Source organism: Ixodes scapularis, unplaced genomic scaffold (assembly GCF_016920785.2).
Source record: "Ixodes scapularis isolate PalLabHiFi unplaced genomic scaffold, ASM1692078v2 PGA_scaffold4__175_contigs__length_147842914, whole genome shotgun sequence".
Classification (NCBI taxonomy): Eukaryota; Metazoa; Arthropoda; class Arachnida; order Ixodida; family Ixodidae; genus Ixodes; species Ixodes scapularis.
This window is the reverse complement of record NW_024609879.1, coordinates 61,465,106-61,748,755: the sequence shown is the minus strand read 5'-3', so window position 1 is coordinate 61,748,755 and position 283,650 is coordinate 61,465,106. Positions and strand designations below refer to the sequence as shown.

Below are 283,650 nucleotides of genomic sequence, written 5' to 3'. Positions count from 1 at the left end.
CGCCTCTTCTCAAAATAACAAAAAAAAAAACACTATGTTCACTACGTAAAAAAATGGTCTCAGTTCATGCATCCTTGGGCAGGTAGGAAATGTTGCCCAAATTTATTCACACCGCAGGATGAGCGCAACACGTCGCTGTGCAAACGCTGTCCAACACGAAGCATAAAAACGGCAGGTTTAGGACAACAATTCGGAGATCATTGTTCAATTAAAACGACGGAATTTAGTTGAAAACGCCCGCAGCTTTTTACTCACGTTACGCGTCGGCAATCTTCCACATATTGAAACGGAACGAAGATTTACTTTTAAAAACGCTCGCCGCGTTCTCCTGGACCAGTTTGACTGGATCAGCTGACGACGACGGGACTGAACCCGTTTAACCTCAACCCCACAACAGCCAATTTGCACTCCGTGTTGGGTGTCTACTTCCAAGCACTGCACCACACACACCACGAACGTTTCAGTTTTTGTCCCATCGCCGTGTTGCACCAAACAGAACGAGATCGCCGAAGTCAACGCAGCGCTGTCGTGAACGTTGGCTTGTGGTTGCACACTCGTGGGCCCTGTGACTCCCTTCTCTTTCAAAGCACACACGACGATTATTAATGATACTTTGCGAATTCCGGGAACATCACAGGGCACTTCTCCGGTCACGTCTTCGCGATGTGTTCGCAAACCCCGGAGCTTCTCGCGTACCGTCAAACCAAAACAATACCGGCGCCATGTTAAACGTGCGTTGTTGCCAGATCTCACCGGAAGTCGAGACGCTGCGTCATTAACTCAGCAGCTGAGACATCAAAAAAGAGCAAATCCAAGAGTTAGGGGTGGGGCGTAGTTCTCATCCGCGGCGGTCGAAAGAGCGGGAGTTTCAAATGTAAGGATGTTCTGACTGCGACTAAATTACGTCGTGTGACATAAATATTGCTAAAAAATCATCTTTTTCGCGGAACATTTGTTTTGTGACATGCTTGTCACAATTAGGCTGTTTCAAAAACACACTTTTTTTTCTTTGCAGTTACCCTTTAAGCGTAAAGTTTACTCAGTGCTATGGAAAGTATGGTTTCATTCGAAGTTTGAAACCTATTCACCACATACTGCACGGTACCCCTTCAGCGCTATTAAAGAAGTAGGGAAAAAATATTTTTTGCACTTTCTTTTTTTTTTTTTTTTTAGTTGCGGTCTATGTTAGTCTTGATGCCCAGAAACACTAGCCTGGACTAGTGCTTCTGTGCTGGAGGCAGAGAAGTAAAAAGGTAATTTTAAAACGAATAAAAAGATTTTAAAATTGCGTCTGATGGCGGTCCGTGAACCTCCGTTGGAATGCCACGACGTGATGACTGTATTGCATTGTATTTTGCGGCGCAATCTCTTTGAAAGGAGAGTCGAGGTTGGGCACGCCAAAAAAGTTAAAGAAAGAAAAGGAAAGAAGAAAGAAGGGGTGAGAGGGGGGAAGGTCGTTAGGACCCGCCATTTGTCGTCGGTGACCCCTGGTGGGCGGAGGGCGACTGCTGCACGATCACGGTGGTTCAATCGGTACACAATGACTTCTCGGTGCGCAAATCACCGTCTCACTTTCAACCAAGCCTCCAGTCTTTGCCTAGAACATACCACGTGGTTATTTCTATTCGTGAATCCGAGTGCCTGCTGGATGCGGAGTCCCCGATGGGCGCTGGCAGGAGCCTCTGGAGCGTGAGCAGCAAATGCTCGGTGGTCTTTTCGTCTTCTCCACAGGGGCTGCATGTCACGTCCGTCACGGTACTGTCAAACTTTCGACGGTACTGTCTGGTGCGCAGGGCACCGCCACGGGCCTCGATGAGTTGGGGACTTCCCAGCGTGTTCCTGCAGAACGTTATTGGAGCGATCTCGGTCTTGAAAGATGCATACAAATGCATGCTAGTATGCATTTGTATGCATAGTATATTGGGTGCGCACTTTACGCACCCAATCTTTTTCAGCTTGAGGCTCATCACCCATGCAAAAGGCTCCAAACTTTGTGCCGAGGCGGGTGACACGATTACTCCACGTCGAATGGATGTTCTTGGGGTGAATGTAGATAAAAAATCGCCGTGCCCAGCGGTCTTCGTTCATACGAGTTCCAAAGAAGCAGCGCCATCTCGCGGCGGTATGGCACGCTCGTGGAGTTACTTAGTCCTGAATGTGACTTGGCGGAGAACGCTGACGCGCTTATACTCCATTTATTCATGAGCTCAGATTACAGCCAAAACTACAATTGCGAGCTAGCAAAAGATCTTGGCTTTGAGACATGCATGTCTAGCGCGAGCGCTCGGTCTGCGGAAGGACGCTTCAAAGTAGCGACCTCCAGCTCTCGACTTCGGACATCACTACAAGTCGAGATTGTCACGTGTTGACGCCACCGAGCAGTATGGCTCGCAACTACAGTAGCGTTGACCATGCACGAGCTATTGACGTCACCAGCGCGATACGCATTGCGCTTCTTGCCGGCCGACTTTGAAGCGAGGAGCAGAGAGCTCGTCGCTCACGTAATTTCGCTTCCGTAGCCTTTTAATGCCTGTTCACACATGCTGCGGAGTGCTACAAGCATAGCGCTGACCTCGCGCTACGAGCGTGTTGATGAGGGCGTTCACCAGCTTTGTATCGCGCCGCCAAAACTGTTGCTCATGGCAGTCTATAAGTGTTAACCGGCCTCTAGTCAGCACTGGAAACAGCGCGCATCTTGCTGATACTGCGCTCATTTGACGCTACAGAAAAGATACTGCGCTTCCTTTCTTTTCAACACTTCTGTCTCTCTCTCTGACACACTGCTCTCTCAGTGCAAAGTTACGTCATAGTCAGCCCTTAATCGCGCTGTTCCTATATCCGGTTCACCCCTAAGCGTAAAGGCGCGAGAGTGGTCACCGCCAGGTGACCACGCTCGCGCCTTTATTCACACACAGGGAGCGGGCTCAGGTCATCAAAGGGTGGTAGTAGATTCGCCCGGCGAAAGCGTAGCTTTCTCCGCACTTTGAGCTAAGGGGCGAACAGTTTATAATGTCCATATAGCCCTTCGGCGTATGTGTGAACCGGACTTTGAGGGCAATTCTCCGGATTGTTCTCTGCATAAGCTTGCACTGCGGATGAACATTTTTCCACGCTGTCATTACGTGCCTGGAAACTTCTTATTTGAAATGACACGAGTTACGCGAAGCTAGTTGCGTTATTGCTAAAATAGCCCACATATGTTTCCGAACTTCAAAGTGAGTAACGCATTCCTGGCCTCCTAACCTCGTCTCCTACTTTCCTCTTGACTCGTTAAGTGGTATGCCGTTAGTATAATTCAAACCCAAAGCCATATGATGTTATGTTTAAACTTTAGATTATCACTGGCACTGCACGAGCACGTGTGTATTGTTGATCTGAGCTTTGTAGACTGTTTACACTTGAGTAGTGTGAAACCTGATAAGTGTTCGAGTCGCCGGCTGGGAAACGTTTTTTGAAGCTTCGAAGCGATACAATTTTAAAACCAATATCTGGAAAGATGCAGGATTCCTTGTAGTGATCTCAAATTGACCAACGGGAAACGGGGAGTTACTGGGAGCACTGATGTTGCTTCCTGGACGCTTTGCATTTAGCGGAAGTGTACCCATCCTCTTTTGCCATTTTAAGTTCGGAGCACAGCGAAACTGGAAAAACACAAAACAAAGTCGAGAAGTATTATTTGTATTTTTTTTTTGTTGAGTGCTTTCCGCTAGAAAACAAGAAGCCTTATAAAACAATCTCGGTTGTGTATTAAATTGGGAGGAAAAAGTAAATAGAAAAACGGAGGATAGAAACAAACAAAGATCAAATAATATTCTTGTAAACTTACAGCCGCTAGTGGTGTCTTCGGCTACCGACTTAACTAATTTATTGTATTATTAGCTATTACAATAATCAATATTTAAAGCAGTTGAATAACCTTCTGAGTGACGCTAGACGGACGCTCCCCCCATTCCAATGGAATAGTTTGTCGAATCGCTCTGCTTTCGGTGGATCCGTTTCTGCTTTCTGCTTCTTTAAGGCACTACATAACTAACATTTAATGGATTGCGGTTGTATATCCTTGTTCTTCATTTTATTTCACCAGTGAATATAGTTAAATAATCGGCTAACCTAGGTGTTTTGACAGTGAATGAAGTTCTAAATCTAACTATAATATTTTTTTTTCAGCTCGTAAATTTTCTCAATTCACGAATACAGTTCTACGCTTCGTCCTCGGTTCCTCCAATCAATGATCCAATTGACCCCAGAGGATTGCCCAACAACTTGAATGGAACATGGGCCCCTTGGCTTCCGTGACTCTAACGAGAAGAGTCCATGCGATATTGAAGTTCTTTGCAATGTGTGGTGTGTGTTTTCTTGCCGAAAATAATAAAAGCAGGATTTGTATTATGTCATTAGCTTAAGTTGTTTTGTAACAGTTTGAGACAGTGTTTTTATATTGAAAACAGCATTAGTAGAAGGCAAGAGTTTTTTTAATGGAAGACTTAAAACAGACGAAAGACAATAAAGATAATAATTCTTAGAGAATTGTAACAAAGAACGAACACAAATCGCCAAACACACCTAGATGACTGGTGCGGGACTGATTCCTGGTATCGAACCAGGAACCCCTCCATTTCCAGGGGAGACCTCTACCAACTAAGTTCACTAGAAGTTAGATGTCAGCAGAGCAAACAGGTTTTAACAGCTATCACATGTCTAACACCAGTAAGGGTGAACGGCCTGCATTTTAAGGTTAAGATGATAATGCAATTAATGCGAAGGTGAAAGCCAGCTGGACAAGAATAACAATATTAAACCCTGGAGAAGTTGATGAATGGGGACAGAGGACAGACACAATTCTCAAACTGAAAAAAAAAATATTATTGTGGTAGCTGTTATAACGCATTCGTTCTACTGGCGTTTGACTCCTGGTCAGCTCAGTTGGAAGAGCGCGCCACTGAAAATGGAGAGGTCCCTGGTTCGATACCAGGACCAGGTGGATTTTTTTCACTCCTGGACCAGTCCCCTAGCTGTGTTTAGAAATTTCTGTTTAGCCTTTGTCCCTCTTGTTCACCTGCTCCAGAAATTATTATCGTTATTCTTGTCCACTTCGCTTGCACCTCAACATTAATTGTATTGTCTTGAAGTTTACGTTGTTGGGCTAGTTGGTTCACCTGTGTTAAACATATAAAATAACACAAAAAAGGATAGGGCATATAAAATAGCGCTTTCCCTTGTTTACTTGTCCTTGTGTTTTTTGCGCTATTTTATGGTTAATGAATCGCATTATCCTCTTAAAATTAAAATGCAGGCCGTTCACCAATGTTTGTGTTAGACATGTTGTAGCTGTTGAAACCGGTCTGCTCTACTGACATCCAACTCCTGGTTAGCTCAGTTGGTAGACGTTAATTGCCAATTAAATGCATTAGCAACGTAACACAGGCTTCAAAAATAATTGAAGTGTCTTGAACACCTTGTGTTCACAGACAACCCAGTATATATTGGCTATTTATTTTGGTTGAAGCCATGAACAAGGTAGTCATTTTTGCATGTAACTAGCATTAAGCGTCAGCGGCACAGCGAAGTGTGTTGTTTTACAGTTCACCAATGTTTAGGAAACAGATGGCTAGAGATTAATGACGGGAAGGCCATGCTGGTGTCTGATGTTTACCTTGCCATGCTAGGGTAAATCATTGTCATTCTTTTTATGTGTGATGCTACTCACTGTGGCAGGCGATGCCGGCCGAGCGAGATTACGCGCAAGAAATTGTGAATTTTAGTAATCAAAAATAAGCACCGTTGCACCGGTCATAGCGTGCTCCAGGGGAAAGGAACAAAGGAGCATGGTGTCACACATTCAACTGATGTCAGCCCTTTAAGACGACGTGAACACCAAAGGAATCGTTCAATTAGGTCGACAACTAGCAAACATTGGTCTGTAACCCACCAAAATAGCTTTTTTTTTTTTGCAACCTTTTTTTTACCATTCAGCGTAAGCAATGAGTCACAAAGGAATCTGCTTGTCAACTTGCGGTACCGCAGAAGACCAGTGGAGTTTTTATAAAAGCTTTTTTTTTTCTGTTGAGAGAAGATGGTCCGTAACGCTCCAGTTGCGGAAAGCTATTGACCATAAGGCCTAGAATAATGCTTTGCGAAGCGTCCACTTGTGATAGACAACCATACCTCTTTTTTGTGCGTCCTACCTTTTAGTTACACTTTAATGCACAGTCTCTGACAATATGAAAAACCCATTCAACGGCGCGGCTTTAAGGTGGATGAGCTGGATTCGCTTTTGCCAGGGTCATATTCCTTGTACTCGGGAAGTAAATGAGCGTTTATTCTAATATTGATCTAAACAGAAAGTCTCTCTGGCCAAACTGCGCTTAAAAGCGCCGCGGTGGAGGGGTCTTTCGTATTCTGGGAGTGCACACTGCGAAAGACAGATGACGGAAACATGGAAATGGCGGCTTCTTACTCAAAAAGGGCACTGACGGACACATAAGGTTGCCGTATATTAGAATGGCCAAATTCGCCATTTTGTGCCATACCTATGTATGATGGCTTCTAAATTCCAAAGGGGAAGTACAGGCGATCGTTTCTTTGAGCTATTTCGCACCCTGTACAGCTTGATTGGGAGGAAGGGCTGCTTGGAAGAAAGGTGAATGCAGCACGAGACGTCACCTTTTCAGCAGTAAGACATTATCTGTTACATAAAACCAATACAACCTAGAAAATAGGGCCTGCGCATTTTGTTCCCAAACGTCATCGTTAATGGATAGTAAGAAGTCCGAATAAAGGCCGGTGTGTATGTAGAAAAATCGACTGCTAGCCGACACTCTTCTATGTATTCTGCTGCTCTGACTTGCGCGGTGGATAACGACATGAAAGTACTCGAGCGATCTGGAAAACACGGCCGCCGCCGCACATAAAACTGACGTGGGTCTAAATTAAAAGAAAAAAAGGTGTCTGTCAAGCCTTCGAACAAGGAGGTACGTCATGGGAAACCGCCTTATAGTTCTCTTGAGACCTAGAATCATCTGCTGTCATTGTGCTTTAGCTACGATGTGAGCGACCATTTTTAGAGCGCAGCTCTTAGGGGCCCGTTCCCGGCTTGAGCGGCGACGGCGTCGCCGTCGGCGTCGACGTAACCAAGGTCACCCCAAGGTCACGTGACCCTCAAGATCACCCCAAGGTCACGTGACCCCCCCCCCCGAAGTCACGTGACACCCCCCGAGGTCACGTGACCACCCCCAGGGTCACGTGACCCCCCCCCCCCCCCGCTGAGGTCACGTGACCTCTCCGATGACGTCATCGTCACTGATGACGTCACCGGCATCCGCATCGTCATCGTCATCATCACTGATGACGTCATCAGTGACGTCACTGATGACCTTGTAGAGGTGCGTGACTCTACATCACGTATTTTATTTACAATATCTACAGCTTGGCTTACGCCGTTCTGAATTTGGGCTCGCTGCTCGCGATCCTGGTTTTCGAGTCCCGTGACCGCTCCTCTTTCTTCTCTTCGTAAGCGGTCACTACAAGTACTCCCCCCCTAGTGAGGAGGCAGAGGTGACGAGCGTTTACGTCTCTGCGGAAGCCACTGTCGTGAGGTTTCCCAGGTTGTGTCCCGACTCAAGTTACATGCATTGCCTGGCTAGAACTGAGCTTGTCGAGGTCTTCGGAACGGTGTTGCATCTTGTACACAACAATCGGAGTCAAGGTGGGCTGCCTTAACTCTGTCTAGCGAAACGACTTTCTCGTTGCCTTTTACCAGAAGTGTCACCGTTTTGTCACAGCGTCTCAGAACCTAAAACGGTCCATTGTATGTGGGCTGTAGGGGTTTCTTGACTCCGTCGTTTCTGAGAAAAACATGTGTACAGAGCAGAACATCAGCAGGAATGGACGTGTAACGTGTCGAGGGTACCCTTGTGTAGGAAGGTCGGAGGTCTTGCATGAGAATACGGAGTCGTTTCACATAGTTTTCGGCACTCTCAATTTTGGTGTCGCTTGATTGGCTTTAGAATTCTCCTGGCAGACGGAGTGACGTACCGTACACCAACTCGGCCGTGCAACAGTTAATATCCGTTTTGAAAGCTGTTCGTATGCCGAGCATAACTAATGGTAGGGCTTCCGTCCACGCAATGCTGTTTGGCTAAGCCTTGATTGCTGCCTTGAGCTGACGATGGAATCGTTCTACCAAGCCATTAGATATCGGATGATAAGCTGTGGTGTGGATGTGCTTGACTCCGAGAAAATGGGAAAGGCTTCGAAACAGTGATGATTCAAACTGTCGTCCTTGGTCGGTGGTGATGGTTTGGGGAACGCCAAATCGACTTACCCACATTTCAATTAGCGTTTGTGCCACTGTTTGTGTTGTGATGTCTCTCATCGGAGCGACTTTGGGCCACCGCGTAAAACGATCTATGGCGGTCAAGATGTAGCGGTATTCATGCGATGGGGGAAGCGGTCCTACAATGTCAACATGAATGTGGGCGAAGCGGGCATCTGGTGGGTTGAACGCGCCTAATGGTGTGATGGTATGCCGGTGTATCTTTGCACGCTGGCATTGCACAGATGTCTTGGTCCATGCACACACATCAGCGTTGATGCGCGGCCAGATGAATCTTGGCACAATGAGACGTTGCGTGGCTCTTATTCCTGGGTGGGATAGGCCATGAAGGGAATCAAAGATTGTCCGGCGTAAATGGGCGGGTATAAACGGTCGAGGTTGGCCTGTCGACATGTCGCATGCTACCGTGTTGTCAGAGGCATGGATCCGCACATCCTGGAAGACAAGTGTTGGTGAAGTTGTTCGGAGTTTTTGGAGTTCGGCATCAGCGCGTTGCGCTGCTGCAAGCTCCGCATAGGGGACCAGATGAGGTTCGAAGGAGCATCGATTCACACCGATCCTGGAGAGCGCATCAGCCGCAGCATTTTCTGTGCCCTTGACGAAGCGGATGTCGGTCGTGAATTCTGAGATGAAAGCCATCTGCCGCACCTCTCGCGGAGTGTGCGCTGTGCTGTTGAATTTTAGTGCAAATGTCAGTTGTTTATGGTCGGTGAGGACAAAAAAATTTTGGCCTTCAACAAAATGCCGGAAGTGCTTAATTGCGAGGTATATTGCCAGCAGTTCCCTCCCAAAGGTGCTGTAGCGAACTTCTGTTGGTGAAAGTTTTCTTGAGAAGAATGCCAAGGGATGCCAGTTATCTTCCACCTGCTGTTGTAGAACAGCTCCCACAGCACCATCAGAGGCGTCAACCATAATGGAGATGGGTGCGTGCCTCTACATCACGTATTTTATTTACAATATCTACAGTTTGGCTTACGCCGTTCTGAATTTGGTCTCGCTGCTCGCGATCCTGGTTTTCGAGTCCCGTGACCGCTCCTCTTTCTTCTCTTCGTACGCGGTCACTACAACCTCACCGGCATCCGCATCGTCATCGTGATCATCACTGATGACGTCATCAGTGACGTCACTGATGACGTCACCGACATCCGCATCGTCATCGTCATCATCGCTGATGACGTCATCGAAGTCCGCATCGTCATCATCACTGATGACGTCATCAGTGACGTCACTGATGACATCATCGGCATCGTCACGTGACCCCCCAAGGTCACGTGACCCCCCCCAACAGACACGTAAACAAAACGTACAACAGACAGCGCTACCATACCTTAAGGCTTTCTTGGAGGAGCCTAGCTTGTCTCCAGGCTTGTCTCCTGGAGACAAGCTAGACTCCTCCAAGAAAGCCTTAAGGAATGGTAGCGCTCTGTATTGTACGTTTCTTTTACTTGTCTGTGTTTTTTAGCGCTTTTACCCTCACAAACATGGATTACCAACTAGCCCAAGTGCATACGCTTCTACCCCTCCCCCCAGGTCACTTCACCCCCCCCCCCCCCCTAATTCGGTGTTACAGGGAGTTGTAAACGGCTTTCACTTTTTTTTAACTGTAACTAGCTTAAAGACAACGAAAGCCTCAGAAATGCAGAGCGTGGTCTACCATGTACACGTTCCTTGCTTCTTCACCTGTCCTTTGGCGCTCTAATCGCTTGTAGGAGCTGGATTGAGAGCAACCAGTACAGACAGCGGTAGGATTCGAACTGCTTTTTATGTGCCCGCGACGCGCGAGCCCCGCCTCTTCTTCATTTTCTTTTGTAGACCGCCTTGTGCTGACCGTGAGGGTCGCTATAGGGCTCCCCCCTGTAGAGCGATAGGTGCCGGAGGAGCCCAAGTGACGCGCTGGGGTCTAGGTGCAGACGCCGAAGGTGGCGATGGGGTGGTGATGGCAGAGGCGGGCGTAGGCAGGGTAGTGTCCAGGTAGGCCGGTTTGACGCGGTCTGTAGCCACAACGTCATGATGACCGTTGATGTCGAGAGTGTAGGTCTTGGCCTGGCCATCGAGCACTCTGAAAGGTCCATCGTAAGCTGGTGTAAGAGGTCGACGAGTACGATCGCGCCGTAAGAAGACGTGGGTGCACGACTCAAGGTCTTGGCTCATGAAAATATGTTGAGGAGTCCTCTGAGCGGGAAGGACTGGTCGCAGCTCACGAATGGTTTGTCGAAGGTCTGCGACATAGCTGCTTGGTTCGTGCTGAGGGTCGGGAGAGGTTGGAGAGAAAAAGTCTCCAGGGAGGCGCAATGGGGAACCATATACAAGCTCAGCTGTCGTACAGCCGAGGTCGGCCTTGAGCGCCGAGCGAAGGCCCAGGAGGACGAGGGGGAGATGGTCGGCCCAACGTTCGCGCGGCTCGTAGGTGGCGAGGGCTGCCTTCAACTGCCTGTGGAGCCGTTCCACCATGCCATTAGCTGATGGATGATAGGCGGTGGTGTGAATTTGTTGGACGCCCAGGATGGAGACAAAAGCCGCGAAAAGGGCGGACTGGAACTGTCGTCCTCTGTCGGTAGTTACGACTGTAGGACAGCCGAAACGGGACACCCAGCCGTCGAGGAAGGCTTTCGCGACTGTCTCTGCTGTCATGTCGGGGACAGGGATTGCCTCGGGCCACCGAGTGAACCGGTCCACGCAAGTCAGCAGATAACAGGCACCTCGGGATGAAGGAAGAGGTCCAACCAAGTCGAGGTGGACATGAGCGAACCTCGAGTCTGGTAGGCGATATGGTGAGATCGGGGTGACGGTGTGTCGGATGATCTTGACGCGCTGGCATTTAAGGCAATTTCGAGACCAGCGGCGGACATCCGCATTCATGTTCGGCCAAAAGAAGCGAGCGGTGATCAATTTTTGTGAAGCACGGATTCCCGGGTGGCTTTTGTTGTGCAAGTGGTCGAACAGAGTCCGACGAAACGTTGGTGGTACAAACGGGCGTGAAACGCCGGTTGACGTCTCGCAAGTGACGGTTGTTGGAGAGAGAGGTAGTGGAATGTCAGCGAACTTGAGAGATGCAGAAGAGTCACGAAGGCGTTGTAGCTCGGGGTCCTCGTTTTGAGCGGCCGCTAGCTCTTCAAAATCCACTGGATGTTGAACTGAAGTAATGTTTGCTACGCGAGAGAGTGCGTCAGCAGCAGTGTTTGCCTGGCCGCTGACATGTCGGAGATCGACGGTAAACTCTGAGATAAAGCAGAGGTGCCGGATCTCACGCGCGGTGTAGTCGGTGTGGTTTCGATGGAACAAAAATGTCAGGGGCTTATGATCGGTCAGAACGTAAAAGTCCCGGCCCTCGATGAAGTGGCGAAAGTGTTTGATGGATAGATACGCTGCTAGAAGTTTCCGTGCAAAGGTACTATACCTCTGTTCAGCGTCTTTGAGTTTGTGTGAAAAAAATCCCAGCGGCTGCCATCCAGAAACGTTCTGTTGAAGAACCGCGCCGACAGCTACGCTTGATGCGTCTGTGAGGAGTCGGAGTGGCGCGTCTGCGGCAGGATGGGTGAGCATTGCGGCGTCAACAAGTGCCTGTTTCGCTAACGAAAAGGCAGACGCTGTACTTTCGCTCCAATTCAGAGACGCCGAGGCTTCCTTTTTGGTGGCGAGCAGGTCAGTTAGAGGTTTTAGTAACTCAGCACACTTCGGCAGGAACCGACGATGGAAGTTTACTAGGCCCAAGAATTCACGCAACTTTTTTAAAGATGTTGGTTGAGGAAAGTCACGAATGGCGGTGACTTTGGTTTCTAAAGGCTTGATGCCTTGTGGGGTGACGAGGTGGCCCAGGAATTCGATGTTGGCTACGCCGAAAAGACATTTGTTGGGGTTGATGACCAAACCGTAGTCGTCAAGCCGGGTGAAAAGGGCGCTCAGATGTTCCTCATGTTCTGTCTTTGAGGCGCTGGCGACCAAAATATCGTCTAGGTAAGCGAATACGAAATCTAGGCCGCGCGTCACCTCGTTGATGGTGCGTTGAAAAGTCTGGGCGGCATTCCGCAAGCCAAATGGCATTCTCACATATTCAAAGAGGCCAAAAGGTGTAACGGTGGCGGTCTTTGGGATGTCAGCAGGCTCCACCGGAATCTGGTGGTATGCCTTCACCAAGTCGATCTTGGAGAAGATCTGGCATCCAGCCAGATTCCCGGTGAAGTCTTGTATGTGAGGCAGTGGGTATATGTCAGGTTGAGTATTGGCGTTCAAGGCGCGATAATCACCACATGGTCTCCAGTCGCCTGCATCTTTCTTGGCGACCATGTGAAGAGGTGATGCCCAGTTACTCGACGATGGACGAACGATTCCAAGTTCGAGCATGTGCTCGAACTCGCGACGAGCGATGGCCAGGCGTTCTCCAGACAGTCGACGAGGACGAGCAAAAACGGGAGGGCCAGAGGTAGCGATGTGGTGAGTGATGGTGTGTTTCACCGGCGACTCTCTTGTGTGCGGTCTCGTGATGTTTGGGAAATTCGCAAGAATTTTCTCGTAGTCTGACGACAGCGAAAACGCGCGAATGGCTGTCTTCGTGGTGGTTGAGAGCACGCCATTCACAGAGAGGTGTGTGGTCAAGTCAACGATGCGCCGTGAATGAATGTCTACGGCAAGATTGTAAAAGCTGAGAAAGTCAGCGCCCAGGATAGCTTGCTTGATATCGGCGACAATGAATAGCCACCGAAATGTGCAGCGCAGTCCGATGTTGAGTGTGACGGACCGCTGACCGTAGGTGGCAATAGGTGATTTGTTGATTGCCTGGAGCGGGGAGGTCTTTTGCTTGCGTTGTCGGTCCAAAGAAGAGGCCGGTAGTACGCTGACCTCGCCTCCAGTGTCGATAAGGAAGCGATGGCCAGCTACCCTGTCTACGACGTAAAAGAGGCGGCTTTCCTGTTGACCGGTGCCGCTTGCCGCTGCCAGTGCCCGGTCATCTAGTTTCCCGCCCTAGAGCAAGGTGGGGTGCAGTTGCGGGCAGCGTTTCCGAAGGTACGATGCTACCAGCACACACCCGATGTAGTTTCGTCCTCACCTGTGTTGGAGGAGGTGCGCTCCAGGGAACGGGAGCGAGAGCCCGAGCGTCGACGGGAGCGGAACCGTGGTCGGCGATGCCGCGTCAAAGGTGCAAGGGTAGCAAGTTGACGGCTTAGGGCATCAATGAGGTCTTCGATACGAGAAAATCTTGAGTCTTCCGTTGTTGTTGGTGACAGAGGAGTAACGGTGCTGATGCTAGGGGACCTCGAATAGTCTGCGACACGGTCAGCAAGCTCGGCAAGCTTGTCTAGTGATATGTCTTCCGCGGCCGCTAGCACCAGAACCATGTTCTGCGGAAGACGTTGGAGAAACAACTCACGCAGGAGATGGTTGTTGGGGTCCTGGTTTTGGTCTCCCAGCAACTGGTGCATTCGGTGGAGGAGTTGCGATGGGCCTCTGCCACCAAGTTCCTCTGTGGTGAGAAGTTGTTGCAGCCTGCTGCGCTCCGATTCGGACTTCCGTTCAAGGATGGCTGCCTTCAAATGATCGAAGGGGTTGACCGGATCCGGTGTGGAGAGAATGTCGGCCAGTTCCACGGCTACTTCGGCTGGCAAGGAGGAGACAGTGTGAAGGTATCTCGTCTCTTGGCTGATGATGTGCCGGAGACGGAACTGTGCCTCTACTTGCATGAGCCATAAACGGGGATTTTTGGACCAAAAAGGCGGAAGCCGAATGTTCTGGATCGTTGCCGTGAGGAGGGCGTCGCTGTGAGGAACGTTTGATGGGCCGGCGTGAGCCATGGCAACAGCAGCAGGGTGGAAGGCGTGAGTCCGATACCGGGTCACCAAATCTGTAGGAGCTGGATTGAGAGCAACCAGTACAGACAGCGGTAGGATTCGAACTGCTTTTTATGTGCCCGCGACGCGCGAGCCCCGCCTCTTCTTCATTTTCTTTTGTAGACCGCCTTGTGCTGACCGTGAGGGTCGCTATACGCTTAATGCCTTAATATTATTTGCTACGGAGAGACAGTGATGTGCCCGACAGCCGCCACGCCTTGAGGTGCTTAAACAGCCATTGCATGAATAGCCACGGCCTTTCAATTTGGTGTTACCTTGCGATCTACCGACGCAATAATGACTGGGCCAATCGTGCGCCAAATTAGGTTCGTGTAAAAAACGTACGAGAAGTGAACGATATTAAAAACAATTTATACTTTGTGCACAATGGCATATGTGTCAACGTATGCGAAAGATGGGACGACGTTAACCTGGGGAACTAGAGAAATTAGAATAAACTTTATTATCGCTTCCAACGTTTCTAAAATTGCAGTTTTTACTGCGACGGGTTGCCTAAGCCGGATAGCTCGATGTCCTTGTGGCAGTTCTCCCGTCTTGAATGCCACGGGCCCGTCTTGAACGGCACGGGCCTTTTCACTCGAGCGCCAGCAGCCCATCCTGTCTCGCGTCCCCCGGGTATCGGCGCTCCTGTGCCGAATAGGTCATTTTTCAAAGTCACCCTCGCAACCAAGAGCCGAAGTACTATCGCCGTTTTCGCCGGCCACCGCAACCCTGTCGTGCTATTTTATATTTATGTGAATGATGTCAAAATGATAGCCTCGTGTTTTATAGTCATTGAAACGGGCAGCCACAGCTATACATCCGGTAGCCACTGGTGAAGAGAATACCGGAATTTTACTCGTGAACTATATATAGGGCTGGTGGTGGTGGTGGTGCTAAAACTTTTAATTGTTTCTGATTTGTGGGGTTTCCCCCCCTAGGTTCAGGTCCCCAAGTCCAGGGCCCCGCAGGCTACCGCTATTTTTCTGGCCCGAGCGATCAGCTCTCGCTGTTGCTCAGGGCCCGAGCCGAGTAGGGCAGTCTCCCAGGAGGATGTGGAAGGATTTGGTATGGGTCGGATCCCTTCTCCGAGTGGAGTCGGACAGGTCCAGGTACAGTGATAGAGTGTGGGGGTCGGGGAATCGCAGCCCGGGCATGTGCCTCGATAGCTGCCAGGAAAGAAGAGGTGAAGGTGGTGTAGATTTGGAAAAGTCTGTGTTTGTATACGCCTCCATTCGGTAGCCTCGCGTCTGTTTAAGTCTTTGTGTGGAGGTGGGTATATCCTTCGCCCAGAGCGGTAATATTCTGTAACCTGATTAAAGGTTTCAAGTTGCGGACTTTGTGTGGGGCATTCTTCGGTTTCGTCGTCTGACTGTTGACGGTTGCAGACGGGTCTAGTCGAGTTGCTCTCGACCAACTCCTCTTCCCCATGCCGGGCTGCTCGGAAGGTCAGTCCTCGAGCGAGAGAGTTTGCACTCTCATTACCCTGAAGAAGAGTGTGGCCGAGTGTCCACAGTATGCGAATCAAAGGCAGTTGTTCGTGGGTTAGGTGGGCTAGGATTCTTCTACTCCATTTAGAAAGGAGTCTTCCTGCCCAGGCCCTGCAAGCAGCCTGAGAGTCGGTGAGTATGGTAACCGTTTCATTTGGATCGTATCTCCTTGTGTGTTGGGTGCTAGTTATAGCTAAGGCTATTGCCGCCTCTTCCGCTTCTGCGACGGACGGTGATCCGAGCAAAGAGACAGCTGTTCGCCTCTCACCGTTCGGGCCGCACACCGCGATGCACCTGCCCGAGATGGGAGTAGAGTACGAGGCCGCGTCCACAAAGAGCACGTCCGGGTCTTCCTAATAGCGTCTGCGAAGGTACCTGACTCGGGCCAGTCTCCTTCCTGCGTGAACTATCGGGTGCATGTTTCTGGGAATCGGCATTGTTCGAATCTTCGCGGCTATCGTCGGATGAGCCGGTTTCCGCTCCGATTCCTCTTCCTTTCGTGTTGAGTGCCCGTCGTACCCCAGTCGCCTGAGCAGTGCTCGCCCCGTGCGCGTCCGGCCGAGCCGAGTCCTCTGCCCAATCTCTTGTGCCTCGACGAGCTTCTCTACTGTATTATGTAGTCCTAGTTTAAAGAGTCTTTCTGTTGAAGTGTGTTGAGGTAGGCCGATTGCCGTCTTCACCGCGATGCGCAGTGTAGCGTTCAGCGAATCGATCTCCCCCCGACGCAAGTTGTGGTAGGGAATGTGATAAGTTATACGGCTGACTATCAGAGCCTGTACAATTCGGATAGAGTCTCCTTCCTTGAGTCCCCTTCTTCGGTTGGTGACTCTTCGGATGAGGTGAGCCGTCTGTTGGCTCTGTTTTCGGATCATCTGGACGGTGAATGTGGCTTTCGCGTCTTTTTCTAGGTATAGTCCCAAAATTCTTAGTCTGTCCGTCTTGGGTACGGGTCTGCCATCTATTTCGACGGTAATGTCCTGAAGTATCTTATTTCTGGTTGGCCCCCGGATGAGGAGAAGTTCGGATTTGTCTGCCGCGTATGAGAGCCAGATTTTTCTAGCGTACGCCTGAGTAGTTTCAGCCGCCGCCTGTAACGCGTCCTGAATTTCGCCGTCCGAGCCTCTGTCGGCCCAGACCGTGATGTCATCCGCGTACAACGCGTGCCTGATGCCCGGAATAGCATCTAGCAGGGCCGGTAACCCTGCCATTGCTACGTTAAATAGTGTTGGAGAAAGCACCGACCCCTGAGGTGTACCTCTTCCCGTGAGTTGGATGAGGCCGGAGCGCAGGTCCCCGATACCTAAGGTGGCTACTCGGTCGCTGAGGAACGAACGCACGTAATCGTACGTTCGTTTTCCGCATCGAGACCGGGCGAGACCTTCTAGTATCGCGTCGTGAGACACGTTATCAATCGCTCCCTTTAAGTATATAGTGCGAGTACGGCTCGAGTTCGGGCTCTGCTCGGGTGATCGAGGACATCCTTCTTCAGTTGCAATAGAACGTCTTGCGTGGAAAGATTGGGTCTGAATCCGAACACCGAGTTTGCAAAGAAGCTCGTCGATACCAAGTGCGGTTAAAGTCTCCGGAGCACTACGTGCTCCATCAATTTGCCTATGCACGATGTGAGTGATATGGGTCGCAAGTTCTGGAGCGAGAGCGGCTTGCCTGGCTTGGGTATCAGCGTAATGTCCGCTCTTTTCCAAGCTCGAGGAAGCTCGCCTGTGCTCCAGATGCGATTAAAGTATTTTGTTAAGGCCGAAATCGAGTAGTCGTCTAGGTTTTTTAAGATCCTATACGTGATTCCGTCCTTTCCGGGGGCTGTGCTACGGCTAATGTGTAATAGCGCATTACGAACTTCTTGCTCCGTGATGTATGCGTCTAAGGGATGTTCGTCTTTCTCGGCTTCGCATTCCGGGTACTGGTGATAGTTTGGTCTGGGCCCCGCCGCGATGTATCGTTCAATCAAAGTTTCCCAGAGACGACTTCTTTCCTCTCCACTTAGTGTGTGGAGAAGCTTAGCTAGGGCCTTATTAGTCTCCGTTTTGGCCTTTGTCGGATCCAAGAGGTTGCGGAGTATGCTCCATGTCTTTTTCGTACCTAGCGTGCCCTGGAGTTGATCGCACATCCTGTGCCAGTTAGCTTGAGTGAGATCTTCAGCGTGTTGTTCGGCTTCCTGCGTAAGCTCGGCAATGCGCTTCCTGAGTGTCCGGTTGCGTTTCTGTTTCTTCCACCTCTTGGTGAGGCCGTGACGGGCATCCCACAGGTGGAGAAGGTGCGGATCTATCTCGGGAGCTTGATCGGTGGTGAGCACCGTTTTTGAGGACATTTTCACGTCCGCTTCAACCTGTTCTACCCAGCGTTCTAAGGCTCCGTCGTCCTGCGTGATGGGGATCCCTTCCGCCTTTGCAATGCGTAGCTGACGGAAGGAGTCCCAGTTTGTGAGTGTCTGTGGTTTTCCTCGTTTTTTCCCTAGGTGGTTGGGAACTGCAATTTCCAGAATGTGGTGGTCAGAGCCCAAATTTTGCTCGAGATTGGCCCAAGTACAGTGTCCGCGTGCTTTGACTAGAGAGATATCCGGGCAGGTATCCCGGGAGACGCTGTTGCCAATGCGCGTGGGCTGGCCTGGTTCGTTGAGAAGGTCAGTCCGAGGTTTTCTATGACGACCATCAGCTTCCTACCCTTTGGGGTGTCTCGTGGGTAGCCGAGAACCCCGTGCGGCGCGTTGAAGTCTCCCACTATGAGTAGGTTGTTCCTTCTCGGGCAAGTGATGCGGAGTGCGTCCCGAAAAAGTTCATCGAACACGTCCTGCGTTCTTTTCGGCGAGCTATAGACATTTAAGAGGAAGAGACTGCACTTTCCTCGATCCCTGGCCAAGAGTTCGAGAAAGACGTGAGGGACGGGCGCAGCGAGTTTGTGTTCTATTACGGGAACGTGCTTGGCTACCAGTGTGGCAACTCTTGGCTCCTCGTCTTCGTCTTTTGTTTCCTGGCAGAAGGCTACGTAACCTGAGAGCGAGGGTACGTTGCCTGTTTCTTGTAGGGCTGTAGCGACAGGCTTGCAGTCTCGCGTCGCTAAGAACTGCGTTAGTGCTCCACGTTTACGGCGGTAGCCTCTGCAGTTCCACTGCCACACAAGACCCAATTCCTCCGCCTTGCGCTCGGTGTTAGTTCCGGTCATATGCATGTGGCCGTCACTACTGCCTCCCCCCGTTTCCATCATGGGAGCAGCAAGCTACGCTCGGGTTTGGTTCTATGGCCTCGGCCACATTCGGGTTAGGTGTTTGGGCCGCGACAACTTGCAAGATTATCGGGTTCCCGGTTTGGCTAAGAGAGGAGGTCGTTAGCTCGTTGATTAGACCCGTCTCTTTGAGAACCAAATAGAATGCTTGCATTAGTTCGAATTTAGCTGTTTGTAATTCTGCGTGGAGAGCTCGTACTTCTCTGTAGAACTCCTCACGCGTTACAAAGTCTGGTTCGTTTTGGGTTTTGTTGCTCTGTTGTTCGATTAGGGCTCTTTTGGCCGGAGGTGGTTTGGGGCTTAATTGCCCTGTTGTTGTCGATTTCGGGCGCACTTGGGTGTTTGTTTGTGTGGTGTGTGTGGGATGGGGTGTGGTGATAGAGGATTGGGGAGACTGTCCCGCTCGGCTCACCTGCTCTCCTCGGTCTGGACTGCCTGTTGCTGTGGGGCCCTGGACTTCTCCCCGGTCCTGCGGACCTTGTGCCGCCCGTTTGGTTTTCTTTTTGGGTTTTTTCTTTTTTCCCGATGTCCCCGGTGCCGGTCCGTACTCGCTCGGTACGGGTATTCCCATCCTTGGTCCGTGGTAGAAGTGCTGGTTCCCCGGGTTCCATCCCGGTGCCTGTGTGAGGGCCGCTGCGTAGCTCTCAGGACCCGCGTTGGCCAAAAGAGCGTAGGGGTTTGTTGTAGCGACCCCTCTACTTTCCAGCGCCGGCCAGTGGAATTGCGAGGTCATCGTTGGCGGTGAAAGTTGCCGCTGCCATTGCTGTAGCGGCTGTCTAGCGTTGGTATTGTTTTGGCTCTGCTATTCCTTGGTTCCCTTGAACTGTCTCCGTCTCTGTTGCTGTTCTGCCCTCTGCTGGTCCTGGAGCCGGCCCTTGTTATACGGTTCACGCTTTCTCGCCGGGCATTTTGGATCGTTGGACGGATGTTGTCCCTTGCAGTGTATGCAGTAGGGTGAGCATTCGTGCTCCTCCATATCTCCGTTGAGGAGGCCGCATGTAGAGCACTTGTTCTGCTCGGGGTAGGGGCATACGTCTCTTCTGTGCCCTAGCCCAAGGCAGACATCGCAAACCTGTTCTTAGGGAAAGTAGGGTTTGCACCGGCATTCCACCATTCCGAAGCGTACGAAGCGTGGAACCCTGATTCCTTGGAATGTGATGAGCGCCGCATCAGACTTGCCCATCATGCGTGCGTTGAGAACTCTGGGGCCTTCGGGTCCCATCGGTCTGATTTTCTCAGTGAGATATTCGGTGCTGAACCCGAATCCGATCTTGGTTATGACTTCCCTGCAGGAGTCGTCCGGAGCGGCGATGTAGGCTCCAATGTCGTAGTCCTGCCCGTTCAAACTTAGGTGTTTCACTCGGGCCATTCTTTCCGCCGTACCGACGTTGGGTGTACTGAAGATCATTAGGTTCTGGTCCTTGCGGATTCGGAGCGTCGAATCTTCCCCCTCCTGTTCCCTCAGGCCGCACGCTGTGGCTAGTGCGTTCATCATCTCTTGGGGGGCTTTTTCGGCAAGTGTGAGCCCATCGAAGGGCCTAATAACTGCCTCGTAGTGATCCCTGGGAAGTGGTGGGAGTCTTTCAGCCACCGGCTTTCGTTTGGTCTGGAAGCCGCCATTTTTTGCCGGGCTCTTTGGGGAAGCCGACGGGGATATCCGGTTTTTCCCGCCTTTACCAGTGTCTGCCGCCATGTTGCTCCTCACACTCTCGCGCGTCGAAGCTTCGGGAACGTTATCGGGTTTTTGGAGATTTTGTGCTGATCTCCTCTTGTCCCTCCGCCTTAGAATCTCGGTCCATGGGAGATTGTTTCCCTCGTCCTGCTGAACGGTGGAGCAGTCCTGGAAGCTTCCAGACCCTTCTTCCGTTGTATAGGTTCGGGATCCCTGGAGTTCCGACGAATCTCCTGGGGGCTCGTGATCTCGGACTGACTTGTCCCTAGGGTCCTGGTCCATGCTCTCTTGGGGAGTTTCGGCCATTTCGCCCTGGAGGCGTCCTGGCCAGGGGCCGACGCCACAGGCAGCCGTCCAGGAGCCCTGGCCTAAGTTAGGCTTAGCTCCCGCCGCCCCGTCGTCGAGGCAAAGATCCCTATATTTGGGAGAAATTCGGGCTCACCGGCGAGAATCTTGGTACCTCTGATGATTCTGGTGAAGATGATCACCGGGGAGGTTGTTGGCCCCTGTGGGGCCAGTTGAAGAGGTGATTCAGGAGCAGAAAAATTGAGCTCGGAAAAACACGTCCGCTCTCTAGCTGCTCCTCTTCTTCTTTTCATATACAGGGCTACTTGATATAGTAAGAACGAAAGCGAAAGCGGTACTTATTTTCTACAAGGTGAATTGTATCAGATGTTGAGAGCCCACTAAGACTCTTCAGTAGAGTTTTTATTAAGGTTCATTTATTCGAAATGTTCGATATTAGACGCTCATAGTGCTCACAACAATAAATTCACCGGTTCAAAATAATTCCATGACACGCTGTACTATTGAACTATTCAGGGGATTCCGTGCAAGCAAGTCACGGGCTGCCGCCAACCTTTTTCGGCGGCGATTCGTGGTTGGGGGTGTTGTGCCGAGGGCCGTATGAAACTACCTTGCGAACCGCCGGGTCGCGGACCCCTGGTCTACACAGCCATTTTTAAATAAATTACTATCGATTTTAATTCCCCCTTGTGCGAAGTTCCTAAATGCATTACGACTACTAATTCTGTGGCCGGAATATTTAGAAGAAATTTCATTAATTTCAGTAGTTCGACTCAAACTGGTTGAATTTTAAATTTTGTACCAGCTTAAACTAATTACAATTCTTTAGTTCCTGATTCAAAATTGATTTCGATGCGATAAGGTGTTTTCAATGTGTTTTATTCGATCTAATGGTTGTTTAGATTAAGGAAGGCAGAGTGATCTGAAGAGTATTACGAACTCGCAAATTAAGTAAAAAACAATGTAATCGGCTCTTGAAAAAAAAAATGTTCGGCAACGAAATAATTGCTGGGCGTGTGGTCATCTTACCTTCCTTTCGAGTAATCTACCCTATTCAAAAATATTTTTTACCGGAATGGCATTTCCAGTAAAAATCTATTCTACTGGATTATGGGACTGTTACCACTTCCAGTAATGCCGTAGCTTACCCGAATGTCACCGGACTCTTTACTGGAATATCACCCCTATTGGAAAACCCCAATATAAACAGCGTATTATGGATATTGGTAAACAATATCTTTTTATTGTATTGCAATACAATATGGACAGTGTATTGGAAAACATTACATTTATTGTAATGTATTACAATAAGGGTTTGTTATGGGATTCCAATATCCATAATACGCTGAAAAGATTGGAATCCAATACCGTATAAACCCTTATTGGATCCCCATGTGTCTATGGGGATCCAATAAGGGTTTACGATTCCAGTGTACTTAGCGTATTATGGATATTGGAATCCAACATATTATATCGGCTATTAATAAAACTATACACGAGTTGGAAAATCACGTTCAGCGCAGCATTTCTCCGCAACGCAGTCTCTTCTTGTGTGTATTTCTGAGTGATAAAATAAAAAATGTTGCTGTTGTCAAATTATGAATAAAGAAGCAAAACACTGGGCTTATTCATAGCAAATATATTTAACATATTGCTGAACTGGAGGATCTGGCATTTACTGCAAAAGAAAGTCAATTGTTTAGGACCCTCATTCAAAAACTTGCTGTTTGAAAACAGAACGTGAAATCCTCACCTTTCAATGAAAACAGCACCTGCTAGCTGTAGCCATATAGAAGCTGCAAAATAAAAATTTGGGATTAGTTTGCAACAAGTAGCAATCCTTCACTAAGCTGGATAGATTCAAAATTATGCCTGTGTTTGATTGCGGAAAGATAAGCTTCCATTCCACTGCCACGGGTCATTCTGAGCTCGGTCAATTAAATACACCTATCCGCTCGTCTGGCTTCACAGTTCCTGCTTTGCACCTAACCACGGTGAAAGATACACTCTTTAGGTGAGGACACGCCGGGGCTGAATGCGCGGCGCGAGGAATCAAATAGTGTTCGCTCGACGGGCATCCGAAAGACTGCATCATTCGGCTGCCACCGTGCCCGCGACTGACAGTGTCACCGGCGGCCAAACGGCGGAACTGTGTGACAGCAAAAAAACATTATCTCGTTGTTATGACACCCCGGTACACCATGGTCTTTCTGCACGTGTGACAACCTCGCTGGAGCTCTGCGCGTGTGGTACATAAGGCGGCACAAGCCGTCTTGAACGTGCCCACGGGTCGACGAGTCACCTGCCGGCGTTGCTTGAAACCAAAGTGAGAGAGTGTGAAGAGCGAACTTCATCGGGCCGTGGCCAAGAGCGCGCTGCCCTCACCTGAAGAGTAATATCTTACACCGTACACCTAATTAAAGTATCTGGAATGCTCACCTTTGAGGAAAAACGAACTGGTGCTTGCTTGCTTGTAGGCCGTGGAAACTGGGACAAACTGGGAGAGAGATTTGTGATTAGTTGCGTTCAAGTAGCAATTACATTGAGTAGCCCCGTAAAGTACACTAAGTCGATAGGATGGAAGCTTGGGCGAGTTAGTGAACCATACTTGACGGTGACAGCGCAGCCAAATTAATCTCACACCAGACACTCAGGAAGACAAGCACACGTGCTGAACTTACAACTCTTGTGTATTCGACTGCTTCATTTTTCTCTTCAACGTCTGGGTTGACTTTTTAGAACGTGATAAGTAGAAGAAGTAGCACGAAATACAAAGGAAAATTCTAAAGAGAAGGCAAAAGAACAGTAAAAGAGAAGACAAATGAAGAAACGGAAAAAATATCTAAACGAAACACTTTTCCAAATTGTCCCTCTCCCTCATCGCTATCATTTAGATAGAAATTGGAGCTCTTTGGTCGACAGCGCTATAGAAGGACTACTTACAGACTTGTCCTTCAGCTGTGCTATCCTTTCCGCTTCCATTATTTCTCTAGTCAATGCGTCTCTACTCCTACCTATTACAGAACAATTTTCAAAATGTGCTATACAGCCACAATCGCGACAATGGATTCCCAAGTGTCCAGCTACGACTCGGTGGGTGTTATAAAAATGCTCTCTTAAACGATCATTCAAACACCTTCCAGTCTAGCCTACATACTCTCTACCACATGAGAGTGGGACAGGATATACGACTCCTTCAGTACAATTTACAAAGCTCTTTTGGTGCTGTTTCAAACAACCAACTTCCCGGTGTGCCGTCATTTACCTTCCTGCACAGGCTTAGAAGCTTATTTGGTGCTGAAAAAGCAACATTAATGTTAATGCAGTTACCTATCTTTTTTAGACCGTGCGAAACTTTATGTATATATGGAACAATGGCCGTCCTTTTCTTTTCTGTATTGCGTTTAGGTCGTTCACCCCATCTTATTCTCTTTAATAAATCCTCTGCAACGGCTGTAAGTAATGCACTAGGATATCCTGTTGACTTTAACCTGGCGATTTGAGCATCAAAGCTAACCTTAATTGAATGAATACAAGACTTATTAAGCACACTGGTGAGACATAATTTAACAATGCCTCGCTTAACAAGCTTGGAGTGTGCTGACTGAAAATTAAGTGGTTTCTTCCCTCTCGGTTTGTATGACCAACATACATGATGCTCCGAAAAAATTAATCTGAGGTCCAAGAACCATAAGGAACCTTCTGTGGAGAGCTCATGAGTGATTTCTGGTGGATCTATACAGGATTTACAACAGGAAAGAACATTAGAGACTAATATTTGAAAGTCCTTAGCTGCACAATCTAGCACAATCAAAAAATCATCTACAAAGCGAAACACCTTCACAACAGAAGAAGCATCTAAGCTACGTGAAAGGATCCGGCCCCGATGCGCGAGGTAAAGGTTACTCAAAACTGGTACTATGCATGAACCAATGCATACCCCTGCTTTTTGGAGAAAGGTGTTACCCTCCCAACACGCAAACATAGATTTAAAATATACGGTGAGCAGTTCAAGGAAACCACCTTGCAAAAATCCTGACGCGGTCTGAAAAGCAATAAGTCATGTATTCATTCAATTAAGGTTAGCTTTGATGCTCAAATCGCCAGGTTAAAGTCAACAGGATATCCTAGTGCATTACTTACAGCCGTGGCAGAGGATTTATTAAAGAGAATAAGATGGGGTGTACGACCTAAACGCAATACAGAAAAGAAAAGGACGGCCGTTGTTCCATATATACATAAAGTTTCGCACGGTCTAAAAAAGATAGGTAACTGCATTAACACTAATGTTGCTTTTTCAGCACCAAATAAGCTTCTAAGCCTGTGCCGGAAGGTAAACGGATCGGCACACCGGGAAGTTGGTTGTTTGAAAAAGCACCAAAAGAGCTTTGTAAATTGTACTGAAGGAGTCGTATATTCTGTCCCACTCTCATGTGGTAGAGAGTATGTAGGCTAGACTGGAAGGTGTTTGAATGATCGTTTAAGAGAGCATTTTTATAACACCCACCGAGTCGTAGCTGGACACTTGGGAATCCATTGTCGCGATTGTGGCTGTATAGCACATTTTGAAAATTGTTCTGTAATAGGTAGGAGTAGAGACGCATTGACTAGAGAAATAATGGAAGCGGAAAGGATAGCACAGCTGAAGGACAAGTGTGTAAGTAGTCCTTCTATAGCGCTGTCGATCAAAGAGCTGCAATTTCTATCTAAATGATAGCGATGAGGGAGAGGGACGATTTGTAAATGTGTTTCGTATAGATATTTTTTCCGTTTCTTCATTTGTCTTCTCTTTTATTGGTCTTTTGCCTTCTCTTTAGAATTTTCCTTTGTATTTCGTGCTACTTCTTCTACTTATCACGTTCTGAAAAGTCAACCCAGACGCTGAAGAGAAAAATGAAGCAGTCGAATACACAAGAGTTGTAAGTTCAGCGCGTGTGCTTGTCTTCCTGAGTGTCTGGTGCGAGTTCGATTTTTCCTGCGCTGTCACCTTCAAGTACACTAAGTCGGAAAGATTAAAAAAATTACATGCGCGGGACATAGATAACCTCTTGCGACGTAACTAGGCATACGTCAATTGCGCTCGCGTGTATTAAAGAAAAATAAGCTTCAATGAAGGAGCCCCCAGTCGTTCTGAGCTTCGTCAATTAAAAATGCTGTACCGGTCGTCTGGCTTCAGTATTCCTGCTTCGGGAATCTGGGACTCTCACCTCTGAGGAAAAGCAAACTGGGACCTGCTGGCTCTTAGGCCTTGGAAATTGCCAGAAAGATTTGCGATTAGTTGCGTCCAAGTACCGATTTCTTTGACCAGCCACCTACAGCACACTAAGCCGGATAAAATCAAAATTACATGTGCGTGACATAATATGCCTCTTGTGACAAAACTTGGCACATGTTTTGTCGCCTACAGCAACACTGAAGCCAGACAGACAAGCGATACGGCATATTTAATTGACGGAGCTCAGAACGACTGGGGACGCTTTCACTGAAGCTTGCTTTGCTGCAATACAAGCGTGTATTGCAGCAAAACAAGCTTCAGTGAAAGCGTCCCCAGTCGTTCTGGGCTCCGTCAATTAAATATGCCGTACCGCTTGTCTGGCTTCAGTATTGCTGCTTCAGAGCAATCTAGAAAATCTAGAATCCTCACCTTTGAACAAGAATGAACTGGCGCCTGCTGGCTTGTGGGCCGTGGAAACTGCAAGAGATTTGCGATTAGTTACGTCGAAGTAACAATTTTTTTGAGTAGCCAACTACAGCACACTCAAAATTATATGCACGGGACATAGATGCCTCATGCGACGAACTTCCTTCATACTTGTTTTCTGTTAACTCTGCCCACCTTCACCACCCACCTCCAATTTCTGTGCTACTTTTTAAATCTCGATTCGCTTAGTCCCAAAGGCCATGCCATGGCTTGTGCCAGTCAAGGGTCTGTCAGCTCTGCAACCGGCGCCATTGTGGCAAAGACGCCAAAGCACCTGGCGCTTGATGTGCTCTTTTAATATTTTGAGCAAGGCTCAAAACAGGTGGATGGGTGTCTGGTGATGGCCTGTAGCTGAGCCGGTTGGTTATCCATGCTTACTGATTACCAGCTGAACGTTAGGAAAAGCAACGAAGTATGCTTCTTTCTCTCTTCGTCGCTTTTCCCAACGTTCAGCTGGTAATCAGTAAGCATGGGTGTCTGGTATGCCCTTTGCTTATTTGCGGATCGTTCCGAACCAGAGGGTAGGCGCTTGTGCGACCCGGTCGCATGCTCGGTATTTTACAATAGTTGAAACCGAACTCTGCAGGAATCTTGAAACATAACAAACATAATGTGCACGCCAAAAGGCATAGCAAATGAAACACCCACCATCTATCTAGTTTCGTTTCTTGTCCGCAAGAAGCTGTCGTATATGTAGCCTCCCTTGCTTAAGCCGTTCCTCCATAGTGTCCCGGTTGGGTCTCGTCCTGATGAATCGTCGGTGGAGACCTGAGGAGCGATCAACATCATGTTAGACCTTTTTGAGACAGAACCATATACTTGCTGAGAGGAAGTACACCCAAACAAATCTCAGGCATGTCATTTATAGTGCGTTTTAAATTGAGACGAATGATGTAAAATGAGACGTCAATACTGACGCACCCCTTTTTCGAACCCAAAGTTTTGAAGGCCTTGTCCCCCTCGCTAGGAAGACAAGGCACTTGAATCCCGGCATGTGGATGAAATTTTTACCTTAACATCCCGACTCAATGCCCATCCCTCAATATTCGACCACCACACTTTTAGAGAAAAAATATTTTTTTTAGAAAACACCGAGTCATCTACCACCTCTACAAACGCCTGAACCAAGCCTACTCGTACCGTGGCTTGTTTGCTCAGTGCCGCCCCCGAGTTAATTAGGGCCGACAATGTTGTTTTTGTTTTTTTCAAATGGAACCCACATTCTTAGTTTTAATTTGTCTTGTAGAAGCAGGTGGATACTTTTATAAAACTTCCCCCTATGCGCTTCCGAGCCAACATTTTTGCAATAGTTAACCCTCGGGCTTTGATTTTGCGCTCCTTGATGAATGCTGAAACTCATATAGGCGGGCAATAGCTCGCCTTGAAAATACTTGCTTTTGGTGGCCGAGAACAAACTCGTGTTCCTGATTGGCAGCCACTTGCTGCCAAGAATTGCTGCATATATCCTAAAGATTAGTCTAACACAGATGCTTTGGCCGGACAGAGACACAAAAGCCTGAAACAAGGCCACCACAAAATTACATGTGCGTGACATAATATGCCTCTTGTGACAAAACTTGGCACATGTTTTGTCGCCTACAGCAACACTGAAGCCAGACAGACAAGCGATACGGCATATTTAATTGACGGAGCTCAGAAGGACTGGGGACGCTTTCACTGAAGCTTGTTTTGCTGCAATACAAGCGTGTATTGCAGCAAAACAAGCTTCAGTGAAAGCGTCCCCAGTCGTTCTGGGCTCCGTCAATTAAATATGCCGTACTGCTTGTCTGGCTTTAGTATTGCTGCTTCAGAGCAATCTAGAAAATCTAGAATCCTCACCTTTGAACGAGAACGAACTGGCGCCGGCTGGCTTGTGGGCCGTGGAAACTGCGAGAGGTTTGCGATTAGTTACGTCGAAGTAACAATTTTTTTGGGTAGCCACCTACAGCACACTCAAAATTACATACACGGGACACAGATGCCTCATGCGACGGAACTCCCTTCGTCCTTGTTTTCTGTTAACTCTGCTCACCTTCACCACTCGCCTCCAATTTCTGCGCTACGTCTTTAATCTCGATTCCCTTACTCCCAAAGGCCATGCCATGGCTTGTGCCAGTCACGGGTCTGTCAGCTCTGCAACCGGCGCCATTGTGGCAAAGACGCCGGCAAAGACGCCAAAGCACCTGGCGCTTGATGTGCTCTTTTAATATTTTGAGCATGGCTCAAAACAGGTGTATGGGCGTCTGGTATGCACTTTGCTTATTTGCTGATCGTTTCGAATCAGGGGGTAGGCGCTTCTGCGATCTGAGCGCATGCTCGGTTTTTTACAATAGTTGAAATTGAACTCTGCAGGAATCTTCAATCATAACAAACAGAATGTGCATGCCAAAAGGCATAGCAAATGAAACATCCACCGTCTATCTATTTTCGGTTCTTGTCCGCAAGAAGCTGTCGTATATGTAGCCTTCCTTGCTTAAGCCACTCATCCCTAATGTCCCGGTTGGGTCTCGTCCTGATGAATTGTCGGTGCAGACCTGAGGTGCAGTCAACATCAGATTAGACCTTTTGAGACAGAACCATATACTTGCTGGAAGGAAGTACACCCAAACGAATTTTAGAAATGTCATTTATAGTGAGTCTTAATATGAGAGGCCTGATGTAAAATAAGACGTCAATACTGACACACCAATTTTGCGAACCTAAAATTTTGAAGGCCTTGTCCCCCTCGCTAGGGGGACAAGGCACATGAATTCCGGCATGTTGATGAAATTTTTACCTTAACATCCCGACTCAATGCCCATCCCCGAATATTCGACCACCACACTTTAAGAAAAAGATAACTTTTTAGAAAACACAGAGTCATCGACCACCCCTACAAAAGCCTGAACCAAGCCTACTAGTAATGTGGCTTGTTTGCTTCGTGCCGCCCCCAAGTTAATTCGGGCTGACAATGTTTTTTTTTTCAAATGGAACCCACATTCTTAGTTTCGGTTTCTCTTGTAGAGGCAGGCGGATACTTTTGTAAAGCTTCCTCCCTATGCGCTTCCGAGTCAACATTTTTGCAATGGCCAACCCCCGGGCTTTGATTTTTGCGCTCCTTGACAAATGCTGAAACTCATATAGCAGTGATGTGATTGGCCTAAGCCGTTTTGGAGCACCTTTCGGAGCAGCCAAAACAGTGTTTTGGAGCAGCAAAAGTAGCTTTTAAAGCAGATATTGTAATAAAAATAAAAATATTTGTTTTAAATGCTGGACACGGGGAATCTTGCTCGCCGAAATAAACCAATTATGGTCAAGTTTGGCCACCTGGGAGTCTTTCAAGATGTAACTGAAATGCCAATGACATGACACATTTCTTTTTGGTTTTCGAAACATTCTGCAAAGCTGGAGCAAGCTTTGCTTTAGCTTAGGGTAGTACTGATCGTCCAATTTTAATGTCTCCAAAGAGACATTGCGACATCCCACAAGTGTACAGTGCTGCAGGCATTGCCAAGCAATTCCGAAAAACCGCTTGCCACCGTTTTACTGATTGCCGAAGTGCCAGATTTTCGTCAAAAGTAATTAAATGTAAAACACTGAATTGCAAGCGTCCCGGCTGGTGCCTCTGTCGTGCAATTATGTTCGCATCGTTGGTTCGCATGCACACGAGGGCAACTCCGGCAGGCTTGCAGCTGCACGTGCTTTGTGGCGCGAGCGAAACAGCTGTTTAATCAAAACCGAAAGCATGCCTCTCCGCTCCGTCCCAACTGGTTGGTTGCCAAAAATCTATGCAAAATGTAACTGCCCAGCATGCGACAAAAAAGAGTCCAGCGCCGCGTGCTTGCAAGGCCGGCAGGCGAGGTACGAGCTAAACACAGAAAAAAAGAAACTGAGCGCACTGATGCAAGACATCACGAGCCAGGGTCGCTTTGTGCAACGACTGAACTCGAGACAAACAAGCGTTCTCTGCGGGTTCAGCGTGCGGACATTCCCTTTTTTGCTTTAGCTCACTTCAACTTTTCTTCACAACACATTTTTCACACACCGGGGTCCCTCTCGAAAAAAAGCCCACCAAGAGAAACCTAGGTAATCAATACTTCGACACTGCGAAAGATGGAAACAGACCCAGGTGGAAAGGCTCGTTCTGTTTCACCTTAGTCAAATAGTGTAGCTCATTTTGCTAAAACAATGCATATTTGCTAAAAAATGTATAATATATATTTTACCCCATTTAGCGGAGTTTACTGCCAAGGGTACCTGCACACCAGGATAAGTCAGACTTAGTCAGTTTTTTTTTCTTTGGATGAGCGACAACAGAATCCTAAACGGGTGATGAAACAAAATATAGGCCTACCAAGCCAGGCTAGTTTGCCTTGATGCAAGCACAGTGCCTCGGCCGACAAATGAGGTTCTATTCTTGGTCACTTGCCATATTTGGTGGGAATAGTAAAGTAAATGAAAATAAGGCTATCTCTCTTGCAGCCCACAGCTGCAAACGAAATTCATGTACCTCGATAAACGACCTAAAAATAAAATTGGGTGGTGGCCAAGCGGTTTATGGTGTCAAATTTCAAATTTACACTGTGTTGTTCTGGTTGAGTCCTCCTGGTGTATATTTTTATCCTTATTAATTATACTTAAATTGTTTGTTTGTTTTATTTTTGAGGCACTAGCACATAATTTATACGCTAATTCAGCTTTAGAAGCGTTTTAAGAATACTCCACGGCTTCCTAGTGCTTGTAATAAATTCTCAATAAGAGCGGCTTTCAATTTTTTTCTTGCTCTCGCTGCTGCTTGCTTCCTCACCCTTAAAATGCTGACAACTCGACACAAAAGTAATGAAAAAATGTGCTTCAAATGTGATGAAGATGAGCATTTCCAAGTTGTACCCCTGCTTCATGCCCTGACCATGCCACCATACCACAGCTGAATGCAGCGACGAATGGTCCCAGGTGCTGTGACCCGACCGTATATAGCCTTACGGTGTGGCGCGACTCATGCAGCCCCTATGCTTGATGATGGAGCCAGTGTGCGAGGTGCGACCTGCTAGAGCTGTGCAAGCCACAGCTTTACAGCCTGCAAAGGGTGGGAAGATGCCCCTCCCTTTGCAGAGCTTGCAATAGCTTAGCAAGAAGCTATTGCAAGCACTAGGGAGCCACAGTGTGTGAATAAAAGCACTTCTGAATGTGAATTAGTGTGTAAATTATGTGTCTATACGTTAAAACTTAAAAAAAAGTATTATTTATAAATATAAATATATATATATATATACTGTATACTAAAAAAAAGGCAAAAAGAAAAGAAACGTCTCTAGGTGGGTTTGAACCCAGAGCTCCACTGCCCTTGATTTCAGTTCCCTAAAACCCGCTTCAGATGGGGCAACTTTTCTAGCCATTTTGAGATTGCTGGCGGGTAGTTCCCTAGGTTTTCCCAGATCAGCACGAATTTCTGAGATCAGGTTCGGCTTAAAACAGACACGCAACTCGAACAAACTGGAAAAGTTTGAAGCAACAGCAGCCAATCAGGGACGCAATATTTTCACGTGACGCCCCTGTGGTGGTGAGGATGACAGCTGAAGACTTGGTCCTGGTTTCAAATGGATCGTTTTTGGAAATAAACTTTTTCAGAAACATGAGTGAGTATTAATGCCAGTCAAAGATATAAAAACACGTTTTTAGCACGTAGTTGTGCGTCTATATAGTGCAAGAAAAATCAAATTTCATGATGATGGCAAGTCGTAGCAATTTGGTTGCAGCGTCTGAACGCAGGCGGCCTGTGTTGCTGGTGTTGCGACGTTAAGTTGCTGGGGGAAATTGCCCCGTCTGAAGTGGGCCTTAGGCTTGCTTCCACCGTTCACGCTCAGCGAGCAAGCCCGCTTCAACCATTCACACCTCAAGGCAAGCTGGACAGCTACAAGCCACCTAAATGTCTACCGCCGCATCCCCGGCCAGGCCGTGACGCGACATAACTTATTAAAAGTCTTGCTGTCAGTGCCACGACCGGCCAGAGTGAAGTCGAGAAAGAATCATCTAAATCAATTCATAGTTTTCTTGGAACGACCCCCCTCAAGGGAGAGTCGTCCCTCCGCCTTTTGTCGACTGTTGGACTGACGCGAAGAAACTAGCCGTCTTGGCCCAGCAGTTACAAATCATAGTGCTCATTAACTCGCCTGCCAGCGTTCCAGGTGCCAACCGCAATTTCCGCCAGTTTACCCGACACCCGCTGACAATCTCGTCTGCCGGTGTTCCCGGTGTCCACTGCCATTTCCGCAATCTTTCCAACACCCACTGTCAAAAACCCATCTGCGCTCCAGGCCTTGACAAGTGCTTACTTGCCTACCGCATCACCCCAAGCCTAAATCCTAAATCTGCAATGAGTCCTGGCTGTTTCCCCTCCTGCCACTCGTTATCCTGCCTTCCAGCGAACATGCCGTGACTCTCCTCTGCCACTGGAGACGACTTTCTTACATCTCAACCGCGCTCCCCGACTCCTGCCAACCACTATTCTAGGGTACCCGAGAAAGCGTGTATTCAACCTCGTTCTTCGAGCCCCTTAGGTACTTGATTCGAGGAGACACCTGCTGAGCTCTACCGTGAGACAAGTCGCCAAAATTTTAACATATTTGTCTCAACGGGCATCGTTAGCGTTAGTGAATAACCCGCTCAACGAATCCGTGAGACTCCCTGGGGACGACTAGAAGCAGAGGCATACCAAACGAGCCCCACGTTGGATGTGCCATTTTAATGCTGGTTTCTTTATGGAGTTCGCTTAGCTACTAATAATCACCGCCCAATCAGTATGCGCTCCGCCCGTCACCCAGGGAGTGACATACAGCACCGAGAAGACAGCGAATAAGTTTACTACCTCACGGTTGCCCGTCGTTCAGAGCCAGCAGTCCAGAAACGCCGACCCTTGTTGTCGTCCGTCGATCAGAGCTCACAGTCGGAGTCAGTGTCCAGGCCTGCGGATTGTCCTTCCCATGCCAGCGCTGCGTAGGCTGGCTGTCCCGGGATATCACTGCCCGAGTCTCGCTGCAGAACCACCCTGGGATCGTCGTGGCCTAGGCTAGATGGCCAGGACTCGCCGTTTCTACCGGTCTGGTTTGAACCTCGCTGGTGGACCGCTCCAAGCCAGGCAGCCCGGCTCCTATGTTCCTGCCCAGCTCCAGCCTCGCTCAGCACGCACTGTCTCGCGCCAGCTCGTGACTTCTTTCTCCGCCGACCGCCTGTCACGTGCCCTCTGCGTCGTCTTTCACCCTTGGCTCCCACAAAGTTAAGGAAAGGGAATGTACCATTATGCTCAGTGAAGTATGGTGAGAAGACCCGGGACTCGAGCAGGAATGCCGTTATCCTTGGTGTGACCCTACGAGACTCTCTTGCTGCTTTTGCTGGGGTTTATCTAACTGAAGTACCTGTCTGAAAAGTAGAAGAAACATATGTGCATAACACTCATTATTGACCAGAAAATTTGTCAACATCCAAAATGACCCATGGAGAAAATTATGTGAGGAATTTGTTGGCCACGTTGGCAGAGTCACCTCTCGTGGCCAATGTTTCATTGCAACTTTAATTGTAGTAAACAGTCAAAGGGTATATTACAAGGTGCAATTTGGTTTTGTGCGAACCTACAACGCACAAAACAGCACTCTAACACAGTATGTAGAGGTACCTCTAAACAAATTCCAGGGTTTCATGAAGCCTCCTTCAGATAACTGATGTTGAACATAAAATGTGTGCACCAAGGAGTGAGCAAACAGTGACTTCCAATTAGTCTCAAGCACCAGCGACATGTCGACAAGGAGTGCAATGTGTAGAATGTCGTCTAGACGTGTGCAGCCAAGATGAAAAGGCGAGATATAACGATATCAGAATAAGATCACACCAAAAAGGTTCCGTTACAATCTAGGCACAGTAATGAGTCAACCGACGTACAGCCGCGATTCACTTTGTGTTGAGGTGAAACATGGCCAACAAAATATAAAAAACGCGTTTTTTTTTTTTTTTTTTTCTGTACATCATTTGTTCTGCGCCGTTGATATAAGGACAGTTGGGCGGCGTCACAAAGTCACTCGCTAGCGCTTTTTCAAATTCGTTCATCGGCACTCATGGTATACCCGGGAGGAGAAAAGTACGAGCTCAGAGCCGAGCCGCCGAGCGTCGATTGCGACTTTCCTAAAGAGAAGCTCCGGTACACTTCGGCGACTCGTCAGCTTCAAACGACGCCTCTTCGAACGAGCCTGACGCGCCCGCGAAGACAATGCGCCGAACGGGCGCGGCAGAAAGCACGCCGGAAGTAAGGGGGCTGGAGTCTGAGTATCCGAAAGAGACGCGGCGCTGGTTTCTACGTCTATTTCGCACATCAGATAACAAACTGGCAAAGCTAGCCGAGTGTGACCAGTGACTGACGTTACATTGGAGCACACGCAGTCGAAATGACGCCTGCAACAGAGCACAGCTAGGTGCTTTCAACAGGGGACACAGGCGTTCAAAGAGGCCTCGATTTAAAAACTTCACGTCTCCTTTGTGTCCTTCGGTGTTTGCTTTGATCCGCGTACGCCAAAGCACTCAATGCTGCAAGTAATAGAGTCGTGTATACGTACCTTTCGAAGCAATTGAAAGTGTGTAGGTTTCGCTCGATGCCCACAAGTACAGAGTGCGACGAACGCCAAACACGCCGGCTGGCCAGCCTGGCCGGGTCGCGCAACACACAGCAGTGGTGGTGACAGTGGCGCAACCGACGCCCGCCCGCTGCGCACTGCGCATGCTCAGCATGCTCGTTGCTCATCTTGGCCTCTTGGCGGCTCGCCGGGCTCGCCAGCACGCTGAGCACGCCGGCATCGCGCCGGGCCGGCCGGGCTCGCTCCCTTCGAAGTTCGAACAGTTCAAAGTCCAAACTGCTTGCGCGCGCGCGCGCGCGTGTTGGCGGTGGAAACTGTCTTCTCGAGAAACGAGGCTGTAACGTATCGTTTGATGGCGCAAGTGCACGTATTTTTCACGTCATTTTTTGGACAGTGTGTGAATCTCGCGAAACAGGCGACGAAAAGTGGTGGTTGAAATGTGCTCGCATGTCGTCGTGGATTTTGTGTACCACGTAGGATTACCCAGAAAGGTGGGTCAATATCGATAAATGTGCGCGTAAGAAGCAACTACATGCACGTGACCTGTCAAACCTATTCACCGTCATTATTTTATCGTGCGAACCGACATTGTCACGTATCGCGTTCGATTTCGGTCCCAACACCGGTAACTAGTATATCGTGTCATGATGTTGTATTTCTCACCGTCGGTAACTTCGTATTGATATCGTATTCGATGTGGTGGTCGTGTCCCAACACCGATAGTTTCTTGTTGTATTGCGATGGTGTGTTGCAACATCGAATTGTATCCCGGTACGTTGGGTTTATCGTTTGGCGATCAACTTTTGTTGCATTACAACTGCAATAAACATTTGTTGGAAAACGATCACTCCAATGAGCACGTCGTTATTGGGCTTTCTCATTAAAAGGTAGGTCGCGGCGGGTGTTCCGGCTAGTTATTCTGAATGGTGTGGTGGTTGTCTAGTTTCAAGCGCGCGAGGCTGTGTGTACTGTGTGCCGTACTAACAGCTGTACATACTTGCACTGTCGATCAATGTTAATGTGTTCGCAACGCAGAACGTTTACGTTATGTGTGTATCCACGCTCAATATATTTTTCGCGTATTGCCGTGTGGATATGCCAACGTAATGCATGTTGGTAACTTGGTACCCGCGTTCTGAGATATATGCACGCGATATCATATTGTATTCTCCTTTGGTCCCATGATCGACGACCAATATTTCTATATCGTGTGGCCGTACAGTATGTCCATGTCGGCCACCAATATGCACGCGATGTCGTATTCTATTCCAATAACCGTGTAGTATATCGGGGTATTGTGCTCCGATATCGTGTTGTATACCAATAACCGCAAGTTATATCGCGATATTGTGCTCCAATATCCTGTTGTATACCAATAACCGCATACTATATCGAGATATTGTGCTCCGATATGAATTCCCATCGTGCGTATTGGGTTAATCGGATAACAATAAGTTTTTATTGGTTTCCATCATCTTCATTGGAATACAATATTTCCAATAAGCCGAGTTCATATTGGCCTTTTTCAATTGGGACCGGTTGTTTTAGAGTAATGTTCCCGGATTTTTACCGGAATGTTACCAGATATTTTGCCAGAATGCCATTGGATTTTTACCGGAAGTTTATTTCCAAGAAAAATCTATTTTACTGGATTATGGGACACTTTTCACTTCCAAGCTAGAATTTACCAGAAGATCACCAGATCGGCCGGAATTAACCGTGTTTTTCTTTCTTTTTTCGGACGTCAACGGAAGGCACTCAGGAGGAAGCCTGTGAACCGTGGTTGGTGTATGTTTACCAGATGCTGGACGATTCGGTAAGAAATAAAGTGGTTAGTCCATATAGACCTGAAGGTTCTATGTATTTATTTAACAGGGCAGATACCAGTGAAACAATTTGCAGAACTGTAGACAAAAGCAATCAGACCAAATAAGAGCAACCAAGTTCTTTGCCGCAAAAGGTATCTTTCAAGGTACTTACAATGCCGCTGGGTAAATTCCTAGACGCACGGTAGTTCAACGAATAAAACCGCGCAGGTGCACCACACGGGCACACGCACGTAAACTGTCAGCAGAACGCTTAGCGAAAACCACGAACGCGCGGAGCGAACATCCGCCGCCGTTGAGAAATCCCGGGCACAACCACGATGTCGTCCCTGATGCCATCGCCAAGGGTGCACCAGGCGTCAGTAGCACGCTTAGCGAAAACCACGACCGCGCGGAGCGAACATCCACCGCCGTTGAGAAATCCTGGGCACACTCACGATGTCGTCCCTGATGCCGTCGCCGAGGGTGCACCAGGCGTCAGTAGCACGCTTAGCGAAAACCACGACCGCGCGGAGCGAACATCCGCCGCCGTTGAGAAATCCCGGCCACAACCACGATGTCGTCCCTGATGCCATCGCCGAGGGTGCACCAGGCGTCAGTAGCACGCTTAGCGAAAACCACGACCGCGCGGAGCGAACATCCACCGCCGTTGAGAAATCCCGGGCACACTCACGATGTCATCCCTTTTGCCGTCGCCGCGGGTGCACCAGGCGTCAGTAGCACGCTTAGCGAAAACCACGACCGCGCGGAGCGAACATCCAGCGCCGTTGAGAAATCCTGGGCTCACTCACGATGTCGTCCCTGATGCCGTCGCCGCGGGTGCACCAGGCGTCAGTAGCACGATTAGCGAAAACCACGACCGCGCGGAGCGAACATCCGCCGCCGTTGAGAAATCCTGGGCACACTCACGATGTCGTCCCTGATGCCGTCGCCGCGGGTGCACCAGGCGTGAGTAGCACGCTTAGCGAAAACCACGACCGCGCGGAGCGAACATCCGCCGCCGTTGAGAAATCCCGGGCACACTCACGATGTCGTCCCTGATGCCGTCGCCGCGGGTGCACCAGGCGTCAGTAGCACGCTTAGCGAAAACCACGACCGCGCGGAGCGAACATCCGCCGCCGTTGAGAAATGCTGGGCACACTCACGATGTCGTCCCTGATGCCGTCGCCGCGGGTGCACCAGGCGTCAGTAGCACGCTTAGCGAAAACCACGACCGCGCGGAGCGTACATCTGCCGCCGTTGAGAAATCCTGGGCACACTCACGATGTCGTCCCTGATGCCGTCGCCGCGGGTTCACCAGGCGTGAGTAGCACGCTTAGCGAAAACCATGACCGCGCGAAACGAACATCCGCCGACGTTGAGAAATCAGGGGCACAGTCTTTTTGGCTCGCTGGATGCTTCTGAAGGCGGACGGACAAAGAGGCGTAAGAAACAAGTCACTGAAAAAATATTTTCTGCACACCCAGCTGCGTTGGAAGATACAGGCCGCACACATGGAACGAGAAGCCGAGACTGATCGAGCATTCGTTCCTGGCCGGCCGTTGCTCGTTGAAGGACAAAGAAACCGGCTTTGTTAAAAAAAAAAGATAAATTCAGCAAAACGACACTCTTGCATTTTCCCCACGAACCCAATGCGATGGAGAGAGGGTGCGTGGGGACTCGTCCTTGGTGCGAGGCACCATAATTACACACCCAGTCCCCGGCTCGTCTCGGCTTCCCCATCCCCTCGCGTCGGCTTCGAGTGAAGGTCGGTAAACTGGGACGCTGTCACCCGATTCGGTTCAGTTCTCTAGGAAAACCGGGTCGTCTGGTAAAATTTACGAAAGTGGGTGTCGGTGACATTCCAGCGAAATCTGTTTGCCGGCAAATAATCTACCAAAGACTGGTAAACTGGTTTCGGATGAAAACGGGTGTAAGTGCCCACCTTTTTGGATCTTCATAAGAGTTCACTGCACGCACTTCTTGAGGACTGCAACGTCGTCCCGAGCTAAAACTCGCACTCATGAGAATGCGGCTCGAGTAGTCTCGCACCTGCTCTGGCCCAGACTTTTGCCTGTCGCAAATACCAAGTTGCCGGTGATCGCTGCCCACCTTTTTGGATCGTAAAAACAGTTCGCTGCACGCACTTCTTTGCAGAATTGCAACGTCGTTTCGAGCTAGAAAACGCACTCACGAGAATGCCGCTGCACTGGCGGCCGTCATTACAAACTCAGTCCCCCTGCTCGTTTTGGCTTCCTTACTTTAGCCATTCCCCTTGCGTCGCTTGCGTCGGCTTCCAGTGATGTTCGGTGTCCGACAAACGAGAGTGGCTTCCGGTAGGATTCCAGCGGCGGGTAATCGAAAGTGGTTCTGGTATAACTTCCAGCGAAAGTGGCTGCGCTGGATTCTGGTGAAAATGAGTGGAAATTAACCCGTTTCCGCCGAATATCGCTGGAAGTTTTTGCCGGATTTTAACCGTAAGTGGGTCCGCTAAAAGGTCCAGCGAAATCTGGTTACTGGAAGGTAATATTTCCACGAAAGAACTGGTAAACTACGCTGGTTTCTGGTGAAAATGAGTGGAAATTACCCCCCTTCCACCGAATGTCACTGGAATTTTTTGCCGGACTTTTCAATAGGGTAGAGTTATGAGAATTATTGCAGAACAAAACAATAAAAAGATCCGAATTAAAAAACAAGACGACACTTGGCTGGGTGCTATTCGAGCAAGAATGATTTCCTCGGGAGCTCCGAATAAATCGATCTTGCTCGAATAGCACCCAACCAGATTCGTCTGGTTTTTTTTTTTTTAGATTAGGATTTAATTTATTGTTTTCATCTTCAATAGTTCTAAAGCCTGCAATAAGAAAACTTTCGGCATCTTAATCCAATGTCTGCGTGTTTAACATATGGATAGGTGCTACACTGTGAATTATCGTTGTTGAGTAGGCGCCGTGCATATCAAGGTTGCTTCTTTTTGTGTTACGTATAGATATGCTGCGTTTCGCGGTGCAGTGCAAGGTGGCACATTTTTTCTGTCTAAACGTAAATTGGTTTCTGGAAATTTAGGGCCTTCAAAAGCCCGAAGAATTTCAGGTAGGGCAAACTTGTCCTTCTCTGGCCGTAATTTGGGTATCTCGGCTATAATTCGCCAAACAAATGCCAAGGTTAGTCGTCCGTTCTGTGTGTTGGCTATTTATATGAAGACTTTGAGCCTAAATGGCAAAACAAGTGCCAGATGTGGGCTTCACTGCAGGTTCGTTGGTTAAGACGAGTAATATTCGGCATGCTGTCTGGCACTTTGGCAGTGTGTGGCGAGCCAGAAAAAGCAGTAGAAACGTCAAAGAAAGGTATTTCGGCACTAATTACTGCCTTGGAGGAAAACTGCATGCGGCCGAAATTGGGTCCCAGGAATCGCCAAGCTTCAGTCGAGATAGGCGTTTCTTTGACTTGCCACGAGATGGAGAATTATGCTAATTCGGAACATCAGTTGTGGCATAAAGCAGTCCAAACGTTATTAAGCGGTGCCTTCGCTCTAGACTAACATGGTGTCTAGCGCATCTTCAAGATAATGTTCCTCGCTGCCTGGCCTGCCATTGAACGATTTAGCCGGACGACACTGCATCCAGTGTCATTTTCTGGCATCCCTCCAAGTTGGAATATTTTAACGCGCACAGCAATGAAGTCTACATAAAACATTGGTAACAGCTCTTACCTACATAATATGCGGACATGTACACCTGACATGCACCAATATTAGATTGCACTCGTTTATCTTGCTTTGGTAACTTTTTCTGATGGCAGCCTACGGGGCTAACCACAAAATAATCTTACTTAGGCAGATTACATCTAGCGAAAGCGGATATCTTCTATCGTTGATCCTCGTGTAATTAAAAGGAGAATGAGATTAATATTGAGCGAGGAGTCGCCTTGCAATAATATTTATTAGAGATTTAATTTGATATCAAACTTGCGTGTCGGGGCGTGTATGTTGGCATGCCTCAAAATATATAAAAAACACTATTTGCATAATTAACAACACAGCCTTTGAAACATTTTTGGGACATGTATTTCTGCTCACAAAATGTTTGAAGTGAAGCAAGGCGAATTTTTAAATACTATGCAACTGCAGTACTATACATGGGGTATCGAGCGGTACCAATTTAGTTTTTCTTTTTTTACAAAATTCTTTGTATAGGTATTTGCAGCTTTTTTCCAAATTGAACAGAACACGCTTTATTGAAAAGGAATGGATTGTACTTTCTTTGTATTGGAAGGTGCTCCTGTTTGATGGAGCGAGGGAGGCAGGAACATCCAACATCCTCAAGCCGCTCATGGCGAGCTTGAAAACGAACTCCGCGCGCTTGGGTCAGCAGCTGTGGCTCGGCACTCCTCAGACTGAGCCTCGTCATAACGGCTCGTGTAAATACGTAAATAAGCAAACGGTTATCGCAATCCAAAGCCACGACGACTACACTAAATGCTGTAATACTGTTTCAAAGTGGATATATACGTGTCAAAAAAAAAAAAAAAAACTGCAGAAAGTTAAAACGGCCTGCCCTTAATAATACGCGTGTTTAAAAAGATACCGATATATGTTATATTAAGCGCATCAGTTTAGAAATATAACTCAAGATAATTTAATTGCAGTGGCGTTGCTGTCAATATCTGATTAACATAAAAATACGATTAAAAAAAGCGTTGTCGTAGATATTTTGTTTTATAACTTAAGTTATATCGATGTATGGAAATATTTTTTCCTTAAAAAAGGCCTCATCCAAGACGCTTTTCGTTTCAATTAAACCGAACAGAAAAAATGAGCGGCAATTCAAAGAAACCAAAATAAAATGACGGTTGAGATTTTTCTTCCGCAATCAATTTCTGACCTGAGCCATGTGCTGTTTAGTTACGCGGAAGGCGACACGAAGGAAGAACAACCTCGTATAAATCCACCTCATCAAACACCTGCACCATCCGAAAGGTTATATGCTTGACGTCAACGTTAAGAAGGCTTGCAACCGACAGGAATCGTGGAATGCACAATTGTTGCTGCTTGTGCAACATGCTCACGGCTTTTGCAGCGCGCGGGCGGGTAGCAGGAAACCGTCGAACGGCTCGGGAGCTTTGACGATGCACGCATTTTAGACATGCTTATTAAAAAAGCACGGGCTTAGAATATTGGCACATTGACTGATTTACAGGTTTTCGATAGCAACCCACGAATTTCTAATTAAAATCTACTATCTTTAATTATTAGAGTTAACTTTGCAAAAAGCATTTAAGACGTTAGTAAAAGAAACGCTATCTACATATTGAGACAAAGCCAATAAGAACGATGTACTGCCGATATTTTTCTATTTTAACTCATTCTTGAACGGCAATTATTTTAACAGAAATGTAATATACGGTCCATTAAGGTTGATAAAATGCAAGAAAACATCAATGACCTGGTGGTGCTAAGTGTGTAGAGCAGGGAATATTCACAGGTGCGAGGTCAGTTTCCAAAATGCTTATGGTAATAATATCCGAAGTAAAACCAAGAGACCATAAACTTGAAAATAGTACAAAGACACAAATATGCTACACTACTGGAAGAGGGATGTAAAAAAAATGGCCAAAAAGAAAGATAAAAACTTCATAGGCACTTAAAATTCTAACCTCGGCTGAAAGCTGAAGCTTAATTTTTTTTCTTTCAGTATTTCGCCATGATTCGCTATAGTTTTCTGCTCCCACCGCAGACGGAGCTAGACGGCGCCGTTGAGGAAAACTCCAACGAGGATTGTCTCTCAGCCCGTAGTGTAAGCAACAAAACAACAAACAATGCGACGCTATTTATGTTTTGCGCGTGTGTGAATACGTGTCTGTGTTCGAGTGTTTCACAGAAAGCTAGGCAGCTTGTGCGAGCGCTGAGGCTTTCAGAGAGGTTCCGTCGGCCCCACTATGTCTCGAAAAAGTAATTGTAATGGCGCCTGAAATTTTGCAATTCTTGACGGTAGAAAGTAATGAAATCACAATTACAATTTCTTTTAGCCGAAATAAATTATTTACAATTACAAATTACCATAATAAGTAATTAAATTACTATAATCCAATTACTGTAATTGAACTACTTCCAAGTGTGGTATAGGGATAGGGCAGTGGGTCGCATTCCGAAGGCTATGACATCCATCAATGACGTCAAGCTGCTTGAGTTTAATTTTGATGAGATGTACGACGAAAATATTGAGACATAAGCATCCTTTAATTCTCGTAAAAATAGCGAATTAAACATGAGTTGTGAATAATATAAATGTCCACGTGTGACCGCGCTCCCCTGATACTTGTTCCTTCGTCACAACGAGGAGCCGTCAGGTGGCGCCACTGTATGTTCCGAAACTAATTTTAAAAAGTAAGAAAATTAAGATGTTAAATAGGGGGTAAGTTGGTCATACTGGTCGAACTGGCCATGTAAGGAATTAAGCTGGTCAGGTTAGTTTAAGGCAATAAAAGTGGCCTAAGAAGAATGGAACCACCAAATTAGGCTGGTCTGGACGGTCGAACTGGCAATGAGACTGGCGTAATAAAAATTAAGCTGTTTAGGACAGTTCAAGGACAGTCAAACTGGCCATACGAGAATTGAACTAGCCAAATAAAGTGGCCAGGGTGGTCGAACTTGCAGTCAGACTAGCCTTACGGGAATTAAGCTGTTGAGGGTAGTTAAAGGACAATCAAACTGGCCAAACGAGAATTGAACCCATGCATTTAAACTGGTCAGGATGGTCGAACTAAGGATCAAACCGACCTAACAGAAATTAAGCTATTGCAGATAGTTAAACGACAATCAAACTGGCCATACAAGAGTTGAACCATCAAATGAAACTGGACAGGTCGAACTGACAATCAAACTGGCCGAACGGGAATTGATTGTTGACAATCGTTGAAGGACAAGGAAACTGGCCTTACGAGAACCGAATTAGTCCAATTAAACTGATCAGAATGTTAGAAATGAGATTCAGACTGGCCTAAAGATATTTAAGTTGTTGAGAATAGTACAAGGTGAATCAAACTGACCACGTGAGGATTGAACCATGCAGCCTAATTAAACTGGCCAGAATGGCCGAACTGGCAATCAGACTGGAATAACGGGAATTAAGCGGTTGAGGATCGTTCAAGGACAATGAAACGGGCCATGCGAAAATTTATCTAGTCCAATTAAACTGATCAGGATGGTTGAACTGGCAATCAAAATGACCCAACCGGAATTAAGCTGTAGAGGGGAGTTCCAAAACTATCAAACTGGCCATTCGACAATTATACTTTTTTTCAATTAAACTGGTCAGGATGGTCGAACTTCCGAGCAGACTAGCCTAACGAGAATTCAGGTGTTGAAGTTACCCCAAGTACAATCAAGGTGGGAATACGACGATTGAGCCAGTCCAATTAAACTCATTAGGATGGCCAAACTGGCAATCAAACTGACGAAACGGGAATTGAGCTGTTGAGGGTAGTTCAAGAACAGTCATTCTGGCCTTACTATAATTGAACCTGTTCAAAAAACTGATCAGAATGGTTGAACTGGCAATCAGTCTGGCCTAACGGGAATTCAGCTGTTGAAGATAGTTCAAAGACAATTAAAATGGTGATACAAGAATTGATCCAGTTGAATTAAACTCGACAGGGTGGTTGAACTGGCAATCAAACTGGCCTAATGAGAATTAAGTTGTTGAGGATATAGTTCAAGGACTACCAAACTGGCCATGCGAGAACTTAACCAGTCCAATTAAACTGATCATGATGATCGAAGTGGAACTCAGACTGGCCTCACGAGAATTAAGCTGTTAAGGATAGTTCAAGGACTATCGAACTGGTCATGAGAGCATTGAACCAGACTAATTATACTCATCAGAATGTTCAAAATGGCAATCAGATTGTCGTAACGGCAATTACGCTGTTGAGGATCTTTTAAAGACAATCAAACTGTGCATACGAGAACTGGTGCAGAACAATTAAACTGATCACATAAAATAAAATTTCATATTTGTTACAGTTGATATTTTACTTATGATGACGTTTTTTCCCTCTAGTTCCCTCATGGTGTCGTACGGTCGTTTTAGGATTTTTAAAAAATGAGAACTCTAAACGCGATTCATAAAATTCACACGCAATATTTGTCCTCAAAACGTACCAAACATCATCTTTGGGCTTTTAGGAATGTTAGAAAATTAAGATGAGGTTGATAATTTTTATGACCCCAGTAAAGGGCATCTCCGCCATAATTTTGGCCACCGATTTCTATAAAATGTTCGCCATGTATTTGTTTGCTCTTTTTGAGCATATCTGCAAACTATCGCGCAATAATATCAATTTTTCTAGGAGAAAATGAATTTTGAAATTTACGCGTACACGCCCAAGTCACTTGCCGCCGCTCTACTGGCAACACTGAGCAAGAGCGGCGCAAGGTGGTGGGCTGCCATGATGGCGCTGCCGTGACGTTACAAGTTGGTGAGTAAGCTGTGAAAGTAAACAGTAATCAGCCTAATCCACAAGTGCTCGGACGAGTGGAGCACACGCGAGTGCGCGCGCATGAAATGCGCGTTCGTGAAGCCGAAGCTGCAGGCGCAAATGATGCCTCACACGACGCTTTTACTGTGCGAGAGTGGAAATTGAGGTTACCAGGCCCTAACAAGCTTCCGTACCTACGCTCGTGCCTTCTGTAAATACAAAGCACTTGTAACTTCTTTTCAATTTACTTCAGCCCGTTTGAAAGTGGAAGACCTAATTTAAAACAAAACAACGCAAAGACGAGGGCAACGTAAAAGGTAACCGACGGGACACAGCGCGATCTCTCGTTACTGAAGTGTTGCTTGAAAACACTGCAGACTAAAACCGTCTTTTGTCATGCCCCAAGATATGACAAAACGTGCTTCCCATTAAAAGGCATAACGTCGATCAGTTTTTTCTCGGTGTGCTAGCAACAAAAGCTGCCTCACCATTCCGTTGCCGTCTAAGTTATCGTCCTCAAAATTTAGCAGCATATCCTGATCGTTGCTCGATTCATAGCAGCCTGATGAGTCTATTTCGATATACGGCACGAACGCAATACAGTAAACTCCTGCCAGGCGGGCCAGGCTTAAACTGCGGACGTGCGAAGTTTCTCACCGTATGTGACGTCACGTTAAGTTAGGGGCCCACTCAAGTGGCAAGTTAGTTTCGGTATCGGTTCCACCGTATTTTAGCGATTATGAATTATGTAAAGAGGTTTTTAATGATTTACCCTCTGCTATGGGCTAAATATATAGCACCCTTTCCAAAATTATGTTTCGTTAAAAACGCTCAAATTGACATCGGAGCTGCCTTTCAAGGTTATACCTAAAATGATACCGGGTGCAACGTATTTCATTGCCTTCCAGACAATGTAAAAGTAATATTTAATTTTGTGTTTCTACTGAGAAATAAAGGATCTAATCAGATACGTTTCCGGATTTTGTTCAATTCGACACGTAAGAAACCAACAACAAAAAAACATTAAGGGTTTTTTCGTAATTCTGATTTCAAACTTTTTTGACGTGTCTCTATTCGCCCGCACAGAGTTCGTAATGATTAAATATTTAGAATTAAAGTGCAGAGACTCGATATGTGATATAAATCAGGAGCGACCGATGACATGTTTTTGGCACTTGGAGTGCGTGCCAAGTTTGAGTAAGTCGGAAGGAACTCATTGAGGCACATCACATTCATTAGGATTTAAGTATACCTTTACCTAACATAACCCTAAGAAGAGCTGACTATTGCGACTGAAATTTAAGCAAAACTTGCAAATATGCCTATGGGACAATAATTATTTTCGAAACATTAAATCTGTTCTGCTACATTTTTGTATGAATATCTGTTTTTTTTTTTTTTTAAATTTGCACCATATAAAGGGAACTTAAATAACTTTCGGCTGACTTTTGTTCAGCACTTGTTGACATCCAGTTTTCAATTACGAATAATAGACATCGTTCGAATTTATTATGATATTCATCACACACACAAAAATACCGCATTTTTTTATTTTTTGGTATAGCATCATATTTTTATTTTTATGCTCACCACAATGTTCTTTAGTGCTGAAACATATTTTTAGTGTAAAGGGCCTCTGAAGACTCCGAGAACTGTATTTTTGCGGCAACTTTCTACCTGTTGTCTTCTGTGTCATGTTAGAACGCAGTCAACACAATGACTTTATTTTGGCTGGCGTTGATACTCTGCAGGAAAAAAAAAGTGATTCTGGATTTCCCTTTCGAATTTTATTTTAATACTATACATTTCATGTTCAAGGTCCTCTGGAGTGAAACCGATGGAAGGATGGTTGCCAAATTATTTTTTGAAACCGCACGTGAACCGAAAACAATCCTGAATCAATATATATTGTGAGAACCTTCAATATTTATTGAGGCCAAAAAGATATATATTGGTGCCATTGTTGACATAAATCGCACGTATTTATTTTCCGCTTTGGCACGTCTTTATACCCAGGTAGTCAAACGGCTTGCACAGTTTACAAGGCCAACCGCATGGATTTTTTGGAGATTGAAAATGAAGGCATAATTGTAATTAAGTTTGCAAATAACGTAGCATGTTTAAGGCAAATCAAACATATTTAAATTTATATTTGGAATTATATTTTTTGTCACACGTATAAAGGATCAGAAATAAACAAAGCGAGATTCAGAACCTGGGCATTAAATGTAAAATAAAAGAAAAATGCTTAGCAAATGCTTCTTCGCCCAGGCGTGATTTGGTGAGCGCCGTAATTTTTCAACATAAAAACGGTTGTGATGCACAACCGACTTGCCCGTTTAATGCTATTGCAAACTTAACCTTGACACTTGCTCTACATCAAATAATATGTACCCAAGCATGAATATCGTGCAATGGCAAGCTTTCAAATTATTCCACATATTTTAACACATTTTTCTGTAGAGAACGAAAATTTGGAATACATCTTGAGTGAACTTCAATAAAACAAATGTTTTCCAAAATATGAGTTAAGATATCTGATGAGATGGCATTATGATTTCATAAAAATGGCGCCCACGCCAAGGATTGATTTGTCTGACGAACTGTGCGTTTAAGAAAAAATCTATAGAAAAAGAGGTAAAATTTCGAGGTGGGGGCCAATGGAAAGCATTCAGTTAACGACACTGCGGGCAGACGTTCTTTTTTAATATGGCACAATATATTTACTGATCGCCTATGTTGCAGGCTGATCAATGCGACATCTAATTTTTTTCGTCTCCTGTTAAGCACTCAACCTCTTAACTGTTAGGAAACCTTAAACTGCAGAAATTACTCTCAACATGCACGTTGTTTCAGTGCATGTTTTAGTGTTTTAGGTCAAAACCAATACTGACAACCCCTCTATTCTTCATTATTTCGTAGACGCTGTCTAAACAACATATTTCTGTGTATTCCAAGCTTTGCGTCACGGCCCATGGAGAGGTGCGACAAACTCAGTGGGGCTCGCGAGCCAGCTTGGGAAGCAAAACGCAAACAGAGCTAAACAGAATATATGTTTGACTTTTCCGCGGTCAGGGTCATAAAAACAAAGTACAGGTGTCAGCGCAACAATTACCCAGAATTGATAGTGCCAGTGTTCATAGTTCACTTAAGGCAAGCTGAACTAGAAAAAACGTACACATAGAGAAAAGACCATTCACACCTCTGGTCTTTTCTTTATGTGTAGGTTTTTTCTAGTTAAGCTGGACTTAAGGGAACTATTAATCAACTATCTCAGCTCAAGCCTGTTCCAGTGTCCATACCCCGGTCGTGTTTCGTGACATTGAGCTTCTACAAACGAGTTCCCGTCACTGGTAACAGTCACTCCTGGTGCAATATTTTTTTTTTCATTCTTTCACTGTTTTTTTCTTTAGATACTCAAACTGACTACGGACATTAACAATTAGAATTTCACAAACAATTTTGAGTGTTATACCTTATGTGCTAAAATTAAAAAGCTTGTGGCATCGCGAACAATCATAGGGGAGAGGGGGGGGGGGTTGAAGAGGTCGCGGCGGAATAGTTGATAGTGTTCATGGGTCGCAGAGTACCAGAGTTTTGGAGGCAGTGTATTAATTTCTCTAATAAGCATATTTTATACAAAATGTATGAGGCGTTACACTTTTATTTGACCTCAATAAGAAGCTGGGAACTCAGGCTCGAAACTTAGATTGAATAATGGAGAACGTGACCTATAGCTTGCTTCTCGGCATTGGCTGCATTAGTTGTATTTTGATCACTAAAGCACTGGATCGAATTGAGGTCATATACCTTTTCCTTTGACGGGAGCGATTAATTGAGACTTCACTCAAAAGTCCTTTTTATTTGCTTACGTGTAACTGAAGGTGGGAATGTATCCGTTCTTAAAACATCTTTATTTTGCAACTGTTTAAATCGCACTAAATTCTGTAAATTCAACCCAGAAACAATAAAAAAAATGTTCGAAGGCATGCTTGGAGTGCTGAAGCTTTTTCCGAAGGTAGACATCGCGTAATTGATATTTATCCTGCAGAAACTGTCATGACGGGTTACCTCGTCGTTGACAGTTGTTGCCGTCATTTGCAGTCGTAGCGTCTTCGGCAGTTGCAGAAATATGTGAGGTGCCGGATTATTTTGAATGTGTTATTTACTTTTAAATTTCAAGCAACTTTTAGCCAGTCTGCTGTCACAGAGGTAAGCAACATTTGTCTGTAAGTGGTGGAAACATAGGGGACTTCGTGTCTAGGACATTCTGGTTATGTTTAGTTCACATGTTTGGTTTAGAATTCGTTAAAATGATAAAAAAAATGTTTCACTTGCTCTAAATTTAAAAAAAAAATACGCAAATTCCACAGAGCATATTTATTTCTCGACCGCAAGTTTAGCAAAATATTATTATTATTATATTTTTATAACCAGGGTAACGGGTTTTCAAAGTCATTGAGTTTAAATTTGGATGACCTTTTTTGGAGCTTTCTTCAGAAATTCGGTGCCTAACTTCAATTAAAGTATACTAGTAATAACATATTTGATTTTCATCATAGTTTTTGTCGTTGTTGTCCTAATATGACAAATGCACGTAGCTTAAAGCGATGCTTCAGGGGAGTAAAAATTTCTTTCCGACCACGACTGTCATGGTTTCTATGGTCAAAGCCATGATTTGCGGCATGATTCGTGAAGGATTCGCGGGGTTGGTTTGTATGGATGTCTTCGACGTAGTGGGTTTAAATAGAAGAAAATTACGGGTGAAATTTGTTAAATAAGCATTTATTTTGTAATGAAGAAACATTTAAAAAAAGTGGCGTATTGTCGTACGTTGAGGAAAAGTCGCCGAGCAGCATCGGCACACACGAAACACTCGGTAATACGAGGGCGTTTCTAAGCGACCAGCTTGTGGCTGACTGTGCGTTACAACTCACGAATGTCAATTAGCAAGAGCAAGGTGACACAAGTTCGCCTTGTGAACGCATTCCACATTGAAGCGTTTTTTAGAGCCCGATTGTAACATGGGGGGTAAAATGCATTTTTGAACGCATACTTCTGCCTATATTTACGGTGAAAAATTATGATCGGCGAAATTGTGAAATAGGTTGCATTTTGTATTTTTTCGCAAAATTCACACATTCTAACGTTATTGGTTTACGTAGTTGTCCCACAAACCGTATTTGTTTATTTGTGTGTAGTGTGTATGTTTACACAGCCTGAACTTAGTCTCCCTCAACGGGCGAATTGTCTCTCAGCTGTAGATGAGCAATTTAGCCTGTGCAGTGCAACCACTAGCCTGAGATGTTCTACGTGCACCACACAGTAGTGATAAATGACCGCACACCGGTACAATGGTCCTCTATAACGAAACGAAGAGCGGGGCGGGGGGATTCAACACAGGATCCCTGGGTTCTGCAGCGCAAGTTTTCGCTTCACATGCTTCGAGCAGGCGAGGCTAGCCCACTCGGCCACCGCTCCCCGCTATTTTGTTATTTCAATGCAGCTAACATTAACATCAGCTTTTTTGTTGCTGGAAACCAGGTTTTAATATGGCGTCTTCTGGTATTTTTTTATATTACCGTACACGATAGGCGTGAGGACTGGTCTCTAATGCGAAGCAGAATGTATGGATGTCAGCGGCAGGCGCCGTTTTAAATATGCCGCTCTCCTAGGAGGAATGCACATAAAATAATGCGCGTAACGGCTCTGCAGTATTTTTAGTAACATGTTACTTTCTAACGTTAATTAATGTTACATAGATGTTCGCTGCGGCCTTGGAAGTCGCAGTGCGTACTATGGGATGTGGGTTCCCAGTAATGCATTGTTATATGGTAGCGGCACCTGCCGCCTTGGTGGATCCGAGGCGAGAGTGCCGGCCTACGGATCCCCATGTGGCGGGTTCGAATCCAGGCCGAGGTGTTCGCCATGCTGCCACGCGCGCAGCTGGGCAAGTAGGCAGCGCGGCCGTGGACTAAGGGTTATCGTGCTTGCCTCCCACGCAAAGAGCCAGGGTTCGATTCCTGGGAGTTACTCGTCTTTTATTTATTCTTTCAGTCTAATGTTCAGGTGAATTTGAGAACATTGTTGTTTATTCTAGGTACGAATGTTCTACGCGTCGAACCTTCTACGCCGATTATTCCAGAAGCCCACGCGTGTACATAAGGGGCTTCGCGTGTTGAGCCGAAGTCAGTCGCGGCCCTTCGTACGATCTTGGTGGTACGCCGTCATCGACGCCCGCGACGTTCTACTGTTATCTACTGTTTTTTTTTTTTTTTTTTTGGGGGGGGGGGGGGACACGAGTTTGCCCCATTAAACGTTTAGTTTCCTCTGTTGTCATCGCCTCATCAATTGTAATTCGTGACAATATGACGAAGGCTTATTTTGGAGAAGGCGCGGTGTAACTGAGCTTTCGGTTGCGCGTCAAAAGATCCCCAGGTTGTCCAAATTAATCCTCAGTCCTCCGCTGGGGCGTGTGAGATTCCCATCGTTGGTTTGGCGCGTAAAACCCCCAATTTGTTTTTGATGCTAGCGGCACTGATGCACAAGGAAGAGGTCACGAGGGATACAGAGAGAAAGTGCTGCTTTGGCTTTGTATATTTATCTCGCAAATTGTCCTATCGCCCGAAAGATGAAAGAAAAACTAAATAAATGTCGGGGACGATGAAATGGTGATTATATTCTATCACTGTGAGTGCGCCTTCAATAAATCCAAATAATGTATTGCGACAGCACAGATTCTTTATTTTTTAAAGACACAGCACAGTCAGGTCTCGTTATGTTGAACAACTCCGTTTGTCTTATATATAGGGTACCTCAAGTACCAGGCTCGATATAAAATGGACCGAGAAAGATACGCCTGCACGTTGCAATCTCAACTTTTCATCTAATGTGTATTTCGTAGGTCGGTTTTTCTTGCAAAATTACAAAAGCATGGCTCCCTTTCTGTAAAAAAAATGAGGGCCAAGGAACTTGCCAGGGTGAACGGCGGGCGATGACGCAGAAGGCCGAGTCGAGTGGCAAGGCGCGTTCGGCACTCGAATTGATAGATTGCACTACCGCCTTGTTTCGGCTTGCTTCGGAAGATATCTTTGGCTTAAGAATAAATGCAGACAATGACTGCTAAACTGGAAGTAGCGAAAATGAAAGAATACGTGGTTGCGTAACAACGGCATTGTCGGCGCTCTTGCAGCCGACGGATTTCGTCTGCGTGTCGACTGCTTCCATTGGCTATGCAGCAACGCTAGAGCAGCGTCGGAGGATAAAACCCACTAGCGAAAGAAAGAAGGCGACACCCAGACGAAATCCGTCAGCTGTAAAGAGCGCCGTCAGCGCCGTCGTTATGCACCCCGTTTCCTTTTATTTTTGTTGTTCAAGTTTTGCTATCATTGTCCGCATTTAGTTTTAAGCCAGAAGTATCTTTAAAAGCAAGACTGAACGAGGAGGTAGCGCCATCTGTCAATCCGACCGCGAAACGCGGCCCACCACTAACTTGGTCGCCCGCGTCGCCGCCCGCCGTTGACCCTAGGAAGTTCCTTGGCCCCAATTTTAAAAGGAAGGGAGCCGCGCTTTGTAATTTTACAAGAACAAAAATCAAAAACGTTTGTGAAGCCGAATTAGAGCGCAGCGCCTAAGGAGGAGGAGGGGAGGGTACGGAGGGAGGGTATGCCAATCCTTTCCTTGTCCCTTTCTCCTCTTCCTCTGCTGCTCCCCCATGATTTAGCGGGAACTTTTCGCTAAATTTTCCGTTAAATTTAGCGGGAAACTTTTTTCGCTAAATTTAGCGGGGAAATTTTCTCACTTAATTTAGAGGGTAAACTTCCCGCTAAATTTAGCGGAGATAATCTTTCGCGAAATTTAGCGGAAATATTTCTGGGCTAAATTTAGGGGAAAAATGTTTCGGCTAATTCTAGCGGAAAAATTTCCCGCCATATTTAGCGAAAAATTTTCCCAACGAATTTAGCGGGAACCTTTTAGCCTCATTCACGTCACACGCGACGTCGCGTGCTAGGTCATTATGGGAAACGTCCCGTAATGCAACGCGCGGTTACCCCGATGGTGACACCGTTCAACCCGGAAGCAGGCGACTAAGAGCTGCGCTCTAAAACCGACTCGCGAAATACATATTTCTCGAAAAGTTTAATTGCTACGCGCCGGCGTCAATTTTTCGGTACATTTTAGTTTGAGCTTTGTTAGTTGGAACAACTTATAAGTTCATAGTCCCTAGTAAAAAAGACATTTGGATGAAAAATATCTTGTGCCCTATAATACAAATAAATAAGAAAAGATATATAAAATTACATAACAACCATATAAAAACTGCAAAAATACTCCAAAAGCCGGGAGACGTCATAAATAAAATAAGAGCACCGACTTGACACAACAGAAAAAACAATTTCATTAGACGTTTAGCCTCCCAAGCGGGAGGCATCTTCGGTAGTTACAAAGCAAATGGAACGTTCAACCTCAAGTCAACGCTATTTATCACGGATGTCCGTATAAGCTTCGTGGAGAGGGCCAAAAACCAAACGAAACAAAATGTGCAACCGTGCGAAAGGGTAAGAGATAAGAATGTAGTGTGCATTCCCTATGTCAAAGGAGCCTCTGATCCTCTCAGTCGCGCTTTGAGGCCTCTTGGCATTCGAACTGTTTTCAAGCCATGGAGAACTATTGGAAATTACGTTTCCAAACCAAAGGACTCAACCCCGGCGAACGTCCAGAGACGGGTTATCTACAAGATCCCCTGCAGTGACTGCCCAGCGTCCTACAATGGTGATACCGGACGGAGCAGAGAGACCAGGCTTAAGGAACACAAGCGTGACGTCACGTACGCATCCCACGCGACGCGACTGAAGACTGAACTGGTGGACCATGCGTGGACAATGCGGCATTGTTTTGACTTTCCGGCCGCGACGACCTTGGCGAAAGAGGACAGATGGGGGCCCCGAAAGCTCCTAGAATCGTGTTTTGTTCGCAAAGACACATCCGTGTGTAACAAAAACCGCGGCCCTCTTTACGAAGCTTATGCGGACATTCGTGATAAATAGCATTGACTTGAGGTTGAACCTTGCATTCGCTTTGTAACTACTGAAGGTGCCTCCCGCATGGGAGGCGAAACGTCTAATGAAATTGTCTTTTTCTGTTGTGTGAAGTCGGTGCCCTTATTTTAATCATATAATAACTATATAACGACTATATAAGATATAAGACCATTAAGAACCATAAAAGAAGCTTCTCACAAGTTTCTTACAGACTACGTATATGTTATTAGATATGTTTAAAGTTCTTATATGGTTCTAATATGTTCTTGCGTCTATTTTATTATTCGTATGTGTCTATTGGATGCAGAAATGTCCCACGCAAATGAGATTTTTTAATAGAAATTTTAGTCCTTCGTAATGATGAATGCCATATTGATGCAGCGATAGCCTTTATGTACCCTTTCCACTGCTGGAAGAGACGTTCGTTGTCGTTGCAGTTGATATTGTTTATGTCGTTGATGTTGGAGTTGGTGATGTAGGGCGTCCGTCGTCGATGTTGCCAAACTGCTGAAAAGGTTGCCCGCATCCCCGCAGGAATCAAACCTGTGTACGCTGCGTGCGAAGCGGAAGCGTTACCACTCAGCTGCAGCCAGCACTATAGAAGATTGCAAACAGGACGTCTGACCACCGCCATGTTCCAGCTAGGGTAAGGAAAAATGTGCTATTGCAAACTTTCCGCATTCCCACGCATAATGCACGTGCTTGCATACAAGGGAAACCAGTCGGGACGCCGTGCAGCAAACATGTGTACTTGGGGTTTTTGTAGTTCCCGACGCCCACTGCACGCGCTCTCTGGAAGAAAGGCCAGCCTACCACAAAATACCGTCGTAGCACAGTCAATGACAAAAGTTTTCGCCAAGTGACGCGGTTTCACGACCACAGGAACAAAAAAAAAAAAAAAAAAACGTTCGGAACACAGTGAAACTAAGCAAAAGCGTTGGGAAATAAAGAGATGTCTAGTTTGTTTCAGACGCTTTTGCTCACGCATTCCAACGTGCGTGAACGCGACGGGGATGCCTATCAACTTCGCCGCTCGAACTATTCTGGATTAACGCAGGACTTCTCAATTTTAATTTGCGATTACTCAAAAAGATTGCAGTATTTCGGGAGAAGGAGGCGCGTTTTCTCTCTATTGTGCCAATATTAACAATATAAAATAACAAGTTGCGAATTCCTTAAACGTTAAATTCGTTGCCCCTTTAGGTATTTGTCAGCTTCATACTCTTCCGAATAAATTCTTATTAAATGCAAGCGGTTTAGAGGCGTCCCTACGTGCTTATAGGGTAGGTTTTCCGGCCAGTGCCATCCTTGGCGATTTATGATCAGTGTTCAAAGTTCTTAAAGCATCAGAAGTTACACGTCCAGTTTCCTTTTAAGCAAAATCGACATTGCAACCTCCCCTTGTCGTTTGTTTCTATAACTATATGACCTAGGCCCAGGAAACTGGCGTGAACATATGTTTTGTGGGATGTTTGCATATAACGTGCGGGATTTTGACGAGAGGGCCGATCCTGTAATCCGCAGCATACATAGGAATAGAAGTGTAAGTGACTCATTTGAATAGAAAACTCTCAGAAACTGAACCATTGTTTTACTGCCCAGTTTCTTTCTGTCTCTGAAAAGGGAACCAACGAGAAACATTAGAGAAGCTCAGGATGTACTCTTTTAACCAACGGCATCACTAGTAATTTTTTGTTGCCATTGCAGAGAGTTTCTGAAAAGCTTGCGAGAGAAAAAAGCAGAAAATTAAATCATCTATTTACCCAGTTTTCATGAAGCAATATGTCTTTAGTTCGGACAGCGTGGTTTTATATTAGCGAGGCAAAATTTGGCGGGTATAGATCCGACATATATGTCCATACACCGGAACACCCTTTTAACGTGGTTCATGTAAGGAGACATGACAAGTATTTTAAAATACTATAGGGATTCGCCAAAAATAACAGAAATATTGAGTTTCTTACTGGTTTGCCGCAGTATTTATTAGATGCTTCGTAGTAGGCATTATTTCCACGCGTGCATGTCCCGCCTAATCTTGCACTGCGAAAAACCAAAGAATAAATCAAGTTCAGTCAAACCTAGGGTTACAAAGAAATCGGACATTATCGAAAACTGTTGGTTAAGTATAAACGTCAGTCTGAATGATGAAATGCCCAGACTGCCATTATTTTTCAGTAACCCCAGTTTTGAATGATAATCTGAAATACAAGATATTTATTCTAGCCTAGGTTAACAAAAAGCAGCAACAACAAAAAAACGTTGCTTTTTAGCATGTTTTTTGACAGTCAAAAACTGCGCATGCGGGATTTCGTTACCCTTCTGTATTACAAGGTGTTGTAGACGAAGATATGAGTATTGACACTTGTTTTATTTATTAGCTGTTCCTTAACATATTCAACGTTTTTTAAGACATTTATTTTAGCACTTATTAGCCGTAATCTTATGCCAAAAGACTACGAAGCGACATTGTCAATAATTTCAACGGAAGATTTCAGTCAAGTTTTTTTTAACGTATACCATTGTAATGAGTCTTAGCATATAGCATATAATTGTTTAACGGCATGCTCCTTCAACGTGCATTACAATGCAGAAAACAGAATACACAATTCATAGTAGATTGCGTGCTATTGCAGTCATGATAATATATATATATACTTTTTTTAAAGTTACGCGTTTAACGATTAAACGAATTTATCAGAATGCACCGTTGTAATATTCTTAATTAAGTAGGAACATTCACGTGACAAGTAGAGAAACGGCCATCAAAAGAAGCATCGTGGATCTCATTTTACCGACCGTCGCTGAACTTCTCTAGTCCATGAGGTGGACAGAACTACAACAGGGCTAAGCCAAAGGCCTCCTGCTTAAATAGTTTATTGATTTTGAAAACCTGTATCATAACTCAACGACTGGTTTAATGTGCGCATCTTGTCTACTCCTAATTGGCTATGGCAATCATGACGTCATGGCGCCGAGCCCTTGATTCCGGTTCTCTTCAGAAGCGTCTGAAGGGGCGGAGCCACAATCACTACCAGATGCAAAGAAGTGATGTTTGAAATTTTTTTTTTGTTTTTGCTAAAAGAACCGTGGTTTTGCTTCCATATTAAAACATTATGTGAAAAGTTACTTTCACCGTTGTTTTACTGATTAAAAAGAAACAAGAATTCCTGAAATATGTTTTTGTGTTTATTTTGTGATTGGGAGGAGGATTTATCTTCGGTCTTTAAACATTGCCAAATGGGCGAACAACTACTGTAAAAAAAATAGTTTTAGTATTTTTACTTTGGTGAAGATGAAAGGCCAGCGAAGCTTTGCTATGGTGAGAATGAAGTAATGGACGGCCGCAAGTCGGCAAGCGAGAGTGGAAAGGCTGGAAAGGTTGCGGCTTCTATGAGCGACGGCGGCAACCAGACAATCGTCAAGCCGTTTGTCTGGTTGCCACCGTCGTTCTTAAATGGTGGTAGCGGTCCAGAGTTTCGTGTCGCTATTTGTTTGCTGACAGACACGTGCTGGGTAAACTAGCCCTAAACAGCTCCGCTGCAAAATATGCGAGTGATTCATAACGATTAGCCCATTAATCAATTTTCAATGTTGTTGGTTGGACCGGGTCGTCCCGTGTCTCCCACACTCGTTACATTGTACTTGGCATGCAGAAGCTGAGACAAATCTGTCCTGCGATTAGCAGTCAGTCAGCCAACATTTCGAAATGTATTAAAAAAGGGTCCATGCGATTTTAAGTAATTAGAGAAACACTTAACACGCACGTGCATGACATATGAGCAAGGCGGGATTTTATTGAACGAAAAATCAGTTCCACAGATGTCTTTCCGGACACGCGTGGACTTAAAATGGACATCGTTCAAAATAATTCACTGGCTGAGTTAAAAAGTACTTGGTGAGTTCCGCCCTGTCCTTCAGCAGCTTTTTAAGAGTAAGGACATAACAGTGCTGCGTTAGACTGCAAAAAGCACTGGAAACGTAAACTACTTTATTCACAGGAACCCGTTTAAGAAACAATATAAATGATTTTGAATCATATGTGGTCTAGTCTTGCTATGACAAGTTAGTCATGAACAACTGAACTTACATCTGGGGTCGAGAACAGAATCACTGCCTGCAGGTTAAACTATGGACGAGAATCGAACAAAGGGATTTCTGTAAAATGCATTGCTAATTTCAAGTTTATGAATATTAGTACTAATAACCAAGCAAAGGAAGTCGAGGATCAAGATATGGCCGCGCGCTTAGCTGGCCAAGTAGGCAGCGCGCGCCTGCCTCCCACACGAAAAGCCAGGGTTCGATTCCTCGGAGCGACGTGTGTTTTGTTTATTCCTGCAATTTAGTGTTCTGGAATATTCGCAAATCCTGTTGGGGGCTTGTTCGAGGTCCGAATGTTCAACGCGTCGAACTTTCTACGCCGATAATTTCAGAAGCCCACACGTGTACATAAGGGATTTCGCGTGGTGAGCCAAAATCAGTTTCCCCTCAGCGTTCGATCCTGCTGCTTCGCCGCCTTCAACGCCCGCGACGTTCTTGTGTTATCTTTTTTTTTTATTTTATTTTTGGGCACAAGTTCGCCCCATTGAATATTTCGTTTCTTCAGTTATTATCGCCTCATCACTTGTCATTCGTGACATTCTGGTGGAGGTGCGGGGTAGCGCATGCCAGTGCAGCGCAGCCCTCCGAGTTCCCGCAGTACAAGTCCGAATCAAAGCTCCCGAGGACCCAACGGAGACCAGATCGAGACCCAATCAAGTCGCCGCATCTAATGTTTACACCCCGAATACGGACTTCTGCCACCAAGGACCATGCAGCCAACGAGGCCGACGATCTACGACCAGCAATCGCAGACCCCGACCGCCGCCGCCGTCATCTACCTGCCCGTTGCCCAGCGAACCCCGACGACCTTCCATGGCGAGACCCATGAGAACGTGGAGGACTGGCTTCTGCACTACGAACGTGTAGCACGCCGTAATAGATGGACCACATAGCAGCGCCTCCAAAACCTCTACTTCTCTTTGGAGGGTACCGCGAAGGAGTGGTTCGAGAACCACGAGGCGTCACTTACGTCGTGGGACACTTGTATCGCCGGACTGGAAGAGACATTTACGAACCAGACACGACGACACCGAGCGGAAGACCTTCTGCAAGTACAAACTCAAAGGCTCAACGAAACTGTCACCAGCTTCGTTGAAGACGTCCTGGACCTGAGCAGCCGCGCCGACTCTCAGTCCACCGAGGAGACGAAGCTGCGCGTTCTGAGGTGGCCTTGTTCGCAACCCACCAACTGCTGTCGATGAATTCGTTGCCGAGGCAACTAACATCAAGCGAGCCCTGTCAATCCGAGCCAGCCAATACAACCAACTCGCCGGCACGCCTGCTGCTTCGACGCTGACATCTTCCCGATTCGACGAGGGCGGCACCAGCGCTGACAATCTTCGTGCAATGGACCTCTTGGCGAATATGGGCTGCCACCTAGACACGCGACTGGGTTCGAGGCTAACAGCCGAGAAAACAACGCGCGCTCGAGGCCTCTCCCACCCGTTCCACACCCAAGACGTCAGCTACATCCTGTTCAGCCATTGAGGCGCTGTGACCTAGATAATGCTCCCCCGAACTCACCTTTGTCACCATCGTACGTAATTTTCCGCCCCGAGGTCGACACAACGAAACGATCTTTCCACTCTGCTCGGCCAGGAGGAAGAGAAAGAGGGTACTGGAACCAATTAGTGTCGAACCGATGTTTCTACAAAAGGCCCATTGTCCGCGAGATCGTCCGGGAAGGGCTGAGGAAGCTGCTGACTACTGCCAACCAGCCCGCTTCGCTGTCGATAGCCGAAGCAATACGCGAAATTCAGCGGGCAATTAAACCGGAGGCTCCTGCCAGCGTAGCAGCACCCGAGGAGCGCACCCTGACCTACGCCGCAATGGCCCGACGGCCACCGCATCCTCCTCAAGCCTATGTCGCGCCACCCCGACGGCAGTCTCCTGCGCCGCAGAACGACCGCCGCCACGACGTCCAGGTCCAGTACGCCCGCCAGGAGCCCCGCGCACCCCGGGAGACCGACGTGTGCCGAACGCCCGACCGACGTCCTCCGTGTTTCCACTGAGGGGAAGCAAACCACATTTACCGCTAATGCCCCATACGGACGACTCGGGCTGCGCGGGTTCCACCCGAATGACCCATGCCCCGTTATGATGAACGCCCTCCGGAGATCGACGAGTACCTGCGACGACCTCAGTCACCCGAGCCTGCGTCCCGCCGGGAGTTCCGGTCACCGTCGCCACGACGTCCAGCTTCACCGGTGCACCGACCCCGACGTGAAAGCCTGTCACCCCTCGCTCCTCGCCGGGGAAACTAGGCTCGGCAACCCCTGGAGGTGGAGTTGCCGAAGACGGCCGACGCCAAGATCCTCCACGAACTTCGGAGGGCCCCCGCTCGAACGCTACCAGAGACCGGAAAGACGCCCCTGCAGCGGTGTCCAATAACCTAAACGTCGTTATGGACGGCCACGACGCATCAGCACTCGTGGAAACCGGAGCAGACTACTTAGTCTTGAGTGGGAGGCTCTCCCGCCGCCTTCGCAAAGTCACGACGCCGTGGGATGGGCCTCAAATGCGAACCGCCGGAGGGCAGCTTATCACGCCGGTTGGGAGATGCACTGCTCGCGTCGAGATCCACGGTGAGACGTGCCCTGTAAAGTTCGTCGTTCTGCAAGACTGTTCGAGGGACGTTATCCTCAGAATGGACTTCCTCTGCGAGTATGGCGCCGTCATCGACCTCGGAGCAAACCGGCTGACTATACGAAAACCTGCTCCACCACCGGAAGAACCCTAAGCGACGTCATCCGCCGTACGAGTCCTCACAAACTAGGTGAACCTACCACCGCGGTCAAGTGTTTTCGTACCCGTCGGGGTTGATGAGGCTTTCTGCGGCGACGTTTTGCTCGAAGGAAGCCTCCAGGTGCTTTTAGGAAGAGGGATCGGCATCGCAAGAGGCGTCGCGGAGCTCCAAGACGGACTCACTGTCGCACTCGTAACGAACTTCCGAGAGGAGGCCCAGCGCTTTACGAAAGGCACGGCCGTGGGTCACGCCAAGGAACTCCCGGACACAGCCGCAATCGCCGGAATATCAGAAGACCTCTCTTCGTGGCCACCCAAGACAACGCCACCTTCGCAGTTTGACATCGACCCAACCCTGCCTACCCCACAACGACGACAACTCAGTGACCTTCTCGCCGAGTTCAATGAGTGCCTCTCCACGTCGTCAAAGGTGCGCCAAACGACCTTTGCGAAACATCGAATTGTCACTGAAGACAACGCGCTTCCTGTTCATCGGTCGCCGTACCGTATCTTTGGGAAAGAGAGAGAAGTCATCCAGAAGCAGGTCCAAGAAATGCTCGATGACGACATTGTCCAGCCCTAAAGCAGCCTGTGGGCTTCACCAGTAGTCTTTGTGAAAAAGAAAAACGGGACTCTTCGGTTCTGCGTGGACTATCGCCGACTGAACGCTGTAACAAAAAAGGACGTCTATTCGCTGTCAAGTATCAACGACACGCTGGACCGGCTGCGCCACTCCCGAAGCTTTTCGTTGATGGACCTGAAGGGTGGGTTCTGGCAGACCGAGAGTCGACGAACGAGATCGTGAAAAGACTGCCTTTGTCACGCCTGACGGGTTGAACGAATATAAAGTGATGCCGTTCCGATATGCACAGCACCGGCGACGTTTCAGCGCGTAATGAACACCGTTCTTTCCGGCTTGAAATGGCAAAGTTGTCTCGTCTATCTCGACGACGTCGTGGGATTCGCCAGCGACTTCGACGAGAACCTCAGACGTTTGCGAGCCGTGCTACAGGCTATCCAGAATGCCGGACAGACACTGAAGCCGTCGAAATGTCGGTTCGCTTACGGTGAGCTGAAATTCTTGGGCCATGTAGTGAGTGCTCAAAATGTAAGTCCTGACCCTGCAAAGATATCCGCTGTCGCCGAATTTCCGAATCTATCAGACAAGAAAGCCTACGAAGATTTTCTGGGCTCTGCGCATACTACAGACGTTTCGTTCGCGATTTTGCCAAGATTTCTGCACCGCTCACGCATCTGACGAAGGACGACGTGAAATTCCAGTGGGGCAGGAGCAAGAACAAGCGTTCAACGAACTGAAGGAAAGACTCCAGTCTTCCCTATCCTCGGACACTTCGATCCATCAACGGAAACGAGGAAGTTCACACAGACGCCTGCAACGCCCGGCTAGGTGCGGTGCCCGTCCAAAGACAAGACGGAGCAGAGAGGGTGATCGCTTACGCAAGCCGGGCACTGTCCAAGGCAGAGACAAATTACTCGACAACCGACAAGGAATGTCTCCCTGTCGTCTGGGCGTTAACCAAGTTCCGCCCATACCTGTACGGGAACCCGTTCCGCGTTGTCACGGACCACCACGCTCTCTCTTGGCTCGCCAACCTCAAGGACCCGTCAGGACGCCTCGCTCGCTGGAGCCTTCGACTGCAAGAATTCCACGTGACCAAGTGCACAAGTCTGGCCGCAAGCATAATGACGCCGATTGTTTGTCTAAGGCCCCAGTCGAATCTCCTCCCGACAGCACCGACGACGATGATGACGTCCGTTTTCTCGGAGCAATTACAGATACCGACATGGGAGCACTTCAACGAGACGACCCCGAACTTCGCGCCGTGATTGACCACCTCGAAGGTCAAGGAAGCTCAGTTCCGCGGGTCTTGGCCCGAGACTTGACAAGTTTCGTTCTGCGGCGAGGCGTGCTCTTCAAGAAGAATATTGGAACGAGCAACCCTGCCTGGCTGCTGGTTGTTCTGGCCAGCCTGCGAGAAGAAATCTTTCAAGCATGCCATGACGACGCGACGGCTGGACACCTTGGCTGCAGCAGGACGCTTGCCCGGATTTGTGACAAGTACAACTGCCGAAACTCCCGAAAACAGTCCACCTGTACACACGGTCGTGCGATGAGTGCCAATGACGTAAAAAGCCTCCGACGGAGCCAACAGAACTCCTTCAGCCGATACCTGCACTGACTACGGCTTTCCAGCAGGTCGGAATGGATTTACTTGGGCCGTTCCCAAGATCGACGCAAGGAAATCGGTGGATTATCGTCGGGACCGATTATCTTAGATGATACGCCGAGACGAAAGCCCTGCCATCGGGAACAGCGGTATAAGTCGCCAAGTGTTTTGTCGAGTCTATTCTCCTTCGACACGGCGCACCTGAAGTACTGATCACAGATCGCTGGCCATCCTTCATGGCACAACTGACTCAAGAAGTTCTTCGGCTCAGTCATACCAGCCGTCGACGAACAACCGCTTATCATCCGGAGACCAACGGGCTTATGGAGCAGCTCAACAAGACGATCGCCGACATGATCTCCATGTACGTCGACGTAGGGCACAAAACATGGCACGAGGTGTTGCCGTACGTCGTGTTTGTGTACAACACAGCGGTGCAAGAAACCACGGGAATAACACCGTTCCAACTGGTACACGGCCGGACGGTTACCACAATGCTCGACGCCATGCTGCCTCACGTGCCAACCGACGATGGCAACGACGACGGTCAACTGATCTCTCAACGCGCGGAGGAAGCTTGCCAAATGGCAAGAATCAAGAGTCATGACCAACCGCGAGTCGACGCACGCTGCTATAACCTTCGTCGCTTGGACGTCCACTTTCAACCCGGAGACCGGGTGTGGGTGTCAACACCGATCCGCCGCCGTGGTCTCAGCGAGAATCTACTGAAGCGCTACTTTGGATCTAACAAAGTACTTCGTTGACTCGGGGATCTAAACTACGAGGTGATGCCCGACGATACAGGGACTTCACCACGGCGCCCTCCACGACCAGAAGTCGTCCACGTCGTGCGCATGAAGCCGTACTACGCTCGATAGGACTGTGGACCTTATTTGTTCCAAAGGACTCTTTAGTTTACCATTATTTCCGTTTGCTTTGTTTTGTTTTGTGCTGCATCGGGGCGATGCACTTTTTAAAGGGGGGAGTAATGGCGTGCGCTTAGCTGGCCAAGTCGGCAGCGCGCGCGTGGCCTAACGGTTATCCCGCCTGCCGGCCACGCGAAAAGCCAGGTTTAGATTCCTGGGAGCGCCGCGCATTTTGTTTATTCCTGCAATTTAGTGTTCTGGAAAATTTGCGAATCCTGTTGCTTGTTCGAGGTCCGAATGTTCTGAGCGTCGAACTTTCTACGCCGATTATTCCAGAAGCCCACGCGTGTACATGAGCGGTTTCGCGTGGTGAGCCAAAGTCAGTTTCGCCTCAGCGTTCGATCCTGCTGCTTCGCGCCCTTCGACGCCCGCGAAGCTCTGTTGTTTTCTGTCTTTTTCTTTTCATTTTTGGGCACAAGTTCGCCCCATTAAACGTTTAGTTTTCTCAGTTCTTTTCCCTTTCTCACTTGTCATTCGTGGCAATATAACTTTGCATAAGTTGTGAGGGTGGTCCTTGTAAAAAAATCTGTAATTTGCAACTTGACTTTTCCTCGTACTGCTTTAGGTGCTGGTCCTAACCCAAAGAAAACACTGGAAACAACATGTAAATGTTACGGAACGACTCAAATTATCTTTTCTGCACAAAGTGAAGCAAGACAAAAATAATTAAAATTACAGCGCTATATTTCAGAAGGCCTAAAACACTGGATCATATATAAAGCGCAAAAGTGTAAGCATAAATCTCCCAAGGTTAGTGGCAACTCCACTGAGACCCACAACACGTTGTGGCAAAGCAGACGAGGTTCTAGAAAAGGGTCGTTTCGCCTCTCTTCTGCTTTCGCGACCTAAATTCTCGTAGGCAGCGTAGCTTCACAGGCTAGTTTATTAAGTTTAACGAAATGACTGCACCTCATCGCTGCAGCAACAAAGTAAAATATTCACCGCATTCATTGGTCACGTTATTGCAACGAATTCTGACAACTGGCATCTGCCGTCTATTCCCTGCGTTCACTGGGCGTGTTGCAGCGGCAAATACCATTAACCGGTATTCACAGCTTATTCAAACAACCATCGATATTGTTGCTGCAACGAATTCCGAGAACTGGGATCTGCCGTCTATTGTCTGCTTTCACTGGGCGTGTTCTATCGGCAAATGCCATTAAACGGTCTTCACGATTTATTCCCCGCAACAATCGGTCATACAGCTGCAACGAATTCCGAGAACTCACATCTACCATCTATTCACTGCGTTCACTGTGCATGTTCTAGGATCGGGCCGAAATACCCTTATATGTATTTGGAAATACAAATACTGGAATACATGACAAAGACAGTTAAATACTAATACGGAAATACATTTGTAAAAAGATATTGCGATAAGCATTAAAAATTCATTTGAGCATAAAAAACGCTTTCTGAAATACAAATACCAGAATACATTGTGATGTCATTGAAATACAGATTCAGGACAATGTTTCTATCACTATATTTTATATAATAATATGCCTCGCAAACCTTTCTGTCTTCGCTCGCTAATTTATGCGAGAAACAATCAAACAAAAATTATTATTTATTCACAATACTCTAAACAATTATATGAAACCTTCTTTGAAATCACCATGTTATTACTGACTGGAAGGTTCAGCCAGAGTTTTGACGTTATCGTTGTTTCTCTCTAAAATAATTTTTCGCAACAGTAACTTTTATCATTGTGCGCAAGGATGCTGGAAGGGATCAGTAGTATTTTAATGGTGTAAAAAAACTTCCCACCAGAGCTGGAGTGTAATTTTTGTTTCTACATTTTTCATCATTCTGAAGAAAAATCACAGGGAACTCTAAACCTATTTTGTGTACTCGCAAGTCACATCTCGATGTCATCATGCCTCTGTCCAACCTGGGTGCCCCTTTCAGTGGGATATTATTACGTCATGGAGGATGAAACAGTTTTCTCTTGTATGTTGGTTGGACGTGCAGGCGACGCCTACGATTTTTGGGGATCTTCAAGAATAATCGACACTGATGTCAACCGCAACATCTGTTGTCGTTGCAGAATAGAAGTGCATGAGTATAGTCTATGACAAATTTGCGCGATAACAGAACTCAGTTTACTTTTCATACCACCCTCCCCCTCCTTAACACAAAATTGTAAAAAAAAAAACAGGTAGCCTAAATTTATGTTTAGAACGCAAACATTTTTTCTAACATTTTAACCGGATACATCGACCCCTAAAGTTTCGCAATACCTGAAATACACTCGAAAAATGTATTTTAATATAGCAATACCAAACACGCTTGAAAAATAGCATCGCGATAGAGAGTTATAAATACCGAGTGTGCCGTATTTACTTGATTAATAACCGCACTTATGAACAAGGCCATTTGCGTGTGCTTTCCCACAGAACACAAACGCAGCCAATAATTGCGGTGCGCATGAAAAACATAACGAATAACCAGGTCGAGAACAGGATTCTACAGACAAATGCAATCTATACAAATGGTATCTTGGCACGAAAACGTTATCCTTATTCTGTAAACAGCTAAATTGATGCTGTCGATCGCGGTGATTGGCTATCTGCGTGCTCCGTGGAAAAGCGGCACTCAGGTTTCCTACTTAAACAGTGCGGTTATTACTCAAGTAAATTCGACATTTCTGAAATACTGCACATCCCCGCCGTGTTTCAGCGCAAAATACAAAGAACCGGTCTTCACAGTTTATTCACCGGGACCCTCGTTCATTCAGCTGCAACGATTTCCGACGACTGCCATCAACCGTCTATTCAGAACATTCACTGGTCATGTTCCAGGGGCAAAGACCAATACCAGATCTGCACAGTCTATTCACCATATCAATTGGCCATGTTGCTGCAATGATTTCTGATGACAGGCATTCGCAGTCTATTAACCGCATTCACCCAACGAATGCCGATGGACGGTGAATGTAGGCCATTGAAAGGGTTATTTCGATATTTTTCTTGTTGTTTATGCGTAGGTAGGAGCACTTGGGAACGCGACAGAACAGCACACGACAAAACATCACGCGACAAAACAGCACGCGTAAAAACCGCACAACGCCAAAACAGCACTGCGACAAAATAGCACGCGTCAAAATAGTACGCGACAAAACAGCGCAGCGTCAAAACGGCACAGCGACAGAAGAGCATGTGCCAAAACAGCATAACGTCAAAACAGCACAGCGACAAGACAGCACACATGTAGCAACTTCGAGCGCGGTCATCACTTCTGCGCGAATAATTTCGAACCTCCTTGACCCATTCCTTTATTGTCGCTAGATTATAAAGAAATTTATTTACCAAACTCCGTAACCCGGAGACCCCCCAAAATATAAAATATAGCGCCACGACCCCCGCTTGCGCTTTTCACGAGGCTACAAGAGTAAATTCCAATGATGAGTACTAGCCGCAGTCCCCATAATAAAATGTATGCTGAAGCTAGCTAAACTGAAATTCATAACAAAACAAAAACTACAGGTGGCAGCAATTGCTTCGCGACCACCCACTGGATCTCCACAGTTAAAAGGCACGAAAGTAGGCAGTGAACCACAATTTCTAGTACAACAGGAGTTACCGATCGGCATCCAGCGTAAAGCCTTTCCGTAAGACAGGCGGAAACCTTTAAACAATTAAAGGCAATTGTTTGAATCTCCTTTTACAGCGAATATGTTGTTGGTACGTTTGTCGGAATTATCCGTGTCGTTGATAGTCAACAGGAAGAAAGGTCAGTATTTTCTAGGGCGTTTGGAGGGGTGTGATGAGGGGAGGAGGGGAGAAGGGGGGATGTGTATCTTTACTGACCGTATGAGCACTTCCTTTAGCAGTTTTCAGCCTGTCTCCGAGATCGGTTCTACTGTCAACAAAAGCTCCGGGGGCGCAGGGGTCTTCTGGACGAAATCTGGGGTTTTCACCTGATAGGGACTCGTGTGCTGAATTCTTTGTTCAAATAAGAAAGTTTAATTTTGGACTGAACAATGAAAATCCAGGGCGTTCGTAAATGCTGCACAATTTTTAACACCCCTAGCTTCCGTATACTAGAGGAGGGCATAAATACGATTGTTTTATTGCCGTTTCTGTAGTCGGCGCGAAATTACCACCTCTCGCAGTCGTGAAAATGGGGAAAAAACGCACTGAGTACCAAGCTTGCAAATTTTTGGATTCTGATATTAGCCTCTTCGACCGAAGTGGTAGTGAAGCTCATGTTCGTACTGTGTACAGATACGAGGACGCGATGTAATGTCAGATAAGGATGGGGCCCCAGTGCATCTTGCAGAACAAGTCGCGTCGGCTGGCACAGACAACAACAAATAAAAAAAGGAGCACGTGGTTTACTCAATATACATATAAACAAACGCTTTTAAATATTGCATGTTCGTCAGTATACTGGTTTTTGTAAATTAACTGAAAAGAACCCAGAAGTTTACGAGTCTACAAATATTCACCGCAATAAACCGAAAACTTGTGTTTTCAATAAAAACCGAAAAAAGTCCGTCAAATTTCAAAATAATAAAAACTTAAAGCGCCAAGCCGTACCTATATTGTCAATGTCCTCTTTTGATGCTGTGCTGTTTTGTCGTGGTGCTCTTTTTATGCCGTTTTCTTTTGTCGCTCTGCTGTTTTGACGCCGTGCTGTTTTGGCACGTGCTCTTCTGTCGCTGTGCCGTTTTGAGGCTGTGCTGCTTTGTCGCGTGCTATTTTGACGCGTGCTGTTTTGTCGTCGTGCTATTTTGACGCTGTGCTGTTTTAACGCCTGCTGTTTTGACCGTGCTGTTTTGTCGCGTGCTGTTTTGTCGTGTGCTGTTCTGTCATGGTGCCGGAGCAGTTGGTCAAAAATATATGTTTTTTTGCAGCATATTCTTTGGTTTGATATTCTATATATATTACCCAGCCGTGATGACGCGCTACATTGTGTTTTAGATGTGCAGTTTTTTTAAAATTGCCCGCTGCAAAAAAAAAAAAAAAAAAAAAACTGGAGGGGGAATGGAGGGGGGGGGGGGGGGGGCTTGGGGGGGGGAGCGAGGGTGCTGCACCAAAATCAAGCTACTGTTGCAGTATTTTGTCTTTGTCCAGTTTAAAGCATGAATCAAATTCAAAATTAGCATTATTATGTTAGGCGAATAGTTGGCACACACGTTATTTGACTCGATTCATCAGGCACGTTCTTGCAACTAAGTCGGATAACTGGTTTTTCCCGTATATTCACCGCCTTCAATGGCCAAATTCTAACAGCAAATGACACTAAGTGGAATCAATTATCTCTTCACTGCGATAACATGCCATTGTCTAGCAGTAAGTACCAAAAACTGCCATTTCCTGTTTATGTACTATACATGCGCTGCACATGTTCTATGAGCGGTTACTGAAACAGCGTTCATGGGTTCGCAGATTTACCGCAAAGAATACAACGTACTTGACTTTTTCACGCCCTTCTCGGTCTCGCCTGACAAAAAAATTCTGTTCTAGCAACAAAATGGTGAGTTAGGCTTGTTCGTCATTATGTGCTAGAAGCGCCCGAAAGAGGGGCAATCTGTTGACGTCAATATGACTCTATCCTTGTTTTTGGCGCTTGGTGTAGCTGCCCTCCACGCAACGACTTTTTTATCAGCTTGTTTGTTTGACACAGTTCTGGTTTTAGAGTAGATTGTCCCCCATTAAACGATTCGTCGATTCGGATTAACGTGACCTTTCGGACAGAACATTTAACAATGGAATCGAAACATATTTTGTACTTTTGTTTCGTTGTGTGTAGCTAGCCCGACAAGAGCGAAAGTGAAAGGGGGTCAAACGTCATTACAATGCCTATATATAAGATATCGATGCCTCTTGAATTAACAGGATGTCTTTTTTTTCTTTATATCTATTTTTATCTCTTAGGGGCGAAGCTCCTTAGGGTCGAGCCTTGTCCGGCGTCCGTTCTCACGTCGATTGCCTTGCCTCCAAAATCGGCCCACTAAAAAAAAAAAAAAAAAAAAAAAAAAAAAACGTACGCCCGCGTAGGGGTTTGAAGTTAGGACCGCTTGCTTACGAGGCAGACGTCTTAACTACTACGCTGCACTCCAACGTTGCATGTAGCCGTTCAAGGTCTATACAGGAGATGGCGCTGCGGTCAAATGCGTATAAAATTGCGAGAAACTTTGCATGCATTGGCTCAACGTTTATAACGAGACGGCGCTGCGGTCAAACGCTGAACTGCGTATATAACCACGATCCATATCACATATTCTCTTGCTGACATGGACCGTTGACTTAAGCGATGGAGGTGCGTTCCCACGGTTTCTAGCAGATCCAAGCTGATCCGCTAGAAGAAGCACTGGCTCCGCATTTCACCGACCATAAAGCAGTAATAATGAAGTCGAAACGCAACCCGGAACTCAGCACTACCTATGAGCAATAAAAAGAAATCAGCACCATCAGCACTACCTATGAGCAATAAAATCAGTATCATCAGCACCACCAGAGCTTCGCCCCAATCAACATCACTCACCACGTGGAGATGTGTCCATTTTTTTATTGTTTTTTACAGCGCCAGTTTCGAGCGAATTTGGTTACGTCGAATTTCTGAAAGTCAATATCATCTGCCAGATTAGGACAAGGGGTTAGGGTCTAGCAGTTCTTTGTGAAAAAGAGCCCCTGCATTTTCTGAACTTACCCAAACTCGCAAGCCTACATTTCCGCAACCCTTTCGTGCTTGTTTATATTCATGTCAATGAGTTCAAAATGACATCCTTGTGTATAGACATTGAAACGGTCAGCCACAGCTATGCACCCGGTAGCACAGGGGAAGAGAATACCGAAATTCTTCTCGTGAACTAGATAAAGGGCTGCTTGATATAAAAAGAACGAAAGCGAAAGCGGTCGCTATTTTCTAGAAGGGGAAACGTATTAGATGTTGAGAGCCCACTAAGACTTTTCAGTAAGGTTTTTGTTTAGGTTCATTTATTCGAAATGGTCTATATTAGCCGGTCATAGTGCTCACAAGGATAAGTTCACCGGTTCAAAATAATTCCATGATACGCTGTACTATTGAACCATTCAGTGAATTCCGAGCCGACAAATCACTGGCTGTCGGCAACCTTTTTCGGCGGCGGTCCATGGTGGGGGTGTCGTGCCGGGCGTCGTATGAAACTGCCCCGCGAACTGCGGGTGACGGACCCCTGCTCTACGCAACCATTTTTAAATAGCTATTGATTTCCATTCCCCACTGTACGAAGTTCCTAAATGCATTACGACTATAATTGGGTTCCCAGAATGTTCAGAAGAAATCGCATTGATTTAAGTAGTTTGACTAAAAGTGGTTAAATTTAAATTTTGCACACGCTGAAATTAATTACAGTTCTTCATTTTCTGATTGAAAATTTATTTCTATGTGATAAAGTGTTTTGAATGCGTTTTATTCATCTCTAAATGTAGAGATTAAGGCAGACAGAGTGATCTAAAGAATGTTACGGGCTCAAAAAATAAATAAAAAACAACCGACTCTTGCAAAAAAAAAAAAAATCGTGTCCGTCGGTCAAAAAACTTTTGAGCGTGTGATCAACTTTTGTTTTGAGTAATCCGGAGTGGCTCCCGAGTAAATCGATATTGATCGAAAAGCACCCAAGCAGACTCTTCTGGTTTTAATCAGGTTTTCCTTTATTCTTTTGCTCTTCAATATTCTTAAAGGCCGCAATAGGAGAAATTTTCTGCATCTTAATCTAATGTTTTCGTGTTTAAAATGCGGATAGATACTGCACTATGAATTATCATTGCTGAGTAGACGCCGTTCATCTCAAGGTTGCTTATTTTTTGTTTCGCATACAGATATCTTGAGTGTTTGCGATGTAGTCCTTGGTTTCACAAGTTTTCGGGCTAAACGTAGAATTTTTTTCCTTGCCATTTAGGGCCTTTTAAAGCCCAAAGAATCTCAGGTAGAGCCTAACTTCACATTCCTTGTGCCATAATTTGGGTATCTTGGCTCTAATTCGCCAAACAAATGCCAGGGCTAGTTTTCAGTTCTTTGTTGTTCAGTATTTATATGGAAACTTTGAGCCTAAATGTCAAAACAAGTGCCAGATGTGGGCTTCACTGCAGGTTCTTTGGTTAAGGCGTGTATTTCTGGGATTCTACCCGGCACTTTGGCAGTATGTGGCGACCAGTAAAGACCGTAGAAATTTCAAAGTAATGTATTTAGGCACTAAATACGGCCTTGGAGGAGAACTGCGTTAGGCCGAAGTTAGGCCCCTTGGATTACAAAGCTTGAGTGGAGATAGGCGTTTCTTTGGCGTACTACGAGGAGTAGAATTACGCGAATTTCCATCCTGAGCAGTGGCATGAAAGAGTTCAAACGTTATTACGCGATGTATTATCTCCATGCTGACATATGGTGTCTTGCACATTTTCAAGATAATATTTTTTGCTGCCTTGGCTACCGGAGGACGATTTAGCTGGCCGACACCGCATCAGGTGTCTATTCTGCCATTCCGCCAAGGTCCGATATTCTAACGCGCACTACAATATACTCTACACAATAGATTGTCAACATTTGTTGCCAGTGTATTATGCGAACATGTTCACGTGACAGCCACTAATGAGAGATGGAACTGGTTTACCTTGCATTGGTAACTTTTTCTGGTGGCCGCCTACGGGGCAAACCACTAAAGAATCTTATTTAGGCAGATTACATCAAGCCAAAGCGGATATCTTCGACCCCTTGTCCTCGTGTAATCAAAGGGAGAATGAGATAAATATTGAGCAAGGTGCCGTCTTGCAATAAAATTTATTAGAGATTTAATTTGGTATCGAACTTGTGTGTCGGAGTGTGTACGTTGGCATACCTCAAAAATGTATTTAAAAACACTATTTTCGTAATAAACAACCAAGCTTTGAAATATTTTAGTAAATGTATTTCTGTTCATAAAATGTTTTAAGTGAAGCAAGGCGAATTATTAAATACTATGGAACTGCAGTCGTACACATGTGGTACCGAATGGTACCAATTTAGTTTTTCTTTTTAAAAAAAATTCTTCTTATCTGTATTTGAAGTTTTTGCAAAATTGAACATAACACGCTTTATTGAAAAGGAATAGATTTTACTTCTTTGTATAGGAAGCTTCTCCTGTCTGCAGGAGCGAGTGATGCAGGAGCGTCCATGATTTACAAGCGGCGCGAGGCGAGCTTGAAAACGAACTCCGCAAGCTTGGGTCAGAAGCTATAGCTCGGCACTCCTCAGACTGAGCCTCGTCCACGGTGGAAGAAATACATTTGGGTGATGACTCTCTGTCCCACGCGGCGACCACATTATGTTCGGCGTACCAAGCGCGCTTCACTCGCACGGGGATAGGTGGCGCCCAAGTATAGAGGGGCATAGGGGCGCTTGTGAAGACTTGTATAGAGGGCTTGTGAAGGAAATTATGCATGATTTACTCTGTCCCTTATACTGTGTGCTGAAATGATGGAGTTAGGTTGGCGCATTGGCACTGATTGCCTTTTACCCCGTGGGGTTGCTGTTTCTTAAACGAGAACATTCCGATGATAACTCAGCGTGACAAAAATAGTCGTATAAATATAAAATTTCCCGACACAATCTCCTGGGCTTTTAATAATTTAGACTAATTTAAAATAATTTCGTTAAACAGATGGGTCGTGCTCTTATGTTCTGCCCGTCAGCATATTCGGTAACACTTTCCTAAATTCTTTACACATATTGCGTGGCTTTACAGGAGGTCGGGGTATTTTTTTCACCCTGCTCCTGCGTTCTTCTTGAAAAATATATTTACTAATATTATTATATAGCAGTGCCTAAATAATTCTTTACATGCGCAGGTGTATGTATAAACCATGACAAATGGTTTATACATACGATGTCAACTGATACTGTGGTACATAAAAACGATGTGAGCAGAAAAGAGGCTTATTTACTATGATTTTATTGACTGAAATGATGGCACAGTATGATGACGTACTCACTTAAATGATGACACAGTGACTGAAGGGCAAACGGTAGTGCGGTTATAGGACATAAATACATTTTAATCTATACATTGACAATATGGTGTCACCCCGTCTTACAGGTCTTACAGGTATTATAGGTAACGTCTAAGGTACTTCGAGCAGCCAGGGAAAATGCTCGGAACAGCGTCTACAGGCAGCACGGGCTTCTTTGCAGCCTGGAAGAGAACTCTCCCACCGAACTCCGCATGATACTATATCGATATCAGTAGTAAATTGCGAGCGGCTTTTGGGATTGCACGACGTCACTGCTCTAGGCGAGCGTCATTCGATGGAGCTTTATACAAGGACACTCGCTCTGCACAGTTCCGGTACCCCGAATTGCAGTTGGGAATGAAGCACGTCTTTAAAGACGTGCTTCATTATGCTATAAGGATGGGCATACCCATATGCCCATCCTTATAGAAAACTCCTTCTTCTTCGGGTTAAGGCTCACCTTCGTGCACGAAGGTGGCAACTGTGCTCGACACAGCACCAAAGCCAAACAAGAGGCCAGCCACTAGCCGCACACCACCACCACACCACCACACCGCGAGACAGGAGGGCACCCTACACCGTCGACACCGTGGCCGCCGAGGGAGGACCTCATACCCACGGGCTCATACCTCGGCTCCCTCCGCGGCGATGCGGAACTAACTACTCCTGGTTCGAGACTAGCTCCGAACACGATCAGGTCGTTCGCTCCCCGCGGGAAGAGCGGCCAGAGTCATCACCTAAATGTATTTCTCCCACCGTTGTTTCGCCATAACGACTCGTGTAAATAACTAAATAAGCAAACGGTTATCGAAAATCAAAGCCACGACGACTACACTAACTGCTGTAACACTCTTTCAAAGCGAATATATACGTGCCAAATAGAAGAAAAAAAAACAACAGAAGGTTAGAATGGCCTGCCCTTAAATATTAAGCGTGTTTAAGAAGGAACCACTATAAATTATATTAACTATATCAGTTGAGAAAGATAACTCTGGAGAATTTAGTCGCATTGGCTTTCCTCTCAAATCTTATTAACATATTACAGAAATAAAGATCCGAAACGAAGCGTTGTCGTAGATATTTTGTCTTAAAAATTAAGTTATATCGATGTGTGGGAATATTTTTTTCCTTAAAGAAAACGTGCTCATCCAAGACACTTTTGGTTTTAATTAAAGCGAACAGAAAGAAAAAGCAGCATTTCGAGGAAACCAAAAAAAAAAATTGAACGTTGAGCTTTTTGTTCCCGCATTTAATTTCCGGCGTAAGCCAGGTGCAATTTTCTTGTACGCGGAACGCGACACAAAGGAAGAATAACCTTGTATAAATCCACTCCATCAAACTTCCGCGCCATCCAAAAGGTTATATGTTTGACGTCAACTTTAAGAAGACTTGCAACTGACAGGAAGCTTGGAATGCGCAATTGTTGCTGCTTGTACAACATGCTCACGGCTTACGCAGCAAGAGGGTGAGCAGTTGGAAACCGAAGAACTGCTCGGGAGCTTTTACGTGGCACTCATTTTAGACATGCTTGTTAAAAAGCAAACGCTTAGAATTCTCGCAGATAGAGTGATTTAGACGTTTTCAATAGTTACCCAAAAATTGCAAATTAAAATTAACGTTTTTTTTTTTTACTTATTAGAGTTAATTTGGCAAAACTTATTCGAGACGTAGGTGAAAGAAACGCTATCTACATAATGAGACAAAGACGACAAGAACAAGGTATTGCCGATTTGTTTCTGTTTGGCACACATTCTTGAAAGGCAATTATTTTAATAGAAATTTATTATTAGATTCATTAAGGTTGATGAAATGCAAGAAAGCACCAATGACCTGGTCGTTTTAAATGTGTATAGTAGAATATGTATAGTGCAGACGGGCATCAAAGAGTTTTGAAAAAAAGTGTATAATGCACCCAAAGAATTAGAGTTATTTGCCTTGTGCGGGACCGATTGGAGAACTCAGATCGCTCGATGGTGACGAAGTGACGAGCATAACGTGACAGACCAGGTATCTTCTCCGCTTCGCTTTGGTTGCGTGATTTAGCAAGTAAAATCGGAAACTGTTCGCTAAGTATTTTTTTTCCATGTCTCAAAACCTGCGTAGCACGGAATTTAAACACATATACAAATAAGCCAAGTAAAACAATCGGAAGTTGTGTGGAAGTAATGATGCAATCCTAGTATAGCGTCACGGCCGCCAGCACCGCCCGGATTCTTTGCCGTGGAGACAAACGACCATACCTCTACATGCTCTTTAACGCTTCTCGACCTGAAGCAGCGAAAAAAGAGGCGTACTTTAGATTACAATGCTCGCTGAATGCAAGTAGATCCACGTATTGGGGGGACGGCGGAAATAACTCTAACGATTTGAACAGCTGTAGCCGTCGCTCATCACGCGCTGCTCACGACCGGTTCCTTTGTTGAATAGAAAATGTTCGCGTGGCCTTTCTGATTTTTTTACCGCGGAGCTGTTAAGGGCTAGTTTCCCCCGTATCGTGTCCATCAGCGAACAAATGACGATACGAAACTCTGGACAGCTACCGCTATCTATGAGCTACCGCGGCAACTAGACAACTGGATTGCCTGTTGTCTGGTAACCGCCGTCACTTATAGATGGCGCAACCTTTTCAACCTGTCCACTCTGGCTTGCCGACTCTCAGCCGGCCATTACTTCATTCCCACCATAGTACAGCCTCGCTGCTCTTCCTTCTTCACCTAAATGGAAAGGATAATTTTTTTTAAGAGGATCCTTTTTGAGCTTGTAGCTTGACCTAGATTTTTATTTAGAAGGTGAGTCTTATCAGTTTAGCAGGTTAGCTTTTGTCGTCCCCTTGTCGTTTTTAGAAGCTTCGTGCGGTGGTGGCCGACGCTGTCGTAGCAGAGTGCCAGACTCGTCTATTTTATTGGCTGTGCTCCACGACGTACAGCTCAGAATAACACGGCGGCATAGCGTACAGCATGATGCGACGCAACCGTCACATAACGCGGTACGTACACTTCATTGTTCGAGTATGTCTCTTTTATTCAGAGTGATGGTCCAAACACCAACACGCATTGAGCTAGAACATCTTATCGGCAGCTATGCTAGTTACACGACCATGGACGAATATTTTCTTTTCCGAGCTAACGCATGTATCGAAAGCGAAACGTTATTCTATAATGTAATGCACTAGTAATCCTGGGCGTGTGTGATATTTAAACACTGGATTAGCTTTCACAGGGCGCCACAGCCTCAAAACCGCGCGAGCGAACTGTGAGAAAACCAGCGATCGGATTGCCAAATTTAACGCCTACTCAACCGTCGTCGCGATTGCCTTCTTTTTGCGCTGTCTTGTACCGAAAAAGTGGACGAAAACGCTCGCCATTAGGACAATGTAATCCCAAAATCTATATTTCCGAGCGGAGCTCGTAAGCGCCCGTTTCCGGCTTGAGCGGCGACGCCGTGGCCGTCGGCTTAATCGCGCGTTGCATTATGGGACGTTTCCCACAATGACGTCACGTGTGACGTCACGAGGGTCATTAGGGTCACGAGTGACCTTCACGAGGTCTTCACGGTTGACGTTACGAGAGTCACCAGGGTCACGAGCGATGTCACCGGGGATAAGGGAGGGAGGGAAGGGAAGGAGGAGGAAAAGGGGTGGAGAAGGACGAAGAGGGGGTGGGGGAAGAGGAGAGCAGGACAGGAAGAGAAGGAGGAGGCGAGGAAAAGGGGCACACCACCCTCTCCGTACTCTCCCCTCCTTTTCCTGAATAGGTGGGCTATAATACCGCATTATAGTCAATTCTAGGCGTCTCAATTTTTTGTCACTAGACCAGCCTCCGAAGCCTCAACCACGACCGACTTAGTCGTGGTCAGTATAGGGCATACATGGGTCAATTACTTTCAAAATGTAATTTAATTATAATTACAACTACTTTGTTAAAAAGTAGTTTAACTACAATTACAGCTACCACTGTAGACAGACTAACTAATTACAATTACAAATTAATAAAGAAATAGTGGAATTGCTTTACAACGACTTATTTCTGAGGACGACCCGACGCCGTATAACTTTAAACGAGTTGTATCGAATGCCACGCATTTGTTCATTCCTTGCCCCAATGTCTGAGGAGGCTTAAGCATCGCTGCATAAATGTCAGGTATTGTACTTTTCTTTACGAATGTTGTTAAATTCATGATATAGCTTGACATTTTGGGGCAATAAAGTACTGCATTCTGCCATTTTTAATAAATTTAGTAAATCAGTTCATATGCTCGAGAACGCCAGATCCCTGGAGAAGAACGGCTCAGCACACGCCCGTGGTCTCGCGTATTCGCACAACAATTGCTCTCGCTGCTTATAAGAAAACTTCCAGCCTTTCCACTCTGGTGAAGAAGGCAAAGCAGCGAAGCTGTAGATGGGTGGAAAAGAAGTAATGGCCGGCCGCAAGTCGGCAAGCCAGAGAAGAAAGGCTGGAAAAGTCTGCGCCATCTATAAGTGACGGCGGCAAGCAGACAACCGGCAAGCCGGTTGTCTGATTGTCGCCGTCGCTCATTGATGGCGGTAGCTGTCCGGAGTTTTGTGTCGACATTTGTTTTCCCACGGACACTATTCTGGGGAAACTAGACCGTAACAGCTCCGCTCTAAAAATGGGCTGACAGACTTTGTTAACCAGGCAAAAGGAAACGCCACAATTCGTCGTATATGAATTTTTGACAAGTTTTATTATAAAACTCATATCTACACGCGCTAAAACAACCGCATTCACATACACACATCATGGTATTGTAAATTATTTAAATTGAGTTGAAATTATAATCGCTCATAAATATATAAGAACTGAATTGGGGCTCCCGAATCATTGATGGCAATATTCACAGGTGGGAGGTCAGCTTCCAAAATGTTTATGGTAATATATCCGAACTAAAACCAACACAAAATAAACTTGAAAATGATGCAAATACAAATATGCGACACTACTGGAAGAGGGATGTAAAAAAATGGCCAAAAAGAAAGAAAAAAAACTTCATAGGCAATTAAAATACCAACCTCGGCTGAAAGCTGATGCTTAATATTTCTTTCAATATTTTGGCATTTTTGCGCCATTGTTTTCTGCTCGCACCAGAGACAGAGATAGACGGCGCCCTTGAGGTAGGCTCCAACGAGGAATGTCTCTCAGCCCTTAGTGTAAGCAACAAAACAGCATACAATGCGATACTATGCAGTTTGTGCGTGTGCGTGAATACGTGTCCGTGTGCGAGTGCTTCACGGACAGCTAGGCCGCTTGTGCGAGCGCCGAGGCTTTCGGAGAGGTTCCGTCCACTTCTCCAGCACATAATTCCACTTCTCGTAGCACGCCAAAGTAACGCCTAACTCGACTTAAGCTTGGCAATTCCAGGGGCCTAACTTCGACCTAATTCAGTTTTCCTCCAAGGTCGAGGCTAGTTCCGAGGTCCAGTGTTTTTACGTTTCTACTCTTTTTAGAGCGCAGCTCTTAGGGGCCCGTTCCCGGCTTGAGCGGCGTCGCCGTCGCCGTCGCCGTCGGCGTAACCAAGGTCATCCCAAGGTCACGTGACCCCTCCCAAGGTCATCTCGAGGTCACGTGACCCCACGTGACTCCCAAGGTCACGTGACCCCTCGAGGTCACGTGACCCCTCCCAAGGTCATCTCAAGGTCACGTGACCCCAAGACCCCACGTGACCCTTTGAAGGTCACGTGACCCCCAAGTCACGTGACCCCTCTGAGGTCACGTGACCCCCGAGGTCACGTGGTCTCCTCCCCAAGGTCACGTGACCCCCAAGGTCACGTGACCCCTCCCAAGGTCATCTCAAGGTCACGTGACCCCAAGGTGACCCCCACGTGACCCCGAGGTCACGTGACCCCTCTGAGGTCACGTGACCCCCCGAGGTCACGTGACCCCCCTCCCCGAAGTCACGTGACACCCCCCGCCCCCCCGAGGTCACGTGACCGCCCCCCCGGAGCATATTAAAGAATGAGGGGAGGAGGAGGGGTCTACCCTCCCCTCAGTACCCTTCACTCCTCCTCCTCAAGAGCTGCGCTCCAATTCGGCGTTACAGGGATTTGTAAATGGCTTTCATTTTTGTTTGTTTTTTTTTGGTTCGCCACATACTGCCAAAGTGCCAGAGATGAGCCGACGGTTGTATGTCTTAACCAAAGAAGCTGTAGTGAGACCTACACCTGGCACTTGTTTTGCCATTTAGGCTCAAAGTTTCTATGTAAAGACCGAACAAGCGGAAGTGAAGCCTAACCTTGGCATTTGTTTGGTATACTAGAGTCAAGATATCGAAATTATTGCCTAAGAATGTCTAGTTTGGTTCCACCTGTAATTTTTTGAACTTTTTACGGACATAAATTTCCTAGAAAAAATCTACGTTTAGCCCGAAAAATTGGGCTACAGAAAACTACATCGCAAAAAGTAACATATTTATATGCGACACAATAAAGAAGCAACCTTGAGATGCACGGCGTCTATTCAACAATGATAATTCATGGTGTAGCCCTTATCTGTATTTTAAACAATCATGCACTGCATTAAGATGCCGAAAATGTGTCTTACGGCGGCCATTAAAATTGTTGAAGAACAAAAAAATAAAGAAGAAAACCTCATTAAAAAAAGCAAAAGAGTCTAGTTAAGTTCTACTCGAGCAAGGTCGATATACCCGGGAGCTTCTCCAGATAACTTGAAACTCAGGTAAGATGATCACACACCCAGAAATAATTTGATTGCACAAAATTATTTTTTTAAAGAAGCTGCAGCGCTGCATATTTTTTAAATTAATATTGAGTACGTAACACTCTTCAGATCACTCTGCCTCCCTGAATCTCAAGAATATTTAGAGATGCATGAAACACATTCAAAACACCACATCGTGTCGAAAAAAGTTTTAAATTAGAAACTTATGCACTAAAAATGATTTCGGTAGCACAAAATTTTAAATTCAACTGGTTTGAGTCAAGCAACTGAAATAAATGCGACTTCTGAACATTCTGGCCGCACAATTAGTGGTCATTATGCATTTAGGCACTTCGCACAGTCGGAAAAGGTAATCAATAGTAATTCAAATATTCTTGTGCAGAGCAGGGGTCTGCGTTCCGCGGTTCGCGAGGCAGTTTTCTGCGGCCCCCTGCACTCCACCCCCTACAAACAGTCGCAGAAAAGGGTTGCCGACAGCTCGTGATTTGTCGGTACGGAATTCACGAAATAGTTCAATATTAAAGCGTTTCGTGGAATTATCTTGAACCGGTGAGTTCATTTAAGTGAGCACTATAACTGGCTAATGTTCAATCATTTTGAATAAATAATCCTAAACAAAAACCTCACGGAAAAGTCGTAGGGGGCTCTCAACATCTGATGCAATTAACCTTGTAAAAAGATAACGACCGCATTCGCTTTCGTTTTTTTTATATCTAGTTGACTTTTATCTAGTTCGCGAGAAAAATTTCAGTGTTCTCTTGCCTAGTGGCTACCGGGTGTACCAGCTGTGGCTGACCCCGTTTCAATGACTATACGCGCGGCTGTATTTTTGAAGTCCTTGACATAAATATGAAATGCACGACAGGGTTGCGGAAATATAAGCTTGCGAATTGGGGTGCTTTCAGAAAATTCAGGACCTGTTTTCCACAAAAAATCGGCTATACCCTAAGCCGTCTTGTAAATCTGGGCTATTATATTGACTTTGAAGTGCCAACCATTCAACATTTTTACATTTCAGAATTTCAAGGAATCCAAAATCGCGCGAAACCGGTGCTGTAAAAAACAATTTAAAAAAAAGAAACATAAAAATAAATATAAGAGAAAAAGACTTCACATTTATTAAGTCGCATCGGCATTTTATATATCGGCATTGCAGTGACGTTTGTCTACCTTGCACTTTCGCTCTTGTCGGTCTAGCTACGTATCGCGAAAAAAAAATGTTTCGATTTTAATGCTAAATGTTTTGGCGGTAAGGTGCCGTTTATTTCAATCGACGAATCGTTTAATGGAACACAATCTATTTTAAAACGTTTGCCTCAACTGTGCCAAAGTAAAAACCTGATAAAAAACAAAGACGTTCCGCACAGGGTAGGTACACGAAGCGCCAATAATAAACACAGAGAAACATTGACGTCAACACATTGCCTCTCTTTTTGGCGCTTCTAGCACATAATGAACGAGCCTAACTCATCATTTTGTTGCTCGAACAGGAGTTTTGTCGGATGGAAGCCGGAAGAGTGTGAATAAGTGAAGAAAACCTTGTCTTCTTTGCGGTAAATCAGCAAATCCATGAACGCTGTTTATGCAACTGCTGATCGAAGACGTCCTGTGCATGTAGTACATAAACAGGAAATGGCAGTTTTTGGCGCTTGCTGCAACAACATGGCATGTAATCGCAGGGAAGAGATAATTGACTCATGTTAGTGTCATTTACTGAACTTCGCCATTGGAGGGGGTGAATATGTAGGAAAGACTAGTTAACGGAATCAGTTGCAAGAACATGCCTGCTGAATGGAGTCAATTGACGTGCGTGCCAATTATTCGCATAATATTGTGATGCTAATTTTAATTTTGATTCGTGTCGTAAACCGAACAAAGACAAAATACTGCAACAGTAGCTTGATTATGGTCCAGCATCTCCCCCTTTGTTTTGCAGCGGGCAATTCTAAGAAACTGCAAAACTAAAACACAAAGTAGTATGTCACCACGGCTAGGCCATAAATATAGAATATCAAGCCAGAAAAATATACGGCAAAAGGCAGATTTTTGACCAACTGTTCTTACCGAAGTATGAAGCAAAACAAAACTTTCGAAATAACCCTTTTAACGGCTCAAATTCACCGACCACCGTTATAGGGCCGGGGAATGCGGTTAATAGACTGCGAATGCCTGTCATCGGAAACCGTTGACAACATGGTCAATAAATACGGTGAATAGACTGCGAAGACCTGACATTGGTATATGCCTCTGGAAAAATGACCAGTGAACGTAGTGAATAGACAGTGGATGCCAGTTCTCAGAAGTGAATAAACTGGCAACCACCGGTTGCCAGTTTATTCACCGCAACCATCGGTATCGGTGAATAAGCTTTATTTTCCGCTGAAACACGGCAGGTGTGGGCAGTATCGCGATACAAGGATATATGCGATAGTACTTCAGAAATACACTCGGTATTTATAATTCTGTATTGCAATGCAATTTGTCAAGCGCATTTGGCATTTCTGTTTCGAAATACACTTTTAGGGGTGTATTTCTGGTATTGCGATTATTAGGGGCTGATGTATCTCGTTAGTATTTTAAAGAAATGTTTGTGTTGGAAGCAAAAATTAAGCTACCTTTTTTCTTGTCAATTTTGTGTTAAAAAAGCGAGGGTGGTATGAAAAGTAAACTGAGGTTCTGTTGTAGTGCAAGTTTGTCCTAGACTATACTGATGCATCTATTCTGCAGCGATAACATATGTTGCCTTTGACATAAGTGTCGACTATTCTTGAAGATTGCGAAAATCGTAGGCGTTGCCTCCACGTCCAACCAACATACAAGAGAAAACTGTTTCATCCTCGATGACGTCAGAACATCGCAGTGAAAGGGGCGCTCAGGTTGGACAAAGCCATGGTGACATTAAGAGGTTCTTTGCGACCACCCACAATTGGTTTAAAATTCCCCAGTATTTTTCCTTGGAAGGATAAAAAAATTTTGAAACAAAAGTTCCACTCCAGCTCTGGTTGGAAGTGTCTTTACACCTATTAGAACACTACTGATTACTCCCATCATCTTTGCGCACAATGACAAAGATTTCTTTTGCAAAAAGTTATTTTAGAGAGAAAGAACGATAACGTCGAAATTCTGACTGAACCTTCCAGTCAGTAAAAACTTGGAAATTTCAAGGAAGGTTCGATATTATTCTTAGGGTATTGTGGATCGTTAATACATTTTGTTTGTCTGTTTGTTTCTCGCACACACTGGCGGCCGCAGAAAGCCAGCTTTACGAGGGATAATATTATATAAAAAGTAGTGATAAAAATATATATTCCTGAATCTGTATTTTAATCACAGGAAAATGTATTCTGGTATTTGTATTTCAGAATTCCTTTTTTATACTGAAATGCACTATTGATGCATATCGCAATAACGTTTTATAAATGTATTTCAGTATTATTATTTCAACTGTCTTTGTCATGTATTTGTATTTCCAAATATATTTCAGGGTATTTCTGCCCAATCATGAAACACACCCAGTGAACGCAGTGAATTGATGGTAGATCAGAGTTGTCGGAATTCGTTGCAGCTGTATGACCGATTGTTGTAGTGAAGAAATCGTGAAGACCGTTTGTTGGTATTTGCCGCTGGAACACGCCCAGTGAACGCAGGGAATACACGGCAGATCCCAGTTGTCAGAATTCATTGCAGAAACATGGCCGATGGATGCGGTGAATCTTTTACTTTGTTACTGCAGCGATGAGCTGCGGTCATCTCGTTGAACTTAATAAACAAGCCCGTGAAGATACGCTGCCTACGTGAATTTAGGTCGCAAAAGCAGAGGAGAGGCGAAACGACATTTTCTAGGAGCTCGTCTGTTGTGCAGCAACGTGTAGTGGGTTTCGGTGGAGTTGGCAGTGACCTCGCGAGATATTTGATAACAGGTTTGCGCTTTAGATATTGTACAGTGTCTATTTCCTTCTGGAATATGGCGCAGTAAAGTTACTTATTTTTCTCTTTTTGCACTTTGTGCGGAGAAGCAAATTTTAGTCGCTCCGTAATATTTATATGTTGTTTCGAGTGTTTTCTTTGGGTTAAAACTGACACCTATAGCAGTACGAGAAGTCAATCTACAAATTACAGCGTTCTTATCAAGGGCGCCCCTTACGACTTTTACAAAGTTATGTCGTAATCCTGGACTTTGTTTGCTTGATTACTAGGATTGAGATTCATAAACTTGAAATTAACTATATATTTTGCAGAAATCTATTTGTTCGATTCTAGTCCATGGTTTAACGTACAGTTTGTGATTTTGTTCCTCACCTCAAATGTAAGTTTAGTTTTTAATGACTAACTTTTTTTATAGCAAAACTAGGCCAGAAATGATGAAAAAACATATTTGTATTTTTTCTTGAACGGGATCCTGTCAATAAAGTAGTTTATGTTTCATGTGTGTTTTGCAATCTAACGCAGCACTGTTTTGTCCTTACTCTTTAAAAGCTGCTGAAGGACAGGGCGGGACTCACCAAGAAATTTTAACTCAGCCAGTGAATTATTTTGAACAATGGCCATTTGAAGTCCACGCGTGTCCGGAAAGGCATCTATGGAACTGATTTTTCGTTCTATAAAATCTCTCCTTGCTCATGTGTCACGTACGTGCGTGTTAAGTGTAAACTCTAATTACTTGAAAACACATGGACACTTTTTTAATACATTTCGAAATGGTGACTGCCTGACTGTTTATCGCAGGACAGTTTCGTCTCAACTTCTGCATGCCAAGTACAATGTAACGAGTATGGGAGACATAGGACAACCCGGTCCAACCAACAACATTGAAAATTGATTAAAGGGCTAATCGTTATGAATCAGTAGCATATCTTTACAGCGGAGCTGTTTAGGGCTAGTTTACCCAGTCGCGTGTCCGTCAGCAATCAAATGATGACACGAAACTCTGTACAGCTACCACCATTTATGAACGACGGCGGTAACCAGACAACCGGCTTGCCGGTTATTTGGTTTGCGCCGTCGCTCATAAATGGCGCAAACTTTTCAGCCTTTCCACTCTTACCGACGCCGGCCGGGCGCAAGTCTTACCGACTTGCGCCCGGCCATTACTTCATTTCCACAATATTACAGCTTCGCAGGTCTTCCTTCTTCACCAGAGGGGAAAGGTTGAGAGTTTTTTTTTTTTTTGTTACAGTAGTTGTTCGCCCACCTGGCAATGTTTAAGGACAGAAGATAAATCCTCTTTCCAATCTCCAAATAAACTCAGAAACATATTTCAAGCATTCTTTTTTCTTTTTAACCAGTAAAACAAGCGTGAAAGTAAAATTTTTTTGTACAAAATATTTTATATTGAAGCTGAACCAAGGTTTGCTTTGCAAAAACAAAACAAAAAAATATTTCAAACATCACTTCTTCGAATCTGCTAGTGATAGCGGCTCCGCCCCTTCAGACGCTTTTGGAGCGAACCGGAATTAAGGGCTCGGCGCCATGACGTCAGGGATATCGTAGCCAATTAGGAGCTGACAAGATGCGCGTATTAAACCAGTCGTTGAACTCTGATACAAGTTTGCAAGATCAGTAAAGTATTTAAGCAGGAGGCTTTCGTCTTAGCCCTGCTGTAGTTCTGTACACCTCAAAGACTAGAGAAGTTCAGCGACGGACGGTAAAATGAGATCTACGGTGCTTTTTTTAATGGCCGTTTCTCTACTTGTCACGTGAGTGTTCCTACTTAATTAATATTATTATGACGCTACAGTCTGATAAACTCATTAGATCGTTAAACGCGTAGGTTTTTAAAGAAACTATATTATCATGACTGCAATCGCACGCAATCTACTTTGATTTGTGTACCTCTGTTTTCTTCATTGCAATGCACGTTGAGGGAGAAAAAGGCTCATTACAATAGTCTACGTTAAAAAAAAAACACTATTAAAATCTGCCGTTGAAATTATTGTCAATGATGCTTCATAGTCTTTCGGCATAAGATTAGGGCAAATAAGTTCAAAACAAATGTGTTCAAAAATGCTGAATATGTCAAGGAACAGCTAATAATTATAACAAGTGTAAATACTCATATCTTTGTCTACATTATCGGGTAATTTAGAAGGCTAAGAAGATGCCGCATACGCAGTTTTTGACTGTCAAAAAACATGCTAAAAAGCAACGTTTTTTTTTTGTTGTTTTTTAACCTAGGCCAGAAGAAACATAATGTAGGTGAAAATATTCAAAACCGGGGTTACTGGAAAATAATGTCGGTCTTGGCAGTGCATGATCCAGATTGGCGTTTATACTCTACCAACAGTGTTCAGTAATGTTCGATTTGTTTGTAATCCTAGGTTTAACTGAGCGTGATTTATCCTTTTGCTTTTCGCAGTGCACAATTTGGGGGGACCTGCCTGCTTAATAAAAGTAAATACTACGAAGAATATGATAAATACTGCGACAAACCAGTAAGAAGCTCTCTATTTATGTTGTTTTTGGCAAATCCCTATAGTGTTTTATAATATTACTCATATCTCCTCACATGAACCCAATTAATAAGGGTATTACTGTGCATAGACAAATATGTTGTATCTATTCGCACGCAATTTTGCGTCGCTAATATAGAACAACTCTGTCCGAACTAAAGTCCGACTGCTCGATAAAAACTGGGTAAAAAGATGATTTCGTTCTCTCGTTTTCGTCTCGACAAGCTTTTTAGAAAGTCTCCGCAAGGGCGAACGAAAAATACTAGTGAAGCTGTTTGTTCAAAGAGTGCATCCTGAGCTTCCCTAATGTTTCTCGTTGGTGGCTTTTTCAGAGACAGAAAGGAACTGGGCATTGAAACAATGGCTCAGTTTCTGAGGGTTTTTTATTCCAATGAGTCACTTGAAGTTCTATTCCTCTGTATGCTGCGGATTACAGGAAGCGGCCCTCTCATCACAATCCCGCACGTTTTCAGCAAACATGTCGAAGCAGATATGGTCACGCCAGTTTTCTGGGCCTAGGTGTTTGGGTTATAGAACCAGACGGCACGGGGAGATTACAATGTCGACTTTGTTTCAAATGAAACTGGACGTGTAACTTATGAGGTTTGAAGAACTTTGGACACTGATCACGAACAGGCCGAGGATGGCACGGGCCGAAAAACCTACCCTATAAACCCGTCAGGTCGCTTATAAATCGCTTGCATTCAATAGAAGTTTATTCGGGAGAGTATGAAGGTAACGAATACCTGAAGGGGACACCGACTTTAACGTTAAAGAAATTCTCAACTCGTTATTTGATATTGTCAATATTGGCACAATGCAGAGAGAAAACGCGCCACTTAGCCCCCGAAATACTGCAATCTCTTTGCATAATCGCAAATTAAAACTGAGAAGTCCCACGTTAATCCAGAGGAGTCAGAGCGATATCTGTCATACGTGATGGCGAAGTTGTTAGGCATCCGCGTCGCCTTCACGCACACTAGGATGCGTGAATAAGAGCGTTCAGAACGAAATAGACATATGTTTAGTTCCGAACGCTTTTGGTTTGCTTCATTGTGTTCCGAACGGATTTGTTTGTTTTTCGTTCCGGAGGGCGTGAAACCGCGTCACTCGGCGAAAGCTCTTGTCATTGACAGTGCTACGACGGCAGTTTGTGGTAGGCTAGCCTTTCTTCCAGAGAGCGCGTGCAGTGGGCGTCGGGAACTACGGAAACCCCAAGTGCACATGCTTGCGCGTCCCGACTGGTGTCCCTTTCGTACAAGCACGTGCATATTTACAAGTAAAACAGCGTGAAGAAGGACACAGGACAGAGAAGATGCACACAAACGGAGTGCTGACTTTCAGCTATTTATTTTGAAAAAAAAAAGCCCAACGACTTGGTCACGCCAAACAAAAATTACATCACGACACATGACCGTCATATGATCTTCACAAGTTACAGCCCCTCAAAATGCCTACTCACATTCATGAAGATCTATCGAAGGCGCGCTCACACAGTTGTCTTTGGACTTGGAAGTATAAAAGGCCTCAGTTATCTCCCTCGTTTGTTGGTATCTTCTGGACAGTGGTATCTTACAAAACCGGAGAGCAACCACAACTGTCGCGGTGTCCGTGCTTCATTCGTGTGGAGCTGACTTTGGCAAGTTTGCAACAGCACATTCTTTCTTACCCTAGCTGGAACATGGCGGCGGTCAGACGTCCAGTTTGCAATCTTCTATAGAGCGGCCTGTGAACGCTGCGGCGTAGCTGAGTGGTAACGCTTCCACTTCGTACGCAGCGTACACAGGTTTGATTATCGCGGGGCGGCGGGCAATCTTTTTTAAGGGTTTTGCAACATCGACGACGGACGGCCTACATCGCCAACTACAACATCAACGACATAAACAATATCAACCACGACAAGTGCTACATCTCCAAAGGACGTCATTTCCAGCGGCGGGAAGGGTCCACAACGGCTGTCGCTGCATCATTATGTTATTCATCTTTCGAACGACCAACATCTCTTTTGAAAAATTCCATTTGTATGAGAAAGTTTTGTGTCGAAGAGACACACATGAATCATACAATATACCTATATAAAACATATAAAATCCGTATAAGAAACTTGTGAGAAGTTTCTTGTATGATTCTTATATGGGCTTATATATCTTATATAGTCCTTATAGAGTTATTTTACATTTCGTATATAATTTTATATGTCTTGTATGATTCATATGTATTTATTGGGCACAATGATATTTCTTATCCAAGTGTCTTTTTCACTAGGGGCTATGAACTTAGGGTGCCCCAAGTAGCATGCCTCGAACTAAAATGGACCGAAAAATCGACGCTGGCACGTAGCAATCTAAAATTTTAGTCAAAGATGAATTTCGGAAGTCGGTTTTAGAACGCAGCCCCCAGGCGCCCGTTTCCGGGTTGATCGACGTCGGCGTCGGCGTGATCGCTCGTTGCATTATGGGACGCTTCTCGTAATGACGTAACACTTGACATCGCGTGTGACGTCAGCGAGGGTAAAAGGTTTCCGCTAAATTTGTCGGTAAAACTTTTCGCTAAATATGGCGGGACACGTTTTCGCTAGAATTACATGCTTTGAAACAACCTGCATGCTGTGGATAAATTCTGCGGTGTAAGGTTTCCAGGAGTTAAGCGATTGAGTGCTTAAATAGAGAGGAACAAACTTAGATGTGTATTTAGTCCCTACCTCGATCTCCCCCCTGTTTGTAAATAGATTTCTTTAAAACGCACAGTTTGTCAGACAAATCAATCCTTGGCTCGGGCGCCATTTCTATGAAATCATAATGCCATCTCATCAGATATCCTAACTGAGATCTTGAGAAAACATTAGTTTTATTGAAGTTTACCCGAAATGCATTTCGAATTTTCATTCTGTACAAGAAACTGTGTTAAATTTTTTTGAATAATCCGAAAGCTTGCCATTGCACGACATTCATGTCTGTGTACATGTTATTTGATACATAGCAAGTGCCAAGGTTGAGTTACCAATCGCAGTAAACAGACAAATGGGTTGTCCAACACAACTCTTCTTTATGCTGAAAAATTACGGTTCTCACAATATCAATTATATGCGTAACAGCATTTTTCCAAATATTGTTTTTAACTTTTAATGCATATGTTCAGAATCACGTTTTGTTTATTTCTGATCCTTTATAGTTGTCACAAAAAATATAATTCCAAATATAAATTTAAATATGTTTGATTCGCCTTAAACCATGTTATGTTATTTGGAAACTTAATTACAGTTATGCTTTCATTTTTTAGTGTCCAGCAAATCCATGCGGTTGGCCTTGTAACCAGTGCAAGCGGACGGCCTACCGTGATATAAAGACGTGCCAATAAATACGTGCGATTTATGTCAACCTTGGCACCAATAAATATATTTTTGGTCTCAGTAATCTTGAAATTTCTCACAATATATTCTGATTCAGGAATATTTTCGATTCAACTTTGGGCCCAAAAATAATTCGGAAGTCACCCCCTACTCAGTTATACTCCAGAGGACGATGGACATGAAATGTATAATATTAAAACGAATTTCGAAAGAGGAATTCAGAATCAATTTTTTTTTTCCGGCAGATTATCAACGCCAGCCAAAATAAAGCCATTGTCTTGACTACGTTCTAACATGACACAGAAGAGAACCGCTAGAAACTTGACCCCAAAAGTACTGTTTTCGATGTCTTTATAGGCCCTATACACTGGAAATATATTTTAGCACTAAAGAACTGAATAGAAATATGATGCTACAGCGAAGAATATAAAATGCGATATTTTTTGCATGGTATGAACATAAATAAAATTGGAACGATATCTTTTTTTCGTAACTGAAAACTTAATGTCAATTAGCGCTAAAAACGAAAGTCGCCGAAAGTTAATTAGGTTCCCTTCGTATGGTACAAATTTAAAAGAGCAGATATTCATAAAAATATGTAGTACAACAAATCTAATGTTTCGAGAATAATTATTGTCCCCTAGGCATATTTGCATGTGTTGCTTAAATTTAAGTCGCCAATACTCAGCTCTTCTTAGCTTTATGTTAGGTGAAAGTATACTTAAATCTCAATGAAGTTGTATAGGTGATATGCCACATTGACTTCCTTCCGACTTACTCAAACTTGGCACGCACAGCAAGTGCCAAAAACGTGCCATCGGTCATTTCTGAGTTAAATTAACTCAGATATTAACTAAGAAAAAAAAAGTTAAACTCTTCTAAGCGTCTAATCATTACGAACTATGTGCGGGCGATTAGAAACACGTCATAAATGTTTAGGCCAGAAAAAAAGAAGAAGAAAACTTAATGGCTCTTTTTTTGTATGCGCCGAATTGAACAAAACCCGGAAACCTTTGAAATTACAGCATCTATTTCTCAGTAGAAACACAAAATGCAACTACCAGGAAGCTGTATGTAGCGCCTTGAGAGAATATTATAATGCCCATTGCAGGCTTGAAAGAAAAATTGTAACCTTCCAATATTTCTTCGTACAAGCTGTTCAGATTTAGTTTTGCAAGGGTGTCCGCAAGCGTGTTAATAATAAAATCACCGCCCATAATTAAGTTGCATTTATTTTTATTTGGAAAGCTCATAATAGACTCAGTAAAATAATAAAAGAAGATTTAAAGTTTCCCCTGTGGAGGCTGATACACATCGGCTACCACGTTTCGATGTACGCACAAAGACAGAACTTCATAATCTCGGTTTACACAGAGGCAATAGACCGATCTCATGAAGAGTTGCGCGACGACGCCGCTGCCGCGGTGCATTTTTGGTACCTGTAGTTCTCCCCAGTTTTCCGGCCGCGTCGGCGCGCATTGTACGGCCGGCGTTTGGAAATTTTCGGGTTAGCACGAGACTTTTAGCCAGGTGTTAACTCATGGTTTTCAATAGGTGGCTTCACATGCTGTATGCCACGGAGCTATAATAACATCGCCAGGAAAAAAGGCCTCGGATATTATGTCTTCCCGCTAGAAAGAAGCATGGCAAAGAAAGGTCGACAGAGCCGGACAGAGCGGCAGGAAAAATAGCGTTTTACGATTTGTTTCGCGATTTGCTTCATAATTTATATCCAATTATTGCACGTCAGCTAAAATATGTAAGATTACAGGGCACGAGACATAGAGCGTGCCGTAGTGTTCCGTAAGCTGGAATCTCTTTGACCATTTGCTCCGTAGCGGCCTATTCGTTGGTCTATCTTAAACAGGACCTCCGCACTGCTTTGCGTAGGCCGTTTTTAATACACTTCTTACTCGGTGTATTTTGGTGGTTATAACTGTTATTGCGACGACATGTTTCATGCACAACTGTGCTTCGAAAGATCAGGACAATCACTAAAAAAGAACAGCGATTCCCAATATGCACCACTTGATATAAAACAACATTTTTTTCCGAAGCAGCCTTCATTTTTTTTTTCCATACCAACGCGAAAAGTTTACATAGTGCAATTTAGAAGTGCAACACGTACTTACCGCCAAAAATGTAACAAACGAACCTCATCCATTTTTTGGTGGTCTATCAGGCTGGTGTTACTGATCCATTCTGCACTAGCACTAGTCGAGACCGCAGGAAAAAGTTTCACCCGTCGGGTGACTGTTAGCCTTCAGATCTTGCGTAAACAAAATAAAACTCAATAAAAACTGTGCACGAAAAATCATCTCCACCCCAAGCTTTCAGGTATCTGGCATGGTTGCTTCTTTTTGATAGATGCCAATTATTACGGCGCGTCAGGCAGGGCCTTTCTGTAGATCAGTTCTTTCTGTGCAGGCTTCTCCCGCTGTTCATCTGTACTCTGTCGCACAGGCTGTCAACCAGAATGAAATAACTTTTAGAAAACTATCGCTGACCGAGAAAGTCTATTTAGCTCCTCTTACTTGATGGCTGCTTAAACGTTATGCACAAGACTGACCACCACCAAGATCAGTTTTTCATCACATTCAATGCTGTTCCGTGGTGCTACACCGAGCCGATGGTCCCTCAAATTTTCTTGTTTTTTGCTATTGCACTAGATGTTCACTTGTTTGCAAGGTAATCGAGACGCCCGAGGAGTCGGAACGCTGGAGTAGTGGCGCCGTTGTTTTTTTTTTCGCGGCCGCAGTGGGATTACTCCGTGAACGGCAGTGGGCTCACGCGTTCACGAAGACAAAGCAGACGACGACGAAGCAGGCGACAAAGCGATTCTAAAGCGATAAGACGACTGAAACTGCTTTTCTGCACTTGCTGAGGAAAGTAAGGCATCACAAACAACACAATCTTATGAAGTAAAAACATGCAAGAGAATCAAGGTGATACCGGGGCGTGCCAAGTGATAATCTATGATGATGTACGTACGCGCAGCCGTATGTAGCCTGGAAGCCCGGAAGCGATGACTACAAGTAGCATGGCGGCGGCACCACTTCCGGAATGCGCGCGCCTGCGCAGTTCGCTTGGTGACATCGGTTTGTTAGACATTTCGCATTAAAAATTCTGCTTTACCATCAAAGACACATCACTACAGAAATCGGAGCGGGAAGATTCGCTCCGATTTCTTATCGGAGCGCATCTCTGCGCCCGCGGTCCTGCTGCCCAGTGGCTGAGACCCGCAGTACACGTGCGCCCAACTTCCCTCCATGCTACGAGGGAGGCGGGAGGGCGGCTTTGCGCTGCGAACACCTGGGGGCAGAACCGCGTGCTCAAAAATGCGCTCCACTAAAAAAAAAAAAAGAAAGAAAAAAAGCTAACCTAGAAACGCGTTCAAATTGAGCGTTTTAAAGGGGTACTCCACCGGTATTTTCGTTGTCTTCGATTTGCTTGAAATTTTGCTAAACTAACCAACAAACATTGCTAAAATAGTATCCCAAATATTAGGTCGAAATATTGTTTTTTCGCGAAGTTATTGAATTTACAGTTCTGGTCTTCACTATGTTTTTCAACCTGAAAGTCTCTACTGGCAACAACAACAAAGTGACGTCAGTGGAAGGCAGGGGTTCACTTTTTGGACTACAGAAGTTGTTCCCAACGGATTTGAAGCAGTTTCTTGGTGTCAAATGAGTGCTTTGGAAGCTCGCTCCCGTATCCGCGCTCCAGCACGGAACATATGATTGGCATATTCTATTTTTAGACTGCTTGCTCGACTGGCAAGCCTACCTGCCACTGACGTCACGGCACTGAAAAGTGCGCGAATATTTGAATATTGGTTTTTGCACCATTTTCATTTGCCGATTTCACAATACCTATTATGAATTTCGCGATGCTAAATAGCATACCGGAAAGGCTAAAGGCCGGGGAGTCAGAAAATATAGTTAGTTGAGGTAGCTCAATAAATCGGTGGAGTACCCCTTTAACGGAACGCCGTCATATACTTCCCCTGCGTTATATCCTTCAGGCAAAATTGATTTAGTGATTTTCGATGATGCTGAGGAAGTTTCTAACTGTAACCATTTATCTAGTTTCATTAACTAAAATGTTTATTAACGTATTTTAAATAATTAGCCGAATTATCGGTACGATTAGCCCCCTCGATTTCGTGCCCCTGGCCGTATAACTCTCCTGCGGAAACCGCATAAGTGTAACTGTCCCGGCGTTTCTTTAAAAAAAGTCTGTTAATTAAAAAGAACACCCTGTATATGTACTTATATCTGTAAGGAAAAGACTTCCGTAGGACGATGAAAAGTGTGCAAGAGAGTAAGCGTACCTCAAAGGTTTTACTGGAGTTTTTTCACATAATTGTGGACGTTTCGGCCTGAGACAGACCTTTTGCAAGACCGGTTACATGAGCAGAAAAATCGACACACCTTGGCCACATCACGTGGCCTATAACATCAAGAGACAATGCTAATTCAAAATACCTGGGCCACTTCAAGAGCTCACGATGCACTCCACACAGCCGAAGGATGAGCCTCCTCGAGTAAACATGAACGGGGAGAAAGAGAAGCAGCACTTACAACACCGGAAAATATAATAGCCTCTTCCCTGGCAGCGGAGCCGTCTATTGGGAGAGTTGGGCCATTGGGAGGTGCAAGGGCCGCCGACAGTGCCAATTATTCCCCAAGCGGCTATAGCGCGAACTTTAAGTAAGCCATTTGCACCAATCAGCAAACCGTTACGTCACAACATTGAAAACGACATTGAAGGCGTGTAAGTGAAGCGTTCAGTCTGGTTCAGTCGGTGCAGCCGGTAGCGGTCGGTGACACAACCGGCGACAGAGCAACGGTGGTCGCCGATTGAGTGCGGCGTGACTGAGGCTACGAAGAAACTGATAAAAACGTTCCCATAATCGAGACGGTAGTCTCTCTTGCGTGGAAATTAGACTTCCCTTTTTGTCAATAACAGGTGAGTGAGCGCCAACCTAATCGAAGAGAGAAGGCATCGGGATTTCCGCTGACACCTAACGGCTCTGTGCAGCGCCTTGCTTACAAGCTGCATGCACCAGAGACTGTAGTACATCCCGGCCGGTGTCGGAGTGCGTAGTGAAAAGCAACTCGCAACCGGTGGAAGCTAGCGGTATCCTGCGAGGGCGAGCACCTCGTTTTTGTACCCACCTGCGCTGCTAGAGTGTTCGTCGTGGACCGAAGTGGTTGATGCATCGATCAGAGCCCCGATGAGCGGCGCCGGAAAAGAGTGTCTACACCTCTGAGCCACACAAGCGGCTTGTTTGATTGAAATTTCTCCACCACTTAAATAATTTTTGCCCCAGAAGTATGCTTAGCAGACTCCGCTACCACACCGGGAGTAAAGAAGCTAGATTGAGATGAAGCTCCCCGGGGGTTGCGGTTTTGCCCAGTGGAGGTTGCCTTTTACACCAAGTTGCGTCATGTAAAGTCACTTGATCGTTTAGGACAAAGACAACTCCATTTGGACCAGTGCATACAGGAAGCAGAGTGTCAGTAAATATTTTCTAACCACTACTTTATCTGGGCGACATCAGTTAATTTGGAAATGTCATTTCTTTTGCTCACGAGAGACGGGAGTAGAGCATGTAGGCCGAAGGCCCGAACCAGGTGGCTGTCATAGTGTGTTTACACAGGTTTGATTACAAGTTTAATTACAGTAAGAGAAATAAATACTTATAGGTGAAGTGAGCACTGGAAAATGTTTCTCACTTTCTTGCTGTAATAAAGTCCAGTTGGAGCTTTACCTGAATAGTCCATCACATTTAGTTGGGTGTATTTCTTGTCTGCAGTTGCCTATGTGGTCAAATGAGTACCATCCCAGGCTCTACGAGCTACACCACTCAATCTGGTTTTTCGGTACTGTTGCGATTTTCACAAGCGATCTCCGAATTTCTCAGAGTAGAAATTTTTTGACTGAAACTTCGTATTCCAGTCCTACTCTTAACCATAACTTCAAAAACAGGAAGATATGTGGAAAAGAAGCAAAAAAAGGCTAACCATGTTGAATTAACCTGAGACGGGTGGAGAAGAAACATCAAAACGTAGAAGGGACAGAAAATAGACAGGACGACGTCTCAAACTCAGCTAACTTATTTATTTAGTCCACCTCCTTATATAGTCTCAATCTCAAGGTCATCTCCACCAACACAAAAGGACGAAGTCTATACAGATGAAGCGCCACAGCCTTCATCACACAATGCAAGAACGTAGACAACGTTTACAGGTCGACGCGATAAGGCAAATCCATCCACCCTCAAACTTGAACAAAAGGAACTCTTCCACTACTATTCCATACACAGTTCATACTTCCGTTCAAGTTTGAGGGTGGATGGATGTTGCCTTATCGCGTCGACCTGTAAACGTTGTCAACGTTCTTGCATTGTGTGATGAAGGCTGTGGCGCTTGATCTGTATAGACTTCGTCCTTTCGTGTTGGTGGAGATGACCTTGAGATTGAGACTATATAAGAAAGTGGACTAAATAAATACGTTAGCCAAGTTTGAGATGTCGTCCTGTCCATTTTCTGTTCCTTTTACGTTTTGATGTTTCTTCTCTACCCCAGTCTCGGGTTAATTCAATATGGTTAATATTCACCAACTCGCCTGCACCCTTACGATTTAAAAAAAAGGCTGTTGTAGCTCATAGTTTGCAATAAAGTAAAAAGACAATTGGCGAAGTACCTTTTTATATGAGTGGAGCATAGATCTTTCCATATCAGAGCTAAAATGTAAAGTTATGTTTGGGCAGACAGGCATGTGCACAGTTTCGTGTCCACGTACCTTTTTTGTGCCTGTGCCTTACTCAGCTGCTGCAAAACTTTTGCTTCGATGTGCTGGCAGTCCGTCAGTGTGATCATTTTTATTTACCTTCCGCCCAAACGAGGTGAATGGGCCAATAATTTTTCAGCAACACATGCATCGTGGAAAATGTTTTATTAGCACCTCCATAAAACTTGCACTTTTGGCTTTAACGAAAAAAGAATCTGCACTACAGAGGTGTGCCCACTATACCGAGAATCACACCTTAGTATGCCTAAACTTCTCTTTCATTAGTCACAGAGTCTATTATAAACTACTCCCAACGTATTATAATGTGGTGCTACATAAAAAGAAACACACACAGCTACCAGTATGCAAATTTATTTCGAGAGTCAATCACAAAAGGTATAAAACATGCTTTCAGAGAGAGAGCAGAGCAACTTTGTTGGTTAACGGTCAAATGGTGCACTGGAAAGAGCACAGGAAATTGCACCAATGAGGATACATAGAAGAATAACATTGTTGTTTTGGATGCTCAATTACATCAACAGCGTGTCCTTGGTGGATTCGCCTCCTAATTATTGTGTTTACGGAATTACTACGCCACTCTTATACCATTATCGGCGCAACTTCTTGTGCACGTTCTTTTTTTTAAATCTGGTGACAAAAGGTGAACCTTTAACAATAAATTCTGAGAGCCTGTTGCCCCTTCATAAATTTTGGAGTACATTACCTTTCTCCACTTGGTGATCCAGACATCCCATTAGAGTTATAGAAAGCATTAAGGCATGTACCACACATTAGAGGGGAAACAGTGTACCACAAATGTTAAAGCAAAAGCATGACATTTTATTATAAAGAGTGTGAGGCAGTGTCAGTTATCCGAGTACCAATCTTCAGTAAAGCCTTTAAGCTTCTTAGAGAAGAATGATTTGTGCACTCCTTAATTTAAAATTTGCAAGTCTTGATATTTGCTTGCAGACTTGCAGCCTACAGTAAAAAGAAGTGTTAGTATAAACAAGTCCTGTGTCTTTTATTTGTAATAAAAAGTTTCTTTAAAATGTTTTAAATATTACTGAAAAATAATTAACCGTGAAATTTTAAGCCTTATATTGTTCCCATTCAAGCAAGGGGATTCCACTCAAAACTCATCCCAAAAAGAACAGAAGAATGATGAATACTCAAGATGACTTACCATGCTCAGGTGTCCTGTTAATTTTGCAGTAAATGGCATGTTATGCATGTATATCAAAACATGGTTAAAAACAACTTCCCAAGATCAGTGTTATTGCGCTCTTGGTATAACAAACAAATCTTACCACAATTGCTTTATGAACAACGGGTTAGAATCATAATCCCCAAGTTTGTCTATGGGTTTTCAAGAGTTTCGCAGGTACTCCACCAGCTGGTGTTTAATACAAAGAAACTGGCATTTGTGCCAGAAGCTATGTGCCGTAAAATATTGAGAAAGCGCTCATCAAATGGTTGGAGATAATTGTAAAAAATATGGGATGGCCACTTTGCAGGTTCCAGCGCTGAAAGTCAGAACGGTGCAGGAGCAGTGTTGTAGTCTGGTGGGAACCTATTTTCTTAAAGCAGTTGCACCGCTTGCATCCAGCCAGCTTTGTGCTGGCACTCTCATGTGAAGCTTCATTGCTTCTTACCGGAGTGAGCATGGAAAGCTTCACCGCTCTGCACCAGCGCACTGGGAAATGTGGTTGATGCGGAGGAGCGCCTTGTTTCATTCAATACATTCAGAAGTTTACTGGCCTGGGTGCGTGATATGTTCTTAATCACTTTTTAAATGTTCAAAAGTGGGGGCTGGGCACCTATTGCGATATGAGCACATGCTCATCATTTTATGGCACATGGAATGTAAGAGATAAAAAAGTAAGGCAAATATTTTGCCTATCACAATGGCGGGTAGTAGAAATGCATCGAAATGATGTGTTATGCGTCACGGAAAGTTAAAAACATGAATGGTTAGTAGTGACTACAGCTGCATTAGAAGGAAGCGCAGAAAAGAAGGCAAAGAAGTTAACCGGGGGCATTTTATGCTGCATTAGGTACGTTGTAGTAAAGTTTATAAAACACAAAATTTTAGAGACAACATGCCTCCTATAGTCTATACAATTTTCGTCATGGCAGCATACATACAGATCCCAAACATTTAAAACGCTTTTGCATGCCATTATAAATATGGTGCTATGGCAACAATTTAGGCATCTGTCTTCACTTGTAACATAGCAGACGTTGTAACATATCACGGCACAGGCAAGGCCGTGAATTTCAAACATTACTAAATCTTAGGCGCAGGAAGACCGAAATGAGAAGACACAAAAAAAAGAGTGACAACACTGAACGGGATAGTGTGTGTGTTGTCCCTTTATTTTTTTTTTCTCCTCTCTGTCTCCTTGCATCTCAGGTTTACTGATGCTAAGACATGTTCCAATCAATATATCAAGACTTAGTCATTTCTAAATTGAGAAATATAGCATGCAAAGCATACTGCAAGATGTACCCACTTCTCTCACTGAACCATTCACACTATCCTGTACTGTCACTCAAATATGAGCTTAAACGCCACAAAGCGTGCGCGGGGGTATTATCAGGTTTACCTGCTGCAATACTCCGCAAACATTGAAGCGCGCTGAGGCTGACGGGTCTCCCCTATTTTCACCTGCACTCGTCACGCCACTCTACACTGCTGGGTTGTCTGCTAGAGAACATCGGTCGGCAAAACCGTTTCACAGTGAGTGCACCGTGCAGCTGTATGCTTGCATGGTGCTATGTGCGAGGCCTCACCCTATGATCATCTGATTTGCATGTGTTTTGCGAGAGCAACGAATGATAAAATGCATTGTAATGTACCACACTTTTGCTCTCTCACTATCACACACTGTGTCGAGAAACATATTTTATAAACTGCAAATCGTTTTTGAGTGCTACCATGCAAGCGTCCGCACGATTACCAATGTGCCCATGAAATCGCAGTTCCAGGCCTTGCGGTGTGTTTAATTAGATATGACTGAAAAAGCCGGCGGCAGGAAAACCATGCAAGAGTGGATGCACAATTGATGCAGGGTACTTTGTGTCGGGCGGCCGCTTGCGCCACATAACACACGCATGCTCAATTTCGGTACTCAGATTAGTTTCGGTATTTAAAGATGACCGGTCTTTTGGCTCAAGTTTGGCGCAGATTATCTATATTGTGGCAAAATGTAGCAGGATGTAGCAAGGTTAGCCCTTTGGCGCAGTTTGGTGGAATCGGTGCAGAAATCACATCACTGTATTCTGAGACTTCACTCAGGCTTACACGCAGAGCATAAGAAAAAGAGCTTCTCACAAAGAGCTGAAGAAAGTGTGAAAAAAATTTATAGGCTTCACACAAACTTACACGCAGAGCACAAGAAAAAGAAAGGATTCCCACAAACATCTGAAGCAAGCATGAAGAAACTCCAGAGGCTTCATGCAGGCTTGCATGTAGAGCATAAGAAAAAGCTTAACACAAAAATCTCTAGTAAGCATAAACAAATTCAGAGGCCTCACACAGGTTTACAGGCAGAGCCTAAGAAAAAAAGCGTTCCGCAAAGACCCATAGCAAGCATAAAAAAATTCAGAGGCCTCAGGCACAGCACAAGAAACTGGGCTTGTCACAGACCCGTAGCAAGCATAAAAAAATACAGATGCTTACACGCACAGCACAAGAAACTTTCCACAAACATGTGTAGCAAGCATAAAAAAAAATGCAGAGGCTTCACATTGGCTTACATGGAGACCACAAGTAAAAGGGCCTCGCACAAATAACCATTGCAAGCGTAAAAAAATTTCAGAAGTTGTTCAGTAAACAAGGAACGCAAAAAGTGAAAGCTGCCCTGAACACAAAGAAGAAAGCAAAGTAAAAAAAAAAGAAAAGAGAACGGGACAACAGTTTCATCAACTAAGGCAATCTAAAACGCTAAATTCCTTCTCCGAGGTCCTGCCATCGACTTGCTGCCGAAGTCCCCGCGTTCAGTTGCCCCAGCCGCAAACTCGCGACTTTTTTCCCGCAGGAACAGTTGCAGCCATGCATGGCAGAATTGCCTGATGAGCTTCATTTTGATTTCATGGCAGTCGGGCAGCTGAACACATTGACTCTCTGCAGCCATCCTCGCCGATAGGCTGTCCAGGGCCCGTCTGCTCGAAGCGCTAACCGCGGCTAAAGTTTGCCGCAGTACCTAGGAGAGGGATTATGATATCACGTGAGTGGCTCGGTAGGAATGCGGGGAAACATGGGCGGTGGCCCGGCGATAGAGCGCCGCTCGCCTTGGAACTAATATGTCGTTGTAGCTGCAATATCGGGCGCGTTAGTCAGCAACAAATGGTGCAGGAGGCTTTCGATTTGCCTTTCCTCACTTAAAGCGCAAAGCCTGAGCAATAACCTCGCCCCAATTTTTAGGTTGTCTTTCGATTCTGGCCATTCCTAATCCTAAATGAACGCGATAATTGTTGGCATGGCAACGTCTTGTGAAAGCGGATTGCCTTGACTCAATCGACCGTGTACTGACAGCACACAAAAACAGACAGCGTCCCAATAGACCTTTTTATAAATTACCCAAGCATCGAGGAGAACGCTGGAAGTGTAATTCTACGGTCCGTGCGCGCTGGCCTTCCTCTTATAAAAGATTCGAAGTAAATAATCATAATAAGGCTTTGATGAACGCGCGTGCAAGGCCAAATTTGTTTTAGACTTTTTGCTTTAGAACAATTACTACTGCAGGTGCCAGCACGTGCAACGCGTGTAAAGCGCGAAACACATGTACGACGAAACCTTCCGATCCGACGTGCGGACTGCCGGAATGACCTTGGGGGAAGAGGGTTTTCGTAGCATCGGAGAGCGTTGAAAACCCTCGCCTCCGACCGTCGTATTGCGTGGTCGGACGTCGGATCGGATGGTTTCGTCGTACATGTGTTTCGCGCTTAACTACACTCGTAGCATGCACCTCGGCGTGCTATCAATACTCAGCTGATTGAGTCAAAACAATCCACTTTCCAAAGACGTTGCCATGGCGACAATTATTGCGTTCATTTAGGCTTAGGAATGTCCAGAATCGTAAGACTATCTAAAAAATACAGCGAGGTAATTGCTCATGCTTTGCATTTAAGTGAGGTAAGGCAAAGCGAAAGCCTCCTGCACCATTCGTTGCTGACTAACGCGCCGGATATTGCAGCTACAATGACATATTAGTTTTAAAGCGAGCGGCGCTCAGTTACCGGGGCACCGCCCCCCCCCCCCCCCCTGCTTCCCCGCATCCCTACCGAGCCAGTCACGTGATTTCAAAATCCCTCTCCTAGGTACTGGGGCTAACTTTAGCCGCTGTTAGCACTTTGAGCAAGCGGGCCCAGGATGCCCCGTGCATGCATCAAATCCGGAATGAGGCTGCGAAAGACACTTTCACAAATTGTGAAAAAAGCGCGTGCAGCTTCAGAGGGGCAGGTCAGAGCGTCAGGGACATAATTCTTTAGCCTGAGGAGGCTATTTGCAGGCGCCATGGGGACTTGAACAACTGCAGCACATGTGTCACATGTAGCATTATTTTTTACGACTGTTTGTACCACATACCTGCAGTAATAGTCAAAGCTATTCTCCTCAGGTTGTGACATGGTGAGTTCTACCTTCTGAAGAAAAATGTCTGTGGGCACAGCAGGTTGTACATCCAAGTCTGCGAGGTCAGCCAGGTAAAAGGAGGCATCGTCCAGTTCGTAGGACCCTGCCTTGGACGCCTTGAGGTACTGTGAGAGTTTGATGAATTTCAAGGCCATCTTAAACTCCAAGCGAGTTGGGATAGGGTTGCTCTGTCGCACTACCGAAAACAAGTTTTCAAGGCAGTCCTGCGTGAATCTGGATGTGAGCACGAATGAAAAAGAATGTCTCTTAATAAAACTTTCCTGCAGGTCCAGAATGGACTTAGTAGAGAGGATTTCCCCCGCCTGCACTGGCCTGAACGCTCCATCCCCAATAGTGAGGTGGAGAAAACGATCCTTGAATTTGACCAGAAAGTCAAGGGTGTTCTTGTAAGCAGGCCTCATTTTGCCTGCTGATTGCAAGGACAGGGTGCCTGCTGCTCATAAGATCAAACCATTTGTTGACCTGCTCCAAGAACCAAGCCGTGGTGAGGAAGTTGGTGCTCCAGCCATGATTCTCCACCAGGAAGCGCAGGGCAGTGGCCGTGGAGTGACTGAGGACCCGTAGGGCAGTGCTCACCTACAAACACAGAAATTCTTTAGATCATCAAGTGTATGCAATGTTTGGTAAACTCAACTAAAGGAATCAATGATTTGAAACTTCCCCCTCAGTCAATAAAAGTACAGCATGGGCACTAAACGAAGAAAAGGATGCTAACTTCCACTCCTGTTGTCCATACGAATGGTTTTTGCTGGCTTTTTACGAGTCCTTGCCACCCTCTTAAAGTTGGAAGTGTCACTTCACGAGCAAAACATTTTTGCTTTTACATTAGCAATGGTGATGAATGCCAGCACTGAAGTAAAGTACACTCCATGGTTACTTCGGTAGCTGTGCGTTGCTAAAAGTGTCACCGACTCCGATTTGTGAACCACTGAGTGATTTTGTTGAAAACAAAATCAGTCAGTGGTTCTCCAAAGAAGAGGTTCTCCAAAAAAAAAAAAAAAGTTAGAGGTAAATTCTTCCGTATTTGTATCCTGAAAATTTGAATATGCACTATTTGCTCAAGAAGTATCACCCAACGCAAAGAAATATTAAAAAATTCACTCGGCATGATGTCATGTTGAGAACTTTCACATGGCCACCGAAGCTCAAGCACCATCTCTCGTGCAGTGTTCCGGCACATGTGACCAGCCTTGCCCAATGCAGCGCTTTTTTTTTCTCGTGAAATAATGCGTCGTCTGCTACTGACGCCTAGTTCCCGGTACAACCTTTCACGCCTGGCCAACACCCGCTAAATCTTTTATGAAAGTTTATAGGTGTACTAAACTAATGTCAAAACAAACAGGCGAGCGAAAATCGTGAGCATGAGGTGATTCGCACACAATTTGTCGACCACTCAAATAAGCTTGCAATAGCTGCAGAGATTCCGAGGATTCTTGTTGCGACGCTGCTGTCTCTCAGGAATTTCCTCCTTGCTTCTTACACCTCGGGAGGGAGGGGCTTCAGCGCTATGGTCAAAATGCTTTGATGGCTACTCCGGGCCTCAAATCGACAAATAATTTTAATATTCGTGATACTGGAGGCCATATGAAGATGATGCAAGTGTTTTTTAAAGGTACAAAACCGCTTTAGTTTCCCCTTAAGCAGGCACGTGCGAATAACGAATTTTATGTTTCAAGCGAATAAGAAGCTAATAGTGACTTTGGTCGAATAATTCCGAATCACATATTGAATACTTGCTGTGCCTTTCTGATACTGACATTGCGCCCAGCGTCCGCCATCTTGACAGTGTTGATGTCAAGATGGCGGAAGGTAGCTTAGCTTAATGGAAGCTAAACTAAGCTAGCTTCCGGTTGTGTATAACTAGCTTAGCTAGCTACAAACAAGCTAAGCTAAGCTACATGCTAACTTAGCTTAGCAGGAGCTAGCGTGTAGCTTAGCACTCTTACCTTAGTACACCTTTTTCAAAACATAGTATTTGAGTGATGGATGAGCGTGAACATGTATGAATAAATAGTCATTTTAGATATGATATAAAAACTATCATACCTAAAACACCTAATATCAAGGGGCACACAGTAATCCACTGAAATGAGGTTAAACGAGAGTAATTTTGAGTATGTTTTGTTCACGTTCTCAAGGATGTGCTTACATTCTGCAGTTGTTAATTGAAGCAACAAATGAAGCTTGTCATTTAGTTCTCCTTGTCAACAGCATTTTTCCTGTAGAAATAGCTTTTTAGTGCACAAACTCAGCATGTGAGCAATGGTTATACTTTGTAAAGGAAAATCTAGCTGATTTCATTCAGGTTATTCTCAAGTATCTGCCTACCCACTGCCAAGGCTCAGTTAATTCTGATCTAAATTACTGAATAACTCTCGCTTCAAATAAACCAAGGCCTACATGGAGATTGTAAGTAGATGAGAGATTTGTCAGTCCTCTTGCTATACCCAAATATTTGTTTTAAATCTTAGACTAAAGAAATGATGTGCAATGGGGCACACAGCTTGACGGGACCTAAATTGTAGCGTAACACATATTCATGGTAAAAGCCAGTTTTTTTTTTTTTTGCTTGACCTTGCGGTAAGCACTCATATTGACCAGGAACATGAACAATCATCACGCTACATTACAATGTTTTCCTGAATTCATCGCACACGCGCGTGACCTGTTCTTCTCTGGAGGTGTGCCTTCCCCTCAATGCACAATCGCAGTGCCTGCCAAATACGCACGATCACGGTGTTTTCTCTGTAAGCGTCGCCTCTCCACAGCGCACCGGTGCTAGTTGAGAAGCGCACTCAACCGCGCTAACTCGTTGCAATCGCGACTTTGCCAGCACTTAGAAACTGTGCACATCGCCAAACGAACGGCACGCGGCCAACTCATCGTGAGTCCCAAGGGCAACTGATGAGAGCGATCTCGACATCACAGGACACAGGACACACACGATTGGTAAATGAGATGATGACGTTTTATTCTAGTAGGGCCGCGCCAATCACGGTGTGCAGATTAGACCTACCTTCCACTACATTAATGGGACGCTTAGTACCTGGGAATGGTGACTAGAATGACATCACATGAGAACTATGTATAGCCATAGGCTGCAACGACTGAACTCGCGACAAACAAGCACTGTGCGGGTTCAGCGTGCAGACATTGCCTTCTTTGCTTTAACTCACTTCTCGTCATCAACCTTCTTTCGCGGCAGATTTTTCACGTACCGGGGTCCCTCAAGGAAGAAAGCCCACCAAGAAAAACCTAGGTAATCAATACTTCGACACAGCAGTCATTGAGTTAAAGAGGGATTTTTATAGCAGCGCATGATTTAAGCAAGAGCATGAATGTCGATGCATTTCAGTTTAGAAAGCGCCATATCTGCAGCGACGTGGGGACGGCAACACGACGTCGCGCGACCACAGCACTATGGTCGCGCGAGCGCTTCAGCTCACAAAGTAACTCTCGCCGCGCAAAAACGTGGTTTTGTTTCACAGCATGACGGCATGTCTGGAAACTGGCACACTAACGTCTGAGTGTCCGCACACGCCCGCGTCTATCGCTAAAAAAAGAAAGAAAAAGAAAGAAAGATGCGAGACGAGATTTTTGAGACGACAAGAGCGCGAAACGCGATACGATGGGAAAAATCATGCAAGACCGCATAGACGATTGATGCAGGGTACTTTGTGTCGGGTGGCATCTTGTGCCACCTAGCCAACGTATACTCAATTACGGTTCTCAGTTTAGTTTCTTTTTTGAAAGGCGACCAAGATTGGTTCTTTGGCGCAGGCTTGGCGCAGATTGGCCATATTTTGGCGAAAGGTAGCAGGATGTAGCAGAGTGAGCTCCTTGGCGCAGTTTGGCGCAATTGGCGCAGCAATCACACCACTGCCATTCGTGTGCAGAGATTAGTCATGAGCTACTGCCCAAATGTTTGCCGAGGCACTTATTGTCACGAGCCCAAGTCAAGTGTTCATGCAGTGCTCGTATAGAATTCATGAGCCTCATTCGACTATCATCACCACAGGGTGCTCTCCTAGACACCGTCCGCATAATTACCTCCATGCCCTATTGAAAAAGGCCAATATGAACTCGGCTTATTGGAAATATTGTATTCCAATGAAGTTGATGGAAACCAATAAAAACTTATTGTTATCCGATTAACCCAATACGCACGATGGGAATTCATATCGGAGCACAATATCCCGATATAGTATGCGGTTATTGCTATACAACAGGATATTGGAGCACAATATCCCGATATAACTTGCGGTTATTGGTATACAACACGATATCGAAGCACAATATCCCGACAGAACTTACGGTTATTGGAATAGAATACGACACCGCGTGCATATTGGAGGCCGAGATGGACATACTGTGCGGCCACACGATATATAAATATCGGTCGTCGATCACGGGCCCAAAGGAGAATACAATATCGCGTGGATAAATCTCAGAACGAATTCCAAGTTACCAACATGAACTACGTCGGCATATACCGCGGACTAAGAGGATACGTAACACAGTATTGATCGCCCGTGAAGCAACATGTGGATATCGGTACGCCCACATATACGACATCGCGTGAATAATATCGTAGAACAGCAGGAGTTACCATACGGCAATACGAGAGAGAACGATATTGGAGGTGGATACACACAGAACACAAAGGTTCCGCGTTGCAAACACATTCACATTGATCGAAAGCGCAAGTGTACGTACGGCACACAGCCTCGAGCGCTTGAAATGCTAGACAACCACCAAACCATTCAGAATAACTAGCTGGGACACCCACGACCTACCTTTCAATGAGAAAGCCCAATAACGACGTGCTCATTGGAGTGATCGTTTTCAAACAAATGTTTATTGCAGTTTTAATGCAACAGAAGTTAGGTTACCGATGTTGGAACCCAAATCAAACGCGATACGTGACAATGTCAGTTCGCACGATAAAATAATGAGGATTAATGGGCTTGACAGGTCACGTGCTTCTTACCCGCACATTTATCGATATTGACCCACCTTTCTGGGTAATCCTACGTCGTACACAAAATCCACAACCACACACGAGCACATTTCACCCACCACTCTTCGTCGCCTGTTTCGCAAGATTCACACACTGTAAAAAACGACGGGAAAAATACGTGCATTTGCGCCATCAAACGATACGTTACAGACTCGTTTTATGAGAAAAGTTTCCATCGTCAACCCGCGCGCGCGAAAGCCCGAGCGCTCGAGCTTCGGAGGCAGTTCGAACTCCGAAGGGAGGCGAGCCGAGCGAGCCGCGAGTAGCCCATCGAGCCAGACGAGCGGCTGAGCGAGCCGCCGAGTGGCCGAAGCCGCCGATCCAGCCTATCCAGCCAAGCCTAGCCGAGCCGCCGAGATTGCGCGATTGCGCCATTGCGCAGCGACCGCGACCGCGACAACCCGGCGAGACGGCGGGGATGGCGGGACCGACGGATGACAGCTCGTCAAGTTCGTCGCGCACTTTGCTTGTGGGTTCCAAGTGAAACCAACGCACTTTCAATCGCTTCGAAAGGTACGTATAGACGACTTTATTACTTGCAGCATTGAGTGCTATGGTATACACAGATCTAAGTGAACACCGAAGGACAGAAGGAGACATGATGTTTTGAAATCGCAGCTTATTTGAACGCATGCGTCCCCTGCTGAAAGCGTCTGGCTGTGCTTTGTTGCAGACGTCATTTCGACTGCGTGTACTCTGATGTAACGTCAGTCAGTGTTTACACTCGGTTAGCTTCGCTATCTTGTTTTCTCATGTGCGAAATAGACGTAGAAACCAGCGCCTCGTCTCTTTCGGATATTCAACCTCCAGCCCCCTGGCCCCCAGCGTGCTTACCGGCGCAAACCGTTCGACGTGTTGAATTCGTGGGCTCGTTCGAAGAGGCGTTGTTTAACGCTCACGAGTCGCCGAAGTGTTACCGGAAGTCTTTACGAAAGTCGCGATCGACGCTGGGCTCTGAGCTCGTACCTTTTTCTTCCTTGGTAGACTAAGAGTGCCGACCATTCATCTGTGGTGCCGACTGGCGCCGTACGAAGTTGAAAAAAGCTAGCGAGTCCGTCAAATTTTCGTGACGCCGCCCAACTGCTCTGCTACCGGCTGCGCTCAACAAATAATGTAAAAAAAAACGCGTTTTATAATTTTTAAATTTTTTTTTGCCATGTTTCATTTCAGTTGCCGCAAAGTAAATCGCGGCCGTACGGCGGTTGACTCCCGATTACTGTCTCTACGTCGTAGATTGTCTCACCACAATGGTGCCTCGTTGGTGTGATCTCATTCTGATATCGTTACATCTTGCTTTTTCATCTTGGCACACTTCTAGACGACCAGCGACATGTCGACACGTTGCACTCCTTGTCGACATGTCGCTGGTGTTAGAGACAAATCTGAAGTCCCTGTTTGCTCACTCCTTGGTGCACATATTTTATGTTCAACATCAGGTATCTGAAGGAGGCGCCATGAAACCCTGGAGTTTGTTTAGTGGTACCTCAACATACTGTATTCAAGTGTCGTTTTGTGTAATATAGTTTCCTACAAAACCAAATTGCACTTTTTTCGTAATATACCCTACAACTGTTCACTACAATTAAAGTTGCTATGAAACATTGGCCACGAGAGGTGACTCGGCCAATGCAGCCTGAAAATTCCTCGCATAATTTTCTTCATGGGTCATTTTGGACATTGACAAATTTTCTTGTGAATAATGAGTGTTATGCACATGTGTTCTACTTTTCGTACAGGTACTTCAGTTAGATAAACCCCAGAAAAGGCAGCAAGACAGTCTCATGGGGTCACACCAAGGATAACTGCATTCCTGCTCAAGTCCAGAGTCTTGTCACCAAACTTCACTGAACATAATGGTACATTCCGTTTCCTTAACTTTTTCTTCTGAAATGTGTTTTTTTATTGTTGCTGTTTTCTATTGAAAAAAAAAGGATAGCACAACGTTTAAACACCCAATGTTTTTTTTTTTCTTTTTGTAAAATGTGTAGTACATCGTTTAAACACCCAAGCGTTCATAAATGGTCTCTGTACCAGACAATAGGGTGTCTTATACTCTGTTTCATACTTAGCGTGCAACGCTGTGAAAGGTACTAAAGTGGTGCGCATGAAAAAATAGAAAAAGTGTTATTCCGCGCGTTTCGTGGACGAGTGGTAGAAGGCGCTGCTCTGGCGATATTGACGTCTCGGTGGCCGTGGTTTGAACCCATTTTACGCGCAAAGTTTTTTTTTTTTTTTCTTTCTTAGACATACTTTTTGTGCAAGATTGTGCGCATTGACGAAGTGCATATTTCAGTTCCTCCTTGATTTTTATTTATAAGTCGCCGAGAGGCCAGATTTCTACCATCTGGTCTGCCGATTTGCAAGTGTTATTTGCCTCCAGCACCGAGTTATATTTTCTTTCGTGCAGCGTGGAATGAGGAATCGCCCTGATAGCGGCCTTGCCCCAAAAGTTATAATAAAACGTGAATCGACAATAGTTGTGGCCTGTACAGTTTATTTTGAAATAGCTGTCAAGGGTAGGAATCTCCCTCTCGGAGCACTTGCGATGCACCTTCAGGCGAATGGCGTTCTGTGTGAACTCGTCATGCTTGACGGTCCCCGTGCTCGAAACTTTCACGTTGCGAGGTCTTTGCTTCGGGGACGCCACCTTGCCAGATGGGCACTGCGCCTTGCACTTCGCGACAGTACAGGGCACACTCCAGTGTCGTTACTGGCCGCCTCCAGGACATCACGACCGAATTCTCCGGGGAATGTGTTCTTATACTCCCGTACACATTGGCGATCATCTGCTTGCACTCTTTCAAGATTTTCGCACAACGAATCTTCGAAAACATCCGAGCAGGAGAGGTACTTGAGCTTGCTGCATAAGACGCCATCTTCTCAAAACCAGCCAGTGCCACACACCCCGAAAACCCACAGCGGCTGCCACACGAATGAACACGAAAACAATTTAAGGTGGTTTACATTATCTTTTCCTTTTTCTTGAAAGACATTTGTGCTCCGTTGAAATCATAACGCCACTATCAGTTACTAGCCCCGAGGAGGCACATTTTCCGAGTTTTAAAATTTTTTTTGCAGGGGACGCACTATCTTATGGGGCGAACGTAGGCACGGTCAGCAATGGAAACCGGTGCGCTAGCTTTGACTGCGTTGCACTCTATGTATGAAACAGAGTATAGGATCGCTTCAGACGGGGCAACCTTTCAAGCAATTTTGGGGCTGCTGGCGGGTTGTTCCCTAGTTTTCCCTAGATCGACACGAATTGCTGTGATTGGGTCCGGCTCAAAGCGGACGAGCAACTTTGACTACTCGGAGATGTTTGAAGCGGCAGCAGCCAATCAGGAATGCAATATTTTCACGTGACACCCCTGTGGTCGTGATGATGAGAACTGAGGACTTATTTCTGGTTTGAAATGGATCATTTTTGAAAATAAACTGTTTCAAAAAGATGAGTTAGTATTCTCAGCGCAATTTAAAGATATAAAAACATGTTTTTAGGATATAACTGTGCGTCTAAATACTGTGAGAAAAATAAAATTTCATGATGATGATGCCAAGTCGTAGCAATTCGGTTGCTGCATGTGAACGCGGGCGGCCCGTGTTGCTGGTGTTGCGACATTAAGTTGCTGGGCGAAATTGTTCCGTCTGAAGCGGGCTTTAGGGAACTGAATTCAAGGGCCGTGGAGCTCTGGGTGCAAGCCCACCTGGAAACATTTTTTTTATGTTTTTGCCTTTTTTAGTATTTAAATATATATATATATATATATATATATATATATATATATATATATATATATATACATATATACTTTTTTAAGTTTTAACATATAGATGCATAATTTACACACTAATTCATTTTCAGAAGCGCTTTTATTCACACTCTGTGGCTTTCTAGTGCTTGCAATAGCTTCTCGGTGAGCTAATGCCAGCTCTGCAAAGGGAGAGGGATCTTCCCACGATTTGCAGGCTGTAAAGCTGTGGCTTGCACAGCTCTAGTGTGTCACACCTCGCTCACTGGCTCCATCGCGAAGCATAGGTGCTGCATGAGTCGCGCCACACCGTAAGCCCATATACGGTCGGGTGACAAACCTGGGACCATTTGTCACTGCACTCAGCTATGGTATGGTGGCATGGTCGGGGCATGAAGCAAGGGTGCAGCTTGGAAATGCTGATCTTCATGACATTTTAAACAGATTTTCATTACTTTTATGTCGAGTTGTCAGCATTCTAAAGGTGAGAAAGCAAGCAGCAGCGACGGCAAGAAAAGAAAAATTTAAGACCGCTTTCACCAAGAATCAATTACGTGCACTAGAAAGGCATGGAGTGTAATTAAAACGCTTCTAAAGGTGAATTAGCGTATAAATTAAGTACTTGTGCCTCAAAAACACAAAAAAACATTGTAAATATAGTTATAAGGATAAAAATATACACCAGGAGGACTTAAACCAAAACTACAGTCTGTAAGTTTGAAATTTGACACCTTAAACCACTTGGCCACCACCCAATTTTATTTCCAGGTCGTTCATCGAGGTATATGAATTTTGTTTGCAGCTGTCGGCTGCAAGAGAGATTGCCTTATTTTCATTTACTTTACTATTCCCACCAAATATGACAAGTGATAAAGAATAGAACCTCATTTGGTTGGCCGAGGCACTGTGCTTGCATCAAGGCAAACTGGCCTGTCTTGCTGGGTTCATATTTTGTTTCATCGCCTGTTTAGGATTCTTTTGTCGCTCATCAAAATAAGGAAAAAAAAGACTGACTAATTCTGACTTATTCTGGTGTGCAGGTACCCTTGGCAGTAAACTCTGCTAAATGGGGCAAAATATAGATACTTTTTTTTAGCAAATATGCATCGTTTTAGCAAAATGAGCTACACTATTTGACTAACGTGAAACAGAACGAGCCTCTCCAATTGGGTCTTTTTTCATCTCTCGCAGACACTATTTCCTGCTTTTTCTGGTTTGTATAAGACTTTTGTATTCTGTCCGGCCAAAGCATCTGTGTTACACTAAGACTGGGTTCTTAAGATATCTACAGGTATTCTTCGCAGCAAATGGCTTCCAATCAGGAACACGAGTTTGTTCTCGGCCACCGTGAGCAAGTATTTTCAAGGTGAGCTTTTGCCCGCCTATATGAGTTTTGTATTTCATTCCTCTTGAATACCCTAACCTATTTGTAGTGGTCTTGCATTAGTATTTTGTTGTCTCTCTTCTGCAAAAACACCCAAGTTTGACTAAGACCGGGTTCTTTCTTATACATGCAGGTCTTGGTGGCAAGCACCAGCCAATCAAGGCCAGAAGTTTGCTCTTTGCCGCGCATGGCAAGTGTTTTCAAGGTGAGTGATTGACGCCTATCTGAGTTGTGCGTTTCATTCCTCACAGACACTCTTTGTCCTGTCTTTATAGTGGTCTTGTGTCAGGCTTTTGTGTCTCTGTCCGGTCAAAGCATCTGTGTTAGACTAAGACTCGGTTCTTTAGGATATCTGCAGGTATTCTTTGCAGCAAATGGCTGCCATTCAGGAACACGTGTTTGTTCTCGGCCACTAAGAGCAAGTATTTTCAAGGTGAGCTATTGCCCACCTATATCAGTTTTGTGTTTCATTCCTTTTGGATGCCATTTCCTATGTGTAGTGGTCTTCCACTAGTATTTTGTTGTATCTCTTTTGCAAAAGCACCCAAGTTTAATTAAGACCGGGTTCTTTCTTCTACATGCAGTTCTTGGTGGCAAGAACCAGCCAATCAAGGCCAGAAGTTTGTGTTTTGCCGCGCATGGCAAGTGTTTTCAAGGTGAGTGATTGATGCCTATCTGAGTTGTTTGTTTCATTCCTCACAGACACTCTATTTCCTGTCTGTATAGTGGCCTTGTTTCAGGCTTTTGTGTCTGTCCGGCCAAAGCATCTGTGTTAGACTAATCTTTAGGATATGTGCAGCAATTCTTGGCAGCAAGTGGCTGCCAATCAGAAACACGAGTTTGTTCTCGGCCACCAAAAGCAAGTATTTTCAAGGCCAGCTATTGCCCGCCTATGAGTTTCAGCATTCATCAAGGAGCGCAAAATCAAAGCCCGGGGGTTGGCCATTGCAAAAATGTTGACTCGGAAGCGCATAGGGAGTAAGCTTTATAAAAGTATCCACCTGCTTCTACAAGACAAACCAAAACTAAGAATGTGGGTTCCATTTGAAAAAAAAAAAAACATTGTCAGCCCGAATTAACTCGGGGGCGGCATGGAGCAAGCAAGCCCCGGTACGAGTATGCTTGGTTCAGGCGTTTGTAGGGGTGGTAGATGACTCGGTGTTTTCTAAAAAAATATTTTTTTTTCTAAAAGTGTGTTGGTCGTATATTCAGGGATGGGCATTGAGTAGGGATGTTAAGGTAAAGATTTCATCCACATGCCGGGATTCATGTGCCTTGTCCCCCTAGCGAGGGGGACAAGGCCTTCAAAATTTTGGGTTCGCAAAAGGGGTGCGTCAGTATTGACGTCTCATTTTACCTCATGCGTCTCAATTTAAAACGCACTATAAATGACATGCCTGAGATTCGTTTGGGTGTACTCCCTCTCAGCAAGTATATAGTTCTGTCTCAAAAAGGTATAATCTGATGTTGACCGCTCCTCAGGTCTCCACCGACGATTCATCAGGACGAGACCCAACCGGGACACTAGGGAGGAACGGCTTAAGCAAGGGAGGCTACATATACGACAGCTTCTTGCGGACAAGAAACGAAAATAGATAGATGGTGGGTGTTTCATTTGCTATGCCTTTTGGCGTGCACATTATGTTCGTTATGTTTCAAGATTCCTGCAGAGTTCGGTTTCAGCTATTGTAAAATACCGAGCATGCGCCCAGGTCGCAGAAGCGCCTACCCTCTGATTCGGAACGACCCGCAAATAAGCAAAGGGCATACCAGACACCCATCCACCTGTTTTGAGCCATGCTCAAAATATTGAAAGACCACATCAAGCGCCAGGTGCTGTGGCGTCTTTGCCACAATAGCGCCAGTCGCAGAGCTGACAGATCCGTGACTGGCGCAAGCCATGGCATGGCTTTTCGGAACCAGGGAATCGAGATTAAAGAAGTAGCGCAGAAATTGGAGGCGAGTGGTGAAGGTGAGCAGAGTTAACAGAAAACAAGGACGAAGGGAGTTCCGTCGCATGAGGCATCTGTGTCCCATGCATGTAATTTTGAGTGTGCTGTAGGTGGCTACCAAAAAAAATTGTTACTTGGACGTAACTAATCGCAAATCTCTCTTGCAGTTTCCATGGCCCACAAGCCAGCCGGCGCCAGTTCGTTCTCATTTAAAGGTGAGGATTCTAGATTTTCTAGATTTCTTTGAAGCAGGAATACTGAAGCCAGACAAACGGTACGGCATATTTAATTGACAGAACGACTGGGGACGCTTTCACTGAAGCTTGTTTTGCTGCAATACACGTGTGTATTGCAGCAAAACAAGCTTCAGTGAAAGCGTCCCTACTCGTTCTGAGCTCCGTCAATTAAAGGTGCCGTACCGCTTGTCTGTCTGGCTTCAGTGTTGCTGTAGGCGACAAAACGTGTGCCCAGTTTTGTCACAAGAGGTATATTATGTCACGCACATGTAATTTTGAATTTATCCGGCTTAGTGTGCTGTAGGTGGCTGGTCAAAGAAATTGATACTTGGACGCAGCTAATCGCCAATCTTTCTGGCAGTTTCCACAGCCTAAGAGCCAGCAGGTCCCAGTTTGCTTTTCTTCAAAGGTGAGAATTCCAGATTCCCGAAGAAGGAATACTGAAGCCATACGACCGGTACAGCATTTTTAATTGACGGAGCTCAGAACGACTGGGAGCCCCTGCATTGAAGCTTATTTTTCTGTAATACCAGCGAGCGACATTGACACGTGCCCAGTTACGTCGCAAGAGGATATCTATCCCGCGCATGTAATTTTGAATCTTTCAGACTTAGTGCACTTTACGTGGCTACTCAAAGTGACTGCTACTTGGACGCAACTAACCGCAAATATCTCTTCCAGTTTCCACGGCCTACAAGCAAGCAAGCACCAGTTCGTTTTTCCTTAAAGGTGAGCATTCCAGATACTCTAGTTAGGTGCGAAGCAGGAATAGTGAAGCCAGGCGAGCGGATACGTATATTTAATTGACCGAGCTCAGAATGACCTGTGGCAGTGGCATTGAAGCTTATTTTTCCACAATCAAACGCAGACATAATTCTGAATCTATCCGGCTTGGTGATGGATTGCTACTTGTCGCAAACTAATCACAAATTTTTATTTTGCAGTTTTTATATGTGGCTACAGCTAGCAGGTGCTGTTTTCATTAAGGTGAGGATTTCACATTCTGTTTTAAAACATCAAGTTTTTAAATGAGAGTCCTAAAGAATTAACTTTCTTTTGCAGTAAATGCCAGATCCTCCAGTTCAGGAATATGTTAAATATATTTGGTATGGATAAGTCCAGTGTTTTGCTTCTTTATTCACAATTTGACAACAGCAACATTTTTTTAAATTTCTCATTCAGAAATACACACAAGAAGAGACTGCGTTGCAGAGAAATGTCGCGCTGAACGTGATATTCCAACTTGTATATAGTTTTACTGGTAGCCGATATAATATATTGGATTCCAATATCCATAATACGCTGAGTATAATGGAATCGTAAACCCTTATTGGATCCCCATACGACACATGGGGATCCAATAAGGGTTTATACGGTATTGGATTCCAATATTTTCAGCATATTATGGGTATTGGAATCCCATAACAAATCCTTATTGTAATACAATACGATAAATGTAATGTTTTCCAATACACTGTCTATATTGTATTGCAATACAATAAAAGGATATTGTTTACCAATATCCATAATACGCTGTTCATATTGGGGTTTTCCAATAGGGTGGTCGCATCAGCAAGGTTACAAAAATTGGGAGTGAAGAAAACACTCCCCCTCTAAACTTGAATTCACATCTCGACACGTGCAAGATACTGAGGTCAAACTAGTGCTAGTATGCCTGCAATGAGAGAATCATTCCAACACAATATCAATAATCTACCCCTTCATACCACACTGCAACTATGTGAAGAAGGAACCATGACACCAACTCATCATTTAAAAACAAATTGTGTAAAACTCAGAAACACTACAGCTACTAACAAGGATATTATATCTGCAAATAATCACCAGGGAGCTTTGAAGCAGTTGAGTAGCCTGACAACAAACTTGCCTTCAAGCCGCTGCCCCAGAGTTCTAGACGACGGCAATGGGAAGTTCCCCTCCAGTAGCAAGTCGTAGCCCGTGCTGCCACACGCAAGTCGCATCTGCAGCGACTTCTTCACCGTCTCATTAGACCACTTGGACCCCCCGTTTCTGGATCTCGATAACGCTGCCAGTTGGTCCGCAGTGAAGATATTGTGCAAGTGAGACCGGAATGTCGCTTCCCTTGTCTTTTGTAAAGCAGCCTGCCTCACCAAGTGACGATTCTCGTTCTTCAGCTGCTTGATCTTCCGGCTCATCTGAAGAAAGACATCTTCAGTGAGCCTAGGTGAAACGGGTGATGGAGAAAGAGGCTGGAGGGTTCGCTCAGGGGTCTTGGCCGCTGGTTGCTGCAAACACGGTACGAGAATTGGGTGTTGCCCACCTCACGAGATCACTCCAAGCCGTGCAAGAACCATGACACATGCCCAGCTGGTGGAGGCCGCCAGACACCAAGTCGCCGCGGGCAGCTGAGCTGGCCTGGCCGCGCTGGTTGTCACTGGTCACCTGCGGCAAAGAGTGCGGTGGTATTGCTACACGGGGGTACTCAAGACCCTGGAAAATGCTTATGAAGCGCGCCCCGCTGGTGGTGGGGAGCGGCTGCGTCAGTAGGCCGCCCTGCAGGGTCGCTCCGGAGGTCCTGGCCGCTCGTTGCTGCAAACACGGTACGAGAATCCTCGTTTTGCAAAAATATGGGTTCGAGAATAAATAGATTTGTCGCCCTTTCTCTCTTCGTGCTGGCCGAGCGGAGAGGGACGAAGGCTTCTTTGTATTTACCTCGGGGTGAAAGATAATCCTCAAGGGGGACAAAAGTGGTTTCGGGGGAGCTTTATCTAGGTCACTGCGACACAATAAGCCAACGGGACGCAGTGGACGTGCCTGCGGCCGGGGGACTCTCGTCTTCTAGCCATGTACTCTTGAAGCACTAATTCTGCGAATGGTCCATTGGGTGTTGCCCAGCTCACGAGATCACTCCAAGCCATGCAAGAACCATGACACATACCTAGCTGGTGAAGCTGTCATTGCATTACAAGGCAGCTGAGAGTGACGAATGTCTCATGCATTAACGTAACAGAAGTAACAGAATATGAGTTATCGGATTCTGACTTACATTTCCGTGAGGCGGGGTTTTGTGCTGTGTCAGGCTGCAACACTGACTGATGGTGCCTCATGCACTCTTGCACAAGGAACACTCCGATTTAAAAAAAAAAGGTCTCTGGCATGGAACAGAGATGTCAACAGCATACCAAGTCCACAATATTATAGGTCACCTGTGCCTCTTTCAAATCATATCAGTATAAACATCTTAACACAAGATAAATTATTGCTTTTATTTCACTCTCATAATCATAACCAAAAGAACAAAACATCTCACTTATCCTCGTTACACGCCCTCACTTGGCTTTCAGAATGTGAAAAGAAGCTTGGAACAGCTGTGGCTTTCAGTCTCCTCCAGCCGTCAGAGCACCTCGTCTGGAACTGGGAGGGCTCGAAGTGTTCCTGCAGCGAATAACGTTTTGGTAGACGTCAAAACTGTGTATTCAGCCGCTCATGTCACAGTACAGTTATTCCGCTGACGAGAGGCTCACGCTTTCAAAATACGCGATCTTACAAATCCATCATCGCACGACGCCACAGGCCTGAACCACTCGTCTTTCTGCGGTGAAGCGAAAGTGCACAGGACGCTTCCACGGCAAAAGAGAATAGATCACAAAATACACGGTTTTGTCACAGTGCACTCGCGTCCACCGTGCTCGCGTCACAATGTTAGCAATGAACAATACCCCACCTCGCAAAGGTACGTCCTGTCGGGAGGTTTTCACCCCGCGCCACGCTTGATTCCTGCACAGTTTCCGTCTCCTCGGGGATTTCGGCAGCTTGAACAAGCGAATTCCCCTGGAAGCTCTGTTCCGGCACTTCAAAGCACAACTACCCATTTTTCAAACAAGACCGGAACTGCCGGAACTCCCGCGGCTATGCAATCTTTTTTTTACCTTATTTCAACGCACGTGTCCGCGTGCACATTCGTTTATTCTACCACTAAAGAAGGCTATGACGAAAAGCTCACATGCACCAAGTTTTCAGTCACTAGGCGTTATCTTTTTTAAGCCACGCTAAAATGAAATTACCGAACCCTGCTTTACTTGTGAGGTTCACGACCACCGCTAGGGGAAGTTTTGTGGCTTGTGATTGGTCACGAGCGGCCTGTCAATCAACTTTTCGGCCAATAGATTTTCGCCCCATTAAAACCAATGAATGGCCAAACTCTCCCAATATACGGCTCTGCCTGGCAGCTGCCGAGCGCTCCGCTCTAGCGGTTGGCGAGCGGTCAACCTCCGTGAGCGATCGGTCACGTGATCCACCCCAGTGGCACGCGCTGCGGAGAAATCGAGCGTGACGCTCCCAGCGCCACCGCTTTCAGAGCGTCTGCCCGAGTGGTCTGCCTTTGCTTTTTAACACTTTCGGTTCATATTGCTATCTTGCTGAGAGCATGAAGTTCTTATCGTAACTTCATGATTTGACAAAATATTCCAGTGTTTTCTACTTCATTAACGGTGAACCCGACGTTGAGACACAATTTATTTTTCCCTGCAGTTTTTTAACCCCGATGAAGATAACAAGAGGTATTTGTACGAGACTTGGAATGCAATTAAGCAAATACGAATCACGTAAGGCGTAATGTGAACGTCATCTCCTAAGGCGACTTCCATTTGCGGAGTTTTTAGCGTATTGTCTTCTAATTATTCCAATGATATTACAAAGACCACACAACGAACAAATGACATACCTAGATCTTCATCCGAATAGGAGCATACAACGTCTTCGACGTAACGCGATATCCTGGGCCTCTTCGCTGGAAAGGCGGATGACTTGCCAACACTTCGCCGAGAACGGCTGCCTCGTCATCACTCGAGCTGGAGCTAAGCTGGTATCTTCGTCGCTGTCACTGCGTTTTATTAGACCTCCTGAAATTAACTGCAACGATGTCATCGCCGCAGTATGCTCGGGCGTATCGGTCATGACGAAAGCAACGCAAGCAAGCACAGCAAGAGAGCCCACGTAACAATCGAAACATAAAAGCCTCGAAACTCCCACACTCCCCCGTGAGAACGTTGATAATGAAACTGGAATGTTGCAAGTGACTGGAGATCGTATTCCTTCGAAACAAAACTGCGCGGATAACTACTCCGGACCACTCCCCCCCTCCTCCCCCCTCCGACGCGCTCCTCCACCTTTCCAAAGATCGGTTCCAGCCGCTCGGCGAGCGCCCCACCGGCTCCAGATCTACAAGTGGCACACGGAGAGATTGCTCGCATTTAGCGAAAGGAACAAGAATCCGCTCCCTATTCGCGAGGGGAAGGGGCTATACCTGAAGCAAAGCAGGGGCAGCCATAAGAACAGCAGGCATCAAACTCTCATCATCATCAAGAAAAGGCATCAAGAAAAAGTAAAAAAAAAAAAATTGCTAACAGCGTTTAAGAAAACGCGCTTCTCGCTGCCACCTCAGTCCATACCCCTCGGTAACCAGCGCCACGTTTTTTCTCATTCTCTCTCTCCCACTCTCCCTCGCCCTTTCTCGCTTCATATATTTATATATATAATATAGCAGTAAGCAAGACAATACGAAAAGGAGAAAGGAATCGGGCTCTCGAGCGAGTCAGAAAAAGAAGGAACGTCGATCGGTCGTAGAATAAACCGTTACAATTTGGTGGCAGCGGTGGGATGCCGACTGAAACACGTCAAGGACTTCTGCCGTCAAGAGGGGAACTTTCCGCTCAGCCGTCTCCCTCGAGCCAGCTACGAGGTGACACCGGTTCGCAGTCGAATGTGGCACCAATAGATAGTCAGACGACGGTGATGACACTCGGGGTTCTGGAAGGACTACTGGAGCGACAAACGCAAGCGATCATGGCCGCTACGCAGCAACGGTCAGACGATTTGATTACAAAATGTGCCGACATCTGTCAACGAGTAGCTGCTCTGGAAGCACTTGGGCAACCGCCACAACCAACAGTCGCCGCTATTGAGCAGACTCCTTCCCAAAACCAGACTGTCACTGCCCCATCTGCACAGCACCATTTCAAGTTGAATGCGTTCGATGGGGAAACCGCCTTGGATCTTTACCTACAGCAGGGCGACATAATTGCCGATGCAAACCATTGGACCGAAGATGACAAGGCACGCGCTGTCACCGCCCAACTTGATGGTCCGGCAATCAACGTACTCCATGCACTTCAAGGCACCCTGCTCACGTACACAGCATTAGTCGTAACGCTACGTGATCGCTTTGGTGATGTCCACCTACAACAAGCATACTACGCAGAGCGCCGGTCACGACGTCAACAATCAAGTGAGAGTTTACCGGAACTTGCGTCAAGTGTAGAACGCGTAACCTACAAATCGTTTCCGGGAGCAACGCCCGATACCTTAAATCGTGTCGGCACGGCCGCGCTCGTGGATGCTATAAGTGACCCCGTGGTTCAAAAGTTTGTTCGCCTGGCAAGACCGGAACCAATACGCGCAGCTCTCGGCCACGCCATAGAAATGAGCGCTGCTCAGTGGGCCACCAATTGCACGCAGCCGTCAACACACCATGGAATCCAAGTACAAGCATCGTCAATCCCACAAGGGTACGCCCGCATGCTGCGTCTGCCCATTCACGGAGAAATGCCAATGGGTCGTGCTACCGATGCGGACGTCGCGGCCATTTTTCATTCGAATGCGCTACTTGATGTCTTGACCTCGTCTAAAACGGCACGCCCGGTCCCCTGGGGCAGGGCCGGATGTAAATGCTCAGGACCCCTTGCATCAGTTGCAAGCCAGCTAACATCAGTTCCTTTGCATCCTGTACTGGTCGAACACTTGGGGATTGTGGACGCACTTTTTGACACTGGGGCAGCTGTCAACGCTGTCGATAAGTCTTTACTTCCTTCAAACGTCGAGTTCTCTTTTGACTGCCCAGCACTTTTCACGGCCAATGGTACTGCCATACCAACTGTGGGAAAAGTTCGATTAAGCATCACAGTATTCGGTCGCACATCCGTTGAAAAGTTTGTCGTACTCCCAAATTGCGTCTGTCCCGTGATTCTTGGGTACGGTTGGTGTGCTAAAGCTGGCTTGTTTTCTTTAAACGATTCTGCCGGTACTCAGGAGAGCCCGCTTGCGACTTGGGAACCGCGTGCTCATGGTGCCTGTCATAGCTTTGCGCCATTTCGCTTGTTTTAGAATTATTTTATAAGCCTTTGCACTTTCTTTTTTATTCTCTGCTTAAGCGGTTTTGTCGCAACTCCATGAACGTTGGGAGTTAATGTGCGTCTTGTGAGGTAGACAGAATAAAAAGCTTACCGCATGTCTTTCAACAATCTACTTCGGGCCTTGTAAAAAAGAGACTTGGGATGTACGCATTGCTGCTACGACGGTGATACAGCCAGAAACAGCCAAATGGGTCAACGTGAAAGTAAATTCACCTCATCTTAACGGGGACATTTCCTATGAGGCATCGCGGGTTTCGAGGCCTGAATGCGAAGTAGCCGCACTTCGAATGTTGACTACGTGTACTAATGATTGTTTCAGCATCCTGATGATGAACCTCGGGCGTACCCCTGCCAGGCTTAAACAAGGACACCGCGTCGGCGAGTCGCTTCTCTTTTGTTCGGCAGAGTTTTTAAAAGCAACGGTCGATCAAGCACGATCACCAGCACAAGCTTCAAATCAGAGTGACCAGGTATTTTGGGAGGTTTAATTTTGGGTCATCCCTTGACAAACAACAGGTTGACTTACTCAAGAGACTCATTACGACTTACCGCACATGTGTGGCCCTTACTCCCGACGAACTGGGATGCACGCATCTTGTGGAATACAAGATTGACACAGGTGAGCATGCTCCTATTCACCAGCCCTTACGCCGACTGGCTCCCTTCGATTACGAAGTTATTCGAACACAAGTCGCTGACATGCTTAGTCAAAGGGGTTGTCACACCATAAAACAGCCCGTGGTCGTCACCGGTTGTCCTGGTGCGAAAAAAAGATGGATCTATCCGTTTTTGTGTTGATTATAAAAAGATCAAGAGCATCAAAAAACAAGACGTGTACCCTTTACCCCGTCTTGATGATTCGCTCGACAGATTACAAGGCGCCAGATACTTTACGACTCTTGACCTGTTATCCGGGTACTGGCAAGTTCCGTTGAACCCAGAGGATGCTGAAAAATCTGCATTTGTAACTTCCGCTGGACTTTTTTAATTCACACAATTGCCATTCGGCCTTTGTAACGCTCCAGCTACACTCCAACGGCTTATGGATAAGGCTTTAGGTCACCTCAAATGGACCATGGCACCAGTTTACCTTGACGTCATTATTGTCTATGGTAGAACGTCCGAAGAACACAACGGGAGGCTTGAACTTGTTCTCGAAGCACTCCATCAAGCAAACTTGCAAATCAAACCTCAGAAGTTTTTTTGGGGGATTTGAAGAGGTTCTTTACCTTGGTCACGTCATCATCAAAGACGGCATCAAACCCGACCCCGCCAAGCTAGAAGCGGTATCAAAGTACCCAAAGCCGACCCGCCTCTCCGAAGTAAAAAGCTTCCTCGGCTTTGCGTCTTACTTTCGGTGCTTCATTCCAGAATTCACCAGTCGCGCAACACCCCTTACATGTCTTCTTCGTAAAATAGCCCTTGGCAATGAACCATAAGCGAGGAACGAGCTTTCAACGATCTCGAAGAAAGCCTTCTTCAGGCGCCAACCTTGGCCCATTTCGATCCGGAATTACCATCTTTCCTGCATACTGACGCCGGCAGAAATGGTCTGGGAGCTGTGCTGCTTCAAGAGCACCCCTCGACAACAACTGAGCGAGTCATCGCGTACGCCAGTCGTCGTCTCACAGATAGGGAGCAACGGTATCATTCGTCAGAACTGGAATGCCCAGCTCTCATCTGGGCTGGCCAACACTTTCGGCCTTATTTATATGGTCGTCATTTCACGGTCATTACAGACCATTCAGCGTTACTGTGGCTTCAAACGAAACGTGACCTTACTCCTAAACTCGCTCGCTGGGCTCTACTACTTCAAGAATATCTGTTCGAAATCCGTCACCGTATCGGGAAGGACCACACAGATGCCGATTTCCTCTCTCGTAACCGAGTGGCCCCGGCCGAGCAGGTAAACAAAGGAGATATTCAATTTTTCACTCCTGTGTTTAACCTTACCCAAAGCCAAAGACAAGACTCAGAAGTTCCAGGCATTGTGTCGCGATTTAGGTCACCTCCATCGCATACACCAGAGCGACGGCTACGCCGTGCCTATCGTATCCACCACGGCCTACTCTGCCATCGTGGATCTCAAAGTTGGGTGCCCTTTGTACCCGTGAAATTACGTCCCGCGCTACTTCATCTCTGTCACGACGACCTGACCGCTGGATACCTTGGAAGAGATAAAATTGCTAAGAAGATCTTATAGCGTTACCTGTGGCCAGGAGTTCGCACGGACGTCGCCAAGTACACCGTCTCCTGTGTCAAATGTCAGTCTCGAAGAACTACGAACCCCAACATCAACTGTGGCGTCCAACCTGCCCCACTTCCCGAAACACCATTCGAAATTATTGGCATTGACCACCTCGGCCCATTTCCTTGTACGCCAGATGGCAACAAATACGTCCTGGTCGCCATTGACTACCTTAGCAAAAGTATAGAGTGACGACCAGTTCCGAACACCGCGATCGACCATGTTGTTCGATTCCTGCGACAAGTTCTTCTTCTACAAGGAGTCCCTCGCGTCCTCGTAAGCGACCGCGCCTCGTGTTTCCTTTCTCGTCAATTTGTGAAGGAAACAGAACCGCACGGTATCCATCACGCTCCGGCAGCTCCATATCATCCGCAAACAAATGGTCTCGTTGAAAGTGCAACCGTACTATAAGCGGCATACTTGCAAGCTACGTCAACAACCAACACAATAATTGGGACCAACTTGTGACTTACGCTGCCTTTGCCATGAACACTGTGGAGCAGTCCCCAACGACCGCGTCCACTCCTTTTAAAATTGTGTACGGACGCAAGCCAGTTCTTCTAGGCGAAGCTGGTTCCGATGCTGCTTGGTGACTAAGAGCCGAAGAATTCTCGAGCAGCTCTGAGCACCGTTTGCGAGACGTAAGAAGGAAAGCCCGAGACGGGCATTGTTGCGGGCTCAGCATCGAACTCAAGAACGCACTGCACCAGTTTCACCACCAACTCGTATACAGTCTGGAGACTGGGTTCTGGTGCGCCGACCGCTTAGAAAGAAAGGTCGCGCAGAGAAGTTTTTACCATGCGTTATAGGGCCTTGTGAAGTCCTTCAGCAACTGGGTCCTGTGACATTTCGTGTACGAGACTGCAGTCGCAGTTCTAATCGTACAGAGGCCACATTCGTGGTGCATCGTAGCCACCTTAGGCACTACATTCCTCGTTTATCGGAATTTTAGACACAAGAGCTCGACCCGTGACAATACCGTCAGTTCACTAGGGGACGGGGAGGGCGAGTGTAGCAGTAAGCAAGAGAAGAAGAAGAGGAGAAAGGAAGCGGGCTCTCGAGCGAGTCAGAAAAAGAAAGAACGTCGATCGGTCGCAGAATAAACCGTTACAATATATATATATATATATATATATATATATATATATATATATATATATATATATATATATATATATATATATATATATATAAAACTGAGGAGAAAAAAAAAAAAAAACCTTAGTGAAAAACAGCAACAACGGACGATTTAATCTTCGACGTTTCGGCCGGAGTCCGGCCTTCGTCAGGAAGACAAAGGCCGGACTCCGGCCGAAACGTCGAAGATTAAATCGTCCGTTGTTGCTGTTTTTCACTAAGGGTTTTTTTTTTTCTTCTCAGTTTTATACTTACGCCTTCGGCCTCCCACCACCGTGCCCGTTATATATATATATATATATATATATATAAACGGCAGAAAAACGGTTGTTTGAAAAAGGTGAGGCCATTTATCAGCATGGACACAAAGAGAAAGGCAAACATAAACCAAAACTGCACGTTAAACAGACAATGAGTCGCACCGCGTACAATTGGAGCATCCGGTCGGCCATTGCCCCATCGACATTTAGAGCACGGTGTCCGCGGTACAAAATACTCTTAGGGCCACCAAGTTCTGAATTAATAAAATAATATAAGCGAGTGCGAAACACGGCGGAAGTAAATCTTAAACCGACACAGCTGCAAAAGTTTCGAATTAATTTACAGGTCTAACAGACCAAGCAGGCACAACACGGCGATTGCCCCTGAAAAAAAAAAATATTCGCTCCTAATAACCTTTCAGACAGAAACGTGAAGGTTGATTGTGGTCCTTTAGACGGATATGACTGCTTAATATGTGTTTATTGTGTGTATGGACGTCATTATCCCAGGGTGTTAATCGATCACAGTTTTAATAGTGTTGAATTTGTAAATTAAATATGACTCCCTATGTTCGCGATCCCGATCTTTTAAAACCAGATTGTAGAAATGTCAACTTAAGCTTATTGAATGAGCGTCCGGAAGTACTCATTTGTTTGGAGAACGGGAGACTAGGGAGGGATTTCGCATGGGTTCTGTGAATATTGAATCTTTTCCCGAAAGGTGTCATCGTCTGGCCCACATATTGAAAAGTGGCATGCGCCACTTTTCAATAGGTATACGACATTGCTGGTATCCCAGTTTAAGTTACCCACATTTGGTAGGTAAAGTTGGATTTTGTACACTCTGCATTGTCTCCTGGCGTAATGCGCTTAGGTACCTCGCAGCCTGCCTTACCGCACGGCCGACTCCCAGTGATCTTAGAGATAGTTGTTTTTGATTTAACTACGGCGCCTCTAAGATTACGCTATCGTCGGTATAGCACTCGCGGAACGGTTGTAATAATCTTTTTAGGCGTTCACTCTGCTCTCAAATGTTGAAATGTTCTTTACTTTTTTTAAAATATGATTGACGTTAGGGGACCTATTGCTGAACGTCAGCACGGGGCTGGCTTGACGGCCAGTTTCTGTCTGGGAACATCGTTTGCATAATAACTCGTCGAGATCAAGAGCCTGCGCCTTATTGATTGCATAGTCCATAATTAGTTCGAAGTTCTTCTGTTCTTTTAATAACTCGCGTAATTGGTTAGCGTTGGAGTTAAAGGGGCCTGACTAAGAACCTATACTGGATTTGCAAGGACGTAAGTGGCAACTGTCTAAGTGCAGGTATTTTTGGCGATCAGTCGCCTTTCGATAGAGTTAAGTGACTTGTTTCGTGCCCTCAATTATTACCCTGACGTCTAGAAATAATTTCGGTTTTGGAATAATTATGAGTAAAACTAATAGAAGGGTGCACAGAATTAAAAGCTTCGATGAAACTTAGCACCGCCTCCTCTTTGTGTGGCCAAATTATAAATATATTGTCAATGTGTATTTTATAAACCATCGATTGGGATAGGACAGCTTGAAAAAAAAAAAGGATTCTAAATTTCCTATGAATATATTCTCGCAGTTGTGGGCCATTTTTGTGCCCATCGCTGTGCCGCTAGTTTGGTGAAACAAATTTCCGTGGAATTAAAATCGGTTAAGTTCGAGCACGAGACGCGAGTGGGTGGCGAGAAGATTGCCATCGGAAAGATCCTCGCTCTTGAGGCAGTTATGCGTTTGTACGAGCGATTCCATGCCATCCACATGGGGAATATTTGTGCACAGGGCCGATAAGTAAATTTCCAAAAGAAAGGCATCTTGTGTAGATCTTATTTTGAAATTTCTGTAAGAAAGTGATTTGTGTCGCGTAGGTACGATGGAGATCTAGGCGGGATGCTCTTAATTAGGTTGTCGATGAAGCTAGATATCGGTTCGGTAAAGCTCCTTGGTCCATGTTCTTTTTCATGCAAGTAAAGACGTCACTGCCGAGGATGTGAAAACCAATCTTTATTTGGAAGGCGTTTTTTTTTTATAGTAATGTTCCGAGACGACTGATCACGTGGTTACTATGTAACAGTCCGGATATAATGGTTTGACCCGGGTTACCTTCTTCATAAACTTTCGGTACCATATAAAATAGGCCTGGGACGGTGTGTTTCGCAGTTAGCGCCTTAACCGAGTTAGTGGTGATTTCACCTCTCTCAAGCCTGACCAGACTTTCATGTATAATTTCGGCATGTTCCTGGGTGGGATTGTCGTTGATACTAAAATAGAGTTTTGTATCGTTAAGTTGTCTATACCCTTCCCGTAGGGAGTGAGTAGTGTCAACGATAACTATGGCGACGTCCTTGTCGCCAAGTTTGATTATCACGTCCTTTTTTTTTACTTATGGCCTTAAGAGCATTGCGCTCTGAAAGAGAGGTTAAATGTTTGGGCTGCTGCTTCCCATAGGGCGCTAAAATGTCCCTCTGTGCTGCCTTAATGTAAAGGTTCAGGTGTGTGACTTTGTTATCACCAGGGGTCCAACCATTTGATGTTGAAGTAAGAGGAAACTTGCTAACGAGGGGCTTATCGAAAAAAATATTCCAGAAACCGAATGCTTCGCTCAAACTTATCAAGGTGTTGGAAAAGCGTAAATTCGTCGTATTGTCCAGTGGTCGGGAAAAAGTTAAGACCACGGGAGAGGAGCGACTCTTTGGCGGGGTAGAGATTTACGTTTGAAAGATTAACTTTATTGTTGTGGTCAAAATTATTTGATACTTCATGTCCGCACACAGTCGTCGGAAAATACTTTATATTATTTCTTGCCAACTCCATTTCCGTTACCTCCGTGAGCGTTACCCGTTTTCTCTACTAGAATAGTTTCAGTGTTGTGGTTTCATGAAGTGATAACACGTTATCACGTAAAAAGTTGCCCTCAGCCTTCTTGACTTTAGGCGAAAGCGCCTCGCAGTGTCCGATAGTAATTTGTACCGAATCTAACCAAGCATTGGTCAGTACTGCTTTCCACTTACCTAATTCATTCCAAAACAAGGTTGTCATGCTGGGTTGTAGTTTCAATTGCGAGACCTTAGGAGCAACGCTGGCATTCAAGCAGGTTTTAAGGTACGCGGCATGCAACTCGTGGCGTATTTTCTTATCGGCCTGTTCCCTAACCTTCAAAATCACTCTGACTGGGTTGCGCAGTGTCAAACGTTCTCATTCAAAACAGGTTGAGCTCTCGGTTTGCTGTCCGGTGGCCGTCATACTTCAGTTGAACAGAGGGCGGCGATACGTGTCTTCCGGAGGTTGTAGCGTGGTCGGAGGGCAGGCATCACAGTGACATCCTCCGCTCGAGCAGAGCATGAGTCGTGGTCGCGAGACTCGGGCGCATGAGCCGACTAGGGGAGCGTCGCCGTCGCCGTGCGGTTGCCGGTGAGATCGGAGTCCCGTTCATGCGTTGAGACGGGCGACTGATTGTAGATCGACGAAAAGTCGTCCAAAAAGGTGGTTTTTTGATGGTGATACGCTGGCGTGAGCATGCAGATGTCAACCATGGCCTCAAGAGAGGTGGCATGGTCGTACCACACGTCGGTGATCCGGTGGCGGCATCGGGAAAAAAGCCTGCGTACATTCAAGGCCTAACAGGACACGCCGCTGAAGCTCAGGTGTAAGCCACCTGAAGTCATGACCAGGTGCTGAGGAAGCTGGTCGAGGCAATGGTTCATCTGCGTGTCCCTCTTCCGATTGCAATGCCCGCGGAGGCCTCCGTTAAATGTACGCGCGTTGCCATTAAACCGGCCGACGAACCCCCTGTTCGACGAGCCACTGTGTCGGTAAGGCGAACGCGGCAGAACGAGGGTTGCGTACACGTGCAAGATGACGGGTCGTCGCAATCGGATCAGTCCGATGAGGTTACGGTACCCTGCAAGGGCGGACTAGACACCGGTGGTGTCAAGGTCGTTTTTCCCTAAATGCAAGATGAGCCAGGTGACACCGCGGAGCACAAAAACCAGAAGATGTTTTTCAGCGAGGATGATTGTTCCCGGTTGGGAGATTAAATCATGTGAATGTTGATCTGCCGGATCAAAGTGGTGATGCATGTATTTCACCTTGGAGTCCCCGATTATTGCAGTCTTTGGGGAATGAGCGGGAAACTTACACATAATTGACCTCGAGGTAAGCTGGTCAGCGCCCATCGTATAAGGAAAATACAGATTCGTGGGACGACGAAAAATGTATGAGAGAGTAACGAACATCGAAGCTTTTAGTGGAGTATAATTACCTCTTGGTTGACGTTTCGGCCTGAGACAGACCTTTTCTTGAATACTGGTAGCATAAGATGGAAAATCGACACATCTAGGCTACATCCATTGTCCATTCCGTTAAGAGACGATGCTAATAAAAAATACCTGTGCTCCTTGACGGACTCATGAGGCACAGGGCAGAGTCGAAGGATAAGCCCCCAGCGTAAACATTCCCGGGGAAAAGAGAACCAATACGCACAGCACCGGAAAGCCTAAACAAAACAAAACAGAGGGGGGGGGGGGGGGGGGGAGGGAGAGACAGCCACAAGAACAGGAGGCGATAAATTCTCGACGTAAATAAATCAATAAAAACAAACAAACAGAAAAGCCTGTTAAGAGGGCGCGATACCTCTATTTATTCGTCTGTTTCAGACACCAGATGGCGCGCGGCTCGTAACGTGGTTGAACGCGCGACTTCTAGATGGCGCCAGTATCGAAGTGTGAAAAGGCCCGCGTTAGCCGCTGCGTGAATTAGATTATAGATCCCTGAAATGTGTCGTGTGACGCTCTTCTCCGACGGAGGAAGTTTCTCCCTCCCTCGTGCGCGCTTGGTATGTCTAGGGAGCCTTCATGTGCGCTTTGCTAGGGTGATGCCACCCTCTGTAAAGGCCCGTTCACACTCTTGCGACTGACTTCGACCGAGAGAGACCAGACCGGTTTTTAAGCCTTTTGCGACTTCTTAGGACTAGCTCCGCTGTATCGCATCCGGTCCTAAGAAGTCGCAAGAGGCTTAAAAACCGGTCTGGTCTCTCTCGGTCGAAGTCGGTCGCAAGAGTGTGAACGGGCCTTAATAACACTCGCCGAGAAACCAACAGCCATTTTGGTCTCGGGGATAATCCGTGGGGCTTATAACCCTCCCGGAAACAAGCACCTTATCTCACAAGTTCGGAGCAGCCTTGTGGAACCCACGGAGGAAGGATTAGCATTTCCCCTCGCGGATGAGAGGACCGATGGACACAAAGGCCACATTCCGGCGCACGGGAAAACAATGAGGAACAAAATGGCGGTGTCGGAAAGGGAAACAGGCAGTTGGCATCACTCTATGCGAAGCGCACATGAAGGCACCCTAGGTACGTCTCTGGTCAGTCAGCTCAGTGTGCATTGCTACAGTGGCTTAAAGGGGTAGTGTGGTTATCGCGTAGCCTCCACCATGCATCGGGAACGGCCGCTCCTTGGAAGACGGTGTAGATGGCGCTTCGATCCGTAACACCGTTGGGTGTCTCAATCGGCCGGCAGATAGAGGCACCCTAACACACTTATAACTAATATAAATACCTCAAAAACAATTATTTGTTTCCAGTGAACTTCCAACGACATGATTCGTGTTTGAAGGCGAAGAAACTAGCAGACGACAGTGTAGTCGTCTGCTCCGAATCGGCCGGAGCTGGCCGGAGCCAAGGTGATCCAGCGGCCAAGCCGGAGCCATAACCAAAACGACAGTGCTGCACGCGCCAGCGCCACCTGCGGCCGTCTTCCAACGCTGTGCCGCTTCTCCGGGTTCGGACGTCAGTGATAATACGCGCGGTGGCCGAGTCCGGCCTCTGTGCTGTGTGATGGAGTGGGTGGCGCTCGTTTCTGTTCGGAGGTGGTGATAAAAATGTCAGTCCCCTTTTTTACGACGTTCGCTTCTATAGCTTGGGTCTTTATTTCAAGTGACGTACAGTAGCGCCTTTTTGAAATCGTATACTTTGTGGTGAGCGATTGAGAGTCATATTGGCATTTTATTTTGGTCAGCACTACACGTTGAATGAAGACCTTGGGCCGCGACGTAAATATGTGTTGCTCCCAAAATTGTGTCCAAGGTACGCAGTGACAATTGGAAATGGTATTGAAGGCGTGCGACCGTCGGTTGGTAATTGCGTGCGTTAGATTCACCTATTTAGTCTAACCATCTTTGCCAACCCGAAGGAAAAATCCATCAATGTAACCCTGCTTGGCAGTCAATGTTTTCTAGTGGACCGCTGACTGTGCCTGACTGTACGTCAAGCATGTCTGATTGGCCAACAAGTTACTCTGACCGACAGTCAAACTCCAGTCAGACCCCGCTTGTCGGCTTTCTGATGGTTTCCTGGTGGCAGTCGGCCGCCGCGAAATGCCATCAGGATGTCTTGGTGGTGATTCTGACTGTACATCGATTGTCTCTGACTGTACGTCAGAAAGCTTTGACGTGCAGACAGACGTACGGTCAAAGGACGTAAAGTTCGTTCGGATACCACTATTTCGTCAAATCTATGAATACGAAAAGTAATCTATGCACGAGAAAACGATTTTGGGACTTGAGCCCATAAAACCGCTGACGTTAGAGATATGACACGCAACCGACCGACAACCTTGATCAGAAGCCCGCCGAAGCGCCGAACACGACACTTCGCACTTCGCTTCGCCCATAGAGGCTTCGCCGAGCTTTCATGAACGATCGCTCTCGACTCGTTTTGTTTGCCCGCTTGCTCCAACCTGTCGATACTGTCCGGGCTCTACAATGTCTTATGTTTTAGTAGAATTTCTACTCGACAAGACCCAGCCTGTTGTGAGTTCGGACGATGTAAGGGACTTTAGCGGTGTAGTTGAAGACGACAGGGTGTACCAGGTCTACTGGGCCGGTGATGCGCGAACAAAAGGATCGTTCTACGACGCGAAAGTACTCTACATGGCAGGTGAGTAGAACTGAAGTACGGCGAGTGATGTACGAGTGCTTTGCATAACATGCTGAAGGCTTAACTGTATTTGCAGCCGAAGCATCTCGTATAAAAAGAATGGTCAAATCGAGTTTCCAAAGCGATAGCATAGCATAGGGAGATCGAGCTCACGTGCGGAGCGTGCAAGACGTTCGAAACATGAGCTCCGTAGGAGCGTCTACAACGGCCCTTGCTGGCCGCGGATTTTCTGATTCTGCATCTACTGATGAAGGATCAGGCGGGTTACGCCTCGAGGAACGAAGTCCAAAAGATGTCTGCCGTCCAGGATGCGGGCACCACGTTGCGTGATGAAAGCAGGTGAGAGGTGGTGGGCCGGATGAAAATGGTGGTGCAGGTATTTTGTCTGTGAATCCCCGATGGTTGCAGTTGTGGGGTGGTGAGAAGGGAACTTCCACACAAGTGACCTCGAAGTAGCGTTGTCGGCATCCATCGTAGAAGTAGAGAAAAAAACGAAGCGCAGGATGACGAAAAGTATATACGGAAGAAAACGCACCTGAGACGGTTGTTGGAGTTTTTAAAAGATATTATTGGTAAAGTTGGTCGACGTTTCGGCCTGAGACAGACCTTTTTCAAGACTGGCACATGAGAGGTCACATTGACGCTCCTTGACCACGTCACGTGGCATTCCAAACATCTGGTTTCTCTCAAGAGTTGACGGTACCCCAGACGCAGGCGTCCCCCCCCCCCCCCGCGTTAACCTGACCCTGGTGAAAGAACTCGCACCATGTCGGAAAATCTAACTGAAGCAAAGCGGTGGAGGAGGGAGGAGGAGGGGCAACCCCAAGAACAGCAAACGGCAAACTCTCGCCGAAAAAAAAAAAAAAAAAAAAAAACTTTTGAGAAAAATGCCCCGAGCGGTGTCCGAGCGGTGCACCAGCCGCCCCCTCTGTCCGTGAAAAAATCACACATCTACACATCCCCCCTTCACGTAATGAACTTCAAGACAGGGAAGACGAGGAATGGTCCTGAACCTCCTCGCCAAAAAAAAAAAAAAAAAAAAACGGTTGCAGTTTTTGAGAAAACTTGCACCAAGCGGTGCACGAGCGGTGTGCGAGCCGCCTCCTCAGTGCGTGAAATAACAACACACATAGGCATACATATCCCTTTTCTCACATAATAAACTTCAACGAGGGGAGGTTCTGGATTTTTAAACCGATATGACTTCTCAAGATGTGTTAACTGCGTGCATGGACGTCATTATTCCAGGGTGTTCATTAAGGTAGATTGCATGCATAGATGACATTATGCCGGGATCTTCATTAATACCTTCCCGGATTGAATTAAATTTGTTAATAAGATACGATTCTCTCTGCTCGCAACTGTTCAGTCAACAATATTATTAAAACTAACTTTATATGAAATAAATTGTGGATGGCCTAAAGTCTTTGGAATGTGTACGCTCACGCTGATACAGGAGGATCGTGAATGTTAACCGCGTGAATGGAAGACATAATGCCGGGATGTTTATTGATCGCAGCTTTGAACTTGTGAATAAGGTAAGATTCTTTCTGTTCGCGATCTCGGTTGCTTTTGAAACCAGATTGTAAAAATGTGACTTGGAGCTCATCAAATGAGTGTTTTGGATCGCTAACATGCTTTGAAACGGGAAGTGCGGGGCTTGATTTTGCATGTGATCTGTGATTATTAAACCGCAATCGGAAAGGTGTCTCTGTCTGGCCCACGTACTGCGCGCCGTAAGTGCTACACTGTAAAAGGTATACTACATTATTGGTGTCACAATTTAAGTTGCCATAAATTTTGTAGGTGAAGTTGGAGTTTTTACTCTCTATGGAGTTTCTCGGTGTTACGTGTGGGCAGACCCCACATCCCGACTTTCCGCATGGCCGACTCCCAGTGCTCTCAGTGGCAGTTATTTTGGACCTGACTAAGGAATCCTTAATGTTCCGCGAGCGTCTGTACACCACACGTGGGACGGTAGTAATAACTTTTGCCAGGCGTTCACTTTGTTGCAAAATATTAAAATGTTTCTTTAATATGGCGGTGACATTCGGAGACTTATTGCTGAAGGTCAGCACGAGGCTGGCCTGTCGGCTTGTCTCCGCCTGGGGACCGCTGTCACCTAACAAGAGGTCGCGATCGAGGGCGCGCGTCTTACTAATTGCGTCATATATGATTTTTTCTGGGTACTTCTGTTTTTTTAGAACCTCGCGTAGTTGATTGGCGTTGGAGTCAAAATCATCGTTATTAGAACATACACGTTTAAACCTGTGAGCCTGGCTGTACGGAATACTGGATCGGCAAGGTCGAGGATGGCAACTGTCGAAGTGCAAATATCTCTGGCTGTCCGTGGGCTTTCGATACAGTTGAGTGACCAGAGTTGTGTCCTTAATTATTACTCTAACGTCTAAGAAATTAATGTCAGTTTTCGAGTAACTGTGTGTGAAGCGAATGGAAGGGTGCGCGGAGTTAAAATCTGCGATGAACTTGAGAAGTTCATTTTCTGAGTGTGACCAGATAAAAAATACGTCATCAATATACCTCCTGTAGAACATCGGTTGGAGCGGACAGGATGCGAGAAAAGTTGATTCGAGGTCGCCCATAAATATATTTGCAAAGTTCGGGGCCATTTTCGTGCCCATTGCGGTCCCTCTAGTTTGAAGAAAAAATTTGCCGTCGAATTCAAAACTCAAGAACCAGGCTCGAAAGGACAGCCAGAACTTGGCTCTCCGGGAAGTCATCCCTCCTGTGGGCCTCATAAGCCCTCACAAGCGCCTCTATGCCGTCTTTATGGGGAATATTGGTGTACAGAGCAGTGACATCCATTGTCACCAGAAAAGCATCCTTGGGTATTTGAATTTTAGAAATTTCTTTGAGAAAGTGAGTCGTGTCCCGAATGTACGACGGGAAGGTAGGCGGGATGTGTCTGATGAGGTTGTCAACGAAACTAGAAATTGGCTCGGTGAGCGTTCCCGAGCCCGATATAATGGGGCGGCCGGGATTCCCTTCTTTGTAGATTTTAGGTAACATATAGAAACGCCCAGGTACAGCGTGTTTGGCCGTTAGCCCCCGTAAAGTTTTGTCGGTAATTTTACCTTGTTTTTCTAGCTCGATAAGTCGCTGGTGTATAAGTTTGGCATGCTGGCTAGTTGGGTCGTTGTTTAGATGACGGTAGAATTTGGCATCGTTTAGTTGTCTATAGCCTTCTTTTATGTAATCCGAGATGTTGAGTATAACCATGGCACCCCCCTTGTCAGCTGGTTTGATTATAATATCTTTTCTGTTACCTAGATCCTTGAGCGCCCTGCGTTCGGGAAGCGAGAGGTTATAGTGATGCGGTTGCTGATTTCTATAAGCTGACACAATGTCCTTTTGGACCGCCTGGATATAAAGGTCTAGATGCTTATCTCTGTTGGGACCGGGAGTCCAGCCGGACGATGTCGAAGGCACAGGAGATGCGCCCTGTTGGGTCCTATCGAAGAAGAATTCCTGGAGCCGAAGGCTTCGTGCGAAATTATCTAGAATCTTCGAGGAGAGTGAATTAGTCGTACTGGCCCGTGGTCGGGCAGAAGTTAAGACCCCTTGAGAGGAGCGACTCTTCGTCGGGGGTTAGCTTTACACTGGATAAATTAACTATGTTGCTGCGATCAAGAGAGTTATTCTGCATGTCCCGTCCACTCACCGTCGTCGGGGGGTATTTAATATTATCCCTAGCTAGCTTACTGTTTTTTACCCCCTTGATGATCCCACGTTTCTTTTCTTCAAATGATTGTAGTGATGCAGTTTCCTGCGGTGAGTTTGTTAGCGCGAAGGAAATTACTTTCAACCCTTCGAACATTCGTCGAAGTTGTCTGACAGTGATTTTTAACTATTCTTACTAAATCTAGAGAAGCATTCGTAAGCACCGCATTCCATTTCTTTAAATCGCTTTCGGAGATATTTGTCATACTAGGTGGAAAAACAATTTGTAAACCCCTGGGAGCTATGCGCGCGTCGAGGCAAGTCTCAAGGTATGCGGCATGTGACTCGTGGCGTATCCTTTTGTCCGCTAACTTCCTAATTTGTAAAAAATGTGGTGAAAATTTAACAGGTATCTCACTCAAAACAGGAGGAGCTTTTGATGTACCAGGCGGAGACCGTCAGTCCTGTTGCGAGCAGAGAGCCGCGCTGTAAGTCTTGCGCAGATTGTAGCACGCTTGAGGGGCAGGCTCGGCGATCTGGCTCCTCTGTCCGGCAGGGCGTCCGTCGGCGTCGTCCTCTAAGCAAGTAGGTGCCCCGGCCGAGGGCTGGGGCGTCAAGGTGGCCGGGTGGCCGTCAGGAAACACGGGTTCCGACTGTTGCGTAGACCCAGCGTCATTTTCTCGGGAAGCGGGCACCCCCGCCAAGGGCGGGAGCGTCACGGAGGCCGAGTCGTCGCCGAGAAATCCAGGGTCCGGCTGGTGCGTTGACTCAGGAAATTGCGTCCCCCGATCCTCCAAACAAGGGACTCGCTGTTGAAGTTCCAACAAGGTGATCGCGCCGGGGTCCCCCACGTGCTCCCGAGAAGCGGCATGGTCACGCCAAACGTCGGCAACTCGGTGGTGGCACCGGGTGAGCAGCCGATACACGTTCCAAGCCAGGAAAGACACGCCGACGAAGCTGGCTTGCACTCCATCGGCTGCCATGACCAGACGTGCAGGAAATTGGCCGAAACAGTGATCAAAGAAGAACGTGCCTCTCGCCTGATGGCACAGTCCGCGGAGGGCGCCGTTAAAATCCCGTACCCTGGCATTAAATCCGCCGATGAACCTCCAGTTCGAAGAGCCGCGGCGTCGATTGGGCGTGCGCGGCAGAACGAAGGTGGCATACACACTTGTGATGTCGGGACGATGTTCTCAGGTGTGCTCGAGAAGGCCACGGTAGTCGGAAAGCGCCGTCCGGACACTGGCGGTGGCGAGGTCGTTTGTGCCCAGATGAAGGATCAGGCGGGTTACGCCTCGAGGAACGAAGTCCAAAAGATGTCTGCCGTCCAGGATGCGGGCACCACGTTGCGTGATGAAAGCAGGTGAGAGGTGGTGGGCCGGATCAAAATGGTGGTGCAGGTATTTTGTCTGAGAATCCCCGATGATTGCATATATATATATATATATATATATATATGTGTGTGTGTGTGTGTTCGGTTTCATCTCAAATTGAGCAGGCAAAAAGGTTCCAATTTTTAATTTCCCTGAGAAAAAATGACCGCATCTACACGTGGTGAATGATGTTCATTAGGGTGAAGCTCTGGTGATGCTGATGATACTGATTTTATTGTTCCTAGGCAGTGCTGATGGTGCAGATTTTTTTTTATTGCTCATAGGTAGTGCTGAGTCCCGGGTTGCGTTTCGACTTCATTATTACTGCTTTATGGTCGGTGAAATGCAGAGCCAGTGGTTCCTCTAGCGGATCAGATTGAATCCGCTAGAAGCCGTGGGAACGCATCTCCGCCGCTTAAGTCAACGGTCCATGTCAGAAAGACAATATGTGGTATGGAACGTGGTTATATCCACATTTGAGCATTTGACCGCAGCGCCTTCTCGTCTATAAACGTTGAGACAATTCATGGAAAGTTTAACGCGATTATATAAACATTTGACCGCAGCGCCCCCTCCTGTATAGACGTTGAGCGGCTACATGCAATGTCTCATCCATGACAGGAACCCCAGCTCTTAAGTTAATACCACATATCAGACCCCCTACTCGTCCCGCAGTGGTGGCCGAGTGGTTATATGATAGTGCATATTTTTTATTCGTGGCATTAGTGACATACCGTTTTAAAACAGACGGGTGCGAATAAATCTGCCATGGTTCTAATTGCTGATGTTTATTCTCATTTCAGATGCCTTGGGGTACTACGTTAGCCAGCACCGGAACCCCCGACACTACAGAAGATGTGGAGAATCTCGTCAGCCGCCTGGGACACATGAATATTATCACGACATTTTTTCGCATTGTACATATGTTTTTATGCTTATTTTTGCGGCCTGCAGTATGTATTTATATTTGTGGAAATAAATTGAATTTTATTAATTTACGATGTGTGTTGTCAATATGACCAGTTAAACTGGTTTAACAGCATGGTGAATTTCTATTGTCTAGCCAAGCTTGGCTGACCACCCGGCCACTAACCTGGCCCATGCTGTATACACAACAAAGGGCCAAGCTTGGGGTACCACTGAGCTTCCCGCCTGGCCAATGCCATAATTCCAGCGGTGAGCCAGTCCATGGCTACACAGGGAACTGCCGGTGGGCGCCAGACTGGCATACCAGGATGGGGCTGCCTAGCGCCATGGTGCAAAACAATCTAGGCCCAGTGAAACTTCCCGGCTACCCAGTCTGGCTCAAGCTCTAGCCGGTCGTAGTGTGCTTCTTGGGTATGGTCAGTAATGAGTCACCCCCCCCCCCCCCCCTTCAAAAGACCTCGAAAAAACTGACCTTTTTCAGTAAAAACATGTTCGGAGAAATGAATTCGGCGTACGTTTACCGGTTTTATTCGGTTTAAGCCGAAAACGATGAACTCTAAATATAGCGTATGGAGTTAAAAAACGCATGTGTCAAAGCAGGCGCTGAAAAGGAATGAAGGGTCGAGGCCAATTTATTTATTTATTTATTTATTTCAGTACCCTCAAGGAACGAGGGCATTACAGAGTGGAGGGGCAAGTAACAAACCATAATACAGAAATGAGAATGAATACAAAAAATAACAAGAAACAAAGCAGTCAGGGTGCCTGCTGACAAAAATGGCTGGTTAATGCAGTTCTAAAAGAATCAAATGGTGATGTAGATACTAAAGATGCGGGAAGCAGGCTTCCGACAAGTTGGCTTTCGACGAATGCCAACTCGTCAAAAGCCAATTTGTCGAATAGGTCAATTCGTCGAAGGGCGACTTGTGGAAGAAGCCAACTGGTCGCCGCTTTTTGAAAAGCAAAATATATCATTTTTGTCCTGAAAAGGCAAAGCAAATACTGCCCTATATATTGTAATTCGTAAAATCGCCGCACAATAATTGACTTTCAGTGCGCTCTTTCTTGTCGAAGGGAGCAATTTGTCACCACTTTCATGAGTGCCAAATTAGATGCTATATTGCAGTTAGGGTTGCGGAGTTCGGTAAACACTGAAATAGGCATTTTTTTATAACCTAACGACAATAAATGAAATGGTCAAAGAGGTTAGAAATTAATCGCGCAGGGAGAGGTGTAGAGCGCACTGGAAGTTTCTGCATGCGTGCTGTTTTGACGCCGGGCTGTTTTGGCATGTGCTCTTCTGTCGCTGTGCCGTTTTGACGCTGTGCTGTTTTGTCGCGTGCTATTTTGGAGCGTGCTGTTTTGTCACCGTGCTGTTTTGACGCTGTGCTGTTTTGACGTGTGCTCTTTTTACTGTGCTGTCTTATCGCGTCCTGTGTTGTCGTGTGCTGTTCTGTCGCGTTCCCGCTGGCGGCGTCCCGCGTCCCGGTTCAGTGGTTGGAAACCGGCGCGTAACATACATTTTTTTGTCTAGCCGAAGACAGTGTAAATTTAGCTTAGGGTTGGGAGTTAGGACTAAGGTTCGTTCCATTTCAAATCTCAGTCCAGGCCAACAAAAAGTGGAAGATGACTTCTTTCATTTTTTGCTTCCGTGGCGATCCGCTCAACAGCGTTTCCGCCGCCGGCCATGTTTCTAGCAGTTGCCGGTCCGCCGATAGTGGGCCGGCCGGCATGGAACCGGGCTTTTCTGATTTTTCTCGGTGCTTCGGGGTTGAATATTGTAGAGCCCCGTCCGAAAAAAGGCTATGTTATTTTCGTTACTAGGCACGGAAGCCCAACGCAATGTGGATGCACTCCAGCTTTACAAGACGCTCCCTGCAGAGGGAACCGATGAGTTCCAGACTTTCCTAGAGGCCGTCGGTAAACATTTTGAGTTTTCCAGTAGCGTTGCGCTTGAGCACCAACAGCTACGCGCGTTGGTTCAACGTTCCAGACAGTCGGTCACAGAGTTTCTCGCTGAATTACGCCACCAGGGCTCGTTTTTCGGATTCGGAACAACACTCGACGAAAGACTGTGCGAGGTTTTCTTGGAGGGTTTAGAATCTAGACGCGTTCAGGATCGCATTCTTCAGGAGTGTGAAGGCAGTACGGTGCCAACTTTGTGTGATTTTTCAGTTAGCACAACAGTATGAGCAGAGACCGAAAATGGCTGCGAGTTTTCAACGGCGAGAAAGGTCGCAAACCGCGGTCTCGACGGAAGTTCAGCAAGTCATGAAACACCGAGCACCGAGCCACCAAGATGGCGTCCAGGCGTCCTGGTCTTCTCCGCATGTGCAAGATGGCTACTTCGGCATCCCTCCGTCGCCTCAACCTGGCTACCCCCGTCCCAGCCTGGACCATGGACGTCTTGGACCCCTGTGACCTCTGGTCTCATGCCCCGGCTCCCGGCGCGGGTGTTTCAGCCTCGCAGTGGTCGTGATCCCGCTCCGCCACCAACTGGCAGGAACGAAACCGACAACGCCTGCTTTTTCTGCGGACGTCGTCATCATGAGTGGGCACTTTGCCAGGCGTCCGAAGCTAGATGCCTCCTGTGCGGCAATCTAGGACATTTTGCGGTGGTATCCCGCAGTCGACGCCCGCCGTCGGCAGCCTTCACCTACGATCGTCGGCAAGCATCTTTTCCGGTTCCGTTTCGAGGTCCTCGGTGAGCCTTCGCTGACCGACAGTCTTGAGGAGACAGGTCGAACCTGGTGGGCACGTTCGACCCGCTTCTTCCTCCGGACATGTTGCCGAGCGTCCGTTTACGGAGGATCCAGCGTCCGTGGAGACGACAGTGCGAGAAGGCGGTTTCGTTCGTCGTGATACATTAATGACCGAAATGGCGGTAAATGGAAAACCTCGTCATCTTTTTGTTGATACCGGCTCATTTTATCTATCTTAAATAAACGCAGGTCAAACGAAGTTAACACGCCTACAAGATAGAGTTACATCCGCCGTCGAAGACTCTCGTTCACTCTATAAACGCCTTTGTTGTTCACGACTTGGCCAAGGAACTTTAGTTCCCCATAGGCAAACCGACACTTTGTTGGCTTGAATGACAGGCCGGCGGTCTTGATGGCTTGAAGCACGGCTCGAAGTCGTCTGAGGTGTTCGTCGAAATCTCGTGAGAATACCACGACACCGTCCAGGTAGAAGATGCAGCTCTGCCATTTCAGACCTGCCAGCAAGGTGTCTATGACGCGCCGGAAGGTGGCTGGTGCTGTACAAAGTCCGAACGGCATCACTTTGAATTCAGGCAGTCCGTCGGGAGTGACGAAGGCAGTTTTCTCCCGGTCACGTTCGTCGACTTCAACCTGCCAGTAACCACTCTTCAGGTCCATCGACGAAAAATATCGAGAGTGGCGCAATCGGTCTAACGTATCGTCGATGCGGAAGAGCGGATATACGTCCTTCTTCGTCACAGCGCTCAGTCGACGATAGTCCACGCAGAACCGCAGGGTTCCGTCCTTCTTCTTTACGAGCACCACCGGGGACGCCCATGGACTTTTTGAGGGTTGAATGATGTCGTCGTCGAGCATCTCCTGGACTTGATCTCGAATCACTTTGCCTTCCTTTAAGGAGACTCGATACGGCGACTAGTGGAAAGGGAGTGCGTCGTCGTCGGTAATAATGCGATGTTTCGCCATCGGTGTTTGGTGAACTTTCGATGTTGTGGCGAAACTGTCACTGTATTCGGCGAGGAGATCAACCAGTTGCCGGGGCTTCGGAGGTGGGAGCTTGGGGTCGATGTTAAGCAGCGGCGGTGTCGTGCTCTTCTGCTGTGGCGACGAGGTTTCCTCGGAGATTGCGGCGACCACGGCTGGCGCCTGAAGCTCCTCGACGTGGCCCACGGTGGTACTCTTTTTAGGTGCTGCGGCTCCTCTCGAAAGTTGGTCACAAGAAGAGTTGTACGTCCTTCTTGGATATCCGTTACGCCTCGTGAGACACCGATTTCTTTTTCGAGGAGCAGTTGGACGCTGCCTTCCAGAAGACCTTCACCGTGCATGGCTGCGTCACTTATAACGATGACGAAAACACTCGGCCGCGGCGGTAGGTTCACATGGTCGGCGATAACTCGGATAGCGGTTGACGTCGTGTTGGTCTCCGCCGGCGGCAGGACAGGCTTTCGCAGCGTCAACTGATTTGCCGCGAGGTCGATGACGGCGCCATACTCGGAGAGAAATTCCATTCCCAAGATGACGTCCCTTGAAGAGTCTTGCAGAACGACGAACTTCACAGGGTACGTCTCACCGTGGATCTCGACGCGAGCATTGCATCTCCCGACTGGTGTGATGAAGTGCCCTCCGGCGGTTCGTATTGGAGGTCCATCCCACGGCGTCTTCACTTTTCGAAGGTGGCGGGAGAGCCTCCCGCTCAAGACTGAGTAGTCCGCTCCGGTGTCTACGAGTGCTGATACGTCGTGGCCGTCGATGACGACGTATAAGTTGTTAGACACCGCTGCAGGAGCGTCGTTTCGGTCTCTGGTAGCGTTCGAGTGGGGGCCCTCCGATGTTCGTGGAGGATCTTAGCGTCGGTCGTCTTCAGCAACTCCACCTCCAGGGGTTGCCGCGCCTAGTTTCCCCGCCGTGGAGCGAGGGGCGACAGGCTTTCCCGTCGGGGTCGGTGCATCGGCGAAGCTGGCCGTCGTGGCGAAGGCGGCCGGAACTCTTGGCTGCAGCCAGGCTCGGGGGACTGAGGTTGTCGCAGGTTATCGTCGATCTCCCGAGGGCGCTCACCATACCGGGGGCGCGGGCCGTTTGGGTAGAATCCGCGCAGCCCGAGTCGTTGGTATGGGCATCGGCGGTACACATGGTCAACTTCCCCGCAGTGGTAACACAGCGGGTGTCGGTCGGCCGTCCTCCAGACGCCGTTCTTCCCTGGCGCAGGTCGGTCTGAGTGAACGTGTGCCTGATCTTCCTGTCGGTGGGGGTACTGCGGCGTTGGGGCGTCTCTTCGGGGTGGCGCGGTGGCTTCTCGGGGAGCTTGCGGCGGTCGTCGGGCCATGGCAGCGAAGCTCAACGTCGATTCCTCCGGTGCCACCGTGGTGACGGGAACTTTTGTTTGGAGCCCCCGATGCACTTCTTCTCGGACAGCCTCGGCGAAGGAAAGGGTTGGCAGACAGCTGATGGTTGGCAGCGACCTTCGCAGTTCCTCCCGGACGACCTCCCGGATACTTTCGCGGATGTCCGTACCAGGAGCGTTTTCGCCACTAAGCAGCGCGGTTGCAGTGACGCTTGGATGCCGCTGGTAGTGGGAAGCGCACGCATGGAGGGTGCGCTCGATGTTTGTCGCCTTGGTGACGAAGGCGTCGACGGTTGCCGGCGGGTTGCGGACGAGGCCTCCGAAGATGTCGTCTCTCACCCCGCGCATGAGGATTCGTGGCTCCTTCTCTTCCGTAGCCCGAGGGTCAGCGCGGGCGCTCAGGAGCAGAACATTTTCTACGAAGCCGGTGACGCTCTCGTTGGGGCCCTGGGTCCTGGTTCGCAGTAGGTCCTCGGCTCTCTCTCGGCGGTGGTGGTTGACGAATGTAGCCTTCAGATCGGTCTTGAAAGTGTCCCACGACGTGAAAGAGGACTCATGGTTCTCGTACCAGTGCTTGGCGGTCCCCCCAAGGAAAAAATGACGTTGTGCAGGCGCTGCTCGTCGGTTCAGGCATTGTGGCGGGCAACACGTTAATACTGGTCAATCCAGTCTTCCACGTCTTCGTAGAGTTCACCGTGGAGGGGGGCAGCCGTCCTCGGTGCGACGGGCATGAAGATGACGGGAGAAGCGGTGTGGGCTTGCGACTGGTTGGCCATCGTTGTTTTCTTCGGCCTGGGTTTGTCCAGCAGCAGACCCGATTCAGGGGACTGACCTCTGGTACGACGGCTTCTTCGGACTCCGGCGTCTTCGGCGAAGGGTAACGTTCCGGGGCTGAGCACGTCGCTTGGCCGGGATGCCCTTGGAGGGGTACGATTAATGGGCATAGAATGGAGACCCCGCACCTCCACCAAAATGTCATGAATGACAATTGATGAGGCGATGATAACTGACGAAACTAAACGTTTAATGGGGCAAACTCGTGCCCAAAACAAAAAGGGAAGAAAAAAAAACAGCAGAGCGTCGCGGGCTGTGATATCGGCGAAATCGCAGGATCGAGCGGTGGGGCGAGACTGACTCCGGTTCGGCACGCGGAGCGCCTTATGTACATGCGTAAGCTTCTGGAATAATCGGCGTACAATGTTCGACGCGTAGAGCATTCGGACCTCGAACACGCAACAGGATTCTCGAATTTAGCAGAAAACTAAATCGCAGGAATAACAAAAGCTGCGTCGCTCCCAGGAATCGAACCCTGCCTTTTCGTGTGGGAGCCAGGTACGATAACCGTTAGACCACGCGCTCGCTGCCTCCTTGGCCAGCTGCGCGCGCGGCAATACCTCGTTTTGTTGCTGAGCCTGCTAAAAGGAAAGGGCCATCCATTTAAGATCTTGGCCGGTCTGTATAGCCAAGATTAACTCCTTTTGAGTTTGGATATTTTCCGAAAAAGCCTCACGACATACACCATCAAATTGTTATGCCGACAGTTTTAAAGATTTCGCCTTAAGCCTCGTAGCACCGTTCTCACGCGTATCTAATCTGCATTAGGTATAAACGAGACGAGGAGCTTAGGCGCGTACGACTGTCCTATCCTGTGGTTTCTTGAAAGGACTACATCTCTACTTCTCACTTAAAGTCCAACCGCAGTCGACAGGAACTGGTGGACCCATTCAAGCGGCGTCTAAATTGCATCATTGTGGCGCTCGGTATCTTTTTGGGTTTGCTATCACCGAATAAATCAATCAGCCCCCCCCTCCCCCCCAAAAAAAAAGGAACGCAGGATCGCGCCACATTAAATGTGCGTGATAGGTTTAGTACGTGACTGCTAACGCATACAGATGACGTGTGCCGTGACGATGCCTATCTTGCACTACGTGATTGGCTTCATTTGATCGAAGCATCGACTGCGGGGGTGCTTAGAGTAAAACGGACAATACTTTCCAATATTTCGTTTTGGTGTGTGATTTTTCCTGTTCATATCAGAGATAGTAAGGTAGGAAGAGTCGACCGAAGTGCAGCAGCGTTGTCGCAGTGGCTAGTGAGGTAATGCAGTGTGTGATTTCACTTCTATATGCGACCACGTGTCCACCAAACAGGCAGGAGGCGCGATGTCAATCACGTCCTTCGCGTGGGTTTGCAGTGTTCTTTTTATGATTCTCAAAAATCAAACAAAAACATGTTTTTCCACAATGCGTCCCTTAGGGAAAGGAAAAAAAAAGTTTGGAAAAACCACTTTCTTATTTCACTCGGTGAACGTTTAATGAGCGACTGACAACCCTAGCTTCGATACGTTTTTACGTCAACCGCTTTAGGAGGGTGAAGTATAACCCTTCCCCCTTCCTCTCCCACCGGACTATATTATCCAGAAAACAATTTTCGTTGCATGTAATAAAGCTTGTCACAAAATGTCACGCTGAGCTATGGCAACACGCCATTGTGTTGTCTAAATGCCAACTCAAATTTCAGTGATTTTTTGTGTCCTCTTCAGGTTGATATATGACTTCAACAAGTCGTGTCATTAAGGTTTTCTTCACGTTGAGATAGGTTTCTTTAGCTGATTGAGAACACAACGTTTATGCAGGAGACCTGATTAAGTTGTTTCCCACCAAGTGCGTCATCGACTACTTCGTTGAAGACATATGCAGATAACTTGCATTCTTCTCCAACCAAGGCAAACCGATGTTGCTTCCTCTGCGTTATAGAGGGTGACTTGTCTGGGTACAATTGAGCCAACATGTAACCGTGTGAATGAATCGTGTTCTTATCTTTTTTTATTTGCGAACGATGTACTCACAAGCAATTCTAGCAGCTCTACTCAGGTTCAGATTCGTCTACGAAAACAAAACATCGCGTCCCGCCATGCTTTACCAGGAGTTCAAAAGATTCTTCAAGTTGACATTCAATTGTCAAGATAGACATCGGGCATCCGTAGCAGACAGATGTGGTTTACGCTCTTCTTTTTCGGCAGTATTTCCTGGAAAACTCAGCTAGCTTGTCCCAGAAACTGGTGCCTGTACGTTAATGAGGTAACGGCAAAAGATCACGAAGTAGCCAACATTTCGACTTTTTGCAGGTTATTACAGAAGAGATCGCCATTTTTCTTAATATGTCCCTCTCCAGCTAATAACTTTGCACATCTGGCCAATCATTAGGCTTGCGGAATTTCGATAACTGTTGTTGGAGTATGCACGCTTATACATATCGTAGATTAGTGGAACTTTATAGGAGTTAAAAATACACTCGCAAGCATTTCGACGGTCTTACGGTTTTATTAACATTAAACACTACTCCTTTAACTAACAGAACTCCTGACATCTTCGAAACTTCTTGCTTCCGATTCCAAAAACGACTCTAAAATTTTTACATCAGATTTTCAAGTCTTGATGGCATAACACTGTTCAAGACGTAACAAACGCGAACATGTGGTTTCAGTACGTAGACGAATTTTGAATAAAGCTCTGGATTTATTTCCGAATTCATTGTAACTTGCATAAAAAGAAAAAAAAATGCACTTGTCTCCGACCAGGGTCGTTGTTAAAAAAAGTTCCCGCTCTTTGCAGTTAGATACGAACAGTTCATCTATTTGGTAGCACAGCAGTAATGTATTGGCGAGAGTCTTAGGGGAGATCTTTGTCGGGGGTTTGAGTATCTAGGTCAGTGGTTCTCAACCGTCGACGTTTCGCGGACCCCTTGTGGATCGGCGGAGATGATTGATGACCCCGTTCGTGGTTAGGGGAAAGAAAAGGTATATATTATTTAGCACAATGATTTTATAAATGGATATGCCTAAGGACTGTATAAAGTAGATTTCACTTATAGACATACACACGAGAAACGTCACCGGAAAATTATCACGTTTCTTCTCGGTCTGAAAAAAAGACAACGTTAATAGCTGGGCTTGACTGATGAGATATGGCTTCGTGGAGACCTAGAATGCCTTCGCGGACCCCGAAGGGTCCGCAGACTCCTATTTGAGAACCACTGCTCTATGTGATGACGTGCATTAAAGTAACCCCTCATAAAAAAAATTCCATACTCGGCATAGTGGGCCAGTATCAAACCAGATTATTGGACGGGCAAACTGGGTAGTTTTACTGGGAATACTGGGCCAGTATCAAAGTGGATTATTAGATGGATATACTGGGAATACTGGTAGTTTTACTGGCGATACTGGACCAGTATCAAACTGGATCATCGAACCTGGGTATACTGGATGCACTGGTAACACTGGATTTACTGGGAATATGATAAAACCAGCCTTACTGGACACACACGTACACCGCTTTCACCTGTGAAACCAGCGCAGACAGTGTACCTGTGTGACTGTATGGCTGGTTTTATCATATGCTCAGTATATGCAGTTTCACCATACTGAAAACACAGGCCATAAATTGTCACAATAATTTTATTTGTATTAAAACTTTAAACAATCCTTTAGTGGTTTTCTATAGGGTCATTCCATGCCAAAAGCTTGACGATTTCGGTAATATTTTGTATGTACCTGAAAATTTTAACACGAATAAATAACATATTTAAAATTGGTAAATTCAGGGCTAAATAACTTTGTTTTGTTGAGGGCATGCTCTAAAGTGTAAAAAATTTAATAAAAACGTGATTATTTGGAAAATTTTACCTCGCACATAACCTGCTTTACCTTATCCTAAAACGCAAACAGCAAAAAACGCCATTAAGGATCTCCGAATATTGATTAGAAACCTGAATTTACCAATACTTTGATATGTTTTATTCGTATTAAAATTCTCGGGCATGTTCAAAATATGCCTGCAATACTATAGCACTAAAAATAGTCTGACTAGACGAGAACTATGAGAAACATTGCCTGGTGCCCTCAAACTATACCTGAGACACTAAACAAGATAAACAAAGTCTGACAAGACAATAAAAACATTCAGTGTGTAGCGCAACATAAAACCCGAAAAATAATACTTTGTTTCACATTTCGTTCGAGCGCAGCGGAGGCTACAGTCACCCAGCCAAATCAGCGCCGGGAGGGTGTCCAGTTGCATTCTGGTTGGGTGGAGCTCAAGGGAACATGACGCTCTCTCAGCGGTGGATTGGCTGGGATGAACAACAAAAACATTCATGGTGCGGTACAACGCCTGTTGGTCAAACATGCCCGAGGCACCACACTTGTAAAGATGAAAAAAAGTCTGAATAGACCATAAAAACTTGAAGTGTGTGGCACAACATCAAACGTTAAAAGTAAAAAATTCCTTTAAAAGCGAATAAAAGGCAAAAAAACAAAAAAAACACAAAAAAAAACATTTACAGTTTGGTGCAGTCCAGATCCGAGAAGAAGATTTTCCATGGTGTTGTTCATTTGCCGCACAAGAAAAGCGTGGTCCTCTTGCAGGTTGGCAGCCTCGGAGTTCGAATTCTGGTGGACATAGTAGCTCAAGGCATCTGAAAGAAAATTGGATCAGTAGTTACTAGCTAGAAGTATATGTATTGCTCACAGCTTAGCATTACTTGAAATTTAGGATTGTATTCTGGTAATCTTAAAAATTATATATATTAGAAGTGGGCATAGATTAAACATTTTAACATATTTGGTCACCACCCTTTAATTATTATTTATTCAATTAGTTAGTTGCCTTGATTTTAGAGATAATAGTTTAAAAACGGAAAAGAAAAGAGCCAAGTATTGGTCATGCTGACAAAGCTCAAGCGCACAATGTCTGCGCACTAAGATCGCATTGGGGCTAGATGTCACATGTAAGCCAGTCTAGTATTACAGTGCAAACCACTTACAATGATACCACATATAACATCTACCACTTACAACGATCAGTTTCTAGAGTTTCTAGACTGGAAATGATCCGTTTCTAACCCAGATACGATAATCAGTTATGACGACTGAAATTTTGGGTTTTTTCATTATCGTCTAGGTGGGTTGCACTTTATTAAGTAAGCCAGTTTACAACGCGAAAGATCCTGGCAAAGAAGGGGGAGGAGGAGGGTCATGGACAATGGCACGAAAGTTCTGGGAAGGAAGAGAGAGAGAGACTCCCCTATTGAAAAAGGCCAATATGAACTCGGCTTATTGGAAATATTGTATTCCAATGAAGTTGATGGAAACCAATAAAATCTTATTGTTATCCGATTAACCCGATACGCACGATGGGAATTGATATCGGAGCACAATATCCCGATATAGTATGTGGTTATTGGTATACAACAGGATATTGGAGCACAATATCCCGATAGAACTTGCGGTTATTGGTATACAACACGATATCGAAGCACAATATCCCGATAGAACTTGTGGTTACAACACCATGTTGGAGCACAATACCCCGATAATGCGTGGTTATTGGAATTAGAATACGACATCGCGTGCCTTTTGGTGACCGATATGGACATACTGTACGGCCTCACGATATATAAATATCGGTCGTCGATCACGGGCCCAATATGATATCGCGTGCATATATCTCAGAACGGATACCAAGTTACCAACAACAGAAAGCGTAAAACGATATTCAGCGTTCGTGAAGCAACATGTGGATATCGGTATGCCCACATATATGACATCGCGTGAATGATATCGTAAAACTGCACGAGTTACCACACGGCAACACGCGAGAGAAAGATATTTTAACACAAACGTTCTGCCTTGCGAAAACATGAACATTGATTGAAGTGCAAGTATATAAAGCAGTTGGTACGGCACACAGTAGACACAGTCTTGCGTGCTTGAAATGCTGGATAACCACCAAACCATTCAGAATAACTATCTGGTACACCCGCGACCTACCTTTCAATGAAAAAGTCCATTAACGACGTTCTTATTGAAGTGATCGTTTTACAAATGTTTATTGCAGTCGTTGTAATGCAACAAAAAATGGTTTACCGGTGTTCGAATCCAATTCGAACGCGATCCGTGACAATGTCGGTTCGCAGCGCACGATAAAATAACGAGTGTGAATAGGTTTGACAGATCTTACGCGCACATTTCTTGACCCACCTTTCGGGGTAATCCTACGTCGTTAACAAAATCCACGACCACATGCGAACACATTTCACCCACCACTCTTTATCTTCATCACACCGATTCACACACTGTTAAAAAAAAAGAAAACGACGTGGAAAATACGTGCATTTGCGGCGTCAAACGATACGTTACAGCCTCGTTTTTTGAGAAGTCGTCAACCAGCGCGCGCACCAGCTGGAGTTCGAAGGGAGCGAGCCGAGCCGCCTGACTACGTAGCCGGGCCGCCGAGCCCAGTTGAGCCTGGCCAAGCCGCCGTGCCGCCGTGCGCCGAGCATGCGCACTGCTGCGGGCGACCCGTCGAGACGCGAGCATGGCGAGCACGCGAGACCGACAGACACTGCTCCTTGCCCGTGAGCTGCAAGCAAAACCAACGCACTTTCAATCGCTTCGAAAGGTACGTATACACGACTTTATTACTTGCAGCATTGAGTGCTTTGCTTTGGTATACACTGATCAAAGTAAACACCGAAGGACAGAAAAGAGACATTATGTTTTGAAATCGCAGCTTATTTTAAAGGGGCGGTGCAACGATTTTATGATTAAAATAATTTGCATCTCGTCATTTTTACGTTGTTTATCGTGTCCCGGAGAATAGAGAAAACACTTCCTTCATTAAAAATGTCGCGATTCCGCTGCTTAATCGCAAAGCAAAGGTCGAGCTTTTCCCCCCGCCTGCAGCCCCAAGTGGCAGCCGAAGGAACTACGGCGGAAAGATTACGTGACCTCGCTCGGCTCTAAGCCGCAGCATAGCGCCCGCTAATGCACGCAGAGAGAGGGAGGGGAAGCGTCCTCCGAGATAGCACAAGGGAAGCTACACGGCACTCCGAATGACGTCACTGGGAGTGCGACCAGGTGTGACCCTGAAGGCTGGGAGTGAGTTGAGGGGTGCCCGAAATACCAATCTTTATCTTTTTTTTACGCAAAAACTAGGACACGCAGGCGAAATCGGTTTTCTGTTCTTTACTTGAGAAGTGTCTGGGGGCAACTTCCAGAAATCTTTGACCGAAGTCCGAAAATCATTGCACCGCCCCTTTAACGCTCGTGTCCCCTGTTGAAAGCCTCTAGCTGTGCTCTGTTGCAGGCGTCATTTCGACTGCGTGTACTCCAATGTAACGTCAGTCACTGTTCACACTCGGCTAGCTTTGCCAGTTTGTTATCTCATGTGCGAAAATAGACGTAGAAACCAGCGCCGCGTCTCTTTCGGATACTCAGCCTCCAGCCCCCTTCCTTCCGGCGTGCTTTCTGCCGCGACCGTTCGGCGCATTGGATTCGCGGGCGCGTCAGGCTCGTTCGAAGCTGGTTCGAAGAGGCGTTGTTTGAAGCTGACGAGTCGCCGAAGTGTTACCGGAGCTTCTCTTTAGGAAAGTCGCAATCGACGCTCGGCGGCTCGGCTCTGAGCTCGTACTTTTCTCCTCCCGGGTAGACCATGAGTGCCGATGAACGAATTTGAAAAACGCTAGCGAGTGACTTTGTGACGCCGCCCAACTGTGCTTCTATCAACGGCGCAAAGCAAATAATGTACAGAAAAAAAAAAAAAAAAAAGAAAAAAAAAACCGCGTTTTTTATATTTTGTTGGCCATGTTTCACCTCAACGCAAAGTGAATCGCGGCTGAACGTCGGTTGACTCATTACTGTGCCTAGATTGTAACGGAACCTTTTTGGTGTGATCTTATTCTGATATCGTTATATCTCGCCTTTTCATCTTGGCTGCACATTTCTAGACGACATTCTACACATTGCACTCCTTGTCGACATGTCGCTGGTGCTTGAGACTAATTGGAAGTCACTGTTTGCTCACTCCTTGGTGCACATATTTTATGTTCAACATCAGTTATCTGAAGGAGGCTCCATGAAACCCTGGAATTTGTTTAGAGGTACCTCTACATACTGTATTAGAGTGCTGTTTTGTGTGTTGTAGGTTCGTACAAAACCAAATTGCACTTTGTAATATACCTTATGACTGTTTACTACAATTAAAGTTGCAATGAAGCATTGGCCACGAGGGGTAACTCGGCCAACGTGGCCGACAAATTCCTCGCATAATTTTCTTTGTGGGTCATTTTGGATGTTGACAAATTTTCTTGTGAATAATGAGTGTTATGCACATATGTTTCTTCTACTTTTCAGACAGGTACATCAGTTAGATAAACCCCAGCAAAGGCAGCAAGAGAGTCTCATAGGGTCACACCAAGGATAACGGCATTCTTGTCCGAGTCCTGGGTCTTCTCACGGAACTTCACTGAACATAATGGTACATTTCCTTTCCTTAACTTTCTGGGAGCCAAGGGTGAAAGACTAGGCAGAGGGCATGACAGGCGGTCGGCGGAGAAGTCACCAGCTGGCGCGAGACAGTGCGCGCTGAGCGAGGCTGGAGCTGGGCAGGAACATCGGAGCCGGGCTGCCTGGCCTGGCCCATGCCGAACCCCGGAGCGGTCCACCAGCGAGGTTTGAAGTCCGGACCGGTAGAAACGGCGAGTCCTGGCCATCTAGCCTAGGCCATGACGATCCCGGGGTGATTCCACAGCGAGACTCGGGCAGTGATAGCCCGGGACAGCCAGTCTACGCAGCGCGGGCGTGGCAAGGACGATCCGCAGGCCTGTACACTGACTCCGACTGTGAGCTCTGATCGACGGGCGACAACAAGGGTCGGCGTGCCTTGACTGCCGGCTCCGAACGACGGGCCACCGTGAGGTACAGTCAACTTATTCGCTGTCTTCTCGTTGCTGTATGTCACTCCCTGGGTGACAGGCGGAGCGCATACCAATTGGGCGGTGATTATTAGTAGCTAAGCGAACCCCATAAAGAAACCAACATTAAAATGGAAAATCTAACGTGGGGCTCGTTTGGTATGCCTCTGCTTCTAGTCGTCCCCAGGGAGCCCCGCGGGTTCCTTAAGCGGATTGTTCACTAACGCTAACTATGCCCGTTGAGACAAATATGTTGGAATTTTGGCGACTTGTCTCATGGCAGAGCTCAGCAGGTGTCTCCTCGAATCGAGTACCTAAAGGGCTCGAAGAACGAGGTTGCAGACCCGCTTTCTCGGGTACCCCAGATTAGTGGTTGGCAAGAGACGGGGAGCGCGTTTAAGATGTAAGAAAGTTGTCTTCAGAGGCAGAGGAGAGTCACGGCATGTTCGCTGGAAGGCAGGATAACGAGTGGCAGGAGGGGTAACACCCAGGACTCATTGCAGATTTAGGATTTAGGCCTGGGGTGATGCGGTAGGCAAGTAAGCGCTTGTCGAGGCCTGGAGTACAGATGGGTTTTTGTCAGTGGGTGTTGGAAAGATTGCAGAAATGGCAAAGATGAAAGAGCGTGTTGGTGAAAATACGGGAGTCAAAGAAAGAATAACAGATAAAAGAATAACAATCAAAGAAAGAATAATAATAAAAGAAGGACAGACAGCACAGTTGAAAGAACTGTGCTGTCTGTCCTTGTCCTTTAAATGTTTTTATTCTTTCTTTGACTCCCGCAGAAATGGCAGTTGACACCGGGAACACTGGCAGACAAGATTGTCAGCTGGTGTAGGGTAAACTGGCGGAAATTGCGGTTGGCACCTGGAATGCTGGCAGCCGAGTTAATGAGCACTATTATTTGTAACTGCTGGGCCAAGACGGCTAGTTGCTTTGCGTCAGTCCAACAATCGACGAAGGGCGGAGGGACGACTCTCCCTTGAGGGGGGTCGTTCCAAGAAAGCTACGAACTGATTTATATGATTCTTTCTCGACTTCACTCTGGCCGGTCGTGGCAGTGACAGCAAGACTTTTAATAAGTTATGTCGCGTCACGACCTGGCCGGGGATGCGGCTGTAGACATTTAGGTGGCTTGTAGCTGTCCAGCTTGCCTTGAGGTGTGAACGGTTGAAGCAGGCTTGCTCGCTGAGCGTGAACGGTGGAAGCGAGCCTCAGGCCCACTTCAGACGGGGCAATTTCCCCCAGCAACTTAACGTCGCAACACCAGCAACACGGGCCGCCTGCGTTCACACGCTGCAACCGAATTGCTATGACTTGCCATCATCATGAATTTGGATTTTTCTTGCACTATATAGACGCACAACTACATGCTAAAAACTTGTTTTTATATCTTTGAGTGGCGTTGAGAATACTCACTCATGTTTCTGAAAAAGTTTATTTCCAAAATGATCCATTTCAAACCAGGACCAAGTCTTCAGCTGTCATCCTCACCACCACAGGGGTGTCGCGTGAAAATATTGCGTCCCTGATTGGCTGCTGCCGCTTCAAACTTCTCCAGTTTGTTAGAGTTGCTTGTCTGTTTTGAGCCGAACCTGATCTCAGAAATTCGTGCTGATCTGGGAAAACCTAGGGAACAACCCGCCAGCAACCTCAAAATTGCTAGAAACGTTGCCCCGTCTGAAGTGGCCCTCAGGGAACTGAAATCAAGGGCAGTGGAGCTCTGGGTTCAAACCCACCTGGAGACGTTTCTTTTCTTTTTGCCTTTTTTTAGTATACTGTTAACGACTTCATTTTCGCGGACTCAAATTTTTGCGAATCGGGCCAAAGCTGAAAATTTGAAATTATTCGCGGGTTCTAATTTTCGCGAACCGAGCTTAGCTTCCGTAGTGTTCACATATTGCCCGAGTTGTTCGCGGGACGTATTTTTCGCGTTTGTAGGCGATTCGCGAAATTTGCGGAAATTAGTTCCTCGCGAAAATGTAGTCGTTTACAGTATATATATATATATATATTTATATTTATAAATAATACTTTTTTGTAAGTTTTAACGTATAGACGCATAATTTACATACTAATTCACATTCAGAAGTGCTTTTATTCATACACTGGCTCCCTAGTGCTTGCAATAGCTTCTTGCTGAGCTATTGCAAGCTCTGCAAGGGGAGGGGCATCTTCCCACCCTTTGCAGGCTGTAAAGCTGTGGCTTGCACTGCTCAAGCAGGTCTCACCTCGCACACTGGCTCCATCATCAAGCATAGGGGCTGCATGAGTTGCGCCACACCGTAAGGCTATGTACGGTCGGGTCACAGCACCTGGGACCATTCGTCGCTGTGCTCAGCTATGGTATGGTAGCATGGTCAGGGCATGAAGCAGGGGTACAACTTGGAAATGCTCATCTTCATCACATTCGAAGCACATTTTTTTATTACTTTTGTGTCGAGTTGTCAGCATTTTAAGGGTGAGGAAGCAAGCAGCAGCGAGAGCAAGAAAAAAATTGAAAGCCGCTCTTATTGAGAATTTATTACAAGCACTAGGAAGCCGTGGAGTATTCTTAAAACGCTTCTAAAGTTGAATTAGCATATAAATTATGTGCTAGTGCCTCAAAAAAAAATATTTAAATAAAATTATTAAGGATAAAAATATACACCAGGAGGACTTAAACCAGAACTACACGGTCTGTAAATTTGAAATTTGACACCATAAACCACTTGGCCACCATCCAATTTTATTTTTAGGTCGTTTATCGAGGTATATGAATTTCGTTTGCAGCTGTCGGCTGCAAGAGAGATAGCCTTATTTTCATTTACTTTACTATTCCCATCAAATATGACAAGTGACCAAGAATAGAAACTCATTTGTCGGCCGAGGCACTGCACTTGCATCAAGGCAAACTAGTCTGGCTTGGTAGGCTTATATTTTGTTTCATCACCCGTTTAGGATTCTGTTGTCGCTCATCAAAAGAAAAAAAAAACTGACTAAGTCTGACTTATTCTGGTTTGCAGGTACCCTTGGCAGTAAACTCTGCTAAGTGGGGCAAAATATATATTATACATTTTTTAGCAAATATGCATTGTTTTAGCAAAATGAGCTACACTTTTTGACTAAGGTGAAACAGAACGAGCCTCTCCACCTGAGTCTGTTTTCATCTCTCGCAGACACTATTTCCTGCTTTTTGTGGTTTGTATCAGACTTTTGTGTCTCTGTCCGGCCAAAGCATCTGTGTTAGACTAAGACTGGGTTCTTTAGGATATGTGCAGGTATTCTTCGCAGCAAATGGCTGCCAATCAGGAACACGAGTTTGTTCTCGGCCACCAAGAGCAAGTATTTTCAAGGCGAGCTATTGCCTGCCTATATCAGTGATGTGATGGCTGCGCCAATTGCGCCAAACTGCGCCAAGGGGCTAACCCTGCTACATCCTGCTACATTTTGCCAAAATATGGGTAATCTGCGCCAAAGGGCCAATTTCGGTCGCCTTTCAAAACTGAAACTAAACTAAGTACCGTAACTGAGCATGCATGAGCTAGGCGGCGCAAATGGCCGCCCGACACAAAATACCCTGCATCAATCGTCCATGGTTTTTTGCATGGTTTTTTCCGCCATGTCGCCTCTCCTTTCATGTCTCGTTGTCTCGTAAGCGTAAGTCTCGTCTCGCTTTTTTTTTTTTTTTTAACGATAGTTGCCGGCGTGTGTGTGTGTGCTGCGACGCTAGCGTGCTGGGTACCAGCCATGACGTGACGCTGTGAAACGAAACTATGTTTCGACACCGCGGGAGTTACTTTTTGAGCTGAAGCTTTCGGTCCTGAAATCAACGGCCGCAAGACGTTGGAGATATGGAGCTTCCTAAACTGAAACATAAGGACCGCCGCATGTTCATCAACATTCATGTTCTTGTTTAAAACATACGCTGCTACAAAATCCCTCTCTAGCTCAAAGACTGCTGTGTCGAAGTATTGATTACCTAGGTTTTTCTTGGTGGGCTTTCTTTCGAGAGGGACCCCGGTACGTGAAAAATGTGTCGCGAAGAAAAGTTGAAGTGAGCTGAAGCAAAGAAGGGAATGTCTGCACGCTGAACCCACAGAGCGCGCTGGTTTGTCCCGAGTTCAGTCGTTGCACAAAGCGACCTTGGCTCGCGATGTCTTGCATCAATGCGCTCAGGTTCTTTTTTTCTGTGTTTATCTCATACCTCACCTGCCGGCCTTGCAAGCACGCGGCGCTGGACTCTTTTTTGTCGCATGCTGTGCAGTTACATTTTGCATAGACTTTTGGCAACCAGTTGGCGGCAGAGCGGAGGGGCATGGTTTTGGTTTCGATCGAACAGCCGTTTCGCTCGCGTGACGAAGCACGTGACCTGCAAGCCTGCAGGAGTTGCCCTCACGTGCATGTGAACCAACAATGCGAACATAATTGCACAACAGAGGCACCAGCCGGGACGCTTGCAATTCATTGTTTTACATTTGCGAGTTTTGACGAAAATCTGGCACGTCGGCAACCAGTAAAACGGTGGCAAGCAGTTTTTCGGAATTGCTTGGCAATGCCTATAGCACTGTACACTTGTGGGATGTCGCAATATTTCCTTGGAGACATTGAAATTGGACATTCATTACTACCCTAAGCTAAAGCAAAGCTTGCTCCAGCCTTGCAGAATGTTTCGAAAAGCAAAAAGAAATGTGTCATGTCATTGGCATTTCAGTTACATCTTGAAAGACTCCCAGGTGGCCGAACTTCACCATAATTGGTTTATTTCGGCGAGCATGATTCTCTTTGCGTGTCCAGCATTTAAAACAAATATTTTTATTTTTATTAGAATATCTGCTTTAAAAGCTACTTTTGCTGCTCCAAAACACTGTTTTGGCTGCTCCAAAGGCCACTTTTTCTGCTCCAAAACGGCTTAGGCCAATCACATCACTGCTATATGAGTTTCAGCATTTGTCAAGGAGCGCAAAAATCACAGCCTGGGGGGTGGCAATTGCAAAAATGTTGACTCAGAAGCGCATAGGGAGGAAGCTTTACAAAAGTATCCACCTGCCTCTACAAGTGAAACCAAAACTAAGAATCTGGGTTCCATTTAAAAAAAAAATTGTCAGCCCGAATTAACTCAAGGCGGCACGGAGCAAACAAGCCATGGTACGAGTAGGCTTGGTTCAGGCTTTTGTAGGGGTGGTCGATGACTTGGTGTTTTCTAAAAAGTTATCTTTTTCTAAAAGTGTGGTGGTCGAATATTCGGGGATGGGCATTGAGTCAGGATCTTAAGGTAAAAATTTCATCCACATGCCGGGATTCATGTGCCTTGTCCCCCTAGCTAGGGGGACAAGGCCTTCAAAATTTTAGGTTCGCAAAAGGGGTGCGTCAGTATTGACGTCTCATTTTATGTCAGGCCTTTCATTTTAAAACTCCCTATGAATGACATGGCTAAAATTCGTTTGGGTGTACTTCCCCCTAGCAAGTATATGGTTCTGTCTCAAAAGGTCTAATCTGATGTTGACTGCACCTCAGGTCTCCACCGACGATTCATCAGGACGAGACCCAACCGGGACACTACGGAGGAGCGGCTTAAGCAAGGGAGGCTACATATACGACAGCTTCTTGCGGACAAGAAACGAAAATAGATAGATGGTGAGTGTTTCAATTGCTAAGCCTTTTGGCATGCACATTCTGTTTGTTATGATTGAAGATTCCTGCAGAGTTCAATTTCAACTATTGTTTAATACCGAGCATGCGCTCAGATCGCAGAAGCGCCTACCCTCTGATTCGAAACGATCCGCAACTAATCAAAGGGCATACCAGACACCCATCCACCTGTTTTCAGCAATGCTCAAAATATTAAAAGAGCACATCAAGCGCCAGGTGCTCTGGCGTCTTTGCCACAATGGCGCCAGTTGCAGAGCTGACAGACCTGTGACTGGCACAAGCCATGGCATGGCCTTTGGGAACCAGGGAATCGAGATTAAAGAAGTAGCGCAGAAATTGGAGGCGGGTGGTGAAGGTGAGCAGAGTTAATGGAAAACAAGGATGAAGGGGGTCCGTCGCATGAGGCATCTATGTCCCGTGCATGTAATTTGAATGTGCTGTAGGCAGCTACTCGAAAAAAATTGTTACTTGTACGTAACTAATCAAAAATCTCTCTTGCAGTTTCCACGGCCCACAAGCCAGCAGGTGCCAGTTCGCTCTCGTTTAAAGGTGAGGATTCCAGATTTTCTAGTTTGCTCTGAAGCAGCAATACTGAAGCCAAACAAGCGGTACGGCATATTTAATTGACGGAACTTAGAACGACTGGGGACGCTTTCACTGAAGCTTGTTTTGCTGCAATACACGCGTGTATTGTAGCAAAACAAGCTTCAGTGAAAGCGTCCCCAGTCGTTCTGAGCTCCGTCAATTAAATATGCCGTATCGCTTGTCTGTCTGGCTTCAGTGTTGCTGTAGGCGACGAAACATGTGCCCAGTTTTGTCACAAGAGGATTATTATGTCACGCACATGTAATTTTGATTTTATCTGGCTTAGTGTGCTGTAGGTGGCTGGTCAAAGAAATTGGTACTTGGACGCAGCTAATCGCAAATCTTTCTGACAGTTTCCAAGGCTTAAGAGCCAGCAGGTCCCAGTTTGCTTCTCCTCAGAGGTGAGAATTCCAGATTCCCGAAGCAGGAATACTGAAGCCAGACGACCGGTACAGCATTTTTAATTGACAGAGCTCGGAACGACTGGGGGCTCGTGCATTGAAGCTTATTTTTCTGTAATACACGCGAGCGACATTGACGTATGCCCAGCTACGTTGCAAGAGGTTATCTATGTCCTGCGCATGTAATTGTTTTAATCTTTTCGACTTAGTGTACTTTACGGGGCTACTCAATGTAATTGCTACTAGAACGCAACTAATCGCAAATCTCTCTTCCAGTTTCCATGGCCTACAAGCAAGCAAGCACCAGTTTGTTTTTCCTCAAAGGTGAGCATTCCAGATACTTTAGTTAGGTGCAAAGCAGGAACTGTGAAGCCAGACGAGCGGATAGGTTTATTTAATTTACGGAGCTCAGAATGATCCGTGGCAGTGGAATGGAAGCTTATTTTTCCACAATCAAACGCAGACATAATTTTGTATCTATCCGGCTTAGTGAAGGATTGCTACTTGTTGCGAACTAATCACAAATTTTTATTTTGCAGTTTCTATATGGCTACAGCTAGCAGGTGCTGCTTTCATTAAAAGGTGAGGATTTCACATTCTGTTTTCAAACAGCAAGTTTTTGAATGAGGGTCCTAAACAATTAACTTTCTTTTGCAGTAAATGCCAGATCCTCCAGTTCAGGAATATGTTAAATATATTTGGTATGGATAAGCCCAGTGTTTTGCTTCTTTATTCATAATTTGACAACAACAACACTTTTTATTTTATCACTCAGAAATACACACAAGAAGAGACTGCGTTGCAAAGAAATGTCGTGCTGAACGTGATATTCCAACTCGCATATAGTTTTATTGGTAGCCAATATAATATATTGGATTCCAATATCCATAATACGCTGGGTATATTGGAATCGTAAACCCTTATTGGATCCCCATACGACACATGGGGATCCAATAAGGGTTTATACGGTATTGGATTCCAATATTTTCAGTGTATTATGGATATTGGAATCCCATAACAAATCCTTATTGTAATACAATACAATAAATGTAATGTTTTCCAATACACTGTCTATATTGTATTGCAATACAATAAAAAGATATTGTTTACCAATATCCATAATACGCTGTTTATATTGGGGTTTTCCAATAGGGTCGGCACCACAGTCGATGGCTTAATGGTCCAGCATTGCAAGGAAACGTTGCAAGCAACTATTGCAGATTTTTCGCATGACCTAGCCCTATGACACATTCTGTGTAAATACATATTTTGCCTTTGTTTATAGCGTTTTCGGATAAAACCTATAAAAGCTGAAAAACACGCGCCAGTAACGCCTGTGCGGACTCTAATTGATCTGAAAAAACCCTGAATATTGGGACTGCCAGTTGCACGAAGCCGGCTGGTTTTTATATTTTCCTGGAATCCTTGGGCAAGTTGTGTTTTTTTCTTCTATTCCAATTCCATCTTTTGTTTGTAAACGTCACAAAAAAGTGTCTTTCGCCCCTTATTAGAAAACGAGGTGGCCTCGCCATCATACAAGTTCTTGATGTTGGCAGCAGATTAAAAACAGAACAACAAAGTTGTATTCAAGCATTAGAGAATACACATGACAAACACCACTCGAAAGAGAACCACAACACTGACGGCGAAAGCTGAACTTGCCGCACTTCTCGTAAGAACGGGCAGTTCAAGTGCCGTCAGACTGCACTTGAACGCTCCGCAAAGCGTCGAGCAGTACCTATGATGATCATTGCAAGGCATTTCCTCAGCAGATGCACTAAGTACCCTAGCCCCAGCAGCGGCACGAAAGCAACGATGCCATGAATGTTGCTACCGTGCTGGAGCTAATGTATTTAGTTTTGCCGCAAGTTCTGAAACTGAACTTTGAAACCAGATACCTACAAAACTATACACTCCCCCCCCCCTCCCAAAAAAAAAAAAAAGATTGCAGGACAAAGCGTAGTGATGCACTGACCATTTCACTCTGTCACAACGCCTTCTATTCAAGAAAGCCGAGTGGCGATTGGCGACTATGTTTATCCAACTCCTGTTGTTGCCGGACAAAACACTTTAGATGTTGGTCATTACAGAAAAAAGAGTTCGCCTATTTTGATCCCCTCCGCCCGTGGGCAAAGCATGACTGGCACGAATCGGTGACACAGCGTCAAGCGACACACAATCCGTGGATAGAAATTGCAGTTCAGCCTTATGTAGCAGTTTATTTTTTAAAAGAATCAGTTACAAGGACAATGTAAAAGACAAAAAAAGTAAAATAGTCACTTACATTCCTTTGCGAGACTTCATAGAGAGGTGGCAATGCACCCTGGACTGCTGCATTCGGCTGGTGTGCTGTCCATGAAATATAAAAGTGTGTGCATTCGTGAGATGGAACTGAAAACTTTATTACAGGCAGAATTTGCAGAAACTCACAAGGGATTCACGAATACTTGTCATAAACCTAAATTATAGCCCGTTCAAGGCGAAGTCCATTCAACTTAAAATTTTGGTAGTACGACCAACTCCACGTTGGAAAGGACTATATACTTTATGCGGGACAACATTCTGCAGCTGTGAAGTTGGAGGGGCACTAAAGGAGGTTTGTAAGATTGCTTTTGGTGATAACTCATTTTAGAGCTCTAGGCATGCGAAAAATTTCAGAAGTATAATCATACGCAACCTGGCCAAACGACACACGGTGCTCGACAGCTAATTGCAAGTGCTGGCTTTCCACGTGGGTTGGTAACGTGCTTGCTGTTCTTCGGTCGCTTTTGGGTAAAGTGGCACTAGAGACTGTTCTGAAGACGCTTGTTTTTGTTTTAATATAAGAGAGTAAATGCTAGTTATATGTTAGAAGTTTTACATGACATAGCCACTTATTAAGCCCATCACAATAGAAATACACACAACCTATGTTTTCTTCTTATGTACAGAGCGCGAACAAGCGATCGCCGTTTTTTCCAGTTTTTGCCTTCAAACCAAGACATGTCATTTAAGTTATTATTGCTACGGAAAGAGCTCATTTAGTTCTATATTGTAAGCGATAAAAATTCGTGTTCGCTAATACTATTTAGAAGTAAAATGCGAAAATGTGCCGATGTCGTGTATGCGCTAAGAGTGTCACAATGTGTACACTGCACCATACTGTTAGTGCGAACAGAACATTAGCGCTTTTTAGTTTACTTTAATATGGAACTAGTTGGGGGCCATATTTTAACATGTATGCTAGTGTCCCAAATTAGCATTTTCCACGGCACAAGAAGTTTGGATGACAGCCTTCCGACTCTAAGAGAAAAACAGCAAAAATCTGCCATCGCTTGTTCGCGCTAACAATATCGTGCTCGCTACCTAACTGCTTTCTATGAGAAAACAAACACGGATATCAATTCAATTCATTAGTCTTTGGTGGCTCGGTTTACCAAGATTTCCAGGGCCGGTAGGGCTGCTGGTGGAGCATACTGTTGGTCCAAAGGATGTGCTGCTACAAATTTGGGAGCAGGGCGATTCAGAAGGGGGACAGCTGCATGGGCAGGAATGGGCTCTTGATCCGGAGGGGGGGCTGCTGCGGGGGTGGGATGTTTTGTTGATTCAGAGGGAGGACAGTTGTGAGGACAAGAGAAAGGTGCTGAGGCCGAGGGGGTGCCGCTGCGGGGGTAGGAGATGCAAGCAATGGAGCTGCCACTGCCACAATACCAAGGGACGAAGCTGATGACAGAGCGCGCGGAAAAGGTGGAGACCTATTGATTAATTTCTATCATTTAAACGAGGATCCTGGCTGTGCAGAAACTACAATATACATAAGATTCCTGAAAACCTTCCAGCTGAAAGTCGTCCCCCCCTCTCCCCCCCCCCCCTTCCCGAAGTCTTCCATTTTGTTGGGGCCTCCTCTCCCCCATCTCTAGGGCTCCGTGTTTTAAATCCGAAAAAACTTTCAAAAACACCCGCCGGAAAATTTTTGTCTACTCGGATTTATCTGATAAACTTCGAATTGTTATGCGCCCTCTCCCTCCCCCCCCCCCCCCCGCCCCACCCCATCGAATTTTTTTTTTTTTTTTTCAATTTGAGCAGCGCAGGATTAATGATTCTGGGAAAATCACACCATAATTATCTTTCAAGCCTCGAACCGTTGTCAAAACAGGTCTTATGGCTTGTCTCGTCAAGGTTTGCTGGTTCAGGGAAACAGGTCATCGTACCAAAGCCTCTGTTTTGGTTTCCAGTTTGGGCCATGGGATTTGAAATTTAGAGAAGGGAAAAGGTATGTTTCTGGGGGTAACAGTGGAAGGTATGGACCATAGAGATTGTATAAAATAGGGAAGAAGTGCAGTTGAAACTTCTCTATTACATCCTTAAGCACTCCACCTCGCGTGGCCAAGGGATAGAATGATGGGATGACTACGAGCTTTCTTGCGGCTACCTCCGGCAGTTCATTATTTAAGGTATCGACGTTTATCGAAGCCACACTTGTGTGCGACTTTTGTCGCGAGACAAATTAGTATTGCCAATGACACCAACGCCAAATTCAACTGAAGAAATCTTAAGTGACACAAGCGCGTATTAGTTTTTATCTGGCATATGTTTGCAGCCGGTTGATATTTTTATTTTTTAATAAAAATCACAGCGAAATTAATCTCCGAATTTTGGAGAATTGGAAATTTATAAAAAAATAAACTCCGATAAACACAAAATTATTGCTAAAAAATAAACTCCGAAAAACACCCTCCGAGTTTAACAAATAATAAACTCTGAAAACACGGAGCCCCACCGATCCCCCACACGGCATTTCGTGATTGGCGCCATCAAGTCAAGATCCTGGCTGCGTGCCTGACTTGCACCCTTGTTTTTTTGTTTGCTCATCACTGTAGGATTCAACTGTAAGCGCAGTGTCAATGCAGAGTAAAATAAAACAGCAGCATACTTTTGTTGGCTAGTGCTGATGATTGGACCAGTTCGTAGCCAATTATTAAAAATAAATTGTGAAGAATATGGAAACTGAGGATACAAACACAACAAAGTGCTGCGTTCATCTCCTCCTTCTTGTGCGTGCAATTTACATTTTTTGTTTTTAATAATACATTTTTTATGATTTTTTGTTTGGTATCATCTGTATAGGGTTCACTAGAACGACCCACGTGCCATTGCAATCACTTTGGCGGCAGCTTCCTTTTTTCTTATGGTGCCATTGTTGAGGAAGTACAGGGTGGGCATCTCTCTCGCTCTTGTGGTAGTTCCCCAGGTACCCTTAGGTTGCACGCTGCCAGCCAAACTGAGTCAGGCCTGCAAGCCCTGCAGGAAATGTCAATTCCGCTCTTTTAGACGCAGACACCCACGTTTTGCGTATACCTGAAGGAAGCTCTAACAGAGAGGAAACGCAATAATTGGCCCTTTTTGAATGCATCTTTTTGGTTTGCTGAGAACATACATAAAAGTCACACGCTCTTGTACATTCAGTGGTGGGGCTTAATTTATGATGAGCAAATTTTATACAACTTCGAGCACTTAAGAAAATGTACAATATAATGGGTGGGACATAAATTGTTGGTATGAACTATCCTATACATTTACACATTGCCCGATATCATAAATGCAATAGAGCTTTGCGAATTTGTAACCAATTGAAAGCTGGCATTTATTTAATTTATTACTGTTGGCTATTATTCTTCAACAGAGAGAATAACTGGGCCAGTCGGTACTTTGGTAGTATTTCAACTCGATCGAATATTCAGGTTCTTTTCGCATTTTCTTATGTTTTTGCCTTTTCTGCGTACTCTGCTTTTTGTAGCGGCTTTCGCCGCCACTAAAAAAGGTGACATCCAAACTCGTTTTATTTATATCACACAATCGTAAACTTCGAAAGCGTGTCGCTTCGGCATACGCGAAGAGACCGCGCGTCTCTACGGCACAGGCGTAAGCATTGGTAAGAAATCATGCTGCTCGCCTTGTAACGTTTTTCTCGCTCCTGCTTAACGAAACGAATCGGTGGCGGGCGGCTGTTGGGACCACCCGTCGCAACTAACATGACCTGTGATTGCTTAAACTACCGTCAGACTGCACCTGAACGCTTCGCAAAAGCGTCGTCGGACGAACGTCGTGGGACAGCGCCAAGAACAGGCTCAGTTCCGCCGCACGCGAATCTGTCTCGCTCTGCGGAGCGAGCCATGGGTTTTGAAAGTACGCTCTTTTCAATTAACGAAATAACATCGGCCAGAAGCATTGTTAGAATCAAGCATAGCTCAACAAGCACATGGCGCACGACAAAGTTTGAAACAGCGGCGCACTTCGCAGAAACAAATGAAAGGTACTCAACGGCGTTTGCAGCAGCGTCCGACACTTACGGGCGTTGGTAAGATGCAGCGTCTCCCAGGTCCATGTCATCGCTAGACATTCTTGAACATGGTAATCGTAAGGAAGATATCTAAAATACCTGCTAAAACGGCTTAAACGTAATAAAGGAAGCGATTTTCGAAACCTCTGGAACCCCAACGACTGCCAAATTAGAGCACTATATAGCTCCTACGGAGCAGAGTGGCGCAACCCTTTGATCCGCGTGTTTCGCCGACAACATGGCCGACAGAGCAGCGCGGCGCGAGTCACGTGGTCCTCAGGGCTCCAGGAGGCGGCCCGCCCTATGGGGGAATACATGAAGATCGACTCAACACGGCTGATTAAAAAATAAACGCCAAGTTCGCACTTTTCGAAACTAGTCTGTCCTGAAGTTGGTAAAGCACTAAACACTTTATCAAAGCTTTCATAATATCGGATGCGTGTTAAAATTTTGAGAAGGCAATTTCCAAACCAATGGCGTTTGAAGCAGACGATTTTTGTACCCAGCGGAGATGGACTTCCTGGGTTGGCCGGAGCGGGTCACGTGGACGGTGCGACGTCTCCGTGACGTTGCCGCGTCGCCTGCTGCGTAATGCCGCTCAGGCAATTAAAAAAAAAATACGCCTTTACATGGCATGCAACTTAGCGCAAATTATTCTAACATGTTTCTTTATTATATCAAAAACTATTGACGTCCTGTACATCCCCACAATATTGAAGAAACAGCGATTTTCTCACGTTCCCCATGGATTTCTGATCCGAGTTGGAACCCCGGGGCGTTCGCCGCAAGTCACCGAAAGAGGACGTTCTAGATTGCGCTACTCTGCTCCGAAGGAGCTATATAGTGCTCTATGCCAAACGACCGATGGTACTAAAACACTCAGTTGGGAAACTCGCCGTCGAAACCTGGGCCGCTGGCGTACACCGAGACCGAGCTAAATGCGACAACAGCGCCACTCTTTATCATTTGTCTGTACTGTGGCGACCTCGAGCTTTGTGAAAGCCTGTTTTTACGTAAAAACAAACGGAAAAGACTCTTTTTGTATGAAATTTATTGGAGTTTAGTGCAAAAAGAGGGGCGCGTTATGTTTTTAAAATCTTTAGTTTTTGCAGGGTTTTGCGGCACAATTAATATTGTTTTTATACAACCATGCCTCAGCGCGGCTTTCAGGTAGCGCGTCCCGACCTAGGTGCATTTTAACTTCGATAGTTCGACGCGGCGTGTCCGCCGGGGAGACGGGGGTGGCACCCCTGTAACCTCTTCCGCTGTATCTGTTCTTAAAGCCAAATTAGAAGTCACGTGCAGTTCCTCGAGTGGCCGCTGCGGGAGAAATGGTGGCGTTGTGTTCGTCATTAGCTCGGTGCTCGGAGACGGATTGGGGCCACTCTTTCAAAGCTGTCTCTATGGAAGTTTCCCAACTGAGTGTTTTAGTAACGTTGCAAAGGGCCAAGCGCAAGCTGATTGCGATAGCGATGGTCTTCCGTAATCTTCAAAGGATTCTTTTTTTTAACGAAACCAAGCAAAATATTATTATATTACTAATAATAATGTCACTATAATAATGTTATAAAAATTAACAAGGATTTAGTCTATCTTACATTTTATCTAAACTTCAGTTTTTTTTTTTTTTTTGGAGTGTCAAAACCGAAACCGAAACTATCTCAACCAACGTTTCGTTCGTCGTACTAATTTCCGATTGTGTGTATGCGTGCATGCGCCCGGGTTCGTGTGCGCATGTGGATGCGTCTGCGTGCTTGTGTGTACGTGCTTCTGTGTTTTGTGTGCGTGCGTGCGTGCGTTTGCGCGTGTGCATGCGTGCGTGTGCTCGTGTACGCTTGTGTCTGCGCGCACGCAAGCATCTGTGTTTTTGCTTCTTATTGAACTACGCCAGCAACAATTATTATTATTATTATTATTATTATTGAAATATGCCAGCGCGAAGTCCAGTGGTTATTCCTTAACTCTGCAGTAAACACTAGTTTATTGATTGATTGAGCTGTACTTTTGGCCGTTGGTATTTGAGACAAATGCCAATCGGCCACTTCCGCAAATAGGGCGAACATCTGTTGCTCTTCTAAATATCGCGCTTCGAACGTGCCTCGAGAAGTGCGACGTCTTGATTGTTTCCATTTCAGCAGCTTGATTGCCAGTACGATCCGTTCAATTACAGTATGTACAGTTCAAATTCTGCTAGAACCAAATAAAATATTATATGCTTCTTTTATTTTTTGTTTTTAAATGTGTTGTGACAACAATTTGCGCCCGCATAGTAGGCGACATAAAACTTATGCAATTTTCAATAGAAACATTTTGCACTTAAAGTGGAAAGCTCAAGATTACTGCTTTAGTTAGAGGAGAGACTCGTACATGAGTCTTAACAAAGTGGTAAATTTTGGAAAAACGAACGCTTCCTTCCTTTCTGGTGCGTTTCTCCGCAACTCACCACAAAAGTGAAACAAAGTTGCAAATTATTTTTTTTTAAGAAAGACTGCAAAGAGTTTTAGTGGAACAAGTTTTTAGTCACTGGAACAAATTTAGGCGGCACAGGTGATCAGCCTGCTCTAAATGCACGTGGTTCATCTAAAAATAATCTATTACAGAAAGAAAAAACAAGGGTCCACTTAAAATTGTTTGATACGCTAAAATTTGCCATGGGACTTAGTCAAAATTAGTGGAACGCCAGCTTTATACGGAACTTAACTGGAACCGTAGTGGAACCAGATTAAGAGTGTATATATGCCGCACGCTTTGAAGGTGCGTTGAAGACGCTTCCGTGTTTATCGGGGGTGCTCTACTTCTATAATCCTAAATAATACTAATGGTGCGCCTAAATTATACTTGAAGTGTCTATGGTTGCTTAGAGCGTACTTGGAGTAGGCTACTAGTTATATTATCTAAACATACTTGGCAAGTATGTTTGGATCATGGAACGGCTCCCATGTGCCATATAATTTTTGGAATATGCTATTACACTTCCTGCCTTATACGTAGTATACTAGAAGTATATTGAGAATATTTTATTACGCTCTTCTTTGCTAAGCGGTAGCTTGCGCCACCTAACCTAAAAAAAAATAAAAAAAAAAATTTTTTTTCTTTTTTCAATCTCTCCCATGCTCAAAAATTCTCCCCCCCCCCCCCCCCCCTTATCCCCCTTCAACTATCACCGGGCAGGTAGAGTACTTTCCAAGAAGACCTTTGGGGGATCGTACAAAAAAAAGTGAGAAAGATGAACACCGCCCCCTTCTCCTCTCCCGGGCGAGGGAGTGGCCAATTTTCCTCTGGTGTACATCGTCGGCGTTCTTCCTTCAGCTACACCCACTGGGGGACAGGTGTGAGACTTTGACGGAGTTGGATATCTATCATACTGACACAGGACACCGCTAAAAAATAAAATTTTAAAGGGGCTGTGCAACAATTTTAAGGTTGAAAGAATTTACCGTTTGTATTTTTTATATTGCTTATCGTTCCACAGGTAAACGAAAACATGCATCCTTGACCCGTAATAACGGGATTCCAATGCGTAATCGACAAGAAAAAAACTAATTATTTGCCCGACCTACAGCCACCTGTGGCGATTACAGGAACCGCTCTGTGACGTACTGTGGAGGATGTTGTTTGTAAAGTTAGCGATTTGTGCAATTTTGTTCTCAATTTAAGTTTTCTTTTTAAAAATCTTGTCGTTTGAGCGTAAATTAATGCGTAAAAAGTCTAGTTTTATCCATAAAATTTATAAATTGTCGTGGCGCCATCTACCGAAAGCCAACGAAACCATCCCACCTGCGCAGCCGTCCGGCCCTCGTGGTCCGGCCACCCTCCGAGTCGTTCCCCGGGTTTGTTTGGTTTTGTCGAAGAGCAAACTGCGAACTTTCGTTTCCGCGCGTTTCTCAACGAACGGTTGTATCGCCCGCCGCGATCACGGGCGATGCCTACCGGGTGCGGTGTTTCGTTGTGCCCGAACCGGAGTCCCCTGTTCGTCCGAACTCCAAATCTCCTGTACCATCGACTACCGCGCGAGGAACCCCTCAGGGGTGCGTGGTGCCAGAGAATCGGAAGGGAGGACCCAGGAACGTCTGATCTTCGAGTGTGTTCCCAGCATTTCGATGGCGAACGGGACTACCACTGCATCGCTAGCATCCTTCGTGATGCTGGGCAGACTACTAAGAAACGACACTTGAAGCCCGGTGTCGTTCCTTCTCTTCGCCTGCCCCCCTCCGCAAAGCCTCTTCTCCTCGCAGCGAAAGGCCCAACGCTGAAACGCCGAAGAACTATGGTAAGTGTCGTTCCTACTTCAGTGAATGGTACGCGTTCATGCACTTTTTCAGCAGAAGTTTTATGAGGATATTCGGTTTTCCAGGGTGACAAGCCGAGTGAAGAGACGAACTGCGTCGAGAGCGAGGCAGCTTGCGAGCCTCGCGAGTACTGCTGCCACTGCGGTCCCCAAATGGCCACCCGCGACGCGGCGGTTCAGGCCGTTCCAGAGCAGAAAGAGGCGCCTGCACAGACTCCGAGGCCGCCTACCGTGAAAGGCGCTTCTCTGGGAACGGACCCTTGGCTGGGGAAGCAGTCTGTCGGTAGGCATGAAATAGCAGCCTCGCACCAGTCACCTAGCTGTGTTTGGAGATTTGTGTTGTCCTCTGTCCCCCTTGTTCCCCTTCTCCAGGGATTATTTTCATCTTTCTTGTCCAGCTCGCTTGCACCTTTGCAATTAATTGCATTCTAAGTATAGCCTGTATTCGCCTGCTTGTGATTGGTGTCACGTGAAAAAAAAAATAAAGCCTATGCGTGGCTAGTTTGATATGTCGAATTAGTGGCGGATTTATGGGTCAAGCTTGGAGGGAGGGGGAGGGGGGGGGGGGCGGTTGCACATGCCCCTTTAAACCTCTGTTCTTGATCCATTTCAGGCACGCAGGACAACTTCTATGCAAGAGCGCTGACAAGCCACTCTGTACAGACTGAGGACTTGCAGCTAGCTGGTGGCAGCAGCGACACCGTAAGAAGCTCCTCAAGCACCAACTTTCCTGTTCCACTACAAAGGCCAGTTCTGGCACCTGCTGACCCAGCGTCCATGGGGCCAGCATTGAGCCCAGCACCAAGCGAGTCGGACGACGAGGACGAGGACGAGGATGACAACGAGGACGAGGATGACAACGAGGACGAGGATCCCACATTTGAGCCGTTTGTCAGAGAGAGCGTTGTCGAGTAAGAATGGTTTTCTCCCTGTATGAAACAGGTTAGGTTCATTGGAACATTTAGGGCCTGGGATCTGTGCAACAAATCAAATCAGCATAGCCTTGGTAACTATGATGTGACCTATTTATATGAAGCTGTTTTGGTACAAGACATCAAAACTCCATTAAATTTTGAGAAATTTGTTCTCTGTAGATACAAGTCCAATTTTACCAAACATCTCATACCACAAAAGCACATTCATGCTTAGCTGGCTACGGCTTTTTCCTGCGTTTCAGCAGTCTTGAATCTTTGAATTATGTTGGAAAGTACTGGTGGTTGCAATCAAATGAATTGTGACGAGGAAAAATTGAGTACTCTTTAATTTTTGTCGGCGCACCGAGCAGGAGGGTAGTAGGGTAAGAAGAAAATAAGAAAAGCTCCGAGTGATTACGTTAAAGAATATTCAAACTTTCACAAAGTGCAGATTCATTGCCCGTTGTTTGCAAGCAATTTACATTATGGTGAGCATGAAGCGTCATGATTTATAAGGAAGTCTATAAATTGTAAATAAATTTCAGATCTTAGTCTTTATGAGGTTTGTGCATTCATTCGCAATTACTTTTCAGTGATCATCACGGTTGGATGCGTCCACCCGAAATAAATGGGCAAAATATGCATGTTTTATGGGGGAAAAGAATAAAAAATGAAAAAAGGCTGCAAATATTTCTTACAAATGAACACCCTAAAATCTCCAGCCCAAATATAATGACATAATGCCCTATTCTTTGATAAGCTGAGCACAGTAATGAGTTCTGAACGGTACACATTTGTAACTTTTACAGGAAAAACACCACCACGGGTGCGGAGCCAGGGTATATGGAGCGAAAGTTCGTGGTGTTCGAGAGCTACCTCCTGCAACTCTTTGAAGTATGCAAGTCTTGCTACAGCCCCTGCAAGGCATCCATCAAGTCCAATGGTGCACTGATCTCTGTGTACACCTCCTGCCCTGCTGGTCACACGAACCGCTGGGACAGCCAGCCCTACATCAACGGCAGGGGGGCTGGAAACTTGCTCCTAACGTCCATGGTCCTGTTTACGGGTGCCTCTCCCACCAAAACGCTGCGCCTGTTCCGGATGATGAACATCCTAGTTTTCTCCGTGAAGACTTACTTCAACTTCCAGCGGGCCATTTTAGTTCCAGCTGTTGAAGAGGTTATTATGATGACACTTGTTTTTTTATATTACATATTTTCATGTTCAAACGCAGTGTTTAACAAGTAGAAGCTATACGGCAGTTTCCAACATTTCAGTATTGCTTTTTACAGGTGTGGAGAGATGAGCAGAAGCTGCTGCTGGACGAGCTCAGCGACCAGCCGCTTGACCTCGCTGGAGATGGGAGATGCGATTCTCCAGGCTTCAGCGCCAAGTACCTCACATACTCCCTGTATGTTCCACGTGTAAACAAAATCCTGCACTTTGAGCAGGTGCAGGTTGGAGAGGTGAGCAATAGATAAAGCCACCTCCTTACAGTAGTTTTTGTTTGGGACCCGTAAATCTGGGATGAAGAATAGTACGCCCTGATACACAGTGAAGCCTTCAATTATAACTAATGATAGTGACTCAATGCCTCTGTGGCAGAAGGCAGAGCTTCCTTGCTTTTTGTTAATTGCAGCGATTCTAAAAATTGCTCGCTGCTAGCTATCCTTTTAATTCAAATTTTTCAGAAAAAAATCAAATATCATGTTTGATACCGTGGCCATCCCACTGTCTGCTGCATACCTTTCCTGTCTTTCAATTTATTTTTGCATCTTTATCTAGCATGTATTACTACGGAGTTAAACAGACCTCTGAAACAAAATTTCTGTCCGAAGCTAGGTGTTCGCACCTCTTATATCTAAAGAGAAAATAGTGCAGAACTTTTAAGGCTGCAGAATACATGTATATACAGTAGACATAATAATCATTGCAGCAACTGAGAAGGATTTGCTCCTTTTTATGGTGATTATGCAGTGTGAGGCGGTCCGCTGCAGTGGGCAGGTGGAGAAGGAAGGCCTCCTGCGCTCCCTGGCCTTCACAAGGGACGAAGGGCTCACGGTGCGGTCCCTAACCACCGACAGGCACCGCACCATTGCGAAGCACCTGAGGGAGAAGGAGCCGGACATACTCCACTTCTTCGATGTCTGGCATGTCTCTAAAAGTAAATGTCATTTGCTCTGGACCAGCTCAACTTTGCAAACAAACAGCCTACACTGCTCGTCAACATGGCAAAAGTGGGGTTTTGGCGACCCAAGCAATGTCCTACTTGTTGGGAAACAGAGCCCTTTGTCATTGGGTGGGAATGTTCAATGTGAGCAAGCTTTCTAACAAGGTGAAGCTGCCATATATGCGAGCTGTGTTTGTTTGTCTAGTATCACTAAGCTTTTACATTTTGTCTTGTGGATACATAGACATCTTTTCCACTGTAGATCTTCCTAAATGAAAAAGAGAAATGGCTTTAAAATTTTCAGAAATCTCTATTTTTTCTATTTTACATCCATTATCTTAATTATTTTCTTGTTTTTTTGCTTTTTAAACCTGCATTTTAAACACAATATGTTCGAACTAGAGCTAGAACTATGGTAGGCTGCTATATCATTCTGCTTTACCCTGTGTACCACTGGCGCTGCCAGAAATTGTTTATTAATAGCATCAGTACCCACGACAGAAAAAAAGCTGACGGCGTTCGTATGTGGACAAAACAGTAAAAAGGGAAACGCAGCACGTAAAATGGAGGAGTGTATTGAAGGATAAAGGTGAGAGGGAGGCAACATCACAATGCGGAAGCCAATTAGCATGCAAATAGTGGGGTGAGTCTGAACTTGCAGGTGTGTGGAGTGCGCATGCCTTAGTTTGTTCTACAAAAATTTAAAAAAAAGATCCATTGTTGGATTCTTAAGGAATGCGTTACCATGTCGCCTGGGAAACGCTGCACACGTCCCCTTTGGGAAACGCTAACACTGACCCCGTAACAAAGCCAAGGAGATGCAGCCAAAAATAGAAGCAGCAACAGAGAAAGCCAAAACAGAAAAGTGAACGGTTTAGCGTAAGCGTTTCCCAAAGGGGGTCGTGTGTGCTGTTTCCTAAGGGTTATGCTAACTCATTCCCTAAGGATCCACTAATGGATCTTTAATTTTTGTAGCATAAACCAAGACATACGCGCTCTGCACACCTGCAAGTTCAAACTCTTCTAAGCATCCACATTTTTTTTTTGGCGGGCGGGGGGGGGGGGGGGGGGTGGAAGTTTATAAGCCCTTCCCTTAGCTACACCACTGCTCTGTACTCTTACGTTGCTCACATTACTGTGCTCGCATATGCTGGGCAGTTGGTACTGAAAGCCCCAAATTAGAACAGAATTCCCATTTCCAATTAAAATATTGGAAGCATCACTGACAAAAGGCATGATTATACTTTGTGAGGTGCTAAATATTTCCATGTAGACTAGCTGTTAGAGCAAGAGAGACTATGGCTGACTCTGTGCACTTCTTCAATCGCAGGTGTCAAGAAGAGCCTAAATGCTGCAGGCAAGGGCCAAGAGTGTGGCTTAATTGCTGACTGGACTCAGCCAGCCATCAACCATATGTACTGGTGCGCTGCAGCAAGCCAGGGCGACGGGGACCTCTTTGTGCATGGATGCCTGGTCAAGCATCACCAGGCACGTGGTGAATGTTCATGTGGGCCACCCTGGGGTCTACACCAAGTCTCTCCACGAGCCGATCGAGGATGGCGAATGGTTGACTCCAGGTGAATAGACATTTCACATATCTTTGACGGTTTTACATCGTATAAATGTGAAAGGAGACGGCCGTCAAGAAAAAATGGACAATATTATTTCTTTAGCTCTTGAGGGGAACATACAAAATATGAAGTGCATTTTTTACAGCAAGCCCTTTTTGTGTATTATTGTTTTTCTAGATACACCTGCACATGTCAGATTTGTCGACGTGGTCACAACCAAGTCCTTGCTGAAGGACCTGCGCCAGCTGTCCCCGGACAGCCAGACGTATGCTTTGGAGTCCTTCCACTCGGTCGTCAATGGCTTCGCACCCAAGTGGGCCGCATTTCACCCGAAAGGCATGCCTGCCAGGTATGAAAATGTAGAAATTACTCAGGAAAAAATCTTTAGGTGCTACATCATGACAAAATATGGAAGGGGAAGGGCTACCTATGTGTCTGATGTGCATTTCGGCACATCACTTACCATTTAAAAATGAAATATGGAGATAGGATGTACAACATTTTCAGTTCTTTGGTTGCTAGTTGATTCATAAGGATTACTACGGTTTCTCTGTGCAACATTATATTTCGTTGTCTACTGCTATTCCAGGATTCTAACTTTTTTTTTTAAATTGCACTCTAAATTATGTGCTCTAACAAGTGGACCCGAAAACTAAAAGTGAAAAAAAAAGCCTAGAACTCATTCAACGATGGCAACATACTTTTAAGTTCAAGGCTTGGTGGTGCAAGCTAGCACCTGCTACAATGGCCGCTACCATCCATCCATCGCAGGTTTCTCTGTCACCATTTTATAATTTCTTGTCTGTTGATCGCGACTCCAAAGGCAACATGTTGTTTGTTTTGGTCTTGCAAATTCATGGTTTTCTTTTTATGTACAAGCTCGAGCACATGCTGCTTGCCTTTTGTTGTGCTTTATTTATGCTTGCATGCTCAAAATTCTTGAGTCACCAATGTGTTATCGAAGGTAAGAAACGCATGCTGTAGGTGCGAGTTTCCCACCTTCGAAAACACGGCGAGCTGCACGCCCAAATGTACACCACCTGTGGGAGAAGTACCACAACCTGTTCGACTGCATCTTCTATTGTAGGACCCGTGTAGCAGCGCTGCACTACAACGAGAATGGCAGCAGGGAGCAGGCCATCACCCAAGCAGGCGAGATGAAGTGGAAGCTCAAGTCGCCCAAGGCCAGAAAAGGGCACCACACTGCTCATCCAGAGAAGACCCAAGCCACATATGGTAACCTAGAAATAATTTCACTTTGTCGTGCTTTTGAGTGCGTTCAAGCATTATGAAAATAATCTTTATAATAATTTCTAAGTGATTAATATATGAACTTTGTAATTATTACATGCTGCTCACTACCCACTTCAACACATTCACAGCAAGATTATCTACAATTGATCAATTTAACTAGATCATGAAAATAAGTGGCATGTGCAGAGCAAAAGATTCCTTGTGATCGTGAATTTATTTTACTGAGACATAACCATGTATCTTCTGTGACAACTAGAATTCTGAGTGCTGTATTGGCTTCAGGGTTTCTCTTTTTCCTTGCGTTTTCCATTTTACCATTTCTGTGAGGGGGGGGGGGGGGGGGAGGCGAGGCCTTATTTGTTGTTCCCGGGACCTATACGAAGTGAGTTACCTATTGTTCGAAGAAAAAACTGTGCAGTTGAGGCCAAAAATGTTAGCCTCGCAAACTCCTTTTTTTAGAGAGCAATATTTAACAAATACTAGGTATTTATATCTATTTCATGGTTTACCAATGTGAAGAGTATTCAAAACAAAAATTAACCAAAGTGCCAACATTTATTTATTTATTGATCATGCCCTCAGGGGCCAAAAGGCATTACAGAGGGGGAGAGCAGGTGCTGCCTTTTTTCGTTGTAACTCAGATCACTGCATGTCATTAATTTGCTATCGAAGTACTACAGTTGGCAAGATGATTTCGTGTTCAAATTGATTCTGCAGGCTATGTCGCAAAACTCCTTGCTCAAGCTCTGACGGTTTGTGAGGAGATGGGGTCCCTGAGGGAAGCCTTTGAGCTGGATGCGGAGCGACCAGATCCGCCCTGCCTGAGCCACAGCCTCGACAGGCCACCGAAGGAGGACTTGGTGGCAGCCCGGATCAGCCGTTTTGGGAGAAGACCTCCGGGTACACTCCTCCCTCCTCAGACGTAATAGGCTGGTGGCCATTTGTTTTATGGAGGTTGTTGTCTCGCGGGGAAGGAGCGACCAGCCACACCGGAGTCCGGAACCTAAGTGTTTTATTATCACTTCTCTCGAACTGAAGAGATAACCCCGAGCATGCGCACTAGCATGGACGCGTTGCCGCGGGGCACGCGAGTGAGAACTGTCGTGTCATCACTACATCCCCCCTTCTAAGGTTTACAAGTCCAAACGTACGGGTCGCCTAACTTGGCGGCCCGACCGAGTCACTCTTATCGGCGTATTGTCCGTCGACGTTGATGTTGAAGGGGAGTTCAAGTTCGTCGGCGCTGCTGTTGGTGCAGGTTCAACTGCGGTAGGCTGTTGTTGGCTCCCTGCACCCAGACTTGCTCTTGCTGTAGAGACCACCGGACTGGCTGTAGCTGTAGCCGTAGTCTCATTGGTCGAACCGCCGGGATCCGGAGCGTCGAAACCCGCCGGAGACGCATCGAATGGTACCAGGTGCCAGCGGTTGCGTTGCAGAACTCCTGTCCCAGTCTCGACTACGTAGGAGCACGGCCGCTTCGCTGGACTGAGGACTGTTGCTCGGCACCGCACGTCTTGTACCCACACGTCCTCTCCTACGGACAGCAGGCGAAGTTCGCAAGTGGCGTGACAGCGATTGAAGTCCTTTCGCTGGCGTCTTCGGGCCTCCCCGTCTTTTCTTTTGAAGTCCCGTCATGATGGCCACCCCGGCTGCAACGTCTCTGGCATCTTCGGTACCTTTGTCTGCAACCGTCGGCCCATTAGCGGTTGGGACGGGCTGTAACCGGTCACTCCAGGGGTGTCTCGATACACCAGGAGGGCCATGTGCGGGTCCCTTGACTTGTAGAACAACTCTTTCATGGTCCGCACCATATGCTCCGCTTCCCCATTCGCCTGTGGGTAGCGTGGGCTGCTCGTGACATGCTCGAAACCGTAGCTCTGGGCGAACTCGGCGAACTGTCTCGAAGAGAACTGCAGCCCATTGTCTGATACCAGCACGTTGGGGATCCCAAACCGGGCGAATGTGCTCTTGACTGCTGCGATGACGGACATTGAAGTCGTCGACGTCAAGCTGATGACCTCTGGGAAGCGGGAATAATAGTCCACGACGAGCGCGTAGTGTCTCCCCTCGAGCTCGAACAGATCCGCTCCGACTCTCTGCCACGGACGACTGGGAGTCGGTGTGCTGATGAGTGGCTCAGAGCGCTGTACTCTTGTCTGGGTGCACTGCTCGCAGGCTGTCACGAGTTGCTCTATTCCGCTGTTTAGAGTAGGCCACCAAACTGCGTCCCTTGCTGTTGCCTTGCAGCATCCGATGCCCTGATGGCCTTCATGTATCAGCTGCAGTATCTCGTGTTTCAGCGAGCGCGGAATGAAGATGCGGCGGTCTTCGAGTAATAAGCCATTGCACACGGTGATGATCCCACGTTCCTTCCAGTACTCTCTTAGATGAACAGGAACTCTGGACACATGTTCTGGCCATCCCTTTTCACAGAAGCGTTGCAAGCCCGAGCAAATGTCGTCTTCTGCTTGGTGCTTTCGTAGGGCTTCCAGGCGGGATGACACGAAATCAGCGGCTGCTGAAACCTCTTCGCCGACGAAGAGTTCTATGGAGTCCACCCGACATTGGCAGTGCTGATCCAGTTCCTGCACCGGGGCCCTTGACAGGGTGTCCGCCGTAGCTAAAAGTTTGCCGGGGGCATAAAGAACGGTGAACTGGTAGCGCATGAGGCGGATGCGTAGTCGCTGAATTCGAGGTGGCATCAGATCCAACTCTGCAGATCCCAAGAGCGTGACGAGGGGGCGGTGATCCGTTTCGACTTAGAAGTCGATGCCTCTCAAATACTGATCGAGGCGCTCGACCGCCCACGTTACGGCCAGGGCTTCTTTTTTGGTCTGGCTGTAGCGTGTTTCGGTGGCTGTGAGGGCCCTAGATACATAGGCCACTGCTCGTCTCTCGCCGGAGGGCTGATCTTGAAGCATGACGGCCCCGAGTCCGTAAGAGCTTGCATCAGCTGAAACTACTGTTGGGGAGGACGGGTCGTACTTGGCCAAGCAGATATGAGAGCTAAGCATGCTCTTTAGCTTCTCAAAAGCAGCTTGCTGGCTTGGTCCCCAGTACCACGAGTTGCGCTGTTGCAGCAGTTCTCTGATTGGTGCCGTGACGTTCGAGAGGTGTGGAATGAAGCGCCCCCGTAGTTCGCCATTCCTAGCAGTCTTCGTACCCCGCTAACGTCCGAGGGTATCGGCAACTTCTGCAGGGCCTCGATCTTTTCGGGGTCCGGGCTGATTCCTCTCGCGCTGACCAACACGCCGAGAAACTTGACTTCTGAGGCAGCGAAGCTGCACTTCTTGTTTAGCTTGACGCCTGCCTCGTCGATCCTTTGAAGCACTTGCTGGAGTCGACGATCGTGCTCGCCCTTTGATGCGCCGAAGACGAGAATGTCGTCGATCATGCTTACAACTCCTTTCAGTCCCTCTAGAATGCGACTCATTTGACGCTCGAAGTACTCTGGCGCTGAACAGATGCCAAAAGGCAGCCTGCAGAAACAGAACCTTCCCATCGGGGTTGTGAACGTCGTCAGCTCCTGACTTTCTTCAGAAAGCCTCACTTGGTGGAAGCTTGCAGTGGCGTACAGCTTCGAGAAAACCTTTGCTTGCCCGAGACGTCCGAGGATGTTCTCAATCAAAGGTAAAAGTTGACGCTCCCTCAGTACGACTTGGTTGAGGCGCGTGAGGTCTACGCAGATGCGGTAGCCTCCTCCTGTCTTCGAAACGACGACCATGCCCGCGCACCTGTCTGTGGGGCGGTCAACCTTGCGGATGACTCCTTCAGACTCTAGTTTCTTGAGCTCGAACGACGCCGTGCAGCGGGATCGGGACCCTCCTCGGCACGCTTAGAGCGAAGGGCTTGGCACCAGGTCGAAGGCGGATGACGTATTGCTCCTTTAGCTCCCCCAGACCGTCGAAAAGCCTGTCTCTCCGCAGCACCGCTGATGTCGCCACATTGTCGACAAACTGAATGACTCCCAGCGCTTGTATTGCTGGGAAGCCGAAAAGAGGAGGGTGTTGTGAAGGCATGACGTAAATGTCCTGCACGGTCGACTTGTCCCTCCATTGCAGCGCTGAGGGGAACGTGCCCAGTACTTTCAGGGGGTGGTTTCCGAGGCCCGTGAGCTCACCTTCTGGTGCACGAAGCTTTTTCGGTACTCCAGGTAATGAACTCGACACCACGGTCACCTCCGCTCCAGAGTCCACTTTGAAGTTCACGTTGTGTCCGTTGACGGCCACGGTTGCGAACTTGGCTCTGGTACGGGCGCCTGCCGCAACTGTGTGCAGCTCGACAGAACCCATGGCTTTTTTTTCGGAAACGGCTTCGAAGTGTCAAACTTTCTTGCACCACCTGCATCTTGCCTCTTTTGCCGGACATTCGGAGCGGGGGTGAGGTGACCTGCCGCAGAACCTGCAGCGTCCGTCGCTTGAGCAAGGCTTGGGAGTCCTCTTTGCGCCTTCCCCCGACAAGTCAGAATGCCGTCGTGACTTCGGAAGACGTTTTCGGACTTTTGCTTCGGAAACCACAATGGCAGGATTTGGTTCCTTCTGGAAAACTTCAGACCGGGCCTTCACGGCGTCTTTGTGAATACGGGCCTGAAGTCTCGCGTCCTCGAGCGTGAGCTTTGGCGTGTGACATGCTTGTCCACCAGCTTAGAGTCCAGAAGACCGACGACGAATCTATCGCGGACGAGGCGTTCTTCGACTTCCGCGGAGGCGTAATTGCACTTTTTGACGAGCGTACGTAGTGCAGTGTAAAAGTCGTCTACTGACTCGCCTTCAGCCTGGACGCGACGGTGGAAGCACACGCTTTCGTAGACTTTGTTGACCGGGTGGATGAGGTGGTCGGTGAGCTTCGTCTTCACCGCTTGAAGAGAGCACCAGTCGTCGCTTGTCAAGGCCAACATGTCTAGAAGTTGACGAGCCTCACGGGAGCCCATGGCGTACAGCAGTGTCCTGACTTGCACTTCGCCCGGCGCCTGGTAGAGCCCAGAAGCGTAGCAGTAGTCGTCGAACAGGAAAACCCATTCCTTCCACTCGCCGGGGTTCGAAAAGTCGAACTTCGGAGGCGGCTGGATGCCGGCAGCGCAGAACTGCGTAGGCTTAGCGTCTTCGTCCGCCATGGCGGGCGTTGCAGGATGTGCCACGCCGACGGCTCACTCGCTGCGTCGCTCCTTCGGGAAGGACCCCACTTCTGACACCATGTCTCGCGGGGAAGGAGCGACCAGCCACACCGGAGTCCGGAACCCAAGTGTTTTATTATCACTTCTCTCGAACTGAAGAGATAACCCCGAGCATGCGCACTAGCATGGACGCGTTGCCGCGGGGCACGCGAGTGAGAACTGTCGTGTCATCACTACAGTTGTATTCTTCCTTTGTGTTTTTTTCAACTTGGCTGGTGCCTTTTGAGCATTGTGACTTCTTGGGGCGCTGCTGCTGTCTTTTTTGGCCTGTGCTTGTCCTCTGCTGTCGCTGTAGCGAGCTTGGTCATTGTGGTGTCGCTCACCAGGTGTGACAGTGTTTCGACCGCATGCAATTCGGCATCATGTTCCTCAGGCACGGGTTGTGAGTCTCTTGGGGCCGGTACGCGTGACAACGCATCTGCAAGTACTAGCTGCTTGCCCGGAACGAATTGAAACTTGTAGTTATACTTCATCAGTCCGAGAAAAAAGCGCTAGAGGCGAGGGGGCATGTCCCTTACATTCTTTTTTGCAATAGCGATGAGGGGTTGGTGGTCGTGTCCAAGGTTATGGGTCTTCCATAAATGAAATCGTGAAACCGCTCACAACCAAACATGCTTCCCAGTGCTTCCTTTTCAATTTGGGAGTACCGAGATTCGCATTCTGTCAGCACTCGGGATCCATAAGCTACAGGCCTCCACTCTGTGTCATGGCGTTGGAAGAGAGCTGCGCCAAGGCCATAGCTGGACGCATCCATGGGCACTTTAGTATCCAGTGCTTCATTGTAGAAGGCAATGAAGCACTGAATACTAAACTCGTTGTCATGGTTGGGGGTCCACTCGAATACCGACTCCGTCTTGAGCAGGTTCCGTAGGAGGGTGGTCTGATCCAAGAATCTAGGCAGGTACTTGCTGAAATATGTGAACACACCCAGCATGCGTTGAACATCCTTCTTGTCTTTGGGAACTGGCATATTTACTACGCTGTCCACCAAGCTCTTGTCAGGCTGTATGCCAAGTGCACTGATCCTGTCTCCCAGGAAAACCACCTCCTTCACGCCAAACCTGCATTTCTCCGCGTCCTACGCGAGTCCTGCACGACTGGCCGTCCGTAGAGCGTGCCTTGTGTTCGGCTTCCATGCCCCCCGTGATGATAATGTCATCTATGTAGACTTTTACACCTGGCAAATCTTCAAAAACCTGGGACATTCTTTTTTGGAAAACTTCGGGTGTCGAGGCGATGTCGAACGGCAGTCGTTTGAAACAATAGCGCCCAAAAGGCGTGCCAAACATGCACATTTTTTAGGTTTCGTCGTCCAGGGGAATTTGATGAAATCCTGAGTTGGCATCTAGCCGTGAAAAAACTGTTGCGTTTTTCAGGTCTGCCTCAATGTCTTCTCTTTTTGGCATCTGGTAATGCTCTCTCTTGAGGCACTCATTTATGTGCCTTGGGTCCATTCAGACTCTGATTTTGCCATCCTTTTTACGGACAATTAATAGTGGGCTTACCCAGTCAGTGAGTACGCTCATTTTGGTGATGACCCTGGTGGCTTCCATTCTGTCCAGCTCTCTCTTTAGTGGTTCCTTCAATGTCTGCGGTACTCTTCGCGCCGGCTTAATAACAGGCTGAGAGCCGTCCTTCAGGACCATCTTGTAAGAGTTTTTTTATACAGCCGAGGCCCTCGAAGAGCTTCAGAAAGTCCGAAGCAACCTTCCGCTCCAGGTCTGTCTTTTTTATGACGCTGTCGTATCTACCTCAACTAGGACCTTTTGGTTAACCACTGACGCTTTTTACCAGCCAGTCGGCTTTGTCTCCTGTGACAGCTTGCACTTCCAGCACCGCAAAGTCATCATGTTCGCACGTGACGCAGTCGGTTGCCCTCCGATCGTCATGCCCGTACACTCGCGATCTGCAACTTGCTGCCCAGTGATTTTGTCAATTGCACCTGCTGCATTTCTGTGCTTCGACTTCTTTCTGCGATGCCGATACTGGATCGAGGAGGTGCTCTGGTGCTTCCCAGGCCTTTTTGTGAGTTTCTGTTAGCTCAGCTGTTTTGCAGAACTGCACAGGCTTCTCTAAAGTTAAGCTTTCTTCACGAAGCATGCGCTCCCGTAGTTTTTTGTCAGCGGTTCCGTATACAATTTGGTCACGCGTCATCGAGTCGGCGAGGGTTCCAAAGTTGTAAGATTGCACCTTGAGTTGGAGGTCCCGAAAGTAGTTTTCAAACGGCTCACCTTCTTTCTGCATCCTAGACCGGAATACGTAGCACTCATACGTCTCGTTGCAGCGAGGCGTGCAGTAGGACTCGAACTTCTCAAGGGAGGGGGTTGTACCTTCCGCATTCTGCATCTGTGCACTGGAAGGTATTGCACACTTCCAGAGCGTCCGGTGCTACGATGTGTAGGAGTATTGCCGCTTTTGTTTCGCCGAGCGTGGTTGTTCTGGCTCCGTGGCTTCCAGGAACAGCTCCAGCTGTTGGCAGGATTTTTTCCAGTTCTGGGAAAGGTTTTCGCTGAGTCCGAGTCCCCCTGGAGGCTTGAATCCCTCCGTAGCTTGTGTTGTGGCTTATGTCGGTGCAGGGACAGCCAGCAGGACACTTCTGACACCATGTATTGGGAACCAGCAAGGAACCAAGACGACAGTGTGAACCGAACGAACGTCGACCTTTTAATGGCGGCTTGGGCGCTCGTGCCTCGAGTCCCTATATGGGGTGGCCAAGTTGCCAGACCATGTTGCTGGCTCTGCCGTCACAATGTGCTTCTGTGATTCTGCTGCCAGCAGGGTCTTTCCAATAACCTGCTCTAACATCAAGTGTGCTGAACCACGTTTCTGCAGCCATTTTTCCTAGGCATTAATTAATTGTTGGCATCAGGACTCATTCCCTCGGGATGCAGCTGTTTTGGACGATGTAGTCGATGCAGATGCACAGTCCACCATTCTTTTTGGCCATGACTATGGGTCCATGTCGTTCTGTTAGGTCAATCATTGTGTTACATTCGTTAAACTGCAACTGAGACAAACAGTACAGATCGTTCACAGTGAAAATGTGTTTGTTTCTGGGAAGCATTCTCTATATATAATGGTCATGATGCGTTGACATTACCGATAAGAGAATGATGAGTACATTCTACAAGCAATAGGCAGTGGCCCCAAATAGCAAGACGACTTCAGGGTTGACTTGTCGAGTCTTGGCCATCTCTATCTATGCTTGTAAAATTATTTGCTGTTGGAGTGGTTTGAGCTGAAGTATGGAGGATGTTGTAATGTCTAAAGGGTGCTCAGCAGTAGTTCAGTTGAAAGCATTTATTCATGATCCAAAAACCCAGTGTAATTCCCGGATGGGAATTCGTGTCGAATTCGTCCAACGACGCAGGCTGGCAGAACACGTCTGTTGCGACGCCCCAGCCTCTGCCACATCCAGCGCACAAATTGTTTGCATGCCACAAAGCGAAGCCTGCAAAATTATAGAAAACGGAAATTGGTAACTTGCCAGTGTGACACATGATTATAAAGTAGCAGTCAAAATTCACGCTTCCATGGTTATACACCTGTAAATGATGGTGAGATGTATGCAGGAAGAAGAAACATTTTTGAAGTTATCAATATCCACAGGGATGTTGATAATGCAAAGGTGCAAGCAAGCTGGACCAGAATAACAATAATCTCTGGAGAAGGGGATCAAAGGACAAACACACATCTCCAAAAACAGCTAGGGGACTGATGTGCGACTACGAAAATAAGGGCTGGTCCTGGTATCGAACCAGGGACCTCGTGCTGCATTGGCAATGGAGATTTCCCTGGTTCGATAGCAGGATCAGGCAGATTTTTCAGTCTCGGGATTGTCACCTAGCTGAGTTTGTCCTTTGTTTCCCTTCTCTAGGGATTATCATTATCACAGCGATGTGCTGGTCGAAAAACAGTGGACCACTGGGAATTAAATGATATTTGACAAGTGCCTGATTGTACTGTATGTGGTGCAAGATGCTTGAGTGCACGTAATAAAACACATTGTGTCAATTCTGTCTGTATAGTCATTCATAAGCAAGCTATAAAACAGTTTCTTAAATATAGAATGCAGTGGGTGTTTGGGAGCAAAGGTAACTGTTTTTCTCACGATAACAAACTACTAAGCATTGCCGAAGACTCTCTCCGTCCAAATGCAGCACTAGTAGTTGGAACCAAATGCCAAAGTTCTTCGCTATGTCTGACAAAATTATAAGCAATTACTAACGCAAAATCATTGTTTTTCTTTTCTCCTAAACACCCGCATGAAAAATGAGCCGCCGCTCTTTTTGGTTATAGAATCGTAGAATTTCTAACAACTGTAAAAGAAAGCTGAACCAGGGAAAGGCTGTGACTACACTGCTCGAGTTTGCCAATGCATCTTGAAAGACATTAGGAATTTAGAAGTGATCTTTGAGAATGTGTTCCTGGAACCATTTCATTTCTTACGGGTGAACACACCACATGGAGAGCCCTAAAAGCAGAAAACAGCAGGGGTCAGCCCTTCTAGAGGGTAACTCGAACGTAAGTATAAACCACAGATTGTATGCGACAAAAATACTGAATACGTCATCCTGGCCCTTCCTTGGATGGCACTAGAAATAATGTCGCTCAAGAAATGTTTGGCGGCATGTCAGCTGAATGGAAAAACGTGCGATCGCAAGTGCATGCTTGGCGACCAGCTTTTTTTTCGATTTCAGGGGAACTACGCACATCGGTTCTCCCGGCGACGGGTGCAGACCTGCCTCCTCCAAAGCCCAGAATGCCACGTTTAATACTCCAGGTTGGAGGCAGATCGGCGCGAAGTCTGCGTGTTCTGTCACGCATCCCTCCGGCTGGGTTGCGACCGCAGGCGGGCAGTCGCGGCAGCACACACACTCTCGCGACGTCGGCATGACTCCGCACCGCTTACAAGAGCACCTGTGATTAGAATGAAATAAACGTCATACAAAAGCAAGCTCGAAATAGCCTACGCAAGTTATTAAATGTGACGTGCAGTTATTACCATGCTGTTGTGGTAAGTCGCCAACCGTCTGGGTCTGGACTTGGCTTCGGCGGAGGTACCGACTCATGATCGGGCGACCGCTCTCCGCGCTGCCGTTTCGGTGGCGTGCCCGTGTAAGCGATCAGTCCGATAGATTCGGTATGATTGAGCATCTTCCGCTCGACATCGTTTAAGTCATCTCTCCAACGCGCCATGCTGGTTGAGAACAGGGTTGACATTACCGAGTACCAAAAAACAGCTATGGAAAACAGAGCCCAAACGGAAATGACGTAAACCTCCAGAAACGTCACTGCGCACGTGACTCGGAAGTACTCTGTCGCCGATGCACGAGTTGAGAGGCGCCGGAAACTTCGATCTTTGCTATTTTTTTAAATAAAAACTAGCGCACGGAAAAAGAAACGGTTTTTTGCTCTTGGATGTAAAAGTAACCGAGACCAACCCTCACAATTATTTGGCCGAAGTTGGAAGATCATTGCACAGAATTAAAGCTCAGATTATAATTTTTGTTTTTAAATAACATGTAACTTTCGATCCGTATCAGAATCAGCTCTTCGCAAGCTTGTCATATTAAATCAACGAAAGTTTAGATCAAACCGAAAGATACAAACTAGCATATATACGCATTCAATCCAAGTCTCATTGACGATGGTTTCGATTATCGTCTCGCCGGGTGGCGCCGAGTTCTTTGCATGTTACTGAAGTTTCAGCTGCTGTGAAGAGCTCCCCGGTTGTCAAGTGTCTAGCATGCTGCATGAGTAGTTGCAACATGTGGAATTACAGTTAGAAATACTTTAGATTTCGTCATGCTGCCACTCAACTCTGTAGAGTTATTGGCAGCACAAAAAGTGCAGGTCATTTGCCTGATTGCTTTGACACCTTGTGGGTCTTTAAAAGTCCATGGCTCCGTGTGAGTCGACTTTGGGGAGAAGGCGAGCCGACGGCGTTGCCCCCGTCGCCTATTGTTCGCTGCTACCTGGTGGCAATCGGCGCGGAATCATCGGGTCCGGAGAGCTACACTGCGGCAAAAATGCGCCTTTGTCATTATCGCGCAACCTAATGCGGTTAAAAAAGTTTTGAGCCTTGTTTAATGTTGCACAGTTGTCGAAAGACAAGCAGTATGCCCTACGATTATGATGCAGAGCGGTTTTATTTCGATGAACGGGCGTAGATAACTATGCGGCCTGCTCCGCGCCGCCCACGCGCGGGTGCGGCAAGCGGGATTTCAGGCGCGGCTAATCTGCCGGATTAGGCGAACGTGTATAGCGAGCTCAGCTTAGCTTGTAGCATTTGAATAACCAGTGATACAGTGAGGGTACTTCTCGCGCACTAAATCACTGGGACAGCGGAATACGACTGTTTCTGCCAAACGCGTAGCTAAATCAAAGTGCTCGGTAACATCCTCGTCTTCGTACGGTGCAACTGCATAAAGTGGCAATCGCTACGAACTTAACGTATACGAATAAATTGCTTAGTTAAGTTTAAAAATGGTATAAAATATTATTGTACGAAGTAGCTTGGATCGTACACGTACTCTGCTCGACGGCCGGCGTGGATATAGTAATTTTGCATTGTTAAGCCTTAAGGCATACTTATTGTTAGTGATAGAAACACTAACAATCTTAAATATTTTCTTCTAAAAATCAATTACTTGCTTGCAATTTGACATTCTATCATATGAATTAAAACCAGCAAAACAATGCGCAAAGAAAACTCTCGACAATTGCATTTCAGAGCAAAGAAAATGCTATGCTGTTATATAAATGTTATTGATGTCGGGCAGCTCAAAGGAAAGTAATTGTGAAATAATTGCATTACTTTCTAAAAGTAATTTAAGTTGCACTGAATTACTTTTTCTCCAGAAGTATTTTTTTATTGTAATTACCTTATTTCGGACAAGGGTAGTTTCTTTCTTTCTTTAGTTATACCACTGGTCTGGGAGGCTAGAGCGAAAGGCGGCAAACGTTGTAACTATAATTAAATTACATTTACAAAGTAACTGACCAAAGTGAGCGGCTAGGCAGAATACATAACCCCTAACCTCTCTTTGGTATATAAAACATTTTGAACAGTTCAACTGCCTGTTAGGGGAGTTCAATTACCTATTTGAACAGTCCGACCACAAGTTTGAACACTTAGCTACCAGTTTGAACAGTTTCACCACAATTTGAAGCTCGCAAGTTTGAAGAACAGTTTGATTATCAGTGTAACCAGTTCAGTCACCATTTTGAACAGTTTGAATACCAGTAGGACCAGTTCTGCTGTCACTTTCACCTGTCTAGCTCTCAGTTTAGCCTGTTTGGCAAGTCCAGGTGTCTCTTTTCCGGGTTCGGCTACCTGTTTGTCAACTCTGTTTGACAAGTTTTGTTTCCTGTTTAGCAGGTTCGGTTGCCTGTTTGGCAAGTTTGGCTTCCTGTTTACCAAGTTCGGTTGCCTGTTTCGCAAGTTTAGTTCCCTCTTTAGCAAGTTCGGTTGCCTGTTTGGCAAGTTTGGCTTCCTGTTTGGCAAGTTCGGCTGGCTGTTTGGCAGGTTTATGTGCCAGTTCGGCTTGTTAACCAATTTGGCAAGTTTGTTTTCCTATATCGCCAGTTTAATCAGTTAGATTTTCATTTTGCCCAGTTCAAATTCGGGTATGCCGGGTTCAGGATCATACTGTTTTTTTCAATAGGGACAGTTTAAACAAATCACTAAAATTAGAAACGAAATATTAACATACAGACACACACATATGGGGATGCACTCAACGGTAGCTTTTATTCCAGTTGTAACTTATAAAATTGACGACTGCAATGTTCTTTAGAAGCTCCTAAATGAACGCATAAGGACCTGTTAGCCTTCGGGCAATATTGACGAATATATTATTTTTCTGTAAATACCTTTGCGTTCTTATTTTGCTTTCTTTTTTTGTTTATCTATTACTTGACACCTTGCTGCGAAAACGCTGCATGTAGAAATGCTAATTTTCAGTATACGGTTATTAATGGTGTCACAAACCGGAAGACAACACTATCCAGGTTGAAGAAAATGCATTATGCGGCCTTGCAGAGAGCCCGTTGCTACGACTGCAGTGACGCTGTCCATTATTTGGCAAGAGATGGCCGCTTCTTCTCATCCAGGGTCTTTCAGTCGTGTGCTTGTCGCTTCTGGTGTTCTTACAAAAAGGCAATGCGGCAGATACGGACAAGTGGCTTGGGAAACTAATGCGCACCAGTTTGGAGAGCGTGAAGGAAATTTGCGTTGTCACATGTTACCTCGCGTTGAAAGAAAAGATTGCCGCATGGAAAAGACTAACACTGAGTAATGGACGGATGTAAAACTGAAGATATGGGGCTTCTTCCAACTCTCCGAGGCATCGCACAGTATTGCGCCGATATTGGCGTCAAATCGGAAATATTCTGCAGAAATAATTTTGATACAGCAGATATCGGCGAAGTATGACATGGGTCGCAGCGACGCCATCCTAATATAACGCATATGTCGCCGGTTTTCCTTGAATCCCATGAGTTTCATTTCTGAACCTGCTATGCCGTCGAGGCATACACAAACACGCGGCGCTGACGTCACGCCGCAGCGCTGGGGCTGTTATTGACGTAGAGCATGCGCAAACGCTCCACTTCTCCCGAATAGAACTTCTGCGCATGCGCAGTGCCCACACCTCATGCGAGGACTGTGCGTTTGCTCACACCCTCGCGGTGGCTTGTATTCAAACAGCGCGTTGGCCTATTCGGACTTATTGACCGACTTAAAACCGACGCTGAAGGAAGAAAAAAAAATGATGATGCAGACCGGAATCGGCTTAATTTTAGCCCCAGAAAGACTGGCATAGAAGCGGAGGGAGCTTCGCTTCATTATCATCTCCCTTCAACCTCGCCTTCTGTTAGGCCTCCACATCATATTTTGTATCTTCGTGTGGCTGAGAGCGAGCACGACGGCAGCTTTAAGAAAATCAAAGGAGTGAAGCGAACCGCGTGACCGCTCTCCGTAGGACGACGACGCTTGGCCGAAACATTGTCACGTGACTCGCACTGACGCGCTGATCGGCTCACGGGGGCCGTAGTTTTCACCGTTTGCCAAGTCACGGTGATGGGTAGAACGCCACGTAAGTCCGGTTTGCGAAATTCGCTCTTGAGTGCTCTGCTGCATTTCGTGCGTTGCAGTCGCGGCCGTGGTTTTCCGTTGTTAACGGTCGGAACACGTCCATGCCAACCTTTGGCTAATGGCCGTTTTCTAGGTTCTAGTTCATGGAATTATTCTGCTGTGATCTTTGGACGCGCTTCGAGAAAGAACGGAGGCCGGATTCTCATAGCGAGGTTACGACGAAAAAAGTGCGTACGACAAATTTGAGAGAAAATCCGTATTCTCAAAACGAAATTGTCGTAACTTTCGCGCAGGTTATGACAGAATCCTACGGCAGCTCCGAAGCTGTCTTACGCCCTTTCTAAGATCGAATCAATATGGTCGACAGCGTCGTCCCGTTAGTTGGTTGCGACGACCGACTTCAAGCTGCAAGTAGAAAGGAAGAAGTATTTGAAACTGACCACGACGAACATGAACGCATAATCCACAAACACTCGGGAAAAGCAACGAAGGCAACGATCCCACCGACCAAGCGAGCTCGGCAGAATATAGGCCTAGCCGGCACTCCTACCTGCTCCGCCACAGCATTGCCCGGACGGTAATTGGCAAAGACCGTCTGCCGACGACCGGCTGGCTTGGTGAATGGCATAGGCCCGCGCGACCCTTGTGGACCATTCCCGATGAATATTTTGATCGCTGAACTGAATTCCAGAGGTCAATCTCTTTCCCCTGTCATCTCGATTTCGTTGCTTTCCGAGGCAGCGGTGACGAACGCTGTCGTCGAAAAGGGACTTTTAATGATTCCATCTCTTTGTTTTGTGATATAGAGCTCAAATAAACGCGGTATGGTTTACCTTCGCAACTCGGTATGTGCACTTCGTTATTAGTCTGCCATTTTTATTCTGACACGACACAACGTCACTGTCGAGCTATAGCAGTTCGTGGGAGCTACGCGATGCCGGTACAACCTTTCTTTGCTGAGTGTCACGTCAGTATCGAGTTGCAATCGTAAAATATCGGTCCCGAAGCGCTTACCAAGACGCGGTCTAATAGAGCGTATCCAGCACTTCGATCAAGCGCGCGCGTCCGCTTCGAGTGTGAACAGGTATTTGCGTGGCTCTTGCTGACATTCTCGTAGTTCAAACGTATCTTTTTTAACGTTTGCTCGCTCCTGCATTTCCGAGGCCGCGAATAGCGCCGGGGCGGTTTGTTTCTATCTACGTCGCTTTACAAACAACTGGCACGGTCCTTTTACCAACGATGACAGTTGTATTGACTTCGTAGCGATTGAGTTCGTAGCAGTCAACGAAGCGTTTAAATCGCGTTAGCGTCATATCACTGCACGGACACGAACCCCAGGCAAAGCAGTGGTGGAAAAGCCGCTTGAGTTTGTTATTAAAAATCCACGTGCTCCGAGCTATGCCGAGCTCTCCGATTGCTTGTTCGTGTTGCCGATGACGCCGTCGCAATAGCAACAGCACCGGAAGTTCTAGTTTTTCCGAACGAAAACGTCGCTTTTCTCCTCTCACTTAACGATGCGTTCGTGAATACCGTTTTATCCTCTTATTACGACGTCCTTAACTCACGAACTACTTAGCTAAGTTGTCGTGAACTAAGGAGCTTTTCGTAAATCCGGCCTCAGCTCATCGGAGAATGCGAGAGTCCCGTTGAATATGAGCATCCTTCTTTTATTTCTACTTTGTGCTTGCCTTCCTTTGTGCCTTCCAGAGTCAGATATGCATGTGTTACAATTACACAAGGTTACTGTTTTATTCGTAAGTACACGAAAAAATGTTTCTGGTAGTAGTCCTGCTCCCTTCTCTTTAGACAAGTTTATTGCTAACAAATATGAGCTGCCGCATGCGTCCCAAGCGACTACCGGTCGCTTCGTTTCAGCATGCCTGTCGAGTTTGCTTGCGTCACCAGCGATAGAGAACATAAATGCTGCAAGGAAAGCAAAGTTGGAGATTTAACTAAGGCCTTCGGTCGTACAATTCAAAGGGGTCACGAAGGGATATCAATTTGTAATGTTCATGACCTTACAGAGGCGTACTGGTCCTAAACTTGCCCAAATATAATAGCACGGACCGGCACTGATTCTACGCGCCTGACCTTCTATCCCGATTGTTCCAGAAGCCCATGCGTGTACATAAGGGTGCTCCAAGTTGGTAGCCGCACTCGGCGTCGCCCCTGCGCTCGATCCTACTGTTACGCCGCCATCAAAGCCCGCGACGCTAGCCTTTTTTTATCTTGTGTTGGGAGGAAGTTCCCCATTAAATGTTTAGTTTCCCTTGAGTCATTCGTCTCCTCATCAATTGTGACTCGTGACAGTGGCATAGAAAAACAAGTGGGCGACGAGGACCAGTGTTTACATGAGCCGGCTTTCACACTTTGCCCGTACGATGCTTTTGACTTCAGCCATCTTGAATGTGTGTGTGCGTGGCAACGGTGAAGCTGGTGGTTCGGGGGCCAATTCGTTACTATGCTCATGTTCAGACTACGCCCGACCGAACCGAATGCTACAATTGGGCAGAGCCCAGCAAACAACGTGATTCGTCGCGGCGCTTCCCACTTTTCGGTTTTTGGTATCACTGGCCACAAAAATCACGCACAAAAACAACAAAAAAAAAAAAACCCGCAAATTTATGCTTAATTCATTGTGCGTGATTGATTGAGCCCGCGATTGCAATGATGTAAATACGACGAGCGGCGTGACAAAGCACATTTGGGGTACGTGATTACATCCATCGGATCGCAGTGTCGGATGCACACGGATGTAGTGTGAAACGCAGTATAGCAGGCATTTTATTGTCAAAGTACGTGTAATTCTTGGCAACAAAGGCTTAGTATAGCGTGGCGCACCTCACAATAGTAAAATCAATATTCGAAAATTTTAAAATGAAAAATAATATAGTGTTATTGTAGTCCCCTTTCTGCAGTCTCTTAGTCAGCCGCAGCAAGGCATTAACTTGGGCTTGTTGTAGCATGATTAACTTTTACAAAAACATGGTGCCGCAAGCCATGCAGTCTGACCAAAGTCTGACTACATTGGACGCAGGGCCCGATTCTCCGGGGTCCAGTGTGCTCAAATGAACCGGGCCCTGCTCGCGAAGGGGGCCTCCCCACAGGGGTTCAAATATTGCGGCGATGATAGTGTGGCCCGCAAAAACGTCGAAATTACTGCTTGCTAGTCAACAATTATGATGCTAGCAAACATTCATTGAATAAATGGACGTGTGCATAAATGTTCTATCTTTATTACTTTTCTCAATGTTTTCCTGGCCCGATGGGTTGTGTATTGGATGAGCGCAGAATCAACTGTAATTCTCCAGCTACCGACCAGCAAAACCTGAGTCGGAAAAGGCGATGAGGTAGCAGGCCAAAGAAGCGGAGGAAACTAAGGGTAGGGCTGAATAGTAAAGTTAGCCTGATTTCAGTTCACATTTTCACGCGTTCCCGGTGGCTGTTCCCTTGTTTTGGGTTGAAAAAGCTGGCACCGCCTCAGTTTCAAGCGCCGTCTGTCCTCTTGCGGGCTCTAAAATGGCAGAAATCAATTATGACAAAGATATTTTGATATTCACGATAAGGAAAGAGGGACATTTAAGACAAACAGACAAAACAGGCTTTCGAAAGCCTGTTTTGTCTGTTTGTCTTAAATGTCCCTCTTTCCTTATCGCGAATTAATAACCAACACGCTCAACCATCTACATATTTTGATGTACCACCCATTATAGGTTGCGTGAGTTCTCACTGCCTCAAGAAGGGCAGTGTCAAACACGTATTTGTGGGAGCACAGTCTTTCTGGTTTTTGGGTGACGATCACACTGTTTTTTGGAAACTTTTCATTGTGAGACGTTATATAGGTAGATCTGGGTTTATTAGAGACAGGCTGCGCGATTGTCCTTATGTGCGCCAACCTAGAGTCGGCCTTTTGTAAAAAAAAAAAAAAATGGATACCGAGAAAAAAAAAAGCATGGGCTACTTGAGACAAAAGAGCACTCAAAAGCCAGAAATACTTTTTGAATGCCGAATATATCATTTCGCACGCATATCTTAATAAATGAGACCACAGCTTTTGCTGTTGTTTTTGCCGTTTATTTGTCCCTAAAGAGAGGGGCAAGTAGTTTTACACATTACAGCCAGACCAAAAAAACAGGTCTCGAAGTTTTCTTTCTTATACATTCCGTTTTCCTTTTATATGTTAGAAATGACGGGAATCCGTTTGAACAAGCTTCAGCCTTTTCTTTTTTACCTGCTGCTTTTCACACTCAAGGAAACGCTTTCACGTATGAATATCCCCTTAGTGAAATTGACTCTTAGTGATATATCGTCGCCCATTACTCAAAGCTGTTTGCAGCAAACGTCGTGCACCGAACGTCTATATAAGATCAGTCGGCGTCCGCGAAAGTCAATACTAGCTCCAAAATACAGTTGGTACATACCTGTATACAGGACGGCAAACAAAATTCCTTTTGGTGGAGTTGTCTTTCATATTTGTCTTCCATGCTTGGTGTTTTTTTTTTAAACTATGTCCACATAAAACACTTTTTTCTTGGCTGTCCATCGCATTAAAACAATCTTGGAGGGTTAGACCAAACATTTTAAAAATTGCAAGCTGGGAAGTTTACTGAGTTAGATGCAGGTGAGTAGGTTTAGGGAGCTTAAGTGAACAGAAATGAACAGGTGTATTTTTATTTTAGGTTCTCTCTTCGCTTGCACAGCGAAGCTGTTTTTGTTTAGGGCTCCGTAGATTTTTCGTGTGCGTGACCAAAAACTCTACCCTCGAACCGCACACACGCGCCGCACGTGTCGTCGTCTGCAGCAGTAACTGTTATAAAGCAAAATCCTAAAACATGTGCCATCTTGCACGCGAGTTCGTCAACGCTTTATTTTGGTTATTTACTTCGAATCTTTATTGCGAGGAAGGCGTGCGCGTGCGGCGCGGGGAACATCATCCCATGCATTCTCTTTGAAGGCGGCGGGCTGCAGGTGCGAGTGCGCACCTTTCGTCACGATCACCACCGATCAACACAGTAAATGTGCTCGTACCTTTGTACGAAATTCTGTATCGCCTCTGCGTCGTGTGATAAACAGCTTCGCTGGTCATCCACTCTTACAGAGTGGAATTGCTCCCAATGTCGTTTGTATAAATGTATATGAAGTAAACTCTTCTGCCAGTATTCACAGTCCTATTTTGCCGCATGGCGGTTTAAATTCTTGGAAAAAACAAGCTTTTTTCTTGGAAAATTTTATAGCCACTTGAAAAGGTTTCCTTAGAATATTTTTTTTTTTACATTTCACCAGCGTATTATTGGAAGGTAGAAAAAGAACAGCGTATTCCAGAGTTACATGTTATGTTAGAAACAAATATATAACACAACCCAATTAAGAAGGTGGATTGCCTAGCTCAATGCTTGGAAAATTGAGTGGACTAGGGTTAACTGAAAAAAAAAACAATTTAGAGCTTTCTAGCAAGCATCATTTTTATATTTGTAAAACAATTCTTGGGTATTTAAATGTGACGCACCTTACAGTAATTTAATTTACCTTTACAAATCTCTTCTAATATATTGCTTTTTCAGAACGTCTAACAAATATTTTGCGTTTTAGGAGCTGTTTCTTTAAAGTCTTTATTAATGTAAAATTGTTGGATTGCTAAAAGTTTCTTGCTACACCATATCTGATACTATTAAGCGTTTCCAGGAGCTCTGCCACGAAGGCGACCCTCCCGAAAAAGAGAGAAAGCGTACTGTCAGCACCTCCTTCAACCGTCAGATCATCCGGAAGTGAGTAAAGCGAAATTCGAGGGTCTCCATAATAAGTTTCGGTCGCGAGACCAGAATCTGACGTTAATCGGTACGGCAAACGGCAAGAAAGGAGCTGAAAACTCAAGCCTCACAAGCCTAAAAAGGTTCAACTGCCTACGGACCAACACAAGCGAGTCCGGCTACAGAGGTACCGCCAACTTCAATGCCGTGTCGCAGGTACGCTGGAAACGTACCCTCTTCAAAGACGAAAAACACTTCACGGGTTTGAACCCGGTGGATTACACTGAGTGGGCAATTTTGGGGGTCCAGGGCTTGTACTATGCGTCACACAATTTTGGAGTTGCTGAAGCAATCGCTGCCCCGCAGTGGGACTGAATTGCACTGGAGGAACTGCGGTCCATCACCCCAAATTTTAAGAAGCACCTGGGGCTCTGCTTCGACGCTGAGGGCGGCAAGTTAGATATCTGCTAAGAATGTGTTTACTAAGTTTCGATGTTATTTTATTTTATTGATTATTTTCTATTTTAAATAAAATATTATAAAAATGTTTATCCGTCTTTTTTTTTCTGGTCATACTGTATGATTTCTTTCTAATTTGAGCTGTTAATAAAGTTGTAGCTCTTTCTGTGTGGTTTAGTCAGAATCTAAATGGCCTTTGTTTGTGGTATATGATCCCCATATGAAGTCTCAGCGATTTGTTTATTTGCTACAATTTTTCGGTATAAATGTATAGGATTCATTGTTTGTAGGAAAGTACTGCCCTTTTAACATCACCTCAGCTGAACTAGATAAATAAATGTGTCAAGCTGAAACCAGTGGGTTCTATTCTGAAACGTACACAGATGGAATATTTTCAACATTAATGATCATTACCGGTTCGTATTTATTCTCACAACTGTATGTCAATTGGCGTTGGTTCACAAAATAATGCCCCTCTCCCTCCCCCATGCACACACATTTTGTTGAATGGTGCCCTTCTGACTTGCCTTAATTCTGCCCTTCTTGACGGGAAGCCATTGAAATTTCTTTCTAATACGTAGAGAGGAATTCACAAGCAAAGGGTTCACAATGGCTAGGTTATACAAGACGCCTTGCGTACGCTACTAACCCCTGCAATGTGTATAAACATTGCATGATCAATATCTACGCTGAAGTGAATAAAAGACGTGAAACATGTTGCAGTGTTTATAACTAGACAAATGTATTGAGTGCTTGAGTCAGGCCTGATTTATTACGAACTAGTAATGTTCCTTTTTCTCTCCATAACACATATTCCTTGAAGGCACACCTGAAACAAAACACAAATAGATGACACCATATATCTAATATTCTCTATAGAATTTCTGAATTTAAATTTGACAAGAAAAGTTTAAAAATATAGATGGCCCCTATTTGCGGTCGAATGTGTTCTTGTGATGATGTAAAGGTCTACATGCTCAGGATTTAAGTTTAGAAATTAAATCACAGACAGGTAAACATCATGGGATCTGTAATTGTATTTTTATGCCATTTCATCATCGTAAAAACTATTCACTCACAACTCTTATTTAATATTTAACGTCCAACAAAGTTTACCTGCCTGATATGCCATAGAAAGCACAAACAATATCGATCAAATGTTTTCGCATATGATGCTACTGAGTACTATTTAAAGTCAAACATAAATCTGCATTTAATATTTACGGTTCTTGATTAGTTATATTGTTTCTAAATTTTAAGGTGCATGTAGAATGCGTCAATGATTATAAAACGCAGGCAAACACTAAGGGGTGCCCACGTGGGCCACACGTTAGAAAAGTGGTATGGGGCAGCCCTTTCGATACCTTCATGTGTCCGGCGTCGATGTGACGCGGAAATGCAGCATTCGGGGTGTGCAACACCTACGTAAGTCGTACCTTGGATATTCGAGGAAAGTTAGCGTATATCTAAGCAAAGCAAGGGCAGGCCTACTTGGGCTGCCGGCGCAGTAGCCCCGTGGGTAACGCTTCGGCTCCGCGTGGGCACGCCCAAGTTGGGCTGCCGGTGAAATACCCCCATGAGTCCCACCTCGCTTATGTGGGAACAAAGTGAGCATACATGGGGGCTCCATGCGAGAAAAGGATAAGCAAGGCCAAAGTGAGGTGCACCTGCATCGCCGCCGAGCATCCCACCTCGGCAATGCGGGGGCAGAGCTAGCACAAATGTGACCTAGAACGGGGCAAGTCGTGGACATGCCAAAGTTTGGCTGTGTGTGCAATTCTCTCGTGGGTATCACCTCGGCCATAGCAGGGACAAAGCACAGAGGTAAACTCTACGAGGGTAAGCTGCGAGCTTGCCCAACTTTGGCTCCCCGTGCAATGCCTCCGTGGGTCCCTCATCGGCCAAGGGGGAATGGGGCGAGGGTGCGTTGTGATGGCGAGGGCAGACTTAGCAGATAAGTGGGCTTCACGGAGGGCAAAGCGTCGGCCTGCCCAACTTGGACTGCCCGGAGAATTCCCCCGTGGGTTTCACCTTGTCTATACGCCTCGCAAGTGGGCTAATTTTCGTCTTCTGCGCATGAGAAAGGAAGCAGCGGTGACGTCAGAACGCCGAGCCCTGATTGGCTGACGGCGACCCCCTATCTGAGCGTCGTCTGCTCCTTTGCAACGTCGTCTGCTCGCAACATCGTCTGCTCGCAACATCGTCTGCGTCTGTCTTACCTTTCCTGCGACTTTCGGAGCGAACTTCACTTCGCCTTTAAGAGAGGGCAGACGAAATAACTCGAGCGGTACGTTGTTTTTGTCTAACAACTAGCAGACGCGCATCAATGAGGGAAGTCAAAGGACTCACTGGCGGGGTGTCCCGGGGCGCCAAGGTTTGTTTGCTTAGAACCGAGAGTGAGCGTGTTAGTGTCCGCAAGTTCCCTCCCAAATACTTTTTCCCTCCATTCGTGTGCGGCGAGACCCCCCACTCTTTAACGGCGTCGGCGGGTTGGTGCAGTTAACGTCGTCTGCTTTACGTCTGCTAGTCAAAGCGATGGCTGCTTTACCTTTCCTGCGTCTGTCGGAGGTTCACCGCTTTTTCACCGGCGAGAGTCACCGTTGCCTCGGGAAACAAGGACATAACAAGAGGAAGAAATTGACCTCTTAATCTAAAATTGAGGTCGGCGATCAAAGTATAATACAGGAAGGGTTCACAAGGGTCGTGCGGGCATATTCCATTCAGCACGCCAGCCGGTTGTGGGCAGACGGTCGCCGAAACCGCGGAGTGCCTGCTAGGCCTAACTGCCGAACTCGCTTGGTCGCGTTCGGTGGAATCGTGGCCGTTGGAGCTTTTCCCGGGTGTTTATGGATCCAGCGTTCTTGTTCGTCGTGGTCTGTTTCAGGTACTTTTTACTTTTTTCTTGCTGCTTGAAGTCGGGACGCGTGAGAAGCGTACGTAGAAAAATAAACGTCCGTGGGTCGTCGCGACCACGACACTGTCGGCCATGCTGATTTGATCGTAAGAAGTGCGTAAGACAGCTTCGGAGCTGTCGTAGGATTTCGTCGTAACCTGCGCAAAACATACGAAAATTTCGTGTTCTCAAGTTTTGTCTTATGCATATCTTTGGCGTAAGATCGTTTTGTGAATCCAGCCTCTGCACTTCCAAAAGTCGCAGGAAAGGTAAGACAGACGACGTTGCGAGCAGACGACGTTGCAAAGGTGCAGACGACGCTCAGATAGGGGGTCGCGATCAGCCAATCAGGGCTCGGCGTTCTGACGTCACCGCTACCCCCTGCGCAAGAAGCAGACGAACTTGCCCTCCGCATACGGAGATGTAGCACGGTTTGCTCCGGGGGTAGCGCTTGGGCATGACCAACTTAGACCACATGCACAGTTTTCAAGATGAAACTCTCTGCTTATATTATGAATATTTTTCACCAGTTTTAGTATTTAAAAGATCGGTTTTTTGTGACACCGAATTACCAAGGCAGCGAGGAAAATGACAGCGCTTAGGGAACTCGGCTACTGCGAACGAAGCCTCCGCAGCACTATGATATCAGTTAATAGACAGTTTCATGACAACATGTCTGCAACGTGACTGTATTGGGAGGCGATGGGTCGGGAAGGTGGAAACCTCTATAGTTTATACACAAGTATTTGCAGGTATTATCAAACATCAGTTGCTGGGGTGCCAGTTGTCCATGTTTGTAACAGAGCAAAGTTTTAGATGACGTAAATAGCCTGTGTAAGGCTCGCTTAATTGCATTGTTTATCTATAAAGATGCGTTACATTATCTTACAGATTGTTATATTATCGTGTATGTTGAGACCAGCCGCATTTTTCGTTGAAGAGTATTTATATTATCTAGCTTTTACCACTTTTCTTTCAATAACTACTTGCCCTCGACAGGTAATATAGAATAAATTGTGAATGCTATTTAGTATTATTCTATTAGAATTATTAGTGTTCTATGTAGTCGCAAACACCGGTCAGGACCTTTAAAATTAAAAATAGGCACAAGTGTATTAATTCATTTGACAGTACCTTTTCCTGGTCACATCTCGTACCATCAGGCGAGTTTACGGTAACACTTGAGTTCCCAAAGCAACACCGCATATGGCATGGTGTGTCTGCCGTACCGTTCTCAACGGCCGTCGGTAACTGCGAAAAAAAAGCGCCTAGTGGTATTATTTAAAAGCTTATATCTTCTATATTACATGTTGTTGCTTAGAGAGCTGATCCTGCTGAACGGAAAATATTCAACCAGCCAGGCTATGAATGACAAAATGATATAGACAACCGGGTGAACTGTTTATTATCGGGTACCACATATTCAGAAAACTAATTGTTAGATTTTGTTTGCTTTATATATTGTAGTTACTTTTTAACATAAAACGGCTGATTAGTTTCGGTTCAGCCGAGCCATTCGTTAATTCTCACCTTAAACCACTCTCGGATTAAAAAAAAATGATAGACGGCTCAATTTAACGTGTTTTAGGAATGTGGAAATGCAACAGAAACAAGAGGCCTCTCAAAAGCTCTGATAAGAAAAGGTAATCAATTATTGTCTTACTGCTTCTTGGTATGATATAAAGCACAAACCTCAGACGTTACTTTTTATCCTTCTTTCCAAAGAAGTGTTTTCGCATAATTATTACAAAACACTGTATTAACGAAAGCTGGAGAATGCTTTATTCACGTCGCCAGTCATCCGCTAGTTTTTACAAATTCAAGGCTGCAGTAACAATGATGTCAACAAATCTGCGACCTAACACGACTGTAGAGGCGTTCAACGTTGACAGTAGCACGGGAGAGCGACTAAAAATGACGGACGGAGGCAAGTGTACAGCACGACAAAATTTGTCGGAACACGACGTAGAAGCAAATTAGCGAACGCGCTGCCAAAAAGAGGAGAAATGTTTAACATGCACAGGGGTTACCGGTAGTACCTATCTATCGCCTCACTAAGTATCAGTAAATGCTTAGCAGAAAGTATTTTTGGGTACTGGAGGGTGATTTAATTAATAAATGTCTGCATTTTTATGAGTCTTTCATTCCTAGTGCCTCAACAATGTGGAATCACCTTCCCGGAGCCATTGCCGAAATCCCCGATATCGAGTGTTTTAAAACTGCCGTTTCCAATATTTTTTTTTGTAAAGAGCCATAACCACTGCATAATATTTCCTGTTGTACGCTCCATGTCGTGTTGTACTTTTTAATATCCACTCCCCTCTGTAACGCCCCTGGCCCTGAGGGTAAATAAATAAATAAACATGTATACCCTGCGGCAGAGCTGTCACAACATGCAAGCTGAAGAAGGTAAAATGCCAGACGTGATGCCTCCTGCATGTGAAAGCATAAAACGTACTGCAAGAATAAGGTAGTATGGGAAGTGGCGGCTCATTCCAATACAGACTTCAGCAACCTGACGTACCTGGGGCTCCTACCATTATATAAGGCCGCTGTGCCGGCATATGTTACTACACCTTAGCATAACTAATATACTCCAAAGCAAAGCATAATAGCATAACTTCCATTCAATAAAGTATATGAGCTTAATTCTATTTAGTGACTTAACTTTAAGGCTCATTTTTAGATAAACAATGGAGAAGAGCAGTCGGTAATCTAACTTCTAACCTGCTAAATTTTCGCCGGCTTTTCATTTACATAAGGAACACGATATAATTATAATTTACTCGCACCTGCGCCATATCCGTTTTCATTCAAGTTACATTAAAATTATAAAAAGCGTGCACTCTGAAAGTAGCCACTTTACCAACATCGCTGGCGCGTGTCAAAACATTTAGTTTTATTTTTTATTTTCCAGAGGGTGTCACCGGCGTGAAATTTTTCCACATTTGGAGCCACTTATTGAGCGCAGGTAAAAATCTAAAGACGGCGATGGGTTAAGAACCCATCCACAACTGCCCCTGAAATGTATGAATATTACTCCGCCAGCCAGTCACCTCCCTTTAAAGAGTAACGTCACTGACCTTACGCCTTGACGAACTCTTCTTAATATAGCAGCGCGCAGGGTTGGTAACAGCTGCGGCGCGTTCTTACAGCGATTTTCCAGCTCTGCCTACCGTCGCAAAGTCTTGCCGGTATTCGCTTTGGTCTGTGGATTTTCTGTGCGACGACGTGCGAAGCCAACTCAACGGTAGTGTCGCGGTCAAAATGCTCAGTGTGCCCGCTTGCTTCATCCAGTCGAGACCTAGCAACGCCAAGAGTACGGCTGGCACACTTTGTCAGCAACTGTGGCTTCTATTCGTAGGTTTACAGCTCGCCCCCATCTAAGAAAACCACTGTGGTATCAGCGTTTCTTCCCGATGGGTTCTATAGGTCAGCGTAAAAATCCTTTGCTCGCCACAATACGCTGCGTGAGATGATCGAGCGACGCCACCACCGCTCTGCCTCAGTGGAATCCGTCTTGTTCTTTCTGGCTTTAATAAATTAATGACCCAAGAAATCAAGCCTACAAAGCAGTGTGCATTTATCCGTATAACGTGGCGCTCATGCGATGTCTCGTTGTTGCGTTCCGTTCAAAGATATTTGGGTAAGCAATGATCGTCTGCCTTGTCCTACCACTATTAAACACGAAGGAGTCATCTGTCCACGTTGCAGTCGTGTCTTTACATCGCCCTCCACAACACTTAGGTAGGAACTTCTCCTCTCTTCACGAAAGCCGTGCGACGCAATGAAACGATATCGTCCTGCTCTTTCAGCAGCGGGCTTAGCTCCTTCCATTTGCGACTGCAACCGTTGGTACCGATGTCACCACGTCGCGCAGCAGACGAAGCACAATATTCTCTAAAGCAGAGTTGACGCAATACGTTCGGTAGAAGGCGCCTTTACGGTGTTCTTAACCTCTCATTCACTATAGTTTAATTGAAAGCTGTTCACAGTAAAGTGGGATGAACAACTACTGCGAGCACATACTTAATACAAATCTGCATGTAAAATAAAGACAAAAAAATAGAAATAACCTATTTCTTTATAAATACAACTGAATTGCTTGGCAAGCATGTAACATCTAAGCGACTGCAGTCTCTGAGATGCTTTATATTAAAATTAACTACAGCAGAACCGGACTGGCCCAATGCAACTTCACTGCAAATGCTTATAATCTACGTTCATGGACAACGCACTCGTAAAGTCTCGAGAGACTACCGAGAGATGCAAGTGGGTCGTTCCCCCGAGGGGAAGTAGAACTAGCTTTGGGAAGGAAAAATGCGGATTCGAATGCAACGCTACTGTTATATGATTCGGCCGATCAAATTAACAAAGCTTTGGCGTTGGCTGACATTACGTGCCCTAATGCAGGTTGTTTGATTTTATTCGAAGAGATAAAAAAAAAAAAAAAACAACGTTAAAGGTAGTGCAAAGCTGTTAGTGCACATTAGTTTTTATCGCCAAGGAGACATAATACAAGAGGTAATCTTCACAATATCTTGCATCATTAAATAAAGTGTGTTATGTAACTCCTTTATAGGTGGAAATAAATATTTATTTCAAAATCGTAAACCTGCGGAGCGTAATATAAATTCACTATATCAGTCAAATAAAATAAAAAAAAGCTGAAGCACGTGGCAAGCGCGGCGGAACGCTTAAGTTTAATAATCGAATTAACATCATTTATTGCTCTACTAAAAAGTTACGATGTTTGAATAATCAATAGAGCGCCATGCCTTTGTAGGCGGTAACAAAAATGTCAAGGCAACGTTTCATCCCGACAAGCATTTTTAAGAATCACCATTATATCGAATTCAAATTTTTCTGCAATGCTGATGTTGAGGAAGATTACTTTTACATTTCTTATTCTACCTTTAAATAGTGGAATGTACCTGTAATACAATTTATTATGACTTAGGATTTCAGGTGGGCAATTTATATGTGTAATGTCTTTAAAAGATTTTTTCTTTTTTTGTACGTGGAAGGTATTTAGTGTGCACCGAAGTCAAAGGATGTATGGTGCTTTTGAACACGTAGTAAACGTCAGCATCAGCAGCAAGGTGAATTGAATTGTATGCCTAATTGTATAAAATGACTTTTTGAGAGATGGCATCGCTTCAGGTTCCCCCATGATAGTATTGTCAAGTGAATTGAAAATTTCGTCATGTAAACTTCGTTCTTCAATCGATCGTTCCAGCTTACTCTGTCATTGACTCGACAACGAACTCTCAAGAAGAGCTATCAGTAAACGTTCCAGGTATGTACGAGTAACTTCCTTCTTTTAAAAATACTTTTTTATTTAGAATTCTATACGCTTTGACGTAATATGGCCAAACCACAAAAAAAATTGAGCAGCTACCTCGCATGTTGTGACGTTATTCCGTTCAGATAACACTTGGCAGTAGTCAGAACCATTGTAGAAATTCGCCGGAAGTTCGTCGTTTTCACTATCCATAGCTTTAGCAGTGCGATTGAAGCATTCCTTAGAATTAAATCTGTAACACGAAACGAAATTTTGCAGAGAGGTACAAGCACAAGCATCTCAACTCTGTCTGTGACTCGACAACGAACTCTCTTAGAATAACCAGCTCGCCTTCTTCGTCACGTTGTCTTCAAACATTCGTTGGCGCTTTTACTGCGAAATTAACGGTAAAACCCGTAAAAAATTGTATGAAGGAGCTACTGAATGCATAATTTCTCAATCTGGTCACATATTAGAGTTTTTCAATTTGAAGGACATATGTTTCTTTTTTTTTTTCTTCTCTTTATTCACATGTTGGTTGACCGTGCTTCCTGGTTATGACGAAACATTTACAGATAATCTAAGAAACATACTTCCTATGTAAAAAAGGGTGGAGTGCCCTTAGACTGTTTCTGCATTCAATTGTTAGTACTGGTTTCGATCGAATAGTAATCTTTCTCGTAAATATAATTGCGCGGAAGAGCTTTAATCTCGAAGAGAATTAAAGCATAATAATAAAAACCATATTTGTGCAAAATAACTTCAATGGGCGAATTTCTTAATAAAAAAGAGGTTTGGTGCTGACCTCGTCTTTGAATTAGCGAATTTAGAACAGTCTACACACTGCACTATTCATCAACTTTTTTAATTCATCACAGATCATTCACAATACCATGGAAATATCTGCCTCATTAGATAGGTCACGACAAAAGTGTGCGAGCGACTAAGAGGCCTTAAAGGGATGCTGAACCGAAATTCTTATTTCAGAAAACAACGCGGAAGCGCTAGACAGGGTGTTAGTGCTAAAAACCTGAGAGCACCACTCAAAAGGGGATATCTCCAACAGATGGTCGTATTTTTGTGAAAAAGGAGCGTGCTTGAACAAGGTCAAAAAAGCCCGTGACGTCGCGATTCTTGCTTCCTCCTCTTCTCGCTTTGACTCCGCGAGGACGCGAAGAGAGAAGGAAGCAAGACTGTTTTTCCTCCTGCTCAACGATTCTGCAGGAAACGCAACGTCGCGATTCTCACACTATCGCATCCTTATTTTGCAAAAACACGGCCATCCGTTCGAGATATCCTTTTATGAGTGGTGTTTTGGGGTTCGGTGCGCCCCGTTGAATACTCCTGCTACCTTATTTCGTGAAATCTAAATTTGGCTTGAGCATCCCTATAAGCCTAATGGACTGAGTTTTCTAACTTTCTCAAGTGTTATTGTTTCATGATTTATTGCGCCATGTTTAAGAGCTAATTATCCACCTATCGTTTAGGTCATGTATAGCAAATAAACATTTCATTAAGGTATATATATATATTTAGGCTGGAAAAAGCTTGATTTATTAGTAGCTAAACGCTCGCGTTCCTTTCTGCGTTTTCCAACGTATGCGATATCGTTTTACTGCAATAGACACTTTTATTATTTTACCTTGAAAAGTCAAGAAAGAGAAACCTACAATCTCCCAGGGAAGTACTGTAGAAGGTTAATTTAAAGTTAATTTTTTTTTTGCCGATTTCGAGGAAAGAAGTTAATAACAGGTGCATTGGCAGGTCGAAGCCTTTTGGTACAAACAACTGTCTGTTTTACTGTCAAAATTTGGTCGCCTCGGCTATGTCCTGTATTACTTGCTTGATCCAATCCTCCTGATAAAGCAGAACACTCAGTAGTTATCACCTAATTTTCAATTAAGTATCGTGTTTTCATTCGTTTACTTTATTCGAAGCGCTATTTATGTTAGAATTTAGAAAAAAAGTAAAAGCTGGCTCAGTGCGCTGCACAGTTAAATTTATTTGCTTCCGGCTGCCCGTTGTAAATCGTTTCAATGAGGAGCTGTTCGGTAAGACTGGCTTTCTTGCTAGCTTTTAAGGATTTAAAAAAAAAAATCAATCTTAAAATTGTGTACATTTTGCAGTGTGCTAGAACATAATATTTTCCTGCTCTACCCGAAATGCACGATCCATATGTTTAATGTTATCTTAATCTGAGAACAAGAACAAAAACAGGTTCGCATTGGCACTAGTACGCGTCATAGGATGTGTATTATAATAAATAGACGAGACCAAAAGATTGTTGTACAGGACGAAACCTTTCAAAATTTGTCGAGCAGAAAAAACACTAGAAACAATGTGAAGAGGGGGCGCAGTATTAGGATGCTCTTTTATGCTGTAATAGAAAACAACCCCTAATTTGTTTTTAAATTTTGTATAGTAGATTTTTTCATAGGAACTTCGAGAAAAATGTCTATTTTTAGAAATAATCTTTAAATATAACACGGCAAAGTAGAATCTTACACGGAAAGAGGGTAAAAATTACGACGATAAAATGTGCCCCTCATACAAGGGACAAATGGCAGAACCATCTGCACTAGCCTTTTACGTTGTTTGAATATTTCGATAATTATTATCTAACATCCGCGATACATGATTTCGGGTGACTTTCCCAATCCTAGTCTTCTAAACGTTACAACGCATGTTTTACCAACGTGTTGCCTGCCCGATTATTATGCGGCAGTAACAAAAGTGACCTCGAGAGACTGATCGCAATGTTGAATGGTTACGTAACGGCAAAAAGTAGTTGAAGTCCCATGTAGCGTAAGAGCAGGAGGAGAAATTCGCTGATTCAGTAGGCTCGCCATTTTTACTCATGATGTAACCGTCGGTAACTTTACACGGCTTTTCGGTTGACCTCGAGTCGTCCCATTTTATGCCAAGCCTGCAAAAGACAAGCGCAAGATAAGAATGCATAGTGAGGACACGTGGAAAGGAAAACAAGAAAATTGCGCATAGAGGTCCTCTCTGCTATCTACACTATAGATAATTTATACAAAGATGAAAATATACCACACACGAAGAAGCCTCTGAACTCCATAGAAGTACTTTTTTTTCCGAAAAATTAAGTTTTATTTTTGCTAATATCGTACTCGAAGTGTATGGAATTGGCATAAAACCCGTATAGCTAATTAAGAATATAGTAAAAAAAAAACAGCGGCGTACGACACCGGCTTATGTGGGTGCATATTTACGTAATAACTGGCGCTACCTTAAAACAAAAATTCAAATATCGAAAGAAATAGGACCTAAATAAGATATATTATGAATTGTTTTAATGTGTTTAGTCGTGTTGGAGTTGAGTGTTACCTGCAATACTTTTTTTTTTTGTTCTCCTAGAACTACTAACTGAATTGCACTTGTTAATTTTATGAAACCTTGTTTCGCTGTTTTTTAATCAAATGTCAAGGTTTCCAGTTTCTGCTGAAATGTCTCTATTTAAAGCCAGGAAATCCAATATGGGTTTAGGGGCCCGCACCTTTTCAAATAGACAAAGGGTGAATGCACCTAACTTCTTCAGCATAATAAATAAATAGAAAATTACTTTTTATTCTTTCCGAGAAATTGTTTTATTAAGACGACCCTCTCCATGGCCTCCAGGCGTCCACCTCGTAGGCGACGCACGCCTGCGTTTGCCAGCGAGGCGTGAACGATGTGAGACGCCGCTGCTAGGTCTACAACTCTCTCCTGAAATCTTTCTATTCAGTTGAACTAGACATTATCCTGGCATCCAGACCGAAATATCCTCTTTACCTTACGTAATTTCACTCTATTGCATAGGTGACTGCTGACGAGCGCCGGCGTTCATCATCTGCTTCCCGGGTTCGGAAAGGCATACTACGCCTCGACCTCGTCTGTGATTGGTTCAGAAGAAAAAAATCCAGACGGGCCAGTTCTTTAACGATGAAAAATGGTAAGAGTGATGTCGATTTCACCTCTGAACTTAATTGTTTTTGCGTCGATCTCAAATCTATTGAAGTTTGTTGTCGTTCCCACCAAGGACGCGCTGCTGAGATAGTGACGGCGTCATGGAAACGGCTACTTCACTTTTCTAAGCGTCATTTTGGACGGTGCTTGTGGCAATCTTTTGGCGCGCAATATTGAAATAGGGAGTAAACACGCGAAAACTGATAGATGAACATCTAAGAAACTATTATATTTTCTCAAATTTTGTCAATTCGTCAAGCCTCTGAGATTAGTTCGCGTCAATACTGGAATTGAAACATCAGCCATGAGACCATTAATTAAAAAGTTAACACAAAGTGTTTAATTAATCGACTTAGCATGATGGTCATTACCTCATTTAATGTCTGCGAGCATGACACTCAGATGGCGAAGATGGCACCCGTGTAACTCCCATCTATTAACAAACAGATTTCCTCTAAGAACACTAGAGGGTTCAAAATTCAAGACAAGTACTGTTGGCTTCCAGTGTACTCTGGAGCCTGAAATTGTGCACATGGACGTGACTTCAAGGCGTCCGCGGCGACGAGTGGAATGCTTTTTTCATCATTACACTGCTTTCGGTAGCGCATGTTCTATCAAAATACATCGAGTTTTATGGAGAAGTGACATCCCCCTTACCCTATCGCACTGGTGAAGTCTGAAGTGTTTTTGTATGTGGACGTGCGACAGACGAGACCGAAGCGCAGTGTGCATTCCCAAAGACGTGAAGCAGACCGTGCAGGCCTCCGTTCGTTGGCAGCAAGGCTGGGTAGATATACTCTAAAACGTATTCAGAAATACAGGTACTAGGATGTATGAGTTTTAAGGCCACAAAAAACAGATACTGATATACATTTGTCTTTTAGGCAACGGAATATCCCTGAGACACTTCTGCAAAATCGGCGAAAAGTCATTCCGGAATACAGATACGTATAGAAATAATTTTGTTCTCCACGGGGCAAGGTGGAGAGGTTTAGTTTGTGGCGAATACGAATGGTAATTTATGCTTGTGCTTCTTTTTTGTACCACTTTATAATGTTCCCCTTACCTCAAAGTTTATATTGACCATTAATTCTGCTAAAGAAAACATGTCGTCCCCGTTGAACTACATTGTTACACAACGGTAAAACTGCGTGTCATGCTTCACAAAAGGCTTCTGCCTAAAATGAGCCCTGTTTTGTCGTGAGGACGCATCTCAAACTGCCGCATTATAAGCGTCTGAGTCACCCATATTGCGGGGAGGTCGAACAACAGGAGCGTACTTTTGCTTCACTCAATTCGTTTTACAGTGTTCTTCCTGTTAAATTGGAAATAGTGGAAGGCTCAGTGGGAGAGGAGCTGATTTTGTTATTTTTGCTCGAAATCTTTCTTAAAGAACAGTTTTTGTTTTCTAAATTTCGGTGACTGAGATAGGCCATGTTAAAGGGCGTGCTCATATTGTAAATTACAACGCAACTTGCACTAAAGAAACATTTCATTTTTTTATTTTTAATTCATTTTAAAGGAAAAAAATGTAACGAGATACCTATGCCTTGCGAAGTATCGCGATACAAGCGATGTATCATAAATGTATTTTACTACTGAGTTAAAAATACAGTTGCAGATGTATCTGTACAGAGACATAGACACTCGAACGTATCTGTAAGATACTATGCGAGACTGCCTAGGCCTCGTTGCCAGTTACCTGCGAAGAAGTAGAGTAAACTTAAGATGCCAGCACCTTTACGTAAGGTAAAGAGGATACGGATTAATAAAAGTCAGGATAAAGTCCACATCAAGTGAATAAAACATGTTTTCAGGAGAGCGTTGAAGACCTTGCGACGGCATCTCACACCGTTGACACCTCGTTGGCGAACGCCAGCCTGCGTCGTGTATGAAACAGGCAATGGACGCTTGTTCGGAGAGGCTCATCTTTAAAAACGCATATCTCGGCAACATCTTTCAATTTTTTGCTATGTTGAAGAGATGAGGGGGATTAGACATTTAATTATTTCGGAAGTTCCAAACCCCGATGCCCACATTGCTATTTTTGTCTCTAAATAAGGTAGTTTCTACATAAACTGGAGATTTTGTAATTTATTTAAAACGGAACAAAAGAAGGCTTTGGAAATGAAACACGTGCAATTAAATTTTTAGCTCTATCAGAGCAAACGAAAAAAATAATTGTAGCTATCAATCAACTTTAGGTTGGCTATACGAAATAAATCTCATAAAGTGTCTTTTCTTTGTGAGCTCCTATTTGGACTGAAAATGGCGTCTTTTAATATATACATTGTACTGAAAGGTAGGGCATGCTATTAAGTATTTAGGCGACCACCTAAATTTTCTTTGGTACACAAGCGTTTTATCGCAACGATTCTGTTATCTATACTGGTTTGATGCAAATCCAAAAATTTAGGGCATAATATAAGCAAAAATATTTTTGTTTTCGTAAAAAAACTTTTTTTTAGGTGAGCCCTTTTTTTTTTGCAGAAATATTTTTTTTTCGTGCAGATGCCAGACATAAAAATATGTCGCGTCTTCTTTGACATGGAGTGAACCTTTTGTAACTTGCAAGATGTGAGGCCAGTGATTTAAAAAAAAAACAAGATATTGCTACCTCATAGACATTGTTTTATGATTCAGCCAAAAATGAGCTAACTTCAAAAATCTTGAAACGATTTCGGTTACCACTATGTGCCAAGTCCCACTGTTTGACGTATGCTATTTTTTAAATTAACTGCTGTTTCGTTTTGCGGATTTTTTATCCTTTGTAACATGCGGAAATCGCCACCAACGATATAAGAAAAGAAAATTATTTTATCGTTTTCCTCATCTTCCCAAATCGCCATCACACCACGATGACTTTGTCGATTCCGATACATTTACAGAGGAGTGTGCTCTGATCCGGAAAGTGTTTTTCATGATGGAAATTTCCAGTCGCAGACGCGCCTAAAATTCCGCTTTTTCTTTTGGTGGGTTTCATGCTATTTTCCCGCTGATTCCTATTTCCACTTTACTGTAACAGGCGTCTCATGTCTTAAGGTGCACAAACTTTCAATACAGGAGTGAGTAAAGTCACGTTTATTGAAGCCACGTTAGTAAAACGGGCCCTATTTTTCCATCGAAATTTTCGAGAAAAAAAATCACTATAACTTTTAATATAATACTGGTTAGTTGCGAAACTTCAGCATTTGGTTCGTACCAGTAGTACTAATACATTTAAGCAGAAGGTGAGCATTCGTTGACGCGTAGCCTATTTTTGCGGTAAATAATATTGTAGCTTGCGGGGACATTCAGTATTTCATGAATTACGTGTAAAGTTATTTCTATGGACGTTCGCGACGACTAAAAAAATAAACGACAGACGTGGATTACGTAATCCGAGCGGCGTCAGCTGGAGGGCTAGGTCCAGTGTCCAGAAAACTCCAGTTGTGGCTATTGTAGCCACCGGGAGAGATAGCTGGATTGATCAGAAAACAGCGCTTGGTAGTAGCGGAACTTCACCTTTGGTTTCGAGAACTGTACCAAACTCCACGTGTCGATGGTTCGGCGGTGCCGATCGCGGCAAATGAGACAAGCGGCGCTGATGGCGTCGTTAATCAGATACGGGGCCGCTGGCATTGAGAGTCTTTCAACTGGCGTTATCTATGTCGGTGTCAAACTCGCCAGTCAGATTGCCGAAATTTGCCTGTTGACCTGCTGCACAAGCTTTTCCGAATACGTGGACCCAAACACCACCGTAGTCGCAGACCGGCCAGAGGTGAGCAAAGTAGCATCCGTATATGCCACTGCTTACGAAAGTCACTGTAAGAGGGCGGCGACTCCGGCTCTCAATACAGGAACACTAATCACCCAACAGTCGGGCGTGTGGCGCCATGTGCCCATTGGCGAGACAAGTAGACGACTCCGTCGTCTTCGCTCTGCCTAGTTCTATCTTCGGATATCAGAATATGCTCTAAGGGAAAACTGAAACCTGATAATAGTGATATTATTAATTAAATTGCGTCGTAGTTTTGTTGTTAAAGTTTTTGTCATTTGGTGCGAAACGTATACCAACGAGAGAAATGAAAAGCTCGACGAAGTGGGAGACCTTAATTTTAAAAAAGAGATCCAAAACTTAGCAGCCTGAGCGGCGGCAATGTTTAATAAAAAATACAGCACTGAGCAGCCCGGGAAACTGCAATGTGTAATAAAAGTACAAAGCTCAACAATATGAGGTACTGCAATGTTGAATAAAAATGCAAAACTCAACAACCGGAAGGAGTGCAATTATAATGCAATTAAATGCAAAGGTGCAAGCGAGCTGGACAAGAATGACGAAAGTAAACCCTGGAGAAGGGGAAGAAGAGGGACAAAGGACAAACATGTTTGTCCTTTGTCCCTCTTCTTCCCCTTCTCCAGGGTTTACTTTCGTCAGGAGTGCAATGTTGAATAAAGACAAAAAGCTCAGCAACCCGAGAGACTGCAATTTTAAACAATAGCATAGATCATAACAACCTGAGACCTGCCTTGTTGAATGCAAAAGCAATGCTCAGCAGGCTGAGGTGCTGCAATGTTTAAAGAAATAGAGGACGTAACATCTGCGGAGGCTGCAACGTTGAAGCCTCAAGGGACAACAAAGAGTTCGCATTGTTGCACGTTAAAAGCGTGTTAGGCTTATGCTCTGCCTTGAGTGAATGTTAGCTGCGATACATATATCCCGGTACAGTGTCGATCGAAAATATATTTTACTATAGAGTAGTCGCTTCGGCGGCCCGGTACGCACACAATAAAACGTAACTTGGTATACCTTCAAAAAATAACTTCTAGAATTCACCACTTCGCAAGGTTCGTCGATTATTCTGAACAGCTCGATATCTATTTTATTTTAGCGTCCTTAATATTTTATAATAACAATTATAATATACGATCTAGTATTTATGTACACGCGTCACGAACCATGGCGGTACTAGCATGGGTCGAAACGGGAAGATTCGGACGTCCGCCAACCCACTGCTCGTGGGCTCAGGGGACGCGGGGAACAAAGACAAGCACACTAGGGCGAAATGGTTAGGTTAGTAAACACATTTATTACCAACATATTATTCCGATAAAACAAAACAAGCAACGAAAGCCTCACGAAGACTTGAGCACGTGACTGATATTAGCACATTCAGTAATACGGGGGTTTTTGCAATTGTAGAGTCACATGCCTATGTACAAATAGGGGAGAGGGACGGTACCACATATTGAAGCAGTTCAACACTACGGGGCTTGCGAGGTAAAGCCGAAGTTCATTCGACTTGCTTCGTCGTGGTGCGCTGCTCAAGGTGCTGCCTTGAGCAGCACCTTGAGCAGCGCACCACGACACTTCTCCCACACACTGTGCCCATCATCCCGCACCCTCCAGACCAAGTACTCTTTGCCGACGCTTCCAACGTCGGCCTTGGAGTGGTCACCCAAGACTCCGCCTTGGCCATCCTGACACTGCCAGACCCCAACATCTTCCTACGCGAGACCCTGGCTTGGACCGTCACCGCCCTCCTGGCGCCACCGTCCTCGCTCATCTTTACCGACAACAAGGCTCTCCGCCACGCTGTCACAAGTGGCCACCTCCGAGCTGTGCCGTGGCCCCTTGGGCTTACTGTATCTTTTCTTTCAATAAAGAAGAGCCTCCGAGCCAAGTGGCTCCCCACGTACTGCAACCCCGCCGACATGCCCTCACGACTTCCGCACTACCTTTTCCGCCCACTCCCTCTCGGGATTGGCTGAGGGCATGGCGGCGGGGGAGAGGAGGTGATGGCTATATAACCGCCGCGCCTCTCTCTCAGCGGTAGTTGGGTTGACACCGAGGGCAGCGAGCAGTTGCGCTCCCCTCAACGAGGTTACAAACGAGGTCCTTGAGGGTCTTGGGGGACGCCCAACTGGGGCAGTCGGGCAAGGGAACGACTCATCAGGCTGGTGCACGAATATTAGCAACTAGGTGAGCGGGTTGATTCTTCATTGCTACAACGGTTCCCGCAAGGCAACGTCCATAGTCGAAGAGTCCGGCGACTGCTGGCTATCAGTTCACCACATCGAGTTGGTGAACTAACGGCAACCAGCCGCTAGACCATTGGCTCCGGGCGTCGCCTTGAGAGCATTACTCGTTTTAAAAAACAGCCCAAATTCACCATTTCTAAGACGAGTAAAGTGTCGCCCGTAAAAATAGTAACGTGCTCTAGCTGAGGATAGTTTGATTATGATTTGTTACCTTGATCTGGTGTCCTTCATGGACTTTCAGAATAACTCTCTTCACACGGGCGGCGCGAATGGTGGAGGAGCCGTGATATGTATGTTGTACTTATAGCTTGTAAGAAGCGGAAAGGCAGGTTTTGGCTAATGTCTGTGCTTTTGAGAAGAGGCTCTCTTGAGAATCAAGCGTATGCGTTTGTTCAGACAGTTTGTTCTTTAATACCAAGGAATCTTCATAAGCCGCATCGTTCAAGGGCGCGGAAAGTTCGCAATAATTACTGGCTTTGGTCATCATGGTTTACCGATCACAGGGATATCTGGTTTCTTTTTTTTTTCAGAAATATCTCACACCGTGATTAGATCTATGTTACGACGTGCACGATGGGCATTGAAATATTTAGAGACAGCGTGAGCTACATATCAACGGTTCTCTTCGGCGCAAAGTGTGAAGGCAGTGCCAATGCGTATTGCTCTGTATCCTTTAGGGATTTCAATATAAAATAATTTCACTGCGAAATTCTCTCAATCGCAGCTGACTGTGCTTGTCTCTGTCCTCCTTGTCTCCCGAGCCCACGCCCTGTGGGAGCGCGTTCGCCCGAACCTTCCCGTTGCAACCTGCGCTACTACCCCCGTGTCGTGACAATACCTGAATAAGGAGCCAAACTAGACATCGCTGTAATCTCTGAATTTGTTTGTAATTGTCGATGCGGCATGGAGAGTCACGCGCCATGCGATCTATGAGCAAAATGAGACTCACAGTCGGGCGATTTGCTGTACCATAGCAGGAACGCCAGAAAATGTCTTCCCATCGTCTTTAGACAGCGCTGTTCGTCGATTACCGCATGGTCCCGAAGAATAAGATGCAGCTGCAATGTTTTGAAATTAAAAGAGGTAGGAAAAGTCAGCTTTACATATTGCGATTTCGAATTGATAGTTATATCATATAAAATCTCTTAGAATCAGTAGATAAGTGCCGGACGTTCATGTCAACGTAGACTTTGTCATCCACTTTATTTCTGCTTGGCCAGCTTCTCCCTTGTTCTCGGTCTCCAACATTTGTTCGAACCCTTACAGCTGAGATCAGACAGGATTCCTGTCCTGTAAACCTCCCTTGAATATTTTGCATATTTTATTTGAAGCGTGTAGCTCAATGAGTATTTCTTCACTTTCCTTAAAATATAATCAAATATGTTTTTATATTATCGCTGTTAGTTACCACTGAACATATTCGTTGAAACGACGGGGAAAATAATCTACAGCAACGTTATCTCCCGTATAATATAGAACCAAATTTATGTCGTTAAAAGACTCATTTACAGACTAAGAAATACGACTAAAGGTTTTGGGAAGCACCCTAATAAATTTTTTCTAATTTTTTTAAAAATAATTTGTTGCATTTTACAGCTCTGTCTCTAGCAGCTTTAGTCATTGATTGACTGCTCTCTAAAAAAAGCATAGCAAAATCAAATAATAGCATATTAAAATAGTAAGTCGAGCTAGTTGGTTTTGGTATCTCAAACTTAACTCAAAAAAGGACAAAAAGAAGCAAGACACAGCACGAGGCGTAAATCGAAAATAAAAGATTATTTTGAAAAACACTGAGTTTCAAACTGCTCTTGAAAACAACACGTAATTTACCGCCGCTCCCAGGATTTCTGCAAAAGTGCAAATAATGCAATAATAAGGGCCAACGATAGCTCTCTGACAAACACCTGGGTGTGCTGCTGCTTTTTTTTTAATTTCATAGGCTACCTGCAACTCTTTTTTCATATTGTTTCTGTGTCTCCTTATAATCCTGATGTCCGGAAAAAAAAAAAAAAACGGTGTGTGCTCGCAAAGATTGAGATGCACTGCCAAGTGACCCGACGATGACTATTTAGTGGTGGCGGAGTCCTCCCATGTGCGACCACTAACGTATCACCCTTTTTGGCCTACGTAAGAGCGACCGCATTAAAGTGAATTTTCATACATCGTCCCTGTGGTGCATTCTATAAATTTGTTGTGGTGCTTTTTCTTGCGGCTGTAACTACCCAAGTCAGGGGAATTGGTTTTTACAGATATCTTGTTAGGAGCTAGAGAACAAACAAACAGAAAAAACTACCGGGACTTCTTAGAGTTCAACAAATTTTAAGTTTTGAGATAAGGAACGTAAATATAGAACTATTTCCGGCCTCTTCCCCTTGCGCTTTCAAGTTATCTTCTGGGTGCCGATAAGCTTCCTCTTCGGGCTTCCTGCAACGTCAATCAAGGTTTCTTGCGGAAAGCCCGCCCTCATGAGACGGTAGACTTGCCGTTGGAAGCTTCTCCCCATTTCCTCAGGACATGACTTAGTCTAAGAGGCTCCAAGACACGAAGTAGGGAAGCCTCTTTTAACGTGAAAGTATTAACTGTTCCATGGAGCGAAGCGGCGTTATCTGAGTGAAGCCTGCGTTATCGTTATCTGTAGCAGCGATAGACGGCACCTTAATTGCCCTGAGCTAATCGGCACCTAAACTCCCATTGGCTGGGACGCGTCATGTGGCTCCATAGCAACGGCGTCATCGCAGCTAAGGGGCCAGCCGAACTGCTGGGGGCACCGCGGGAGGCGGGGACGCGCATATGCGCTTTCCTGACGTTAAGCTAAACGTTACGCTTCGAGGTCTAACTTTGTCAACCGGTACCCGCAGCTAGAGCAATAATGATGATGAGAGGACAAGTGATTTCAGCACGCGCCGCGCCGAGCTTCGCTCTCCCACCGCTGCCTCAACCAGCGGCGCAGCAGACACCAGTGAGCCAGTCATGCTTTCGCACTCACAACTCATAAAAAGAGCTTAGGTGTCCTCGGATTTTTTTTTCACCAGCTTGGAGCGGGCCGAATGTTATAGCAGCACTGCTTCCTTAGAGCGGGCTTCCTAGACATAGCGAATGCGGTCATCCGAAAATTTGAGTTTCAAGTCCAGAAATTGGAGGAGTTCCTCCGAGGCACTTTCATGAATAAATTCCGTTCCATGGGAGCAAGCAGTGAAGGTGCCCAAGAAATCGGCCGCGGTTGCGTACGTGAGATCATTGAGTGGTAGAAGAATCGCAAGGTAATCATCAATATAAGGTTTGCGTAGACGACGTCTTCACCTCCGTTGAGCCCTCCGCATCGATGAAGCCGCTACTGCGCCTGTGCGCCGATGGCTTTGAATACAGAGATCTGGGTTTCATAGCGGGTTGCGGAGAGCGTTGTTGGACGGCGAGAACAATCTACGAAAACTCCCTAATGTATCTAAAGATCTCGAAGATCCCCTTCACCCCTAAGCTTCTAAACAATAGCGTCGCCACAGTGAGCTAAGTGAATGTTACAAAGAACAGGAGTCGCCCGCGACCCAATATAAATAACTTATTTTCACACATCAACCTCCATGTAAAAGGGGACAAACCTCTCTCAGAAATTCCAAAACCTTCTCTGGACTGCGGACCAAATATTTGTCGGCAACTACAGTAAGAAAAAGTGGGTACTGAGAAAGGAGGTTATTTGAAACTGACACAAATGCCTTTCCGTCACTATCTCCCTACACGGGACGCCCACTTTGCGTGTTTTGCCTGTGAAGAAAATATCCAGGAAAAGGTCTTTCTTTCTTGAGGGCACCTTTTTTTCGAACCCCTGAAGTAGTAAAGCGCTGCACAATTCATCAACTCTAGGTTACACCTTGTTCAGGGATCTTGGGTGGATCCTCTCAGCGTGCGCTCGTCCTTCAATACGCAAATTCACATAGCTGTGTGGAAATTTGTGTTTTTCCTTTGTACCCCAGGAGTTATTATCACCTGTGTCTTTGTTTTCCAGGTATTATTATCGTTTATCCCGCCTACACTGACTTGAAGTCCGTGAACATAGCTTCCCTGGAATTGGCAGCGACGAACTCTTGAGGCAGGAAAACGGAGACTAAACACCAGCGGAAGTGAGCAGCTTGAGATTGCTGCGTTCGAAGCAGTGAGCTATGGCTGCCATCTTCGGGCTTTTTGTCTGGTGGCTATAGGCGCGCCAGAGTGCGTCCGCTCCGTCAGCAGGGCAGTCATACCTGTCTTGGATCACAACTTTCTCTGCCATGCTTCTGACAAGCAAGAGCCTCTCAGGGGCAGAAGTTTTGGTTCAGCACTGAACTTGAACCAGTTGTCGAAGGTTTGCCCGGTTTCATCAGGCAGTGACGCACTGCCGAGTAAAGTTACTCCCTTACGCTTTTCCTTCTTATTCTGTAGGTTTCTTGGCAAGCAAGCCAATTTTTTCTGACATAGGAATTTCATAACCTGCTTGGCGCATGAAAGAAGGAATGCAAAGCTCTTCTCAGCTTCTGCTCGTTCTTGAGACCTCCCGTTGAGCACAGTACCTTAGACAGCTTTTGTATATTTCTACTTGTTTCCAATTCTGGGAAATAATGATTTTGCATATCCTTTTGGCGTGGCCAACTGACGGGGGAAAGCCGTTGAAGAGCGTCAAAAGGTCTGGCGGCAGGTATCTGGTGCGATATGCGTAGGCACACACCGCTGCTCGGCAGCATGATGCGACTTCAGGTCTGGAAGAGCGAGAGTGGACTGGTAAAGGTTCGTAGAACATATAAATGACGTGGTTGCTATAGAAATGTATTAAAACAAAAAATAGTTGCTGAACGGCAGAATGTTTTAGTATTTTTATGCTCTGAACTGACTATGCGGTTTGTGCCGAAAACTCAATTCCCCTAATGTGGGGAGTGACGGCTGCAAGGAAAAAGCTTTAAAATGCATTTGCTCAATGCACCACGGGTGTTGTATGTGATATGTTCACCTGCAATCGGTCGCTGTTTCGTAAGCCAAACAGTGCGATGCATTAATATACGCGCAAGAGACCACGCATCCGCCAATAAACAGTCACCTTCTGCTTGCTTGGCAGTGCATTGCAATAAATGGGAAAACACACCGCTTTTTTCTGACATGAAGACCATTGGGAAGCACCGGAACAGAGCGACAGGAAACATAAAATAAAAATGAGAGGCACGAGCAAGTGTGTAAGCGAGAAACCTTTGGCCCTTGATAAGAGACTTGTAGTTTTGCAGAAAGGGTAAAAAGGTGTAATTGAAGTGTTATTTTCAAGACCAAAATACACGTTTTTTTTTTTGTTTTCTTTCAAATTAAACTTTTAGTCGCGAGTTCGCCTCGTCTTGTCTCTTCGTTCCTTTTTACCTATTCCTTTTGGTTTGTGTTCAGTTCGAGATAGCACAGGTAGCAAAAGCATTTGCACAAAACTGAACGGAACACTTAATGCTTAGTTCTTCTGATTTGGGATTTTATTTTTAGACACTACAAATATTACCCAAGATTTTTCTTTGTTCATAATCCTTAATTTTGGTCCCGTAAAACCAAAGCGTCTGCTCGTTCTCAATTTTCTTGAAATTTTCTAAGTATGTTGGGTTATTTGTTTGCAGTATACAATCAAGCTACATGAATTGACTGATGTTCCTTCAATGCAAATTTATTCAACAAGGATAAAGCTCTTGCAGCTTTGTAGTGTGTAATATTACTAGAAGTCATTGCTCGCTTATTATATTTGTTTCTTGGTTTTTATACCAAATACACGTTAATGAAAACATTGAAATAAAATATTGAATAAGATTCAGTTCTTAAAGAGGGTATGCGGACTTCAATTGCAATACGTCAGTTATTTCAACATTCAAGAAAGCACACATATCAGTGCAACTTTGAAAGCATTTGCTTACCACTTTAAATATCCTGTACTTCCTAACCGGGGAAAAAAAGCGAAAGCCGTCTACAAGTCCCTGTAACGCCGAATTAGAGTGCAGCTCTTGAGGAGGAGGAGGGAAGGGTACTGAAGGAGGGGGGGGGGGTCACGTGACCTGGGGGGGGCGTCACGTGACCTCGGTGAGGGGGGTGTTACGTAACCTCGGGGGGGGGGGGGGTCACGTGACCCCTCTCCCTCCCCTTTGCCGAGGACACTGAAGGTATCTGAGGTCCTCCCTAAGGAACCCGAGGTACTCCCGAGGTCCTCCCGAGGTCCTTGGGGGGGGGGGGGGGGGGCTTGCGGTTACGCCGACGCCTACGCCGCTCAAGCCGGAAACCGGCGCCTAAGAGCTGCGCTCTAAAATCTTCCGGGCTCTGTTGAACTCGTAAAATTTTGTTTCATTGCCTAGAGTAAAAATCTGTCCTGCAGAGCGATCACACCGGAGTTGGAGGGATTCTGGAATCATGTCGTATTCCCGCGAGCCCGGAATAGAACTGGAAAAAAATTGCGCCGGCGCTTGGAGGAACGCAATGAGGATAAAGTTATATACTTTTGGCCAGGAATGGGGTGGGAGGGGAAGGGGTTTGTTTCATTGGCGAGCTGTGTCGATCTTCAGCTACTGCCAACGGGCTGCTGGCGCAACAGTATAGCATAAAAAAGTAGCCATTGAAACAGCATCATTGCAATGAAAAAGACTGACAGCTTGATTGCGTCACCGGCTCACGCTTCTTCGAGGATCAAAATAGCGCGCCTCCAGTAAAGCAGCCAGAAATTAAAAGTTGCAGGCGCACAGGGTGTCGTTCTTAGCGACGCGAAACGGGACAGGTTGGCTGTTGTAACCATGCGCACCTAGCATGTAGCTCTAAACTTAGCGGATCTTCTACTCGCGTGAAAAATATATAAGGAATTGAACTACATATGGTAAGAAATCGCAAGAATCGTACAACATACGTAAAAGTATACGTTTTAAGCCATGTTTCATATTACGTTCCTACCGTCTTCAGTGCTGGCACCTTTAACGCCCGTTCACACGCTTGCGACTCCTTAAACCCAAGCGCCATAAGACCTCGTAAAATCTCTTACGACAGAGAGACGCTGCCACCATCTACGTGGTGACCCTGGAACTGCACTTCACTACAGCTAAGGTTTGAACGTGTTTCCGAAATCAAATTTACGTACTAAGTATCAGGAATATTCGTTTGTATCCTTGACAAAAGGTTTTCGACCCAGGAGAGAAAGAATGATGAGCGAAAAAAATTTATCATATATGGGACCGCCACGTGTTTCTTTGCTACCCCATAGGTGGAGCCAATATGTCCGGTCGTCTTAAGAGGCTTTAAAAGGTTTCAAGGCACTCGGTTCTAAGAATTCGCAAGTGCGTGAATGGGTCTTTATATGTTTTTTGTGCTTGCGGCAGCGCACGAAGATTGAGGACTGGAATATGCGGCGTTTGTTTCTGACAGGGCTTTTGTTCAGGTATTCAAGATAGAGAGCAGGTAGGCTCTTCTTGCGACACGTACAAGATGGCTTGCTCAAACAAACAACACGCTGAGTACGTGTCTGTGGAGGGTGTGCGAACTAAATGCGTGAGTTTAGTTTCTTGCGTTGTTTGCGATATTTTACGCTTCGCCGCGCGATCGATACCTGCAGTAATATGCTCTGCAACAAAGCGCTTGTTGCCACTTTGCTTGGCTGAAGTAGAATAAGGACATTGGGGAAGTATTTTGTATACCTCTGGAATTGTCTTCGCTGTTAGGATCAATCTCATGTTCTTTTCTTTCTTTTTTTTTTTTTTGTTAGCACAGTTTGTGTGTCAAATTTCTTTTTTTTTTTACGCTTAGAAATTAGAGGAGTTGAATGAAAGAGTTCAGCCATGCCAGGACCGTGAAGGAACCCACAGTCATCATTCCCAGGAGTTGGAGGAATAGAATTATCGGAAACCCTAATTACCCGTACTAGAGTTAGAATAGAATGGGAATGCGCATTCCGCAACACTCGTAGACTTTAACCCTTTTTCTATTCAAACTGCTGAAATGCGAAGTGTTTTATATAGGAATGAGTGCTGAATCACCTAATTCATAAATATAGATTTCGGTACCTTCAATTCTCTGGTCTGTTTCTGACCTCGCCATTTCGCATGATAAAAACCTTCCACAGTCGTCAATTTTTTTTTTTTTGGCCACCTGACCCCCCTTATTTAACATAGCTTGTACTTTTCAATACATACATGTATCTGCTGCTTGGTATTAAATGGCGCGCATGCTGTCTGCCTTTCATTTTTCATATAACTTGTAAAATGTATCATGAATTTCATAATGTTCCGTGGTTTACGATTCTGAGTTTATATATTTTTATTAAACCGGAATTTTGTGAAAACGTTTGATTTGTGCCGCCTTCTTCTTGCTGCACTGGGTTCATTTACGTATCTGGCATTTAAATTAAGAACCCAAGGTAAGCAAATATTTGTTGTAAGTCTGGTGTGTTCATCTTTCTGGTCTGCATTCTTCAGGCTTTTTTATGCTCCATAAATGCTTATAGCAGCGATACAGCTTGATTTCCTTAGAGGGGAATTTGTATTTGGGGAAAAGCAAACATGCAGCAAATTCCCTGTAACACAGAAAATACAAGCAACCATTTGCGTAAATATAAAAAAAGTTGAAGCCGTTTACAACCTCCTGTAACGCCGAATGAGAACGCAGCTCTTGAGGAGGAGGAGGGAATGGCACTGAAGGGGGGGGATCATGTGACCTCAGAAGGGGGGGTCACGTTACTTCGAGGAGGGGGAGTCACGTGACCTCGGGCAGGGGGGCAAGTGACCCCGGGGGGGGGGGGGGGTCGCGTGCACCCCCCTTCCCCGAGGACAACGATGGTACCAGAGGTCCTCCCCAAAGAACCCGAGGTCCTCCCGAGGACCTCGGGAGGACCTCGGGTACCTCCAGTGACCTCGGGAGAGGTCGTCACATGACATCGGGGAGGTCACTTGACCTCGGGGGTGGGGGTTACGTGGCCCCTCCCCCCTCCGCGAGGTCCTCTCGAGGTCCTCCCCAAGGAACCCGAGGTCCTCCCGGTTACGCCGACGCCGATGCCGACGGCGACGGCGACGGCGACGACGACGGCGACGCCGCTCAAGCTTGAAACGGGCGCCAAGGAGCTGCGCTTTAAAACAATTAATTCCATGTGTTATATTACAGGATCGAGATGACAATATTGAAATGCCCACTTCAGTGTAAATGCCTTACACTTAATTTGTTTTGTTAAAATTCATAATTTACGGATGCAATTGTATTAAAATAGTTTGCGTTACCTTTCATTTCCAGTTTGTAGGCCACTATGTAGTCTCGAATTTCTTCACTATGAAATGAAGAACGAATACAATTGTAAGCGCACTTTTAAATTGATCGAATTTTTAGTATTAATTATCTTGAATGCACCAACCTTGTCAATAGGTAGACAACATCAGCCTCTTGAAATGTTGTGTCATTATTTACCCAGCGGTTAAACATACTGAGAGTGAAAGCCGGGTCTAATTTTGGAGTCGTTTCATTTTTAAATGTTTTATATTTCTTGAATTGTTTTTCCTCTTCACTCTAAAACAGGTCGTTTTGCATTAGTATAATTTTTGTTTTCTTTAATTACAGCAATTACGTCATGGGCAATGCTCTTTATGTTTCAGAGAACAACTTATTGCTTCTGCGATTTTCGAGACCCAATTGTTGTAATTTTACTAGAAGTATTTTTATATAGTTTGGTTTCCGAACAAACATCTTGAATCTAATGCTTCAACACTAGTTAGTATTATGACGAGGGTGCTGTGCTCACAATAGGAAGTTAATATTTTCTAATACTGTAATTTGAGTGTACTTCTATTTCCAAAAAGTGCAGGAAAGCGAAATTATTTTATATGGTCATTTCTACAGTTTGGCTAGTAAGAACGCCTTATTAAGCGTGACCAGCAGGAAGCGTCGTTTTTGCTCGCGAACATCCGACTCGCGACAAACGGGCGTGCGAGCGCCGATGCCGATCAGTGCGAGGTGAAGTTCGTCTTCTTCTTTTGCAAGGGTTATGTGACGTTAGAAAGAGGGCGACCTCTGATTGGCTCCAATGGAAAAATAGTGAGAAGACCTCACAGAAGCCTGTTTTGAGCTCTACCCACTATCCTTCAATCCAAGCCCATCAGAGCTCGGTGTTTTGCCGTCACCACAACTCCTGAAAAAGAAGCAGAGGAACTTGCGCTCCGCGTACCGACTATATTCGTGGCAACTGAAATCGTCGGATCCTAGAAAAGTAGCGCAAATATCCATGTACAGTCGCCATTGTGGTCTGCATAACCTCACTGTGATGCAAACAATTTATCAACCAACCTTATCTCTACAAATATCTTACAATGATATCGTTCTTCTTGCGTAATTCAAGCCTAAAATATCTCCATGCCGCCAAGCGCTGACGCCGCACGCGGTGGCTGAGTTTGCGTTTGACTTCTTACACCTTGTGAAGCGCCGCCATGTTCGATGTAAAAGTTTACTTTATAGCAATTTTTCGTTTTGTATATCAATAGTTTGTTAACCACACATCAGCGAAACAAATGTACAACTTCACTCAGCCACCGCGTGCGGCGTCAGCGCTTGGCGGCATGGAGATATTTTAGTCTCGAATTACGTAAGATTAAGGATATCATTGTAAGATATTTGTAGAGATAAGGTTGATTGATAAATTGTTTGCATCACAGTGCGGAAGACGCTTATACACCGATAGGCGGCCCTGACGTCACGCCGCTGAGGTGTCGCTACTATGGGATGGGCGCATAAGAAGACGCTTCCCAATGACCGAAATGGCAATTACAACGGCATCGAGTACCCTTCAGCCAATCGTACTGCGAGGTTTTGATCGCCTGTATGTTAGTACCTATCTATTTATGTCCTGTTACAGCAGGCAGGGAAAGGCAATGGCGCTAATTTCTCAGGATCCAGTAACTTTAGGTGCAACTATGGACACTTTTAAACATATGTGCGTGGGAGCAGCCATACCCCTCCTTTAGTAGTTTCGCTTATTGCGTTTGCTTCACTTAATTAATACCATAGCAGGACAGGTGATTGCGATGGTATTTTAGATTTTGCTGTGCCCTCCCCATCACTGGTCTTTTCTGGGTACTCGCGAATGCCCGTTTTGGTGCCTCGGTATCTCGGTAAGACAAGGTCACCCCTGGTCGCTCTAGTCTGACGTGTTTATAATGCGTCTCTACGTGTCCTTCACTAGGAGAGGCGGGGAGGACAGCACCCGGAGATCTTTAATCGGCAATCAGATCGGGAGAGAGCTCGCGTGTCCGTGCACTTGACTGCATTGTGTCACAGAACGTTGCCCCTAAGTATAGAAGACACAGACTGCGCATGATTTCATTTTTAGTGAATTTCTGACAATCCCAAAGCAGCGAAAAAGGTGAAGCATGACGAAGGACGCCGCATAGCGGCAGACATATGCATTTTGGGGTAGAGGCGCGCTATCGCCGCACGCGTTGCGTATCGTTGATCGGACACGCCGTTTAACGGAGCAACAGGCGGTGAGGTTTGGAGGGGGGGGGGGGGGGTGTTCATTGTCCTCTATGTGGTATCGCGTAGGCACACCCACAGGCACCAACAGACAGTAGCTACCGCCGGCAAGCACTCAACAATTGCTAGACTACAGAAACTTCAACCCTTTTAGTTACTATGAACGCATATATAATGCAACCACTCTTAAATAGATAAATAAAGTTTTCCCGCCAACTTACCGGTCACAGCAGACCTATTTTATTTTTAAGGATAGTAATAATCGGAAGGTTATTATTGGGTTGGGAGTTTCGGAGCAATCCGGAAAGGCAGGTAGTTCATAACATAAATGTCTGTGGGGCCGTATATAATGTTGAGATTATGAGATAGTGCCGAGGTAAAAGAGAGGGGTGCTGACAATATTTGAGGGCGAAGGTGAGTGATAATAATGCCGATGGTGAAGGGTTGCTAGTTTTAAGAGATGACGTACTAGAAAACATTTAACTTCGATTCGTTGGGAGAAAAATACTGCTATGACGAAGACCCGTGTTAGGTAGATCTGTCGGATAAATCAACTTCTTTTGTTTTACACTGTTGCTATTGTACAAATACCACCCGCGTTCATCTGTAAAAGTTCTTCCTGACGAAGGCCGGAATCCGGCCGTCCATTGTTGTTGTTTTCACCAAGTGCTTTTTTTTTCTTTTCAGCTCTACCAACACCAACTGGAAAGGGAGAAAGCCTCATTCTGACCCCTTTCCACTCTTACTACGTCAGCTAATGGGGCGGCTGCGAGAGGCGGCTCGACGGGTCCGGACCTGTCCAGGCATATCGCCCCAATGCAGGTGCGGCTGAACAGTTAGCTCTACCAGTCCCCCGCAGAATTGGCTTGCTTCCGAGTGTCTTTTTCGACGTGGATATCTGTTCTGTCGAATTTCTCGTGTTTTGCGCGTCGCTGTGAGTTTTTTCGTGTCCCCGCAAGCTTGAGAAATGTGAAAAGAGCGACGGTGAGATGCCGCGCAAGTGCTGTGTGCCGCGATGCCGCGGAAACTACACCCTGGACACCAAAGTGCACGTGTTCAAGTTCCTAAAGAATCAAACACTGAGGAACGCATGGATAAGCGCTGTGCCGCGGGAAGACCTCTCCGTCACCGAGAATTCAAGGGTAAGCTTTATTTTCGGTAGAGAATTAATTGTTTCATTGCAAATGGAAATTCAATATATGTATACATTCGTATAAATGTGGCTCGCAATCCGCACTTTATGTCAAATACCCATTGCTTTGTTCGTTGGACGCAAAATTCCTTTCTAGGTATGCGAACTTCACTTCGGGCATGAGGACATCATCCGAGAAGCATCGCGTACCGATGAAAGTACTGGCCGCACCATCACAGTGCCCTTATCCCATGTCCGTCTTCGCCCTGACGCTTTGCCGTGGAAGTTCCCTAGCTGCCCGACCTACCTGTCTAGGGAAGCCACAAGAAGAGGAGATCCATGGAGCATGCTGGTATGCAAAAAGCTATCGCGGAGTTCGAGGAGATGTTTAACAGGGCACATGAAGAGGACACAGTCCGTTCTTTAGGAGAACTAATCGGACACTTGCGGAGCAAGGAGATGAAGTTTTGGAACATAATAGAAAAGGACGAAAGGCTTGTTATTATCCACATTGTCGACGATAAGGCCCCGTGGCTGAAGCACTCTGTCTGCGTAAAACGAGACATGAGCGTGACGCTACATGTCATGAAAACGGCGGTAAAAAAGTTAGGTGCAAACCTGGTCGTTCCAGAAATTGCTGACAGTAAGAAGGGTATAGTAGAACTCCTCGAAGGGAATCGAGAAGTGGGACGGGGACCTGATTTCCAACCCAGTCGAGGAAATTTGCGAGGCTATCTGCCTACTGCTGGATCAGTTGTCCACGTCCCACGCAGAAGACGACGCCGACTCCATTAGATTTTTGCGAGAGCAAGTAAACTTGTTACAAGTGCAAAACAGCGCAGACGCTACTCTACAGATTTCATGGTGTTCTGTTGCATTCTTTTCACCATATCGCCCCCTGCGTACGCTTATATACGCCCATGGAAGCGTCACTTTGCCGCATCTCACGACGATCAGATCGGTATGCTCCTCTTACGGCATGAGCCCTCAACAAGAGCATCAGAGCGAAGCATCCCCCGTTACATTGCGAGAAGAATTTTTGACCTTAAAGATGACCAGCGCTTTGTCACCGTAATGGTCGACGAAATACACATCAAACCTTACTTTGAATACAAAGGGAGCTGCGCTTAACTCAAATAAAGCTGCAAACTGTGCGCTCGTTTTCATGGTGCGCAGCCGGAAGTGCAAATTCAAAGAAGTTGCACACATCGTGCCAGTGCACAGACTAGACGCGGAGTTCCTGCACAAGATGCTTAAAGATGTGATTTGCGGGCTTGAAAAGATTAAGTACCGCGTTGTGTGCCTCGTGAGTGACAACAACTCTGTGAACAGAAAAGCAATGTCCCACTTCGAATCGCCCGCTTTTAACAGAATTGTGTATCAACACCCATCAGACCCTGCAAGGCCGGTGTTTTTCGTTATAGACCCGGTAAACATACTAAAATGCATAGGAAACAACTGGATCAACCACAAGAATGACCAATTTTGCTCCTACTTTCCTGAGATGCAAACAAATGCGGCACAGTCAGTGCGCATGCAAACAGCGTCATTTTCGACAATCAGGAACCTTCACACCAAAGAACGTGACTAGCTGTTGAAATATGGCTGTGGGCTATCGAGAAAATCCCTTTACCCGTCAAATATTGAAAGGCATAACGTAAAGCGTGCCTTGCAAATCTTCAATGATTCCTTGCCTGTGGTGTTGCGCGCTCTTGGAGCGAAGCACAACCTGTTCTCATTTGAGGCCACTGCTACTTTCATCGACATCATACTCAAGTAGTGGAAAATTGTGCATGTGAAAACTCCGTGGAAGGGAAAGAGGCTGAGAGACCGGTTCCAACAACCAGTGTTCTCCGTGGACAACGATCCAAAAGTTGACTTCTTGCACCTGCTTTTGAAATGGCTGGATGAGTGGAAAAACAAAGGCCTTGACAAAGGTTCTCTGACAAAGGAGGCTCACGCTGCGCTCGAGCACAGTGCCTATGCGCTTGTGGAGCTCGCTAAGTACAGCTTCGAAGAGCTTAAAATGACCTATGTTCTTTTTGGTAAGATACAAACAGACTGCCTAGAGGACCGGGTTGGAAAGTATAGACAACTGACAGGTGCGCAGTATAATGTTTCTATCAGGCAGATTTATGAAGCCGAAAACACGCTGCGCCTGCAGAGCACATTGCCGACTATTTCCACTGACCAGCATTGGGAATGTGTGCAGAAGCAGGTACAGGCATTGCATCGCAGCTGCAACGTAGTTGTAAGCAGCGAGACGCTTTCGAAGATACAGGACATCCTTCCGATCCTGGTCTACGTTGCAGGATATGCGTTGTACGTGACCCTCAAAAAGTTGAATTGCGCAAATTGCAAGGACGCGTTGACTGTGGATAAGACAATCACAGTGTCTGCCGCCCATGAACAATATATGATCTCGTGAAACAGTTAGACCGAGGAGGTCTAGTGTACAAATCGATGTTCGCGCCTAACGCTGTTGCTCACAACTACGTTGTCGTAGAGCAGCTCTCTACGCAACCAGAACTGCTACTTATGCCCGAACAGTGCCAGGTCATCACGAAGCTGACGCTGCATTTGCTGGCCAACGAAGAGCCATCTGACTTCGACGCTTGCGAGAACGGCTACACGAGGGAATCTGTGCTGAAAGACATCCTTCGGTGCAGCACGAACGTTGTACTGAAGAACTTCTGTGGAAAGCTAAGCGACAAGCTTCTCGACACTGCTGACAAATAAAAAAAAAACGGAAGGCCGCAACTCTCCCGAAGGAATAGGTGTATTCCTCCTGATGAAGCGCAAACACAAACGAAACTGGATTGTGTAAATAAATGTTTCGTTTCTATAGTTTTCGTCCAGTAAAATTTCTTTTAGAGCACATGCATACTCTTTCTTGCAAGAAAAAAAGTGCCCGCGCGGTAAATTGGTGCGACAACCTCTGTTGAACAGCGCTCCGTACTTTTACCAATCCGCCCTATCGTGTGACGTCACGGGAAGAGAGCTAAGGTCTTATACGTTTCTAGAGGGTGTTGGCTTTACCCACGTGTTCGTCCACCTCCCCCAAGATGTCCGATATATATATCTATATATATATATATATATATATATATTAATATATATATATATATATATATATATATCGGACATCTTGGGGGAGGTGGACGAATATATATATCGGACATCTTGGGGGAGGTGGACGGACACGTGGGTAAAGCCAACACCCTCTAGAAACGTATAAGACCTTAGCTCTCTTCCCGTGACGTCACACGGTAGGGCGAATTGGTAAAACGATAGCTGACACAATTGGGTGCAAAGAAAGAATGGAGTTTTCTGCCGCTTCCCCTTGTCCGTCTTTCTGGCAGCAAGGGGAGAAACGGCGGTATCGTGTAATAATCGGAGGTGCCGCCAGCGCGTAGCGATAGCAGGCTCGTTGTGCCCTTTGTACCCGAGGGCGGCTCGAAACGCGATGCCCAATACGGGCAGCATCTGTTGACGTGGACTTCTCCTCAAAGGGAAACGCGATAATATCGCCGCGGAATCTAGCTGTCTCGCATACTGCGGTGAAAAGCGGAACTATTCAGCGACGCAAGAATTTGCCGTTTCAAAGCGGATTTAAACACAAACGAGGCGCGAGCCTCCTAACTGCGCGCATTCGTTAACACCACATCGCCTCGCTCTATGAGATTGCCCGTTCAGGAGGCTTTTGTGTTCCTGTCTAAATCTGTCCTGAGGTCGAGAAGAGAGAGTGATTGCAATGTGTACGTAAGAGACAGCTAGTTTACTCGTGGATACTTCTACCTGGCAGCGCTGTTCATTTGATGATATCAAGACAGTGGAAGTCCACAGGAGGACACAGCCGCGCAAAATTGTCAAAATAGGAAAATCCATAAAGCAACAAGAGTAGAAAAAAGCCTCTTCCCACCAAGATGTACTTGACCAGCTCGAGGTCATGCTTTCTACCTACGTGCGCACAATGTGACACTGTCGCACGCTTTGCCGGGCTCGACGGTGGCGTGTTGGGCGGAGAAGAGGCGCAAGGAACGACGCCAGGTTGCGGTGCGAAAGCTCAACTTCAAAATGTTTTTTTCCTCTTTAGAACAAAATTACTTTAATAAAACTTTCGAGAACAAAAGAAAACAAACTCTTTTGTAGAAGTCACTATGTTACGTATTTTTCTTTGGGTCACCTGAAGGCAGAATTAACGGCTCTTTAAATGGCCAAACGCAATTTTGTACAGATTTAGTTGTTTTTTTTTCTGCAATCTATTAGGTTGTACAACCTGAAACTTTTTTTTGTGTACAGCATACCGACAGGGCTGTCAATAAGAGTATTTACAGTCGCATGCAGCAAAGTCATAGTTTGTAACAAAAACAAAAATATGCTAAAGTACCTATATATTCCTTATTTGACAGCGACGCAACGCTGTCAAACGCATTCAAACGCAAGTGTCTGAACCGGCCTCAAGCATCAAAGAACGACGAGAACATAGTTCTCTGCGCTGCACCTGCTGGCTTCTCCAGCAGTAATTTTTCTAATATATATATATATATATATATATATATATATATATATATATATATATATCGAAACCGGACAGCACGTGCATGTTTGCCAACGCCTTATTTTTGGACATTTATATATATATATATATATATATATATATATATATATATATATATTGTAACGAAGAGAAGCTGCACGAGTCTCTGGGGACGCGCCGTCCTGGGGGAAGAGGAAGAAGGAGGACAGACAGCGACCGGCAATATATACCGGACGGTCATCTTGAGTTCTATCTCCAATACCCGTGTAAATGTTAAACCCCCTCACTGAATCCGACTTCTGTTACAATTGACGGAGAGTGCGAGCTTCCGCAACTCGGACCTCACTCTCAAGTATAATTCCCAACCCTGGAACTCAGCAATCGGCGGCTACCATCAGCAATGACAGGCGAAGGAACCTCGGATGCTACAAGATCGACTACCTCCAACCAAGGACCTACGACTATTCTGTGTACCGGAGCCCTTCGTGAACGTGACCCGAAGCTCTTCAGTGGGATCGGCGACGATGACATTGACTGGTTGAAGTCCGTGGAAAGGTAAAGCCTTCATAACAAATGGGATGATGTGGTGAAACTGAATAACGTAATTTTTTAATTGACTGACGTCGCGAAATTATGGTACACAAACCATGAGTCAGAGTTGGCGACCTGGACAGTGTTGCAATCGAAAATTCAGAAAGTATATGGGAAGCCAGCCCAGCGAACGCTGATAGCAAAACGAACCCTGGCATCACGGGTTGAACAAAATGATGAAAGCTTCGTCAGCTACATTGAAGATGTGCTCAAATTGAGCAAGCGCATTGAACACAGATGCCGGAAGACGAAAAACAGAAAAAAACATCATGCAGGAAATTGCTGAAGACGCATTTCAAAATTGTGTCGTCACACCCCCGGCGACCGTCATTGAAGCCATCAATGTTTGCCAAAACTTTTCTGAGCTGCGCACCCAGCGTTCGCCACTCAGTCGCAATCCTCCCGTGGAGCTGGCTAGTTTGAACAACGCTGCGGAGAGTCCTTCAGGACAGCAGCGCTCTGTCCGTGTCCTCTTTTACCCTGTCCGTCGTTTTTTGCGCTGTTTTAGCCTTTTAAGTATGTCACACCAACTCGCCCAGGCTTCAACTTTAGCAATATTTAGTCTGTCTGATAAATGGGGTGACCTTCGATACCTCATCCAGGAAATCGTCCGCGACGAAGTGGCTCGCCAACTAGGAAAGCCTGGCACTTCCCCAGTGCGCTACGTCTCACCTTCCATCAGAGCGCTTATTCAAGAGCAAGTCACAGCCGCTATCCCTTGCCCTGCGATACCGCTCACCATGCCAGTGTCGCTCGCGCCTACGTACGCCGAAATGGTAGCGCGTCCGCCCCCCATGCCTGTCGTCCAACCCTACAACCATTTCCTTCCTCTTGCTATCAAGGACGTAGAGCCGACATATGGAGGGCCCCGGAAAGTCGACCAATTTTCTTTTCATGTGGTTTGGTTGGACAAATCGCTCGGTTTTGTCGACGTCGGTACACTAAAAGTTATGGTCCCCCCCCCCCCCCCCCCCCCACACGACCACTATCGACCAGACTTCGCTGGTAGTCGCCGAAGTGGTGCTTTCTGCTTTCCAAGATTACTCTGACTACCAACGGCAGCAACGACCAAGCAGATCTCCGTCTCCCAGACGACGCTTGCTGTTTCCTCTCCGCCCACGTACGAGATCTCCCGCTTAAGAGTGAAACTGCTAGGAGCAGTTCCAGAGGCGAGAATTGCAAATCATTCTACATCCTTAAGTCCTCACCCGATTACACGAAATATGATTGATATTGTATTGACGGTTTGCACGTTCAAGCATTAGTTGACACCAGCGGTGCACTATCAATCATTCGGGCTGACCTTTGCAATCGCTTGAGGAAAGTCACGACCTATTTTGTTGGACGCCCATTTAGATCTGTTGATGAGCAAAACATTGCCACCACCGGTGTCTGCACAGCACGCATTGTGATTCAAGAAATATGTTACTGTGTCGAATTTGTGATGCTTACTTCCTGCTCTCACGACGTGATTCTTGGCTGGAAATTTTTGAAAGCAACGAATGCCCTTGTTGACTGTGAACGCGCAGAAGTGGACTTTGCTGAAAATAGGCTTCCAGAAGAAAATGACGCTATCGACACAATCAAATTATTTCTAACTGATGACACTATAATTCCGGCATTTTCTTCTCTGTTTCTGCCAATTCAGTCACCTAAGCTTGAAGTACTAGTCCTAATGGTATCTCCATCCGTAGTTTTTTTTTCGCAAGACAGGTATCCTTGTTCCTTTTTCCTTGCTCAACCTTGACAACGGTCACGGATTTATTATGGCTCTCAATATGTCCTCTCTCCCAGTAATGGTCCCTGCCGGTGAAGTTGTAGCCTACGCCGAACCATCTCAAGCCATCGAGGTTTTCGCATTCGATACTCCCTCTCCTACATATTGTTGTGCATTAGTACAGCAGCGGCATGACTAAGACGAGTTCTTGTTATCCACTGTAGATGGCCACATTGATTCGTCTCAAAAAGACTCAATTTTTTCCGTTCTGCATAATTTTAACACAATATATTTATCGCCCAGAGTCTACTTTGGGCCGTTCCACGTCTGTAGTCCATCAAATTGATACAGACAACGAGAAACCCTTATGTCAACGTCCATACCGTGTCTCAGCGTCTGAATGAAGCATAATAGATAACGAAGTGAACGGCATACTAGACAAAGGTGTCATCATACCATCTACGAGTCCGTGGGCCTCCCCAGTTGCCCCCGTCAAGAAAAACGATGGCAGCATAGGATTCTACGTTGACTACCGGCGGCTGAACAAGATCACGCGCAAAGACGTATATCCAATGCCCAGAATCGACGATGCCCTCGACAGCTTGCAGGGTGCCGAGTATTTTTCTCCTCTAGACCTCCATTCAGGCTACCGGCAGATTCCCATGGCCTCCAACGACTAAGACAAAACTGCCTTCATTACATCGGAAGGACTGTACGAGTTCAACGTCACGCCCTTCGGCCCATGCAACGCATCCGCGACGTTTGAACGTATGATGGATGCCGTGTTGCGAGACCTGAAATGGAAAATATGCCTGTGTTATTTAGATGACGTAGTTATATTTTCAAAGACATTTAAGGAGCACCTCCATCGATTAACAACCGTATTGTCCTGTCTCAGCCACGCCGGCCTCCAGGTAAATATCAAGAAGTGTCGATTTGTGGCGCGGCAAATAAAAGTTCTGGGTCACATCGTGTCAAATACGGCATTCAGCCGGATCCTGAGAAAATTCAGACCATTTCCCACATGCCAAAGCCAACCACGGATAAAGAACTGCGAAATTGTCTTGGGCTCTGTTCCTATTTTCGACGCTTTGTGCGTAGCTTCGAATACATAGCAGCACCCCTGCATGACCTTTTGAAGAAATCGTTCCACCTGCCTTCTTGGACATCTCAGTGTGAAGCTGCCTTCAATCAGCTCAGGGAAATTCTAACATCCGCCACAATACTCCGACACAATACTCGACCCCACTGCTCCAACAAAACCCCGAAAATTATGCCAGCGGCTTTGGAGTCCAAGCAGTACTTGCTCGGACAAAAGCAGGTTTTGATAACTACGTTGTCTTCTATGCAAGTAGGGCTCTCTCAAAAGCCGAAAAAAATTACACCTTAACCAAAAAAAGAATGCTTGGCAGTCGTGTGGGCAGTCACGAAGTTTCGCCCATACCTTTATGGTCGCCGTTTCAATGTTGTGACCGATCGTCATGCCGCTTGCTGGCTATCGTCTTTTAAATATCTCACTGGACGCCTTGGTCGATGGATGCTGCGCCTACAAGAATACGACTTCGCGGTTCTGTATAAATCGGGCCGCAAACATGGCGACGCCGACGGTTTCTAGACATGTATTTTGCGCTCTGACGCGCCCGATCTATCTGAAACCAACAAAGCCCCTCTCACCTTGACGGCACTAAATATTGGCGACATGCAACTCGAACAAGCAAGAGATTCGTGGCCATCGAAATTTGTGGCAGTTGTGAGATACCCTGACTCGTCCCAAAACCGGTCACTACGAAGGCAGTCCCAACATCTCCTCATTCGGAATGGGCTCTTTACCACCGCAACTATTCACCAGAAAGTCTCCGTTGGCTTCTCGTGATCCCTCGTCACTTACGACGTGAGGTTTTAGAACATCTCCACAACGATCCAACATGTGCTCATGGAGGACTTCTCAAGACCTACACTCGGGTTCTTCTGCGGTACTACTGGACAGGGCTTTAAGGCAGCGTTCAAAAGTTTGTAAGATCATGTCCCGAATGCCAACGTCGCAAGTCGGCTTCCCATTTATCTCAAGGTTTGCTCCAGCCCATACCGTGGCCAGAACGACCATTCCAGCGCGTCGGGATAGATCTTTTTGTTCCCCTTCCGAATTCCTCCTCTGGAAACCGATGGACCATCGTCGCCATTAATCACCTCACCCGTTATGTCAAAACCGCTGCTTTACCTTCGGCGACAGCAGAAAATGTCGCCAATTTTTTCTTAAACCAGATTGTTCTCTGTCATTGAGCTCCGAAAGAGCTCCTTAGCGACCGCGGAACTGTGTTCCTTTCAAAAATCATGGAAGAGGTTTTACAAGCTTGCAGTGTTATTCACCGAACAGTGCCACAATATCATCCGCAGACCAACGGCATGACCGAACGTTTCAACCGAACACTCGCTGATATGCTTGCCATGCACATTTCTCCTGATCACCGAAATTGGGACAAGGTTCTTCCCTTCATAACCTTTGCTTACAATACCGCCGTTCAAAACATTACCCAACTTTCACCTTTTTTTCTTCTTTATAGGAGAAGGTCTCTTCAATACTCGATAGCCAGTTGCCCTATTCGCCGGAGGTATCTGAATGCACACCACTCACCGAAATCCGAGAACATGGTGAGCAATGCCGTCAGATAGCAAGGACATGCACTGCCGACCTTCAAGGACAACAAAAACACCGCCACGATGCGCGTCCAACCCTCTTTCATTCAAACCGGGTGATCTTGTCCTGTTGTGGACACCGCAACGCGATCCTGGTCTCTGTGAGAAATTGTTTTGAAACTACCACGGCCCCTACAGTGTGCTTCGCCAGACCTCAGAAGTCAACTATGAAATCGATCCCCTTCCGCCACCTACTGATCGCCGCCGACGTGGTATTGAAATAGCTCATCGACCGCCTTAAACTCTACAGTCCGCCAATCTCCCTGCCCTAACATCACCCTCGCCAGGATGGCTACCTCTGAGAAGGAAATACGCCGTCCTAGGGGACGAGGAAGGGCAGACTGAGCGAGCGGCAATATATACCAGACGGTCATCTTGAGTTTTATCTCCAATACCCGTGAAAATAATAAACCCCCATCGCTGAATTCGTCTTCTGGTACAACATATATATATATATATATATATATATATATATATATATATATATATATATATATATATATATATATATATATATGTATATATATATATATAGATATATACACATATATATATATATATATATATATATATATATATATCTGGGTGGTTTCATCTAAAATCGCGCATGCTAATAGGGTCGAATTTTTAGTTTTGACGCAGCAAATATATGCTTTGGGGGCATTTGTCAAATGAAGGAGGGTACAAACCGCATGTTTCCCAGATTCTTTGTTCTCGGGTTACGAAGCGTAGAACCCGCAGTGGCAGAAACTAGTGTTTTGGCCTGCAGTCGCAGGTCTCGTGCTTGACACCGTCTGCTTGCGCTAGTGTTTTTCTATACCCTTTCAACTTTTTCAACTCATTTAATAGGTGCTATAAAGATACCTTGACGTATTCAAATATATTTAGGAATTTGGTTCTTTTCTAAAAAAATGTCAAACTCGTCACTCAGGTCGCTTTTTGTCAAGTTTGACAGGTCATTACTTTGTCTGTACTTAAGGTAAATTTGATTTCTTTGGCTCTACAAAAAGCCCAAAGCAAGCCAATTATAGATTTAAAATTAATATCATTATGATCTCTTGGACAGCTGCTCCACTACCTTCACGCAAACGTTTTAGGAAGTAACAAATGTTGAAATTTTGAGACAGATTTTCTCAAAAACCCCATTTTTGTAAATTTTTAGTTTTTAAAATCTTTTAGATATATTAGTCGGCTGCAAGAGAAAACAATCTAGAAATGTAATATTTTGGTTGTATGTTCTCTGTTTGAGCCGCAATAACGTGAAATGAGTGAACACTTGTTATTTTTCACAACGTTTACGTGAAGGTAGCGGAACGGTTACTCGGCAGATCACAATGATATTACTATACCTATACTAGGCATGCTTAGGGCTTTCTATAGGGCTAAAGAAAGAAAATGTACCTTAAGTACAGACAAAGTAATGACATGTCAAAGTTGACCAAAAATCGACCTGAATGACAAGTTGAACATGTTTTTAGAAAAAAATCTAATTCTTAGAAATATTTGAATACGTCAAGGAATCTTTAGTTTAGCTATTAAATTAGGGGGAAAAGTTAAAAGAGTGGTAAAAAAACAGTAGGGACAGCAGATTGTGTCAAACACGCGACCTGTGACGGCAGGGAAAAACACTAGTTTCTGCCACTGTGGCATCTACGCTTCCTAACTCGAGAAAAAAACATCTAGAGCACATGCGGTTGGCGGCCTCCTTCATTTGAGAAATGTCCCCAAAACATATATTTTCTTCGTCAAAATTAAAAATTGGATCCTTCTAGCCTGCTCGATTGGAGTTGAAACCTCCCATAAACATATTTGAGGGTGGTTTTATCTCAAATCGGGCAGGCTAAAAGAGTTTTATTTTTAATTTTGACGAAAAAAAAATATATATTTTGGGGGAATTTCTCAAATGAAGGAGGGCGTAAACAGCATGTTCTCCAGACTTTTTGTTCTCGAGTTACGAAGCGTAGAAGCCGCAGTGGCAGAAACTAGTGTTTTCGCCTGCCGTCGCAGGTCGCGTGTTTGGCACCCTCTGCTGCAGCTGTTCTTTTTCCTCCAGTCTTTTAACTTTTTTCTCTATTTTAATAGGTACTTTAAAGATACCTTGACGTATTCAAATATTTCTAAGAATTTTATTGTTTCTAAAACAAAATGCCAATCTCGTCACTCGGGTCGATTTTTGGTGACCTTGTCAGGTCACCAAAAACTGCACTTAAAGTACATTTTCTTATCTAGCTCTACAGAAAGCCCAAAGCATGCCTGGTGTAGATATAGTAATATCATTATGATCTGCTGAGTAGCCGCTCCGCTACCTTCACGTAAACGTTGTAAAAAATAACAAATGTTCACATATTTCACGCGGTTGCGGCTCAAATAGAGGACAAACAACCAAAATATTATATTTCTAGAATGTTTTTTCTTGTAGTCGAGAAATATATATAAACCTTTAAAAAATAAAAATGCCCAAAATAGAGTTTTTGAAAAAATCGACCCCTAACGTTCAACATTTGTTATTTCTTACAACGTTTGTGCGAAGGTAGCGGAGCGGCTGTTCAATAGATCATAATGATATTATCATATCTATAATGGGCTTTCTTTGGGCTTTCTGTAGAGTTAAAAAAACGAAAATTTACTTTAAGTACCAATAAAGTAATGACCTGTCAAAATTGACCAAAAGACAACCTCAGTTATGAGTTTGACATTTTCGAGAAAACAATCAAACTCCTAAAAATATTTGAATACGTCAAGGTATATTTATAGTATTTATTAAATTAGAAAAAAAAAAGTTAAAATGGAGTGAAAAAAAAAACAGTAGCACCAGCAGAGGGTGTCAAACACTCGACCTATGACGGCAAGCCAAAACACTAGTTTCTGCTACTGCGACTGCTATGCTTCGTAACTCGAGAACAAAAAATCTGGGGAACATGAGGTTTGCGCCCTCCTTTATTTAAGAAGTGCCCCCAAAAAACATAATTTTTTTTGTCAAGATTAAGTATTCGACCCTTTTAGCCTGCCCGATTTGAGATAAAACCACCCATATATATATACATACACATATATACATAGGATTATAGGATATTTTCCTATTATTTAGAAATTTGTTTGAAAAAAAAGCCACAAAAGCTACTCTTATGCGGTTTGTATGAGTTAGTCGTATGGCCAGGGGCTGATTATGTGGGTGGCTAATCTTCGCGATAAGTCGGATAATTTACTAAACTTCCTTAATTAATCTTGTAATTGGTAAAATAATTATATGGTTTGAATTAGTACATGGTGAGCCTAATCGAAAACCACTACTTCAGTCAATTTTAGAACGACTTGAAGGTCATGGGAATCTGGAGAGCGCACCGAAGTTACCACAAATTCAGCAGGGTTTAAGCTAGCAGTGTCGGAACGCGATGATAATCAAATCATCCGCGTTTCGACACTGCTAGCTTTGCGCCTGCTGCGCGACTACGACAGTTCATCAGAGGGACCCTGCGCCAACTACGACAGATGATCAAGAAATAATGCAGCTGGAAATATCTATGATCAGCCTGCTCAGATTTGTAATCGAGAATGAAGCACTTCATCCTAACTGAGATAAGCTGAAGGCCCTAAGTGAAGTTTCTCTCCCACATGATGCGAAAAGCTTGCAGCGATTTTTGAGCATGGTTGGATTTTACCGAAAGTTCATCGCCCAATGTGCAGAAATAATTTTCCCTATGAATAAACCGCTACGGAAAGGCCTCAAGAGGCGTTGGAGGAAAGCAAAGCAAAATACTTTGTTCCAAGTGTCCAGAGCTATTGCCGAAACAACATATTTCATTCTTTCATACCTCAACTCTTCATTCGTGCTGCAAACTGACGCGATAAGCTAGGGTTTAGGTGCCGTATGGGTGCAAGACATTCATGGTGTCTTACGACCCGTAGCGTTTGCTAGCCATTTATTGACAAGAGATCAACAGCATTACAGCGTTTGCGATCCTGAGTGCCTATCCATTATATTCGCCCTGCAGAAATTAAATATGTATCTTGATGGCGCGCGCTTTGTGACCAAGTCGGATAATGCCACATTGTCTTGGCTTCAGCGGCTGGAACTTGCGCGTTGGGCACTTACGCTCCAAAAATATGACTCCAACATTGCGCACAAGCCAGGCTTAGAAGGAAAAGTGGCAGACGCTTTGTCAGGCGCTCCGCTTGGCTAACATCCCGCGCACGAGGATTCCAATGTGCTTGCATAACCTCCTCTATCCTTAAAAAACCTGGCAGTTCGTCAACGAACCCATAGAATGACCGGTCAAAGATTTAGAGCGCGAGGATTTTGTAGCACAGAACATTTTTCGGGGAGGCCGGTAGTGAGCGCACAGCATTTGAGCGGCGAAGACCCGAAACATACTGTTCGCTCGGAAGAAACCGATGCAACTCACTAATCATGTCGAGGCTACGGCGATTGCGGCCGCCGATGCCGACGCCTGTGGCTAGAGGGTCTACGCCGTCAGCGTGCTCAGCCTTGTCGTCGCTTTGTGCAGCTGCGCTGCAGAAGTACCCGACGGGAAGAACCGACTGTTTTGTTGCGACGTCTATTTACGCGTTGCTTCAGAAGCATTTTTCCTAGGTGCCAACGTGATGAACGACACCTCTTTAGGGTGCATTTTCGGCCTACTGAGAGAGGAAACGAAGGAAAAGGGCGCCGTCGCTGGACACTGGTTCGTCCGCTTTTACAAGACCGAGGTATAGTATGTATTAAACGCTAACACAATGCATATTTTTGTGCCATGAAATATTTTTTTTAGATTACTTAGTTTGCAGTGAAGCTTTTTTTGTAATTAAGATGTTCAGTAAAAATATCCTTTAACGAATTCTTATTTTCGTACTCATTCTTGTTTCGTTTTCACTTCCCGGCAGGGAAACACTTTCTATTATTAAGAGTCATTCGGTATTAGACTCTTTTGGTCTTCCTAAATAAGGGAACCTGAAAACGTCCTCAAGACGTCTTTGATAGGACCAAAATGTCCCGACTAGTTCCGGACGTCCCGACAACGCCTTCTTTGGGACGACGACGTCTCGACCAGCTGAGGACGACCTTAGGCCCATCTGCGTTGTCTAGGAAGTTGTGTGCCGTATGGCGCATGGACCGCTGAACACTCCAAGCAGGGCATCCTGGCCTTTTGACGCTGTTCACTTGTATCAATATCTGCAATCTGTAATCAATCGGCCCCGGCAGTTTGCCGCACAATTTTGAGCGCAAACGAAATAGACGAAACTGAAACAGAGAAACGGTGAAGTGGTGGCGTTCCCTGTACCATTTCCAACAGGAGAAACAAATAGTTGCGTGTGTCGGCGTCTCGTCGCAGCGGCCGCCCGTTAATTTACTCGTTGTTTATCCGTTGCTTGCCGCTCTACCGTTTCACTTTCGGCGGCCGTGTCACGTGACCATCTGCCAGGCTTTGTCAGTATAGAGGAGGTTATGGTCCTCGCTGCGATAGGTGTTAACTCGCGCCGGGGGACTTTGATCAGCCGAGACGTTCTTTGTGCACCGCAGCAAAACGATGGAGTTTGCCGCAGGGTCTCTGAGTGGTTATCTACCCGTGACCCACGGGACAACAGAGACGCTGTTATGGGTTTCGACTCGTACTTGCTGGCCGAAGACGGCCTGCTGTTGACGACGGGGAGGATGACTTCAAGGACACACCTTTTGAGCCTTGATACCTCGCAGACAGCGCACGTGTTTCATTGGGTATTATCACGATTCTGTCCTGGCTAGTCACAGTAGCTGCAGTAAGAATTTTGAAACGTTAAGCTTCACCGCAACTTGGCCAGGCATTCACCAAGACGTGCTGAGGTTCTCTTGCTCATACCCATTTTGTCAGGAAGCCAAACGCCGTGGAGGTCGAACTCCAGGGCCGTCTTACTAGAAACAGCGTCTCAGCTGAGACTTTGGCAAAGAAAGCAATGCCAAAGTCAGAGCACGAGCTGAGCGGGACTCAAGCCGTGTCCCAAGAAGCTCGCGCACCTTCCTTTTGCACTGCTTCCGTTCACACAGTCTCAGCTGAGATGCTGTTCTAGCAAGCCAGCCCAGGTCTCATGCAGCCAGTTGTAAGAAGATCCCAACGGGGAGGCGTTGCTGTCGACGTCGAGGGTCGTTTTCACGGTAGCAAGTGGGTGGTGGAATTTTGCGTTGCTATCGCTGACGCCCTAGAAAATTTGGTCTTGTCTAATGAAGTGGTTCAAGCGGTTTACCAGGGAGATTGTTCAGCAGCTATGCTACTTTTTTCATTTGTATTTGTTTTTCTCAAGTGTCGACTAACGGCCGAAGCTTACGCATTGATGCATTTGTTAGTACCAACGCAGATTACATATGAATGAAAACAAGAAAAGTTTCATCATTTCACATACTTCTTAAAAACAAACACAAAAATAATTAGATAGTTACAAAGCATAAACATTACTTCAATGCACAAAGCAAGCACTTCTTAAGTTGAGGTAAGTTGGGGTTGGAAATGTCAATGTCATCTGATTCCAGATGATTGAAATGGTTCTGCAGTCGGCCTCAGGGTGAGTGAAATACGTATGATTGACATAAAATGTGAGTTTATAGCGAACATTTCTTCGGGGCATGCGATTCTTAATGTATGAGACCAGATAGATTATTTCGTAATTTGTTGTCGTGTCGGGGCCGCATAAAACTGCCACGCAGGCCACATGTTGCGGACCCCTGTGCTATAGGTGGTATTCACTGAGCCTGCAGGTTCGATTTTGCCAGGGAGCGCCACCGTCGATCCGCCATCTTCGAGGTCTCGGTTTGGCTGGCTTGGGTACGCTACGCGGTCGTCCGCTGCTAGTGTGTGCTAATTTCATGTCGTTGAAGCTTCGTAGAACAGAAGAGAGAAGAAAAGTTGGTCTCGGGGGCGGGCCGTTTTCTTTGTTGCCGCCGAGTACCGTGTGTAAAGGCTGAACCGCATGTAAGCAATTTGGCGAGCGACGGGACGAGACAAGCGACAGCGACGACGACCCGCTTCGCTGTCGTTTGGTCACTCGCGCGACGTGGCAAACCGCATGAAAGCGACGGGAGCAAGCGACCAAGGCGATAAGCGACCCTTTCTAGAAATCCAAAAACCGAGCGACGCGACGACCGACCGCGAGTGGCCCAGCGGCAGCGACAACGACGGACGCGACGACCGTCGCGCGAGTGACCCAGCGGCAGCGAAGCGGGTCGCCGTCGCTTGTCTTCCCGCTCGCCAAATCGCTAACATGCGGTCTTTAAATCGCTTGGGCTAATGAAAAATGCGCCGCATTTTTCATAAGCTGCGCACTCTGTGAGCCGCACGGTATGTTTCTGCACAGGAACGAACACCGAAGGCACGACGTATGTACGACACAGCGGCGATGGAGCAACACGGTTACACGGCCGTAGTACAGAAAATCCGCTAGAGAAAAACAATAAAGAAACTAGCAAAACAAAACAAAGAGTAATCACACCGTGCTACAAAGGCACCAAAGTAGAAAAATTAGTTCTTGCAAGAGCTACCGCCGTCGGCACGGCGGGCAACACGGAGCGCTTCATGGAGCCGAGGGAGCAACGCGGCCGCGGTAAACGAGTCCGATAGCGACAAAAACGAACTAAAACACAGAAAAAATACTCCCACGGCGCTTCAAAAGCACCAAAGTATAAGAATAACCCCTAGTTTCGATCAAAAAGACCCTTTAAAGTTGTAAAATACTGCTAAACCACGCTCAAAAGGTCCGGCCAGATGGCATTCGCGATAGCAAGAGACCTCGAAGATGGCGACCGTGGTGGGCGATGCCAGCGAACCTAGCGAGTGACGTCAAGTGAATGTCACCTATAGGCTTCACGGCGTCTTTAGCAAAGAGATGGGAGGGCCATACCGCGTTAGCAAGAAGCTTTGCAATTTGTCTTACAATCTGGTGCATCACTGACCTGGTGAAGAGTGAGGGGTCATTCATATCTCCGACCTACAAGACCGAAAAGGAAAATGTGTGCAGCTTCCATATGGCGACAATACCACCTCTCGAAAGATTCAACATCGTACCGACCTGGATACTGCCTACAACGGATGTGACGACGGCGAAAGAAGGAGCACGAGCCCTAAGTTGAGTATTGGCGTGCACTCTTAGGTTGTTTTTATTTCTTTTTTTGTTTGGCGAAGGGAGAGATATTAACCGCCCCTTCCCGCATTGCAGTTGGGCAGGCGTTCTCTCATGGGCGCGGTCAAATAGTTTTGCCGTGACATCGCCTCCTTTTGTTTTTAATCTGTAGTGCCTCGCGCCAGAGAAGTTGTATCGTCGACGCATCTCCCATCATCCTACACACCACGGCCGCATCGGTTAGGTCCGGAAGGGCCAACTTTAATCCGAAGACCATGTCGGGCTCAAGTTTGACCATCTCCGGAAACTCGACCCTCGATGACTAAGAAGGAATCCATCCGAGATTATCCCAAAAAACAATCCCTAGGTGTTTTTTTTTTTTTTTTTTTTCTTTTTTTTTTACTGCGAAGATGTTATGTGCTAGGATGTGGAAACAAATTCGTCCATGGATGTTAACAAGAAACTCCCCTTGTAATGGTTGTCCTAAGTTCGGATTGGTCGTGGCAAGCATAATTAAAAGGAGGGGGAAACCCTCGTGGAGTCAGCCTTCATTGGCATTATTAGATAATGAGGCCTTGATCCGTTGTTATCATCTACAGTCTCCCGCGTATCTCAGCTAAGTGTGCGCTGTGACGAGGCTAGGGCAGAACACGTGGATCTAACCTTTTTTCCCGTTCGCTTTTGCGATGCTGATCAAGAAAATTGGGCTCTATCAGCAGAAAGAGAAACACCTCTCCTGAATGTGTGCCTCTAAAAATTGGGTTTAGAACTTACAACGTCGTGTATTGAAAGAGATCATCGCCAGTATGCATGTATGTTTCTTTATTCAATGAATATAGCAATTCACTCTAACGTTGCTGTAAAACCTAAAAGCTACCAACCGGTGGCTGTGTTTGTTTGTGTCTTGACGTAGCCATTTCCTAGCGACGTAATCAGTTGCCCTTCGGACTCGCCATGGGTGGCAGCGTGTTGTTCGCTTTGTAGATAAAGAGCGCGCCTACAAGGACCGTTCGGCACGCTCAAAAGCGCGAATGTGTGCGAAAGCGTCGAGAAGCCGAACGCGCAGCGGCCCAGCGTGGTGCGGCCTCACGTTTACTAAGAACTCATTCGAAGTAAAAATACAACCAAGGGGGGTTTACCATAAGGCAATGATCACTTTAGTCACTAAGAATTAAATAAAGACAATTAAACATCAAAGTCGTGTGCATGTCTTCATTGCAATCATATGTAAATCGTATAGACGTCGTATACTTGTCGTTAAGTTGTCATAAAGATAAGAGCTTCTCTGGTCCTCCATCTTCACGTGAACTAGATGGCCTCTACATTTGTGTTTTTAGAATGGCAGAAGTGTGAAAACTTTGTGATAAAAAAAAGAGGCCGCATCTCCACGTGGTGAATGATGTTGATTGGGGCGAAGCTCTGGGGGTGCTGATGATACTGAATTTGATGTTCATAGGTAGTGCTGATAGTGCTCTTTTTTATTGCTCATAGGTAGGGCTGAGTTCCGGGTTGCGTTTCGACTTCATTATTACCGTCTTATGGTCGGTGAAGTGCAGAGCCAGTGGTTCTTCTAGTGGATCAGCTTTTATCCGCTAGAAGCCGTGAGAACGCACCTCCACCAGAATTTCGCCCCAAGCAACGATCCATGCCAGAACCAGAACGTGTGGTATGGAACGTGCTTATAATGCCGCGGGCGGAGCTGGCCAAGTAGGCAGCGCGCGCGTGGCCTAGCGGTTATCGTACCTGGCTCCCACGCGAACAGCCAGGGTTCGATTCCTGGGAGCGCCACAACTTTTGTTATTCCTGCAATTTAGTTTTCTGGTGGATTCGAGAATCATGTTGGACGTGTTCGAGGTCCGAATGTTCTACGCGTCAACATTCTACGCCGATTATTCCAGAAGCTCACGGATTTACATAAGGGGCGGCGCGTGGCGAACCGGACTCAGTCTCGCCCCAGCGCTCGATCCTGCGGTTTCGCCGACATCGACGCCCGCGACGCTCTCCTGCTTTCTTCTGTTTCCTTTTCTTTTTATTAATTTGGGCACAAGTTCGCCACATTAAACGTATAGTTTAGTTCAGTTTTCGTCGCATCATCACTTGTGATCCGTGTCATTTTGGTGGAGGTGCGGAGTACCATCCTATGCCCGTAAAACGTACCGCTACTGAGAAACCCCGCCCGAGTGAGGTGCTCAGCCCCGGAAGGCGACCCTTCGCCGAAGACGCCGAAGCCCGAGGAAGCCGTCGGACCAGAGGTCAGTCCCCCGAGTTGGGTCTCTTGGCCGAGAACCGGAGGAAGAAAATACCGACCAGGACCACCGCACCCGTCGTCGTCCTGCCCGTCACTCCCCGCACTCCGACGCCCTTTCACTGCGAAGCCTACGGGGATGTCCAAGACTGGCTGCAGCATTACGAACGTGTTGCTCGCCACAACGGATGGACGGATGAGCAGCGCCTCCAGAACCTGTACATCTCGCTGGAGGGAACCTCGAGGCACTGGTTTGAAAACCACGAAGCCTCCTTCACTACATGTGAGTCCTGCGTCGCCGAACTGAAGCGGACGTTCCTTAACCACCACCGCCGCCAGCGAGCAGAGGACCTACTTCAAACAAGGGTGCAGGGCCCCAACGAAAGCGTGACCAGCTTTGTTGAGGATGTCCTGCGGCTAAGTGCCCGAGCCGATCCGGAGGCCGCCGAGGAAAAGAAACTTCGAGTCCTCAGGCGTGGCGTCAAGGCAGAAATTTTCGGAGGCCTGGTCCGCAACCCCCCGACGACCGTCGATGCTTTTGTGAGGGAAGCCAGCAACATCGAGCGCGCAGTGACGGCCCGAGCAAGCCACTACCACCGAATCGGCGGCGCGCCTGCTGCCCCAAATGTCGCTGCTTCCCTTCTGGACCTGAATACCAGTGGTGCCGGCAGCCATCGGAAGATCGTCCGTGAAGTCGTCCGGGAAGAACTACGGAAGATACTTCCCGCTGCGGATCGCTCGTCCTCACTGTGGTTCGCCGAGGTCGTCCGGGAGGAAGTTCACCGAGCCTGCCAACCTGAGGTTCCGATCAACACGACGACGCCAGAGGAGCCAACTTTGAGCTACGCAGCCATGACCCGACGACCGCCGCAAGCTAACCGCCAGGCCACGGCGCCACCCCGACGGCACCCTCCGATGCCACGGTATCCTCGACGTCAGGAAGGACAAGTCCAGGACGTCCGCCCAAAGCAACCCTCGCCGAGGAAGACCGACGTGTGGCAAACGGCCGACCGACGCCCGCTCTGCTACCACTACGGGGAAGCCGACCATGTGTACCGACGATGCCCATACCGACGACTCGGGCTGCGCGGATTCCACCCAAACGACCCGTGCCCTCGGTATGGCGAACGCCCTCGGGAGATCGACGAGTACCTGCGACGACCTCAGTCACCCGAGCCTGCGTCCCGCCGTGAGTTCCGGTCGCCGTCGCCCCGACGTCCAGCTTCGCCCATGCATCGACCCCGACGTGAAAGCCTGTCGCCCCTCGCTCCACGCAGGAGAAACTAGGCGCGGCGACCCCTGGAGGTGGAGTTGCCGAAGACGACCGACGCCAAGATCCTCCACGAACGTCGGAGGGCCCCCACTCGAACGCTACCAGAGACCGAAACGACGCCCCTGCAGCGGTGTCCAATAACATAAACGTCGTCATCGACGGCCACGACGCATCAGCACTCGTGGACACCGGAGCAGACTACTCCGTCTTGAGTGGGAGACTCTCCCGCCGCCTTCGAAAAGTCACGACGCCGTGGGATGGACCTCAAATACGAACCGCCGGAGGGCACCTCATCACGCCGGTTGCGAGATGCACTGCTCGCGTCGAGATCCACGGTGAGACGTGCCCTGTCAAGTTCGTCGTTCTGCAAGACTGTTCGAGGGACGTTATCCTCGGAATGGACTTTCTCTGGGAGTATGGCGCGGTCATCGACCTCGAAGAAAACCGGCTGACGCGACAAAAACCTGATTCATCACCGGAGGAGCCCAAAGCGACGTCATCCGCGGTACGAGTCCTCGTAAACCGCGTGAGTCTACCACCGCGGTCAAGTGCTTTCGTACTCGTCGGGGTTGATGAGGCTTTCTGCGGCGACGTTTTGCTCGAAGGAAGCCTCCAGTTGCACTAGGAAGAGGGATCGCCATCGCAAGAGGCGTCGCGGAACTCCAAGACGGACACACTGTCGCACTCGTAACGAAATTCCGACAGGAGGCCGAGCACCTTACGAAAAGCACTGCCGTGGGTCACGCTGAGGAACTCCCGGACTAAGCCGCAATCGCCGGAATATCAGAAGACCTCTCTTCATGGCCACCCAAGACAACGCCGCCTTCGCAGTTTGACATCGACCCAACCCTGCCTGCCCTACAACGACAACTCAGTGACCTTCTCGCCGAGTTCATTGAGTGCTTCACCACGTCGTCAAAGGTACGCAAAACGACCGTTGCGAAACATCGAATTGTTACTGAAGACGACGCGCTTCCTGTACATCGGCCACCGTACCGTGTCTCTGTGAAAGAGAGAAAAATCATCCAGAAACAGGCCCAAGAAATGCTTGATGACGACATTGTCCAGCCCTCAAGCTGCCCGTGGGCCTTACCGGTAGTCCTCGTGAAAAAGAAAAACGGGACTCCGGTTCTGCGTGGACTATCGCCGACTGAACGCTGTAACAAAAAAGGACGTCTACCCGCTGCCACGCATCGACGACACCCTGGACCGGCTGCGCCACGCCGGATACTTTTCGTGAATGGACCTGAAGAGTGGGTACTGGAAGATCGAGGTTGTGGGGATCCGTCCGGCCGCCCCACCCTGGAGTCCCGTCTTTCCCGCATGTCCCCTGCCCCTTCGCCCGATCTGCCCGCGGCCTGCCAGGGCCGCCGAACATTCCTGCTGACTCGGATCCGTGGACGGAGGAGCGTCACCGTAATCCCCGCTCGGTGGTCGTGCGGGGACCATGGCGGGGACGTGCGTGTATACGTGGACGGGTCGTGGTGGGCACGTGATCGGTGGGGGTCGAGGATATAAAAAGGAGAACGGAGACAAAGGAAGGTCGATCTGGCTGCCGTCTGTCTTCCTGCCGACTTGGGGATCAACGAGTCACGGAGGCGAGCTCGGACGGCGGTGGACGCTGGCGCGGGGGAGTGTGGGCACTACGTCGAGTGGCAGGCTCGACAAATGGGCCGGACAGCGACCCTGGACGACGACGTCCCCATGACGCGGTGTGTACGACCACCGCTGGGACTCGGAGAAGCTGCTGTGGCAGCGGACTCTCCCCCGGCCTCGCTGATGGCCGTCCCACGATCCCGAACCCCCCCCCCCCCCCCCCAAGGCAATGAGTGAGTAAATAAACCCTTTTGCTGAGAGCGAAGTATTGCTGTGTCATATTCATCTGGAGACAGGGTTTGTGAGAATCGGAGTTAGAAGAAGCCCGCAAGATCGACGAACGAGATCGTGAAAAGACTGCCTTCGTCACGCCGGACGGTCTGTACGAATTCAAAATGATGCCGTTCGGACTATGCACAGCAACGGCGACGTTCCAGCGCGTAATGGACACCGTTCTTTCCGGCTTGAAATGGCAAAGTTGTCTCGTCTATCTCGACGACGTCGTGGTATTCGCCAGCGACTTTGACGAGCACCTCAGACGTTTGCGAGCTGTGCTACCGGATATCCACAATGCCGGACTGACACATAAGCCGTCAAAATGTCGGTTTGCTTACGGTGAGCTCAAATTCCTGTGCCATGTCGTGAGTCCTCTAAGTGTAAGTCCTGACCCTGCAAAGACATCCGCTGTCACCGAATTTCTGAAGCCATCAGACAAGAAAGCCGTACGAAGATTTCTTGGGCTGTGCGCATACTACAGACGTTTCGTTCGCGATTTTGGCACAATTTCTGCACCGCTCACGCATCTGACAAAGGGCGACGTGAACTTCCAGTGGGGGGAGGAGCAAGAAGAAGCGTTCAACAAAATGAAGGAAAGACTCCAGCCGCCCCCTATCCTCGGACACTTCGATCCATCAGCAGAAACGGAAGTTCACACAGACGCCAGCAACGCCGGGCTAGGTGCGGTGCTCGTCCAAAGACAAGACGGACCAGAGAGGGTGATCGCTTACGCAAGCCGGGCACTGTCCAAGGCGGAGAAAAATTACTCGACAACCGACAAGGAATGTCTCGCTGTCGTCTGGGCGTTAACCAAGTTCCGCCCATACCTGTACGGGATCCCGTGCCGCGTTGTCACGGACCACCACGCTCTCTGCTGGCTCGCCAACCTCAAGGACTCGTCAGGACGCCTCGCTCGCTGGAGCCTTCGACTGCAAGAATTCGACGTGACCATTGTGCACAAGTCTGGCGGCAAGCATAATAACGCCGATTGTTTGTCTAGGGACCCAGTCGAGTCTCCTCTCGACAGCACCGACGACGATGATTATGACGCCCGTTTTCTCGGAGCAATTACAGATACCGACATGGGAGCCCTTCAACGAGACGACCCCGAACTTCGCGCCGTGATCGACCACCTCGAAGGTCGAGGAAGCTCAGTTCCGCGAGTCTCGGCCCGAGACTTGCCAAGCTTCGTTTTGCGGCGAGGCGTGCTCTTCAAAAAGAACTTCGGAACGAGCAACCCTGCCTGGCTGCTGGTTGTTCCGGCCAGCCTGCGTGAAGAAATCTTTCAAGCACGCCATGACGACCGGACGGCTGGACACCTTGCCTACAGCAGGACGCTCGCCCGGATTCGTGACAAGTATTACTGGCCGTGACTCCCGTAAACAGTCCCCCTGTACACACGGCCGTGCATTGAGTGCCAACGACGTAAGAAGCGTCCGACGAAGCCAGCAGGACTCCTGCAGCCGATACCTGCACCGACTACGCCCTTGCAGCAGGTCGGAATGGATTTAGTTGGGCCGTTCCCAACATCGACGCAAGGAAATCGATGGATTATCGTCGCGACCGATTACCTTACACGATACGCCGAGACGAAAGCCCTGCCATCGGGAACAGCGGTAAAAGTCGCCAAGTTTTTTGTCGAGTCTATTCTCCTTCGACACGGCGCACCTGAAGTGCTGATCACAGATCGCGGGTCATCCTTCATGGCACAGCTGACTCAAGACGTTATTCGGCTCAGTCATACCAGCCATCCGCGAACAACCGCTTATCATCCGCAGATCAACGGGCCAACGGTGCGGCTCAACACGACGATCGCCGACATGATCTTCATGTACGTCGACGTAGAGCACAAAACATGGGATGAGGTGTTGCTGTACGTCACGTTTGCGTACAACACAGCGGTGCAAGAAACCACGGGAATGACACCGTTCCAACTGGTACACAGCCGGACGGTTACCACGACGCTCGACGCCATGCTGCCTCACGTGCCTACCGACGATGGCAACGACGACGCTCAACTGATCTCTGAACGCGCCGAAGAAGCTCGCCAACTGGCAAGAATCAAGATTCATGACCAACAGTGGGTCGATGCACGCCGCTATAACCTTCGTCGCCGAGACGTCCACTTTCAACCCAGAGACCGGGTGTGGGTATGGACTCCCATCCGTCGCCGCGGCCTCAGTGAGAAACTGCTGGAACGGTACTTTGGACCATACAAGGTACTTCGTCGCCTCGGCGAGCTGAACTACGAAGTGATGCCCGACGGAACACGAACATTGGCGCGCCTCCCACCACGACCTGAGGTCGTCCACGTCGTGCGCCTGAAGCCGTACTACGCTCGATAGGACTGTGGACCTTATGTGCTCCAAAGGACTCTTTAGTTTATTGTTCTTTTTTATTTTGTTTGTCTTGCGTTGCATCGGGGCGATTTACTTTTTAAAGGGGGGAGTAATGCCGCGGGCGCAGGTGGCCTAGTAGGCAGCGCGCGCGTGGCCTAACGGTTATCGTACCTGGCTCCCACGCGAAAAGCTAGGGTTCGATTCCTGGGAGCGCCACAACTTTTGTTATTCCTGCAATTTAGTTTTCTGGTAGATTCGAGAATCATGTCGGGCGTTTGAGGTCCGAATGTTCTACGCGTCGAACATTCTACGCCGATTATTCCAGAAGCTCACGCATGTACATAAGGGGCGCCGCGTGGCGAACCGGACTCAGTCTCGCCCCAGCGCTCGATCCTGCGGTTTCGCCGACATCGACGCCCGCGACGCTCTTCTGCTTTCTTCTGTTTCCTTTTACTTTTATTAATTTGGGCACAAGTTCGCCCCATTAAACGTTTAGTTTACTTCAGTTTTCGTCGCCTCATCACTTGTCATCCGTGACAATATACTCATTTAAGCATTTGACCGCAGCGCCCTCTCGTCAATAAACATTGAGCCAATGTATGCAAACCTCAAAGCGATTATATACTCATTTGACCGCAGCGCCCTCTCCTGCATAGACGTTGTGCGGCTACATGCAACGTTGGAGTGTAGCGTAGTGCTTAAGACGTCTGCCTCGTGAGCAAGCGGTCCTGAGTTCGAACCCCTGTGTGGACGCGCGTCTTTTTTTTTTTAAAAGTGGGCCGATCCCGGAGGCAGTGCAATGGATGTGAGCACGGACGACGGACGGACAAGGACTTCGCCCCTGAAATATTGGACTAATTTGCTCGCCTGTTAAATCGGATGTGGTCAATTCTAGCGAGAGATGGCAAAGCGGAAGGAGCCACGCGAGAGGCGCTTCGCCGCTAGTTAAAGGGAGGAGCAGCGTCATTGCCCGGGGCATTTTGAGTCAAAGCACGTTGTGATAAATGAATATAAATGACTACGGGTTCTACAACTAGTGCCTTGTGCCCTTTTTCCAGGCGGGTGGCGGAAAGGAAAGTCCTACAAGTTCAAATAAAACAAACTGTTTTGTTAAAATAATACATTTGAATTTGATAACTATTATACTAAAACAATCTGTGGGAGTAAATTATATACGTCATCAGAGTACCCCGCAAAATTATCCACAAATAAAATCGGTCAAAACCATGCGCCAGAGATTTCAACACCTTCGTTACAAAAATGCATAAATAGGTCACGATCAGTATATCAGAAACAAAAAAGAAAGAGTACTTAAAATCGATTTCTCTCCTATCGCTTACAGTTAAAGCCTTTACTCCAACAAGCGTAAGCACAAGGTCAGGGCACTTGAATGTCCAGAAGTAAGTCTCAACCTGGAACGAAGACAATGTTTGGAAATATTAAACTTCATATTTGATGCATAAATCCACTGAAATGAATTTCTTCATTAAAAGAAAAAACTAAAAAGAAAGAATTTTCTTGCCAGAGCAACTTTTTTTAAGGACAACCGCAAGAAAATTGTGATCTATATGTCGTGTTCGTTCAAAATGATGTATAGGATTGACGAGGCGGCTCTGGTGAGCATGCGGAATACTTTATTGTATGGTCGTTGCCTGTTGCAAAGCGAAAAACAAGCTGAATGCTATTAAGCCTTGTATGATACACATCCTATCAGGCAGGAAAAGAAGCTGGAAAGTACAGGGAGAAATTGGGTGTCACATGCGCTTCAGATTCTCCCAATAAAGCAGAACCTACCAATTTACAAATACGACACACGAAATTACTTTCATTTTTAGATATTGTGGTTTGACATTGCTAATTGATTGCAATTTTAGACCCATTGGCACCATATAATTGCCACGTGCAAGTTCGAGTATTCAGAAACGTGTCCGGCGCACACAGTAATTTTGAACCAATTTGTTGGTACTTCCAGATAACACCTCCATTTACAAACTCTACGCAGGACATTCGCGTTCATATTTTTTTTTTTAGATCAGTCGCGACATTTGCTTTGACCCTTACACATATTCAGACGCCAAGGCATACTTACATTGTTAACGAAAACTTCGAGATACTGTTGGCAGCTATAACCATTCTCTTGAAGTGTTTTCTCGTACGCGGCATCCACAACTATGTATATTTCAACGTGAACGGTGCCAACTAGGAAGGAAATTTTTCAGAACACGGGTTAAACACCACGGTGTTGTAAACATCTGAATGGAAACATTTCAATAAAAGGCGTCAAGGTAATAATCTTCTGTCGAAATGGATCAGATTTACCATTTGTAGCACGAAATGCGACCTAATTATAACAGGCATTTACAAAAGAGAGTATCAAAGTGGTATATCTTCACAAGGTTGCCTCTTTACTCAGAACGTAATTTTTAAGCTGTTTAACAGAAACTGGTGTTTAGAATACCACTATATTAAGAGAATAAACGTCGCTGTAGTAATTTGTGCCTATCGTAGGTATGGTATGTAGCTTGTTCACATCGCAGCATTGGCTAGTTGGTTTTCCATAATTTGTAGTTCAGAGCGCATAAACGTCTCACAATAGCAGGCACTCACTCAATTACGACACGAAAATATACACACCGCACTGACTCACAACTCTTTGTATTTTGTCTTCGTTTTCTTATAACTATAGTGTTACAACAAAATCTGGAAATAGCTTTGTCCTATTTTTTTTCTTTCTCCGCCTATTAAACACCAAGCAACAACCAGCAAACAAGATAAATAATTGAAGCAAAGCATATTGCCAGGCTTGACCAGGGATGCGTTAGCAGCCCATCTCTCACCTTATCGCCAAGATAATTGGCTTACCTCACCTTAAGGTAATAATCGCGGTCTATTTTACGAATTCGTTTTAATAGGAGGAGAGAGAATAAATTGAGGAAAAAACAATTTTCAGATTTTGCTTTAATACTAAGTAGCAGAAAACGAAGACATAATACATATAGTTGCGAGTCAGCGATGTGAGTATGTTTTGGGGTCTGCAATGGAGTGAGTGCTTGCTGTCGTGAGACATTTATGCGCGGTGAAGTAGAAATTATGGTATGTAGGCATTTATTTGCGATCGTAAGCGCAGGCGCCTAAGAAGGGCATGCAGCACGTGTAATAAATGCCCGTGAGCTACTTCTAGTGAGCCGATTGTGATCAGGTGATGACATGTAGAAGGGGAGGACGATGCGATCTTCTGAAAACAGCAAGCACCGCTGCCCGAGCTGTACTGGTTTTAGCCCGTCAACTCAAAGCGGCACCAAAAGCCGGCGCCGCCGTGCTGCAGGTTCTAATGTGCCTGCGTGATAGCGCACGATGGGCTCGTGATTAAAAATATCGTACTTGGATTCGGACGGGACAGGGCACCTATGTTGCGCTTTTTGGACTCTCACGGCGACTAGAAAAAAGGACGTGACGTCAACAATGCAGCAAATGCAGATTGGCTGTTGATTGGTGAGAGTCGCTGATGACGAATTTCCTCAGAAGAAAACCGGTACCCTGCGCCTGGCGCCATCGGACGGCGCACAATCGCATTACGCGTAGAAGTGAGTTTTCCATGCGCACATAGTATGAGACGCTCTTCTGCCCCGCGCGCTCGCGCACAATATTTGAGACGCTTCACGCCACGCCTCTTCGAGCAGAAGTGCACCGGCATCCTGGCTACAGCACCCTTTTTTTGTCATGAAGCAGGTGGAACTACCCAAGAATGCAGAGCGCTTGGTTCTCCTACCCCTATAGCCACCATAATACAATGGCGTCGGCGCGGACATGTCTGGCGCAGTTTCAATTGCCGGATGACCAGCAACTTAGGGTATTCAGCATTGAATTGGAAGTGGTAGTAGGCGCCACCAATTGCCATGGTAATGGTTGTTATCAGCCATTCGCGCCGTTGGGCGAAGGGTACGCCGCAGACCGTTCGATCGATGGAAGCTCAATGTTTCGGAAACAATAGCTTATTCCCTAAACATTTTTAGAGTTACGAAAGGGTTGATCGTCTGCAGACGTATCCAGCTTTCCTCCTGCGTTCCACCTCGCCACGCGAAAACGCATTGCATGCGCACTTTGGTCCGATAGCCGCCGGAGGTGTCCGCCATGAAATAGCAAATGCTCCCCATGCTTTAATATGAACCCTCTTTTAGAGCGCAGCTCTTAGGGGCCCGTTCCCGGCTTGAGCGGCGTCGCCGTCGGCGTCGGCGTAATCAAGGTCATCCCAAGGTCACGTGACCCCCAAGGTCACGTGACCCCTCCCAAGGTCATCTCAAGGTCACGTGACCCCACGTGACCCCCTGAAGGTCACGTGACCCCTCGAGGTCACGTGACCCCTTCCAAGGTCATCTCAAGGTCACGTGACCCCAAGATGACCCCACGTGACCCTTTGAAGGTCACGTGACCCCCGAGGTCACGTGGTCGCCTCCCCAAGGTCACGTGACCCGTTCCAAGGTCATCTCAAGGTCACGTGACCCCACGTGACCCCCAGGTCACGTGACCCCTCTGAGGTCACGTGACCTGGGAGTCTCTGAGGTCACGTGACCCCCCGAGGTCACGTGACCCCTCCAGGTCACGTGACCCCCAAGGTCACGTGGGGGTCACCTTTGGGGTCACGTGGCCTTGAGGTCACCCCCAGGTCACGCCTGCCCGAGGTCACGTGACCCCCTCCCCGAAGTCACGTGACACCCCCCCCCCCCGGAGCATATTAAAGAATGAGGGGAGGAGGAGGAGAAGGGGAGGGGTCTACCCTCCCCTCAGTACCCTTCACTCCTCCTCCTCAAGAGCTGCGCTCCAATTCGGCGTTACAGGGATTTGTAAACGGCTTTCACTTTTTTATCCAGCTGTTTATGCGATCCCAACGAAGTAACGGCAGCGGCGCGCAACTTATCGGACGGCGGCCTTCCTTGTATCTTCAACCATAACCTCCTCTATACTGAAAAAGGCTGGCAGATTGCCCCGAAACGCTGTCGCCGAAAGTGAAAAGGTATAGCAACATACAGCGGGTAGAAGAGGCATGAAACGGGCGCCCCGCTGCGGCGAGACGCCGAAACACGCGTGTCCCGAGCGATGGAATATCCGCTCGTGCTCCTCACGTTATTCGTGCTACCGCTTCTTTTCTCGTCGGGTTTGAAAACCATATTTCGGGTCCTGGCCGCTGCAGAAGCTGTGTCCTGAATGCCAGAAATGCTTTCTGCTACAAGATCCTCGCGCTCCAAATATGCGACCGGGTACTATATGGCTTCGTCGTCGAACTGCCAGGCTTTGTGAGTGTAGAGGAGGCTACGGTTCAACTGTCCGACAGACATAAAGTATACAGAAGCGGACGCCAAGGTGACATCCCGCGCGGCTACTGAATGAAACCCTCACATAGGATGCCCTGGCGGTTTGGCGTCATGGTCCCTAACTTAAGTGAAGGCAGAGAGCTCCAGGCGATGTTTGCTCGAAGCCGGTTAACTTTAACCGCTGTAAAAAGTGAATCGCCCTTTCCTACTAGATACTCAGAAGTACCTATCCAATGTCGACGAGGATAGATCAGCGATTGTTTCGTGTTCATAATGGGGTGGTAGCTGGTGTCACTCGCTGGTTGTTGCGAATATAAGTGGCTTTCGTGGAAAGCTTCCCGGAAAGGGAAGGGGAAGGGGGGGGGGGGGGGGGCAAGAACGTGCGCTACCGGGTTTTGGGCGACCAAAAGCGGCATACATTTGAGCTTATGAAAAACAATTTGTTGCTCGTGGAACATATATGGAGTAAGGCATGAAGGAGGGCGACGAAGGAGGGCGACGAAGTTCAGTTCTAGAAACGATGAACAAGATGTGAGCAGTGAACGGTTTATCTGTACACCGGCAGCATGGCTCAATCCCCACCCCTACCCTTTTTGATCTGGATGAGCATCGTACCGGTGTGCAGTCGTGAATCAGCACTGCGCGGTGCACGTTAAAGACCCCAAGTTAGCGTTTATATAGCACTTGCCAAATTGCTCATATACAGCTGAGACACCAGACGCCTACTAAGGCAGCGTAACTTGCGGCTGCATAAACATACACACAACATTTTGCTTTCCGCTTACCGGCAGCATGGTTGGCCAACATGTCATAACTGTATAAAACACCATCATAAAGTGTAACCGTGCAATTCGGCAACAGAGACAATAAACCTCTTACTAAATTACCAAAACGTCGAGGAGAATTTTGAAAGTGTAGTTCTACACTCCGCGGGAACTGGCCTTCTACGCAGAAAAGATTCAAAGTAAATAGTCATAATAAGACTTTGACGTACGCGCTTGGAAATTATTTTTTTGTAGGCTTGCTTTTTAGAACAGTTACTACTGCAGACGTCAGCCCGTGCAGCGCGTGTAACTACACTCGTACCATGCACCTTTGTGCTTCAAAAATTAAGCTAAATGTTTAGCGGGCCGCTGCCTGCTGGTGCGTGCAATCAATCATAAAGTTATTACAATAGACGCTAGAATCTCAGCTGGCGCAAGTGCCTACGGGACTTCCGGTTGCAAACTAAAGCAGACAGCAACCAGTCTACTTCTTCAAGTCTGCCTGTGTATCCATATGGGAAAACACACGTGATTTTTTTCTTCGCCTATTAATAATAGAAATCATCATAGTTTCTTTACGCGTAACGGGTTCTATAGTTTTATTCACATGATAAAAGTGTAATTTATTTAGCTAATGTTTCTTTATTACTGAGCGATGGATAAGATAGCGAAAATTGAGGCCCTGGTCCATATGTTGTACAGCATGATATGTCAATACAAGATATTAATAAATAACAATCGAATCTATTTCAGAGCAACAACACTCGGTTACTGTTTTATTTTTATTAGTCATGCACAGTATAATACTATTCCAGTACGAATTCTCCGTTCTATACCTCCAGGTTTGGTTCCTGTCGTCTGCTTTGGTTGCTTGATTTAGCATATATTAGCATCTTTTTTGTTTTTTTTGTCAAGCTGATTCACGCTGTGTGCGTGAATCAGCATTGAATATACGCGACGAGCCCTATAATAACACTCTGCAATGTCAGCACGTATTATGCACGTGCATTGAGCTATATTAACGCAGTGTTCGGCACCATCAATTCAAAAGAAAAACGCTCTAACTGGCATATTTTTTTACATCTCATAGTAAAACGTTCCAAACTTTTTATTCTGTAACAATACTAAGCAATATTTGCTCTCATAATTGAGTGCCACGAGAAAACGCATTTGCGTTTTCCCATAGGAATGCTTTACCGGAACTCAAATTTAGACTGGTTGCTCTCTGCTTCAATATGCAACAGCGCACTAGCGCCACCTCAGCCTCTAGCGTTTATTGTTAATGAGTCTATGCTATTAATGCCCGGCCGATTTAATCAAGGCCGGGCATTAATCACTATCGTATTCTACTGACGTTGCCATGCTGACAATACCGCGTTAATTTAGGTTAAGGAATAACCAGAATCGAACGACTATCTAAGAAAATGCCGCGAGGTAATTGCTCATGCTTTGCAATATAAGTGAGGTAAGGCAAAACGAAAGCCTCCTGCACTACTCATTGCTGACTAATGCGGCCGATACTGCAGATACTATGGCATAATTGTTCCAAATTGAGCGATGGTAGCTCGCATGGGCACCGCCATGTTTCCCCGCCGTCCTTACTCTGCCGGCCACGTGACCTAAAATTCCCCCTCGCAGGGAAATGCGGTTAACTTTTTCCCGGCTTCCAGCAAGCGGGCCCCAGGAGGCGCAAATTCTGGTACACGGCTGCCACCCCCACGCCACTCCAGTCAAGGGCGCAAACGCATCGCCGCAGACACGAGTGTCGCATCGATATCACGTCCTCGTCGTCTTGCTTGAATGCGAAGTAGTTCACGATGGAAGTGCACAGTGTTTAGATTAAAACAAATATTGTTTTGACGTTAGTTGCCTCGCAGCACGCTGCGTGGCGTTTACTTACTCCGTTCACAGCGTTTTCGTATCCACTCTTCTTTATCAAATGAACCACCTCCTTCAAAGCAATTGACACCTTCAAAAATGTAAACTTTTGTTAGTTTAATAGGAAATAATATAACAATTGATTTTATAGCGGTAATATTGTACCCAATCGTGTGACCATAACGTATCCAACTTTTCTTTGTCAAAGGGCGAATGAATCAGCAAAGAGCTTTAAACATTGTGATTCGGAAAGTTTGGCCTATTTTTGTAAATAATCACAATCCATGATTAGTTCAATGACAATATAAAGTTTTAAGACCGTTAAATGAGAAAATATAGCGATTTTTTTTTACTATGCGCAATTACCGTTTAGAACGAATTCCTGACGTTAATGACCTATGAAACAAGGGTTCGTTTTCCAGTGCACGTAATAGAAATTGCAAAAAAAAAAAGAAACAACAACAAGCGAAACATAAGCAGTATTGACCCCCCCAACTCGCAGCCAGAACAAACAGCCACGTGACCTGGAGCCGACCCAGGCAGCACCGACTTCTGGGCCAAAACTTGGCTTGCCTCTGGGAGTTTAGGGTATTAAAAAGCCCGAAGAAGCCAAAGTAGAGCCAAAGCTGACCTTCCTTGGCAACAGTCTGGGTATTTTGGCCCTAATTCGCCAAACAAGTGCCAAACTTAGGCTTTACTCCCTGGTAGTTCGTTTGTCATCTGGCATCCTCGGGCCTAAATCGCCTAACAAATGCCAGATTTAGGCTTACTGCCCGGTGGTTCGGCAGTTCTTTGGGATTTTTTGGGCCAAAATCGCCAAACTAATGCCAAAGTTAGGCTTCACTTTTTGATAGTTCGGCTGTCATCTGGGACATTCGGGCCAAAATCGCCACAGATGTGCCAGAGTTAGGCTTACTACCTTGTAGTTCGGTTGACATCTGGCAGCTACGGGCCAAGGTCGCCAAACGAGTGCCCAAGTTAGGCTTCGCTTCTCGATAGTTCGGCTGTCATCTGGCAGCTACGGGCCAAAGTCGCCAAACAAGTGCCAAAGTTAGGCTTCGCTTTGATGTACGCAGGTGGTCTTCATCTTAATTATATAGAAATCAAGTTTTATTTGGCTGGCAACTTTATCTTATTTTGGGTGTCTTTGAATTTCTTCAGTCCAAAGATTGGCTGAATGTTTTGACGCGGTTGTACCAGGCTTTGCAAAACGCAAATTGTGCCGGATGTTGTACTCGCGCGTAGGTACACACGCCAATATCGGGACGCGCCGTGAGACTGGTTCGACATTAAGGCGCATTCACAGCGGCGATGCGATATAGTCGCGCGATAACTTTCATTGCAAAAGCGACAATCGCGGGCAAAAAGCGACGGGATTTGAGCAGTCGTTTGCTGACCCGACTTTTAGCGATGCGCTCTAGTCGCGGAGAGGCCGAGCAAATCAACGGCGTTCGGAGCGAGAGCTTTTGAGAAGCGATTCGCCAACGAAGGCGTTGGACTCGCTCATCGCGCACGCCAGATTGACCATCTAATTACTTCTTTTTTTTTTTTTGCGATGCAATTTAGTCGGATCGCGCGACTGCTTACATCCCCGGTGTGAATCCTCCTTTACAGGAAGTGCTGCCATTGAGCTAGCACTGCGCGAGACTGATGTGCGCAAGCCTCCACAAGAGATGTCATTATTAGGCGGCGCATTGCAAAAGGGAGCGTGGCTCTGTGCGTGTCTTGCATTGTGATTGAGCACTGTCAAATCCTAGCGATAACAAAGAGCAGAAACGACCGGGGCTCCGCGGCGCGGTTCCCGCATTACACTTGGGGAATGAAAATGAAATACCGGAACTTGTAGTATTTTAGCGTGTTGGTACTTTTTAAACATTTAGGAAGTGGAGACACAAAAGGGACGATACAGAGAGGACAATCTTTCAACTTTAACAACATTTATTTTCGGCTTCAAGCTCAAAGCCCGCCCGCTCCGTGGGAGTACTGGAAAGTGAATTCTCAAGGGAAGGAGAGGAGGCGGGGGAAGTGTACGCGATCCCCCTGTCCTGCGGGGCCAGGTACAACGGGCAAACGGGGCGATGCCTCAAAAACCGACTTCGAAAACATCAAATGGACGCCGAAAGAGCTGCTTTGGGTTCTAAGCACCCGATCGTCATTCACGGGAGAAAATGTCCCGGCTGCGCTCCTAATTTCGCCGGCACGACAGCCATGGGAGGCCACTGCGAGCGAGTCGGGAGATAAATAATTGAGGCCTATCACATGGCGTCAAGCCCGCAAAACATAAGCACCAAGAAATTAGATTATCTTTCTGAGGCCCAGAATGAAAGCCGAACACTGACTGAGTAGGCATGGCGACAAGGTCACCGGCAGAAGTGGCCTCGCCTTTTGCAAATCCTCCCCACCTGCTTTTGTGTCTTCGCGTGGGTGTCAGCGAGCACGACAACCGATTTAAGCAAATCAAAAGGGTGGAGCGAAACGCGTGAAGGGGTGTCCAAACAGGACACTACAAAAGTCACGACTCCGGCAAATCGTGCCGCGCTCTGCCGCGATCCGCTTCAGGCCGTCGGAGGGAAATTTCCCTCCGTCAATTTTTCCCGGGTGAAACTTCCCTCCGTCAAATCTCCCGCTGCTTCCTCCACGGCGGCCTTGCTCTGCTCATCACGTGGGTCCGGAGAGCCACTCACACGCTCTGTTGGCTGTCGGTCAATCGCTCAAGGCCTCCGCTCACAATACGGAACCGCATCGGACGCCATCACGACGAAAGTGAATCTCGACAAAGAAAGCAGATCCGAGGCGGCCGAAACGCACCATTCGACGCAGGAATGTCCACAAATCCACCCGAAGCCGAACCTCCTTGGCCTTCGAGCCGAGGCGACGGCGGTACGCGAGGGCGTTGGCGAGGTGAGCCAGACGCAGGTGGGGTGTGACGTCAATCTGAAGAGGAGATCAGTCGTGATCGTAAAAATTTTCACGACCCCTGCAAACATTTTCACGACTCCGACAGACCGTAAAAATAGAAGCGTCCGCTTCAATTTTCACGACTTGCCGGAGTCGTGAGTTTTGTAGTGTCCTGTTTGGACACCCCTTGACCCGGCGCGACCTCTCTACGTAGGACGCGTAGGACAAAAACGTTTGGACGAAAATTTGTCACATGACTTTCTCTGTCACGCTGATGGGATTTCTGGGGCTGTTGTTTTCGCCGTTTGCCTAGTTAGAGAAATAGGCGGGCGATGTAGGTCCGGTTTTCGAACTGCGCTCTTCAGTGTTCTGTTGATTTCGTGCGTTTCAGACGCGGCCGTGTTTTTTCGTCGTAAACAGTCGGAATACGTCCATGCCAATTTTTCGGTAACAGCCATTTTTTCACCGGAGTTCGTGGAAGTCTTGTGATCTGTTTGTTAAACACGCTTCGACAAAAACTGCTCTCCGCCAACAACGAGATGTCAGTTGAATGTGCGCAACCTTCTTTCTCGAATGTGTTTGTGGGGTGCCTGAGTTGAATTATGCATCTATCAAGGATTACATGATACTGCTCTTTTGTTAGTAAGTACACTGAAAGCATGCTTCTGACAGTAGTCTTGCTTTCCTCTCAATCTCCGCGGTTTTTTTGGGTGATGAGTTTTGCTTGGCATAAGGAGAGTGTTAACTCGATTTTATAATTTGCTTCTCGTTTTACAGAGTGAGAGAAGTGTGATCTTTGTAAATATGTCGAGAATACAGTGTGTGTAATGATAGTGGTTTAATAAACTTCTGGGAGCGATCGAAAAAAATTTATTTGTCCGTGTATGGGATTGGATATGCAACAAATGATATGCAACGTACACATACTTGCACGACGTTCGGCCATTACGGAGCAGACGCATCGTAGAGTATTCCCACAATATTGCGCGAACGCTAGGCCGGGACAAAACAACTGTACGGCAATACCTGCCGGATATCAATCGGTGGTGCAAAACTGGACATTTTATCGATATTGGAACCGACTTTCGGACGGCACTGGCACGATACTGCAAAGTATTGCCGTGCGCCTTGGGAACGGAGGTGATGATATTTTACCATCGTGTTTCCAACGCTTATTTAATTTATTTTATCTTCTGGGACGCGTGAAAGAGCACTTCTGTGACACACCAGACATATTCGAAACTTGGACAGGCATCTCGGCTTTTTTTGCCACTTTTGGCACTTATTTGGCACTTCAGTGGGTAGCCAGAGAAGATCCAAACTTCGGCATGCCCCGCATCGCCAAATTAAGATTTACTGCGGCAGTTATGGCTCAAATCTGGCACTTACTTTTGCACAACTGTGGCAGACCAGAGAAAAAAAAAACTCGGCGTGGCCGATATACCGAAAATAGGCGTTGGTTTGGTAGTTATGGCTCAAGTGTGGCACGCTTCGGCACTTCTGTGGCGTACCAGAGAAACGCCAAACTTTGGCGTGTCCGAAATTCCCAAATTAGGTGTTGCTCTGGCAGTTGTGGCTCAAGCATGGTACCACCTTTGGCGCACCTCTGGAGGACCAGAGCAACGCCAAATTTTGGCATGTCCGAAATACCCAAATTGGGCGTTGCTCGAGTAGTTATGGCTCAAGTATGGCACTACTTTGGCACTCCTGTGAAGGACCAAAGCAGAGCCAAACTTTGGCATGTCCAAAATACTCAAAGTAGGCGTTGCTTTGGGAGTCATGGCTCTAGTATGGCACTACTTCGGCACTCGTGTGGCGGACCAGAGAAAAGCCAAACTTTGGCACATCCCAAATACCGAAATTAGGCGTTGCTCTGGCAGTTATGGCTGAAGTATGGCACCAACTTTGGCGCTCCTCTGGCGGACCAGAGAAACGCCAAACCTTGGCGTGATCTGAATTCCCAGATTAAGACTAACTATGGCAGTTATGGCTCGAGTACGGCACCAACTTTGGCACTCCTCTGGCGGACCAGAGAAACGTCAAACCTTGGCATGCCACGAATTCCCAGATTAGGATTTACTATGGCAGTTATGGCTCAAGTATGGCACCAACTTTGGCACTCCTCTGGGGTACCAGAGAAGAGCCAAATTTTGGCATGCCCTAGGATCGCCCAAGGCTATAGTTAGGCACCGTACTTTGGCACTGATGAGTGCCATGGTGCAAAAACCTAACTGCACCAAAGTTGGGCCCCTATGTTTGTCAGACCTTTGCCCAAGTTGGGCATTCCTCTGGCGTGCTACCTGGGGATTGTATGCCACCAATGCTGACCATAGCTATGAGCTGGGATTTGCAAAGCACAGGACACATTGTGCGTTCCAGAAATCGTTATGATTCGGCTATTGGTCCCTGCAGCGATTCGACATTGCCCAATATTGGGTTGTTTGTTAAGATATTAATTGTCACGACCCCAAATCGAGTGCTAACGCAACGCTCGTGTCCATTCTATGAGCAGCATTCAAATATATTCGCTGGATATACTACGACACCCAGCTACGTCAAGTCTTACGAAGAAGACATTGAAGAAAAACGCTCGCCTCTGTCCTTGAAATTACACTGTAACAAAGGATTTTCCTGGTGAGTGGCGTTGCGTGCGAATATACTTGGGTCTCACTTCCCTCCGTTAACCTTTCAGATGAGATTAGAAGCTTCGCCTTGAGCGCGAGTTCGCTGGTTTCTGCAATTCTTTAGTTGCGCTTGCCTGCGCGTTCACACTTGTGTTAACATGGGTAGAAAGGTCGGACTAAAGGCGACACTTTGAGTATCAACTTAAGAGTGAACGTGTTATAGTGCCAGTTACCTCGTAATAAATGAAACATATTCTAAGCGAATATCGCTGCAGGGACCCTTTAGTGGCTAGCACTTTGGGACGAGGGTGTTGCTTCTGCTGACACATATAGAAGTTCCAAATAATATCCCATACTAAAAAAAAAAAAAAACATTTGGCGCCTATATAAAAGTAAATGGGTTCATAACGTTAACAGTTTAGCCATACGGCCACCAGTTTGTCAAAGGGGTCACCCGTATGGCTCAAAGGGGTCCCCCGTATGAGCCGTAACGGTCACCTCCTTGGGCAAACAGGTCACTTCTTTGCAAACGGGTCAGTTGTCTGGGAAAATTGGTCACTCGTTTGGGCAAAGTTGTTGCACGTTTGCTCAAACTGGTGACCATGTTCCAAAGACGGGTGACCGGTGACCGGCAAGCTTACTGGTTTAATCAAACGGCTCTCCGCAGCCCGTTTAATACTGAACGCACAGATCGGGGGCATGCGCACGCCAGTTTCAGCAGTGGGAGCCTGTTTCGGGAAAGCCGGGAGCGCCGTTTTATCGATTTACAATCGTCCGCGTAATGCGCAAGTAATTATATTTATATTTGGATTGCGCTGATGTTCGCTGATACTGCAACAACAATAAACATTTTTTTTTACGTAAACATGCGACGTTGCCGAGCCGATATTTGTAACAGAATTTTAAAAGTGTGGCGTGCTTTGTTGCCTCAATTTACTTATTTAGCTCGAACTTCTCTCGCAGAGGACGCGACCGGGCGAAAGTATATGCCTCTTGACTCCGTTTCGCTTCAATTCAAGACTCAGCGAAGGTAACGCGCGAACGCGTGGCTGCACGAACATCGAGCATTGCGAAAGCAGGCCCGCTTTTGCAGCAGTCAAATTACGAGCTCGCGCTAGGTGCTTTTTTCGCTCGGGCGCAAGCTGAGCTTAAGGCCGGCGCGCGCCATTTCCAGCGTTCAAGCTTGCTGAAGAAATTCGCCTGCTTTCCGAGGCTGCCAATGCGGCGTAATCAACTTTCCGTGGCAATTCGAAGAGAGGAGAAAAGCGCGTGTACAGCGGTATGGCGGTTGGTGCACCCTCTCCCCTAGCATTGACTGCCATAAAAAAAATTTTAAAAAAATAATCGCAAGGCTTTTTTGTTTTTTTTTATGGAAGGGTGGGGTGTTTCCTTGTCACCGTGGTCCTGGTGTACACTGCCTTGACCTCGCCCCCTCCCTCCTCTCTAATCAGCTCTGTCACGTGACCCGCAGCAGCGCGCGAGCTACAGGCTGATAAGCATCGAGATCGGGAAGTGCGCGCCTGGCTGCCGCGTTTTTCTTTGTCTGTTTGTTTTCAGTCGCAGTTCGAACTTCGCTCGTCCTACCTGCTCCGATCTGTCGTCTAACCCTGCCGTCTTATTTGGATGTCTCTCGACAACGTATTGAATGTGCATCAAAAGCTATCAGTGTTCGAAAAGTCCTACGTGTATATCGGCAACAAGCCATTCTTCAAAGAAGTCAGGAATTCTTGCGGTTTGTTTGGGTCCGGCAAATGACAGCTTGTGCGCCGCATCGTGTTGAAACTTCAGGGAGCCATCCTTCTCGTTTTTGTGTTTTTGCGGTTGTTCTGCTTTGACCGTGTCGACATATATTTTGCATTACATCTTTCAAGTAAGCGATTATTATGGTAAGTGCACTGCAACCTACTTGTTGGGAACGATTGACCGTTGTTCCACGCGTACTCTTGCAGATTATCCATAGAATTATGCAGCGTCTAATCTTGCGGCAGCCGGGAGAATTAATTCCCCCAATGTCTGCCATACAGTCTGAAACTACCTCGGCTGTATTAAAGCTTAGAGTGCCTCTTCACATTTCACAGATCGCTCGCACATTTGTACTTGTCTACGGAATAGGTTGTAACAAACTTCTAGGCGAATTGAAAACGATCTTTTGTGTCTGTTTTCCTGCTCATTTGCAAGCACCTGCGTAAGCACGATATTTTCCACGTATTTCCTCCATGTAAGAAATAGGTCTCTGAGTTTGGGGACGTCTTCAATAAGTTTAAGATAACCAACCTCCCAGACGATACCGATTTAGGGCTAGCGAATAATTTGCCTATCCGAATGGCGCGTTCAAATGGGTGGTCACGTGCCTCGTCGAACGGGCACCCGTATCAAAACGGGTACCCGTATCCCATATTAGGGAGTTTTAGCGAGTCGTTTTTCAAGCAAACGGTTCCGAAATCACGAACGGTACAGCTGGTCCGTTCCGTGAAACCGTACGTCAAATTTCACATACTTTAGCGAATCGTGAAAGTGGCGCGACCGTGTAAACGATGATGATGATCGTGCTTAACGGTGGCGCCATCTTCTAGTAAACTTGTGAAACATTCTGCAACGTGTAAATCCGTGCCGACGGTGGCGGACACCGTGGTGGCGGCTCGTGTTTCCGGCGTACGACTGATGTAAACAAGACGGCCGACGTAACATTTTCCGGTCGGAATTTTCAGAACTGCGAAGCTAGATAGAGTAAAAAGTGTCTGAACGACCGTAAAGGTATGTGGTGTGTCTACGTCATCTTGAACTTGAACGATCGTTAACGTTGTGTGCCGCCGAACCAAATCATTTCGTCTGCTCGCGGTCGCCACATCAGCTAGTCTGCCCGCAGGTCGCGAAAATTTACTAGCATGCGCAGCTTACACTATTCACGATCGCTTACCATTGTAAGTAGTCCTCGAAATGATTTGGTTCAACTCTCAAATGAAGCAGACTAACAGGACGGCAAATCGCCTCCCGCTGCCCTAAGCCTAACGCTCGGCTGGGTCGACGAAGGCGGTCGCCGAACCGACCGCCATCTTTTTTTTACCCGAGTCGTGAACGGTGCTGGCTGCATTGCGGTGACGACTCCAGCGGCCGGAATGGGAGAAACGAACGAGAAGAGTCTCCCGACTCCCCGAACGACTCGCGCGCGCATGCGCAGTGGCGTCTCGGATGCGTTCGAGGGCGAACCGTTCGTGTGGAAGCGACCTGCTAAAACTCCCTAATCACGGTTGGTCTAAACGGATCGACAGGTTTGCCACCCATTTGATTAAACGGGTCGACCAGTTTCCCACCCGCTTGACATTTGAATGTTTTCTTTTTCAGTAGGGTCTCGATCAAACTTCAAGTGGTTGCGTGAAATTGCATCACAATATCAATATATGTCTTGATGTGCTAAGTACGTAGCGGCTTGTTTTGAAGCATATTTATGTAACGACATGACAATGAATATGTAGGGTCAATACATATTCAACTCAGAGTAGTTGAGTTTGTGTTAAATAAACGCTTTTTCAGTCGACGAAAAAACAACCATATTTGGTTATGTTTTGTGCTGTTCAAGTGATTAGGTAGTGTACCTAGAGGTCCAGTAACTAAACAATGTGGAAGGCGATTCCCATCACCAAACGTGGCAAAAAAATCAATCTCGCTTCTTTTTGTCTTGCGAAATACCTGTGTGCTCGCCAAATTCATGAGCACATATACTCTGATCTTGTTTATCTTCTAGTCTTCAGCATGGTTTTCAACGCGGTCCAAACGTTTCTATTCATCCGAAATCTGAGTTATCATACCAATCCTATATGAGTGCTCCCAACAGTCACTTAGCCAACAAAACACAGGACCCAGTTCCAGTCACCCAAATCGAGTTAGGCGCGACCAACATTGGACGTTTCTACAATGAAGCAATAGCATACCTTGCACTGATAACTGAGTCGAAGCACCTCCTTAGGGTTAGAATCGGTCCTCTCGCCGTAGACGAAGTAGTCGAGAGCATAAAGTTGAAAATTGGGCGAGTTGGTACGACATACTTTAAATGATGTCGTACCAAGTCATGTTTACGCTCAAGACTTTTACTAAAAAGTCATGAGCATAGACGTGACAATGAGTCTGTCACAAAGCCCTCGTGTTTCACGCTTTAAATCGACTGATTAAATAAATAAGAATTTTTGTGAAACATCTAAAGCTCAATAACATTGCAGCCAAACTCGCACTGTAGTTTCTTGTGCTTATCACACATTTTCGGCGATTGTTCTTATTGTTATTAAACTTATTTGTGCACGCGACGACGACGCAGTGATAGCGAGACAAGCGTAGATTTGGGAATATTAACGAAAGAAGGGGGGGGGGCACTCCGAACTAAGTCAAGCACGACGTCCGCTTCTAAACCTTCTTCTCACCCCGTTCGTGGTGAGGGGTGAGGGGAAGGTGAGGGGTGAGGCTTGACGGATGAGGCAGGTCTTCGCGGACCCCTAGAATGCCTTCACGGACCCCAAAGTGGCCTTGGACCCCCATTTGCGAGCCGCTGCGCTAGGGGGTTGCATACCCTGTGTCAGCGGGGAATCCAAGAATGCATCGTGTCGAGGGTACGTCGGTTACTCGCTAGTATGAGGTTATGCGAAAAATATTTATACGCAGTCCGATCGTCTTAAACAAGCCTGCGAACAACTTCGACTTTTTCGACGCTGCATCATTACACTCGAATGGCGCCAGCTCACTATTTGGGCCCGAGCGAACGCTGAGTGTCTCCGCTGGTTCACCGGACACGACTTCCAGCCGAACGTTAACCCTGCGCTCCTGTCAATTTCTGTCTTCGCTCGATTTCAGTGTGATGACATCCCTACTGAAAACCCCGTATAACTTTCCGCTATCTGGATTATGGAGCTGGAAATCTATCTGGATTCTTTCTCGATTCCATGTTTTCAAAAATTATTCCCTTGCCCGCAATTTGGATTCCAGGTTCTCAGAAAAAATAATCCAGTTAGATTTCCAGTTTCATATTTCAGAGAGTGTAAAGTTATAATGCGTCTCTCGATAGGGATAAAAGTTTAATGCAGAAGCTTTGGGTTATGTTCGATGGGATTATTGAGATGGATTTTCTGGATGGCAAGAAAATCTTGCAGTTATCCATCAGAGCAGATCTCGCCAACGCCCGCTGTCGAATTACTGCGTGTGCCGTTCAGCCTTCGCTTGGAACATATAGAGAACAACCATATGCACAACTTTCCTTGGTAGTGAAGCTAATGCTACATACGCCCGTGTAATCGCGTACATTTGAGCGCCACTCAAAGTTGTATACTGGCGCGATTCATATCTTCAGAAATGTCCCGCGCCTCGGCATGCTCGCTCATGCTGAACGCGAACATTAAATGTAAAATAAAAATAATAATTACAAAATGTACGGATCTCCACGTGGTGAATGATGTTGATTGAGGCGAAGCTCTTGTGGTGCTGATGATACTGATTTTAGTGTTCGTATGTAGGGCTGACGGTGCTGATTTTTGCTTATTGCTCATAGGTAGTGCTGAGTTTCGGGTTGCGTTTCGTCTTTAGTATTACTGCTTTATGGTCGGTGAAATGCAGAGCAAGTGGTTCTTCTAGCGGATCAGCTTGAATCCGCTAGAAGCCGTGGGAACGCATCTCCACCGCTTAAGTCAGCGGTCCATGTCAGGAAGAGAATGTGTGGTATGAATCGTGGTTAGATACGCAGTTGAGCATTTAACCGCAGCGCCTTTTTGTGTATAAACGTTGAGCCAATGGATGCAAAGTTTAACGCGATTATATAAGCATTTGACCGTAGCGCCCTCTCCTGTATACACTCTAAAAAAAAAGGGTATCACCTTACACCCTTTTGTCCCATATAATACACCCCAAAATTTCATTTCGACGTGCAGCGTACTATAGTCGAACAGACCGCACCAAATTTTACCAGGGGCTTGATAACGGTGTGATATAACTTATTAAATTGCTAAAATACATATCAAAAACCAAAGAAAGAAAACACGGAGCTTTTGCAGTACGGCCAAGAAAACTCCGATAATCTTTTTTGTAATCAATAATGCGTACATCAGCTATCTTAATAAGTTGTACCACACGGTAATCAAGCCCCTCGTAAACTTTGGGGCCGCCTGTTCGATTATGAAACGCTGTACGTCGAATTGAAGTTTTTGGGTGTATTATATGGGACAAGGGGTGTAATAGTACACCTTTTTTTCTGAGAGTGTAGACGTTGAGCGGCTACATGCAACGTTGGAGTGTAGCGTAGTAATTAAGACGTCTGTCTCGTAAGTAAGCGGTCCTGAGATCGAACCCACGTGCGGGCGTACGTTTTTTTTTTTTTTAAAAGTGGGGCGATCCCGGAGGCAGTTCAATCCACGTAAGCACGGACGCCAGACAAGGCTAGACCCTAAGGAGCTTCGCCCCTAAAAAAGTCGAAAAGAAATCATTGTTAGTGTTTTGATAGAACACTAAATGTGGTACACCATTTTTTCTAACGCTTTATTAGCGCTGTTGAGCAGATGCTGCAAGATGCTTACGTACCGTTTCGATATTATCAGAACTCAGCCTGCTGTGATTTGTTATCGTTTCGAAAAGTGAGCAAAGCACCCGCTATACGCGCGAACGTATAGTATCGCACCGGCCGGAAGATTGTTGTTTACAAAATGCTGGGCTGTGAAATTCGCACTGTTCAGCATGCGATCTTCACAGCTCAGCACGCACCTGTTCGTCGATTCCGAAAGCGAGCTAAGCGCGCATCGTAATATATGCGTACTTGAGCTGAAAATGGCACCATGGCCAGAAACTCTATTCTACCTACGACCGGGGCTCGTGCACAATCTAACGCTACTCATTACAGGCCTACATCTAAAGTTTGAACGCAGTGGAGAAATGACTAATGCAAAAGTTGCTCTGGGACAATGTATGACAACACGCCGCCGCGTATTCGTAGGAAAACGAATTTCATGCGACAAACAGGCGATGAATGACGTCAATGCCAAGACATGATGCCAGAACATCAATTGATTGAGCTTTGTATGCACAAAAATGACGCACTTGCAAACGCTGAAAACCCGAGTGCACTACCCACGCACAACATCAGCAAATAGCGAGTTCACAAAATACGTTCTAACGGTTTGAATGTGGTTCCAGTCGGAAACCAGAGCCATTTCTCTGATTCGTGTCTCGCGCCGGCCTTTGACACCTGCCGGCCTTTGGCCCCCGCCCTTTGGCCCGCCAGGGGCCAAAGGCTCCTGGCGGATGCCGAGCGAACAAAATCTAGCTCGCCTAGATCGGCGGCGAACGACCCGAGGCCCAAGTTCACACCGAGCGCCCGACTTGCATGCGCAACTGTGAGCGTGCCACTTGTTTGTTCTGTAAACATTCTGCGCCATCTATGACGAAAATGCTAAAGAAGAAATCACGGGTGAATCGCGCTTAACCTAGTGATAACACACACTCAAAGACGAGGAGTAATGTGACGTTTTTTTAGCGCGGCTCGAATCGAAATACTTGGCTATTAGCGTCGTCTTTGCTCGCACTTAATCTAAAACGAAGTACATGGCAAGCTCATGTTCATTTCGAAACATGTGGCATAGTTACCGCAAAGAACTTAATTCGGTTCTAATGTGAAAGTGCCAGTGATGTACTGAATGGTTTGCCAATGCAGAAATATCCTGAATTATTATGTATCCATTTCCCAAGGTTTTTTTTTTATAAAAAAGAGGTTAGATTAAAAATAGAAAACAATATATATACACTTAACAATCTCATTCACGAAAAAACATGTGATGAATAAGGAGTGTCCTTGCGCAATTTAGTAAAGCGTCATAATTGGTCAAATAAGCTCCTCACATGTTCACAAATTATGGTAGGGGCTGAATGGGAAGATTCATGCGCTGCGTTATTTTGTAAAATAGATATTTTCAATCACGACTTTCTGATGGACTTACATGAAAACATCAGAAGAGCCGCCTCTAGAAAAACGAAGAAGTCAACCAAAAGCATGGCGTTGTCTTGAACAGAAATTCAAAGAGACTTGCAGTAATGAGCAAAAAGGATTGATGTTATACGATCGTCGCGATCGTATGTCAGATTATCCCCTGAATCTTTTTCAGACACGAGGCAGATTTCTTTTCTTACGTGATATTTGAAAAGGGCACATATCACTTCCTCGCGAAAAAAGGAAAGGTTATTCCATTGTTCCATTTTTACAACACCACGTCCTTTTCTCCTAAAAGTCAACGGGCATGCATGCGTTTCGTTTTGTGGGAACAAGCAATGATTTTTGTGTGGTATTTATAGAAAGGTCATAGTTTAAACAAAACTCAACGTCGAAACTCCCTTTTCAGTTTGCCGATATGACCTTCAAAGCCCACGATATGTCGAGTGAACCGCTAAATCCGTGAAGATATTTACCACAGGTACAGCGTTAGTGAGAATAAATATAGACAACGGAGTTGCGACCACACAATTTACCTAGCGCGCCTCACCTCGGCAGATGCAGGCAGGATCTAAAGCAAGAGGCCGGTTTATGTCATTTATACGTCGCGAGAGATTTTAAATATCTGATTCGGCGCCGCCTTCAGGCTGTGCTCTTGAGTTGCTGGCAGGAATAATGACGCAGTGTTATCGTAGGTAGTTGTGGCACCGCGGCGACTTGTCGCGCAGTCACAGGAGTTTCGTACGCCTTTAGAGATTCTGCCTACATATTCGTTTATAGTAACGAAACTACATTTCGGTTCAAGTCCGACCGAAGCCGATGCTACGATCTGACAAAACTAATGAAGCAGCGCCAAAAGTGAATTGCCATGGCGCTCGTCGTGTTCGAGTGTTTGTCCTCAACAGCTATAGTGATCACGCACATTAAAAGGGCGGAATGGCGGCGCATGGACCGTCGGTGCTTGGCCTAGACCGTGATAGCAAATGCACAAAGAAGATGTGCGCCCTGACGTACACTTTGGGTACTGTTTGTTTGGCTTCATAGGATTGCATGCGTCGGCTGCGGTCGAAGGTAGAGTAAAACTGACTATATAAAGGGCGTCGTTCTCCAATAAACCTCTGGCACTGTGTCTTGTGCGCATCGATGAAATCATTATGTTGCAAAACCACATTTGCAAGTAGATTCAAAACTTACGCAGTGATGTCAATCCGCACTCCAGGTGAAAGTGCTCAATTTTGCGTGCTCCCGTTTTCGTGTTATCACAGATGTTGCTTTGTTTACGAGGTGCAGCAATTCATCTTCGCACCCACTATAATGCGCCGAGTGCCTCGAAATTGATTTTCTCGCCAGAAAAGTACCACCTTCTCAGCCTGAAGGTTCCGAAGGATCAGGACAGCACGCGCTCTGCTGTTTCGTATTTTATTTGGTAGTAACTGTACGTGGGGAGCGTTTCTTTTCTTTTTACTTAACATTGCCACCCTATCCGCAGTCGGTGTAACGTGCATGATGGTCGGCGATGTTGATGCCTCAACGTTTGCACGCAACATCCTTCTATTACACGAGGAGTGTAAGACAATCAGTTGACATATTTTTTGATAGTCGTAAAAAACCTTCAAATGCAGGTAACAATCATAAAAAACAAGCATTAATTTTATTTGTACTCGCTCAATAGTGGAAGTGTTTGTCTCTCCAATGCTGTTTTAGAAAGCTAAGGAAAATTATGACGGCTTCGGAAAAAATAAGGAAATATAAGAGAAAGGTTGTGGATATTTAGAATTGCTCGATATACGTATTAGGACACCAAGAACCCTTGGAAAAGATTTAACAATTTTTGTGACACCATGATTATAGAAAAAATGTCAGTGTCTAAATATACACTCATATCCTTACTTAGAGACACACGGCTAATAACCGTAGGTTCTAAAACACAGCAGCAGTTGAAACCATCACGCTTTCTGCTGAGCGAAATAACTAGTTCCTGATTCCTTCAATACTAGACCAGTAGTGACCGAAGTATATTATCTACTGAACCAGTAAAAACAAAGCAGATGCCGCAATGATAGTTGCTTGTAGACGACATAAAAACTCCAAGTGGCAACATGGGCGGTCACCGAATTTCTATTGCCCAATCACAAAGCAAATAGCAAGACGTGGATGACTTTTAGTTTAACGACCTTGCTATTCACTTGCCTGGCAAAAAAAAATCAAGGATGCTGAAGAGGACCTTTTTTCAAAACGACATATACGGTGAAATGAAGGTATAACGATATTATAAAAACCCTAAAATGCAATAGTTATAAACGATTATCGTTGTATGTGGACTGGAAACTGATCGTGCCAAAACTACAAACATTAGAAACTGATTGGTATAAGCAGTACATCGTTATATGCGATATCGTTATAAGTCGATTGCAATGTATCAACTTAAGCTCGCAATGATTTCAAGTAGAAGTCTGCGGAAAGAACATTAATTGACGTAAAAAATCAACATTGTTGAAAATATTGAAACAAAAAAATGCTCATATATTGTTTACGTTGAGGGTTAAAAAAGAATCTCATACTGTGATGATTTATGATGAAATATTTAATTATAAAGTGTATAACCAGAGCAAAATATTAATTAAAACCGGTTGTACAGATAGTTACCAATATATGCGCGTAAAGTATAAGCCATATAGAAAAATGATAATGCAACAGCGACAAACGTTTTGTGTATTGTTTTTGCTCGTGTGACAAAAAGCACACAGTGAAACAAAAGGCACATTTTCTTTCTGAAACACTTCTTTCGAGATCTTTTGAAAGTACAAAGACGAGTAAAAATCAATAATTTAAGTTCAAATAAAAGTCAAACTACGTGATTTTTCAGCTAATAAATTAAGGTGTCGACAGTACTATCTGCGTAAGATTCGAAGGCATGTTCCTGATGCAAGTAGCAAAGCAATACTTTTGGAAGGTGCAATTTACTGAGGACCATTTATGGCTGACCTTTGCAAATAGATTCAGTGTTGATTTTTCCCCAGTTATTGTAGTAGTTTTTAGATTGCAAGAAAATATTATCTATTGAAAATTAAAGGGTATTTTACTATACTTCTTTTTACTCAGAAATGCGTTATAATATTTTGCTTTGCGAAGCAATGGCAGTAATTGACTGGAAAATTTTATATTCTGGCAGAAGAAATAGTTACATATGTGCGAAAAATAATAGGGGAGAAAAATTGACATTTTGTCAGGAGCAACTTTTTATTAAATATAATATTCTCAAGTATGGCATTTTGTGTCGAAGTATCACACTGGATGCACGAAAACAGATTCTCTACCACAATAAGAGACAGCCTGAGTTAGTTTGCTTTTCGAGATTTAAAGCAAAATACGCACATAATAATAACTTTGCTCGCTAAGTTCAAAGGTCTTGGTCAATAAACCTTTCAAAAGCAGATAAGCAAGTGTTCTGCTATTGTTTGTTTTTTTGTAGTTTAAAGTTTTGATTGCAAGATGATGCTTGTGGAATGCGAAATTTCGCCGTCATGTTTAACGTATCCTAAGGTTCAAATAAGACTACGATTTTTTTTTAGGTTATTTATATGTAAACACCTTTTTTTGTGAAAATTGCATTCATGGTCTGTGATGTTAAAGTGTGGGAGATTATGTTTTTATTTTTATTTAACGCCATTTTATCGCAAGGTTTTTTTTTAGCTTGTCCAATATTTCTGTAAAATAGCATTGCGATACTTTTTACTTATTTTACAGCACAGGCGGTTTGAAGTTTTGCCATATCTTTGCGTATTGTTAAGAGCTTATAATGGCCGAAGTTTTAGCATAGTTTCCATTTGAGACCATTGCATTTTTAGTTTTTTTTTTTTTTGGGTGGGGGGAAAGTGGGATGGGTATTTCCAACGTTTATGTTTATTTTCATGCACAGGGTGCTGCCGTAGAGAATACAGATTTGACGCGCCTTCAAAGCTTTGAATTCCAGTATTAAATACCTAAAATTGTGCATGCCAACCTAGTTTCGCCAGGAGATATATTTCTATTTTTAGAGCTCAATTCCGAGGAACTGAACTATTAAAACAAAAGCAAAATTGGAAGGCTTGTATTTTCTAAGGAGTGAACGAGCCTGTTTGTCGTCTGCAGACTGGTTTATGAGCTGACTCCCGAGTGATTTGCTGAAGACAAAAATGCTACAACGTAATATCAAAGGCTGGTGCTAAACAAAATAATCGTGATAAATAATAATTTTAATGAAATGTATGAACAATGAGCACCTGGGAAAAAGCTTACAAACCAGTGTGAAGACAATGAACTCCGGTATAGGGTGGGGGCGTTGCTTCCTGTTGCATCACCAACGAGGTCAAGACAGAATTTTCCGCAGCGTCTACACGCCTCAAAAATCCGCTAGGGAGAGAGGAAGAAAAAGGAGGATGACGGACAGGAGCTCAAGAGGTGCGCGCGGAATTATTAGTATGGTCCGACCGAGAGCCGCTAAATGAACTACGCTTAGAGCATTGGCATACTGTTCCCCGCAGTTTTTGTGGCCGCTGCCATCTGGGTGCTTGGTACAGAAGAGACCCAACTGCCAATTGTTATGACTCAAGACTGAGACTTACTCAGCATTAAATTCGGTGCTAGGAAGCCCATGTAGTATTGATTTGCTCTGTCGAGAACTGTTGAAACATTTGCGGAGAACGGAAATGCCGTTTTAGTAATTTTAAATAAAGCTTCATATTGCAAACAAACTGCAATTAATATTCCTCTGTTTATTTATACCTATGGTTGTGGTTGTTGTTCCTGTACAGCGGTTTCTTATGTCAAGGTGGTTAAATACCTGGGCATTTATGTATACAGTGACCTTGCTTGGAATTCTCCTCCCCCCCCCCTCCCCCCTGAGCTCTCTTTGTGGTAAACTCAGAAGTACTGCCTGGATCTTGTATACCTTTAGACAGCTTTCTCCGATCTGTGTGCTCTGAGCTATTTGCAGCAGTCTTACATAAGTTGTTTTAAGATATGGGATTAGGTTCTTGCCAATGGCTCCATGAGAGGGCAAGTTCGAATCGATAATATTCTGCGGACCAACTGAAGAGCGTGGCGTAAAACTATGATTTTGTCAGAATGCGGAAGTATCTTTGAGCATCTTGGTTTACCTTCCTTCGAAAAGATGTTCGTGAATTCAGTAATTTTGCGCCACGTTTGGGCGGATGATTTTAAGAAAATAGTTATGTCATCCCGAGTTTTCAATGACAGTACTCGCTATGCTGTGCCTCGTTCCTATACTCGCTACAGACAATCTACTCGTGCTACTTATGTCCCGAAAGCATTTAATTCACTTCCTGGTGAAATTTTTGCGCATACTCCAAGAAAAGCACCCAAACAGATTTCTCATTGACTGGACTCTACCTTAACTGCCCAAGAATATTTTCTTTCCTTTACTTTCAGAAATTTGTCGCAACATTTGTATTTGACCTGTATATATCACTATAGTGTTTCTGTAGGTTCACTATGATTGACTATCTCTATTCGTGACAAGAACAAAGTTACTGCCTCCCCCCCCCCCCCCCCCCGCCCCCCTTCCGGACAACTATTTTCTATCCGTGTTTGTTTGTTAACTAATTACGTACATAATAACTTACTGCCTCTCCCGGAAGTCCCATAAGCCTACTACGAGAATATCGACTTCAAAACGCTTCGATCTAATATGAGGCAACTACGAATGGTGTCACGGTTTCTTGTTGCTACATGTAACATCCGGTATGGAAAGAACCTGCGGTCGTTCAGTGTACCTCAAATTTCTGAATTGTTTACTTCTAGTTTCTCTAGCTTCAGTTCATAAAAGAGCGTAGGAAAGCGCTTTGCTTTTCTAAGCTTTTTCTGGAGATTATAGTGTCAATTACAAATCTGTACTTCCCTCTTTGGAGTCTGTGACTTTGTGAATTCTTGTTTCATTTATATGCTTGAAAGGCTCAAACTTCTCCTGGAAGTGCCTTGCAACTTGAGACTTTTTGAATGATATTAAGTGGTGGCAACTGGAAGTACTTATTAGTATTTTATATTCAGTTCTATTTTTTTTTTCTTTTTTGTATTGAGAGCCCGAGGCTTCTGGGGGGGGGGGGAGGAAGCAAGGGACTGGATCCGCTATAAAAACTGATGAACTCGACAATTTTTTTCCTATTTACGTTTTGTTTGTGTATGTGTGACACTTATTTTGATATCTCTAATCTTGCTTTTTTCCTACAAGCAATTGTATGCTTTGACGAACCTGTGTTTTACCGTAAATATGTTGCTCTTTCTCAAATAAATGGCGATTATTATTATTACTATTAATAATATTATATTATTAATTTTACGATTATTAATACATTACTATTATTATTATTATTACTATTATTATTATTTTGTGGTGTTCGTTCATGTAGCAATTATTAATATTATTATTCGTACTCAAAGTTGGGCAGTATTGCGATACAAATGTATCGCAATGGTACTTTAGAAATACATATCGCATTTGTATTTCTGTATCGCGGCACATTTTTTTCACAAGTATCTGTATTCCTGTAGCGAAATACATTTGGAATGTTTCTCTGTGTTGCAATACAACAAGGATAAAATTTATTTCGTTACATTTCTTGGGAAATACTCCCCCCCCCCCCGGCCCGAAAAAAAGAAAAACAAGACCGACCGCTTTTTTTTTTTTCCTTCTGTGGGCACTTGCAGGGTCAAGGAGATGCTGGGGCATCGTTACTATGCTGACCAAGGTTCCTTCCGATTCTCCAAACTATTTTTCTTTGCCTCCTCTTCTCTCTTCTGAAAAGTGTTGCGTAGTCGGGGACTCGAACCAGGTGGCATGTCAGGAGTGGAGTCCAAGAACCTTCTGCCGCAGGTTCTTAGGTAGGGATTTCTTGAGTCATTGTTTGCTGGCATCCTGTGCCCACTGCTAACCGGCTCTCTTGCCGAAGCGGACACAGTACACCCAGCCAGTGAAGCTGACCCTTACAGAAATGTCATATCTGGACTTATATTAAAAAATACAGATATGGATATATAAGGAATTGGGCAGATATGGCCAGATATGCACAATCAGGCCATATCTGGATGGATATAGCCATATCTGCCCAATTCCTTATATACCCATATCTGCCCAATTCCGTATATACCCATATCTGCCCAATTCCTTATATACCATATATAGACTGCTTTATATGATCCCGTGTTTGGGTCTGGCAGATAGGGTACCCACCCCATATAAAGAAATTTTCACGTAATGCTCCTTCTAGCATCACATGAAAATTATTGCCATGGGGCAGGTACCATACTTTCCAGGTCCAGACATGGGATCATATAATGCATTTCTATGAATATCCACATAATATACATTTTGCTGCTATCCCACACTGCCAAACGTGTGCTTACGTAGATATATCTACAGAATAGGCCACTGACCAATCCTTATTGCTCTGGTTCGGAATCTGTCATTCTGACAAATATATATGCTACAAATATAGAATGCAGGCGATCGCTAGCTCGGAAACATTGTAACATATTATTCGACGTCGGAAAGTAAACAGCCCTTTGGCGGGATTGGTTGTCGAGGGAGCAGACCGAGAATATCGTTTGCAAAAGAAGTTTCATTTATAAAAGCACCAAAACTCTAAACAAGTACTTCCCCCATTCAAGAAAAAATGATAAGAAACAAAACTGCAATATAGCACGGACAAATATTAAAATAGACTAAAAATGTAATAGTACAAAGACACATATTAAAAATAAAACAAACGGAAGGCAACAATTAAGTTGTAAACTATACAAAAGTTTCAAAGTCGTTGATTCCTACTCACAGAGTCACAGTCCTGATTCAACTCTCAGGTCGAGCACAGCAGTTTTGACAAGGGCTTCCTTGCTAGCCTCGTCGTTGAAGTCCTTCCTTGCACCGTGTGATATGTTCAAAGCCCCCAGTCGCTCCTTTCTGGCCTTGTTTTTCCGTTCAATCGCCAAATCATCCCTTGTGATTAACACGTCACACACGTACACAGACACCGTTGATCGCCGGAAGCAATACAAGATGAAACGGTCCTTACTGCTCCTTCAACACGACGAGGTCACCACTGCTACCCGGACTAGGAAATGACGAGGGCATCATATCTTTAACTAAAACCTCTTAAAAAAAAATCATGAACACATAAGAAACGAGAACACAAAAGACTAAATCATGAGAAAAA

The 283,650-nt window shown here is 46.0% G+C and overlaps 3 protein-coding genes across 3 annotated transcripts; 2 read left to right on the top strand and 1 right to left on the bottom strand.

The window, feature by feature from the left end:
- Nucleotides 1–171,144: 171,144 nt before the first annotated feature.
- LOC115320838 lies at nt 171,145–174,755 on the top strand. Its single transcript, XM_042293578.1, has 7 exons — nt 171,145–171,492; nt 171,577–171,793; nt 172,124–172,212; nt 172,363–172,421; nt 173,234–173,603; nt 173,717–173,890; nt 174,402–174,755. The coding sequence occupies exons 1-7, from the start codon at nt 171,145–171,147 to the stop codon at nt 174,753–174,755; spliced, it is 1,611 nt and encodes a 536-aa protein (XP_042149512.1).
- Nucleotides 174,756–176,056: 1,301 nt separating this feature from the next.
- Nucleotides 176,057–178,189, top strand: LOC121837771 (the record flags this gene model as incomplete). Its single annotated transcript, XM_042293577.1, has 4 exons — nt 176,057–176,171; nt 176,343–176,514; nt 177,253–177,401; nt 178,137–178,189. Coding segments are annotated over exons 1-4 (489 nt in total), but the record flags the coding sequence as incomplete, so codon positions are not given.
- Nucleotides 178,190–198,670: 20,481 nt separating this feature from the next.
- LOC115324430 lies at nt 198,671–275,508 on the bottom strand. Its single transcript, XM_029985029.2, has 11 exons — nt 275,454–275,508; nt 261,993–262,061; nt 256,109–256,218; nt 255,360–255,431; nt 225,427–225,578; nt 225,296–225,342; nt 217,015–217,123; nt 208,852–209,001; nt 206,193–206,328; nt 201,926–202,042; nt 198,671–198,727 (listed from the first exon to the last, which is right to left on the bottom strand). The coding sequence occupies exons 1-11, from the start codon at nt 275,506–275,508 to the stop codon at nt 198,671–198,673; spliced, it is 1,074 nt and encodes a 357-aa protein (XP_029840889.2).
- Between the last annotated feature and the right edge of the window lie 8,142 nt (nt 275,509–283,650).

Bases quoted from the DNA above. Each gene is read 5' to 3' on its own strand.
- LOC115324430 (XM_029985029.2), bottom strand. From the start codon at position 275,508: ATGCTTTTGGTTGACTTCTTCGTTTTTCTAGAGGCGGCTCTTCTGATG. The intron at 217,124-225,295 runs GTAACGCAAACT...AAAACATTGCAG, and splicing joins CTACAAACTGGAAATGAAAG to CTGCATCTTATTCTTCGGGA. The intron at 209,002-217,014 runs GTGAGTCTCATT...TGTCTTTTGCAG, and splicing joins GTACAGCAAATCGCCCGACT to GCTTGGCATAAAATGGGACG.
- LOC115320838 (XM_042293578.1), top strand. From the start codon at position 171,145: ATGCCTACCGGGTGCGGTGTTTCGTTGTGCCCGAACCGGAGTCCCCTG. The intron at 172,213-172,362 runs GTAAGAAGCTCC...AACGAGGACGAG, and splicing joins CTGGTGGCAGCAGCGACACC to GATGACAACGAGGACGAGGA. The intron at 173,891-174,401 runs GTGAGCAATAGA...GTGATTATGCAG, and splicing joins AGCAGGTGCAGGTTGGAGAG to TGTGAGGCGGTCCGCTGCAG.